The sequence below is a fragment of the Chiloscyllium punctatum genome, chromosome 22 (genome assembly GCF_047496795.1).
Source record: "Chiloscyllium punctatum isolate Juve2018m chromosome 22, sChiPun1.3, whole genome shotgun sequence".
Classification (NCBI taxonomy): domain Eukaryota; kingdom Metazoa; phylum Chordata; class Chondrichthyes; order Orectolobiformes; family Hemiscylliidae; genus Chiloscyllium; species Chiloscyllium punctatum.
Genome location: NC_092760.1, coordinates 53,929,678 through 54,153,803, shown reverse-complemented (window position 1 = coordinate 54,153,803; position 224,126 = coordinate 53,929,678). Strand labels below are relative to the sequence as shown.

The following is a 224,126-nucleotide window of genomic DNA, read 5'->3' as shown; positions in this document are numbered from 1 at the left end:
AAGATAAAGAACTGTATTTTTCACCTAAAATACAGTTTCAGGGTATAAATCTGATTTGGTTTAAAAGCCAGGGAAAGTGATGACCTACCACTAGACTATTAACCTAGAGACTCAAGTAATGTTCTGGAACCCAGCTTTGAATCCCACTATGGCAGACTGTAGAATTTTGAAGTCAATCAAGATCTGGAATTGAGGGTTGAATAATGACCATTGAAAGTTTTTTAAAAAGTAACTTAATACAACAACTTGTAGAATAAACATTTATGAACATTTAGCTGCAAATAACTCTCTAGGACACAAATGGGACTATTTGTTCTAGAAACTAACTCTTCTGAAGATAGCAAAGGAATAATAATGCCCACAGTCAGTTTTTTTTATTGAAACTCTTAGCCTTGAAAGAAGCCGATGAAACACTAGATATGAAGGAGCATGATTGAAATACACAAGTCAGACATGACACATATGTAAGACAAATAGTAGCTTATAATACAATCAGACCTGATAATATGTACATGCCTTATTATTAACTGTACTTTACAATTAGATATGCGTACCTATGTAGTGGTGGGTTAATTGTATTCCAATGCAAGATGCAAACCAAATCAGCAGTAATGATTTAATTTAGATAACAGCTGTACATCATTTAATTGGTATATGTTAATTTCTTGTGACCGAATCCAAGCGCAAAACAGCCTCTTTAAGCCTTTGCTCTGGATCTCCAGCATATCATTTCTAAATTCACTGGAGTCCATAGATATAGCTAAGTAATAAAGACCAGTTTAACACTCTACAGATTTTAGTCTGGTCACTTCCTGACCAAAGAATCAGAGGAGAATGGAGCTAGTTCCAGGAAATTCCCACAACAACCATGAAACCACTGTTGACTGTTGGGGGAAAACCCATCTGATTCACAATGTCCTTCAGAGAAGGAAACGGCCATGCTCACCTGATTTGGCCAACATGGACTTCAGATCCACAGAAATGTGATTGACAGTTAACTATCCTCTAGGCCATTCGAGATGGGCTGTAAGCACTGGCCTAGCCAGTGACATCATATTACAGTGAAATCAAATAGCTTTATGGTCACTATCACTGATACCAATTTTTATTTTCAGATGTTCAAATACCTGACTTTAAATTATCGAACGACCATAATAGATTTAACACTAGTTACTCCCACAGTCCAAAGATGTGCGGGTTAGGTGAATTGGCCATGCTAAATTGCCCATAGAGTTAGGTAAAGGGGTAAATGTAGGGGAGGGTTGCGCTTCGGCGGGTCGGTGTGGACTTGTTGGGCCAAAGGGCCTGTTTCCACACTGTAAGTAATCCAATCTAATCTAATCTTGATTATTTATTTATTTATTGTATCATTGGTCCATTCCTCTGGATTACTCGGCCAGCAAAATAAATATTTTATCGGCACTACCTGGCCAGCAAATTATGGACAATCATAGTTTAGATCAATGTGCCAGTCATTTTCTGATAAATATTTTGAGGTCCAATGCATTCTGTGATTTTTATTATTGCTTTGGGATTAAATTCTATGATATTCCTATTCTGTAACAACCAGAGTATTCTGGTGTTCTTTACTTTCCATCATCAAGGAAAGCAGCAATTGGTGTGTTAAATCAACAACAACTTACACTTGTGTAGTACCATTAATGGAGAAAAACATTCCAGCAAAGGCGAATGGGGTAGTAAGCTCTTCCACCTACACCCTTGCAGTCTACACTAGCACCAATGCCCAGGTGATATATTGACCTGCCGCTGCCTTACCTCACTCTCAGACTCTGTTTCTTTCTTTGTACCATGGTCTCCTGCCTGTGACCAATCCACTTGCCACCAGGTAACATATGGCAGTGAATCAAATACTAAATAAAAACTGAAAGAACTGTGGATGCTGAAGATAAGTAACTACTAATTGTTGCAAACAAAAGCAGAAATTGCTGGAAAAGCTCAGCAAAGTCTGGCAGCATCTGTGGAGAAAATCAAAGTTAATGTTTTGATCCAGAGCTTCCAGTTACCTGCCACTTCAAACACACCACCTTGTTCCCTGGCCAACATCTCGGTCTCAGGTTTGCTGCAGTGCTCCAGTGAAGTTCAGTGCGAGTTTGAAGAACAACACCTCATTTTCTACTTGGGAATTCTACAGCCTTCTGAACTCCATATTGAGTTCAACAACTTTAGGGCTTGAGTCACCTTCTCCTATGTCCTTACCCCATACATCAGGCCCTGTTATCACCTGGTCTGCCATTACACACAACCCTTTGTTAGCCACTAATAGTTCCCATTAGCAGCTATTCATTCCCCTGGGCTAATTGTTATCCACTTCTTTGCCTGTCCAACCATTCTTCTCTCTATTTGGGCTCAATCTCCACTTATCAATTTACTCCTTAAACCCCTTGCCCCCCCCCAACCGCTGCACAAAAAGCAACTTTTCCCTCGCTGCCATCAGTTCTGAAGAAGGGTCACCAGACCCGAAATGTATAACTCTGATTTCCTCCATACCTGCTGCCAGACATGCTGAGCTTCTGCAGCACCCGCAGCTCTTTCAGATTTATTTAGTAATTGTTGTTTGTTGCATCCTATCCTTGTTAAAGAGTTTTCTAATTTCTACAGAGTCTGGTCCTGTTCCAATCAGGAATTTAATAGAAATACTGAACTGCTGCCTGTCTAAACCCAATTTTGTTACCTGCCATTATGGAACGCCGCAGCCCCAACATCAGCCACCTCCTGACCCTCAAGCTGCATCTCTGCTCTCTCTCCTTGAGTCTATGGCCTGTCGTAGCTCAAATGAAACAGTGAACTGGTAAATCATAAGTAATGTTTTTACAACATGCTTTAGCAACAGATTTTCATATTTATATGTTGTATATTAAATGCTTATCTATAATACTGGATTAGTGGTGCTGGAAGAGCACAGCAGTTCAGGCAGCATCCAACGCGCAGCGAAATCGATGTTTCGGGCAAAAGCCCCTGGGGCTTTTGCCCGAAACGTCGATTTCGCTGCGCGTTGGATGCTGCCTGAACTGCTGTGCTCTTCCAGCACCACTAATCCAGTATTTGGTTTTCAGCATCTGCAGTCATTGTTTTTACCTTATCTATAATATGCAAACTCTAATATACAAAATGTTACTGTCCAGCTTTATTGCCATCTTTGTTTTGGTTGATGTCTGAGATTTGCAGTAATTTTGAAATGTTAAAATGGGATCATACTGGAAGTAGTTTGAGATTCGTTAATTTAGAGCAAAGGGCCTCAGAGGCTAAAGCCATGATGGCAATGGTGAAATGCTTAAAGTCAAAGATACACACGAGACCAGAGTTAGAGGCCCACTGAAATCTCAAGGAGTTGTATAGCTGGAGATATACAAGGACAAATCTATGGAGAAATATGTAATGTAGAATGAGAAATTTTAATGTGTTGCTGTATTATGAACCATTGAATACAGTGGGTGGCAGGTGAATAAACTTGTTGCAAATTAGAGTATGGACATAGAGCTTTGCGTGAATTCAAATTGATATAATGTGGAAAATGAAAGATGGGCCAGGTGAGCACTGGAATAGTCAAGCATCACTGGTTCATAATTCCTGAAGAAGGGCTTATGCCCGAAACGTCAATTCTCCTGCTCCTTGGATGCTGCCTGACCTGCTGCGCTTTTCAAGTAACACATTTTTCAGCACTGGAATAGTCAAGCATCAAAGTAACAAAGACATGAACAAAGAGTCTGTACAGGAGACTATTCTTTACTGTCAAAGAAAAATTGCATTACAGAGGTGAAAGAAATCATTCTTAAGTGATGGATCATACCTATGGTTGGCAACTCATCTCAGAGTTAAAAAGGTTCAAACAATCTGGTTCAACCTCCAGAGTGGTAGTATTTAAATGCAAACTAATAAGGCTTTCATATATTTCTGCCTCAGCACATACATGTCTCCTCAAAAAAATTGGAATTAATGTCACAGCTGTACACAAAACTATCAAAACCAAATTCACGTTTTTGGAAAAATTGAGGCCTTCAAGTAAAACATTAACATAGGTATTGATTAATCAATCAAGCTAGCATTACTTAATAGGTGATTAATTTAAATTAAAATTTCACCAGAAAACTCAGACCTCATAATATTTAGTCCTGTAATGTCATTGCACTTTTGGGCAGCTGCAACCCATTCCATTCTAACTCTCTGCTTATATTTTTGTTAAATCTCCACTCTTGCTTTTAGTTTGCACTTTTTAGGCATTTCCAATCTGACTCTCAGCTTCTGCTCTTTCCTTTTTTTCATTCAAAATGTATGACCTCACATTTATCTGTAAAGAAATCTAATTGCTATAGTTTTGTCTGCTCACTTCCTCCATCAACTCTTGGTAGTTTTACAGAGCTATCTACTTACTTATGATGTCATTATAATTGTGCCTTCAGCAAACTTGGACTTACAGCTATCTGTTATGTTATCTAATATCACCATTTGTCACTTTTTTCCATTTCAGATATATACTGTTAATCCTATCTTTTAATACCTGACTAACTTTTACTACCTAAGTAAACAGGATAATACTTTGCCTTCAATTCCACAAGATTTGATTTTTAGCTAATATTCTCATACATGGAAGTTTTGAGTGCCTTCTGAAAATTCATATAAACTCCTTTTTTGTCAAAGCCTTGCACTCATCAGGACAGTCCACATCTGCAAAGAAGATTCAATTAAAAGCTTTGACAAAATGTGTCTGTTTTTCAGTAATATTACTTTATCCACTTCAATAGTATGAGCTGTATGGGTCATGCTATCAGTTTTGCATAAGCTGTTGCACTCATCTTCATGAGCAGAACTTGTAAAGCACCTCCTCTACATGTTCTTTCAAAAAATTGTTTGAGTTCTATAACACCATTCTGATTTCATAGATCGGGAACAACGAATTCTGTTGTCTTTCTATAGATCCTCAATCATTATAAGGGAGAAGCTGAACAACATGAGTCTATTCCTGGATTATTGAGTGGATGCAAACATGCTGGCTTTATGAACTTCTGTTAAGTTGTTTGAAATTGTTGCTTAACTTTTTTGTCTTCAGCTTTTTAATAGTCTCCTATATATCTTTCCACAGAATCATACATGAATTGGAATTTAGTGTCCGAACTATGACTAATATTAATATGTGTTTTGTGTTTTTGCTGGTGTGACCCTTTACTGCTTTGGATATCAATATATAAAGGAAACCAAATTAGTCAGTCTTGTTACAAAAGGCCATGAAATAACCTTTCTCATTAAGTTAGAGATGTCAAATCTTCTAATGTGTCCAATTTCACTCAAAGAAGCTGATCTACAGCCTTCTGGTAATCTTGTTTGGTGATTTATTTACCTTGCTTCATTCAAGGTCCAAATATACACATGAGAATAAGAGTGTAGCAATGGTTTTATTATCTTCAACCCCACAGATCAAATTTACATCCTAAAGGGAACCCGGTTTGGTTCCTCCTGGAAAATAGATGGTGTACGATTTGTTTTCCAATGTTGAAAGCATGGATCTAGACTGTGCTGTTCTAATTGTGTGGCTCGCTATTGGTCTGGTGCATTGCTGAACTATGACTGACAGAATAAGCCAAAATGCTGCAGAAACCATATAACATAAGTCATTTGCAGAGTGTGAGCTGTTGTATTCTGGGACAATAGTATTGATGGTCTGATTTTATTTTAAAATAAGAAGACCCTGAATGATAAAGAAATTTTAGAAGAGTCCCTGAATGAAGAACTCCATAATTTTTCTAAATGTCATTTCTTTTCATTAATTTCTACGAAGTCTAGTTGTGAAACAAAGAACAAGGGAAGTTGGAATTTACTTGGAGTGAATGTCTTGCTAAGACATTTTAGGAAATCCTAAGGGCTTTAAATAGTTAAGAGTTCTGAAGTTTACAGGGGGCATATTTTGGTTCCTCAAAGTCTATCCAGCTTCATAAGGCTCAAGCCAGGGGTGTGGTAGGACAATTAGCTTTCTACACTGATCAAATTGTACATTCAGCCTCTGCCCCTTTATCGCAGACTGATCCTCAACAGTTAACATTATTCTTTGTGTTATAAATCACTGTACATTTTCCTTTCATCAACAATTAAGAATTATTGTCACAAAGGAAAGAAAAATAGTACATAGAGAAAAGTAGGAGAGTTTAACACTGATGGCAGCACTCCTAAGTAAAGGGATTATAACTAGACCAGTACCTAAATAGTAAAACAGATTTCTCTGACAAGAATGGAATGCACTAGGGAAGTGCAGTGTCTATATTAAAAAATACCTATGTGCTATATAATTCAATTCTCACTGGAAGACCTGATATAGCCTGGTTACATCTACCAAAGGGATACTATCGTAATGATTATGGTTTTTCCCAGTTATTTTATCACCACCATGCTGCGTTTTCGGAGTTTGCTTTTACCTTTGCATTTGATTATTTGCTGCTGTTCACCAATCGAAATGTCCTTAATAGATTCATCTCTGATTTGATCATCAACAGCACTGACTTCATCAACCTCAGAGCTGACAAGAAAATTCTCTGCTATAATAGCTAGGTCATCACTTTCTTGGTTAAAATACTCGCAGCCTTCACACTGGACTTCTTCCACTTCAACACCATCATTCTGGCTACCCATGCCAACCTGTGTGCTTGGCTGATGGTCCAGTGTTTGATATATTTTGCTTTGCCTCATTTGATCTTCCATTGTTTCACTTGAGGAACAATCATCTTCTCTTGTGCCAAATCCTTCTGCTAATTCCTCTGCAGAAAGCTCATTCGACTCAGGAATGTTGGGGTTGGTGTCATGTGGGAAATTATATTCAGGTCCACTGCAATTCTGACATGTTTCCTCAGGACCACCTTTGTAAACAAAAGTTATTGTTACTGGCATCAAAATTGTATCAAAGTCAAATTTTACTTCTGTTAACTAAAAAAAGCAGTTAAACTGCAAGCTGTTTTCTTTAAATTCTTGTCTGAAATAGAAGTTAATAACGTTAGTAAAATTCAGTAAAGTTTAAACTGAAGTCGTTCATTAAAATAAATTCTGACTCTATGGAATTTAAATGGGGCTTTGTAGTTCTGGTGCTACATTGCTAACTAAAGCCTCAAATATTATGTAAGGAAAAAAGATGTCTTTACCCCTGTCTGAAGTAGACATTAGAAAGTTGTATTTGCATATGGACCTGCTACTGGCCAATGTTTCAATGTTGATTTGTCAACTCCAAGCATTGTATGAAGAATAAATGCAAGTCCTCGTCACAATTGCTGCTGTTTGCAATCCCCATATCCATAATCCAAACTACATCCTTGTCCCTGATCACAATTAAATATTTACACCACATTTTAATTGTCGTAGGTGGCTCTTTGAGGGACATCAATGTGCATTATATGGCATTCTCACTTAAAATAATGTAGAATCCGCAACGTTGTTTCATACAAAATAAAACATTGGTTTCTAATGAAGTACATCTTCTACTAGACTGCTTCTGTTAACTCTCTGAATTAGTTATTGAACATGCACTATTTGCTGTACCTACTGTAAGTGTAAAATGATTTTTCTCCACCTTCCCAGTGTTCCATGTATGGAGATTCCTCTGCTTCTTTCTCAGGGCTGATGCCTTCAAAGAGTTGCCCTTTCTTAATGACTCGGGTGATTTCCTCCAGGTGTCTCAGTAACTTCTCTTCCTGTTCAGTAGTAACAGTGGTAATCCTTCACATAAAAAGATGGCATTCTGTCAAACACTGACTGTAGATATGACTCAGTAATATAGAGGTAGAATATGTTATTTCACCAACCATAAATATTTTTATTCTGTCAGTGTTACAACATTGAAGGAAAACTACAAAGTTGGAGAGATCATGTGATTAGAGATGAAAGGAAAATGGCAAAATGGTGATAACTCTCAATTTGAATGAGAGTGAGCTGAGAGATGGTTGCAGCAGGAAGGAAAAGAGATGACAGCTGCTTGGATAATCTCAGTCTTTGGAACCCATGGACTCCTTGAGATTGGAGATTAAAGTATGGATTGAAGGGACAAGGGAACACTGTTGATGATTTTCTTTTAATCACTAAGGAGTTATAGATTGTTGTTGCCCTTTAAGATAAACCTGGAGCCAAAGAAGGTTTGACTGTGAGGAACAAAACTCGATAACCTCTGATGTCCAATCACACTGAATCATAGACCTGTAGGACGTTATAACACAGAAGCAATTCATTCAGCCAGTAAGCTTGCCTTAGATTCCAAAATGGTGTTACAAATAATCCCATGGCTTGGAACCTTTCTAATATTTTAAAATATCATTTTCTACTCTTTGTTAATATTACATTTCAAAGCCATACAATTACTTTCATTGTTGCCTCTGATAGGGAAGTTGAAGTTCTAACAAGGAAGAGAAAAAATTTGCATTTATAAAGTGCCTTTCATGAATAGAGCACAAGATCCTATGGAGCCAGTGAAATAGTTCCTAAGTACAGTGACTTTATTATGATGGAAACAAGCTTAAAAATGTGTTGCTGGAAAAGCGCAGCAGGTCAGGCAGCATCAAAGGAACAGGAGAATCGACGTTTCGGACATAAGCCCTTCTTCAGGAATGGAAACAAGCCAAGCAATTTGCATATCAACCTTTCATAAGCAGTAATAATATAATGAGTAGTCAATCTGTTTTTGTGTTGTTGTGGAAAAAACTGCTTGCATTTGGTATTCAGTTTAAATTTATATCTTCAGATTACTAACTCATTGATCAGTTGTAATGACCTTCTCTTCTTCATTTGATTAAAACTCTTCACAGCTTTGTATTACTATTTCTTATGTATTAAATCTGCTCTTAACTTTCTCGTGTCAAATGAAATGGATCAATGGAATAGATTTTCAACTTTATTACCTAGACACCCAGCATCACCTGGGCGAAGTGCAAAGGAAAAAATCCAAAAAGGAGGGTTGCAGGTTAGTTACAAAACCCAGCTGTCTTTTTTATTAATTTCCACTAATTTTGGATAGATTGTGTCACTGGTATGTGGTCACCTTCACCAGACTTTCCTGTCTGCCCTCCAGCTGGGTAATGTATAAACCCAAAAAGTAAACCAGAGAATCCGCCATGGTACTTCATTAATATTTCCTCACAACTGAAGCTTCCCAATACCTTTAAAAGGGAAGTGCTTCTTTAAGAGAAATCTCTTTCATGCTCAAAAAATGTATCTCCACCGCCACCGCCCCCACCCCCAACCCCATTATTTAAAACATCTCTTCACTGTACCGTGAATGCCTTGGGCTGTTTGTGGGATCAGTGCTCTATTTGTTAAATCAGCTTATAGCTTTGCTGAATGCAGCCTAAGACAAGCATGAGGACTGAAAAAATATGTGAAGCCATTCATGCATGTCTTAAGGTTCTGAGGATAAAGCTCTGATGACTGTGTTTATTATATTGAAGTAATTGAAGAACTTAAGTGGACCATGTAACTAGAATGTCAAAATTTGCATGAGGAAATCTTAAAACAAAGTAATCAAGATTCATTGAATGTCCCACAGTTGAAGAATTTACCAACATTTCCACTTATTCTAAGTTTTACTTTAACACAAATCAGAACCAACACATGAATTAACAGGCAAATGATACTTCAGATAAGAAGTATACATATTACTTAATTAGTTGATTCAACAAAAGATATGTCCATCCTAACAACAAACATTTGAATCACTCTCTTCTTAAATATGGAAATGCAGAGTCACAGGGTTCTACATTCTACATTCTTTTCTCCTGTAGGTTTGATGGGTCTACATACAGCACATGGACTGCAGCAATTCACTACTGCTTGCAATTAAGGATGGGCATTAAACGCTGGCCCAGCCAAATATGCCCATGCCCCAGAGTGAATAAAAGGTCTGAGTGCTGACCTAACAACGGCTTTTCACCTTCTAGTTTCAAGGATATGACATGCATCAGCAAGGTACACTGCTGTGAACCCTCTGTCCCTTGGCCCAGGGTCGTTTTGATAGTGTAGCTTTCCAAAGTTCATTTTCAAACAATCTATCAATGTGCCAGACCACAACTTTGCCACTTCTGAGTAAAAAGGAACTTTTTACAATACTGAGCCATTCACAGCTTTACAGACATTGGCTTGTGTTTAGCCAGTTTGCATATTTCCTTCAAGACTTCTTGTCTTTTTTTTGCCAGACAGAAAAACCTGAGCTTGACCTGAGAATGATTTGCTGCTTCTCTTCACAAGAATTGTGTTCTTCATTTTGTCTTTATGTTTACATCTGAGTACTTAGTATTTTCACTTTCCAATTCCTCTATTTGTATATCTCCTTTATATCTGACCCTTCCTTTGTGTTTCAACCAATGACCCAGTTCCTTTCTTAACTCCCTCCTTTGGTCCCACTTCAAGGACAGGCCACCAGGTCACATAAAGCAATATTATTTATTATTCAAGAAAATTACAATTGATCCCTTGACAATTGATGAAAGTTCTTGAAAGTGTTCTTTTAAAATTATATATTCCATCAACTTCATAAAGAAATTGCATTTTTTTTCTTACTGTACTATTTCCAATCACAATGCTTAGATTTTGAGATGGGCTAGGTTTATACTCCTGGCTTCATGAAAATCTATCTGATGCTGCATTTTGTGTCTTATACAGTCATTGGGTTTGTTTCCATGCTATATGACTCTTCAGGCTAAACAATCCACGCTAACCATGTTCTAAACTAAACCAGTCCCTACTGCCTGCACTTGGCCCATATCTCTCCAAGGAGAAAGTGAGGACTGCAGATGCTGGAGATCAGTGTTGAGTGTTGTGCTGGAAAAGCACAGCAGGTCAGGCAGCATCCGAGGAGCAGGAGAGTCGATGTTTCGGCAAGAGCCCTTCATCAGGAAACTTGAAGATGCAGCTTCCTGATGAAGGGCTCTTGCCTGAAACGTCAATTCTCCTGCTTCTCAGATGCAGCCTGACATGCTGTGCTTTTCCTGCACCACAATCTCAACCCATATCCCTCCAAACCACTCCTATTCATGTCTTATTCAAGACTTATTCAAATGTCTTTTTAATGTTGTAGCTGTACCTGCACACACCACTTTCTCTGGCAGTTCATTCCACCGATGAACACTGTCTGTGTAAAAACAAAGTTGCCCTTTATGTCATTCTAAATCTTTCTCCTCACCTTAAAGATATGTCCCCTAATTTTGAACTCCCCCACCTTAGGAAAAAGGCTCTTGTCATTCATCTTATCCATTCCCCTCATGACTTTGTAAACTTTTTTAACGTCAGCACAGTGTCTCAGTGGTTAGCACTGCTACCTCACAGCACCAGGGTCCCAGGTTCGATTCCAGCCTCAGGTGACTGTCTGTGTGGAGTTTGCACATTCTCCTCGTGTCTGTGTGGGCTTCCTCTGGGTGCTCTGGTTTCCTCCCACAATCCAAAGATGTGCAGGACAGGTGAATTGGCCATGCTAAATTGCCCATAGTGCTAGGTGCATTAGTCAGAGGGAAATGGGTCTAGGTGGGTTACTCTTTGGAGGGTCGGTGTGGACTGGTTGGGCCGAAGGGCCTGTTTCCATACTGTAGGAAATCTAATTTAATCTAGTCACCCCTCAACTTCCCATTGTGCCACTAGTTTAGTAATCCAGAAGTTCTGACTCAGGATGACCAGTTCAAAACCCATGATGGATTATAAAGGTAGTCTCAGTTATGGTGACCATGTAAAAAATCATTGACTGCTGCTTTTAAAATAAAACTGGCTCACTATCAGCACCTACCTGATTAGATTACTTACAGTGTGGAAAACAGGCCCTTCTGCCCAACAAGTCCACACCGACACGCAACCCAAAGAGAGCATTCCGCTACATTTACTCCTTCACCTAACACTACAGGCAATTTCCCATGGCCAATTCACCTAACCTGCACATCTTTGGACTGTGGGAGGAAACCCGCACAAACACAGGGAGAATGTGCAGACTCCACACAGTCAGTTGCCTGAGACGGGAATTGAACCCAGGTCTCTGGCGCTGTGAAGCAGCAGTGCTAACCACTGTCAGAACCACTGTTAGATCAGAATCAATACTTGAGGCTGCATGTAGTGGGAACAGAATTGAGTTGTCAGAAGGAGCAGAACAGGAAAAGATCAGCAGAGGATTTCTATGCATGACTAGCTTTCCACTTTCTACTTCTATCAAACCTATCAAGGAATAAAGTTAAAAAACACACAACACCAGGTTATAGTCTAACAGGTTTAATTGGAAGCACTAGCTTTTGGAGTGCTGCTCCTTCATCAGGTGGTTGTGGAGTACACAATTGTACTCCAAATGTGTCTAATAATTGTGTACTTCACAACCACCTGATGAAGGAGCAGCACTCCAAAAGATAGTGCTTCCAATTAAACCTGTTGGACTATAACCTGGTGTTGTGTGATTTTTAACTTTGTACACCCCAGTCCAACACTGGCATCTCCAAATCATCAAGGAATAACTTTTTATACCATTGCATACCACTAGAGGACATTATCTACAACATTTGATCATGCAAATAATTTGCAAACTACAGTATATGGGTCCATCAGCAGAGGGCACTCCGAATAAAACCATTTATCTGTTTGTTTTTCTGCATCTTCCAGCATTCTGCCATTAAAATACATGGATTATTTAAGTTTTTTTTCTGCATACATGTCTTCAAACTTTTACTTCATTAAAGGTACTATTTAAATATACATAGTCATTGTTTTGAACATCTTCTTACTAATTGCTTTTGCTTCTCATTCTCAAAATTTCTAATGAGTAAGTTTTATTTTCAGCTGCCATTTTAATGGGGGCTTAACAGGAGGAGGCTTTCCTTTTGCTGCCTCCATTTCAGGACCATGGAAAGATTAAAATATCAATTGTCAATGTTCTCAGTTATTGATGTGTAGATCTATCAGCAACTTTTATTGAATAGTTAAGTGCATGATTCAGGAAGTTACTATCTTAGATTGCCTCCTCTTTTCAAAAGCTGGGCGGTATGTGTCTCAATATTAATGGAGACTTACTATTGAAATATATGGTAGATTGAGTTGCTCTGTGGCATGGATTGTAAACACTAAGCCCACCATGAAAATGTTCCTTCTTGTGAAAGGATAGAGACTGAGAGGGCACTGAATTAATTGACCTGGTAAAAGAAGCATAAAAGTGATATGAGGTAAACATTTTCATACACAAAGTGGTTAGAGTTGAAAGCACCACATGAGAGCAGCTTCAAGGAACGTTCAGTTGAAGCATTCAGAGACGAATTAGATGGTTATTTGAAAAGGAACAATGTGCCGAGTTATGGGCAGAAAGCAGGAGAATGTTAGAAGATAAGATGCTCATTTGGAAAGCCAGCACAGAAACAATGGGTCCAATGGCATCTGTCCAAACTGTAACAGTCTGAAATGTCACTGTCCAGTCCAGTGTAAATAATTACTAATGGCACCATAAGTCTTTATTACTGACAAATTACTCTCTGGAATGTATAGTAACTTTAACCGGTTTGAAATGTTATTTCTTTTAGATATTGTTAGAGATTTCAATTATTGGCTGAGAATTAAAAAGCAAATTACTTTTTTATCCAATCTCTACTAATGCAATCTTTAATTTACTTTCAGTACCTGATTTGACATTGAGTTGTTACTGCAGTTGACATTTTATGTTTCAGATTCCATGCTGCTCATTAATGATTCTTCAATCTGACTGATTAATACAAAGTCTAATTGCTTGTCCCATTCTAGTTAGTCTGTAGAAGATGCTATGCTTTGACAGATGACTGCTCAGAACTTCCAGAAAAAGCCTATAATAATTGATGAGAAAATGCGAGTGGAACTGATTACAACACAAACCCATTGTGTTAGGTTGAACCAGACTGTCCCATAACTGTGTCCTATTGGTCTCTAACCTAATGTTCCGATTTCATGTTCATGACTTGCATGAGTGGTTAGGATCTGGAATGTACTGCATTATTGTATGGTGGAGTCAGATTCAAATATAGCTTTCAGAAAAGATTTGAATAAATATGTGAATAGAAGAAATTTGCAGGGCAAATAGGGGAGAAGTTGTTCTAGCTGATAGGCCCAAGTTGTAATCATTTCATGATTCTATAACTCATTCCATTGATCTTGAAATCCAGAACCAGAATCCTGGTCCAATTTTTTCCTTGCCAGTATCCAAAACTGGCACAAAACATGTCCAAAGCTCCTTTGCTGATATCTCATTCTGCATCAAGACCTATTTACTGCCGCTGTTCTTACTGATCTAAAATAGAAGTTCTCATGCATGTGAGTTAATGTTGTTATCCTTCCTTGATATCCGTCTTCATCACAATCTACGCAGGTTCTCCAAGGCCCGCTCATCCTGAAAATCCTTAGTACTTCGAACTCTGGAATATTATTCATACACGTATTCTTGTCAGCTATTCCTGCTGCAACTTGGGTTGGCATGGTGGCTCAAAGGTGGCACGATGGCTCAGTGGTTAGCACTGCTGCTTCACAGCGCCAGAGACCCGGGTTAGATTCCAGCCTCTGTCAACTGTCTGTGTGGAGTTTGCACCTTCTCCCAGTGTCTGTGTGGTTTCCTCCGGGTGCTCCAGTTTCCTCCCACAATCCAAAGATGTACAGGTTAGGTGAATTGGCTGTGCTAAATTACACAAAGTGTTCAGGGATGTGTAGGGTAGGTGTATTAGTTGGGGTAAATATAGGTTGGGGGGGGCAATGGGTCTGGGTGGTATTCTCTTTGGAGGGTCAGTGTGGACTTGTTGGGCCAAAGGGTCTGCTTCCACAATGTAGGATTCTATGAACTATAGAGGTAAAAACAATGACTGCAGATGTTGGAAACCAGATTCTGGATTAGTGGTGCTGGAAGAGCACAGCAGTTCAGGCAGCATCCAAGTAGCTATATCCCATGTTCTGAAATGTTCTTCATAAACTTCTCTCCCTTCAATCATTTACTCTCCTCCCTTGTGATTGGTATTTGTTTACAAATTTCTTCTTCACCTCAGTGTGTATTTTCATTATACTTTTTTTGAAATACTTTGTGATGTTACACTTTTAAAAGTGTTGTAAGATAGTGTACACATTCTTCACTATTAACTAAAGTGCATCAAAAATTAAAAGGAAACATTAATGTAAAGTCTGTGCAGTAGATTTATCTTGATCACAGACTTTATTTTTTGCCTAAGGAAACAATTCAAAAAGTCACAATGTTTTATTATGTTGCAATCAACATATGTTTGTATTATTTCATTGGCTGTTACCAATACTAAACATGGACAAATGTCTATAATGAAAAGATTACGTGGTGTAATTAAAGGAGATGAGTTCACAGAGAAAAGAAATTCCTCTGTGAAACTGAGGAGCATCGTTCACATTTAAGAGCTGCAGCCATGACCAGATGAACATAGAACATAGAACAATACGGCGCAGTACAGGCCCTTTGGCCCTCGATGTTGCGCCAATCCAAGCCCACCTAACCTACAGTAGCCCACTATCCTCCATATGCCTATCCAATGCCCGTTTAAATGCCCATAAAGAGGGAGAGTCCACCACTGCTACTGGCAGGGCATTCCATGAACTCACGACTCACTGAGTAAAGAATCTGCCCCTAACATCTGTCCTATACCTACCACTCCTTAATTTAAAGCTATGCACCCTCGTAATAGCTAACTCCAAACGTGGAAAAAGGTTCTCATGGTCAACCCTATCTAAACCCCTAATCATCTTGTACACCTCTATCAAGTCACCCCTAAACCTTCTTTTCTCCAATGAAAACAACCCCAAGTGCCTCAGCCTTTCCTCATACGATCTTCCTACCATACCAGGCAACATCCTGGTAAACCTCCTCTGCATCCGTGCCTCCACATCGGCGACCAAAACTGCACACAATACTCCAGATGCGGCCACACCCGAGTCTTATACAACTGCAAGATGACCTCAGGACTCCGGAACTCAGTTCCTCTACCAATAAAAGCCAGTACGCCATATGCCTTCTTCACCGCTCTATTTACCTGGGTGGCAACTTTCAGAGATCTGTGTACATGGACACCAAGATCCCTCTGCTCATCCACACTACCAAGTATCCGACCATTAGCCCAGTACCCCATCTTTTTGTTACTCATACCAAAGTGAATCACCTCACACTTACCCACATTGAACTCCATTTGCCACCTTTCAGCCCAGCTCTGCAGCTTATCTATATCCCGCTTAACCTGACACATCCTTCCTCACTGTCAACAACTCCACCGACTTTCGTATCATCCGCAAACTTGCTCACCCAACCTTCTAGCCCCTCCTCCAGGTCATTTAATAAAATGACAAACAGCAATGGTCCCAAAACAGATCCTTGCGGAACACCGCTAGTAACTGCACTCCAAGATGAACCTTTACCATCAACTACTACCCTCTGTCTTCTTCCAGCCAGCCAATTCCGAATCCAAACCTCCAAGTCACCCTCAATGCCATACCTCCGTATTTTTTGCAGTAGCTTACCATCGGGAACCTTATCAAACGCTTTACTAAAATCCATTTACACCACATCTACCGCTTTACCCTCGTCCACCTCCTTAGTCACCTTCTCAACGAATTCAATAAGGTTTGTGAGCCACAACCTGCCCTTCACAAAACCATGCTGACTATCCTTGATCACATTATTCCAATCCAGATGTTCATAAATCTTATTCCTTACAATTGTCCAAAGCACTCCTTCTGTCAAAGGGTGCTATCACTGCTTGACAAGTGGCTGCCATGTGTTGAAAGGGCCAGATTTAGCTGTTCTTCTATGCCGCCATCTTTTAGAGTGGCACAGATGCATCTTCTGCAACTCATCCTGTCCACTCTGCTTAGGGCAAGGGGCCACTACCAACTGACTAACTTGCATCAGGAACAACACCAGCTCAGCAGTAACAAGTACCTCCACAAGGAAAAGGCAACTAACATTCAGCAGGAAGGTGGAAAGATCCTAAAAACAGAGCCAACAAGCTGAGTATCAACCTGTGACTTGCCCAAGCATCAGCGTCCCAGGAGCCTCAGGCTCGCACAGCAGCTCATTGATTTCTATCCGCATCTCCGTGTCAGATGAGCTCCCACTGGACAAGATGAGCAAAAGATGCCAATGGCTGATAAGATGTCTATCTCAGGAGTTTAGAAGAATGAGAGAACACATTACTGAACATTCAAGACCCTTAGGAGCCTTGACAGACTAGATACGGAAAGATTGTTTCTCCTAAGGGGAGATTCTAGGATCAGTGGGCATCATCTCAGAAGAAGGGGGAGTAGTGAAACTGTGGAGTTCTTTACTGCAGAGGGCCTTTAAGCCTGGATCATTTAGAATATTCAAGGTTGATATACACAGATTTTCAATCAGCAAGAGAATCAAACATTCTGGGGAAAAGACAGGAAAGTGGAGTTGAGGATGATCAAATCAGCATGATCTCATGGAATGGTAGAGCAGACTCAGTGAGCCGAATGGCCTGTTTCTGGTGCTCTGTCTGATAGTCTTATTTCAGGTATCCATTGATTTAAGAATTAATTTATCGGAGATTCGCATTAGCAACTACTGAATTCGAGAAAGTAAACTTCACTACTTTAAAATGACTAAGTAATTCTGCTATTGAAATGTTATGAAAGCACTACTTTAAAGATATTAATGGGTTATTTCTTACTTGTCTGATGCAGTTCCCATTTTCAAAACTAATTTCTCCATGGCCACTTCAGTCTCTTTCAGTTTTTCTTGAAGCTGAGCCAGCTCGTAATCAGCTGCAAAACATTTTATGAGAGTATGTCATTTCTAGCAGCCCTGGCTAAACCACATACTTTCAATTTTGCCACCAGCTGTTTAAAAGACTCAGCTCCTAAATAAATCTTGTGCACAAAGGTATTGGCTATAGCCCACATCAGATTACATTAGGCATCCTTATTTTTGCTACTCGACAAATCCAAGTCTAAAGTTAAAATTAATGAATACAGTAAGACAGCTTACAGCACCTCTGCTTCTGGTGATCTAATGATGGCTGGTAACACTGAATTTATAGATGAACTTGAAATAAAGATGTATCTTAATGTACATTACAAATCAAACAGAAAATGTGATCAGTAATTGGTTCTGTCCAGTTCCTGGTAGAGAACTGTGCCTCAATTTGATTGATGCTGAGAATGTTAAGCAATATATACATACTAATTTTCCGCTTCACGTTCCCGGTTTTGGTGCTTCTACATCTCTTCCTTCCTTTAGGACTAGAGGTGCTACTTTTGGATGAGATCTGAAAGACACAAGTATATAAACATTAGATCATGGAAATGAGAAACTTTGCAACATGACAACATTTATATCAACAAGAATGCAGACATCTGTAGCCATGCAAATTCAGAATTATCTGACATTTTGCTTATTAACAATTAGCTATATCACACTGTCAGTAACACTATGGGACTCTCTCAAAATGTGCAGTCTGGAAAGGGCATCTTATTTAGTTTCTGCCTATTGGATACGATTAGGCTCCCTACAGTATGGAGACAGGCCCTTCGGCCCAACAAATCTATACCGACCCTTCGAAAAGTAACCCACCCATACCCATTGCCCTACCCTATGTTTATCCCTGACTAATGCACCTAACACTATGGGCAATTTAGCATGGCCAATTCACCTGACCTGTACATCCTTGGATTGTGGGAGGAAACCGAAGCACCTGGAGGAAACCTACGCAGACACGGGGAGAATTGCAAACTCCACACAGACAATCATCTGAGACACAAATAAAACCTGGGTCCCTGGTACTGTGGGGCAGCAGTGCTAACCACTGAGCGACTGTGCCGCCCTAAATCATCATCAAGCGATGGTAGACAAATATACTTGGAAAAGTGCTTTAAGTGATTTGATTAATTTTCTTGACCAAAAGTTTTCAACAAATTAGTGAATGATTAATTAATTTGCACATTAGATTGCAAATGATGATTATAATTATTTAAGTGAGTTCATTTTATTTCTTCCACCCAGATAGATATTACAGTCACCCTCCCCACACACACACACCCCACACCCCCATCATTTGTTTCTTAAATGATTCCAAGGTTATTTTGCATTTCAGAATGTAGTTATTAAGAGAAAAAGAATCTCTTGAATTTTTAAAACTTTTTTTTGCATTTTATTTGTATTTTTAAATACTGTTTAAACTTGAGTTTCCTGATCCTACTTTCACACGTTAGCTTATTTTGATTTACTTTCCCATATTTTTAATGCATTGCATACCTTTCAGGACAAGATAAGACATTAAACAGAAGCCCTCTCGGATCAATATAGAAGTTTTGATTAATTTATGTTGATAAGAAGCAGTGCCTGATCAGGATGTATCCCTCAAATAATACTACTAAAACTGGTTATTTTAATTTCAGGTTTTTCAGATCTTTGTGAAAGTTAAGTGCCATATTTACCTACACTACAATGATGAATACACTTCAAAACCCCTGCATTGGCCATAGACTTAACTGTGGTTGAGAGTCAGGTTATATAAATGCAAGTCCTTCTTTATTTTCTTTGGAGAATCACCTTCTTAAAGCTGAAAAGTCCAAAAAATGCAGTCTTTATTCATTTCTGAGACAATGAAGATCAGTTCTGTGGCCCTGCCATAAAGAGTCTTCAGCTTTTATTTTAATGCCTTGAATGTCACTGAACATAAGAACATGAGAAATTGAAGAAGCAGTAGGCCATTTGGCCATTCAAGCCTGCCCCACCTAATCTGCCTCAGGTCTCAACTCCTCTTTTATGTTAGCTCCTCATAGTCCCAAACTCTATAATATTTCAAAAATGTACTTCCCTCCACTTTCAATACTTCTAGTGATAGAGCCTCCATTACTCTTTGGGATAGAGAATTCCAGACAGTCACTGCATTTTGGAAGATGAAATTCTTTCATGTCTCAATTTTAAATGAGAGCCTCCCTATTTTGTATTGGAAAATGGATACAATATTGAGGTGTGGTCTGAGCCTTCAGTGCTTGTTGTTATAACCCTCCTTGTACGTGTTCCACAGGGGGCATAATACTCAAGATGTGAGCTGAGTTGGATACTATGCAACTTGACATGAATTCCACACATGTAAGCTACTACTTTGGTTAGATAGTTCAAAATTCAATTTGCTTTACTGATTGATTTTCTGCAGCGACTGGACATAGTGCCACTTGAGTCCGTATTGTTATCATCTAATATGGTCTGAAGGAATGCCTGAGACTTAATAGAATGAGAGAACAAGTGATGGATAGATTAATTAACAGTTAATTGAGTTTGAATTGGTTGTATAAATAGGGGGAGTTAGTAATCAGTGGGGTGTGAGTTTTATGGAGCGTAGCTAACTGAAATAAAGCTCTCATACAAAAGTGTAGAATTAAATTCTATTTAAATACTGTTATCTTTTGCAGTACAATAGGTATATCTCCTAGGTCTGACTCAACTTCACCTTCAGTTATTACAGCACTATACATGGAGTGTTTGCCTTGTTCATTTTGTTTCCTTCGTGTTTCACTTCCATCTGCTAGGATTCTGTCCAATTGCTTATTGGTTAGGGTCGTCTGTTTTAATATTCATCAACCTGTTATTTGCTGTGAATTCTATGCAATCAGCAGAAAAATTTAAGCTGGTGAATGCAGAGGTGAAATTTCCATCTATTTTGTTCAATTAATGTTGCTTTGCCTGAGCTGCGGTCTCAAAATCAACAGCCATGCAAGTGTGCAATCATCCCTTCCTGGAGACAAGAAAGTAACAGAATTAGATGGGATAGTGCCCCAAAACTCAAGCTCCCTCCTGCCTCTACAGGTTTAATTTCTGGGTGGGAAGGCCCAAGTTCCACCATCTTGACCTACTGCTTATTGAGGCAACTAAAGGGTCAATTCCTGCTTGGGCTACCATTATCTCAATTCCATATAGAATAAAGAAACAGTAGGACCACATGACTGGTAAATCCATCTGGCCAGCCTGTCATTTGGGAGACTGGCGCTTTTCTTGATCTGTACTAATTTGTCCACCATCGATGTATTGGATGTGCAGCAGATAGGTGGTCAATGAAAGCCACCCCTCTGCTCATGTTTTCAAATTCTAGGGTCCTCCAGAGTGCCTGGTCAGAAAAGATATGGTTAGCTCTGCTTTGAATAGTCAGATCTTATGATTTATCAGAGTTCAGTGTCTAATTTATAATAACCGCCAACACATCTCAAATAAGAGCAAAATACTGTGGGTGCTGCCAATGTGAAGCAAACACAGAAAATGTTGAAGAAACTCAGCAGGTCTGGCAGCATCAGTGCAATGAGCAATAGACTTAACATTTCAAGTCCGGTATGACATGTCTTCAGCACATTTCAAACCTTATTTCATTGTATACTGGTAGAAGTTATTTTCTATTCCTAGTTACGAGAATGCTGAATTTTACAAGATGGCTATATTTGGAAATGTACCTTTTCTCAGCTCTGAGACATGCCCATGTGATCTAGTTGTAAATTTGAACAGAAAGTCATTGATGTTGGCTGGCAATTTTAATAGTGTTTCACAGTATTGCACAGAAAAAAAATAGCTGTTTGAGATGCAGAATGAAAGATTAACAAAAGAAGAACACAGAAGAAATTGTTTTTGAGAATTTAGTCTCCATTCAAGATAAAAGAACTGAACAGAGAGAACTCTTGAAGGGTTAAGGAATGGGGAGTCACTGGGGAGTGGCTTATTGGGAAAACTCAGACTAAGTGGCACAATTGTCAAAGAACATTATAAAGTTTTCACCAAGAATGATGGGTAGAAGTGAGAATCTGATGGATAGGCAGGAATGGGTATGGAACTATTCCTGTAATATGACATATTTGCCTGGTGTGACACACAGTGAAAGGATTTTGTAAGACATATTTCAGTTGCTTTAATGGTAAAATATTCTCTCTCCAGTTTGATGTATTAGTTGTCTGTGCTAATGCAAATTCACATTTGAGTAAAGTTAATTTCAATTTCATTTGTTGCAATAAAATTATAAAATCTTGACGTGTGATTCTTTCTGTTCATCATTTGGAAAATATTTCTCTTTTTTTAAGTTATTGGTATCTATAGGGCTTGAAACCCAAAGGGTCTATTTATTTTGAATTACTTATGCCAACTTATGACTTTTAATTTTTACATGTAATGGAGTTATCATTTCTCTTCGAATTATTACTACTTAGGAACAACAAGATGCTCATGTTTTCGCTTTTGACTCTGGATAATAGAATCTTTCAGAGCATTGATTATCTATGATTTCATGGTTATTCTCCAGATCAGCTATGTTCACATCATTTTTGTTTCTCACCTTTTCCCAGCCTGTCCTCTATCCTGCAAAAACCGAGAAAAGTCTTATTGTAACATTATTCATTTCCTACTATGAGTAGAATCTTATAATGGTCTGAACAATGTGGGCTATGGCACGATTTATGGTAAAATCGAATGAGACATCCATAGCGTCATAGAATCATACAGTTTGGAAACAGGCCCTTCAGTCCAACTAGTCCACACTGATCATGTTCCCAAACTAAACTGGTCCCACCTGCTGGCATTAGATCCATATCCCTCCAAACCTTTCCTATGCATATACTTATCCAAATGTCTTTTAAATATTATAACTGTACATACACCCACAAGATTGTCTGGCAGTTCATTCCACACAGAAACTATTGTGTGTATAAAAAAATTGTGCCTCATGTCCTGTTTAAAACTTTCTCCTCTCACCTTAAAAATATGCCCTCTAGTTTTGAACTCTGCTACCCTAGAGAAAAGGGCCTTGCTATTGACCTTATCTCTGTCCCTCATTTTCTAAACCTCTATGTGGTCACCCCTCAACTTCCTATGCTCCAGTGAAGAAAGGTCTCAGCCTATCCAGCCTATTTTTATAACTCAAACCCTCCATTCCCAGCAACACTCAGGTAAATTCTTTCTGGACTGTCTCCATTTTAATAATATCCTTTCTATAGCAGGCTACACGCTGTACTCCAGAAGAGGCCTCACCAATTTCCTGTACAAGCTCAACATGTCCCAACTCTTAAACTCAATGGTTTGAGCAATTAATGTAAGAGTGCTACACACCTTCTTAACCTGTGATGCAAATTTCAGAGAATTGTGTCCCTGAATTCCTAGGTCTCTCTGTTCGACAACACTACCCAGGACCCGACCATGAACTGTATAAGTCCTGTGTTACCAAAATGCAATATCTTGCATTTAACCAAATTAAACTTTGTTTGCCCCTCTTCAACCCATTGACCCAATTGATCAACATCTCTTTGTAATCTTAAAGAACCTTCTTCACTGTCGACTATACCACCATTTTTTTCTAGTAAGGCCTATCTCAATACTGAGAGCATCTCACTTCATCTTATATGCTTTTGCTGTGTGCTATGGTGAGTTTCTTGCCAGGCAATGGCAAGATGATAATTTGTGGAGACTATACCTTGTTGAGCACCTTGTTAAGATCTTTTTGCCAAAACTAGAGGGTATAGGTTTAAGGTAAGATGGGAAAGATTTGAAAAGGTGTTGAGGGACAACCTTTTCATGCAGAGGTGGAGGCTGATACAATTACAACATTTGAAAGGCATCTGCATGGGTATATGAATAGGAAGGGTTTAGAGAGATATGGGCCAAATGCTGGCAAATGGGGCTAGTTTAATTTAGGGTATCAGGTTGGTATGGACACATTGAACTGAAGAGTCTGTTTATGTGCTGAACAACTCAATGACTCTGTAATGTCACAACTCATTGATATCTAGTTTCCCATCTTGCCAAGTGCACCAAATAAGCTAGACATCAAGAATTCTTGACATGGAAGTCACAGCAAGTACCAGTGAACTTAAGCTTGCCACTTACTCTGAATAACCTCCATGCTGGATGTCAGGCACCAATATTCCATGTTACAGTCCATGGGCACTGGTTGCACACACCCCACATCATGGACATTGGCATCCAATATGCGCCAGCCTCTAAGAACACATATAGCACATCTCTAATCCACTTACAGGAGACTCCGCAGTTCAGTGCTGCACCTCGGGCTACACCAGCAACCATCACTGTAATGCAGCAATGACTGTGTGTACTCAGGGGCACACGTCCAGCCCATGGACTGGACCAGCCTGTATCTCTGGGCTTTTCACTCAGTCTCATTGCACTCACTCACTCTGAGCCTACCTGGATGCTCACAGCATCCTCACCTTGTTTTTCCGTGTCTTTGTGCTTTTTGCCTACTTAGCTAGAAATATGAGGGTCATATATTTCTGCCTTGTCTTGGTATTGAGCACAGATACAAAAGCATGGTTGGCAGAAGACCTCAGCCAAGTCAAGGGAGATCATTTTCGCTCAGGAAGCCCTGGCAGAATAAGTCAACAGTAGAATCTGATGCCAATCCAGGGGTTTTAATACAGTCAGGCAGTACTTGGAGCGGTAAGAGTCAGGAGTCTCTCATTAGCCTTCTTCCTACAGAGCAGTGCATTCTTCCTGTTGGCTGAGACCGCTCTAATTTGGGTGGCAACTTTAGACCAGAGTGGCATTGTCTGGTGTCTTGGCATCCACTGCTGGGGCTGGGGAAAATGAGGTGCACCATCCTATCCAGAAGGACGCAAGTCACTGCCTGAAACGTGAAGTACCAAGCTTCCCCCTATCTACCATGTCCTTGGCAAATATCAGGAACTGTGCAGGGTAGCTCCAGACTGACAATGCTTGTCCAGTTGCACAACCTGTTTTTCAAAAATAGTATGGGGGTGCTAGTGTGTTTGTTTGTGTGTGTGTGTGTGTGTGTGTGTGTGTGTCGGGGGGGGGTGGTGTGTGTGTGTGCGTGTGTGGGGGGGTGGGTGTTGGGGGGGGGGGGGGGTGGTGGTGATGTACCAGTTTTGCAGCAGATACCTGGTGAATGGTAAATTGTTCCACAATTGGCATGTGGTAAGATGGAGATAGAATCGGATGTAAAGGATGACATAGAGGTGGTCAGATAGTTAAGGAGGTGCAGTTGGTAAGAAACAACAAGAAATCTTGCTGGCATTTGCAGCAAAAATCCCTTTAAAATCTCAACCCAACTCACACAAAGGCAAAATAAGATTTAGCCCTATGTTTTATCTGACTCTTCCTTTCTTTCTTGCTTAACCGCCCTCATGATATTTTCCATATACTCCTGCATAAAGATAAGATGATGGCATAATGGTAATGTGACCTGACTAGTAATCCAAAGCCTTCTCTAATGCTCTGGCAATGTGGTTTACACCATGATCATAATTGAATTAAAACTAGGCTTGACCATGAAACTATCATTGACTGATTTGTCTCAAAGCCCATCTGGTTTACTAATGTCCTTTAAGAAAGAAAATATGCTATCCTCACCACATCTGGCCTACAGTAATGTGATTTGTTTTGAAATGATATAATAAGTCTCTCAGTCCAAGGGAAGTTGGAGATGGACCACAGTGCTGGCCTTAACAGTGACACCCTAATCCTATGAAGAAGTTATAATAATCCCCTTCATCTCTCCAGACTTCAGAAGTTGAATTTCCTTTTCATTTCAAATCCATTGAAGTTCATACTATGTTAGTCCACCCTTTGTATTCACCCTGCACACTGTGCATTATTACTTTAGAATTTTTAAAATTATCTTCTGGTGAAGTATTCTTGAACACCTCTCTCCAGTTAATTTGCTTAAGCAGATCTCTCATTTTATTGATGTTAGTTCTTTCAAAATTATACAAATGACTCCCAGTCCTCTGTAAATGTAATCTTATTAAACTGAAGCATTCTGCCACTGTTATTAGCAAAGATATGCTATGACTTCCCTTCCCTGTATGTGCTGCTGACCACCTATTAAGATGTGCACTACCTCTTGTGACTCTGAAGCAATAATGAATTACATTTACCAATCATTCCATACTGCCTTGTAATTCTAATTAATATTTGGCTTATTGAAGTCATTTATTATTACAGATCCTTACTTCATAAGCACCTCTTATCTCTTCATACAGAAAACCGCTGTGCTTTTTATGCTAACCTAGCAATTTGTATTATACAATCTATGTTAATGTTGTCATTCCCATATTAAAGATATCTAACTAAAAACCTATTATTTCACATTTCACAGGACCACATTCTATAGCGTGATGGACAAAATTTTGTTTTGGTCCAATTTTACGGTTTTTTAATCATCTTAAAGTGCTAGACATTTACATGTTAATCCTTCAAATTTGATTTTAGAAGATACTACAAACAGATGAAGGTTGCCATTGGCGCAAAAAACTGTGGAAAACCAACTGTTATGACTGCATTTTCTTAACAAAATAAATTGAGAAACAGGTTCTTTTTTCAATATTGTGAATTCCTATAGACTTCTAAAACCCTAGAAGAACCAATAGATGGTTATAAAACTGCACCAAGAATTTGAACAGATTGGTCACAATATTATAGTCTGTCAAAAGAAAATTGATTGACAGGAACAGAAAATGCTGATCACAATATTATAATCTGTCCATGGAAATTACAAGTGAAATTTATTGACCAATTAGAAAGCTGGTATAAACAAAATGAAAAAAAACAAAAAAAACTGTGGATGCTGGAAGTCAGAAACAAAAACAGAAATTGCCAGGAAAACTCAGTGGGTATAGTAGCATCTGTTCAGTTTTGAAGGAGGGTCCGAAATGTTAACTCTGCTTTCTTTCCACAGATGCTGCCAGACCTAAGTTTTCTCAGCAATTTCCATTTCTGTCAACCAAATTGAGCTGTAATTGTAGACCTTAACTATCTACAAATAAACTGGGATTTAAAAAAAATTCAACTTGCAGATGAACCAAGTACAGTACTTGAATATTATCACATGACTAGAAGTCTAGTTTTGCATTCAGACAGGAGAGTTTTTGTTGTGTGTGTTCATGTGGCTTTTCGCAGCCAATGTATTAGTATTACAGTAAGAAATGAAATACTATTTCACCTAGTTTACTTTATTTTTAGTCAACCTTTTTAGCTGTGTTAAGGCACATGTCCATAGCAAGGTTGGCTTTAAATTTCAACTTTCTGGGCAAGAGGTGAAGGTAATACAGTGAAGCAATAGGAGACCTAACAAGGAATGATTTGATGTAATAATCACAGTATAATCAGGTAATTAGATGGAATTAAAGGGATTATGGGCACATGGAGAGAGAGAGATGTTGTTGGACAAAAAGCAAATATTGTCATAGAGTCATAGTACTAATAGCATGGAAAAAGGCCCGTCGGCCCATTATGTTAAAGCCAGTCATCAAACATTTACCTACAGGACTCCATTTTTAAGCACTTGGCTCACAGCCTTATATACTGTAGTATTTCAAATGTTCATTTAAATACCAGTATACTTTAGATTCTTTATCTGGCTAATGTGTGGTTCAGAATTACATTAATGACAATTCCCATCCCAGCTGATAGTAGTCAAGATTCAGAGATGCCGGTGTTGGACTGGGGTGTACAAAGTTAAAAATCACACAACACCAGGTTATAGTCCAACAGGTTTAATTGGAAGCACACTAGCTTTTGGAGCGCCGTTCCTTCAGCCACAACCACCTGATGAAGGAGTGTCGCTCCGAAAGCTATTATACTTCCAATTAAACCTGTTGGACTATAACCTGGTGTTGTGTGATTTTTAACTTTGTACACCCCAGCTGAGGTAGACTTGAGACTTTAGAGTAGAGGGGAATGACAATTCACCGATGACAAAAAATGCCATGGAAATAGCTTAGGTGTAATATAGCAGACAATGAGCCAAGGACCTCATCAATGTATGAAGCAATTATTGATGTTAATAGATTCTTTCAATGGAATTTAAAACTTTGTCTATGCATGAAGGAATACTAAAGAGTATGGAGCCATGTATAAAAGAAAAACACTGGTGTAGATTTGTTCAACAGAAGGCTAGTTTCTGTGCTGCATTGTTCTCTAATTCAATCAGCAGGCTTTCTTCAATGCTAATATAGAAACTGAAATCTGATTGACAGATAGACAGAAGTAGAACTATTCAGACTCTGGAATAGAAAGCTATACACCAAAATTGTGTTATTTCATTAATGTTGCATAATCTCCTTAAGCTGCAGTAGATAACAGCCACAAAGCAAGACTGAAATAAATGAGTGTCATCCTGTTCACTTGCCGAAGTATTAAATCAAAGGATCATCACATAGATTGGATGTGTTATTACACCTAACGTACTTCATTTGCACCAATCATATTTGCTGGTCTCAGCTCTATCTTATTTCTACTCTTACACAAAATGGAGCATCTCCGAGGTACTAAATTCAATCAGTGACATTATTTCTTCCAGACACAATGCACACTGCTGAAGTTGTAGCTTGAGTTTGCTTGTTTTTTTTGGAGAAACACAAATATACAGTATCAGTCTGTGGCAATGGTCCTACTGTATTTAATCACAATTCACCTTCCCCATTCATTTATATTTTTTTCAATTGAAGACTTCTGACTTCTTCCTGCACACAATTTATACACTTTGATTTAATTAATTTATAACTAGAGTTAAGTTTTAACTCAAGGCGGTGATTGAGGAGTGTGAAGGCTACTGCAGGTACTGAAGAGTACCTCAACTATGCGTAAAGGCCAGAAGATATTAACCCTGAGGTCTCATTAATACACTTCAGTTCTGAATCTGGTGGGATCCCATCTCTCCTGAAGACGGGTTGGAGCCAAAACTGCAATGAGTTAGACTCCTACCAGGACCTCTGGAACCTGGCTCAGGAAGTTAAGTATGGGTTGACAGACGGTCACCAAGGCAACAATTCCTAGGGCTTGGGGAGCTCCGTAATCCTTTCCAGGCCTGAACAACTCCTCCCTTCCTCCCAACTGACAAGAGATCCTAAAAAAAATTGATTTTAAGATCAGCTAGGCCTTGAACTTTATTGCCACCAATTTTTGCTTCTGGTTAAATTGGCAATTGCATCCAGTAACATTAAGGATGAAAGTGAAGACTGCAGATGCTGGAGATTAGAGTCAAGATTAGGGTGGTGCTGGAAAAGCACAGCAGCTCAGGCAGCATTCGAGGAGCAGGAAAATCGACTGGGCTCCTGCCTGAAACGTCAATTTTCCTACTCCTTGGATGCTACCTGACCTGCTGTGCTTTTCCAGCACCACTCTAATCTTGTTCTCACATTAAGGCTATTAATCCTTTGAGAAACTCAACATGTAGATAAGTCAGTCACATTGATATCACCACATGACCAGAAGCCACATTCATTCTGCATTGCAGGTGTCTAAGGCGAAGGATGGGTCAAGAAATTATTCTGCATAGTTTTACCAGTTAAGCTGTATATAATCCCACCAGAACCATCTGACATCTTCATCACACTGTCCTGAATCAAATGGTCTCAGTGAGTGACTGCTTCACACTGTTAAATCACTGATCCTGAAGTGTTGGAAAACTAAAGATAATTTTCATGTCATCATGTTACATTTAGTGCTACATCTCTGGATTTAGTGTTGCCATCAGCAGTTGCGATTGTGGTCACTTACCTGCAACTAGAGAGAGATTTAGCTGCAGTCAGGGAAAGCAAAAGCTGAACAGAATCAGACCTCGGGGTGACCTGACAAGAGTGGGTCTTTAGATTGACAGGACCAGGCTGCCTCCTCTATCTCTGCTCCTGTACCTGCTACCCACCAAAGCTCATTGTTATGAAGTTGAAGGCATGTACTGTACCTTTAAGAGAGTGAAAGCAGTTTTACACTGAAAGCTTGTAGATACCTGTCATGTGACTGACTAGTATTCTCAGTGTACTGGAAAATTGAAAATTTGTAATAATTGGCTGAGTACCTGAGTTTTGGTTGCTATGTTTTTACAAGAGTTCAAATTTATCCAATCAGTTTAAATTATGCCCCAAGATACTAAAATCCAATCGCATTTGAATTTTACTGTTTTGCCAACATTGAACCAATGAGACAATCTGATGTTTGGGTATAAAGAAGCAGACATTTTGAGCATTAGCCAGAGAGAGTGTGACCAACTGCCATCGCCAGGGTAACTGTGAGCAAAACACTCTCTGTCCAAGATATCTCTTTCATGTGAAACATCTTTGCAGCAAAAGACCAAAGGTGACCCAGGGAGATCAACAGCCAGAGGAATGAGGACACAGGAGATGACAGCTGCCGTCTGGTTTTGAAAATTAAGTTGATGTAATGGTTTTTGGAACAGTGGATTGTTATCAAGTTGGAGGCAGATAACAAGCAGTCAGGAGAAAGGAGGCTTAGAGTTGTAAATAGATGCTGTTTAATGTTCACTTTTAGAGTTAGTGAATTAATTGATATACTTTCTTTAAATAGTAGAATTTGGGAGTTCTCTGTCATTCACACTTTAACAGATTATGAAACAAGGTAAGCTTTTCTGAGTGCTTGGTTTAATTAGCAGAGGGGTTCACTATTGTGTCATAACATCATACACTATTGCACTCTGTTACCTGTAAAATCTTTCCTCACTCGAACTGACCCTCCTCAACCCCTGATATCACTCGTACTGGATGGCCTCTGCACTGCCTAATCACTCGCTCTTGACACCTCCCTACCTGCAGCAAAAGTAATAAGCTATAGCACCCACTTTCTTCTCCAGTAATACCTGCCTGCCTCTCATTCTAGACGGAAAACCGTTCCAAAAAGCCATAAAGAGTCAACACAGGTGGTGAGCCCCACAACATTCAGCTCTTCATTCCTTAAGTGGAGATAAGAATCCTGAGTCTGACCACCCAGAGTGGCTGGCTGACTACATCCAAGCCCTGGACCTGGATCAGAGACTGCCCTTGACTTACTGTCAGGGCCCCATGAACAACAATTATCCCCCTTGATTTGACCAAGGGCCGCTGACAACCATGACAAGCTTCCTTTCTTTGTCTCTGTAAATGTTAAAACAAGGCGAATGTAATATAAGCTTCAAATCTTCTTGCCAATGGGGCAATGTGCTCAAAGGTAAGGCAAAGCCATGTGAGATGGGGCTGCTACGAGCTTCCAGATTGACTGAGAAATATGAGCTCTGAAACAATAAGTTACAGCCTGGCCCAGTCCATGAGCTGGTTACAAAGTTTCCTTGCTGCAGCATTACATTGAGGGTTGCTGATGTAGTCCGAGGTGTAACACTGAACCAGTTAACAATCATATGGTGATGAAATAATGCTTGGTGTTTGAATAATATGGGTTTTTAAACCAGTGCATTGCAGAGCCAACTAGAGAACAAGCTATCGTGGATTTAGTATTGTGAAGTGAGTTTGTGAATTAGTTAATAATCTTGTTATGTGGGGTCCTTTTATGGAAGAGCATTCTTCCATAGATTAGAAAATGAAGTAGTCCAAACCAAGAGTACGGTCCCAAATCTAAACAGAGGAATCTGTGGAGGAACGAGGGATGAGTTGGCAAGACACGTCGGATAATTTCATTAAAAGGCATAAGAGTCGATAGACAATGGCTAACATGCAACAGAAAAGAGAGAAAATGGGGAATCAGAGACCAGGGGGCATAACATCAGTAATAGGGAAGTTATCACTCTATTTCAAATGTTGTGATAACAGGGCATTTCAAAAACATCATTGGGATTTGACAAAGTCAACATGGCTTTATGACAGGCCATCTGTTTGACAAACCTTCTGGTGTTTTCTTTAGAGTTCAAATAATAAAGGTAAGGGATGGCAAGTGGATATTTGGTGCATTTGTGTTTTCAGAAAGCTTTTGATGAAGTCCTATGTAGGAGTTAGTGTACAAAATTAAAACGCTTGAGATCGGGCTATTTGAACAATCAGTTATCCAAACAAAATACTCCCCACCCATCTCATTCAGATAATCGAGGTTGTTCTGTATATATATTTATGAACTGATGAGGGAATCAGATTTAATATTTCCAAGTTTCCTGATAGCACAAAACTAGGTGGAATTTAAATGGTAAGAAGAAATAAAGAAGTGTCAAGGTACTGAAGGGGTGGCATAGTGGTAATGTCACTGGACTAGTAATCCAGACCCCAGTGCAAACCAGGGTAAAGATCTGGGGAAATGAGTTTGAATCCCACTAATGACAACTTGTAAAATTTGAATTCAATAAAAAAAATCTGGAATGAGAAGCTTCCCCAATGGCAATCCTGTAACTATTGTCATAAAAACCTATCTGGCTCACTATTATCCCTTAGAAAAGGAAATCTTTCATCCTTGCTTGGTCTAGCCTACATGTGACTCCAGACACACATTAATATGGTTTCCTCTGAAATGTCCTCTGAAATGGCTGAGCAAGCCAATCAGTTTAAAGGTAACTAATGTTGATTTTCCCAACAATACCCATATCCCATTACAAAAAGATTACCGTACATGCTCAAGTAATAGTCAAGTTTTTTGACTACTTTTTAAAGTTAAATTTATGCAGTCAAGTATTACATGGATACTACTTTTGAGGGGCTGAAATTCATGACTGTCAAAATTCATACTGTATCATTAGCTGAAGCCCAAATGGTCTCTAAATGAATAAAGAAAAAGGAACAAATGATGGTTATTCTGAAAACCTGTTCCACCTCCCTCTCACCACGTTGGAACAGAATTCAACAGCCAGCAGACTGAAAGACCGGGAGCGAAGCAGGACAACTGACAGACTGGAAAGCTGGACCAGGAAGTGACGGCCTGCACACTGACTCATAAACATTGATCTGTTATCTGTGAAGAAGTAGTGACAACTTTTACGCAAGATAAACAGAAAATTCCAGGTTAGTTGGCCAAACATAGGGGACTTTTACATGAGATCGACTATTATTCGAGTGTGTATATGGTAGTTAAGTGAATGGGCAAATATATAACAGATGCAGTTTAGTGATTTTAACAAGGTCAGCCAGGTGGATCTCGTAGAATATGAGTTCCCTGATTTGGGAATCTGGTCCAGTCAGGGAACCCTGAAAAAGAGGTTTGTCAGACTTTTTTCAAAAATTCATTCATAGGATCAGTGTGTCACTGGCTGGACTAGTATTTATTGCTCATCTCTAATTGCCCAGGGGACAGTTATGAGTCAACCACATTGTTGTCCATCTGAAGTCCATCGTAGGCCAGACTAGGTAAGGGTGGCAATTTTCTTCCCTAAAGGCCATAGTAAACCAGATGGGCTTTTCGTGACAATGGTATCATGGTCATCATTAGACCCTTAATTTTTTTTAATTGAATTCAAGTTGAACAGTGATACTTAAACACAGGTCTCCAGAGCATTAGCTGAGTTTTATTAGTCCAATAAATACTTCTAAGCATTCTGATATTCTGACAGCTGGCTCTGAGCAAACTGGACCAGTGTCAAGGACATTCAAGGGCATATATAAGGAGTGACCTGGTGACAGGATACTGGCCTCTGTGGGGTTATTTCATGCAGTATAATGTGAATAAACATGAAGCTATCCACTTCAATTGGAAAAACAGAATGGCAGAGTATTATTTAACTAGCAATAGATTTGGGAAATGTTGACGTCTGAAGGAACCTAGATGTCCTTGTACTTCAGTCATTGAAAGCAAGCAATTAGGAAGACAAATGACCTTTACTGCAAAAGAATGTGTCATGACAGTTGTATAGAATCTTAGTGAAGAAGTGAGGACAGTAGATGCTGGAGATCAGAGTCGAGAGTGTGGTACTGGAAAAGCACAGCAGGTCAGGCAGCCTCTGAGGAGCAGAAGAATCGACGTTTCGGGCATAAGCTGAATTCCAGATGAAGCCTCAAAACATCGAGTCTCCTGCCCCTCAGATGCTGCCTGACCTGCTCTGCTTTTCCAGCACCACGCTCTTGACTAGAATCTTGGTGAGTGTATACTGGAGTATTGTGTGCAGCTTTTATCCCTTTACTTAAGGAAGGACCGTCCTGTTATTGACAGAGTGCAGTCAACACTCACCTGATTGATTTCTAGAATGGGAAAGTAAAGTTGCCATAGTCCTACCAGACCACAGGGTTGCTCTCTCAATAGCAGGAGAGATGGTAGTAGTAGTTTAACCTGAGAGTCCCCCCATCTTGGATGAGGGGAGAGGTTGAGAAGGAAAATCGTTATGGTATTTTCAGCCAGTACAGTGGCATAACTCTGCATCATAAATCAGTGATCCAGTCAACTGAGCTAATGGACTGCCACATTTCATGAATATTCTATGACGAATGATTGAGTCAACTAAGTCGATATTAATTTGAGTTTAGAAGAATGAGAAGAGATCTCATTTAAATAACCAAAATTAAGACAGGACTGGAGAGACTGGATGTTGGAATAATAATATTTCCCAAGTCTAGGATTCTAGATCAAGGGGGCACAGTCTCAGGATGACATTGTAGGCCATTTAGGTAGAGATAAGGAGAAATTTCTTCACCCAGAATGTGATGAACCTACGAATTCTCTACCAAATTAAGCTGTGGAGGCCAAGTCACTGAGTAAATTGCAGAAAATAATAGGTAGATTTCTAGAATATTAAAAATATCAAAAATGCGAGGCATCGCATTTTGGTAAAACGAACAAGTGCAGGACTTATACAATTAATGGTAAGGCCCTGGTTGTGTAGTTGAACTGCGAGACCTAAAGGTTCAGATACATAATTCTGTGAAATTTGCATCATATGTATTCAGGGTGACTATGAAGGTGATTAGCATGTTTGCCTTCATTGCTCAGGTGTTTAAGTACAGGAGTTGGGATGTCATGTAAGGTAGTACAGAATGTTGGTGAGGCCTCTTCTGGAGTACTGTGTACAGTTCTGGTCACCCTGCTTGGAGAGGGTTAGAAAATATTTACCAAGATGTTGCCAGGAATGGAAAATTTGGGTTACAAAGATAGGCTGGGACTTTTTTTCACTGAAGCGTAGGAGATTGAGGGTTGATATTATAGAGGTTTATAAAATGATGAAGGGTATAGATCAGGTGAATAGGAGGGGTCTTTTCCTAAGGATGAGGGAGTTCAAAACTGGGGGGCATATTTTTAATGTGAGAGGAGAAAGATTTAAAAAGGACACGAGGGTTAACTTTTTTTTACACAGCATGGAACGAAATGCCAGAGGAAGTGGTGGATGCAGGTACTGTTATAATATTTAAAAGACATTGGATAAGGACATGAATAAGAAATGTTTGGAAGGATATGGACGAAATGCAGGCAGGTGGGACTAGATTGGGAACATGGTCTATGTGGCCTGCAAGAGCCAAAAGGTCTGTTTCCATGATGTACACCTCCATGATCCTTTGAGTATAGTGAGAAAGCAGGAGATTGGCATTGAGAGAGGATCAATCATGATCATATTGAATGGTAAAGCAGACACTTTGGGCCAAGTGGCCTATTCTTTCTGCTTTACTCTTTGTGTCATGTATCTAAAGTGAGAGCAATCTTGCCAAGGTACCACCTACCCAAATTCCCCAAGCTCCAAGACTTATATCTCAACAAGCAAGAGGGGATGAAGCTATTGCATAACTAGCATAAAGGTGTAGCACAACCTCAGTAAAGAGATCAGTTACACATCACACAATGGGAACATTGTTACACACACTGGTATTCAAAGTCTCATTTTGTCCAGGTCTTACAGTTTTAGAACATCCAATGGAACAACGTTGAGGAAGAGCATGAAAGAAAACAATCAGACAATGACTGGGTGGTGATACACAGGACATCTATCAACATATTAACAATAAACAGCCAAAGAAAAACTCTGCATCTCTAGAAGGTTGCACCAGAATAAGGTCTGGAAAAGTTGCTGAAGTGATATATAGACTCTTACACTTCTCTGTGCTTGTAAACTTTATAGTCCCACTCTCTGGATAAAAGTAAAATTAGTTATACAATGTTTGTGTTTTCACTGTAGCATTCAAGAGCTATTTTTATCAACTCAAAAGGATTTTTAGTTATTGCTTGATAACGATGAGCCAAATACCTGGATGTCATCATATGTCCAGGAACCCCATTCAGTCTGCTTCACAGCACCTGGCAAAGGATGTTTCTAGAAATTACCCATTGGTGTCAACACTAGCTTTGGTTTAAATTGACCCACCAGAGATCTTCAAATAAATAGAATACACATTTCTCATTTGTGTTACATGTGGTAGCACAAGCAATTACTACAATATGAGATATAGCTCTGCTATTTAAATTAGGCCATGGCTCACCTGGGTAGAAACACTTTCTGTGTCTGAATTCAGGCCAGTAAAGATGATGTAGGGCCAGAACCTATTGGGATGGCCATCAAACTGCTCCCAACAATGCATTTTCACTGCAGGAGACGGCATGGCGAGGTTAACATGAGTTCTTGTGATGTAGTATTTACAAAAGTTTCATTTTTTTTCTCACATGACTCTAAATTGTCTGCACTAAGACACCATTTCCTCATGTTGCTAAACATATCTTTCTTATTGGAGGGAATATCCAATCTTTTGCAGCTGGAGGTCAGATACCGATGACAAACGCCACGAATAAGATTACACAATAATGAAGCCCAGACAAACCCCGTCCACACCAAATAGGAAACTGTAACAGTTAACCCACCTCTCACCATTTTCCTTCAATCATGTTGCATCTCCTTTTTTTAAACCTTGTCCCATTGTATCCTATTTTAAACACTTGATTTTGGTACTAATTTTACAGAGGACTAGTGCAATGTAACAAAAAAGAACAAATGGAAGCCTAAAGCATTTTTCAGTTTAAGATCAGCTTGCATCATAAGGCCATCTAGTATTAATGCCCACGGTACCTTGAAGAGGATGTATAGAACATACATGAACAATCCAAATCCATACACAGGTATGATCTGGGCCATGAAGCTTTTGTTGCCACCTCCACTGTTGCCTCCTTTTGCCTTGATTGCTGTTTCTGCCTGCTGGGACCCAGGAAAATGAGGATGCACTGACCATTGTTGCTTCTGTTGTGAGACCTTTGGGCGTTGCATCATGGGAGAAAATCGATTAAGGTTTGCTGCGAAATAAAACCAAAAACAGTTAATGTGACATTTCTATTGTCAATTAGCAATGGTGCATTTCATTTTGTTCAAAGAATGGATTCCAATGTTTGCAAACTTGTTATAAGAATACCCAATCCTCAAAACTGTTTTTACTGGTTCAATCTCTGATTGTTATTAGTCTCATTTGATAATGAATACATGATGTTACATCTAGTCATGTTGGGATCTGAATCTAGGTTGGTGTGGATAGAGTTAGAAATTAGTTGCAAGAGTAAGTGATTCACTAGCAATGTGTAGCATTATTAGAGAGGTGAGAGGGTATTCCTTTGAAAGGATATATTGGTCTTGGTCTTGGAGGGAGTGCAGCATAGGTTTATCAGAATGATACCTGGTCTAGGTAAATTAGGAGTGTACTCTTTGGCACTTAGAATGTTAAAAGATGATTGTCTTTTCAAAATATTAAGGGGATCAGATACAACAGATCGAGAGAAATTTTGAAGTTGGAGAGCCAAAGACTGGGTGGCATAGACTTTTCCAGTATGAAATTAGGAAACACTTCTATAATCAAAGGACAGGATCTTACTTCCAGGACTATTGATGTCAGATCAATGGTTAATTTTAAATCTGAGATCAAGAAAGTTTTGTTAGCTAAAAGTTTGGGTTCGATTCCCTACAGTATAGAAACAGGCCATTTGGCTCAACAGGTCCATACTGACCCTCCAAAGACTAACCCACCCAGACCCATTCCCCTACCCTATTATTTACTCCTGACTAATGCAGCTAACACTATGGGCAATTTAGCATGGCCACTTCACCTAACCTACACACATTTGGACTGTGGGAGGAAACCAGAGCTAACCCACACAGACACAGGGAAAATGTGCAAACTCCACACAGTCGCCTGAGATGGGAATCGAACGCAGGTCCCTGGTACTGTGAGGCAGCATTGTTAAACCACAGAGCCACCATGCCATGAATGGATATGTGGTAATGGTGAGTATGTGGAGTTAGATTGTAGATCATCTGTGGTTTTGTGCTCCACAGAACAGGCTCAATGAGCGAACTGGCCTACCTTTGTCCCGATATTCTAATGTGATGTCTTCAACTTCTTGAAGATAAAACCAAATATGTGATCTAATTAGCTTGCTATAATTACGCAAAAATTATTTGAAATTTTGCTGTCTTTTAGTGAAAATAATTGCCTTAAATAATGTTTCTACAACACTAAACAGAAAATAAAAGTGTTTTATTATTTGACGTAAATAGACTGCACTTGGTTTCAGTCAAGGTATGTTTTCCTGGAGGGGAAAAGCAGGCTAACCAAAGCTGGAGCCACCTGAATAATAAAAACAATAATGAGTAAGGTGAAACAGAAAAAGGGTGTCCGTGACTGATACCAGGTCGATAACACACATTAGAACCAGGTTAAATGTGTGGAAGATCAGAATGAAATCATAAGAGTGCATAGGTAGTGCATGAGAAGACACTACCAGCTAACATAAAATGGAATCCTAGGTTTTCTATAGATATTTAAGTGGCACCGTCTATGTGTAGAAAGGGGGCGGGTTATGGAGCTAAAGAGACAAAAGGGAAATAAAGTATGGATGCAGACATACCAAGGAAGAAAATTCTGCCAAGTTATAGTGAATAATGAGATAGTTGAAATACTGGTTGGATGAGATATTAGTAAAAGAGAAATTATTTTTTTAAAACTGCAAATAAAGTTGATAAACTACCAGGACTAGATGTGATCTGTCTTAGCTGGTTGAGATACACAAAGGTGAAAATAGTGGGGGGACCTGTCATAATCTTCCAATCCTCATTTGGTACAAAAGTAGTACCTGATGATCAGTGGAAATATTACAATCTTGTTTAAAAATGTGTAATGATTAAAATAAAACACGAGTGTCAGTTTTATCGTGAGATTACAAAGGGTTGGTGGGAATTTTTTTTTTAAATCATTCATTCATTCATGGGATGTGGGCATTGTTGCCTGGGCTAGACTTTATTGCCCAACACTAGTTGGCCCTGAGAAGGTTTTGGTGAGTTGCCTTCTTGAACTGCTGCAGTCCATTTGCTACAGGTACATCCACGATGTCTTTAGGGAGAGAGTTCCAGGAATTTAACCCAACAACAATCCTGTGGCTCTTTGCTGCCACACTTGATCAAATGCAGCTTTGTGGTCCTACATCAACACTGGAATTCAGCTCCATTGCCAACTAAAGACTGTAGTGAGACCAGGAGTTGAGGGATAGTTTGAACACAAACTGAACCAATATGCAGGTTATAGTGAAAAACATGCTGCTTAATAGTACTATTGTTGAAGAGAGTGGATGTTGTGCTAATCAAGCAGACTGTTTTGACTTGGTGTCAAACCTCTTGACTGTTGTTGGAGCTGCATTCATCCAAGCAAGTGGGAATGATCCCATCTCTTTATTGATGATCTAGAGGGATCTAGTTAGATTTCACTGGGTTAGTATCTAGTACTTGTAACCATTTCTTTTTATCACAAAAGGAATTAAATTGGCTAAAGACTGGCATCTGTGTTGCTTCAGCCATTTGAAAGAGGCCGCATGGATCATCTACTCAGCATTTCTGGCTGACATTATTGCAAATGCTTCAGACTTCTCATTTGATGTGTTGGGCTGCCCCATAAATGAGTATGGGGATGTTTGTGGAGGCTCCTCCTCCAGTGAGTTAATTGTCCACCTCTGTTCACCAATCTCAATGCAAATACAACCAGCTGTCCTTGCAGAATAATAGTTGCTCCAAGTCCTGTCTTTTTGGCATTACATTGGAAGGTGACATTTTCATTTACATTGCTTGGCTTCAGAAGAAGGTATCTCTTGATATGAAATAACTTTTGTTGCAAACATGTTGGAAAAAAAAGAAGTCATTTGAGGAAGATGCTTTGAAGTGACTTTATGATCAGACTCCACTGTCACTTTGTCTCTGCCAAACAGGTATTGGTTAAAATGCTCAAACACAAAGCAAGATCCAAGCATTCTTTCAATTCGTGTTAACAAGCTGGCTATAAAGACAACTGGCTATCCTCACTGTGTAATAGTAGATCCCAACTCCTGTTTCAATGGCTTTACACTACAAGGTGACATCATCATTGATATTGTACCTCAGTATGGCATTGTCTTCACTAGTTGTTTGATTCTAGCAACACATCCTTATTTTTCTCTGCCCAGTGCCACTACACATCCTTAGCAGTGACCTTGCCCAGAGGTCGCACTTTCATGACAAATTACTAATAACGTTGCTAAATAACTCACAAATCCAACAAGTTGTTGTCCTACTTTCAGATCTATTGGTTGTTGCACCATGGCTACAGCGTTCATCTCACTGGGATCCAGATAAAGTTATTTTGCTGTCAGCTTCTGACTGTTGTATTTGTCTTTGGGAATCTTTAAACTTTTTCTCATTCAGCTTCAGGTTCATCTGAAGAGCTCTCCATAAGCAGTCACTCTGGTTTCTGATTGTGGTCTCTGATGCCTTCTTCCATCTTGTTTCATACCTTCATAGACTCGCAGGTCATCCTCAATGTCTTTCATTTTTGACAGATGCTATCCATCTCATGCTGTTTGTATGGATACTTTTCTAGGACAGTGGAAATACCAAATGATATATGCAACCCTCTGTACCTCCCAAATGATGCCCAGAATGTAGTTAGAAAACTGGAACAAAAATAGAAATTGCTGGAAATGCTCAGCAGGTCTGGCAGCATCTGTGGAGAGAGTTAATGTTTTGGGTCCAGTGATCCTTCCTCAGTTCTGTCACTTGATGCCCTCCTTCTACAATCATCACTACAACAGTCACAAGATATTTATTATCTTTGAACTAAAGATGCCAACTTATCATGTGTAAACTAATTCATTGTAATCATTGGAGAATATCTTTAGTCATCTTTACAGGCTTGCTCAAGATAAAACTACATGCAAGATGATGATTGACAACCTGAAAGCTTCTGCACATGTCAATACATTTCTTGAAAGTAAGTTCCTCCTCTCTCAGCAGATGCGTTCTCATGACAGGATCATTTATATCTAAAACAATCCTATCTCTGATGAGATCACCTTTTAGTTGTCCAAAGTAACAGGATTCACCTCGATGGCTCAGTGCAGCCACCTACTGGTCAATAATCTCTCTCTTCCCTGGAGCTCTGACATTGAACAAATACTAATCATAAGTAACAGTAAATGAGCTGCAATGTGTGCCTTCAAAGTCTGCAAAATCTCTTCTGTCTGACTTTACTGTTTGTAGCTGAGTTTTGTCATGTGACAAACTACCACAATTTAATCCTTTGTTGTGCTTGTCCCTGATAAAACAATTGCAGGTTGAAAACAAGCCTATATAGAAACTACCAATAAACAAATGGCATCTCAAAAAAGATAGATTGAAAAAGAACAAAACAATTAGTTAGAATTCACAGTGTGCTTATTACAACAATTAGACTATATTTGTCTTAAAGCCTCAGGGTAGGTTAACATAGATCCTTCTTAGCAACTGAATAATTCATTATGCTTTATACAATAAATCATTCTTGTCCTTTATAAAACATTGACGCTCTAAGTTATTGTGAGCAATGACTACGGTGAATTATTAACAGTGATCCTTTCCTAGAATTATTTTGCCAATCACTTTTCATAATTTTCCAGACTTCAACTGGGTTTTGTCATGGAACCATGTCATCAAAGTATCCTCATTCCCATTCCATTGTACTCATTTAACAGCTGAGAAAGATTCATGCAATCTGCTTCTTATCTCAGAGATAATTAAGCAACTCTGGTATTGATGACATGTCGAGATCACAGATCTTGACATTTGCTTAAAGCGCAAGTCATTTGTTCTCTTGTATGAACCTTTGACAAAACAATTTATGGCAATTGTGGAAGCTTTTAAAATAAAATTTAAGTTTTACTTAAAAAAGAAAAATTGAGGAGTTCAGTTTTTTCAGCCAGAACTCCTTAAAGAACTCAATAGTGGTGCTATGACAAAACTGTCACTTTATCAAATCAATAACAACAGATGCAAAAAGACAATCAAATAATCATGGATTTAGCACTGCTGAAACTGCAATATTAATTGCAATGATTAGCAATTGACCCATGTTTGTTTTATAGCTATACACTATAGTATTTAACACAGCCCTAAACAAGCAGGCATTGTGAGACTCTCCAGTACAATTAGGTATAGGCAATAAAATGCTCTCTTTACCAGTGAAACCCACATCTCATGAATGAATAAAAAATGCTTATTATCCAATCCCATCTCTTAAATAATTAAATGACAATATTCTCTAAGTCTATTTATTGCATTTAATTTATGTTTTATATTATAATTAATATCAATGAGGTTGGCATAGATAAATGTTGCCATACCTAACCAATGTAAATGCCTATAATTCCATGAATAGATGAGTATTTTACAGGTAACATCATTACTCCTAGTTCCATTGTAACAACTCTGAAATCTTTCCTTGACCTTTCACTTCCCACTTTATTTCACCCCTTTTGCAGTTCTTAATTTGATATCTTTCTAAAAAGAATTGCTCTAAATTTATTTCAAATGACTTACCTTGCTTGTTGACATAATATGGTCAGCAAATAACATAATAAGCAGCTTCTGCAGCCTTTTTCAAATGATAGAAAGGGTTTTGGCTTTTAATTAAGAATTGGCACAAAAGAAAAGCAATCTTAAAATAATCAGGTGCAGGAGAAACAGAATAAGGAAGTCAAAAGTCCTGGAATTTATAGGGTTGTTTTACAGTCAACTTCCAAAATTCTGTCACTAACAATAACATACTATCTGGTTACTATATCTTCTCAGAGGAATCATTATTCAATTCACTTTCATATGGATGCATACACATACAAGTTACTAGTGGAAATATGTGCATTGTGCTAATGCACTCAACTTATTTGTCGTATTTATTTTCTGTAGCTTCACAGCTTCTTCGTAATAGACAATAGACAATAGACAATAGATGCAGGAGTAGGCCATTCAGCCCTTCGAGCCTGCACCGCCATTCAATATGATCATGGCTGATCATTCCCAATCAGTATCCTGTTCCAGCCTTATCTCCATAACCCTTGACTCTACTATCTTTAAGAGCTCTATCCAATTCTTTCTTAAATGAATCCAGAGGCTGGGCCTCCACTGCCCTCTGGGGCAGAGCATTCCACACAGCCACCACTCTCTGGGTGAAGTAGTTTCTCCTCATCTCTGTACTAAATGGTCTACCCCGTATTTTTAAGTTGTGTCCTCTGGTTCGGCACTCCCCCATCAGCGGAAATATGTTTCCTCCTGCCAGAGTGTCCAATCCTTTCATAATCCTATACGTTTCAATCAGATCCCCTCTCAGTCTTCTAAACTCAAGGGTATACAAGCCCAGTCGCTTCAGTCTTTCCGTGTAAGGCAATCCTGCCATTCCAGGAATTGACCTCGTGAACCTACGCTGCACTCCCTCAATAGCCAGAATGTCTTTCCTCAAATTTGGAGACCAGAACTGTACACAGTACTCCAGGTGTGGTCTCACCAGGGCCCTGTACAGCTGCAGAAGCACCTCTTTGCTTCTATACTCAATTCCTCTTGTTATGAAGGCCAGCATGCTATTAGCCTTCTTCATGACCTGCTGTACCTGCATGCTTGCCTTCATTGACTGGTGGACAAGAACACCCAGATCTCTCTGAACAGCCCCTTTACCTAATTTGATACCATTGAGGTAGTAATCTGCCTTCCTGTTCTTGCCACCAAAGTGGATAACCAGACATTTATCCACATTAAACTGCATCTGCCATGCATCTGCCCACTCACCTAACTTGTCCAGGTCACCCTGTAATCTCCTAACATCCTCATCACATTTCACCCTACCACCCAGCTTTGTATCATCAGCAAATTTGCTAATGTTATTGCTGATACCATCTTCTATATCATTTACATATATTGTAAAAAGCTGCGGTCCCAGCACGGATCCCTGCGGTACCCCACTGGTCACTGCCTGCCATTCCGAAAAGGAGCCGTTAATCACTACCCTTTGTTTCCTATTAGCCAACCAATTCTCTATCCAATCTAGTACTTTGCCCCCAAGACCGTGCACCCTAATTTTACTCACTAACCTCTTGTGTGGGACTTTATCAAAAGCTTTCTGAAAGTCCAGGTACACTACATCCACTGGATCTCTCTCGTCCATCTTCCGAGTTACATCCTCAAAAAATTCAAGAAGATTAGTCAAGCATGATTTCCCCTTCATAAATCCATGCTGACTCTGTCCTATCCTGTTACTATTATCCAGATGTGCCGTAATTTCATGCTTTATAATAGACTCCAGCATCTTTCCCACCACTGAGGTCAGACTAACTGGTCTATAATTTCCTGCTTTCTCCCGCCCACCCTTCTTAAAAAGTGGCACAACATTAGCCGCCCTCCAATCCTCAGGAACCGGCCCCGATTCTATTGAACTCTGGAAAATAATCACCAGCGCATCCACGATTTCCCGAGCCACCTCCTTCAGTACCCTGGGATGCAGGCCATCAGGTCCCGGAGACTTATCAACCTTCAGACCTAACAGTCTCTCCAACACCAAATCCTGGCAAATATAAATTCCCTTAAGTTCAGGTCCTTCATCCACTGTTACCTCAGGGAGATTGCTTGTGTCTTCCCCAGTGAACACAGATCTGAAGTACCCATTTAATTCCTCTGCCATTTCTTTGTTCCCAGTAATATATTCCCCTGTTTCTGTCTTCAAGGGCCCAATTTTTGTCCTAACCATTTTTTTGCCTTGGACATACCTAAAAAAGCTTTTACTATCCTCCTTTATATTCTTGGCCAGTTTACCTTCATACCTCATTTTTTCTCTGCGTATTTCCTTCTTACTAATCCTCTGTTGTTCTTTAAAAGCTTCCCAGTCCTCAGTTTTCCCACTTATCTTCGCTAAGTTATACTTTTTCTCTTTTAACTTTATATGTTTCTTTACTTCCCTCGTGAGCCATGGCCGCCCATGTCTCCTCCTGGGATCTTTCTTCCTTTTAGGAATGAACTGATCCTGCAACTTCTGCATTATACACAGAAATATCCGCCATTGTTCCTCCACGGTCTTCCCTGTTAAGGTATTGCACCATTGAACTTTGGCCAGTTGCTCCCTCATAGCTCCATATTTCCCTTTATTCAACTGAAATATTGTCACTTCTGATTGTACCCACTCCCTCTCAAATTGCAGATTGAAGCTTATTGTATTATGGTCACTACTTCCCAATGGCTCCTTCACTTCGAGGTCACTGACCAATTCTGGTTCGTTACACAATACCAGATCCAGAGTCGCCTTATCCCTGGTCGGCTCCAGCACCAGCTGCTCTAAAAATCCATCTCTGAGGCACTCCACAAAGTCTCTTTCTTGAGGCCCGATACCATCCTGATTCTCCCAGTCTACCTGCATGTTAAAATCCCCCATAACAACTGTAGTAACATCTTTGCAACAAGCCAATTTCAGCTCCTGATTCAACTTACATCCGACATCCAGACTACTGTTTGGGGGCCTGTAGATGACTCCCATGAGGGTCTTTTTACCCTTAGTGTTTCGAAGCTCTATCCACACTGACTCTACATCCCCTGACTCTAGGTCCCCCCGCGCAAGGGACTGAATATCCTCCCTTACCAACAAGGCCACCCCACCCCCTCTGCCCGTCAATCTGTCCTTACGATAGCACGTGTAGCCTTGAATATTCATTTCCCAGGCCCTGTCCCCATGAAGCCACGTCTCAGTTATCCCCACAATATCGTATCTGCCAATTTCCAAAAGAGCCTCAAGCTCATCTACCTTGTGTCTAATGCTTCGTGCATTCATATATAGAATTTTTAATTTGTTACTGCTCTCACCCTTCCCCTCAACCATTATTTCACTCAACTTTACAGCATGATTTCTTTTCCAGTTTTCTGCCTCCTTGATACAGTTGTCTTTCTTGACTTCTCTTGTTCTAACTACCCCTTCAATTTCCTTTTTAAACATCCAGCTTGTCCCCTCCCCCCCGCTACTTAGTTTAAATGTAGCGGTGTTGCAGCAGAAAACCTGCCTGCCAGAATGCTGATCCCTGATCTATTAAGGTGCAAGCCGTCTCTCTTGTAGAATTTATGGTTACCATAAAATATACCCCAGTGATCCAAGAACTTGAAACCTTGCTTCCTGCACCAGTTCCCCAACCACACGTTCAAGTCCATTATCTCCCGGTTTCTGGCCACACTAGCCCGAGGAACTGGAAGCAAACTGGAGATAACCACCTTGGACGTCCTGCTTTTTAGCCTTCTTCCTAGTTCTCTGAAGTCTCGCTGTAGTATGTTCCTCCTCTTCTTCCCGACATCATTTGTGCCGACGTGTATCACCACCTCGGGCTCTTCACCCTCGTCCTTGAGGATGTCCTGCACTCTGTCCGCGATGTCTTTCACTCTAGCACCAGGAAGGCAACACACCATCCTTAAATCCCGTCTGCTGCCACAAAAACCCCGGTCAGTTCCTCTCACGATGGAGTGCCCTATTACCACGGCTCTGTGCGATGTCCGACTCTTCCGCTCTGCTTCTGCGGCAACTTTTGATTGACAAACATGGCCACCTTGCGAACTGGTAGTGTCATCAGACTCTACTGTTTCCAAAAGCTTCAACTTGTTCCTGATAGGTACTTCTCCCGGCGTCTCTTGCACCTGTCTCCTCTCTGCCTTCCTCATCGTCTGCATTCTTCTGCTCTCTTCTGGCATGATTGGTGTAATAACATCACTGAAGGTCTTGTCCAGAAAGATCTCGTTCTCTCGGATGAGCCTAAGGTCTTCGAGTTCTTTCGTCAGTGCTGCAATATGCTCGGTCAATTGCTGAATGTGCGCACACTTTCCACACATATACGAGCCAGACACACCAGAGTCGTTGACCTGCCACATCAAACACGTAGCGCACTGAACCAGCTGAGCAGTCATGTCTTCACCCTCTTCAACTGTGGCGTAATCTCTTTACTCAACCTCCTTATCAAGATTCCTGAGCTGAAGCCTCACTCTTCAATCTAAACTTCCTTAGACCCTCTTCCTATGGCAAGTCTGTGGACTCTTAATTAAGGTTAGAGGAGGAGGGAGGGAGGGAGACCCTACTTTGTAGGACCTGGGGTTTAGAACACACCCACTGTAATAACAATCACTTACCTTCCCGACCGGCTTTGCGCTCCGTCTGAACTTCCGCCCAGCTCCCGCCGCTCTCTGCTGCGATTTTGAACATTTTGTTCATTGTTCTAAGTAAAACAGGTACAAATCAAAACTAAAAATGCGATGACAACAGCAAAGAAAATGGTTAGGGGTGGTCTTTGCTTATTTCCTACCTTGTTCCCTGAAGATTGAACTTATGACATTGTACCAATACTTATGTAGAAAGAGGGATAATGTGGGCCACAATCCTTGGCTGTTCACCTTTCTGCCTCAGGGCACTTTGCAAATGTCAGTGATATCCTTGATCCTAGCTCCCTATTACTGTTACTCTTCCAATCTTCACATGCCTCATCTGTCCAACTGAGCCAGCTGTGGTGCCATGGCCTGGCTCTGGCTGCACCCCCTCAGATGAACCATTACTTCAATTAGTATTAAGAATGTGCTTAGTGTAATAGAATGATTAAATCATTCAGCAAAGAAGAGGGCCTTTCAGAATGTTGTGTTCTTGTCAGCTGACTGCAAGAGCAACTCAGCTAGTCTTACTCCCTTGCCTTTTCCCTGTAGCCCTATAAATTCTCCCTCTTCATGTGCATTCCCAATTTCCTTTTGAAAATCAGCATTGAACCTGCCTCTATCACACTCTTATGCAGTATGTTCCAGGTCCAAATCATTCACTGCATTTAAAAAAAAGTTGTATCTCACGTCATTGATTCTCATGACTCTTCATGACCTTGAACAGTTTTATCAATCTTCTCTCAGCCTTCCAAGGTCAACATCCCTAACTTCTCCAATCTCTCCTCATAACTGGAGTTCTTCATCACTGAAATCATTCACATACTTTTGGTTTTCTGTTCTCTCTCTAAACCCTTAACGTTCATCCTAAAGTGTGATGCTGAGAATTGGGCACAATTATGTCTTTGAGGTCAACCCAGTGTTGCTTCATAACTTCTTTTGTTTTGCATATTTATAAAGTCATATAAACCGTTTGCATTTTTAACATTTTGAGTCTGCCCTGTCACCATTCAATAACTTGTTCACATTTACTCCAGGTCTCTGTTGTTTTTTTTAATGTATCCTGAAGGCCCAAGTCAGGAATGTGATGGAATACTCACCACTTGCCTGGATGAATGTAGTACAAACACACTCACTAACCTTGACATCATCCAGCAAAAGCCTGTTTGTTTGGCAACATATCCACAAACATTCACTCCCTCTACCACTGATGCTCAGTAGCAGCTTGAGTAGCATCTGCAAGATAAATTGCAGAGATTCACCAAGTTTCCTTAGACAAGACCTTCTGAACCAATGACCACTACCTACAAGGGCAGGAGATAAATGTGAACACCACCTCCTGCAAGTTCCCCTTCAAGCTACTCATGATTCTGACCTGGAAATATATCAGTGTTTCTTTAGAAGGAATTAGGGTGCTCTATGCTATTTGTAGCCTAGCAAAGTCTTTTGGGTTGATATGATTGGGAGCCTGATAAATTTTCCCCATTTTAGTATTTGATTATCTTGTAAACACTAAAAAGCTAAACTATGATCATTTTCCAAAGACTTTGAAGCAGCCAGATTTCTATCTAAATTAAATTTTGTTTGGAAGAACTTACATTGCTCTGTAACTATTATCAATTCAATTTCATCAATAAGAAATGAAGTGCACTATGAGAATTCATCAAATACTAGGTTCTTTTTTTGGAAGATTTCCCAACAAGGAAGATTTTCTTTTCTCCGCTCAAAAATATCATCTCTATATGGTTATTGTATGTGGTGTTGTGTGAATCTGTTTGTGTTGGTTTAAAATCGCATATATTTCTAATTCCACATTATAGCTTGGATTTGAATTAGTTCCGTCACTTGTTTTAAAATTGAGTTTTATTGTATTTTAAAATGGAACAATTTTTGACTTCATCAAAGAAACCTGGTAAAAGTCTCTTTTATTTTGGATAGCATTACAAAAGCGAAACAATTGGCCATTTTGGAGATTGGATCAAAACATTTATTCTAAAAGCAAATACTGTGAATATTTGAAATCTGAAACATTTATTCTATTGTTGTTCTATTGTTTGTGCAACATGTGGTGTAGAGGGTCTTAATTCCCAGCGCATTTGTTCTATCACACTTGGAACAACACTGATTCTACACTCATTACACTACACTATGCCGATCTACACTCTCACATTTACTACTGTCTTTGTGTATTCAAACTGTAGGTTTAACACTACAATTAGGCATTTAAAAGAATAAAACCATGATCTCTGGCACAGCCTTTAGACCTTTTCCATTGATGCCTTGCCTCATTGCAACAGCATAACATTTGACTCAACATAACCAAGACCACAATGAATTTGCTAATAATATTATAAAGCTTGTATGACAACTTGCATGCATTTGCTGCCTATCTTAGTACTGTTCTTGCATCACATTTTTGTTATCATATTGTTGAAAGATGTTAGAGCACCTATCTCTTTGACTTATTTGTACTTTGACTTTGATTTCATTCCATTTGGCTTGGAAGTTTAATTATAACATATCCAAAAGTTATAGTTCTTTTGTAGATTGTCCCAGTTCAGTGTGATTGGGGAAGGCATAAAATACCCCAAAAGAGATTTCCATGCCGATTCTCCTCCCTTCTAGAACATAGAACATAGAACATAGAAAATACAGTGCAGTACAGGCCCTTTGGCCCTCGATGTTGTGTCGATCCAAGCCCACCTAACCTACACTAGCCCACTATCCTCCATATGCCTATCCAATGCCCGTTTAAATGCCCATAAAGAGGGAGAGTCCATCACTGCTACTGGCAGGGCATTCCATGAACTCACGACTCGCTGAGTAAAGAATCTATCCCTAACATCTGTCCTATACCTACCACCCCTTAACTTAAAACTATGCCCCCTCGTAATAGCTGACTCCAAACGTGGAAAAAGTTTCTCATGGTCAACCCTATCTAAACCCCTAATCATCTTGTACACCTCTATCAAGTCACCCCTAAACCTTCTTTTCTCCAATGAAAACAGCCCCAAGTGCCTCAGCCTTTCCTCATACGATCTTCCTACCATACCAGGCAACATCCTGGTAAACCTTCTCTGCACCCGTTCCAGTGCCTCCACATCCTTCCTATAGTATGGCGACCAAAACTGCACACAATACTCCAGATGCGGCCGCACCAGAGTCTTATACAACTGCAACATGACCTCAGGACTCCGGAACACAATTCCTCTACCAATAAAAGCCAGTACGCCATATGCCTTCTTCACCGCACTATTTACCTGGGTGGCAACTTTCAGAGATCTGTGTACATGGACACCAAGATCCCTCTGCTCATCCACACTACCACGTATCCGACCATTAGCCCAGTACCCCATCTTTTTGTTACTCATACCAAAGTGAATCACCTCACACTTACCCACATTGAACTCCATTTGCCACCTTTCAACCCAGCTCTGCAGCTTATCTATTTACCGCTGTAACCTGACACATCCTTCCTCACTGTCAACAACTCCACCTACTTTTGTATCATCCGCAAACTTGCTCACCCAACCTTCTAGCCCCTCCTCCAGGTCATTTATAAAAATGACAAACAGCAATGGTCCCAAAACAGATCCTTGCGGAACACCGCTAGTGACGGCACTCCAAGATGAACCTTTGCCATCAAGTACTACCCTCTGTCGTCTTCCAGCCAGCCAATCCCTAATCCAAACCTCCAACTCACCCTCAATGCCATACCTCTGTATTTTTTGCAGTAGCCTACCATGGGGAACCTTATCAAACGCCTTACTAAAATCCATATACACCACATCTACCGCTTTACCCTCGTCCACCTCCTTAGTCACCTTCTCAACGAATTCAATAAGGTTTGTGAGGCACGACCTGCCCTTCACAAAACCATGCTGACTATCCTTGATCACATTATTCCTATCCAGATGTTCATAAATCCTATCCCTTACATTGGCTTTATGCTAAAATACTTTCACATGCATTGGTTTCTTTCATCCTAATACCCATTTTTCAGCTCTAGTTTACTGTCAATGGACTATTTGGCCCTGGAAGACAACACGACTAATCCTTCCCATCCTGAATTAATGAATTACTGAATATCCAGTTAATCCAGGTAATTCAGCATGGAGAAGGTCATCGAAATTAGACTTCCCTGGCTCAGCAACTCATTCATTCATCCCAGTCAGCAATTGTGATATTAATAAAGAATCATAAATAGAAATAAGACCAACCACTAAAGACTACATAGTTGCTTGGATGATTAAAAATTTGCTCTGGTGTTGCAGACTGACGTGTACTCGCACATCCACGAAAACATTGAAGTATTCAACAATATGAATAAGAGAGAAACATCAAAGGGGTGGCACAGAAGACAAGTACATAGAACGTATATAATATAGCTTCAAGTGAGAGATAGTGAAAAAGAAATCCCAAGTGGGTACTCCAGTTTTGGTTTGTTATCTATGGTATAACAATAAGAAATAATGAAGATAAACAGAAACCCATTTAGCCACCTGTTAATTCACCTCATAGTGATGCTGATGGTGGCCATATAGGGATCACTGACAGACTGTCACTGTTTTCTTACACTATAGCGAGTAATGAGTGCTGAAAATCAACCTATCAATAAACCCCTTAAACACAGTCCCTCAAATTACATTTTGATATTGGGCAGCTTTGAAAGAAAGCTCTTTTCCCTTATTTTGTGTGCTACATAGAAATATTTAAACAAATTATGTCAAAAATTAAAACTTCTTAACTTAACTTTTATTTCCTAATTTCTGGTCCTTAGGGGGAGATGAGAAGTACTTATCTCAACCCCTGCTATTCTGTGTTTGGTTGCTGGGTTACCATTTGTATAAATAACTATTGCAAATGTTAATCTACTGTGTCTACACTTTTATTGCCAGATGTGAAGGTATTATCAAATGTCACTCAGTATTCATGGTATTAATCTGCATAAGCACCCTGGAGAGTGGAATTTTAAATAACATAAATTGTATCTGATAAGTTTTCTGCCTTTTTGCTCATCAGTTGTGAATAGGTTAATCAATCTGTACAATTGACTACATGGCTGCCAACTCTTCCCATCACTGGGGTATTACCCCTCTTATGGCTGTTAAAATAGGCAATAATTCCACAATTAAATTTATTCCATTATGAGTAAACACGTAATTGGAAATTATTGGTTAGCTGTAAATCGAGTGAGGACTTGACAGTGTTTTTAAAATTGAAAGTCAACAGAAATAATAATTATTTTAAAAAAGCTAATGCATTCTAAAAGGCAACATTCCAGTTAGACTGATTCCATTTACAATTTGCAGTCAATTGCATAAATTTAAACTGAACCAGAGACCTCTCGCACTTGGGTTAATTGTTTCAATAGACTTTTCTAAGCAAATTATCTCAGCTTGAAACTTACTTCACCCTTTGAGGCTTATAATACTAACATTTCTGCTAACATTATTTTTTATTTGGGTCTCTGTACAATATCCATTCTCTTATAACTTTACCCTCATTGTGTTCTGTAAGACTACATTTTGTAGAACTGTTATAGAAGAGAATATATTCTTCAAACTGACATGAAGAGTTTTTAAAAATCTGACATGAAATTGAAGGAGTCACATGTTTGTGTTATTAATCCACAGCACTATTAATCCATGTTTTCTCTAATAAGACATTTTAGTTCAATGTGTCTTTTTTGAAAGATATTTTGATGAATATGAAAGTCAGCCTCTGGACTGCTTGGTTCAGTGTTCTGAAACAAGATTTCCAGCTCAATTTCCATTTGATAGAAATACTTCTACAGCACAGAGGAGGTCCACTGTATCTGCACTGGGGCTTCGTGCTTCATATCCATAGTTTGTAAGTTACTTTCCTGCAGTTTTATGATTAAGTCTTCCCTCCAAAAATTCAGTACCATGTGCCTCATGTATTCACTATAGCAAAACATATTTTTTTCCGCAACAACTCTGTTTGAAGAGATTTCTTTTAACCTTTCTCGCTTTCTCTTACTGACAATTTTAATGGTTGACAAGTCACTAACTCAATAGCAGAAAGTAGTTTTCCTTATTGTTGGGAAAGTGTCCTGTAAATTTCCTAACCTGCTCTCAAAATGGAGTTTCAGATTGAAGTAGTCCAACAAATTGAAGCCAGTAGTTATGCTAAATCTAAGATTTGAAACCAGAACTCTAACTGGAACAAAGCATTCCCATATAAACACAATACTAACAAATAGTCTATCAGGTTGACACTATTATGTTGTGTTTTATCTGGTCCTATACAGGAACATTTGTTAAAGAGTCAAGAGAAAACAAATTGTTGTCCCATCAATGTATCCATGCCTTATCAACTTGTACTATTCGAAGATATGTATGTGACTATTAGAAGCACCAAACTGTTAATCTTTCTTGCCTGTGTTATCCAGATTGGACCAGGATCAATATAACAGGGTGATCAGAACTGTACACAATACTCCAAAAGTGGTCTCACCAATGCACTGTACAACTTCAACATGATGTCTCAAATCCTAAACTCAATGGTCTGAGCAATGAAAGCAAATGTACTAAACGCCTTCTTAATCACCCTGTCTACCTGTAATGCAACTTTCAAAGAACTATGTACCTGATTCTTTGGATCTCTCTGTTTGACAAATCTACCTAAGGCTCTATCATTAACTGTATACCTCGCATTTAGCCAAATTAAATTCAATCCGCCACTTCTCAGAACATTGGCCGAATTGATCAAGATGCCTTTATAATCTTAGATAACCTTCTTCACTGACCACTACACCACCAATTTTGCTGTCATCCACAAAACTTACTAACCCTGCCTCCTAAAAATTATCATCCAAATCATTTATGTAAATGACAAACAGAAGTGGACTTAGTAGTGATCCCTGCGGAACACCGCTGGTCACTGTCCTCCAGTCTGAAAAACAACCCTGCACCACTACCCTCTGTCTCCTACTGCAAAGCCAATTTTGTATCCAATTAGCAGGCTCTCCCTGAATCGCATGTGAACAAACTTTACTGATTAGTCTACCATGTGAAACCTTGTCAAAAGTTTTACTAAAGCCCACACAGACAATGTCTACCACACTGCCCTCTTCTATCTTTTTGGTTGCATCCTCAAAAAAACTTGGTCAAGTTTGTGAGACATGATTTCTCACGTACAAAGCCATGCTGACTATCCCTAATCAGTTCTTGCCTCTCCAAAAGCATGTAAATCCTATCTCTCAGAATCCCCTCCAACAACTCACCCACTACTGATGTCAGACTTGCAGGTCTATATTTCCCAGGCTTCTCCTTCCAGTCTTTCTTCAGTAAAGACACAAATTTTGGGATGCTCCAGTTCTCTGCTATCTCACCCATGACTGTATGTTACACAAATATCTCTACCGGGCCCTGTAATTTCTTCCCTTACTTCCCACAATGTCCTGTGATACACTTGATCAGATCTTGGAGATTTATCAACCTTCGTGTTTTTGAAGACCTCGCCAACGCTACCTCTTCTGTAATGTGGACTGTTTTCAAGACATCAATAATTATTACCCTGAGTTCCCTAGCCTCCATTTTTTTTTGCCACAGTCAAAACTGACACAAAATATTTGTTTAGGATCTCTCCCATCTCCTGTGGCTCCACACATAGATGGCCTTGCTGATTTTTAAGGGGCCCTATTCTCTCCCTAGTTGCTCTTTTGCTCTTAATGTACTTGTAGAATCTCTCTGGATTATCCTTAATCTTATCTGCCATGATTATCTCATATCCCCTTTTTGCCTTTCTGATTTCTCTCTTAAGAGTGCCCCTACACCCCTTATACTCTTTCAGAGTTTCACTTGATCCCAGTTGTCTATACCTAATATATGACTCCTTCTTATTCTTGACCAGAGCCTCAAAATGTTTATTTATCGATTGTTCCCTACTCTTACCAGACTTACTCTTCACTCTAACAGGAACAAAATGCCTCTGAACTTTTGTTATATCACTTTTGAAGGCCTCCCGCTTGCCAATCATCCCTTTACCTATGAATAGTCCACTCCAATCAACTCTTGTAAGTTACTGCCTCATACGAGCAAAATTTGCCTTACTCCAATAAGAATTAAACTTTTATACAAGGCCTATCCTTTCCATCACTATTATAAAACTAATAGAATTATGATCACTAGTCTCAAAGCGTTCCCCCATTGATACCTCAGCCACTTACCCTGCCTTATTTCCCAAGATAAGTTCACATTTCATTCCTTCTCTAGTACGTACATCTATATACTGACAAAAAGTTTTCTTGAACACATTTAACAAATTTCTCACCATCCAAGCCCTTAACACTATGGCAGTCCCTGTCTATCCCTGGAGAGGTAAAATCCCCTACTACTACAACCTTATTATTCTTACATATATCTGAGATCATTCTGCATATTTGCTCCTCAATTTCCGTCTGACCATTGGGGTGCTTATGCTACAATCCCATCAAGGTAATCTGAGTTCTATCCATATAGCTTCACTGGTCAATCCCACAGAAGTATCCTTTCTAAGTATAGCAGTAATGTTTTTCTTCATCAAAAACACAACTCCATCTCCACTCTTTCCTTCTTTCCTATCATTCCTATAGCATCTAAATTCTGGTATATTGAGCTGCCAGTCCTGTCCTGTCCTTCCCTTAGTCACATTTCTGTAACCTCTATGATGTCCTAGTCCCATGTTCCCATACATGCCCTGAATGCATCTGCTTTACTTGTAAGACTCTTGCATTAAAATAAATGCAGTTTAATTCTTCAGTTACATTTTTCTTTGACTTGCTCTTGCCTGCCTTTTCTAATTGACTTGCTCTTTATTAATTCAGAACTATCCCGATCTGTCTTTTATTCCCACTACTACTTAGAATCCTTACTTTTGTTAATGAGTAACTTCGCAAGCTACAACACTTCCGTACCTAATAACAATGAGAAGTCTCACTGTAGGTACTTTAGGTCAATGGCTGACCTGAAAATACCTCCAAGAGACAATAATTCTCTGTTTAAAAATCATACAACACCAGGTTATAGTCCAACAGGTTTATTTGGAAGCACTAGCTTTCGGAGCGCTGCATCTTTATCAGATGGTTTTGGAGTATAAGATCATAAGACACAGAATTTATAGCAAAAGTTTACAGTGTGGTCTATAACTTGTTGTTGTGTGATTTTTTACTTTGTACACCCCAGTCCAACACCAGCATCTCCAAATCAATCATTCTCTGTTTTGGCACGTTTCTTTGTTTAAGAGTATAACACCATAACAATTAGGAATTATGGCCCCTTAAGCCTGTTCTACCAAATACACATCAACGCTCTCATAAGAAATTTTAGTGAATCATTTGCCTTCCTAATTATTCTTTGGTGTTAACTAACTGTGATTCAGGAAAGAATTCCAAAATCCCTTTGAATACCAGAATTGTATAATCCTTCACCATTTATAAGACAACTTATTTCTCCATTCATTATATCGCGTGGGAGTAATGTCACTGGACTAACAATCCAGATCTCCAAGCTAGTGTTCTAGGTTCAAATCCCATCAAGACAGATGGTGAAATTTGAGTTTAATAGAAATTAATCCATTTGGTTCATGTAAAATCCTTTAGTGAAAGAAATCTGCCATCCTCACCTGATCTGACTGACCGGTGAATCCAGACCAAGAGCAATGCTCAGCCTAGCAAGCCAGGCAGTCCGAGGAAAATTAGAGATGGGGAATAATTGCTGGTGTTGCTAATGTTACGCCTAGATCTAACCAAGGTTCCCCCACTTGTTCTGGTTCTAGATGGGTGCCCAAAATGATTGAGTATTCGAGTGAGGAGAGAAACATTAGTTCCCCTTCTTTATTTGCCCACCCCTTCAGTTGATTGTAACATTAAATCCCTTCCCTTGAGGATACTTTTCATCCAGATTCATGTAAATCTACGTTTTAAAGGAGCCAATTTAACTTTCCTTGAGTTAACAAACAGCGTGTTTATTAATTACTAAGTGTCAAATGAATTAGTAATTCAGCACACATAAACAGAGATTGGAAATTAAAGGCGAGTCCAGAGTGATAAAAGTTATAAAAAACGAATACGGATCAGCCTCTGAATTGTTTTTGAAGAGCAGGGAGTTAGTCATTTCGGCTATTGCAATGGAGGTTAGTGGTTGCATGTTGTTGCTTGTTGAACTGTCAATTTCAAGATTCTTAGTCTTGCAGGTTGGTTAAGATTCTGTTATTCTGATTCCTATCAATGCAGATGATTTCCAGCATTGAAAGTATTTATTGTTGTCTAGCTTGCGAACGAGATGAGTGCTTTACCTGCACCACAGGGGTAACTACAAAACAGTAATTCAACTGTGACTTTCATAGCACATTAATGCCTGAATTCAGGCTAATACACATAAGAACATTTGGTCCCTTCAGTCCCACTAGCACACTCCAGTAGAGTTGAACTGTTTGTAAACAGCTGTCCTTCTGTATTTGAATATTCTTCAAAGGGAAAAAAGTCAAGATGTGTCTGTAGTTTAGGGCATAACCTAAAGTGAGAAGCCTGATATTGAACAGGGAATCAATCAACTCCTTGTTATTTTTCTAGTCATATGTTATGACCAGACTCCAGGAGAGGTTTCCAGATTTGTTATGGTTCCAGATTGGATACCCCAAATCATTAAGCTCTAGGTGAGAAGGGGTGAACTTGCTCTCCTTCTTTATTCATCCATCTGCTCAGTTTGTTACAATAAGGTTATTTTAGAAAAAATTCCTTCGCTTTTGGATATCTTTTCTGAGATGCCAATGGACTTGTGCTTTAGAAAAGCTTTTTTAAATGATAAAATGTGGGAATTTATTAATTACTATGTGTAAGTGCAAATACTAGACAAGATGTACATGTATTTGGAAAGGCAAGGACTAATTATGGATAGTCAACATGGTTTTGTGCACAGGAAATCATGTCTCACAAACTTGATTGAGATTTTGAAAAAGTAAAAAAGAGGATTGATGAGGGCAGAGCGGTAGATATGATATATATGGACTTCAGTAAGGCGTTCGACAAGGTTCCCCATGGGAGACTGGTTAGCCAGGTTAGCTCTCACGGAATACAGGGAGAACTGGCCACTTAGATACAGAACTGGCTCAAAGGTAGAAGACATAAGTTGGTGGTGGAGGGTTGTTTTTCAGACTGGAGGCCTGTGACCTGTGGAGTACCACAAGGATCGGTGCTGGGTCCTCTACTTTTCATCATTTACTTAAATGATTTGGATGTGAGCATAAGAGGTACAGTTAGTAAGTTTGCAGATGACACCAAAATTGGTGGTGTAGTGGACAGAGAAGAAGGTTACCTCAGATTACAACAGGATCTTGATCAGATGGGCCAATGGGCTGAGAAGTGGCAGATGGAGTTTAATTCAGATAAATGTGAGGTGCTGCATTTTGGGAAAGCAAATCTTAGCAGGACTTATACACTTAATGGTAAGGTCCTAGGGAGGTTGATGAACAAAGAAACCTTGGAGTGCAGGTTCATAGCTCCTTGAAAGTGGAGTCGCAGGTAGATAGGATAGTGACGAAGACATTTGGTATGCTTTCTTTTATTGGTCAAAGTACTGAGTACAGGAGTTGGGAGGTCATGTTGCGGCTGTACAAGACATTGGTTAGGCCACTGTTGGAATATTGCGTGCAATTCTGGTCTCCTTCCTATCGGAAAGATGGATAGACCAGTGAGCCTGACGTCAGTGGTGGGCAAATTGTTGGAGGGAATCCTGAGGGACAGGATGTACATGTATTTGGAAAGGCAAAGAATGATTAGGAATAGTCAACATGGCTTTGTGCGCGGGAAATCATGTCTCACAAGCTTGACTGAGTCTTTTGAAGAGGTAACAAAGAGAACTGATGAGGGCAGAGTGGTAGTTGTGATCTATATGGACTTCAGTAAGGCATTCGACAAGGTTCCCCATGGGAGACTGGTTAGCAAGGTTAGATCTCATGGAATACAGGGAGAACTAGCCATTTGGATACAGAACTGGCTCAAAGGTAGAAGACAGAGGGTGGTGGTGGAGGGTTGTTTTTCAGACTTGAGGCCTGTGACCTGTGGAGTGCCACAAGGATCGGTGCTGGGTCCTCTACTCTTTGTCATTTACATAAGCGATTTGGATGTGAGTATAAGAGGTACAGTTGGTAAGTTTGCAGATGACACCAAAATTGGAGATGTAGTGGACAGTGAAGAAGGTTACCTCAGATTACAACAGGATCTTGATCAGATGGGCCAATGAGCCGAGATGGAGTTTAATTCAGATAAATGAGAGATGCTGCATTTTGGCAAAGCAAATCTTAGCAGGACTTATACACTTAATGGTAAGGTCCTAGGGAGTGTTGCTGAACAAAGAGACCTTGGAGTGCAGGTTCATAGTTCCTTGAAAGTGGAGTCACAGGTAGATAGAATAGTGAAGGTGGTGTTTGGTATGCTTTCCTTTATTGGTCAGAGTATTGAGTACAGGGGTTGGGAGGTCATGTTGCGGCTGTACAGGACATTGGTTAGGCCACTGTTGGAATATTGCATGATTTTCTAGTCTCGTTTCTATCAAAAAGATGTTGTGAAACTTGAAAGGGTTCAGAAAAGATTGACAAGGATGTTGCCAGGGTTGGAGGATTTGAGCTATAGGGAGAGGCTGAACAGGCTGGGGCTGTTTTCCCTGGACTGTCGGAGGCTGAGTGATGACCTCATAGAGGTTTGCAAAATCATGAGGGGCATGGATAGGATAAATAGACAAAGTCTTTTCTCTGGGGTCAGGGAATCTAAAACTTGAGGGCATAGGTTTAGGGTGAGAGGGGAAAGATATAAAGAGGGTGGTACATGTATGGAATGAACTGCCAGAAGAAGTAGTGGAGGCTGATAAAATTGCAACATTTAAAAGGCATTTGGATGGGTATATGAATAGTAAGGGTTTGGAAGGATATGGGCTGGTTGCTGGCAGATGAGTCTAGGTTGGGTTGGGATATCTGCTCGGCATGGACGGGTTGGACTGAAGGATCTGTTTCCACGCTGTACATCTCTGTGACTGTGACTTACACAACAAATATACACACAGATTAGTAATAAGTGGGAGTCCAAAAAATTAAAGTAAGAAAAAAACCTTGTGTTGCATCAATAACATTGATGTTGACAGTTGTTTTTTGAGGTTCCATGCACCCAGTCTAGTACTGATAGTCTGGTACTGATACCCTTCACGACGTACATAGTGAGAGAGCAACCACAAAACAATGCTTCTCAGGACACTTAGGTTACACAGTTAACACTCCATTCCACAAACTGTGCACAGCCTCACATCTATCAGTGTCTCAGATACAAACCACATAGCTTATCCATCCTTAGCCATATACCATCTTCTAATCCAAAGTCAGTGTTCCTCTTTTCCCAAAACCTAGTGTAGTACAACATCTTATTATTGTTCAAATTGGGATAATCACATACAAGGAAGCCTTTAAACAGTTGAGAATCAATCACTTCTATTCAGCAGCAGAAGCAAACAATTGACAAATGGAAGCTGCATTTGCCTTTCAAAACAGAATCAGACTCCTTGCCTTTCGAGCAACAACAACATTTCAGTCAAATGTACCCAACTTCTACCCTGGAATCGGATGTCAATTAAATCTGGTTTGTTGTTCCTAATCCTGCAGCATTCTGTTATGTTGAAGGTGATGTTCTTCCTGTTCTAACATTCTAAAATATGGTCCCAATGATCACAGATCATTTAAATATCGATGGAATGGAGTCATTTTTTTAATCAATAAACTTAGCTATGTTTGATATGGTGCTCCCATGCAACATGCGTACAGTCTATCACCGATTGTAATCTTCAAGAATTTTTAGATTTTGGAGAAATCCTGGATGATTGAAAATCTGTTAATGTTATACCCTTATTCAAAATGGGAAAGAGACAAAAACAGGTAAATATATGCCAGTTAACTTCTGTAATTGGGAGTATGTTTGTCTATTATAAAGGATGTTATAGCAAAGAATTTAGAAATACATAACATAATCAGAGCCAGCATGAATTCATGGAGGCCAAATCATGCCTGACAAAATTTATTAGCATACAATGAGGAGGTAAAAAGATATATGGATAAGGGGGAACTAATAGATGTAATATATTTAGATTTCCAAAAAGTAATACACAGAAAGCTACTGACTAAGATAAGATCCCATGGTATTGGATATAGTGATTATAGCAAAGACAACCAGGAGTATCACATAGAATATGACTTCCCTGATTGGGGCTGTTAATCTAGTCCAATCAGACAGCCTTGGCTAACAAATATAAATATCAGAGGTGTAGGGGAAAAAAATAAGCACTACCGCAGTTAGGCGGTAGTGTGGGGGTAAAAAAAAATGAACAGGAGTTTTTTCACCGTTTTGATCACACAGCATTGCCCTTTGATAAGCAGGGCAGTGCTTGTCACTGGCCACTTGGGTGTTTAAAAAAAAAGAAGAAAAAAGGAAAAAAAAATATCAGAGGTGTAGGGGAAAAAAATAAGCACTACCGCAGTTAGGTGGTAGTGTGGGGGTTAAAAAGGGGAAAAAAAAGAAAAAAGGAAAGAAGGAAAAAAATTAACCAAAAAAGAAGTGTAAAAAAGGAAAAGAAAAAAAAGAGATAAATATCAGAGGCTCTGTTCACTCTGAGAGCTGGCTCTGAGGAAGCTGGGTCAGTGTCAAGGACTCTTCATGTGTAAATAAACGGTGACCTGGTGACAGACTACCGACCTCTGTGGAGTTATTTCATTGGGGATAGTATATTGGCATGAGTAAAGGATTGACTCAACATTTGAAGACAGAATTGGGATAAGGGAGGCATTTTCTGAATGTCAGCTTGAAATAAGTAGAGTGTTATACGGATCAATGCTGAGGTCACAATTATTCACAATATATATAAGCAACTTGGATGAGGGAAGTGAACTCATTGTCACTATGATTGTGGAGGACACAAAAATAGGTGGGAAGAGAAATGATGAGGATGACACAAAAGGGATATATTCCCATAGACGGATATAAACAGGCTAGGTGAGTGGTCAAAGACTTGACATATAGAATCGAATGCGGGGAAACCTTGGATTAAGCACTTTAGCAGGGTAAGAAAAACTGAATATTACTTAAATGGAGAAAGACTGCAGAAAGCTGCAGCACAAAGGGATTTAGGGATCCTAAATGTCAAAAGCTAACATGCAAGTTCAACAGGTAATAAATACAGTAAATGGACTCGGCCTTTATTTCAAAGGGAATGGAGTATAAAAATAGGAAGATCTTGCTAAAATTATATAAGTAGTTAATCAGACTGAGAATATTGTGCAAAGTTTGGTCCCCTTATCTCAGGCAAGTTATATTGGCATTGGAGATGGTTTACTAAGTTGATCCAAGTATAGAGGGATTTTTCTCTGACAAGAGTTTAGGTAGGTTGGGCCTGTACTCATTGGAGCTTAGAAGAATGAAGTGACCTTATAAGAATGAGGTTCTTAGGGGAACTGACAGGCTGGATGCTGAAAGATTATTTGTCCATGTAGGAGAATCTAGAAACAGAGGTGACCCACTTAATGCATAGATGAGGAGGATTTTTGTTCTCTCAGATGTAGTGAATCTGTAGAATTTGTTACCACAGTGGGCTGTAGCGCTTGGGTTGTTAAGTATATTCAAAGTTGAGAACAGAATGTTAATCAGTAAGAGAATCAAAGGTTATGTGGATAAGGCAGGAAAGTAGAACTGAGAAATATCAGGGCGGCCACGATCTAACTGAATGGCAGAGCAGACTCATTGGGGTGAATCATCTACCTCTGCTCCTACATTTTACAGTCTTACAGGGAAGCCAGCTATGCTGGAAAAGCTTACTCTCTGGATTGCAGCACTGACTTCATCATGGGGACCAGATGAAGCAGTATGTTATATTGCAAACTGCGTTAGTAGCAGATTTAATATATTTGTGGGTTGAGAATTTAAAACTCTTACATATGTCCCTAGTTGCTTCCAGGAAAGAGCCAGTTGCTTAAAGTTTAGTACAGCTGTCACCTTGACAGCCACCAGGAAAGAAAGGCCACCTACTCTTTCAGTTGCATCCTTTGACATAAGGCCTGATTCTGATGAATGCGTCAGTAGTCATGCTGCAAAAACACAGTAGGAAATTAAGTGCTGTCCATATCCTCCCAACCCCACATCATCCATACAACACGTCATTGTCTTTAAGAGTATGTTGGTGAATACTTCCAGTTCAAGATGAGAGGGGAACAGTTGTCTGCCCCAATTTTGGATCGCCTTTGTAAATTGTGGCCTGTAGGAGCTATTTTAAAGGTCAGCAGGGATTATTTCTACTTGACAGAGAACTTGTAGTGTGATTGTGCTTTATGGTCCTCAGGTGCCACCTTTGAAGGTCACCTGGGATTAGTTCAGCTTCACAGAGATGACTATCTTCGATCTGCAATAACCAATGACATGGTCAAGATTGCTTGTGACCAGCATCTGCACACTACACGTTTCACAGACATGTTGCTATGATAACAAATAACTTCATCTAGTACAGTGAAAGCACTTGATTTATGCGGTTGTCCCTGGAAGAGTCTCATAACACTCACAGGTAGAGCTAGAAAAATGTACCTATGCTGCTCACTCTGCTCACTCCAGCCACTGCCTCAAAAGGAAAATGCCGCTATCCAAAGACCTGGACTGAGAACCAGCAATGCCCCTACCTATAGATTTGATAAGGGAATAAAGGATTAAGGAGAAGGTAGGAAAGTAGAGATGACAATGATCAGATCAGCCATGATCTCATTGAACAGTGGGGAAGATTTGCTGGGCTAAATGGCCTATTGCTGCTCTGACTCTTTTGGTCTTAGGGACTGATGGCACCCCCTTGAAATGGCCGAGGAGAACTCCCTTTCAATTTTGAAAGAGGGCCACTTGGTTGAAGCCCAAGCAGTCAGTTTGCCACGTATGCTGCTGGCACATGTCATAGGTGTGAGCCTGACAGTGGAGCAATATGCAAAGCCCCTTTGACTGATCACTGCTGACAGCCATGAAAACCTCCTGGCTTTAAGTCTGCACTCAAGAGCAAGGTGGATGGCAAGCACTGGAGGCTCTGGCTGAGGCAGCACAATGCAAACAAACAAGGCAATACAGATTGCCGAAATAGGCACAATGTAAGAGAGCACTAAGAGACCAAGAGACCAACCTCAAAAACATGCATACTCGCTTCCAATGTTCAGTGTTCTGTCCCTGTGTACAAAGTGCCATGCAGCAGCGGTGAAAGGTAATGATGCAGGGTAGAAAATAGCAAAGGGGAAGTAGTCTACGAGCCCCCAATTGTAGCTATATAGTAGGACAATGAATAAATCCAGAGATAATGTGGGCATGTAAAAAAGACAGTACATTAATTATGGGTCACTTTAATCTTTATGTAGATTGAGGTAGTCATGAGGAATAATTCATAGAGTATATTTGGAACAGTCTCTGAGAATGATATGATTGATTCGACCAGGTATCAGGTTATTTTGGATCTGGTAATGTGTAATTGTAAGATTAATAAATTATCTGAGAGTAATATGTCCATGAGAAAACAGTAATCATAACATGATAATATAAAGATTTTTTTTATGTTTCTGCATTTGTGGTTGTTGGACTGAAATAGGAAAAGACCCACTTTAATACCAAAGATTGTTGAAGCATTGCTATATTTCTTTAAAAGCAAGTTACCTGACACTCATTGTAAGTGTTGTTTACACAGCCACTTTTTCAAGTAATAATAGAAGTCTGGTTATAGGGTGGCTGGAAGCTGTGTACAAATGGAACTTTAGTCGGCAACAAGTGGCTGATTGAGTGGACTGATGACCATTTGTCTATAGCGAAGTTGCCTGAATAGCTTGGGAGTGTGAACATTGAAGTAAAACCAATTGGACCTCCAGAAGGAGCTGTGTTTCTGCTCTGCAGTAAAAATTGATTTAATCCTGAAGAAAGCCAGTGTAATTTTTCCCTCAGCAGTTGATGTAAACTGTGGCTCTTAAGCAGTAAGCTGGGAACTTTCTAAGTGTAATCCAGAGTGGCATGGTGGCTTAATGGTTGTCTTGTCCACCAGTCAATGAAGGCAAGCATGCAGGTACAGCAGGTCGTGAAGAAGGCTAATAGCATGCTGGCCTTCATAACAAGAGGGATTGAGTATAGAAGCAAAGAGGTGCTTCTGCAGCTGTACAGGGCCCTGGTGAGACCACACCTGGAGTACTGTGTACAGTTCTGGTCTCCAAATTTGAGGAAAGACATTCTGGCTATTGAGGGAGTGCAGCATAGGTTCACGAGGTCAATTCCTGGAATGGCAGGATTGCCTTACACGGAAAGACTGAAGCGACTGGGCTTGTATACCCTTGAGTTTAGAAGACTGAGAGGGGATCTGATTGAAACGTATAGGATTATGAAAGGACTGGACACTCTGGCAGGAGGGAACATATTTCCGTTGATGGGGGAGTGCCGAACCAGAGGACACAACTTAAAAATACAGGGTAGACCATTTAGGACAGAAATGAGGAGAAACTACTTCACCCAGAGAGTGGTGGCTGTGTGGAATGCTCTGCCCCAGAGGGCAGTGGAGGCCCAGTCTCTGGATTCATTTAAGAAAGAATTGGATAGAGCTCTTAAAGATAGTGGAGTCAAGGGGTATGGAGATAAGGCTGGAACAGGATACTGATTAGGAATGATCAGCCATGATCATATTGAATGGCAGTGCAGGCTCGAAGGGCAGAATGGCCTACTCCTGCATCTATTGTCTATTGTCTATTAATGGTTAGAATTACTAACTCACAGCGCCAGGGACCTGGGTTCAACTCCACCCTGAGGTGACTGTGTAGTGTTTTCATGTTCTCCCCTTATCTGTGTGGGCTTCCTCCCAGAGATGTGCAGGTGGATTGGCCATGGGAAGCGCAAGGTGATAGGCTAGGGTGTGCTGCTCTACCAAGGGTAGGTGTGGACTTGATGGACCAAATGGTGTGCTCCCACACTGTAGGGATTCTATGATTTAGTGAACCTATACCTCCTATAAGGGAAGGACAGTTGAGGAGCAACAATATCCTGACAAGCCGGAAGGACTACATCAGTGAAATTTGTGAACAGGAAAATGAATTGTTTCATAAAGCTTTTTTATTTTTAGTGCCTGTACCCCTTGGTTTAAAGCAAGCTGCTTAAGTCTTTCAAATTCCAAGTACATCTAGTCAGGTAATTTCCTGAGAACATGGAATTTTTGACAATATGTCTCTGGCACTAATGGGTATATACTTTTTACAGTGCCATGTAATTAGTCACACTTTTTTCAGGCGAAAGGGAGTAAAATAAAAGCTTATCCTGCAGTAATAAGGATCTGTGTGGGACTAGACATTTTAACTTCTGGACCACACGAGGGAAAGGGCTAAAGAAAGCTTCTACCTGTGCCTCCTCAAACTTTGGATGAAATGAGCAAGCTAAGTGGTCTCTACACTCAGGTCTGAGCCAGTAGTTTCTTCATGGGACATAGTGAAGTTCTTTATCCTGCAATTTTTTCTGAAATTCTTTTTTTTTCTCTCTCTCTCTCGTTCCTTCTTCTTCACTTGATAATTTCTGCGGCTCGAATTCTAATCTATCACTACTCTATCTGTCTCTTCATCCTCAGTTTTCACCAGGGAACTGTTAACCAATTCTTTTAAAATTTAGAGTTTTCTATCTTTCGGGTGAAACTTGCTAAATTATTTAATTTTTTAAGAGACACACTTTTTCAAAAACAACTTTCCTAATTCGGCTTGGAATGTTCAGGCATTGAATGCAGACATTTCTGTAATATAAAAGTGTAATCTCAAGAAAACCTTTTGCAGCTTTTTTCCTTTAAAATTAGTTACAAAGTGATGATCAACCCACTGTAATATTTTCAAACCGCAGTCAAAACCTCCAATTCATTGTGCTGAGCTCTGAGTGCAGTTCTAGATGGGATGCCTCAAAATGATAAGCTTTTGGGTGAGGACAGACAAATTGGCTCCCTTTTTATAATTACTCACCCCTCAGTTGATTGCCACAGACCAAGTGAATTTATGTTTTAAAAGATCCTAATGTAACACGCTTTTCTGAACTAACAAAAAGCGGGAGTTTATTAAGTAGTATACGTGAGAAGAAATATTAACATGACACATACATAGAGATTAGAAATGTGTCCATAAACTTAAAAGTAAAATGAAAGCATTTATGGGTCACTCTTTGAATTGTTCATGAAAAGCAGATGAAATAATACTTATGGCTCTTATCGATTACACCAATTGCATAACATTCGCAGCAGAACAGAAAATTTTAAATTCTTGGTTTTGTGGGTTGATGGAAGTTCCTTTATCCTTAACGAGTTTCTAGCACTTGGAATGAGGGAGGGTCACTACCTTTAACACAGCTGTCTTATCTAGGGAGTAGTTCTTTGAATGTGACCATCACAGCAAACTAACGCTTTAAACCCAGGCTGTTACACATTACAGCATTCAGATCAACAAGTCCACTGCAGTAGAGTTGAAACTAGCTTTTTGACCACTATCTGTGTATGTTCTTCAAAGGGAAGAACACAATATGTGCCTGACGTTTGTTACGTAACTCATGGGGCACGGCTTTACTGTTGAGCAGGGAGTCTGTCAGTCCCTTGTCATTCTTGTTGTCACAAGAGATTACAGTCCAGTTTGTTTGAAGTTTCTTTGACATCATTGGGCATTACGTCCCACCCATCCCATACAGAGTTTTTGCCAGCTAACTTCTGAGTTTACATTTTTTTTAATTTTGCCTCTATAGCAGTCCTATTTAAAAAAATATACATTTTGGAATTATGGGCTAAACCTTCCTCAATACTTTGGGGTTCTGACCTTTGATCACAAGATCACAGTCCATCTTTTTTGATTTGCCTCTTCCTACTTTTGATGGATTTTTTCCTTGAACTGCCCTTCACAAATATGACATTCCATAGGTCTCTCCTTCTCTGCAGACAGTTCCTTAATTTATATCTGCAGCTAGCTTTGACTGTATTAGCCCTCAGGGTTGAAACACTCGCAATGTCCAAATCGCATGAATAATTTAGAAAAACCTTATGCTTCTTGAATAATTTCACACTTCCCCATATTAAACTCCATCTGCCATATTTTTGCCCACTTACTTACACCAGTCATAGAGTTATAGACCTGTACAGCACAGAAACAAACCTTTCAGTCCACCTCATCCATGCCGACCAGATATCCTAACCAAAACTACTCCCATTTGCCAGCACATGACCCATATCCCTCTAAAACCTTTCTATTCATATACCCATCCAGATGCATTTTAAATGTTGTAATTGTACCAGTCTCCACCACTTTGTCTGGCAGCTCACTCCATACATGCACGATGCTCTGCCTGAAAACGATGCCCCTTCGGTCCTTTTTATATCGTTGTCCTCTCACCCTAAACCTACGCCCTCTAGCTCTGGACTCCCTGACCCCAGGGAAAAGACTTTGTCTATTTATCCTATCCATGCCCCTCATGATTTTATCAACCTCTGTAAGGTCATCTCTCAATCTCTGACACTCTAGGAAAAACAGCCTCAGCCTATTCAGCCTCTCCCTCTAGCTCAAATCCTCCAATTCAGGCAGTATCCTTGTAAATCGTTTCTGAACACTTTCATGTTTCACAACATCCTTCCGATAGGAAGGAGACCAGAATTGCATGCAATTTTCCAAAAATGGCTTACCAAACATCCTGTACGGTCGCAACATGACCTCCCAACTCCTGTACTCAATGATCTAACCAATAAAGGAAGCATACCAAACACCACCTTCACTATCCTATCTACCTGCGACTCTACTTTCATGGAACTATGAACCTTGACTCCAAGATCTCATTGTTCAGCAACACTCCCTAAGACCTTACCATAAAGTGTATAAGTCCTGCTCTGATTTGCTTTTCCAAAATGCAGCACCTCACATTTATCTAAATTAAACTTCATCTGCCACTCCTCAGTCCATTGGCCCATCTGATCAAGATCCCATTGTATTCTAAGGTAACGTTATTTCCTGTCCACTGCACCTCCAATTTTAGTGTCATCTGCAAACTGACTAACTATACTTCCTATATTCACATCCAAATGATTTATATAAATGACAAAAATGTCCCTTTGTGGCCTTTTTACATCCTCCCCCAGCTTCCTCTTCTAATGGCCTTTGTATTGTCAGCAAGCATTGATGAGGGACTGAGTGTAATTTTTTGGTCACAGATATAGGTTGTAAATAGCTATCACTATTGCTTACATTATTTCACTAATAACAGCCTGTCATCTGGAAAATTAAGATTTTTTTTCCTCCATTGTATCTTTTTGTATCTTTTAATCAGTGTTCAATTGATAATAGTGTGTTAACCTGTTGGAGAAAAGTTAACATTATTTGCCTTAAAGCCATTTTCCTAATCCGGCTTAGAAACCGTTTTGTGTCCCCAGCCAGAACTTTGCTGGCTGTGCATTCCTCACTAATGTAAAAGGTAGGCCTTATCTTCCTAAGGTGTCAAGATAGTGTTTCCTCCCTTTGCTGGACGATCAGCGCAGGCGCAGGCTGTAGCAAGCTGACATAGACTTGCCAATTAGTCCCACTTCCTTCACGAGTTATTGCCACTTCACGATCATTCAGCTAATTAGGGATATCTCTGCTTAGTGTGAGCAATCTGTGTAACTAGATCAGATGGTGTTACCATTTGTTCTGTCCACTTGTGGAATGCATAATAGTGCTTTAGTTTGAACTTAATGACTAACCTCTAATTTACTACCAACTTGTAAGCATGCCAAACTGTGTAATTAACGATCAGCTCCTATCTATTTTCTCTATATAATCCTGTAGTATCCTGATGTACTTCAGAATAACACCGAGCCACAGTTAGGACGGTGAATTCCCCATGATATATCGTGTATTAAACAGTTCACAAGGTCCGAGTCTCGAGAGTTTTCTTCAACATAACCTAATCCAATCAACTCCCCCCACCCCCTTGTTAATAATGTTTTGTGGGACACCTTTTCAATTCCCTTCTAGACTCCAATCATAGATGGTGTGAATATCTGATTCCATAACCGGTATGTTTTTGGATCATTTTAAGTGTTAAGGTGTTTAACGTAGATAAGCAGAAACACGGTTGGGGAACTGGTAAACAAACCCGATTTCAAAAGGTACTGCATGTTTTTCGTAGGCTGACAGGAGGTCCACAGTTGTCAATAAGAGATACAGGTATAGAATCCCTACAGTGTGGAAACAGGCCCTTCAGCCCAGCAAGTCCACACCAACCCTCAAAAGAGGATCCCACCCAGAGCCATTCCCCTGTCCTACTACACTACATTTACTGCTTACTAATGCACAGACCCCTGAACACTATGGGCAATTTAGCATGGCCAATTCACCTAACCTGCACATCTTTGCATTGTGGGAAGAAACCAGAGCACCTTGAGGAAACCCATGCTGACACAGGGAGAATGCACAAGCTCCACACAGACAGTTGCCTGAGGCTGGAATCGAATCCGGGACCCTGGCACTGTGAGGCAGCTGCTGGATTTGATCATTCATACAGTTCTGAGATCAAAGAAGCCCAACGTACTTTGTAAACGGGTGGAAACTAATAGAACCAGCAAGTCTGAAAGAGCAAGTCATTAACTGCATTAAAGATAAGAAAACATTCATGTGGGGCCCAGAATCAAAATGTTTAGTCTTGAAAGTAAAAAAAATTAAGGTATATTTCCATTTCCCAATTCCTCTCTCAGATGAGCTTGTGCACTATGAGGAAACACTGTCATACAATTCCTATAGAACCCCTGCCAGCTCTCACTCTCTCATACACACACACACACACGTATATATTCCCTGGCTGGGAACTATGTTGGGAAGTCATACATCACAAGTAAATCAGGCAGAAGTATAGAGTGCTTGTGAGAAGGCGCAACTTAATTGGTGCTCGGATTAACGCTCAAAATGTTCAGGAGTCATGAATGAACTCACTCCACCTCTCCAAAAGGCCTTGGAAAATCCACTTATGGGAATGTACAGAGAAAAGTAGCTACTGTAAGTAGAATTGAGAGGATAGGTGAGCAGCGGCTCCCTCAGGCTGTTTCTCTCACATTTGCTGCTGAATCAAGTCGTGTCAACGTGGTCTTGTTAAAGGAAAGCAATGTTTAACAAACTTATTTAAGTTCTTTGAGGAAGTAATATGTACTGTGGATCAAAGGGTACTGGCTGATATACTGCACTTAGATTTCTAGTGGGTATTTGACAGTGAAACATCAAATTGTGGAAAATCTCATAGTGTAGGGTGTATCATATTCACATGGATGGGAGATTGGCTAGATGACTGGAACCAGAGAATAGCCACAAGTTAGCAAGATGAAATGATTTATGTTGTGATTATGCCATTACTTTAAAAAGATTGTTTTGTCCTGTATTTTTTTTTGAAGAGAGGTTGTAAAGGCAGAGGTGCCAAAATGGCTGCTGGAGACGGCCTAAGTCAACAATGTAGGACTCCTTCAGGTTTTTTTTAGAACCGTGTAACAAAGGAAGGAGGGTAGCCAATTCCCACAGAGCAGGCTTTTTGCTTTTTTTCAGCTGAGGCAGTCAGAAGCTGTTTGGGTCCCAAAAGAGTTGGGAGCTTCAGTAAAAAACTCCTAGCTGCTACTTTCTCTGACATCTCTCCTGATGTTATTTCCTCCTGGATTGGAGAACTGCCTGTAAGAATCTGAGTATGAATTTACCTTTTTGTCAAGAAATGTGTTTATGGGATGTTACTATATTGGAAAAGTTATTTAGTAATAGGTTTAATAGGTAATAATATCTATTATTCGGTGAAATTTTCCAATGGTTAAGTTATTCTAAATTCTTCTTTCTTTTGTTTGTATTTTAACGATAGTGTTTAAATAAATTGTGTTTTGCTTAACTTTGAGTAGTTTGACCAATCACATCCCATCTGGAACATGCACTTGACACCTACCTTTAAAATAAGAGAAAGTTAGGGTCTAGGCTATCTTAATAAGATATTTTGAGGGGAGTATGACCTGGTCCATAGCAATGTAAAGGACTTGGATGAAGGGATCAAAGGCATGGTTGCTATATTTGCAGATGATATAGCGTTGGGTAAAGTAAGTTGTGAGGAGGACATAAGGAGGCTACAAAGAAACGTAGTTAGGTTACATAAGTGAGCAACGATCAAGCAAATATGCTGTAATGTGGGAAAATGTGAAATTGTCCACATCCGGCATAAAGAATAAAAAAGTCTAATATTTAAATGCTGAGAGATTACAGAACTCTGAGATACAGCAGGATCTGGGTGTCCTAGTGTATGATTCATAGCAGGTTAGTATGCAGGTACTGCAAGTAATTAGGAAAGCTAATAGAATATTTTTTATTACAAGAGAAATCAAATACAAACATATGGCAATTATGCTTCAATTATGCAGGGCAATGGTGAGACCACAACTAAAGTACTGTGTATAGTACTGGTCTCCTTATTTAAGAAAGGATATAATTGCATTGGAAGCAGTTCAGAGAAAGTTTACAAGATTAATACCTCAAATAGGGTGGGCTGGCTGTGAGGAAAGGTTATTCGACAAGGCTTAGAAGGTTAGCTGGCAACCTCATTGAAACATTTAAGTTCCAGAGGAGTCCTGGTAAGGTGCATGTGAAAAAGATGTTTCCTCTTGTGGGATAATTGAGAACTAGCAGTCATTGTTTAAAAATAAGGGGTTGCCCATTAAGATTGAGATGAAAAAATTAATTTTCTCAGAGAGGGTGGTGAGCCTTTGCAACTCTCCTCTTTAAGAAGTGATGGAAGCAGTGGCTTTGAATATGTTTAAGACAGAAGGAACAGGTGCTTGATTTTTGAGGGGTGAAAGGTTATCAGTGTAGGCAGGAATATGGAGTAACCAAATTGCAATATTATTTATTATTGTTCTATTACACGGTAACTCGAGAGTTTTGCACTTCTTATGCACTTTATGCTGTGTACGATTGCGTAGTTTGTACTGTCCATTTAGCACCCTCAGTCCTGAAAGAACGTTGTCGCATTTTTACTGTATCAGTTTATATGGTAGAAATGACAAATAAAGAGCTACTTTATTCTACTCTGTAGAAATAGTAGAGCTGGCTTAACGGACTGAACGACTTACTTCTCATCCTAATTTATCGTCCATACGTTTATTTGTATAATATTGTACCATTTTGTGGGGGACAAATCCTTCTTCAACATGTACAGAGATACAAAAATGAGATTTTAGTGAGTGTTTTTTGTAAAACATTATCAGATGTGGTAATGTGATTTTTGTAAAGAACTCTGAACTGCTAGAAATTAAATAACTCAGAAGGTTTATAAACTAACTGTAAATCTGAACTGAATCATGTTTGAGAATGATAGCGATTCAGAAATCAAAGGTTTGGTATAAAAATTGTATTTTTATTTGGCTTGCTGTCTCTACAAATGGAATTGTGAAAGAGAAGTGGGCTACCTTGAAAACAAAACATTCACTGGCAGCTTTTACAATTATCAAAATGAGGTACCAATTCAAGTGAGACTTCAGTTTCCCCATTCAGGACTTGTTATTTATTTGCAATTGGTCACAATGAGTCACAAACCAAATTTACCATTAGTTCATCCAATTATTAGGTATACCACAACACTTTGTCGGTCTTAAAATTTCCAGTTCACGGTCAGCAGTTGCCTCTTCACCATGGACATGCAATCCCTTTACACATCCATTCCCCCATCAGGATGGTCTCAGTCCTCCCTGCTTCTTCCTGGAAAGAAAGCCTGAACTAACCCCACCCACCACCACCCTCCTCTGCCTTGCTGAGCTCATTCCCAATTTCTCCTTTAACTCTCCTTATTTCCTTCAGGTCAAAGGGGTGGCCTGGGTACCACCTGCCTGTGCCCCAGTTGTGCTTGTCTCTCTGTGGGTATGTAGAACATTCCTTCTTCAAAACCTACTCAGGTTCCTCCCCACAACTCTTTCAATGATACATTGATGACATCATCGGTGCTGATGTAAAAACAATTACTGCAGATGCTGGAAACCAGATTCTGGATTAGTGGTGGTGGAAACGCACAGCAGTTCAGGCAGCATCCGAGGAGCAGTATATTATACAAAAGCCTGATGAAGGGCTTTTGCCCGAAATGTCGATTTTACTGCTCCTCGGATGCTGCCTGAACTGCTGTGCTTTTCCAGCACCACTAATCCAGAATCATTGGTGCTGAGTCTCTCCCTTGTTCAGAATTGGAAAAAATGTATTAATTTCACTTCTACGTCCAACCCATCCTCATCTTCATCTAGTCCATCTCCGAGTCTTTCCTTTCCTCCCTCACATCTCTCTTTCCATTTCTGCGGATAGACTGGCCACTGTTATACACCACAAACCCACTGCCTCCCACAGTAACCCAGACTATACACTCTCACACCCTGCTTCCTGTAAGGACTTCATCTCATTCTGCCAGTTTCTCCATCTCTGTCACATCTGTTCTGACAAAGCCACCTTTCACAGAGGGCCTCAGAAATGCCTATCTTTTTCCTTAACTGAGGATTTGCCACTACTGTGGCTGACTGGACCCTTAGCTGTGCCTAGCCCAGCTCTTGAATTTCTGCCCTCTCATCTTCTCATCCTGCACACAACAAAGATAGAATGCCTCTAGTCTTCACTTACCGCCCTACCAGCCTCCACATCCAAAGGATTGCCAGCACCATTTCCATCACATCCAAAGGGATGGCACAACACATTCTCCTTTCTTCCCTTGTCAGCTTTCCACGGGGACTATTTCCTCTTGGACGCTCAGGTCCACTCCTCCTCCATTTCCAACAATCCCCGCCCCCCACCCCCCCGGCACCCTCTCTTACAATCATGTAAGGTGTAACACCTCTCTGTTTACTTTCCCCCTTGTCACCATCCAAGGGCCCAGACATATCTTCCAGATGAAATTGTGATTCATCTATACTTCACTCAATCTAGTCTATTGAATTCACTGTTCATAATGTGGTCTCCTCTACATTGGGGAGACAAAACACAAACTGGGTGGCTGCTTTGCAAAACACCAAGCTCTATCTCCAGAAATGTCCCTGAGCTTCCAGTTGCCTGCCCCTTCAACACACCATCACATTCCCACACCAACATTTCCATTGCATGCCTGCTACAGTGTTCTCGCAAGCTCGCATAAGCTCGAAGAACATTTCATTTTCCACTTGAGGACCATGTTGTCTTCAGGATTCAAAACGACTTCAATGACCTTAGGGCCTGATTCCATCCTTCCATTTTTTTTAAATCCACCTCACACTGAACTTGTTATAACATGAGTTGCTTTTAGCAGAGTCACCTATTCCCACATACTCCTAGGCACATTACCACATTGCATACAGCATATCTTATGTCTTATTAGCTCTTACTCAGCTTTGTTTCTGTCCTGGATTAATGGTGCTGGAAGAGAACAGCAGTTCAGGCAGCATCCAATGAGTTATCTCTTGACCTTCCCATTTCATCTCTCTCTTTCTGGGGTCTGTCTCCACCTATCTGTTCACCTCTCAATGACCCTCGCTACTAACAGTTCTAATGAAGAGTCACCAGAGTCGAAAAGTTAACTCTGCTTTCTTCCCACAGACACTGCCAAACCTGTTAAGTTTCTCCAGCAATTTCTGTTTTTGTGACCATAGCAGTTCTGCTAGTTGTACCTGAAATACTTTCAGAGGGCTCTTGTTGTGCAGTGGTCCCTAGCTCTGAGCCAGAAGATCTCAGTTCAAATCCCACTAGCTCCAAGGGTTTGTAATAACATCTGTGAACAAATTGATTAGAAAATATCTACCTGAAATGCTTTGTGTTCTATGTCCCTGATAAGGATTGCACTAGCTAGCTACCATTATTCAAGAAGTAATTACATTATAAAGTATATTTCCATTTGGTAAAATGTACTTTCACAGCACTGCTGTTGTATGTAAATGGACTGAGCTACAAACTTCAAATATTAATCTTTTCTGACTGAATAATTATGCAGCCAGTAATAAAATAACAGCTGAATTTTTTAATATAAATTCTGTTTATAATCTGAATTGGAAAATCATTTCCTCATATTAGTTGATAGAAAATGTATACAGATTTGTTTAAAGCTTTGACCCCCAATATGTAAAAGTGTTCAGTCATGTAATTATAACAATTCACCAATGAGATAATGCATCTCAGATGTTCCAACTTTCATTCCAGATTTATATAAAAGCCCACAAAAGGGACATAAAATAATTTTGGTACTCTTTAGAGTTGAGTGGTATGCAACTCCCTCGACAGCACAATTTTATAAGAACAGTATATTGTGCATTTTTATTATTTGCTGTTCACGGTATTGTATCCAATCATTTTAAGCTGAAATATGGACAAAAGAATGAGACAGTATGGTAAACAATGTTAAGTACACTGCCCTTCAATACTTGAAAGCCTTAGTTAAAAATCACACAACACCAGGTTATAATCCAACAGATTTAATTGGAAGCACACTAGCTTTCGGAGCTACCACCTGATGAAGGAGCAACGCTCCGAAAGCTAGTGTGCTTCCAATTAAACCTGTTGGATTATAACCTGGTGTTGTGTGATTTTTAATTTTGTACACCCCAGTCTAACACCGGCATCTCCAAATCATGAAAGCCTTAGGAAATTCTAGGCACAGGTCTATACTCTTACAGACATTGGAAAGGATGTGGCCTGCAGCTATACTCCACTGTCAACTTTACTGCTTTTGGAAACATTCCAGGCTTCACTATAATCATTCAAGGGATGAGTGTTTTTTTAAAAAACCCTATTTACCTGCAATGTTTTCAAGTACAAGCTTGGCACCCTGGCAGACACTGGGTAGGAGTCCACTATTTTCTGTCAACTCTTTATCTGTGCAATGCTTTCATGGTTGAAACTGTAACTAGGTTTCATGCATATATCACAAGGTTTATAATAATATGCTGAAAAGAAATATGGCACCAAATAAAATGAAACTAAGAAGTGGAAGTGAATTTTCTGGCTCAGAATTCTGTCAAATCTGAGCATAAGGTGAGTCTACTTTCAGAGTGTGGTCTAGCTGCAGTGACCAATGTTATGTTATTTTGACATAAGTTCTTCGAGGATCTACAACATGAATGTGTCAGACTTTTCAGTCGAGGTATTTGGGGAGTTAAGTGCTCGAAGTTCTTTAAATGTGCTCTTTAACCAATTGAATGTTTTTCCTTAAAATGACTGCAGTTAGGATTCTTAAATGTATCAATAGATCAAAGTGATTTTTCCACTTTTGATTTGATTTTTACCAAAATCCCAATGAAGAGACAATTTCCCTTGTTTTCTTATTTTAGGGCTTGTTCGTAGGATGGAATCCATCACTAATTGAAAAGATGACAATGAGGCATGCTCTCGAACTGCTGCAGTCTGTGTGCTGTAGATTTATCCACAGCAGTGCTAGGGAGGGAGTTCCAGGTTTTGATGTAGCAAACTTGGCCTTTGATCCTAGGCCACTATGCGACAACCTAGCGGTATTATGGCTGGACCGTTAATCCAGAGACCCAGGTAGTGTTTAGGGGAGCCAGGTTTGAATCCCACCATGGCAGATGGTGAAATCTGAATTCAATAAAAATCTGGAATTTAAAGTATTATGATGAATCCATTATCAATTGTTGGGAACAAAAAACCATCTGGTTCACTCCGTCCTTTAGGGAAGGAAACTACCATCCTTACCTGGTCTGTCCTACATGCGACATCAGATGACAGCAATGTGATTGACTCTTAACTATCTTCTGGGCAATTAGGGATGAGCAATATATGCTGGCCTCGTACTTATCATATCTAAAATAAATGTTTTTTATTCACAGTATAAAACCAATTGGCATTAACCGCTCTGTAAAAGTAGTGCAGACAGAAGAACACACTACATGCTAATACTCAAGCTGCATTGATTAGATGTCCTGTTTTCAGATTCGAATTCGTGGACAGTCAATGGTTGGTGCACATATCTGCGACTGAATGTGTCTATGTTCCTGCTTCAATCTTGCCGGTTTCCATGAGTTACTCAAAACTTTAATCTGACCAAGCCCCTCATTCTAATGAACTATTTGCAGTAGGAAAACATATTTTCTATACTTGCAGCACAGTGGACAATTATTTTTGTAGATTTAAATCAGATCAACCAATATTTTATGGTATAAATATCTTGTGATCTTACGTTTTACTCCCATCTTTTGAGAAATGGGTCCAAAAGCTTTATCTAGCAATGACTAAAGGAGTAATTATCCATTTTCATATTAGAATGTGGGAGAATGGAACTTTGTTACTTTGCTTACATTTAGTGCTTTGAGTAGTCCTACTCCTTATGCCAACGAAGATTCCATATCATTCAACATAGTCATAAAAATGAGTGGAACCAGTACAAAGTTGTACTAAACTGTAATGGCATGCATTTTTTGTTATTGCTGCAGAGCTACTACTTCAGATCGCAAAGGTTAAAGGAAGAGTAAGTTGCAGTCTGAAGTCGTCGGACACTTTTGATGGTTTTTAAATTACTCTGTTCAGGGTAACAAATGAAATACTCCATTGGCGATATTACCCATTTATCAAAACCATGCTGGAAGATTATCCTATATGATTTAATTTAGATACGTAGTGATTTAACCAGACTAAGGTCACACTATGCAACATTTTAGGAAATCAAATTTGTAACTCATTGTTAAAATCAGTATTTTTAAAATTGATATGGGATATCTTATCACTTATGGTTCTTAATCCTTCACAATACTAATCAGTATATTAAACTGGATAGACCTTGAATTACTTACAGCACCCATTTTTCCTAGTAAATGTGAATTCCCATGGACAAGTATTGTTTTCTGAGGGTGATTTTTTCCTCCTAGTACTAAGATGAGGAGAAATCATTTCACCAACAGAATGGTAAGCCTGTGAATTTTCTGCCACAGAAAGTAACTGAGGCCAAAGCATCAAATGTTTTTGAGGAGTTAGGTATAGTTCATAGAGTTGAAGGTACCAAAGAGTATGCAGAGAAAGTGGGAACAGGGTACTGATTTTGACAACTGGCCATGAATACATGGAATTGTGGACCAGCTCAAAAGGGCCTATTCTTGCTCTTATGTTCTCGTTTCTAAGATCATGAACTAAGCTCCATTCATCATCCTGTCCCCTCAATGCCTAGCTCAGCACTTTGCTTTTAAGTTTGGCCGACCCCTACTCCCTTTCAACATTAGTTTCCTTGGGAATCCTGGCTGATGTTTTGCTCTACCATAAATATTGGTGCATGGTAATTATTCTGCATGTCTGCCATTTCTTGACTTTCACTCAATATCACTTCCAGTTTTCCAAGGTCTGACATTTAATTACAAGTTTCTTTTCTTATCCAATGTTAATCTTAATCTATTTTGTCATCCTACGTTGTTTTTCTTTCTCATATCCAAGATCTAGATTATTTTTTGCATTTTGCCATACTAGGTATTTTAATTCTCTGATGCCTCCCAGATCTTTAGTTATTTTTGGTAGAGTTCTGGCTATTTTGAAAATAGCCATGTATCTCATTGAATTTTTTTTTTCAACATTCCCTACTGATCTTCTGTTGACTTATCTTTTATACTTGCCCACAAGAATACAAAAGCCATCTTTTTCAGCTTCTGCCACAAATGTTCCACTTCTTCCAGATGATGGTCACACCAAAGCCTTTGTATGAGGATTTGATGGATTTTGTCTTCGAGCTCAGGCTAGCAAAAGTGCAAGAGATTCCTGTTGGCTCTAGTATGAAAGTAGACAGTCTCAGCAGGTGCCTTGTAGGCAGAGAACCACATGCCAAAGATTGTTAGTGTCAGAAAACAACCTGGTTGACCCCACTGAATATATCAAAGGATTCTGATGTTGCCCCATCAAGACCTGACCATTACATTATGTTGTAATGGAAGGAAGTGGTCACAACGAGCAGCTATGACAGGCAGTTAGATTTCCCCAGTGGGTTAAAACCAGCCACCCCTGCTCATGTACTTGTACGCCTTGGAGAGATTGAAGAAGGCAATGTGCAGTGGTCTCCTTGTTCAAAACATTTCTCTTGCAGCTGCTGGGCTGAAATTTTCACGTCGCAAATCTTCCAGTTCTGGGAAGCTACACTGAGATGTGGAATAGATGTATTTGCAGTTTGATAGCAGGATTTGCAGTGTGGTAGTGAGAATTGAGGAAAATAGTTCTCCTATGATGCTCAGCAGCAAATGTCTCAACAGTTACTGGAATTGCTGCTGTTGCTCTGGTTCTTGTACAGGGTCACAATCTTTGCATCTTGCAAGTCCCGGGGCACTGACACCTCCCTTTACCATAAGACTGAAGTTCACGGAAATGCTACAGGAAGGTCTATTTCATTTGCTTGATGAGTTCAGGCAATATTGGATTATCACTTTGCCAACAGCAAACGAGTCTACAGCTTTGTCAAGTTCCTTCATGTTGGGTTAAACACCCAGCTTTACAATGACAGACAGGCTTTCTATGGTGTTGATTGCTGTCACTGAAGAAGCATTCTCCCAAAAGACTTGGGAGCTGACTCCCACTTGTCTCATCAAATGTTCACTGCAGACAGCAATGGCCTCTTTTGTTTTTTTTTCCTTATGGATATGTTGCCTTTTAGATCCCATCTTGTACACCCATGGCATTACTTACAATGGATATCTATTTATTCTGGCAGATGTGTAACTAGTAATTATTGGTGCATCTAGCACAAACTATAGCTCATTCAAAACAACCAGCTCTATACTGTCCTCCAACCCACTCTTCTCAACACTGACAATATGATTATCATTTTTCAGATTTCAGGATTTAAACTACCATACCCAAAGTCTTCCATAGCTTCACCCTGTTCTAATTCTGCAACCTCTTCAAGCATGATATCTCTCTTCAGCTTCAGCCTTTGAAAAACACTCCCTAAACTTTTCATAATTTTGTTCTGTCTCGAACTCATTCATTTCTAACTCTTCCCTCTAAATTACTTCAGAATGTACTTTTACTCTAAAAATCACCATTTGAACATAGAACAATACAGCACAGTACAGGCCCTTCAGCCCTCAATGTTGTAACAACCTTTTATCCAACTCTAAGATCAAACTAACTGACATACCCTTCATTTTACTATCATCCATGCGCCTGTCCAAGAATTTCTTAAAATGTCCCTTATGTATCTGACTCTACTACCACTGCTGGCAGTGTTTTCCACACACCCACCACTGTCAAAAACCTAATTCTGACATTGCCTCTAAACCTTCCTCCAATCACGTTAAAATTATGCCCCCTTATGATAGCCAGTTTCACTCTGGGAAAAAGACTCTATCTCAGCCTGTCATTATCTTGTACACCTCTATCAAGTCACCTCTCATCCTTCTTCAATCCAATGAGAAAAGCCCTAGCTTCCTCAAGCTTTCTTCATAGGACATGCCCTCCACTCTAGACAGCATCCTGGTAAATCTTCTCTGCACCCTCTCTGAAACTTCCACATCCTTCTGAAAATGAGGTGACCAGAACTGAACACACTATCCTAAGCATGGTCTAACCAGGACTTTATAGAACATAGAACATAGAACATAGAATACAGCGCAGTACAGGCCCTTCGGCCCTCGATGTTGCGCCGATCAAAGCCCACCTAACCTACACTAACCCACTATCCTCCATATACCTATCCAATGCCCGCTTAAATACCCATAAAGAGGGAGAGTCCACCACTGCTACTGGCAGGGCATTCCATGAACTTACGACTCGCTGAGTGAAGAACCTACCCCTAACATCAGTCCTATATCTACCCCCCCTTAATTTAAAGCTATGCCCCCTTGTAATAGCTGACTCCATACGTGGAAAAAGGTTCTCACTGTCAACCCTATCTAACCCCCTAATCATCTTGTACACCTCTATCAAGTCACCCCTAAACCTTCTTTTCTCCAATGAAGACAACCCCAAGTGCCTCAGCCTTTCCTCATAGGATCTTCCTACCATACCAGGCAACATCCTGGTAAATTTCCTCTGCACCCGTTCCAGTGCCTCCACATCCTTCCTATAGTATGGCGACCAAAACTGCACACAATATTCCAGATGCGGCCGCACCAGAGTCTTATACAACTGCAGCATGACCTCAGGACTCCGGAACTCAATTCCTCTACCAATAAAAGCCAGTACACCATATGCCTTCTTCACTGCACTATTTACCTGGGTGGCAACTTTCAGAGATCTGTGTACATGGACACCAAGATCCCTCTGCTCTTCCACACTACCAAGTATCCGACCATTAGCCCAGTACCCCACCTTTTTGTTACTCTTACCAAAGTGAATCACCTCACACTTAGCTACATTGAACTCCATTTGCCACCTTTCTGCCCAGCTCTGCAGCTTCTCTATATCCCGCTGTAACCTGCCACATCCTTCCTCACTGTCTACAACTCCTCCAACTTTCGTATCATCCGCAAACTTGCTCACCCAACCTTCTAACCCTTCCTCCAGGTCATTTATAAAAATGACAAACAGCAATGGTCCCAAAACAGATCCTTGCGGAACACCGCTAGTGACGGCACTCCAAGATGAACCTTTGCCATCAAGTACTACCCTCTGTCTTCTTCCAGCCAGCCAATTCCTAATCCAAACCTCCAACTCACCCTCAATGCCATATCTCTGTATTTTCTGCAGTAGCCTACCATGGGGGACCTTATCAAACGCCTTACTAAAATCCATATATACCACATCTACCGCTTTCCCCTCATCTACCTCCTCAGTCACCTTCTCAAAGAATTCAATAAGGTTTGTGAGGCACGACCTGCCCTTCACAAAACCATGCTGACTATCCTTGATCACATTATTCTTATCCAGATGTGCATAAATCCTATCCCTTACAATTCTCTCTAAGACTTTGCCCACAACAGAAGTGAGACTCACTGGCCTATAGTTACTAGGATTATCCCTACTCCCCTTCTTGAACAAGGGAACCACGTTTGCTAGCCTCCAGTCCTCTGGCACTACTCCTGTAGACAAAGAGGACACAAAAATCAAGGCCAATGGCTCTGCAATCTCCTCCCTTGCTTCCCAGAGAATCCTAGGATAAATGCCATCAGGCCCAGGGGACTTATCTATTTTCACCCTTGCCAGAATTTCCAACACCTCTTCTCTACATATCTCAAAGCCATCCATTCTACTTATTCGTGCCTCAGTATTCATATCGACAACAATGTCCTGTTCCTGAGTGAATACTGACGAAAAGTATTCATTCAGTGCCTCCCCAATCTCTTCAGCCTCCACACGCAACTTCCCATTACTATCCTTGATTGGACCTATTCCTACCCTAGTCATTCTTTTATTCCTAACATACCTATAGAAAGCCTTAGGGTTTTGCCTAATCCTACCAACTAAGGACCTTTCATGTCCCCTCCTTGCTGCTCCTAGCTCTCTCTTCAGGTCCTTCCGGGCTACCTTATAACTCTCAATCGCCCCTATTGAACCTTCACGCCTCATCTTTACAAAGGCCGCCCTCTTCCATTTAACAAGGGATTCCAATTCCTTATTAAACCACGGCTCCCTCACACGACCCTTTCCTCCCTGCCTGATAGGTACGTACTTATCAAGGACACTCAATAGTTGCTCCTTGAACAAGTTCCACATATCAATTACGCTCTTGCCTTGGAATCTACTTTTCCAATCCACACATCCTAAGTCATGCCTCACCGCATCATAATTTCCCTGCCCCCAGCTATAACTCTTGCCCTGTAGTACACACTTATCCCTCTCCATCACTAGAGTAAAAATCACCGAATTGTGGTCACTGTCCCCAAAGTGCTCACCTACCTCTAGTTCTAATACCTGGCCTGGTTCGTTACCCAGAACCAAATCCAGTATGGCCTCACCTCTTGTTGGCTTATCTACATATTGTGTCAGGAAACTCTCCTGCACACATTGGACAAACACTGACCCATCTAACAAACTTGAGCTATAGCTTTCCCAGTCAATATCAAGAAAGTTAAAGTCCCCCATAACAACCACCCTATTACTGTCACTCTTCTCCTGAATCATCTTCGCAATCCTTTCTTCAACGATTCTAAGACTATTAGGAGGCCTGTAAAAGACTCCTAACAGGGTGACCTCACCTCTCCTATTCCTAACCTCAACCCAAACTACCTCAGATGGCAAATCTTCGTCCATCTTCCTTTCCACCGCTGTAATACTATCTTTGACAAGCAAAGCCACACCCCCCCCCTCTTTTACCGCCACCTCTGACCCTACTAAAACATTTAAACCCTGGAACCTGCAACAGCCAATCCTGTCCCTGATCTAGCCATGTCTCCGTAATAGCCACAACATCGAAGTCCCAGGTACCAACCCACGCTGCAAGTTCACCTATCTTATTTCGTATACTTCTGGCATTAAAGTATAAACACTTCAAGCCACTCTTCTGTTTACAGGCACCCTCCTTTAAGATTGATGCCATATTCCTATAGAGCTGCAGCATAACCTTATAGTTCTTAAACTCAATGCCCCACTAATGAAAGCCAACACACCATACACATTCTTAACAACTCTCTCAACTTGGGTGGCAACTGGATGTAGGTTTGCTCGCTGAGCTGGAAGGTTCAATTTCAGATGTTTTGTCACCATACTAGGTAACACTTTCAGTGAGCCCCCGGACAAAGCACTGCTGATGTTTCCTGCTTTCTATTTATATGTTTGGGTTTCTTAGGGTTGGTGATGTCATGTCATTTCCTGTTCTTTTTCTCAGGGGTTGGTAAATGGGGTCCAAGTCAATGTGTTTTTTGATAGAGTTCCAGTTGGAATGCTATGCTTCTTGTATATCTCTGTTTGGTTTGTCCTAGAATGGATGTGTTGTCCCAGTCAAAGTGGTGTCCTTCCTTAACTGTATGTAAGGATACTAGTGAGAGAGGATCATGTCATTTGCAGCTAGTTGATGTTCACGTACCCTGGTGGCTATTATTTGCCTGTTTGTCAGATGTAGTGTTTGTTACAATTCTTGCACAATATTTTGTAAATGACATTAGTTTTGCTTGTTGTCTGTATAGGGTCTTTCAAGTTCATTAGCTGCTGTTTTAGTGTGTTGATTTATGGGCTACCATGATGCTAAGGGGTCCGAGTAGTCTGGCAGTCATTTCCGAGATGTTTTTGATGTAGGGGAGAGTGGCTAAGAAATGCTCTCCCACCTGATCTGGTTTGTCACCAAACGCCAAATCCAGTATGGCTTCCCCTCCAGTCAGCCTATCTATATATTGAGTCAGGAATCCTTCCTGGACACACCTGAGAAAATCTGTTTCATCCAAACTATTTGCACTAAGGAGTTTCCAATTAATATTAGGAAAGTTAAAGTCACCCATGACAACAACCCTGTTACGTCTGCACCTTTCCAAAATCTGCCTCTCCATCTGCTCTCAAACATGTTATGGTTAGAGTGTCACCAGTAGATGACAATGAAAAAGCACCAAGGATGAGTTTTGCATGATAGAATTAGGGACGATATTCATCTAGAGCCTGAGCTGCTTTCTGTCAAAATACTGAAAAACTGATACTTAGGATGGAAATATACCTTTTGCTCCCCATAACATACCTAGTGCAAACTGAGCTATAGTTGATCAAAATACAACACCATATGCTGGATTACATAAACAACCCATTGGAACATCACTTCGAAAACCAATTTCACTGATAAAGTTTTCAACTTAACATCTAAACACGTGATCAAGTTACATTTTGATCCAGCAATGCAAGCTTCAATGGATGAGAAAACAACTTGCCAAACCATAGACATTGGGCAGAAGCATGTATAAACTTGGATGAAATCACAAACGAAACATGGAAGTTGCAAAAAAAATTTTTATTGAACACAAGCATAACATCGATGACGATGATAATAAATGGATGAATTGCATGACCAGGCTGGAATGAACAGGAGATGTGGAGGGAGTAGTGAACGGCAGGATGAGTATTGAAGGAGTGTTTGTGACCAGTGGACGGAGGGGAATTATCATGCAGAGAGCGAGCGAGGAGTTAGTGAACAAGGTGACTGTGTGTTCGTGGGGGAAAGGAGGGAGGGGAGAAAGAGAAGGGAAGGGAGTGGGGGGGAGAGAAGGGAAGGGAGTGGGGGGGGGGAGAAGGGAAGAGAATGGGGGGGGGGAAGAGAAGGGAAGAGAGTGGGGGAGGGGGAAGGTAAGTGTCGGAGGGCCAGGAGTCGGGGGGAGGGGGGGGGGAAGAGTGGGGGTGAGAGAAAGATTGGGCGGTGAGCGAGTTGGGGGTGTGAGGATGGCGGGAGATGAGCAAGTGCGGAGTGGTCAGTGAGTGAGGGGGAAGGCGGGAGAAGAGGGAGAGGGGTGGGCTGTGGGAAGGGGTGAGCGGGGGGAGGTGGGGGGAAACCGGCCAGTGAGTGGGTGGGGTGGGGGTGAATCAGACAATCTTGGGGTGAGGAGAGGCGGTATGAGCAGAAGCCGGGCTCGGTCATTATCCCCATTCCCCATTCCCCAGCCTTACCCTCCGGTGGTGGGGCCTTGTCTCTGGTTCCTCGGGGAATGAAGAGTTTGGAGAAGATCACTGAGGAGCAGAGCACGACACAGGAAACCAAAGCCACTTTGTGTCCGGTCGAGGCCATGGCACCGACACCGGGGGAAGGGGCGGGGCGGAGGGGGTCACGTGCCCGCGATTTCCGGTCGCCCCGGCAATAAATAGTGCTCCGGAAGTAGCTGTCGGTCTCTATCCTTCTCTGGGGAAGGTTCTGGAAGGAGCTGCTGGGGGAAGTGGCGGCGAGTCAGCTCCTGTATCCGCCCCACATGGTCCGGATGGCGGTGATCTCCCGGGAAAGGCCCGGCCCGGCTCGGCTCAATCCCCCTCCTTACTCCCCGGGCCCAGAGGGCTCCCTCCCGGATCTCGGTCGCACCGTTTAAACTTTTCTCTCTTTGAAATCCCGTTTTCAGATCCCGGGTGGAAATGTGGAGCTGGCGGTGCCGGGCCTCCGGCTGAAGGATGACCCGAGTCTGGAGCGAGTGGGCGGTAAGTCTCTGAGACAACCCGCTGGAGCTTCACGATGGTTTACTCTTTAACTTCCCGCTTTAATATATTGATAATTCTCTGTAATCTCCTGCTTTACTCGACACTAACAGCCACGTGCACTCGCTTTATAAAACCAGAAAGATCTGAGATTAATCATTTACTGAGCAGAAAATGATGTTTAACTCACGATGGTCTTCATAACCTTCTGTGATGAGACTGCCTTAAGGCATTGCTGATTACTGCTCAGGGTTTATCAAATTTAACTTGTAAAATCGACTTTGGAAAAGTATTGAAACTATTTCAGCAAATACAAAAAAAAGTATCATTGCCATTTTGAGTCGTGCTATTGTCTTAAGTTTGTCGGTTTTGGTAATGAACAATCTTAATGCTGTTGTAATGGAAATGTTTTTTAAAATAATAGAACAAATATTTTTATATTTGATTTGTATACGGAGTACTGTATTTGCTCACCCAGTTGCAACTTTTGTTTCCATTTGATCCTCTGTATTGGGTAAATCCTGCCAATCAGCCAGGAAATTTTAGAAAAGTCTTGTGAAAACCAAGTGTTCAGTATTTCCATGCTTGAGTTTTGAGTCAGGTATGCAAAAGGTATGGTGAAAAATCAAAGAACCCCAGGTTATGGTCCAGCAGGTTTATTTGGAAGCACTAGCTTTGGAGTGCTGCTCCTTCATGTGGTTGTGGAGAATAAAATCATAAAACACTAATCTATTGCAAAAGCTTAGTGTGATGTAACTGAAATTTTTATTGGAAAAAGATCTGAATTGTTTAAATCTCAGCTTTTAGAATAAGAATGTTGGGTTTTTTTCATATGGAATGGCAGTTGAGTACTAAAATGAAGGCCTATGATGAACAGTGGTGTTTCTAAAAAGCTTCATGAGATCAATATAGTCATAGAAATGTGTAGCATGGAAACAGATCCTTGACTCAACCTCTTCCTTGCCAGCCAGATATCCCAACCCAATCTGGTCCCACCTACCAGCACCCAAACCATATCCCTCCAAACCCTTCCCATTCATATACCCATCCAGATGTCTTTTAAATGTTGCTATTGTACTCTCTCTGGCAGTCCATTCCACACATGCATCACCTTCTGTGTGAAAAGGTTGCCTCTTAGGTCTCTTTTTATATCATTTCCCCTCTCACCCTAAACTATGCCCTCTAGTCCTGGATTCCCCTGCCCCGGGGGGAAGGAGAGGAGGAGGAGGAGTCACCCCAAGTGCCTCAGCCTTTCATCATACGATCTTCCTACCATACCAGGCAACATCCTGGTAAACCTCTTCTGCACCCGTTCCAGTGCCTCCACATCCTTCCTATAGTATGGACCAAAACTGCACACAATACTTCAGATGCGGCCGCATCAGAGTCTTATACAACTGCAACGTGACCTCAGGACTCCGGAACTCAATTCCTCTACCAATAAAAGCCAGTACACCATATGCTGCCTTCACCGCACTATTTACCTGGGTGGCAACTTTCAGAGATCTGTGTACATGGACACCAAGATCCCTCTGCTCATCCACGCTACCAAGTATCTGACCATTAGCCCAGTACCCCATCTTTTTGTTACTCATACCAAAGTGAATCACCTCACACTTACCCACATTGAACTCCATTTGCCACCTTTCTGCCCACTCTGCAGCTTTTCTATATCCTGCTGTAACCTGACACATCCTTCCTCACTGTCAACAACTCCACCGACTTTTGTATCATCCGCAAACCTTCTAGCCCCTCCTCCAGGTCACTTATAAAAATGACAAACAGCAATGGTCCAAAAACAATCCTTGCGGAACACCGCTAGTAACTACACTCCAAGATGAACCTTTACCATCAACTACTACCCTCTGTCTTCTTCCAGCCAGCCAATTCCTAATCCAAACCTCCAACTCACCCTCAATGCCATACCTCCGTACTTTTTTGCAGTAGCCTACCATGGGGAACCTTATCAAACACCTTACTAAAATCCATATACACCACATCTACCGTTTTACCCTTGTCCACCTCCTTAGTCACCTCTCTAAGAATTCAATAAGGTTTGTGAGGCACGATCTGCCCTTCAAAAAACCATGCTGACTATCCTTGATCACGTTATTCCTATCCAGATGTTCATAAATCCTATCCCTTACAATTCTCTCAGACTTTGCCCACAACAGAAGTGAGGCTCACCGGCCTATAGTTACTAGGGTTATCCCTACTCCCCTTCTTGAAGAAGGGAACCACATTTGCTATCCTCCAGTCTTCTGGCACTATTCCTGTAGACAATGAGGACATAAAAATCAAGGCCAATGGCTCTGCAATCTCCTCCCTTGCTTCCCAGAGAATCCTAGGATAAATGCCATCAGGCCCAGGGGACTTATCTATTTTCACCCTTTCCAGAATTTCCAACACCTCTTCCCTACATACCTCAGCCTCCATGCTCCAGGGAAAACAGCCCCAGTCTATTCAACCTCTCCCTGTAGCTCAAATCCTCTAACCCTGGCAACATCCTTGTAAATCTTTTCTGTCTTTTCTGTCCCCTTTCAAGTTTCACAATATCCTCCTGATGGGGGAGATCAGAATTGCACACAATATTCCAAAAGTAGCCTAACCAATGTCTTGTACAGCTGCAACACGCACTCCCAACTCCTGTACTCTATACTCTGACCAATAAAGAAAAGCATACCAAACACTGCCTTTGCTATCCTATCCACCTGTGACACAGCTATGAACCTGCACTCCAAGGTCTTTGCTCAGCAATGCCATGAGGGCCTTACCATTAAGTGTATTAAGTCCTGCTAGGATTTGCTTTTCTAAAATGCAGCACCTCCCATTTATCTAAATTAAAATCCATCTGCCACTTCTCAGCCCATTGGCCCATCTGATCAAGATCCTGTTGTAATCTGAGGTAACTTTCTTTGCTGTCACCTACACTGCCAATTTTTGGCATCATCTGCAAACTTACTAAACCTACTACTTGTGCTTATATCCAAATCATCTATTTAAAATGATGAAAAGTAGTGAACCCAGCACCAATCCTTGTGGCACACCATTGACCGCAGGCCTCCAGTCTGAAAAACAACCCTCCACCACTGTCTTCTAGCTTTGAGCCAGTTCTGTATCCAAATGGCTGGTTCCCCTGTGCTCCATAAGATCTAACCTTGCTAACCAGCCTGCCAGATGATTTAAAGAATTAGTGACTGGTAACCATGGGTGTTTTTAGGTGGACTGCAACTAGGTATTGTACAAAGTGGTGACCTAACTTCACTTTTCCTCCCTCCAATTTTCGGAGGGATACAATGTTGAGTAACATAGGATATCAGGTAGTCACATAGCATGGAAACAGGCCCTTCGGCCCAACAAGTCCACACCGACCCTCCAAAAGAGTATCCCACCCAAACCCTATTTCTCTACCCTGTGACTCTACAGTTACCCTTGACTAATGCACCTAACCATCCATGAACACTGGGCAATTTAGAATGCCAGTTCACCTAACCACATCTATGGATTGTGGGAGGAAACTAGAGCACTCTGAGGAAACCCAGACAGACACCGGGAGAATGCAAACTCGACAGTCTCCTGAGGCTGAAATCGAACACAGATCCCTGGTGCTGTGAGGCAGCAGTGTTAACTGCTGAGCCACAGCTGCTCACCCATCTGCCTGCTTTTGGCTTGTAATCCTATTTGTGTACTTATCCCAATGTCTTTTACACGTAACTGTACCTTGTGTGGTTCATTCTGCACAGTAACCCAATGTATTTTTTTTATGAAAAGGTTGTCCCTCATGTACTCTTATTTTAAGGGTGAGAGCAGAAAAATTATGCCCCTAGTTTTAACTCTCCCTGGTTTTAAATTTCCCCCACCTTGGAGAAAATACCTCTGGTGTTCACCTTTATCTGTGCACCTCAGACCTTTTATTGTAAATGTCAAGTCACCCATCAACCTCATTTTCCAGTTGGAAAAGCAGTCCTGGCCTATCCTTGTAATTCAAGCTCTCCATTCCTGGCAAACATGTTAGTAAATCTTTTCTGAACCCTATCCAATTCAGTAATATTCTTCCTCCAGCAGGGTGACCAGGTTTGGACACAGTATTTCAGAAAAGGCCTTGTCAAAGTCTGGTATAACCTCAATATGACATCCCAATGCATTTTCAAATGTTTGAGCAATGAAGATAAGCATGTGAAACACTGCCGGTCTACCTGTGATCCACATGTTGAAGCATTAAGCACCCAAATCCTTGGTATCTCTTCTACAACACTCCCATGGACCTACAATTCAATTGTGTTTGTCTTGCCAAAATGCAATGCTTCACATTTATCTAAATTAAACTCAATCTGCCCCTCAGCCCACTGATCCATCGATCAAATATCCTTTTTGTTAATCTTAACATCGATTTTTGTGTCATCAAGAAACTTATAACAAGGTCTCCTTTTATTCTCACACAAATCATTTTGTATAAATGACAGATAAAACTAGACCCACTACTGATCCCAGTTAGTCACAGGCCTCCAGTCCAAAAAAAACAACCCTTCACCACCTCCTCCTACTGTACAGCCAATTTTGTATCCATCTACTGTGAAAGGTATTTCTGAATACTGAGGGAACAGCAATTCTGACTACAGCATCGGTCTTTTTCACGTCCCTGATTTATACTTTTTGGTTGAATAAGGTTGATGTAGATCTCTGAAAGTACTTGTCATGATGGACTGCAGTAAGCCACTTATTCTTTGCAGCATTCAATTTATCATGAGTTAAATTATGTAATAACATCTGAATTGTTTCTGCAGACTGATATCTATTCAAATGTAGTTCTAATCATTGATAGGCACTTACTTTTTAACCTGTTTATTTCTAGATAAGACTAGATCCTGTGAGAAGCTCACCATGAATCACTGCACCTGGTGTGCTCAACTGAATTATGAAAATGCAAGAAATACAAGCCAGCAATGTGCAGACCAGTTTTGTACACTACCTTGTTATGGATCGCATGTGAACCCATGAAACCATATCAAGTGCTGCAGGTGGTGAACATATTAACTTTGCTTTCAAGACCAAGTTTGACATTTTCAATAGTGTGCTTCCTTTTCTCCTGGCAAGTCGTTTTTTTTAAAAAAAAGCAAGAGCAGGCTTCAATGTATTTTCATCAGGTAGGCACAATTCAGTGTGTCAGCTTTCATTCTATAGTTATTTCATGGCATGATGACTTAGCTCTGCCTAAATGTTGGTGGTTATTTAGGGTTTTGTGCTGTTGTAGAGTTAGTTTGCCTCTGATTTCTGCAGAGACTTCAATCCTGATTTTTTTTTAATAAATTATTCTGAAGTCTCCAAAGGGTGCCTAATCTACTTAGGTGCTTATCTAGAAGTGTACATTACATAGTCTAGCATTCTCAGCACTGACCTTGTCTGGTTCAGGGTTAAAATGATGTTTATACTCGTGATGGTCTTAATAACTTTGAGATTGCTTTATAGCAATGACTGATTACCCTGGGGTAGGGATGAAGCACGTAATTGCAGTCACTGCATATCATGCATTGCATGAATGTCTGTCACAGATGCAAATTCATACAGCAAGATAATTAGCCCTCAAACACCACTAGTCAGTAAGTGCATGGCTCCTCTAATTCATTTTCCCACTTAATGATAAATTCGCTTAATCTGTCTTTTTGTGAAAAGAAAAATGATCCTGCGCTCCCACGGATTTGAGTTCCAAAGTTGAAGAACAAGGTTTTTTTAAAATCTCTCTCATCTCCTTCCTGAATTCAAGAATGCGTTCTCGTTCTCAGTCAGGCATCCATTTCAAGTTCACCTTGAAATCTGGGTAGACATGACTTCAATCGGGGTACCCCTCATTCTAACTCCAGTAGAAACATGTCCAGCCTATCTTGCCTAGCCTCCTAACTTCAATTCCTCCTTTTAAGAAAGGATACTATTGTTAACCCTATGTGCTTGCTGTACCTGCCCATAACTTTGACATAAGCCAGAACACTCGATCTCTGCATCTGAATTCTGGGTCACTTTCTACTCCGTAATATTTTTTATTCTCCGTGCCAAAGTGAATAGCTTTACACTTGGCAAGATTTTTGCCCATTAATTCAACTCTGCACTTGTGTACTCTTTATGGTATTAATTTTCCTTGCTAACTTTGTCTTCTGAAAATTTAAAATGCTGTCTTTATTGATCATTTTAATCCTTGTATTAAGATTATGGTATATGTGATGAAATACCTTTTTAACAGCAAAAATTGCTGCCAGTTCAAGTTGCTGAAGTTGATATTAAATATGTAGATTTTTCAAACTTGTAATGTTATCTTGAGGTTATGTAGATATTTTGCATAAACATGCCTGATATTGTCTGTTAATGCTGATCCAACAATGTGTCTGTTTGGTTTTGCTTATGTTTAATGCTATCTAAATTAATGCCCTGATTAACATTATATTCCAGAGACCACTCTATTGGACATGAGTGAATTGGGCTGTCGAGTTTTTGAGAACACCTCCATGGAAAGGCCTGGAATGAATTGCAACATATTTCAAATCTGACCTGGTTCCCCAGCAGAATATTTGAAAAAATATGAAGTGCCTCTTAAGACTTGTAAATTTCCAATAATCACTTGGAGGTTATGTAGAATATATTCAAATAAAGATATTTATTCAAATTATCCATGCTTTAAGTTATTCATAGTATTAGTTTTTTTTATTCCACTAAATGCTTGACTTAAATGCATCTAGTAAGTATGTCAGTTGGAACACTGATTGGAATGGACTGAGCCTGTTGTGCTACTCAGTGAGATCATGATAGAACTGTGATTTATTGCCAAAATGTGTTCCTTGCACTGTTCTAGGTTCAGTGATTTACTTTTAATGACATTTCTTCAAGATCTGATGTAGGGGTTTTATTAATGATGAGAATCAGGGGAGGGAGAAAGAGAGAGAAGGGTTTTAAACTAGAAGAGCTACTTCTGCAGAAATTAGGATGTTTCCAGATAAGGTATTCAGGAGTGCAAACTCATGTGATTTGGTCCACCTCCATTAGAAGGAGCAGTGAGCATTTTGGGAATAAAGGCTATCTGCAGCATAGACTTAGTCATATTTTCCTGCACAGAGGAGGGAGTCAAAAGACCAAACAATGGTCAGCTATGATAAATATCAGTTTAGCCATTGTGATGTTACATGATTACTTTGAGTAGTCACAAGATAACTAATTCCAACAGACATCACAACAAGGGTGTATGTCAGTGTTGTATGTTGAAAGGAAATGATTATTGTTGGTGTATTTGAGCCCAGAGTTTATTAGATTGTGATTGTGTATAAAAATATTTTTGTGGGACTGTCATTGTCTTGGACTTCTCCACTCCAGAGATTTCTTCCACGCTGCACTGGTAAGGAGCTCAAAGATCAATTTGTGCTACTGAACACAGGATTCAAGACTGGAGATTTTGCTCCTGCAGTTGGCAGGATTCCACACCTGTTCACAACCAACTGTGGGTCATTGGTTGCATTTTCATTTGTCAGACAAAGACTAATGAGGCATAGGCAGCATTATCAGATTCTCAGCTGATGGTATTTAATAGTCCAAATGCCAGATAATGTATGTTGTTCAGTCCAGCTACCTTCACTCACCTTTTAAAAGGATTGAAATCTTGTGCATTTTCTCCCCCTCCTTTCTTCCATACCAGTCTCATCACTGCATTCTGAAGCAAGAATGGCCTGAAATGACAACCAATCGTGTGAATTTTTTTGAACAGAATTGCGTTAGACAGTGACTCAGAATTAGCCTGACATAGCCATGGTACTTTACAAGGAGTGAGGGAGTTTTGGATGAGAGCCACATCAACAATGCTAACCACCAATGAGAAAGTAGCCTGTCTGACAGGATCCCATTCCACTGAGCACTTAATCCATTTTGTCAACAGCAGCTTGGATGCATTGACAAGGTGCACTGCAGCAACTTGACGACAACAACAACTCTTTGATCTGTTAGTGGGCATACTGGTGAGATGGTGTAGCCTGATAATATTGACTGTTATAGGGATTACAGCTTTTACTTCAGACTTTCAGATGTAAAGGCCAGTCTTATACTTTTTGATTCAAATAATGCAGTTTGTATGATCTACAGATCTAGTACTGAGACACTTCAAACACCCATTCCCTGTTTTTAATTTTATCACCATTTAAAAATATCCTGACCTTGTCTAATGTGGGTGATTGTACACTTTTATGTACACTATAGTCTGCTTCTAACAACCTAGGTTTTTGGTGGCAAGGTTTATGGCATTCTATGCTATGTTTGCAATGCATTGAACAGTCAAATGATGCCAATTAATGCTTGCCCATTGTTCCTCTTCCTACCATACTAGTCAATGGTTCTCCCAATGCAGAGCGTTTGCTCAGTTTATGATAAACTTCATTTGAGATTCACATTACACCTTGTGGAAATTATTCTGTAAAGTTCCCTCATATAATGGGGCTTGTCCACAGAACTGTAGTGCATTGCATAGTTAGGATAATTGCTTATCCACTATTGAACAAAGTAACAATTGTCTAAATGGTGCCTTGTCAAGTTGTGTACTTAGTAACCTGTGAATAGAACATTCCAATAAATAATCCATTTGTACATGATTTTAGCTCTTTATAGCCAGCTGGTCACTTATCTACAATTTTTCTTGAGAAATATATGGTAGGTAGAATCACGTGACTGAGGGATCTATAATCAGGGCAGTGGTTTTGAGTAGCATTTCTTGTTGAGGAAAAACACCCAAAAGGCAGTGAGTATATGGTAGAGGTAGGAGCCACCACCATTTGTATCGGATGAACACTTGGGCCTATAACAGCATGCAAGGCTTTTTCAAGGTGGGAAATGGAATTAGGGCTGGTGTGTCCACCATGGTCATCAACATCTCAGGAGCTTGAAGTCTGCGCTGTGAGCAATAGGAAGCTAAACTACTGCTCAGGTTGAAGTTGGAGCTTTAATGTGCTAATAGTTTAGCTGCCAGTGTACATATAATCCTATTCATTGAGACTAATCTAACTGTGAAGTTTGTTCTTGATTTGTTGGAGTGGACAACGTCTGGCAATATAAGCTTGCTTTCTAATGAAGGGCTCTTGCCCAAAATGTCAATTCTCCTGCTCCTCTGATGCTGCCTGGCCTGCTATGCATTCTCAGCACCCCACTCTTGACCCTGATCTCCAGCATCTGCAGTCCTCACTTTCATATCAAAGCTTGCTACCCAGCAAGTATATAGGTAAACATCACAACCTCTGCTGAAAAATTGTATGGTTGATGAAAGCTGAGCTTCTGAGTTGCAGCCACCTTTGGCTAGTTACAACTCTGGAGAATCTAACCAGGTCTTTTTGCTGCCATATGATCTTTCCATTCCTGCAACTCAAGCTCAGAATTGTCAAGGTGGGCATGATTTAGTTTTGAAGCTAAGGACCTCCTTTTTCCTCGGATAGCATTTTACTAGCAGCTTGGAAGTGTTGAATAAAAGCAAATTACTGCAGATGCTGGAATCTGAAATCAAAAGAGAAAATGCTGAAAAGTCTCAGCAGGTCTGGCAGCATCTGTAAAGGAGAGAAAAGCTGCTTTGATAAAGGGTCAGGTAGACTCAACATCAGCGCTTCTTTACAGATGCTGCCAGACCTGCTGAGATTTTCCAGCATTCTCTTTTGGAAGTGTTGAATCTTGACTAAAGTTGGTTCTGCTGTAATGTGTGTTTCTTAAATGCAATTGAAGTTAGATTGTTATTTGTACCTGAAACTTCCTTGGCTGCATTGGCTATAATGTGATTCTGGGTGAAGTGTGGCGCTGGAAGAACACAGTAAGTCAGGCAGGATCTGAGGTGCAGAGAACTGACTTTTCAGGCAAGAGCCCCTCAGCAGGAATGAGGCTTGTGAGCCAAGGGGATGGTGAGATAAATGGGAGGGGGGCTGGGCAGAGTAGCTCAGAGTGCGATCGTTAGATGAAGACTGGGTTAATGGTGATAGGTTGGAGAGGAGGTGGAGAAGATAGGTGGGAAGGAAGATGGACAGATCATGGAGTGGTGCTGAGTTTGAAAGTTGGAGCTGGGATAAGGTGGGGGGGGGGAGGGGAAATGAAACTGGTGAAATCCCCATTGATGTCATGTGGTAGGAGGGTCCCAAGCCGCAAGATGTGTTCTTCCTCCAAGCATTGGGGGTTAAGGTGTGGTGATGGAGGAGCCCAGGACCTGCATGTCTTTGGCGGAGTGGGATGGGGAGTTGGAGTGTTCGGCCATGGGGCGGTGAGGTTGGTTGGTGTGGGTGTCCTAGAGATGTTCTCTGAAGCGTTCTGCAAGTAGATGTCCTGCCTCCCCAATGTAGTTGAGACTGCATCGAGAGCAACAGATGCAGTAAATGATGTGTGGAAGTGCAGGTAAAACTCTGGATGTGAAGGGTTCCTTTTGGGGCCTTGGATGGAGGTGAGAGGGGAGTTGTGGGTGTAGGTTTTGCACTTCCTGTGTGGCAGGGAAGGTGCCAGGAGTGGGGTTAGGGCTGGTGGGGTGAATGGACCTGACAAAGTTATGGAGGGAATTGTTTTTGCAGATCGGGTGGAGAGGGAAATTATATCTCTGGGCAGGTCTGTTTGTTGGTGGCAGAAATGGCAGAGGATGATGCGATGTATATGGAGGTGGTGGGGTGGAAGGTGAGGACCGGGGGCTTCTGTCCTTGTTGCAGTTGGAGGGGTGGGGTTTGAGGGTGGAGGTGTGGGAAGTGGATGGGATGTGCTGGAGGACATCATTGACTGTGGGAGGGAAAATTGTGGTCTTTGAAGGAGGCGGCCATCTGGTGTGTTCTATGGTGGAACTGATTCTCCTGCGGGTGGAGGGATTGGGAATAAGGGATAGTTGTTTTTTAGGAGGGAAGGTGGGAGGTGGTGTAGTCCAGGTAGCTGTGGGAGTTGGTAGGTTTGTAGAAGGTGTCCATGTTGAGTCGGTCACTGGTTGATGGAGATGGAGGTACCCAGGAAGGAGAGGACCTGTCTGAGATGGTCCAGGTGAGCTTGAGGTTGGGGTGAAATGTGTTGAAGTTGACCTTTACTCATTCCCTGTGTCTTCCCACCTCCGCCCCCCCCCCCCCGCCCACCTTATCCCAGATCCAACCTTCCAACTCAGCACTGCCCTCATGACCTGTCCATCTTCCTTCCCACCTATCCGCTCCACTTCCTCTCTGACTTATCACCATTACCCCCACCTTCATCTACCTACTGCACTCTTACCCCCCCATGCATCTCCCCCCCCTCCCCCCCCAAGCCCCACCCTCTTGGCTCAGAAGCCTTTATTCTTGATGAAGGGCTTTTCCCGCCTCAGGCGACTGACTGTGTGGAGTTTGCACATTCTCCCCGTGTCTGCGTGGGCTTCCTCCCACAGTCCAAAGATGTGCAGGGCAGGTGAATTGGCCATGCTAAATTGTCCGTAGTGTTAGGTAAGGGGTAGATGTAGGGGTATGGGTGGGTTGCACTTCGGCGGGGCGGTGTGGACTTGTTGGGCCGAAGGGCCTGTTTCCACACTGTAAGTAATCTAATCTAATCTAATTTTGTCTGAAACTTGAATTCTCCTGCTCCTCGGATACTGCCTGACTTGCTGTGCTTTTCCAGCACCACACTCTCAACTCTGATCTCCAGTAGCTGCAGTCCTCACTTTCTCTTATAATATGATTCTGGGCCTATCAGCTTCAATGGTGTGACTGTTGTACATATCTTCTTAACATGATTGCGCAAGAATTAAACTTTAATTATATCCGAACCACTGTACTGAAAAAATAAAGCAAGGTCGTGAATCCACTCTAGTGGGTGGTTGGTACCATCTGCATCCTTTCCATTTGAGGAAGGATTGGACTCCCATTTTTGCAGTTCTGGAGCTAGTATGTCCTCTGTAAAGAGACTCCTGGTGCTTTTGAGTTGGTTTCAGCTCTGCTGGTATCTTAAAAAACATTATATTCTCTATTAATAAATAAACATAATTAGGAATAACACTATGGTGAGGTGTGGCATATACATGTCCTTTTAACTAAAACTTTAGTATTGCTGGTGCCACAAAGTTGAATATAGGATGTTGTCAAACTTCTTTGATTTCCAGTTCTTTCTTGAAAAAAAACAAAAACAAAATGCTGGAAAAACTCAGCCAGTGTAGCAGCAGTGGATGGAGAAAAATCAGTTAACATTTCTGGTCTAGTGACCCTTCAGAACTTTAGGTTCAAAGTTTTAGTTGTAACCATGGCGTAACCTATAAAAGAATTAGTCATCGAGTTGCACAACATTGAAACAGATCCTTTGGTCAAATTTGTCCATGCTGACCAGATATCCGAAATAAATCTAGTCCCATATGGCCCATTATCACTCTTAAACCCTTCCTAATCATATAACCATCTAGACATGTTTTAAATATAATTGTATCAGCCTCTTCCACTTCTCTGGTACCTCATTTTATATGTGCACTATCCTCTGGAAAATGTTGCACCTTCGATCTCTTTATGACATCACTGTTTAAAAAGGAGGTAGACGAAAGATAGGCAATTATACACCTGTTAGCGTAACCTCTGTAGTGGGGAAAATGCTTGAGTCTATCATCAAGGAAGAAGTAACACGGCATCTAATAGAAATTGTCCCATTTGGCAGACATAGCATTGGTTCATGAAAGGCAGATAATGCTTAACTACAGGAGACCCAGTAGATGTGTATCTAGATTTCCAAAAGGCATTCGACAAGGTGTCGTAGAAAAGGCTGCTTTATAAGATAAAGATGCAAGACCTTACAGGCAATGTATTTACATGGAGAGAGGACTGGTTAAATAATATGAAGCAAAGACTGGATGGATGAATGAATTCTTTTCTGGTTGGCAGTCTGACTCGTGGTGTGCCTCAGGGATCAGTGTTGGGAATGTAATTATTCACAATTTACATGGATGATTTGGAGTTGGGGACCACCTATTGTGTCAAAGTTTGCAGATGACACTAAGATGAGTCGTAGAGCAAACTGTGCAGAGGAGTGAAACTTTGCAAAGAGACATGGTTGAAGTGAGTAGGCAAAGTTTTGACAGATGGAGTATAATGTTAATAAATGTGAAGTCATTCATTTTGGTAGGAATAACATTAAAAAGGGCTATTACTTGAATGGTAAAAAAAATTGCAGCATGCTACTATGCAGAAGGACCTGGGTGTCCTTGTGCATGAATCACAGAAGGTTGGTCTGCAGGTGCAAAAGGTAATTCAGGCTGCAAATGAAATTTTGACTTTCATTGCTAAAGGCTTTGAGTTTAAAAGCAGGGAGGTTATGTTGCAGCTGTACAGGATGCTGGTGAGGTCACACCTGGAGTACTGTGTGCCGTTTTGGTCTCCTTACTTGAGAAAGAATGTACTGGCACTAAAGGAATTGCAGAGGCGGTTCACTTGGTTGATTCTGGAGTTGAGAGGGTGGGAGTTGGTTATGAGGAGAGACTGAATAGACTGCAATTATATTCTTTGAAATTTGGAAGAATGAAAGGGGATCTTATAGAAACATATAAAATTATGTAAAAGATAGATAAACTAGCAGTAGTGTGGATGTTTACACTGGCAGGTGAAACTAGGACAAGAGTGCACAGCCTCAAAACTGGGGGGAGCAGATTTAGGACTGAATTGAGAATGAACTTCTTCACCCATAGGGTTGTGAATCTGTGGAATTCCTGTCGAGTGAAGTAGTTGAGGCCTCCTCAGTAAATGCTTTTAAAGCTAAGATGGATAATCCCCAGAGAAAAGATCTTGTCTATTTACTCTATCCACGCTCCTCATAATCTTTTAAACTTCTCAGGTCACCCCTCAGCCTCTGCACTCCAGGGGAAATAGCCCCAGCCTATTCAGCCTCTTCCGCTAGCTCAAACCCTCCAACCCTGGCAATATCCTTGTAAATCCTTTCTGAACCCTTTCACGTTTCACAACCTCCTTCCTTTGGAAGGGAGACCAGAATTGCACACAGTACAGAGGAACCTCAATTATCCGAAGGCTACGGGTGTGGAGTATTTCATTCAGTTAATCAAATGCCAGATAACATAGTTTAGCCACGCATCGGGACCTTGTGATCTTGTTCAGATCACCCGCTTCGGCGGGTCGGTGTGGACTTGTTGGGCCAAAGGGCCTGTTTCCACACTGTAATCTAATCTAATCCAAAATTTGAATAATTAAATGTCGAATAATCAAGGTTCCTCTGTATTCCAATAATGGCCTAACCAATGTCCTGTCCAGCCACAACATAACCTCCCTACTCCTACACTCCACGCACTGACCAATAAAGGCAAACATACCAAATGCCTTCTTTGCCACCCTGTCTACCTGCAACTCCACTTCCAAGGAACTATGAACCTGCACTCCAAGGTCTCTTTGTTCAGCAACACTCTCCAGGACCTTACCATTAAGTTTATATGTCCTGCCCTGATTTGCCTTTGCAAAATGCAGCACCTCACATTTATCTAAATTAAACTCCATCTACCACTCCTCAGTCCATTGGCCCATCTGATCAAGATCCCATTGTACTCTGAGGTAACCTTCTTCACTGTCCACTACAATTTGGTAGTTTCTGTAAACTTACTAACCTTCATGCATCTACTTCTGTATCTAATTTAAATTTAGTTCACCTAGCATTTACCATAGTGTCTGGGTACCTGAATTCATCCTGCATGTCTGTCACCAAGGGAGTCAATCTCCCAGAGGGCCTGCCTTCCCACCAGGAAGAGTTCATTTTGCCCTCTCTGTCTATCACTGTAAGGTCAGGTGCAAACTGTTGTGGTCTGTTTAATTCTTTGTGTTGATGCTGCAGCTGTAACCCTCTCTTATTAAACTGGCTGGTGGCATTTCATGGCGTAGACTACACCGTTTTGTTTCCTTGTTGCCTATTGTTACTTCCCCAGTTTCATTCTCTCAGGTTCTGAAGGAGGGTCCCTGGATGTGAACAATAACTCTTTTCTCTCCAGTGATGCTGATAAACCTGCAAAGTTCCTCAAATTTGTTTTTGTTTGTTTCAGCTCTGGCAGACACCTGCAGTTCTTTGTTTTATTTTATTCTCCAAGCTTGGTTTTCGCTTTGGCCTTTCTTTTCCTATTTAAAAGAAAGGCTCTAGTTGCCCATCTTGATATTTTTTGGCTGTCTTTTGTTGGCTTTTAATGATTTCCTAATCCTGTGCCTTACCACTGATCTTTACCATGTCTATGTTTACATTTTAAATTTTATACAATTCTTAACATCCTTGATGAACCATGTTGGTTTATCCCCTTCCTAGAATCCTCCTTCCAGGCTTATCTTTTTAAAGTGATGAGCTATTACATTTCTGCATTGTTCATAAACTCTTTTCTGGTAAACTCCTTTTCCAGCTCACTCCAGCCAACTCTAATTTCATTCCTTTGTAATTACTCTTATTTAAGTTTAGAACAGTTGTTTCTCCATCTCAAACTGAAAGCTAAATTCTGCCGTGCTATGGTCTTGTTTTCTAGGTGATTGTTTTTGGCGTCATTTATTAAATCTGCCTTAGTGCATATCACTCACTAGACCCAAAATAGCCTGACCCCTGTTTGGATCCACGACACATTGTTCCAGAAAACTAGCCTGAATGCACTCTGAATTCTTCCTCATGGCTACCCCTGCCAATCTGACTTTCCCAATGTACTTGAAGATTTTTACATGCCCACATCTCCTGACTTATTCTATTGTCCTATACTGTAGCCAGTGCTAGATTGTCTACAGACTGCTCCCACCTCTGTCCCCTTCTTTTGTTATTTCTTACCTTCATCCATATAAGTTCTATATCTTCTGATCGTAGGTCTCTTGTGGTACCTCTGAGCTAGAAGACCGAGGTTCAAGTCCCACCTGTTCCAGAGGTTTGTAGTAACGTCTCTGAACAAACTGATTCGAAAATATCAGTCACATAATTATAACAATTCACAGATGAGATAATGCATTTCGATTGTTCCAATTTTTATTTCAGATTTATATAAAAGATCCAGAAAAGAGAGACAGAATAATTTTGATAGAATTTATAGCTAAGTGATAGGCAACTCCCTAAGCATAGTTTTCAATGTAATAAGAACAGTATGTTGTGCATTTTTATAATTTGCTATTCACAGTATTGTATCCAATGATTTTAAGCTGAAATATGGACAAGAGGAATGAGATAGTATGGTAAACAATGTTAAGTGCACTGTCCTTCAATACTTGAAAGCCTAATGAAATTCTAGGCACAGGCCTATACTCTTAAAGATGCTGGAAGAGATGTGGCCTGTAACTATACTCTGCACTGTCAACTTTACTGCTTGTCGAAACATTCTAAGCTTCACTATAATCATTCAAGGGATGAATGTTAAAAAGGAAAACCTATTTACCTGCAAAGTTTCCAAGTACAAGCTTAGGACCCTGGCAGACACTGGGTTGGAGTTCACTATTTTCTGTCAGCTCTTTATCTGTGCAATGCTTTCATGGTTGAAGTTGTAACCAGGTTTCTGAATACTTCATGCATATATCACAAGGTTTTATGATAATGTACTCAAAACAAATAAGGCAACAAATAAAATGAAGCCAGAAAGTGGAAGTGAATTTTCTGGCTCAGAATTATGTCAAATCTTCAAGCATAAGGTGAGTCTACTTTTCGAGTGGGATCTAGCTGCAATGACCAATATTATGTTATTTTGACATAACTTATTCACGGATCTACAAAATGAACGTAGAGTCTGGGTATTTAGAGAGTTAAGTGCTAGAAGTTCTTTAAATGTGCTCTTTAACCAATTAAATATTTTTTCTTAAAAGGACTGCAGTTAGAATTCTGAAATGTAGCAATAGTTCAAAGTGATTTTTCCGCTTTTGATTTTTACCAAAATCCTAATGAAGAGACAATCTCCATTGTTTTCTTTTAGGGTTTGAGAAGATAACAATGAGGCATGCTCTTGAACTGTTGTAGTCTGTGTGCTATAGATATATCCACAGCCGTGTTAGGGAGGGAGTTCCAGGTTTTTGATATAGCACAAACTTGGCCTTTGATCTGAGACCACTATGCAATAACCTAGTGGTATTGTGGCTGGACTGTTAATCCAGAGACCCAGGTAGTGTTCTGGGGACTGTTTGTGGAGAAAATATAGAGAATCACCAGGAGACACAGAGAGTTCTTCAAGAAGTAGGTCTTTTATTTGCAAACAAAAAACCGTGACACTTAGAAAGCAGATTGTCGATTGCCTACGAACCTCAGGGTCCATGGATTTTTATATTTTTTTTATCATGTTTCTGTTAGCTTATCAGCATGTCCAACTATATTAATCAAAGTACCTCACTCTAGCTACACAATAAACCAGTGATGTTAGTTTCCATTATCTCTTTAGTTGTACATTCTACTTAATGTTATTCTAATGTCACGGTTAGATATTTATTGCTAACTCTGCTACAGTGATCTTCCATTGCAGACTAACCTGTCATGATAGATATTTAGCTATTCCATCTGTTACAACAGTCTCCTGTCTCAAGCTGACTCTACTAACTATTAATTAGATATTTTAATGTCATGTCCCAAATATTTATGGTCCCAATCCTGTCAGAATAACACTTAACAGAGAAACTTGCTTTATTACTTGTGTTATCTCATCACGCCACAGTGAACTTTCAGCCTTAACCTTACTCTGCTAATTGGTGTAAGAGCATTCCACAATTCTTATCCCATCCTACCTTCCACAGACCACAGATTGCCAGTGGTCTTCATGCTTTAACCCTTCCCATGCTTTCATGTTCTTTATTTTCCATAGGACCCAGCCAGATGCCAACACCAAGTGCATCCCAAAACAAGTATTCAAGCAGAAACAAGTGCTTCAGCAATCATAAAACCCAAGTTAGTGAACCTCAGCAAACAAGTCCAGTATTTAGCATGAGATGATGCTGCTCCTTTAACAAGGTTATGTTTTCCTTGATTTTTCTTTCAGAGCGGTCATAAAGTACATATTCCGGGTTTTCTAGGTTTGAAAGGTTTTAGGGCCAACTGATTATAGCTAACAGATACTGCCACAGACAAAAGGCTTTCAAATAAAAAAAAAAGACTTCTGCAATGAAAGGGAAGTGGCCAGTTCGCCCAGCTCAGCTTTTCTATGGTTTGGTTTGGTTTTGACGAGCAGTCGGGTTTGATGCTGCTGGTCCAAGAAACAGCTATGTGAAAGAAGGTGTTCCATGCTGAATCTCTCTGCCATCTCTCTCACTCTCCTATTACACTGTATTTGATTTTACCTTTTTTTGCCAAGGGGTGTTTATGGGGATTGTTGCAGGAATTTGGAGTAGCATCATTAAGTTGAGATAATCTGTTGGGTTTTTGGCTAGGTTAAGTTATTCTAATCTTGCAAGTCAACTCTGTTTTCTTTAAGACTAAGCAGTTGGGCCAGCTACATCACTCCTGAATATCCACTTACCCCTGCTTCAAACAACTAGCAAGTTAGGGTCTGGGCTACTTTTTTGAAATGTTTTGAGGGGGTCTGACCTGGTCCATAACACACTGGGGGCTCTTCTGGGATTTGTTCTATTGTTCCAAATTGGGATTAGGGTTGTTGGACTCAAGGGCTACGAGTGGCAGTTGTTAATGTCTTTTGTTCTGGGTGTTGATTTTGGCTGGTTTAAACAGTACTTGGGATAGCAGTGGTTCTTTCAGTTTTCTGGTGGTGGAAGAAGTGACTTTGGCGGTTTTACAAAAGGTGAATAAGGTGGAATGAGCAAACAAACTGGAGTTGTTGCTGCCTCCTTCTGTAGGGAAAGGAGAGATAATTACAGCAATAGCTCAGCATTTAAATTTGCTGGAAACACCATCAGAATCTTTAGAGATAATTGAAGTTCAATTGAAAATGTAGCACCTTGAATTAGAGGCAAAAGAGAAGGAAAGGGCAAATGAAATGAAACTTTGAATTACGTGAAAAGCAGAGAAAGAAGAAAAAGAACAAATTGCTTTACCACAAGAAAAAGAGAGAGAGAAAAGGAGAGAGAGGAAAGGAAGAAAGAGAGGGAGTTTGAACTTCAGAAATTGGCACTTAGACAGGAAAGTCAGCTTAAAAGGATGGAGATGAATGTTGGAGGTAAGCTTAGTGAGGAAGAGAGTGAGGGTGAGAAAACTCATCATAGCCAAAGGCCTGGTAAGAAACTGTTTAAATACATTCACGCATTGCCTAAATTGATAAGATGGATGTGGAAGCCTTTTTCGTCTATTTGAAAAAGGCAGCTGAACAAATGCAATGGCCAATGACCATGTGGGTTTTGTTGTAGACTTGTAGATAGAGCTAATGAGGTGTTTGTTTCACTATTAAAGGAGATAGCTGGGAAGTACGATGAGGTGAAGAAAGCCATCTTAAGTGCATATGAGTTTGTGCCAGAAGCCTACAGACCGTGTTTCAAGAATCTAAGGAGGGACCCTGGTCAAACCTACACTGAGTTTGAAAGGATCAAACAAAGTAATTTTGATAAGAGCATTAAAAATAGAGCAAACCTGTAATGGTCTTAGATAGATGAATATTTTGGAGGAGTTCAAAAGTTCACTTCCTGAAGTAAAGAGAAATCATGTGGACGAGCAGAGAGTTAAAATGGCAAAATTAGCAGCTGAAATGGCTGATGATTATGAGTTGGTCCATAAATCAAAGTTTTGGCTTCCACAATCAATTTCAATCCATGAGGGATAGAAATTGGGGAAAAGAGAAATCCTCGCATGGAAAGGGAAAGGTAGATCTTGGTAAAGATCATAACAATAACTTACCACAGGGCAAAAAGGAAATCTTGAAGGGAAAGAGAGGTTAAAAAGCTCCAGTGTTTTCACTGCAATAAAGTTGGCCACATGAAATCAGTGTTGGTGGGTTTGGAAAAGCACGGGGAAGCCAGATGTAGGAAAACAGGAAAAGCCAACGAATTTTGTTGGAGTGGTAATAGAAAGCACAGTGGAGGCTAGAAAGCTGCACCAGAATGTACAAGCTGGTTGAAGGTTGGTTAACGAGGAAGAGTCAGATCTTCTTAAACCATATACCCGAGAATGTAAAGTTTACTTGCACAAGCCAGGAGCAGCAGGTAAAGAGGTTACAATATTTAGAGATACTGGATCCTCTCGATTTTTGATATTGAAAGATGAGGAGATACATACCTCTGAAGGACTATTGCCAGAAAAGGTGCTAGTAGTGAAGAAGTTATGGTAGGAGTACTGGACCAACTCTCATCTCCAGGAATACAATTTGTCCTTGCTCATGATATAGCTGGTTCACAGGTCGGCATGCTGCCTACTTGGTTGAAAAGCCAGTGGAAACTCGGGCAACTGAACTATTGCAGGTCACATATCCTGGGACTTTTCCTGACTGTGTGTTAATGAGGTCACAAAGTCACCAGTCAAAACAGGAGAGATCAAAGAATATAGATAAGAAAGGTGAAGTGGAATTAGATTAGATTCGATTCCCTACTGTGTGGAAACAGGCCCTTCGGCCCAACCATTCCACACCGACCCTCCAAAGAGTAACCCACCCAGATCCATTTCCCTCTGACTAATGCACCTAACACTACGGGCAATTTAGCATGGCCGATTCACCTGGCCTGCACATCTTTGGACTGTGGGAGGAAACCAGAGCATCTGGAGGAAACACACGCAGACACGGGAAAAACGTGCAAACTCCACACAGACAGTCGCCTGAGGCTAGAATTGAACCTGGGACCCTGGTGCTGTGAGGCAGCAGTGCTAGCCACTGCGCCACCCCCAGAGACTCTGTTCAATCGGATGGTAGGCACAAACCAGGAGCAGATAGATAACAGTGCAGACATCTTTAACTCAGATAAATTAACTGAGTTACAGCAGAAAGATGAAAATTTAAAGCAATTATATCAAAAGGCACACATGGAACAAGAATCCTAATATATTCCTGAATGCTACTATCTTAAAAATTATGTCTGAATGAGGAAATGGAGATCACCACATATTCAAGCAGATAAGAAATGGGCAGAAGTTCATCATATTCCTGATGAAGGGCTTTTGCCCGAAACATCGATTTTGCTGCTCCTCGGATGCTGCCTGAACTGCTGTGCTTTTCCAGCACCACTCTAATCTAGAAGTTCATCAAGTCGGATTGCCAGTGGGTTATAGAACAGAGATGTTGCAAGTGTTGTATGAACTATCAGTAGGGGGTCATTTAGGGATAAGAAAAATACAAACTAAAATACAAAAACATTTTAACTGGCCTAGACTGCACAAGGATGTAGTTAAATTTTGTCAGACAAGAAAACCAGGGGCAGTAATAAAATTTAATACCTAATCTTGCATTTGAGGAAACTTTATAAGAGTCTTACATTATCACATAGGACCCCTACCTAAAACAAAAAGTGGCAAGCAGTATTTGTAAACAATAATGGATGGTCCACTAGATTTCCAGAGGCCATTTCAATTACACAATAGGACAGCTAAAAGGATTGTAGAGGAGTTACTCAAACCTTTCATGAGATACGGACTTTCCACAAAGATACAATCAGATCAGGGGTCAAACGTCACACTGAAATTATTCAAGGAAGTCGTGGACAGCTTAAAAATAAAACAATTCAAATCTAGTGCATACTATCCAGAGTTGCAGGGAGCTCAGAAAGGTGGCATCAGACATTAAAGACCACGTTGAGGGCTTTTAGTCAAGACTATCCACATGATTGGAATAAGAGGAACTCCGCTTGCACCAAATTAATCAACCAAATTGACTCCTTTTGAATTAATGTTTGAGCATGAAGTGAGAGGACTGCTGAAATTGATTAAGGAGAAATTGGTAAGTCATAATTCAGAGACCACTCATTGGACTATGTTTCAAATTTTAGGGAGCGATTAAATAGAGTGGGGGAGTTGGTTAGACAGCATTTAAAAGTATCACTTGGTTAGAGACAAATAAAACTGTCGATGCTGGAATCCAAAGTGGATATACAGGAGGCTGGAAGAACACAGCAAGCCAGGCAGCATAAGAGGTAGAGAAGTCAACTTTAAGGTATAATCCTTCTTCAGGACCCTAAAACAGGAAGCAGACACGAAATCAAAAACCCGCAATTTTGCTATCGGAGATAGCAGTGATAGGTGAACCTTTAAAAGCAAGATTTAGTGGACCTTACTAAGTCAAAAAGAAATTGAATGAGGTGAACTACTTGATAAGGATTTCAGACAGAAAGAAATCTCACAGAGTGTGTTATGTGAGTATGCTCAAAAGGCATTTTGACAGGGAAGGAAAGCCAAAGGATACTGCGTTATTGGTTACAACACAGAGTTCAGAGGATTCTGAATTGGACATTCCTCAAATAAAATTGGACAATGAGGACGTTGTCAAATGTTGGGGTAAATTATTGAATTACCTTCCAGAGGAAAATCAAAATGTCTTGAAAGAGTTATTACTATCACATGGGGAGACCTGTGAAACTAAGCATTATGCATGGTGTAGATATAGGAGATGCTGTTTCGATTAAGCAACATTGTTATAGGCATAACTCTCTAAAGTTGGCACAGGTTCAAAAGGACATTGAACGCACGCTCCAAGACAACATAATCGAACTGAGTTACAATGACTGGCACTCACTCATATTAACCCAATGGTTATGTGTGGACGACCGCAAAGTCAATGCCGTTAAAGAGACTGATGCATATGCAATTCCATGTTTGGAAGACTGTTGAAAAGATGCGACAGGCAACTTATATTTCTAAGTAGGACTTGCTCAGAGGATACTCGCAGGTGCCTTTGTCTGAAAGAGCGAAGACAATTTTGACTTTTGTAACACCGAACGGACAGTATCAGTTTAAAGTCATGCCTTTAAGTAGGAAAAATGTGCGAGCCACATTTCAGAGACTAACCGATAAGGTCATTTCCAGATTACCCAATTGTGTAGTTTGTATTGATGACCTGGTGATTTTTAGTCACACATGGAAAGAACATTTGCAACATTTATCAGAATTGTTCAATTGACTTTGGAAGGCAAGCTTGGTGAAAAACCTAGCTAAAAGTGAATTTGCCAAAGCCCAAGTCACCTTCCTGGGCCATGTTATTGGACATGGACAAATGGCCCCACGGAATGCAAAAACAAAGATAATTGGGGAATTTCCCATACCATCGATAAAAAGAGCAGTCCTGAGTTTGAGTGGATTTTATTGAAAATTCGTACTGGAATTTAGCAGTTTGGCTGCTCCACTCACTGAATTGCCAAAGAAAGGCAAGAAGTTTCAGTGGACAGTGGACTGTCAGAATGCATTTGACAGCCTGAAAGCTGTGTTAACCATTCCCCCAGTGTTAGCCACATCTAATTACGCAAAGCCATTTGGGGTGGCTCTCGATGCAAGTGATGTGGGTGTTGGTGCTGTGCTCTTACAGGAAGACAACATGAAGACAGAAAGACCAGGAAATTGAACGTTAATCAGTAGAAATATTTGACAGTTGAGAAGGAGACTTTGAGCTTGGTGTTGGCGTTATAACACTTCCATGTTTGTTACCAGTAATGTATCTGAGACTATCATATACTCTGATCACAACCCTTTGAAAGTTGTGGAGAAATCCTTTCTTAAAATTGTTCCTGGGTCCTAAAAGACCGTCAATGACCCTTTAAAACAGAAACAAACAAGGTGTCCACAGATTTTCAAATTAATTCATTACTTCCTCAATTCTCAAAAATAGACGCTTTTGTAACATTACCTCATGAAACGTCCGAGCCCAAGATCTGCAGGTCAAGAATCGATCTGCCCAGTCACACGAAAACACATGGCAGAAACTAGGGACCCCATGTAGATATCAGGCTTGAATCAGGAGACAGCGGACAAGGACATGGAGTAATTTCCCAATAACAGATGTTAAGCTAAGGTATCTTGGTTTCTCTTCCTCCCTATTCTTAAATAGTGAGATGGATGCACAATTTTTCAATCTGTAGGATTCATTTTAATTTAAGAGAACTTTGGAGGATTAAAGGACATGTTAAAATGCTTTCATTTACTTCCTCTTAAACCCTGAAATAGATCTGGGGAATTTGTCAGTATTTAGGAGAGTTATGTTCTTCGTTACTGTTATAAGGATTCTTGAAATAGAAGAAGGCCACTTAAGACCTCATGTCCACTCTACCATTCAATAAGATTCCAAAATACTGGGGAACACACAGTCTACTGAGAAGGAGCAACTGAACGAAATCAGTATTGGTCAGGCAGTCGTGTTGGAGAAATCGATGGGATTAAAGGCCAATATATCCACATGGTCTAACAATCTACATCCCAGAGTATATAAGGAAGTGTTCCTACAAATAGTGGATGCATTGGTGGTCATGTTTCAAGATTCTATGGAGTCAGGGACAGTTCTTATGGATTCTTATGGTTGTTAACATAACCCCACTATTTAAAAAAGGAGAGAAAACAGGGAAATCTAGACTGGTTTGCCTGACATTGGTAGTGGGGAAAATACTAGACATCATAAAAGATCGATTATCACAGCACTTGGAAAACAATGACAGGATTAAAGTCATTATGGATTTTTGAAAGGGAATATCTATTGGAACATTTTGAGGCTGTAACTCGTAGAATTGATAAGAGAAAGCCAGTGGAATTTGTTTACTTGGACTTTCACAAGGCTTCACATAAGACAATTTGCAAAATTAAAGTGCATGGGATTGAAGTAGTGTACTATCATGGTTACAGTACTGGTTTGGCACACAGGAAACAAAAAATAGGAATTAATGGGCCTCTTTCTGAACGTGGGTACGATCAGTATTTTACCGCAGGGATGAGTGCTTGGACCCCAACTTTCATACTATATATTGACTTCGATGAGGAACCTAAATATAATGCCTCCAAGTTAGCAGACACATAAGGCTGGGTGGGAGGATGAGTAATATGGAGGATACAGAAATGCTTCAGCATGATTTGGACAAATCAAGCAGCCAGATGGATTCTAATGTGTATTAATGTGAGATTATCTAAATTGGTAGCAAAAACAGAAGATAAATTATCTGAATGGAAATAGGGGAGATCCAATGAGACCTGAGTGGTGTCATACACCAGTCCCTGAAAGTAAACATGCCGGTGCAGCAGGTGGTGGAGAAGACAAAATAAATTGGCCTTATGAGTGGGAGGATTAGAGGACAGCAGCAGGGATTTTTATTGCAATTGTACAGGGTCTTGGTAAGACAATACCTGCATTGTTGAGAGCAGTGTCAGTCTCCTTATCCGAGGATATGTACTGTGGCTTTGGAGGGAATGTAACAAGATTTACCAGCCAGACTCCTATGACACAGGATTGGTGTATGAAGAGACCAGGTTAGGACTATGTTGACTGAACCTTAGAAGAATGAATTATCTCACAAAAACCTATGACATTCTACCAGGACTGGACAGGGTAAATGCTGGAAGGATGCTCTCAATGGCCATCGAGTCCAGGATGTGGAGGTGCCAGTGTTGGACTGTTGTGGACAAGGTCAAACATCATATGACTCCAGGTTCATAATCCAATGGGTTTATTAAGAAACACAAGCTTTTGGAATGCTGCCCTTTCGTCAGGTGAACTTCTGAGGATATGATGTAGGCCATTTCAGAACAAGATGAGGAGAAATCTTTTCACCTAAAGAATGGCATGCCTGTGAATTCTCTGCTACAGAAAGCTACTGAGGCCAAAGCATCAAATGTTTTTAAGGAGGAGTTACATGTAGTTCTTAGAGCTGAAGGTATCGAAGTGAATGCATAGAAAGCAGGAACAGGGTACTGATTTCGACAATCAGCCATGGAATTGTGGACCAGCTCAAAAGGGCCTATTCTTGCTCTTATGTTCTAGTTTCTAAGATCATGGACTAAGCTCCATTCATCAGCCTGTCCCCTCAATCAATGACCTAGCTCAGCACTTTGCTTCTCCATTTGGCAGATTCCTAATCCCCTCTCAACATTAGTTTCCTTGGGAATTTGGACTGATGGTTTGCTCTATCATAAATGCTGGTGCATAGTAATTATTCTACGCATCTGCCATTTCTTGACTTTCACTCACATTATCACTGCCAGTTTTCAAGGGGCTTATATTATTCCTGACTGCACTTTATGCTAATACAATTGTAAAAAATGTTGACTTTGTTACACCTTTTTTCCAGTCAAATTGGTTTTGTCAACCTGCGCTGTTTTTCTTTCTCATTATCCAGGATTCAGGTTATTTTTTACATTTTGCCATACGAAGTATTTTAATTTTCTGATGCCTCCCAGGTCTTCAGTTATTTTTCATAAGTAGAGTTCTGGCCTCTTTGGAATTATAAATTGGTCATGTATCACATTAAGTCTTTTTTTTAAACATTCCCTACTGATCATCTGTTGACTTATCTTTTAAACTTGCCTACAGGAATACAAAAGCCATCTTTTTCAGCTTCTGCCACAAAAGTTCCACTTCTTCCAGATGATGGTCACACCAAAGCCTTTGCAGGCACAAGAGAATCTGTTTGTCACTGCACGTGTTCCTCAGTATGGAATGTTTGTGCAGCATCATCAACATACAGCAATTCTCTGAATGAGGGTTTGGTGGATTTTGTCTTCGAGCTCAGGATAGCAAAGGCTCTAGTATGAAAGTAGATAGCTTTTATTCCTGATGAAGGGCTTTTGCCCGAAACGTCGATTTCGAAGCTACTTGGATGCTGCCTGAACTGCTGTGCTCTTCCAGCACCTCTAATCCAGTCTCAGCAAATGTCTTGTAGGCAGAGAACCACATTGTTAGTGCCAGAAACAACCTGGTTAACCCTGCTGAAGATATCAAAGGATTCTGATGTTGCCCCATCAGACCTGACATTACATTCTGTTGTAATGGAAGGAGGTGGTCACGCCAAGCAACTATGACAGGCAATTAGGTTTCCCCAGGGGGTTAAAATTAGCTGCCCTGCTCACATGCCTGTATGCCTTGGAGAGATCAAAGAAGGCAAAGTGCAGTGGTCTCCTTGTTCATTTCTCTTGCACTGCTGGGCTGAAATGTTCACGACATGAATCTCCCTGTTCTGGGAAACCACACTGGGATTTGGAATAGATGCATCTGACCAGAATTTACAGTATGATAGCAAGAATGGAGGAAAATAGTTCTCATGATGCTCAGCACTGAAATGCCTCAACAGTCACTGTAACTGCTGCTCTTACTCTTGTTCAGGGTCACAATCTTTGCATCTTTCAAGTCCTGAGGTGCTGATACCTCCCTTTAACAAGAGATTAAAGTTCATGGATATGTACAGGAATATCTATTTCATTTGCTTGATGAGTTCAGGCAATATTGGATTATCACTTTACCCACAGCTTTGACAAGTCCCTTTGTTCTGGGTTAGACATCTAGCTTTACGATGACAGAACAGCTTTCTACGGTGTCGATTACTGTCACTGAAAAGGCATTCTCCCAAAAAACTTGGGAGCTGACTCTCACTTATCTCATCAAAAGTTCACTGTAGACAGCAATGGCCTCTTGTTTTCTTATTGATGGATATGTTGCCTTTTAGATCCCATCATGCACACCCATGGCCTTACTTATGATGGATATCTAATTATTCTGGCAGACGTGTAACCAGTAATAATTGGTGCACCTAGCACAAACTATAGTTTATTCAAAACAACCAGCTTTATACCGTCCTCCACCCCACTCTTCTCAACATTGACAATATGACTATCATTTTTCAAGGAGCCCACATTGCTCTTATTTATTTTCTCAAGGGCAATTAATATTACCCTAACCAGTGACACCCGTGTCCCATGAATGTATTTTGTAAAATTCCTTTGTTCAGCATGAGATTCCAGGATTTAAACTATCATCTCCTAGGTTTTTCATAGCATTACCCTATTCTAATTCTAAAACCTCTTTAGGCACTATATTTCTCTTCGCCTTCAGCCTCAGTAAAACACTCCCTAAATTCCTCCTCATTATTTTGCCCTGTCTCTAACTCATTCATTTCTAACTCTTCCCTCTAAATTACATCAGGGTGTACTTTTACTCTCAAAATCACTACTTAAACATGCTTTGGTTCTGGTGAAAACAACCCATATGCTGCTATCACCAGTGGATGGCAACGGAAAATAGTGCCAAGGATCGGTTTTGCATGACTAGAATTAGAGATAACATTCATTTAGAGCTTGAGCTGTTTTGTGTCAAAATACTGAAAAACTGACAACATATAGGATGGAAATAAGCCTTTTGCTCCCCATAAGTTACCCAGCTCAAACTGAGCTATAGTTGATCAAAACCCAACATCATTTGCTGGATTATATAAACAACCCAAGGAACACCAATTACAGAACCAATTTCACTGAAAACATTTCCAACTAAACTAACTGAACAAGTGGCATTTCCGCCACCTCCAAAAAGACCCCACCACCAGGGATATATTTCCCTCCCCACCCCTTTCCGCCTTCCGCAAAGACCGTTCCCTCCGTGACTACCTGGTCAGGTCCACAACCCACTACGACCCACCCTCCCATCCTGGCACTTTCCCCTGCCACCGCAGGAACTGTAAAACCTGTGCCCAAACCTCCTCCCTCACCTCTATCCAAGGCCCTAAAGGAGCCTTCCACATCCATCAAAGTTTTACCTGCACATCCACTAATATCATTTATTGTATCCGTTGCTCCCGATGTGGTCTCCTCTATATTGGGGAGACTGGGCGCCTCCTAGCAGAGCGCTTTAGGGAACATCTCCTAGACACCCGCACCAATCAACCAAACCGCCCCGTGGCCCAACATTTCAACTCCCCCTCCCACTCTGCCGAGGTCATGGAGGTCCTGGGCCTCCTTCACCGCCGCTCCCTCACCACCAGACGCCTGGAGAAAGAACGCCTCATCTTCCGCCTCGGAACACTTCAACCCCAGGGCATCAATGTGGGCTTCAACAGCTTCCTCATTTCCCCTTCCCCCACCTCATCCTAGTTTCAAACTTCCAGCTCAGCACTGTCTCCTTGACTTGTCTGGACTTGTCCGACCTGCCTATCTCCTTTTCCACCTATCCACTCCACCCTCTCCTCCTTGACCTATCACCTTCATCTCCTTCCCCACTCACCCATTGTACTCTATGCTACTCTCTCCCCACCCCCACCCTCCTCTAGCTTATCTCTCCATGCTTCAGGCTCACTGCCTTTATTCCTGATGAAGGGCTTTTGCCCGAAACGTCGATTTCACTGCTCGTTGGATGCTACCTGAACTGCTGTGCTCTTCCAGCACCACTAATCCAGTATTTGGTTTTCAGCATCTGCAGTCATTGTTTTTACCTAACTGAACAAGTGGTCAAGTTATTTTTCGACCCAGCAATGCATGCTTCAGAGGAGGGGAAAAACAAATTGTCGAACCACAGGCATGGGGCAGAAACATGTAAAAACTTGGATGAAATCACAAATGATACATGAAGGTTGCAAAAATAAATTTTATTGAACAGAAGCATAACAATGAAAATAATGATGATAACAAATGGATGGTGTTGTGAAGAATACATGGCCGGGCTGGAATGAACAGTAGCAGGAATGGGGAAGGGAGTAGAGAAAGGCGGTATGAGTATTGAGAGGGTATTTGCGACCAGCAGACGAGGGATGGTAACTAAGTGGGGGGGAGGGGGGGTGTCAGTAGGGAGAGTAGAGTGGGGTGGAGATGAGAGGGGGTCAGTGAGCAAGTGATCAAATGGTGGGGGAGGAGGTGAGTGAGTGAGTGGGAAGGAGGGGGATGAGTGACCGAGTGGGCGGGTGAGTGTGGGGGGGCAGGAGCATGAGTGGCTGAGGGGATGAGTGAGTTGGGAGGGGGGGTGAGGGGAAGTGAGTGAGGGGTTGGAGGGGGGAAGAGGGGTGAGAGGGGGGAAGCAGAAGCCGGGCTCGGTCATTATCCCCATTCCCCATTCCCCATTCCCCAGCCTTACCCTCCGGTGGTGGGGCCTTGTCTCTGGTTCCTCGGGGAATGAAGAGTTTGGAGAAGATCACTGAGGAGCAGAGCACGACACAGGAAACCAAAGCCACTTTGTGTCCGGTCGAGGCCATGGCACCGACACCGGGGGAAGGGGCGGGGCGGAGGGGGTCACGTGCCCGCGATTTCCGGTCGCCCCGGCAATAAATAGTGCTCCGGAAGTTGTTATCGGTCTCTATCCTTCTCTGGGGAAGGTTCTGGAAGGAGCTGCTGGGGGAAGTGGCGGCGAGTCAGCTCCTGTATCCGCCCCACATGGTCCGGATGGCGGTGATCTCCCGGGAAAGGCCCGGCCCGGCTCGGCTCAATCCCCCTCCTTACTCCCCGGGCCCAGAGGGCTCCCTCCCGGATCCCGGTCGCACCGTTTAAACTTTTCTCTCTTTGAAATCCCGTTTTCAGATCCCGGGTGGAAATGTGGAGCTGGCGGTGCCGGGCCTCCGGCTGAAGGATGACCCGAGTCTGGAGCGAGTGGGCGGTAAGTCTCTGAGACAACCCGCTGGAGCTTCACGATGGTTTACTCTTTAACTTCCCGCTTTAATATATTGATAATTCTCTGTAATCTCCTGCTTTACTCGACACTAACAGCCACGTGCACTCGCTTTATAAAACCAGAAAGATCTGAGATTAATCATTTACTGAGCAGAAAATGATGTTTAACTCACGATGGTCTTCATAACCTTCTGTGATGAGACTGCCTTAAGGCATTGCTGATTACTGCTCAGGGTTTAATCAAATGTGGCCAGTGGAGTGCCACAAGGATCGGTGCTGGGTCCTCTACTTTTTGTCATTTACATAAATGATTTGGATGCGAGCATAAGAGGTACGGAGCATAAGAGGTACGGTTCATAAGTTTGCAGATGACACCAAAATTGGAGGTGTAGTGGACAGCGAAGAGGGTGACCTCAGATTATAACAGGATTTGGACCAGATGGGCCAATGGGCTGAGAAGTGGCAGGTGGAGTTTAGTTCAGATAAATGTGAGGTGCTGCATTTTGGGAAAACAAATCTTAGCAGGACTTATACACTTAATGGTAAGGTCCTAGGGAGTGTTGCTGAACAAAGAGACCTTGGAGTGCAGGTTCATAACTCCTTGAAAGTGGAGTTGCAGGTAGATAAGATAGTGAAGATGGCGTTTGGTATGCTTTCCTTTATTGGTCAGAGTATTGAGTACAGGAGTTGGGAAGTCATGTTGTGGCTGTACAGGACATTGGTTAGGCCACTGTTGGAATAGGTTTCAGAAAAAATTTACAAGGATGTTGCCAGGGTTGGAGGATCTGAGCTATAGGCTGAACAGACTGGGGCTGTTTTCCCTGGAGCGTCGTAGGCTGAGGGGTGACCTTTATAGAGGTTTATGAAATTGAGGGGCATGCATAGGATAAATAGTCTTTTCCCTGGGGTCGGGAGTCCAGAACTAGAGAGCATAGGTTTAGGGTAAGAGGGGAAAGATGAGACCTATGAGGCAACATTTTCATGCCGAGGGTGGTATGTGTATGGGATGAGCTGCCAGAGGAAGTGGTGGAGGCTGGTACAATTGCAACATTTGAGGCATTTGGATGGGTATATGAATAAAGGTTTGGAGGGATATGGGCTGGATGTTGGTAGGTGGGACTAGCTTGGGTTGGGATATCTGGTCGGCATGGATGGGTTGGACCGAAGGGTCTATTTCCATGCTGTACATCTGACTCTAAATTTGCAAAATTGATGTTGGAAAAGTATTGAGTAATAGGTTCCTTAAATGGGAAAAGTAACAAATGCCACTTTGAATCTTGCTGTTGTCTGTCTCTTTGTAGCTTTTGATAATCTCCTGTCCTAATGCTGTTTCAACTGAAAAGTTTAAGGCTTTATAATAAAACAAATCCATGTGCTGAATATTGTATTGCTCACCCAGTTGCAACTTTGTTTCCATCTGGTCTTCTGTATTGGGAGGATCCTGGCAATTAGATTGGAAGTTTAGATATATTATGCAAACCAAGTGTGCAATAATCCATGCTTGAGAGTAACCGCTTGAATGAAGTAGGCAAAGAAATGGTAGTTGAGTACTAAAGTGAACGGTGGCGTTCCTTGTGATAGCTTATTGAACTTCATTAGAACACAGAATTAGTGACTAGTAATGTTTCTTGGACTGAAATGAGGTTGTCCAGCATGGTGACCTAATTTGGCTTCCCCAGTGTGGTGGGATGCCAAGTTGAGTAACAAATATAGGATACTAAATCATACAGCATGACAACAGACCCTTCAGTCCAACTAGTCTGTGCTGACCACTTTCCCAAACTAAACTTGTCCCATCTGTCCACGTTTTTGGCCTGTACCTGCATTGACTGCTTCCTCTGGCAGTTCATTCTGCACACTAACCACACTTTTTTTTTAAAAGTTGCCCCTCTGTCCACATTAAATCTTTTTGTTCTCCCTTTAAAAATATGCTCCCTAGTTTTTAACTTTCCCACCCTATGGAAAAGACGTTTTGCTGTTCAACTTATTAGTACCTCCTCAGACCTTTTCTATAACAATCTCACCTCAACCTCCTATGCTCCAGGTTGGGGGTGGGGTGAGGAGGAAGTCCTGGCCTATCCTTGTCACTCAGGCTCTCTATTCCTGGCAAACATCCTTAAATCTTTCCTGAACCACCTCCAATTTAATAATAACCCTCCTATAGCGGGGCAACCAGATCTGGACACAGTACTCCAGAAAAGGCTTTTCAAAATCTTGTACCTCAACATGATATCCCAACTCCTCTGAAATGTTTGAGCAATCAAGAGTGTTATAAACACTGCCGTAACTTGCACTGTCGACCTGTGACCCACATTTTGAGGCATTAAGCACCCAAACTCCTAGTATCTGTTCTAAACCCTACTCTGGGACCTAACATTTAATTGTTTGCGTCCTGTCCTTGTTTGTTTTACCAAAAATGCAAACCTACCACTTATTCAAATTAAATTCCATCTGCCCCTCAGCCCACTGATCCTTTGACGATCTCTTGTAATCTTAACACCAATTTTTGGTGTCATCAACACACTTACTAACCATGCCTCCTATATTCTCTAAATTCCTAATATAAATTACATGCAAGTGGACATAGTACCTGTGGAACACTGCTTTTCACAGGCCTCCAGTTTGAAAAATAATGCTCCACCACACCCCTACTGTAAAGCCAACTTTGTATCCATCTATTATGAAAAGTTTGAATACTGAGGGAGCAGCAATTCTGACTCCAGCCCTGGTCTTTCACATCCCTGATTTTTACTTTTGGCTGTACAAGGCTGATACATGATCTCTGAAAATACTTATGGGCTACAGTAAGCCATCTTATTCTTTGCAGCATTCAATTTATCATGAATTAATTGTATATAATGGCCTCTGAATTGTTTCTGCAGAATATGACTTTAATTCAAAAGTAGTTATAATCATTAATAATTGTGACCTGCCTATTTGTAGATATTACTGGGTTCTGGGAGAAACTCACCTGGTGCACCCAACTGAAACATGAAAATGCAAGAAGAAATCCCAAGCCAGCAATGTGCACAAAACTCTTGTCCGCACTAACCTGTTCTGGGTTCACAAGTGATCCATGAAACCATATCAACCACTGCAGTTGGTGAACATTGTTAACTTTGCTTTCAAGGCTAAGTTTGACACTTTCTGGAGTGTACCTGTGCTTCCTTCCCTCCTGGCAAATCTTTTAAAGAGCAGGCTCTGCTGTATTTTCACCAGGTAAGCACAATTCAAGGTGTCAGTTTTCATTTTATAGTTATTTCATGGCATGATGGCTTTGCATTGCTTACATGTTAGTTATTTGGGATCTGCTCGTGGTGTTGCAGATTATGGTTTACCTCTGATTTCTGCAGGGACTGCTGTACTGATTTTTATTTCTAAGCCTCTGAAGTCTAATCTACTTAAGTGCTTATCCAGAAATGTACATTACATTCTCGATACTGACCTTATCTGGTCCAGGGTTAAAATGTTTATACTCATGATGGTCATCTTAATGACTGAGATTGCTTTTAAGTGACTGATTACCCTGGGATGAGGATGAAGCAAATAATTAGTGTATGCATTGCATGAATGTCTGTCACTTATACAAATTCATAGGGCAAGATAATTACTCCTCCAACATTACTCCAATTTCCCACTTAACAACAATAACCTCAATTTCCTCTTTTAAGATAGATAAGATTCATAATAGGTGACCCTGCTTCCTGATCGACACCAGAGTGAGTTGAGCAATGTAGCTTTTTAAAGTCTCCATCTCCTTCCTGAACTCAAGAATGAACTGTCTCTGACTCCATGGAGGCACCCATTCCAAGTTCACCTGGACAGACTTGACTTCAGTCAGGATACCTCTAATTACTAAGTTAGTAGCAATAAGTTCAGCCTGCCTAACCTAGCCTCCTAGGGTAGGCTGCTAAGTATCTATTTTAGTCAATCATGAATTGATGTGTATATATCCTTCACTGTGGTCTTGTGCCAGCTTTCTTAATAAAGGATAGTATTGTTAACCTTGTGCTTGCTATATGTGCCCATGTCATTGTCATGGGCTAGAACACTCAAATGTCAGCACCTGAGTTCTGCAGTCATTTTCCACTTAATTTGGCAGGGAGAATAAAAATTAATAGCTTTACACTTTCCCACATTATACTACTTTGTCACTTATTTTCCAATTCAGTGAACTCTGCACTTCTATTAGATTAGATTCCCCACCATGTGGAAACAGGCCTTTCAAGTCCTCAGACACTCCAAAGAGCAACCCATCAAGACCCATTTCCCTCTAATGCACATAACACTATGGGCAATTTAGCATGGCCAATCCACCTGACTTGCACATCTTTGGACTGTGGGAGGAAACCAGAGCACCTGGAGAAAATGCAGACATGGGGGGGGGGGGGGGGGGGGATGTGCAAACTCCACACAGATTGTCACCCAAGGCTAAAATCTAACCTGGGTCCCTGGTGCTGTGAGGCTGCAGTTTTAACCACTGCCACCCAAATTCTCTATTTCCTTTAATTTTTATTCTTAATATTCTTTAATAACTTTCTTCACTAATTGTCATCTGAATTTAATATGCTGCCTTTATTGATTACTGTAATCCTTGCATTCAGATTATGCAATTTATGAAATACCTTAACAGCAATAATAACTGTCATTTCAACTTGCTGAAGAAGTTGAGATATTGAATAAGTAGATTTTTCAAACTTGTAATGCTATCTGGTTATGTAGACATTTTGCAGAAACATTCCTGATAACTGTCTCTGTAGGATCAGCATTAACAATGAATGTTTAGTTTTGCTTATGTTTAATGGTATCTAAATTAACACCCAGATTAACATTATGTTCCAGATGCCACTATATTGGACATGAGTGAATCAGGCTGAGATTTTCTGAACACTTCCATGGAAAAGCTGGGATGAATTTCAACATCTTTCAAATCTGACCTGGTTCCCCAGCAGAATATTACACACTTAAGTGCCACTTAAGGCTTGTAAATGTGCAATAATCACTTTTAGGTTGTATAGAATATAATCAAATAAAGATCCTTATTCAAATTATCAATGCTTTTAAGTTGTCCATTGTAGTATTTTTGATTTCTGGTGACTAGGTGCATCTAGTAAGTGGTCAATTGGAAGCTTGTGCAGTTGGAACACTGTTTAGAATGGATTGTTGAACCTGCCATGTTGGTCAATGAGATCATGCCTGAACTGTGATCTAACACCAAAATATTTATTCCTTTAGTGTTCTATGCTCAGTGACTTGCTTCTAATGACTTCAAGATCAGATGTAGGACTTTTTATTAAGGAAGATGAGAATCCTGGGGCTGGGGTGGAAGAAAAGGATTATTTCTTAGTAAGGCAGTGAAATAAACACTTTTAGTTTTTAAAAAAAAAACTAGGAGAACTACTTATACAGAAATTAGCATGTTTCCAGATAATGTATTCAATAGTGCAAACTCATGTGTTTTGGCCCAACTCCCATTCTTGGAACGGTCAGCACTTGGGAATAAAGGTTATCTGCAGCATAAGATTTTGTTCCTTCCTGTGTAGGAAAATGTGACTTAGTCCAAAGACCAAACAACAGTCAGCCATAATGCACATTGTGTTGCATTGTTACATGATTACTTTGAGTAGTCACGAGGAGAATTCTAACAGACATCACAGCAAGGGCATAGGTCAATGCTCGTTGAAGGGAAATTTTTATTCTTGTCTTTGATCTAGATTAATGTGGCTATTGTGAGTGTATAAATATATTTGGAACTGTCATTGGACTTCTCCAGAGATTTCTTCCACACTGCATTGCTCAGGAGCTCTAAAGATCTATTTGTGCTACTGAACACTGGATTCAAGACAAAGATCTCTCCAATTGGTGCAGTTGGCAGATGCTACACCTGTCCTCAGCCAGCTGTGGGTCATTTGTCTTCAGTTGCATTTTAGACTGGTGTTTAATAGCCCAAATGTCAGCTAAATATCTTATTCAGTCCAGCTACTTCACTTTTGCATTTTAAAGGGATTGAAATCTTGTTTTCTTTCCCTCCTCTCCTCTCCCAGTCCCATCACAGCATTCAGAAGGGTGAATGGCATGAAATGACTACCAGTCACATGAATTCTTTTGTGGACAGAATCTGGTTAGGCACTGACTCAGAACCATGGCATAAGTGTGGAGAATTTTGGTTGAGAGCCACATTGACAATCCAGGATGCAATCTCCTGATGAAGGAGCAGCACTCTGAAAGTTAGTGCTTTCAAATAAGCCTGTTGAACTGTAACCTGGTGTTATGATATTTAACTTTTGACTTTCAGGAGAAAGTAGCCAGCCAAACTGGAAACCCATCCCACTGAGTATTTAATCCATTTATCAAACACCTGCTTGTGTGCACTGACCAGGTGTACTGCAGCAACTTGCCAACAGCAACTCTTTTGATTTTAGTGGGCATACTGGTGAGGTGGTGTAACCTGATAACATTTGCTGTTCATAGGGATTAGAGTTATTACTTTAGACTTCCAGATGTAAAGACCAGTCTTTCATTAGCCTAACGCATGGAGAAACGTTGAATACTCAGTTCCCTGTTTCCCACTTAATTTTAAATGTTAGTATCCTGATCTTGTGTCTAATGTAGGTGACTTCACATTTGTGTACATTGTTTTGGAAGCAGACTGCAATATTAATGTGTTTGGCAAGGTTTATGGCATTTTATGCTATGATCACAATGCTTTTTTAATTGTCAAATGATGCCAATTAATGCTTGCCCATTGTTCCTCTTGACGACTCCTGCCGTACTAGTCAATGGTTTGTCTCTGCATATGTCAGCTCAGTTCATGATAAACTGAATTTGAGGTTCACATTGTCTTGTCCTTGTGGAAATTATTCTGTAAAAGTTCCCTTATACAATGGATCTTGTCCATAGAATTGTGGTGCACTGTATAGTTAGAACAATTGCTTATTGTTGCTTTTGTTCAATAGTAGACAATGGTCTAACTTATTGGGGCCTTGGCAAGTTTGTGTAGTTAGTAACCTTTACATAGTGCATTCCAGCAAATAATCCATTTGTACATGAATTTAGGTCTTTATAGTCAGCTGGTCCTCATTCTCAATTTTTCTAAAATGAGACAGTGTAGAGACAATCGCCTGACCAGCGATCAATAACCAGGGGTGTACTTTAAGGGGCAATGATTTGAGACCATTTCTTGAAGGAAAAACATCCAAAAGAGTGGATATATGGTAGAAGTAGGAACCACCACAACATTTACCACTGGATGAACACCTGGACCCCTAACAGCATGGAAGGCTGTTTTCAAGGTGAGAAATGGGATTAGAGCTAATGTGTCCACAATGGTCGTCATGCACCTGAGAACCATTTTTTCAGTGTTGAGTAATATGAAGCTAAACTGCTGCATAGAGTAGTACAAGTGCCTAAAGATGAAGTTGGAGTTTTACTGTGCAAATAGTTTGGTAGCTGCCTTTGTTCATATGTTCAACGTCAGGGCTTCTTAACTATCGATTAAAGAACTAATGTCAATGTCAGGCAGCATACCCAGTAAATATACAAGTAAGCATCGCAACCTCGTAAGGACCAATTGCTGAAAGCTGAGCTGTGTTGCAGCTGCCTCCAGCTAGTTAGACTTTTACAGCTGTGGACCAATTAACCAGGTCTTGCTGCCCTATGATCTGTTCAATGACTGCAGCTTTTGAGCTCAGAATTGTCAAGGTGGGCATGATTTAGTTTGAAGCTAAGCATTTTTTTTTCTTGAGATTGCATTTTACTAGCGGCTTGGAAGTGTTGAACCTTGACCATAAATTCAGTTCTGCTTTAATATGCATTTCTTCAGTGTGCTTTGGCTTTAACACGAATGAAGAATTTCAACCATTATTTGTAGAACACCAACTTTCCTTACCTGTTTTGGCTATAATGTGGTTCTGGTCCCATTGGTTTGAATGGCATAACTTGTGCAATTTTAACACTCATAAGAATGTAGCTATCACATTATACCAGAACTAACTACTGAGAATGAAGTGCATTCCTGAATGCCCTCTGGTGGCTCGTTGGTACCATCTGCATCCTTTCCATTTGAGGAAAAATGGACTGAACTCCCATTTTTGCAATTCTGGAGCTAGTATGTCCTCTATAAAGAGATTCCTGGTGCTTTTTGAGTTGGATTTGGCTCCTGTTAAAAACATTAATGTTAGCTTATTAACTAGAGCATGTAATTAGGAATAATTATCTCTGAACTGAGGTATAGCATGCACATGTTCTTTTCCCTAAACTTTTAGTATTGCCAGTGCCACAAGGTTGAAAGGATGTTAAACTTTTCTTTTTTTAAAAAAAAAACTGCAGATGCTGGAAAAACTCAGGTCTACCACCATTGGATAAAGAGAAATGGGTGTTTCTGGTCTAGTGACCCTTCAGAATTTAAGGTTTTTTCTGTTGTAACCATGGCTTAACCTATAAAAGAATCAGTTGTAGAGTTGCACAACATGGAAAAGTACCCTTCGATCTAACTCGTCCATGCTGTCCAGATATCCTAAATAAATTTAGTCCAATTTGCCAGCATTTGGCCTATATTCCTCTAAACCCTTCATATATCCATCCAGATGTGTTAAAATGTAATTGTACTAGCCTCCATCACTTTCTCTGGTAGCTCACTTCATTTATGCACCACCCTCTGGAAAACATGACACCTTTTAGATCCCTTTGTGATGCTACTGTTTAAAATGGAGGTAGACGAAAGAAGGGGAATTATAGACTGATTAGCTTAACCTCTGCCCTGGGGAAAATGTTGGAGTCTATTACTGAGGAAGAAATAGCAAGGAATCTAGATAGAAATTGCCCTGTTTGACAGAAGCAGCATGGGTTCATGAAGGGTAGGTAATGCTTAACTCATCTACTGGAATTCTATAAAGATTATAAGCATAATGGACAACGTATACCCAGTAGATATGATGGATCTAGATTTCCAAAAAGCTTACAATGCGGTGCTGCAAAAAAAAGCTGATGCATAAGATACCGATACAAGGTATTACAGGCAATGCGTTAGCATGGATAGAGAATTGGTTAACCAACAGGAAGCAAAGAGTGGGGTTAAATGTGCCCTTTTCTGGTTGGCAGTGACTAGTGGTTTTGTGTTAAACTGATCCTTTCTTAAGGTGACTGTGCCCTTGATTTTATTTTTCCAGAGGTGGGGTGGGGGCAATAACTGGCCATGCTCCAACTAGACTGGGTTTGAATGGTTTAATGAGGCCAATTTTGCTTACACCTACCAGATATTGTCTCCAACAGTAGGTGTTAAAGACTTTAAAAATAAGATATAATCAAAAGGGATTGGCCAGCTAGCTGTGTAGCTAGTCTTCATTTAGATTAGTCAGTTGAGTTCAGCTGGCATCTGTGTGAGGAGCTGACACTCCGCTTCTGTCTTCAAAGCCTGTAAGACGTTGTTTCATTTTTTTTTCCTTTTTGTGCTAAGGGATATTGGGATTGTTGCAAGTAGTTTGGCACAGCATCATTAAGTTGGGATAGCCTGTCCTGTTCAGATAGGATAAGCTATTTCGCGTTCTATTTTTCTGTTCTGTGTTTCATTCATTGTAAATTCTATTTTTGTTTGTCTGACCAGCTTATTCTCTCCTGGAATATCCACTGTACACTTAAATCAAATAGCAAAGTTAGGGTCTGGGCTACTTTTTTGAAATGTTTTGAAGTGCTCTGGCTGGTCCAGTATACCTCTGGAATCAGTGTTGACACTGCACTTATTCACAACTTACATAGACTATTTAGAGTTGTGGACCACGTGTAGTGTGTCAAAGTTTGTGAATCACACGAAGATCAAGCAAAGTGTGCAGAGGACTGTGAAACTTTGAAAAGGGACAATTTCAGAGTTGGTAGAGGTCTGACAAAAGGAGTACAATATAATGTGACATCAATTTGGTAGGAATAACAGTAAAAAGGGCTATTACTTGAATTGTAAAAAAAAATGTAGCATGCTGCTATGTGGAGGAACCTGGTTATCCTTATTCATGAATCACAGTAGGTTGGTTTGAAGGTGCAATGAATAATTAAGAAGGCAAATGCAGTTTTATCCTTCATTGCTAAAGGAATTGAGTTTAAAAGCAGGGAAGTTATGTTGCCGCTGCACAGGATGCTGTTGAGGTTACACCTGGAGTACTGTGTGCAGTTTTGGTCTCTACTTGAGAAAGGATGTACTGGCACTGGAGGGAGTGTAGAGGAGGTTCACTAGGTTGATTCTGGAGTTGAGGGGTTTAACTTATGAGGAGAGACTGAGTAGACTGGGATTATAGTCATTGGAATTTAGAAGAATGAGGGGGGAATCTTTATAGAAACATATAAAATTACGAGAATAGATACTCTTTAAGTAGAGAGGATGTTTCCACTGATGGGTGAAACTAGGACAAGAAGGCATAACCTCAAAATTAGAGGGACCAGATTTAGGACTGAATTGAGAAGGAAATTGTTCACCCAGAGCATTGTGAACCCATGGAATTGTCTGCCCAGTGAAGTAGTTGAGGCCTTCTCAGTAAATGCTTTTAAAGCTAAGAGAATTTTTTGAACAGTAAAGGAATTCAGGGTTAGAGTGAGGATGTGGGAAGGCGGAGCTGAGGCCACAAAAAGATCAGCTGCTATCTTAGTGAATAAGGGGAGCAGACTCAAAGGGCCAGTTTGTAAGATTAGATTAGATTACTTAGTGTGGAAACAGGCCCTTCGGCCCAACAAGTCCACACCGCCCCGTCCATCCCTCCCCCTGGTTCTTACGTTCTTTTAAACCTATGTCCTCTAGTTTTGAACTCCCCCCATCTGGGGAAAAGACCGTCTATTTACCCTATCCATGTCTGTAGTAATACTTTAAATCTATATAAAGTCACCCCTCAATCCCTACGCTCCAGGGAAAATAGCCCCTGTCTATTCAGCCTCTTCCTATAGCTCAAAGCATCCAATCCTACATCCTTGAAAGTCCTTTCTGAACCCTTTCAAGTTTCACAACAGCCTTCCTATAGCAGGGAGACCAGAATTGCATACAGTATTTCAAAATAACCTAACCAATGTCCGGTATAGCCACAACATGACCTCCGAATTCCTATACTCAATGCACTGACCAATAAAGGCAAATATACCAAACGCCTTCTTTGCCCTGTCTACCTGCAACTTCACTTTCAAGGAACTATGAACTATACTCCAAGGTCTCTTTATTCAGCAATAGTTCCCCAGGACCTTACCATTAAGTATATAAGTCCTGCCCTGATTTGCCGTTTCAAAATGCACCACCTCACATTTATATAAATTAAACTCCATCTGCCACACCTCGGCCCATTGGCCCATCTGATCAAGATCCCATTGTACCCAAAGGGCACCTTTTTCACTGTCTGCTACATGTCCGATTTGGTATTTTTTTGCAAACTTACTAACCTTGATGTATCTACTTCTGTATCCAATTTGAATTTAGTTCGCCTATCATTTACCATAGTGTCTGGGTACTTGAATTCATCCTGCATGTCTGTCACCAAGGGAGTTAATCTCCCAGTAGGTCTGCCTTACCCCCAGGAAGAGTTCATTTTGCCCCCTCTGTCCATCACTGTAGAACCGGGTGCTGACTGCCATGGTCTATTAATTCTTTGCATTGGTGCTGCAGCTGTAACCCTCTCTATAAAACTGGCTGGTGGCATTCCATGGCATTGACTACACCCTATTTCTTTGCAAACTTACCATTGGTGGATCTTTGCATAAATGCTTTTCTCCTATGATTGTAAGAAGCGTTGGTTCTCTGTAAAGCTTTACCTATTGTGGTCAATTTAATGTTTTGTTTCCTTGTTCCCTGTTGTTACTTCCCCAGTTTCATTCTCTTAGGTTCTGAAGGAGGGTCCCTGGATGTGACATAATAACTCTTTTCTCTCTAGTGATGCTGACAAACCTGCAAAGTTCCTCAAATTTGTTTTTGTTTGTTTCAACTCTGGCACCTGCAGTTCTTTGTTTTATCTCATTCTCCAAGGTTGGTTTTCCCTTTTGGCCTCTTTTCCTATTTAAATAAAAACTGTTGTTGCCCATCTTGAGTTAATTGCAAGTTTACCTGAAGTTTATTTTCCCCCTGTTTATTTTTTGGCTTTTGATGATTTCCTAATCTTGTGCCTTACCACTGATCTTTACCATGTCTATGTTTACTTTTTAAACTTTATCCAATTCTTAACATCCTTGATGAACCATGTTGGTTTATTCCCTTCCTAGAATCCTCCTTCCAAGCTTATTTTTTTAAAGTGATGAACTATTTTCTTAAATTTCTTCATTGTTTGGAACTTTTTTTCTGCTAAACTCCTTTTCCAGCCCAGTCTAGCCAACTCTAATTTCATTCCTTTGTAATTACTCTTATTTAAGTTTAGTACAGTTGTTTCTCCATCTCAAACTAAAAGCTAAATTCTGCCATGCTATGGTCCCTGTTTTCTCTGGGATCTTTTTTCTGGCATCATTTATTAAATCTGCCTTGTATATCATTCACTAGATCCAAAATAGCCTGATCTATGTTTGGATCCACTACACATTGTTCCAGGAAACTGTTCTGACTGCACTCTGAATTCTTCCTCATGGCTACCCCTGCCAATCTGACTTTCCCAATGTACTTGAAGATTTTTACATGCCCTCATCTCCTAATTTATTCTCTGTCCTATACTATAGCCAGTGCTAGGTTGTCTACAGACTACTCACACTTCTGTCCCCTTCTTTTGATATTATACTCGTGATAAAACTACAAATGTATTGAAGAGTTAACAGCACAACCCCTGTTGCAAATCCCAGAAAGACATTTTGAACAGAAGGTCATGTTGAATGTTTGGACAATTTGAAATCCTTTTGTGAGAACATTGACTAAGGCTGCGCTAATGCATTGTGCATGGGATGGAGTTTCATGGGCAAGTAACAAGCAGTTAGTCACTATCCAGAGCTTGATTTGAATTTTTATTTATGATCTCAATTGCCAGGAACATAAAAGAACTATCAAAGTGAAATTTGATGAGGCAATATGTGTTGCCTTAACTTACAAATCTCTTTTGTCAGTAAAGCTGTGTGAAAGCAAAATCACAATTCTGGAAAACAGAAGATTTCAAAGTACTTTTTAATAAAATGAGAATTTACCCTTGAAGAGGATAAATGTTTCATTTTGCATGACACTAACCTGAATAGTTTAAATTTTAAAAAGGACATTGCCTACCAAGAGGGCAGTGCTGCTTTCTGGGTTATTTCCCTATGTAATAATGGCAGCATTGTGACACTTCAAAAATTACCTTTTTGGTTTAAGATGTGTACGTCCCTGTGGATAAACAGTGATGTTTCTTTTTTCTGACACATTGTCTGAAATGAAGTGAAGGCATCTCTAAATCCCATGCACAGTTTCCAGTTCTCCAGTCTTTTCGTTTTGTTATGCATCACCAGAATTTAATGAGAAGACTGAAGAATCCGATCGCTGCATGTTTGTGATAAGCTCTAAATACAGCTCTCTCATTGATTGCTGGAATGAAGCATTTTGTATGCAAATGAAGTATGGATTGGCAGAGCTAATGCTGCCAGAATGGAAAATAACAAACATTTAGTCCCTTGAATACACTGTTTGCATAAGCTTTAAGTAACTTTGAACAGGAAAGTGTTTTGCCTAATTATAATACACAATGCAACTTAGACCCCTTGTTGTATTTTGTAATTCTAATCATTGGGAGAAATATGAAATACAGTCCATTGTAATTATACAAAGTTATACTTTTCCAAACAAAGTAACCATAGAACTGACCCTCTGAATAACTGTTATGGTGAAAATGCACTGCATTGGGAAATGCTCATTCTTTGACACTTGTGTTAGGTATTTGTGTGTTTTAAGATTTTATTCTTAATCCTTCATCTTTTCGTTCTCCTATCCTAATAGAACTGACCACTTTTTAGTTTAGTTTACTGTGATCACAGACGACTCTGCATCTGAGTTAAGGAGTTTTGGGTGTTCTCACTCCAGAAAATTGACATATACTTTAGGCTAACAACTCAGTGCAGAATAGGCGAGTGAAGTAAGTGCATTATCTGATATAATCCCTTTGAGATGAAATCAAAAATTCCAGCTACATATTTGGATGATACTATTCAAATTCTGCGGTGTGCTGGCCAATATTTAATCCTTGACCAACAACATAAAACCCAATTAAGCAGTCGTTCACTTCATTATTATTTGTAGATACTGCTGTAAAGTCAAGGCTATTTTCCTATATAACATTAGCTGTTCTTCAAAATAATATTCATTGTCTTTACAATGAAGCAAGAATGCGAAAAGAACAGTGCAAATTATAGCCACTGGTATGTTTTGACAGTAAATGCTGGCAGACAATTGGACGGTGCTAATGTCCATGCTTGCTCCTAATTAATATATTTTCTGCTAGATTTCACTTAATGTTGGTCAGAACTGGACCAACATTTTACCTAGCTCTTGCCTGGAATGCTGGTGCTGCTATCTTTGCCCATATTCAGATTATCAACATTAATGTTGATTATACAGTATTTACGATAAAGATGTGGTTTATGATGTTACAACAAATTTACATTGTTTAACTTAGAGAAATGGCATTTCTACTGACATGTATTTTTTTTCAAATTTTAAGTGCATAAGCAGAGTATAATGTACTTTATTTGTCTGGGTTCGTTGTATTCAGTAATGCGTTGATTGGTTAAACTAATGGTTAATGTTGTTTTTAACAAATGTGGGAAAACAAGGGAGGGAACTAAAGCAGAATAATGGTGCAGGGGGAGACGTGGTGTCCATCTGTGTTTAAAAGCTTCTAGATGCCAGCATGTGTCCTCTCTACGGACACCAGGGCACAAATGTAGCTATGGAAGAGGCAGTTTGTCAAGAATTACAAGCCTCCACCATGACTTGCTGCCTGGACCTGTTGATGATTGATTACTTTTTAAAAAAAATTATTCTTCTATTGGAAAAATAGATTTTTTAATATTACAACAAATGCAAAACAATAGAATTCAAAACAGTATAATAAAACCCTAACCGACCCTCATGTACAAATGTTTAAAGATATATAGGAAAGTATAGAATAAAAAAAACCCAAACTAGCTATTTAACTTAATTTTAAAAATTTAAGAAAACCAACAACAAACTAATAAATAGTAATAACTTAGCCCAGCCAAACAAAACGCCCATATGTTCACAGTTCCTCCTCCCTGGATATTGATCTCATAAAACCCAATTGTTAGTGTGTCAGATAAATCTGTGTCCAGGTATTCCAAAAAAGGGCAGCCATGTCTTATAAAAATTCTCAGTTTTGTGGTGTACCATATTTGTGAGAAAATCCAGGGGAATATGCTCCTTAACAATCTTCCGCCAACACGACAGGCCCGGGGGGTTTTCAGATATCCAACTTAGCAAGATATTCTTTCTTGCACAGAATGTGAGAATATTGAAAAGCATTTTCTTATGCAAGTCTGCAGGAAATACAGAGGGCAGGCCCAAAAGGAGAGAGATAGGGTCCTTCTCCACCCTTACACCCAAAATCCTCTCCATTGTGCCCGCCACAGCACTCCAATATGTTTGACTCTAGTCTTGCGATAGGCTTCAATGGGTAAGAGTGCCCGTGTAGACCTTGCACTTGGGACATGTTGAAGATACCCCTGGTTTAAATTTTGACAAACGGTTCAGAGCCAAGTGGACCCTGTGGAGAATCTTCATCTGTAAAGCATGGGTCCTATTGCAAATTGATATCTTCCTTGCATTCTCCCAAATATCCTCTCATGCCTCTAAAGAGACTTCAACACCCAGCTCTCTCTCTCCCACATCCTGCAAAGTCGATCAAACTCATCTGAAGTGGCACCCCCCAGTTGTTGATATAAAGTACTGACAGAAAGTGTACTCTTAGGACTTAGCACAACTTCTCTCTCTGTCGGATTTGTAGGGATCAGTCAAAAGTGTGGTAGTTTTTGAATAAAATCCCTAACTTGAAAAAAAAAGAAAGAGGTCTCTATTAGATAACTCGTACTTCTGTACTAACTGATTGAAGGACATCATTACGTCTCCCTCAAATAAATTGCCCATGCAAGACACACCCCTAGCTGCCCAAAGTTTAAATCCTGAATCTATCATACCCAGTTGAAAATCCAGCATACCCACTAAAGGTGTAAACAAAGATATTTTGCCATATTGCTTTCACTCTGCTGAATTGCTCTCCATGCTTTAACAGTATTGAATACTATTGGGTTATGGCAATATTCCCTAACTGTCCTTATTTTGTCCAAAAACAGCAAACTGGTGAGGGGGTACCTTGCCCGGGAGGCTTCAATATCTAGCCATATGGAAAGAGGATCTCCACAAACCCAATCACTCACGTAGGTCAAAAGCTTAATTGGTAATTTTTAATGTCTGGAAGGTCCACTTCCCCTTCTCCCCCCCCCCCCCCCGATCTGTGAGGTAGTTGCAGTTTAGCGAATTTAATGAGGGGCCGCTTACGATGCCAAATAAAGGAGCTAAACCAACAATTCAGTCTCCTGAATGTTTTCTTATTGAAAATCACGGGGAGCATCTGTATCGGGTATAGCAAATGGGGGAGAATATTCATCTTAGTAAGCGCTATCCGAACCAACCACAAGACTGGAAGTGTCTCCCATCTTTGAAGGTCTTGTTTAAGGGTTTAGATGGAGAGGAATTTGTTAAGTATGTACAAGAAAGTTTTCTGATTCAGTATATGTATGTACCTACTAGAGAAGGTGCAAAATGTGACCTACTCTTGGGAAATAAGGCAGGGCAGGTGACTGAGATGTCAGTGGAGGAGCACTTTGGGGCCAGCGACCATAATATAAAATAGTGATGGAAAAGGATAGACCAGATCTAAAAGTTGAAGTTCTAAATTGGAGTAAGGCCAATTTTGATGGTATTAGGTAAGAACTTTCAAAAGCTGATTGGGGGCAGATGTTCGCAAGTAAAGGGACGGCTGGAAAATGGGAAACTTCAGAAATGAGATAACGAGAATCCAGAGAAACTATATTCCTGTTAGAGTGAAAGGAAAGGCTGGTAGGTATAGGGAATGCTGGATGACTAAAGAAATTGAGGGTTTGGTTAAAATAAAAGGAAGCATATATAAGGTATAGACAGAATAGATTGAGTGAATCCTTAGAGTATAAAGGCAGTGGGAGTATACTTAAGAGGGAATCAGGAGGGAAAAAAGGGGGCATGAAATAGCTTTGGCAAATAGAGTTAAGGAGAAATACATTAAGGACAAAAGGGTAACTAGGGAGACAATAGGGCCCCTCAAAGTTCAGCAAGGCAGCCTTTGTGTAGAATCGCAGAAAATGGGAGAGATACTAAACGAATATTTTGCATCAGTATTTACTATGGAAAAGGATGTGGAAGATATAGAAAGTAGCGAAATAGATGGTGACACCCTGCAAAACGTCCATATTACAGAGGAGGAAGAGCTGGAAGTTTTGAAACACATAAAGGTGGATAAATACCCAGGACCTGATCAGGTGTACCCTAGAACTCTGTGGGAAGTTAGAGATGTGATTGCTGGGCCTCTTGCTGAGATATTTGTATCATCGATAGTCACAGATGAGGCGCCAGAAGACTGGAGGTTGGCTAATGTGATGCCACTGTTTAAGAAGGTGGTAAGGACAAGCCAGGAAACTATAAACCAGTGGGCCTGACGTCTGTGGTGGGCAAGATGCTGCATTTTGGCAAAGCAAATCTTAGCAGGACTTATACACTTAATGGTAAGGTCCTAGGGAGTGTTGCTGAACAAAGAGACCTTGGAGTGCAGGTCCATAGTTCCTTGAAAGTGGAGTTGCAGGTAGTTAGGATAGTGAAGAAGGTGTTTGGTATGCTTTCTTTTATTGGTCAGTGTATTGAGTACAGGGGTTGGGAGGTGATGTTGCAGCTGTACAGGACATTGGTTAGGCCACTGTTGGAATATTGCATGCAATTCTGGTCTCCTTCCTATGGGAAAGATGTTGTGAAACTTGAAAGGGTTCAGAAAAGATTTACAAGGATGTGCCAGGGTCGGAGGATTTGAGCTATCAGGAGAGGCTGAACAGGCTGGGGCTGTTTTCTCTGGTCTGTCGGAGGCTGAGGGATGACCTCATAGAGGTTTACAAAATTAAGAGGGGCATGGATAGGATAAATAGACAAAGTCTTTTCCCTGGGGTGGGGGAGTCAAGAACTAGAGGGCATAGGTTTAGGGTGAGAGGGGAAAGATATAAAAGGGACCTAAGGGGCAACTTTTTCACGCAGAGGGTGGTATGTGTATGGAATGAGCTGCCAGAGGAAGTGGTGGCGGCTGGTACAATTGCAGCATTTAAAAGGCATTTGGATGGGCACATGAATAGGAAACATTTGGAGGGATATGGGCCAGGTGCTGGCAGATGGAACTAGATTTGTTTGGGATATCTGGTCAGCATGGACGGGTTGGACTGAAGACTGTTTCCATGCTGTACATCTGTATGACTCTATTATTGGATAAAATTGACTTTGAACAGCCGAGCCAAAACTGGAGTAATGAATATGCCCAAATACACAAAACTCAGTTGTGACCACCTAAATGGGAACCTATAGTCACCCTCAAGACCTAGCTCCTTCATAAGACCACCCATAGGCATAGCCTCTGATTTCACAAAATTAATCTTGTATCCTGAAAAATCACCAAACGCGCAAATGTGTTGTATCAGGTAAGACACTGAAACTGCTGGGTTTGTCAAAAAAGTTAGGACATCGTCTGCATACAACAAAATCTTATGTAATTTTGACCCCACTTCTGGAGCTGATATATTGGGATCCCCACAGATGGCCTCCACCCATTGGTTCAATCACCAATGTAAAAAGCAATGATGAAAGGCTGCCGGCTGCCCCTAAAAATATTTAAATTGCTTGATCGTACCCCATTGGTGATGACCACCGCGAGAGGGTCACCGTCGAGAACCTTTACCCATCTTATAAAGACTTCGCCCAAACCAAACCGCTCCAAAGTATAGAAAAGGTATGGCCACTCAACTTGGTCAAATGCCCTGTCTGCATCTAGAGAAATCACCAATTCCTGTATTGACTGTTGGCATGCCTGAATTACATTAAGCAGCCTCCTAACATTATTGGAGTATCTGTGACCCTTTATGAAACCCGTCTGATCCTTTTTAATAATAGAAGGTAACACAGTCTCCAGCCTTAATGCGAGAGTCATAGAAAGGATTTTAAAGTCTACATTTAAGAGTGAGATGGGCCAGTACGAAGCACAGTATTCCAGGTGTTTCCTGTTTTTAAGGATAAGTGAAATATTAGCCTCTCTTACAGATGATGGGAGACAACCATGACTGTATGAATCATTAAACATATTCAGCATCGGGCCTGACAGTATACTTACAAATTCCTTATAGAACTTACTGGGAAGTCTGTCAGGACCGGGCGCCTCTCCACTCCGAAGCTGCTTCACAGCTTCCTGCACGTTTTGCTTTGATAACGGGGCATTGAGAAAGGACTCTTGTTCGGGAGTCACACCCGGGAGCTTCAGATCCCTAAAAAAAAATTCCATTTTGGCCTGCCCCTCTTTACAATCCTCGGATTGGTATAACTTAGAGTAGCATCTCTGGAACGCCACCTTAATCTTTATAGAATCACATGTTAGGTTCCCAGACCCTTCCCTAATCGCCATAATGGCTTGTGGGCACTCCTTTTTCTGGCAAGATACGCTAAGTATTTGCCTGGCTTGTCACCATGCTCATATAACTTTGCTTTGCAAAAACCAGCTCCTTCTTTGCCGTCTGCGTGAGCAGTGAATTGAATGCAGACCACAGCGCCGTAATCCTCTGTGACCAACGAGGGTCTGTCAAAGTAGGCCTTCTTGGCTTCCTTCAACTGTGCTTCATGGAGATGTTGCTGCTCACCCTTCTGCTGCTTCCTACTGGCGGAATATGAAATAACTAATCCCCTAGCATAGGCTTTGGCAGGTTTCCAGAGGACGGATGAGCTACCAACTGAGCCTAAGTTAATGTCTAGGAACACCCAAAATTCCCGAGAGAAATGCTCCACAAACTTGTTATCCTTGAGGATAAATGGATCCATTTGCCAGTACCTCAAACCCACTGTAACATCCTTAATCTTAACCATAAGGTAAACTGGAGCACGATCAGAGATGGTAATATTACCAATTGTACAAGATGCCACTAAATCCAGGGTTACTGCAGGGGTCAGAAAAAAATCAATCCTAGTGTGACATCTGTGCAGATTGGAAAAAATGTAAACGTATTGCGGAGGTGCCTCCAGACGTCCATCAACCCTAACTCCTGACACAGACCCACTAACTATTTAGTTTGTACAGAGGGTATCAAGGGATCTTTGGACAACCTGTCTACTATGGGCTCCATGAGACAGTTAAACTTTCTCCCTATTACTCCCAGGACTCGAGACTTATCAGTTTACTGACTTTTCATCAGTATTCACTCAGGAACAGGACATTGTTGCCGATGTGAATACTGAGTCACAATTAATTAGAATGGACGGCTTTGAGGTATGTAGGGAAGAGGTGTTGGAAATTCTGGAAAGGATGAAAATAGATAAGTCCCCAGGGCCTGATGACATTTATCCTAGGATCCTCTGGGAAGCTAGGGAGGAGATAGCGGAGCCATTGGCCTTGATTTTTATGTCGTCGTTGTCTACGGGAATAGTGCCAGAAGACTGGAGGATAGCGAATGTGGTCCCCTTGTTCAAGAAGGGGAGCACGGATAGTCCGAGTAACTATAGGCCAGTGAGTCTCACTTCTATTGTGGGCAAAGTCTTAGAGAGAATTGTAAGGGATAGGATTTATGAACATCTGGATAGGAATAATGTGATCAAGGATAGCCAGCATGGTTTTGTGAAGGGCAGGTCGTGCCTCACAAACCTTATTGAATTCTTTGAGAAGGTGACCAAGGAAGTGGACGAGGGTAAAGCAGTAGATGTGGTTAATATGGATTTTAGCAAGGCGTTCGATAGGGTACCCCATGGCAGGCTAATGCAAAAACTATGGAGGTATGGCATTGAGGGTGCATTAGAGGTTTGGATTAGGAATTGGCTGGCTGGAAGGAGACAGAGGGTAGTAGTTGATGGTATAGGTTCATCTTGGAGCGCAGTTACTAGCGGTGTTCCACAAGGATCTGTTTTGGGACCATTGCTGTTTGTCATTTTTATAAATGACCTGGAGGAGGGGCTTGAAGGCTGGGTGAGCAAGTTTGTGGATGACACGAAAGTCGGTGGAGTTGTGGACAGCGAAGAAGGATGTGGCAGGTTACAGCGGGATATAGATAAGTTGCAGAGCTGGGCAGTAAGGTGGCAAATGGAATTCAATGTAGCTAGGTGTGAAGTCATTCACTTTGGTAGGAGTAACAAGAAGATGGATTACTGGGCTAATGGTAGACTACTTGGTAGTGTGGATGAGCAGAGGGATCTTGGTGTCCATGTACACAGATCTTTGAAATTTGCCACCCAGGTAAATAGTGCAGTGAAGAAGGCATATGGCGTACTGGGCTTTATTGGTAGAGGAATTGAGTTCCGGAGTCCTGAAGTCATGTTGCAGTTGTATAAGACTCTGGTGCGGCCTCATCTGGAGTATTGTGTGCAGTTTTGGTCGCCATATTATAGGAAGGATGTGGAGGCATTGGAACGAGTGCAGAGGAGGTTTACCAGGATGTTGCCTGGCATTGTAGGAAGATCGTATGAGGAAAGGCTGAGGCACTTGGGGCTTTTCTCATTGGAGAAAAGAAGGTTTAGGGGAGATTTGATAGAGGTGTACAAGATGATTAGGGGGTTTAGATAGGGTTGACAGTGAGAACCTTTTTCCGCTAATGAAGTCAGCTGTTACTAGGGGACACAGCTTTAAATTAAGGGGTGGTAGGTATAGGACAGATGTTAGGGGTAGATTTTTTACTCAGCGGGTTGTGAGTTCATCGAATGCCCTGCCAGTAGCGGTGGTGGACTCTCCCTCTTTATGGTCATTTAAGCGGGCATTGGACCAGCATATGGAGGTTATTGGGCTAGTGTAGGTTAGGTAGGCTTCGGTTAGCGCAACATCGAGGGCCGAAGGGCCTGTACTGCGCTGTATTTTTCTATGTTCAATGTTCTATGTTCTAGGAAAAACATCTACCAAAAATTTAAGAGGCTGAGCTAGAGGACAATAAGCATTTAAAACACTACATTCTTCCCATTTATCAAGGCTTGAAGAATTACAAACCTCCCGTGTGTGTCTTTAACATACCCTAACAGTTTAAATGGGAGTTTCTTCCTAACCAATATAGCTACTCCCCTACGTCTGGTATTAAATGATGGTCAAAGCCATTCTGCTGTAATTTCAGATGTTCTTTATCATCTTGCGTGTGTCTCCTGTCACAAAGCAATAGCCACTTTCTCCTTTCTAAGACTCAAGAGTACCTTCTTCCTCTTAATTGGTGAAAAACTTCCCTTGATTTTCCAGGTACACCATTTAATCAAGCCATTAGCCATAACCATTTGCAATAACATTGAAATTCCAGAAAGGAGGAACCCGAACCACAAACTGCTGAGCCTTAATGTTACATGACCCATCCAATACAAAAATTACAGAAACTAAAACCACTGAATTTAACAAAGCTAAAAAGCGATTAAAAATTAATAACAACAAAAACCAAAAAAAAACTAACATATAAAGCGGCAACAGTGCTGAATAGGGGAACTCACCCCCTACTTAGAGCAGGCAACTATCCATCCCAAACTGCCCATAAGTAGGCATCTAATCATCCCAAGCACCTTCACTTCTCCCAGCTAGAGCTGCACTGCAGACACAAAGAAAGAGTAAACACCCATCGAATACCAATATGAATAAAAAAACACTTTTTTTGTTAAAAAGGGGAAATAAATACCCCAACCACCCTTTAGTGTATTCTAATTTAGAAATTGAACATGTACATCTCAACCGCCACCAAACATAGTTTAAAACCAATTATTATCAATAGAGGGAAAAAAAAAGCTCTAAGTGGACATCCTCTGTTTCTTTTACAAAATGATAAAGACATACCCAAACAACACTATTTATATATACTAAAATTGTTCAAATTAGGTTAATTTGTCCACAAAGTCTCTTGCCTTCTCTGATATGTCAAAGAGATGTATGGATCCATCTAAGGTGATCCGAAGCATCGCCAGATACCTCAGGGAATACTGAATCCCAATCTCCCTCAGTCTTCTCTTGACACTGTTGTAAGACTTTCGTTTCTGGATCACCGCTGCTGAAAAGTCCTGAAATAACATGATCTTAGAACCCTTGTAAATTAGGGCCTTTGGATTCTGCCCCTGGATTCTGGAAGTGTCCATGACTCTCTCCTTATCCCGGTAATGATGGAACCTCACCAGAAGAGGATGAGGACATTGACCCAGATCCAATCTCCGCGCTGCGACCCTCTCTATCTTCAATCATCTCATGTCGGCCTCCATGTTAAGGAATTTTGGCAGCCAATCCTCAACAAATTCTGCAGGCCACTCACCTTCCTTACCTTCAGGCAGACCGATGATCCAAATGTTTTGTCTCCTGCCGCTGTTCTCAAGATCATCCACTTGGGTGCACAAATTACAGACCTACATCTCCAGGGCTTGGATCCTATCCCTGGATGAACGTCCACCACTGTGACCCTGTGCTCCACTTCAGCTGTCCTCTTCTCCATGTCTCCCAGCTGCTGCTCATGCTTCTTCAGCATGGGAGAGTTTGGAGCCAGCTTCTCTTCAATCTGTTGCCCCAGCATCTCATGAGATTTCGTGAGCTTGTTCACCAGGCCCTGGAAAGTAATCAACTACGAGGATCCTGCAGGCTGAACTGCAGACCTGGCCTCGGATGCTCCTCCTCCATTTTACGGCAGCTCTGAATGCCTGGAATCAGAGGTAAGTTAATTTTTGAAGTTTTGAAGTTTTTGGGACTCACGATCTTCCCAGAGTCCCAAGATGTCACAATGATCTGGGTTGGGCGGGTTAAAGGTTCATCCCATTTGTGCTGTGATACGGAGCTCTGTAGTGCGATCTTCTCAGATCGCCGCCATCTTGGATCCCCCTGATGACTAATTTAATGGGACCCAGGAGCAGGCCCACAAAGAAATCTTGTGACTTGCCCACCCCAAAGATCAAGAGCATGGGCCTGAAGTACCACCAAAAAAAGCAACAAATACTTCAAATAATTACAAAAAATGTATGCAATCTCCATCAGCCAATGCATATGTAATCCTTGGGCTCCATAGCACTGTAGAACAAACAGTTGGAAGGTTTGTGTGAATCACAAGTACTACCCACCTGGGGAACCACAACAACAAAAGAGAACGCTAGGAAAACAAGCAGCAGCTTCAAAAAATGGAATTTAAGGGGATAGCATTTTTATTGTTTACTTTTCTTTTTTATCTAAAGAATTTTTTTTTTCTGTTTGATTGCCACAAGGTCACCCATATTTCAAATTAATGAGAAATTTTGTGCAAAGCCTGTCAGGGGTGGTGCAATGACAACATAAATGAGAGAAAGATAGTGAGGGGCCAAATTAAAATGGAGGTGGAGGAGAAAATGCTGCATTGCACCCTCTGCTGTACCCAGGTCTCTGTAAAGGCATAGAGAGTGTTGGTGGACACTACGGGCTCCATTTCCAAAGACACTCGGGCACGAATGTAGCCCTGGGAGAGGGCAAGGCCCAGTCAGGAATGATAATGCCTCCACTACCCGGACCTGTTGATGGCCGTTTTGATGGGACACATGTGGAGGTTCTTTAATATTCCTGCATCTTCCACACCAGATACCCAAAGGTAAGGGTGTGGGACTGAAGTGTCATCAAAGGAAGAGAAAAAGATTTTTTAAAGTATTTAAATAGTGGATTCAAATGCCCAAAACCAACATATGTGTAATCTATAGACTATGCAACACCAGAGAATAAATGGTTGTGTTGGGAGATTTGTATTTATTTTTTCAAAACCAGTAAGAAAAGAGGAAGGGGCTAAATCAAAACAGAATTGGAAGGTGATCGCAAATTTTTGTGCTAATTATTTTTGTAGCGTTACTTTTCCTTTTTCTTTTTATATCCAGGAGTGCTTTTAGCCACTATTATTTTTGATCCACCACCAAGTCCCCCTTGTTACTTTTCTCCTTTATTCTTCACCTCAAAATTGCCTATCATTCTAATTTGCGACCAATTTGCATTCAAAGATGTTGGCAGCAAAAGGGAAGGGTAGGGAGACAGGAAGAGGGCAGAATCATAATAGAATTGGAGGGAGAAATAAGAAATGTCACCTTCTGCGGTGCCCACCTCTCTCAAAATACGTCAAAAATAGCAGTGGACATGGCATGCTCCCTCTCTAAGGATACCCGGGCCGGAATGTAACCGGAAGAGATGACAATCAGGTTGTGTGTTGTTATCATAACTGTTATTTTTGAGATAAATCTTTCATCTCAATTCAAAATTGTAGTGGGAAGCAGGTTTGACACTTCAGATACTCAGGTTGCCCTCTTCCCTAGGCACTCATGCTGCTGTTTAACTCCATTGTTACAAGGTGCCTTACAGCCCCTACCTCAAAAGCATTTAGTTATTACTTCAAATAAAAAAATAATTTGAACTCTTTTATCTGTGTACATATTCAATTTCCCATGGTCCTTCACCACACTTTGGAAGTCCCCCAAGCAGCCTGCATTCTGATGTGACTGCACCCCTTTGTTTGTGTGGGTTGCAATTGCCATGATGTCAAGGTTCATTTGCAGCTGGTTCATAGACTAGTTTAGAGTTGTTGGATGTTTGTGCTTAAATTGATTATTAACCCCTAATTTGTACTACCTCATGATAAGTTGTACTCAGCCTCATATTTTGAAAATTCAAAAATGTGGAAGGATTACCATATTGATCAAATACTCCAACAGACATTAAATATTAGAACTAAAACTGGATATTAAAACTTGCAGGTTAATGGGGGTAAAGCATTGGAGTAAAGCTCAAGGGAGCTCAGGGCTAAATGCGGCCTAAAGAACTAACAATATAATATCCTTTTCACATTAATCTCATCATGTGCATATGTTGGTTTAGCAGTTGAGAGAAGTTTGACAGTGGTGGGTGGCTGGTTAAGCAACATGTTTAGTATCTTGCTGCGGACCTGAAAGGTCTGGTCACTCAGAACTATTACGCTTCATTGTGAAGAACTTGGAGCAGTGAGATTTGAGCTAGTTTTGTATTCCGAATTTAGATCAGACTGCTCACCCTGAATTGAAATGGGACCAGAAAAAATACAATGTTAATCTATTCCTTGTAGTCTAAACACAACTGCCAATTCATCGAGGTTCATAGTGCATAAAGTGCACGATTGAGAGCGCATTGAACATAAGAACACTATCAAAGGACAACACAAGGAATAAAATGCCAAAGGAATACAAGCCATGTGTGAAGATTAGTAACTATTACAGCAAAGTCATAGTGACAAGTGTGGAGCTAAGTGAACAGCAAAAGTGGGTATTATTAATTTGCACATGAATATTTTTGGGTAGATGTATTCCATTGGTGAGGAATTCTTGCCATATCTTGTAGACTGTAATTACGTTTGTTTGTCACTTTGGGCCAGGCTTACAGGAAAACCCTTAGCTTTAAAATGGTCCAGCTTGCAGATCTAATATTAGGCGATCTCTGTCAGGCCTAACTGTTACCTCTGTGTTGTAGCCTCAACTTCCACCTGGAATCCATGGATCAAGTGGACAACTGTAGTCTCTACTTTGCAGCTGTTATTTGTCAACTCCTAATTCTGCCATTCTAAGTAGCAAAAACAAAACCCTGGGATTAAGCATATGCTAATACAGATGCAAGTGAGAGATGAGGTTGCCAAAGGACAGATTGTCATGGAGAGTAGTGGACATAAAAGTATAGATAGAAACAGTACGGTTGCCAGCTGGCGGTACAGTGCCTCAGTGGTTAGCAGTGCTGCCTCATAGTGCCAGGGACCCAGGTTCAATTTCAGCCTCAGTGACTGTCTGTGTGGAATTTGCACCCTGTCTCTGTATGGGTTTTCTCCCACAATCCAAAGATGTGTATGTTAGGTGAATTGGCCATGCTAAATTGCCCATAGTTTTCAGGGATGTGCAGGTTAGATACATTAGTCAGGGGCCATGTAGAGTAATAGGGGAGTGGGTCTGGATGGGATACTCTTCGGAGGGTTGGTGTGGACTTGCTGGGCCAAATGGCCTGTTTCCACATTGTAGGGATTCTATAATAAAAGCTTCCACATGAGCCAGAAAGAAAAATTTAGAAAAGAAGTGAATATCATTATACAGCACAACTGGAAATTTGAAAAAAAAGCACAATTATCAGACTTAGCAGACTTAATGTTTAAGAAAAGAGTGAAGTCACAGACATGATGCTTACAAGCGAACTGACAGATACAAACTGAGACTTGATGAGTTACCATCATTTGATTAGCTGAACATTAAGTTTACTCTACAGATTTGATATCAATGCACCTCTACTCAAATAAGAACTAGTGCATGTATGTCTAATAACCAGCAACCTGACGAAAAGAGCCAAACTTCCAGAATATAAACCAATATTAGGCCCAATGACAGTCTTCCCTATACTTAATAAAATTGACAAAGGAGCATGGTAAAATTATGTTTGAATTACACCTTTGTTTTTTTTTTCTTTTGGAGCTGATTTAATACCTCCTTGCAATGACCACATCGCAGGTTTTGTTGGCAAAACTTTCTCCTGTGCTTCATGCTCAGTCACATGTGGATTGAATTTCATATGAAGGAATGGAAGAGTTGATGGATACAAAGAAAAGTAGGACCAAGGATAGAAACTGGAGTACAAAAGGAGATGCATTTATAAAAATGGAACAGAAGGAGAAAGAATACATAGAATCAATTGAGAGTTGCAGGGAAAATAACATGGACACCCATCTATGATAACATTGCTATTAATGGAATGGGTTGCAGATAACAACTCTAAGGTGACAAGATGATCTGTTTTTTTGACTTACACAAGACACAGATGGAGGTAGATTGTGAACATACTGCACTTTTATATTCACACACACTTTTAGGACTTAAAACAGCTTCCAACATTTTTTTTTAATTTTTCTGATGTGGCTGTCACTGTAATGGCCAGCATTTAATACTCTCACTGCCCTTGAACTGAATGGTTTGCCAGGTCATTTCAGGTTGCAAAAATCAACCACATTATTGTGGGTCTGGAATCCAGAGTTACATGTAGGCCAGACCAGGTAAGGATGACAATTTCCTTTCCTAAAAGAATTTAGTGAACTGGATGGGTATTTATAACAATCAACAGTGATTACATTGTCAGCATTAAAACAGCTTTTAGTTCCAGATTTTTATTGAATTCAAATTCCACCATCTGTTTTTGTGAGATTTTAAACCCATGTCCCCCGAAAATTAGATTACTAATCTAGTGACATTACCACTATGTCACAGCCAGTCCTTAGTGAGTGTGGAACTAAGTCCTCTGAACATCAATGAGGCTGTCTGCCCGATATTTTACATAGTTTTTGAAAGAAGAATGACTAGTGAACCACGGGAGAAGGACCATTGACAAAATCAATCACCAGCCCATTCTGCCATCTTAAATATTATGGCAGCAAGAAGAGGAATTTAAAAAAACCTTGGTTTTAAAAATTGTACATAAGCCACATATCAGTGGCACTAAATGTCCTGATATCTTCTCTGTGCACTCACAGAAAACCACAGCTTGGAGATGCAGACGGTGCCAGGATGATAATCGGGGAGCATTGTTCTCCGACATCTGGCTAGCAGATAAGGAACGTCTGCATACAGATGATAATGAAAGTAGGCATCTGTGGTACTGTGTCTTCGAAATTTTCCCTTAGTTTCTGAAAAGGTTTTATTTAGCCCACTGACCTTAATTGAATATTAATTAACTAATTACAGAAATATTGTTCTTCACAAATCCTGAATAGGTGACTTTTAAAAAAAAAGCCATATTTTTATTAATGTTTGCATAGCGTATAATTGAATCTTTGTGGCTGCCAGCAGCTGTCAGATACACCTCTCAGCTTCTGTAATAAGCCAAATTAAAAAAAGTGCTGGGAGTATGATTTATATCACTATAGCAAGCTGGTTGTGAGGTTTGTATTGAATATATTTGGACAAAAACAATTTCTTCGCTGGTTCCCAAATATCAACAAAATTGTCTTTTACTTTCTTCCACAGTATCTCAATGTGTTGAGTTCAATATAACTTGAATTAAATGTGGTCAGACCAGGTTAGTTTACCACATAATGACTATACTGTCTGTGGGCTGTGATTGGTGGTATTGCAGGAAATAATGTTGTGATCACTTGCCCAGTGAAAATAGAATATAAAATTTATATTTAAGTTTAATATTTATCTAAGAAATAAAAATATAAAGTGGTCAATAAAGAAATAAGACAAAACAGATTATTAAAAAGAAGAATGGTGCCCCATCTACTTTCTGTGACCCGTAGGACAGACAGCATACCCTTCAGCCATGTTTATGGTGTGAATGGACAATTCAGGTATGTGACTTCAGAATTTGTTAACATTGAAAGCTCTGGATAATGGATAGTTGAACCAAAGTCACTGAGGAAGTGATGAATATTTTTTATTGAATTGAACAAATCCAGTAGCAAAAGTAAATATCATAAAAGCTTGGAAGAAGGAAGGTTAAATAGTTGGGATTTAGCCTCTCTTGATTAAATTATTACCTTAATTCCACTAAAGTGACTATTATTGTTCCTAACCATCACAATTTGAAGCAAAATTATAATTATTTTACAATAAAATATTACAATTTCACTGCAGCTAGAACAAAGCACTGTATTAGTACTATAATTCTATTGCTGTTGCTATCACATGTGGGTACTCTATTCCAACGTAAGAATGGAATTAATAGCTTCATCATACTCTACAGCCTGAAGGAATAGCTCTATTATTAGTGGATCTTAAAGTATAGCTTAGCTACAGTGGAGTGTGTGAGAAAAAGTTGTGTTATTGTTCAAGTTCTGGAGTGCTAGCCTGCTTGAAGTTGCAGCATATTGTGAGAATCACAAACTTGGTGGCTTCAGCATACTTTGGACTTTGATCACTTTTATTTATTTATAATCATTGCTGGCAAGACCATTTATGCTGTTTTTATAATTGCACTTGACATGTTGGTGGTGAACTATCTTCTTGAACTGCCGCAATCTGTGTGTTGTAGGCACGCCCTCAGTGTATTTAGGGAGGGAGGTCCAGGATTTGACACAGTGTTAATGAAGAAATTGTGTTTCTAGTAAGGATGTTTTGTAGCTTGAGGGTGAACGTGTAGGTAATGCTGTTTGCATGTTCTATCTGTCCTTGTCCTTCTAGTTGGTACTGGTTGCAAATTTGGGAGGTGCTGTTGAAAAGGCCTTGGTGAGTCATTGCAGAGCAACCTGTAGATGGTACACATTGCAGCCATGATGCACCAGGAGTGAAGGGAGTAAATGTTTAAGGTAGTGGATGCTGTGCCAACAAAGCAGGCAATTTATTTCAATAAGATCAAGTTCCTTGGCCATGATTGGATCAGCATTACTCCATGAAAATGGAGAATATTTCAGCACACACTTGACATTTGACTTGTAGATGGTGGAAAAGGCTATAGGAACAAAGGAGGTGAAACATTCATTACAAAACTCCCAACCTTTGATGTGCTCTTATGGCCAATGTATTTACATCCACTTAAGGCTTTGGTCAATGATGACTCCTGGCTGGGAAATTCAGTGTTGCCATGCTGTTGAATATCAAATGAGAAGTGGTTTGAATCTCCCTTGATGAAGATGAGTATTGCAAACTATCACCTCAGTGCAGTAGTGAGGGAGTGCTGTATTGTTAGAGATTTTTTTCATTTAGATGATGTGTTACATGGTGCCTCTGAATACCATTTCAGGTGTATGGGCAAGCCTCTTTAGCATTAATTGACAAAGACTAAAGGAGCTCCTCCATTGTCCTAATTAGCATTGTTCCTTCAACTAACACCATCATACATAAAATCTCAGTTACCTTAGTGTTGTTTATAAGAAATACTTTTGTAATATTTCTGAGTAGTGATAATTACTATATAAGTGCAAGTTTTTTTCTGAAGATAATAACTCCTTTACAATATGAAAGGAACACAAGTGAATGTCTGATACAGAGTCCTGCTTTTTATTGCCCTTTTGATCTTTGCCTCTTTCTAGACTGAAGAGGTGATCTGGCTGCCGAGCACTTGTTAATGTTATTCCATATAAAGTCACTGGGGTGCCTGTAAAATTGACCTGGAGTTCAAACCCTCTTTCCTTCTGATTTCCACTTGCATCCCATAGGAAAATATTGTGCTTCATTTATCTTACTGATAAGTTTACTATTTTGTAAGATATCCCAGTGTATTTTGTGCACATTTTCTGCAATTTCTCAGCCAGAATGACAATTGGCTGGAATTCTCCTAGGATAGAAAGGAGAAATCATCCAGAGATACTCGACCAGATGTATGAAACCTCATGCAAAGTGCTTTGGGATGTTGTTTAGTCAAGAAAGTGCAATGTAACTGGAAGATTTTCATGGAATCACAGCTATACTATGGGGGTGGGGGGGTGGGTTTGCTCCACCAAGTGCATGTAAATTCTCTGGATTCAGTTCTGCTCAGTTCAGTTCTGCTTTTCTCACTGTTAAGTACAGATAGTCTATTGGTAGTCGTTGTTAAGGATCACACGTGGAAATGGCCATATGGATGAGATAGTGTTTTTAAAATTCATCGAATCATACTTTAGAAAGAAACAGCAGCTTTCAGAAGCGATAGGTAGAATAATTAGCCTAAACAAATATTCTAGCACATATTTGTGTGTTTAGTCAGGTCAGGCAAAGTGTTCAGTGATTTGGAGTTGTAAGAAAAATGTCATGTGACATCTGTTCTGGAGTAATCCCGTAGGAGTTAAGGAGGATTAGAGAGCTTTTTATGCCAATTTATTTGAATGAAAGGATACTGCTCTTTGGAATAGTTTAATATTATTTCAGAGAATAGAATTTATAAACAGTGGCTGTATTGAAAAGGCAGCCAGGGCATGGGGAATGGACTGGATTTAAGGGTTATCTTGGACAGATTTGGATAAGCTCACTTTGTACTTCTACATTGTTCCAAGAGTGTGAATGATAATTTCACTGCCCAGTGATGTGATCATCTGTGGCAGTAAATTATAAGTTAATAGTCAAATTCCAGAATGCGTTAGAATGAAACCATGAATCACCTTGAGAACAGATAGATGCAGCAATGTTAATGGTGCATTACTGACATTCTTTCAGTCATGCCAGAGAGTATTGGAATTCATTTGCACCTGTGACTGATGAATTATCGGCTGTTCTCATTTCTGAGAATTTCACCATTAAAATGTCTTCCATTCATTGTGAGTACTCTCTGGCCTCCATTGAAAGTATAATTGCCTTCTTATAATAATTTACAATTTTTTTTGTATTCTTCCTTTCTTTGAGTCAAACAAAATTTCCTTTCCAAAGCAGCAAATTTTCTATCTGCCCCCAAGCTTTTGAAAATGCTGCTCTTGATTCAGAAGTAATTAACCACTCAAGTAGTCTGGAATAAACAGTCCAAGGAACATCTGCTCATTTCAGCTTATATTTCCATCTTTCTGCTCTCTAAACAGCACAATCAGTCATTTTTTAAAGGTACTTTTAGACCTTTATATCACAATTCATTGGAGATAGACTACTTGCCTATTACATTATTATGCCCTATTAAAATATTCAACCCAGACAAATGCAAATAGCCTAAATTTATATGAAGTGAACATGAATGTTACTAGACAATTAAATGGCTTCGGAGTAGTTAAAACTCTTTTTCTATTTTACCACTTGCCTATGTAGTCATTCGTATGGTTTAAGGTTCCTCATCACAATACACAGTTATGGATGGGTACATCAATTGCAATTATAAAATTGATTTTCTCACACTTTGGACAACAAAATCACCAGAGGCACAAATATCTCCAAAGTTAACATCTGTTATCCAATTAAACAAATAGTCATAGCAAAGGCAGATTAAATTTTGCACCTCATGAAAAACTGAACTAAGGACAAAGAATATGGAACAAAGGCTGTGGAATGAAATTGAAATACAGATTATAATGATTGGATAGTATAGTGCAACAATCTTGAGGAGCTCCATGAGTGGAATCACAATGGCATATCGAGAAGACTGAGATAGCATATTCAGAGAGATGGTCTCACCACAGCTTAAAAGCCTGTAGGCAGAAAGGGAATGAGTGACTACCAGGCAGTTCAAGAGAAAGAGACAGGTAGTGCGCAAGTCCACTAAGATCCCATTTTCAAATCGGTTTTCTTGTTTTGGAAACTGCTGAGTACATTAGTTTCACAGGGTGTTGCAGTCAGAGCCAAGTTTATGGCACCACAGGAATAAGAACAAAGGAACATAATAGTGATAGAGATTTATTAGTTAGAGGAACAGACAAGCGTTTCTGCAGCTGTGTCTTCAGGATGGGATGTTGTTTCCCTGGTGCCAGGGATAAGGATGTCATAGAGCAGCTGCAGGATATAGTTCTAGATTGATTCATAAGAAACTATGATCAGATTGGTACTAATCATTTAAGTAGGAAGAGATAGGTCCTAAAATCAGAACCTAGGGAGCGGGTAGAAAATGGGTAAGCAGGATCTCAAACATAGCCAACTCCAGATTAATCCCAGTACCCCGTGCAAGTGAAATATAAAGATAAGGCAGGTGAGTGCATTAGTGGAAAGATGGTCCAGGAGGGAAGACTTTGGATTTCAAGAGCACTGCCATCGGCTCTGGGGAGGGTAGCACCAGTACAAGCCAACTGCTTGCACTTGAACAGAGATGGGACTGAGTTCCTTGTGGATGTTTTTGTGGTGCTGTTCAAGGAATTTAACTCACTAAGGCTGTGGAAACAAGAGAGAATATTAGAGAGGGATACTAGAACAAACAGTTTACTTGGAGAGATGAATAACAATGGTATAGAGAACAGAAAGTCATTCATGAGATCTAAGTAAGGGAGAAAATAATGATGTTTAATTGAGGTTGCTATGTATGTATGTATATATGTGAATGCACAGAGTATAGTAAATAAGATTGAGGAATTACAGCTTGCCATATGGAATTATGATGTGATTATAACAGAGACCTGGATCAAGGAAAGGCAGGATTGGATATGAAATTTTACTGAGTGCAAAGTGTTCAGAAAGATAGGGAAGGGAGGAGAACTGGTGGTGGCGTTGGTTAAAGAGGGCGGGTGGAAGAGAATGACCTAGAAGGCTAAAGACCAGAATCAATTTGGCAACAGCTAATGAACAAAAGAAAGCATCTACGTTGCTCAGTGTAGTGTAAGGACCAGCAACTAATTGGAAGGATATAGAGGAACAAACTAGAAAAATAACAAGAGAGTGCCAACATTATGTAACTGGGAGCTTTAACTACCTGAATGTAGACTAGGTCAATGGTAACATTAAGCATGGAAAGAGATCAATATTCTGCGATTGTGTTCATAAAAGTTTGCAACAACAGTTTGTGGCCAGATCGAGAAAGGATACACTGCTGGAAATGAAGTGTCAGGTAGATCAAGTGTCAGTGGTGGAACATTTAGGAGGCTGTGATCATTACACTCTAAGGTTTAATGTCCTAATAGAAAAGGACAATTGGCAATCAAGACTAAGAGTAATTAACTGCTGTAGAGCCAATTTCAATGGAGCAAACACAGAGCTGGCAAGGATTGACTGGAACTGTAATATCGACAGGAAAATCTGTAGCTCAGCAATGGGTCACTTTCAAAAATGAAATGGTTTGCGTCAGCATATATTCTGTTACAAGGACAAGGGAGGTCATTCAAATCCAGGGTTCCATGGGTATAAAAAGGGATGGAAATTAACATAAAAATGTAACAATTTGTCAATGACAGGTGTCAGGCAGAAAATACAATTGAGAATCAAGAGGAATAGACAAGGTTTAGAAAAGAGGTGAAAATGCATGAAAAGCGAAGATGGATTATAAGGAAAGACTGGCAGCCGATACAAAGTGTTCTGAAAGCACAACATAGTAAAAGTGTGGTAAGAGGAGTTGGGCCAATTATTTAACAAAAAGGGGATTTACACATGGCAGCAAAAGACATGGCTATGATGTCAATATAGTACTTTGCATCTGTCCTTACCAAGAATGTATGTGATATCCTGGCCATGGTATAGAAGAAGAAGCTCTGTCACCAGAAGGATTCAAAATTAATCAAGAGGAAATGTTGGATAGGCTATCGATTATTAAAGTTGACAGCCAAATGAGAAGCATCTAAGGATATTGAAGGAAGTGAAAGTGAGTGTTGCAGGGTACTGGCTATAATGTTTCAGTCTTCCCTAGATTCAGGGGAGGTGCCAAAGGATTGGAGAATTGGAAATGTCACTTCCTTGTTCAAAATAGGTTGTAAAGATAAGCCAAGCAACTACAGACCAGTCAGTTTAACTCCAGTGGTGGGGAAGCTTCTAGAGAGAATTATTCAGCATATAATTCATAGACACACAGAGTCATAGAGATGTAAAAGCATGGAAACAGACCTTTTGTCTAACTTGTCCATGCTGACCAGATAACCTAAATTAATCTAGTCCCATTTGTCAGCATATAGCTCATAAACCACTAAACCCCTCCTATTCATATATCCATCCAGATGCCTTTGAAATTTCGTAACTGTACCAATCTCCACGACTTCCTCTGGCAGCTAATTCCATACATGCACCACCATCTGCGTGAAAAAGTTGCCCCTTAGGTCCGATTTAAATCTTTCCCCTCTCACCTTAAACCTATGCCCTCTAGTTCTGTACACCCCCACCCTAGGGAAAAGACCTTGCCTATTTACGCTATCCATGCTCCTCATAATTTTTATAACCCTCTATAAGGTCACCCCTCAGCCTCTGACTCTCCAACCTCTTCTGGCACAATGGTAGAGTCACTATCTCTAGGCTAGGGGCCCTGTGTTCAAGAACCACTTGCTCTGGACCTGTGTTTAATGTGTTGAAACACGTTGACTGAAACAAATATAAATCAATAAATCTAGGGTGTAATCTTTGAGGGAGGGTGTCTTGTGGCTCACTGGTAGTGTCCCTACCTCTAAGCCAGAACACCTGGGTTCAAATGACACCTGCCTTTGAGGGTGTGTCATTACATCCCTGGGCAGGTTGATTAAGAGCATTGAAAATACTGGCCCACAGTTAGCCCAAGGCTTGGTAGTCCTTTAGCTATAAAAACATTAATTTACAGACATTACATAACCATTCACATGGGCATATCATACATTTAACCAGAAAGATTTTCAGCACAGGAGGAGGATAACATTCAACTCATTATGCCATGCTAGCTCTTTGTTCAAGCAATGCAAAATTAATCTCACGGTATGGCATTTTCCCCACAGCCTTGCATTTTACCCCGTTTCAAACATTTAGCTTGTTTTCCATTGAAAGACTAGTCTCCCTCTGGGGGCAAAAAGAATCCATGCTCCAAACAGTTTGCAAACCAAGGCATTTTCCAAAATCTCCAAAGTGAATTGGATAGTCTACTAAAGAAAAAGCATGGCAAACATCTACAAGTGTTTGGGGTGGTGGGGTGGGGATACGAGCTGAGCTGTTCGAAACAAGCAGCTCAGATGAACATAATTATCTTTCTGTCCTGCATGGTCCTCACTCTCTCTTAAAATTTTCTGATCTTTACCACAAAATGTTTGTATTCCTGCTCAAGGATATTACTTCCCTAGTCACTAACAGCAGTTAAGTTTACACAATGAGTGAGTCGCTTTTGGAACTGGCCATAATTGCTGATCCCCAGCAGGTTATAACTTCCAGGGTTTAACTGACACATTGTATATATAGTCCAAGTTGGAAATGAAAATGCTCACTGATGATCAGCATGCATGTGGGAAACAAAGATGGCTGACAAGTTACAGAGGATTACATCCACGTCATTGCCACATCAATGACAACAGAGCTGTCAAAATGTACCTTCACCACAATCAAATAATATAGAGCATGTAGCATTAATGTTTAGAATGTGAAGAAAGGTATTTCTTCAGTAAGAGCCATATGGATTTCCAAAGGGAAACTCATGTTGGACTAACTTGCTGGAGATTTTTGGAGAGGAAACAGAAAGGGTTGATGAGGATAATACTGTTGAGGATTTTCAATAAGATTCAGTACATTGATGCACAATTAACCTGTGAGAAAAGTTATAGCTCATGGAATATATGGCGCAGTAGCAACATGGATACAAAATTGGCTGAGTCATGGGAAACTGTAATGGTCAATGGATATATTTTTGGGATTGAGGAAGGTTTGTCAAACAATTCCCCAGGGATCAGTATTGGGATATTTGATTTTCCTAATATATGTTGACGATTTACATCTTGATGTCCAGGAGACAATTTCAAATGTTATGAATTGTACGAAACTTGGAAACTTTATAAACTATGAGGAGGACAGTGCAGATGTCCAAAAGGGCATAGACAGATTGGTGGAGTGGGCAGGTGAAGTTCAATGAGAAGAAATATGAGATGATGCATTTTGTTAGGATGAACATGGACAGGTAATATAACAGGAGAAAGTGAGGACTGCAGATGCTGGAGGTAATATAATATACAGGGTTCAATACTTGAGGGAATGCAGGTGTGTATATGTACACAGATCACTGTGGGTGGAAGGACAGTGGCAAGAACTGAATTTAGTATTCTAGGCTTGAGTAATAGGGTTATTGAGCACAAAATAGGGAGGTTATGCTGAATGTATACAGGACACCTGTTGAACCTCAGCTGGAATATTAGTTTAGTTCTGAGTGCCATATTTTAGGACAGATGTGAATGCATTGGAGAGTGTGCAGAAGCGATTTACAAAAATTATTCCACGGTTGAGAAATGTCAGTTATCAGGATAGATTTAAGAAGTTGGGATTGTTCTCCTCAGAGAAAAGAAGGCCAAGAGAAGATCTGACAAAAATGTTCAGAACCATGAGAGGTTATATGTTAGATATGGGTATATCAGGGGAAACTGTTACTACTCATAAAATGATTGAAAACAAGAGGGCACATATTTTAAGTGATTCACAAACTTAATAAATATTATGTGGATAAAAACATTTTCACTTAACAAGTGGTTCGGTCTTGGAATGCACTGCCTGGGAGTATGATGGAGGCAAAGTTAATTGAAGCATTCATAAGGGTATTGGATGATTATTTAAATAGAACGCTGTGCAAGGGTTTGGGGAAAAGGTATGTGAATGGCAGTAGGTCATAATGCTCATTGGAGAGCTGGTGAAAACACAATGAGCTGAACTGCCTCCCTCCACTCCAGAACCATTTTTTCATTCCTGTTTATGTGAAAATTGGAACACTGTCCAGTCAACTTTGAGAGACAATGAGAATGTTGTTGACTCTTGGGGGGGAAAGAGTTTTTTATTCACTATGGGATGTGACCAGCATTTATTGCCAGTCCCTAGCTACCCTTGAGAAGCTGGTGGTAAGCTGCCTTCTTGAACTGCTGTAATTCATGTGCTATAGGTTGACCCACAATGCCCTTATTGAGGGATTTCCAAGAATTTGACCCAATGACAGTGAAGGAACAGTGATATATTTTCAAGTCAACATGGCAAGTGACTTGGAGGGGAACTTGCATGTGGTGGTGTTCCTATATATCTGTTGTCCTTGTGCTTCTAGATGGAATTGGTCATGGGTTTAGAGGGAGCTGTTGAAGGATCTTTGGTGAATTTCTGCAGTGCATCTTGAAGATAGTACATACTGCTGCTGCTAAGAGTCAGTGGTGGAGGGTATTTATATTTCTGGATGTAGCGCCAGTAAATTTGACTTTTTTTCTGGATGGTGTCAAGCTTTTTGCATGTTGTTGGAGCTGCACTCATCCAAGCAAGTGGGAGGTATTCCATCACTCTCATGACTTTATCCTTGTAGATGGTGGACTGGCTTTAGGGAGTCAGGAGGTGCGTTACTCCGCGCAGTATTCCTAGCTTCCTAGCTGTTGTAACTATTGTGTTTATATGGTAAGTCCAGTGCATTTCTGGTCGATGGCAACCCCAAGGATATTAATAGTGGGGGAATTCAGTGATGAAAATACCATTGAATGTCAAGGGGCAGTTGTTAGATTGTTTCTTATTGGAGATGGTCATTGCCTGGCATTTGTGTAGCATGAATGTTACTTGGCACTTGTCAGCCCAAACCTGGATACTGTCCAGATCTTGGTACATTTGAACATGGGCTGTCACGAATGGTGCTGACCATTGTGTAATCATTGGCAAATAGTCCCTTTTCTGACATTATGATGGAATGTAACTGAAGATGATTAGGCCTAGGACACTACCCTGAGGAACTCGTGCAGAGTTGTCCTGGAACTGATATGACTGACTTCCAACAATCATAACCATTTTCCTATGTGCCAGGTCTAGAACATAGAACATAGAACATAGAAAAATACAGCGCAGTACAGGACCTTCGGCCCTCGATGTTGCACCGACCGAAGCCTACCTAACCTACACTAGCCCAATAACCTCCATATGCTTATCCAATGCCCACTTGAATGATCATAAAGAGGGAGAGTCCACCACCGCTACTGGCAGGGCATTCCATGAACTCACAACCCGCTGAGTAAAGAATCTACCCCTAACATCTGTCCTATACCAACCTCCCCTTAATTTAAAGCTGTGTCCCCTAGTAACAGCTGACTCCATACACGGAAAAAGGTTCTCACTGTCAACCCTATCTAAACCCCCAATCATCTTGTACACCTCTATCAAATCTCCCCTAAACCTTCTTTTCTCCAATGAGAACAGCCCCAAGCGCCTCAGCCTTTCCTCATACGATCTTCCGACCATGCCAGGCAACATCCTGGTAAACCTCCTCTGCACCCGTTCCAGTGCCTCCACATCCTTCCTATAGTATGGCGACCAAAACTGCACACAATACTCCAGATAAGGTCGTGCCAGAGTCTTATACAACTGCAACATGACCTCAGGATTCCGGAACTCAATTCCTCTACCAATAAAACCCAGTACGCCATATGCCTTCTTCACTGCACTATTTACCTGGGTGGCAATTTTCAGAGATCTGTGTACATGGACACCAAGATCCCTCTGCTCATCCACACTACCAAGTAGCCTACCATTAGCCCAGTAATCCATCTTCTTGTTACTCCTACCAAAGTGAATGACTTCACACTTAGCTACATTGAACTCCATTTGCCACCTTTCTGCCCAGCTCTACAACTTATCTATATCCCGCTGTAACCTGCCACATCCTTCTTCGCTGTCCACCACTCCACCGACTTTCGTATCATCCGCAAACTTGGTCACCCAGCCTTCTAGCCCCTCCTCCAGGTCATTTATAAAAATGACAAACAGAAATGGTCCCAAAACAGATCCTTGTGGAACACCATGAGTAACTGCACTCCAAGATGAACCTTTACCATCAACTACTACCCTCTGTCTCCTTCCAGCCAGCCAATTCCTAATCCAAACCTCTAATGCACCCTCAATGCCATACCTCTGTAATTTTTGCAGTAGCCTACCATGGGGTACCTTATCGAACGCCTTGCTAAAATCCATACACACCACATCTACTGCTTTACCCTCGTTCACTTCCTTGGTCGCCTTCTCAAAGAACTCAATAAGGTTTGTGAGGCACGATCTGCCCTTCACAAAACCATGCTGACTATCCTTGATCGCATTATTCCTATCCAGATGTTCATAAATCCTATCCCTTACAATTCTCTCTTAGACTTTGCCCACAACAGAAGTGAGACTCACTGGCCTATAGTTACTAGGGCTGTCCCTACTCCCCTTCTTGAACAAGGGGACCACATTCGCTATCCTCCAGTCTTCTGGCACTATTCCCGTAGACAACGACGACATAAAAATCAAGGCCAATGGCTCCGCTATCTCCTCCCTAGCTTCCCAGAGGATCCTATGATAAATGCCATCAGGCCCAGGGGACTTATCTATTTTCACCCTTTCCAGTATTCCCCGGACATATTCCCTACATACCTCAAAGCCATCCATTCTAATCACTTGTGACTCAATATTCACATCAGCAACAACGTCCTGTTCCTGAGTGAATACTGATGAAAAGTATTGATTTAGTGTCTCTCCAATCTCCTCTGCCTCCATGCACAACTTCCCACTACTATCCTTGACTTGACCGATACCTACCCTAGTCATCCTTTTATTCCTGACATACCTATAGAAAGCCTTAGGGTTTTCCCTAATCTTACAAACCAAGGACTTTTCATGTCCCCTTCTTGCTGCTCTTAGCTCTCTTTTTAGATCCTTCCTGGCTACCTTATAACTCTCAATCGCCCCAACTGAACCTTCACGCCTCATCTTTACATAGGCCGCCCTCTTCCCTTTTACAAGGGATTCCAATTCCTTATTAAACCACGGCTCCCTCACAAGACCCTTTCCTCCCTGCCTGACTGGTACATACTTATCAAGGACACCCAATAGCTGCTCCTTGAACAAGCTCCACATATCATTTGTGTCCTTTCCTTGAAGCCTATTTTTCCAATCCACACATCCTAAGTCAAGCCTCACCGCATCATAATTTCCCTGTCCCCAGCTATAACTCCTGCCCTGCAGTGCACACTTATCCCTCTCCATCACTAGAGTAAAAGTCACCGAGTTGTGGTCACTGTCCCCGAAGTGCTCACCTACCTCCAAGTCTAACACCTGGCCTGGTTCATTACCTAGAACCAAATCCAGTATGGCCTCACCTCTTGTTGGCCTGTCTACATATTGTGTCAGGAAACCCTCCTGCACACATTGGACAAACACGGACCCATCTAACAAACTCGAACTATAGCTTTCCCAGTCAATATCTGGGAAGTTAAAGTCCCCCATAACAACCACCCTACTACTTTCACTCCTCTCCTGAATCATCCTTGCAATACTTTCCTCTATGTCTCTCGGACTATTAGGAGGCCTGTAGAAAACTCCGAACAGGGTGACCTCACCTTTCCTATTTCTAACCTCAGCCCAAACTACCTCAGATGGCAAGTCTTCCTCCATCGTCCTTTCCACCGCTGTAATACTGTCCTTGACAAGCAATGCCACACCTCCCCCTCTTTTACCCCCACCTCTGACCCTACTAAAACATTTAAACCCTGGAACCTGCAACAGCCATTCCTGTCCCTGTTCTACCCACATCTCTGTAATGGCCACAACATCGAAGTCCCAGGTACCAACCCACGCTGCAAGTTCACCTACCTTATTTCTTATACTTCTGGCATTGAAGTATACACACTTCAAGCCACCATCCTGTTTACCGGCACCCTCTTTCGAGATCGATGCCTTGTTCCTAACCTCCCTACACTCAAGGTCCTGTATCCTAAAGCTACAGTCCAGGTTCCCATGCCCCTGCAGAGTTAGTTTAAACCCTCCCAAAGAGCACTAGCAAACCTCCCCACAAGGATGCTGGTGCCCCTCAGGTTCAGGTGGAGACCATCCTGTTTATAGAGCTCCCACCTTCCCCAGAAAGAACCCCAGTTGTCCAGAAACCAGAATCCCTCCCTCCTGCACCATCCCTTTAGCCACGCATTTAAATGTTCTCTCTCCCTATTCCTCGACTCTATCACGTGGCACGGGTAACAAACCAGAGACAACAACTCTGTTCATTCTAGCTCTGAGCTTCCAACCTAGCTCCCTGAAAGCCTGCCTAACATCCTCATCCCTCTTCCTACCTACGTCATTGGTGCCAATGTGGACCACGACCTGGAGCTGCTCCCCCTCCCCCTTAAGGACCCGGAAAACATGATCAGAGACATCACGTACCCTTGCACCTGGGAGGCAACATACCAAACGTGAGTCTCTGTCGCCCCCGCAAAACCGCCTATCTGTGCCCCGAACTATTGAGTCCCCAATAACTATCGCTCTACCTTTCTCCACCCTTCCCTTCTGAGCAACGGGGACAGGCTCCGTGCCAGAGGCCTGAACCTCGTTGCTTACCCCTGGTAAGTCGTTCCCCCCCACAAGTATCCAAAACGATATACTTGTTATTGAGGGGAACGACCGCAGGGGGTCCCTGCACTGGCTGCTTCCTCCCAGTCCCCCTCACTGTCACCCATCTGTCTATAACTTTCGGAGTAACTACTTCCCTAAAGCTCTGATCTATGACCACCTCTGCCTCCCGAATGATCCTAAGTTCATCCAACTCCAGCTCCAGTTCCCTAACACGGTCTTGGAGGAGCTGGAGATGGGTGCACTTCCCGCAAATGTAATCAGCAGGGACGCTAATGGCTTCCCTCACCTCAAACATCTTGCAAGAGGAACATTGCACTGCCTTCACTGCCATCCCTCTAAAAGAGAAACTTTAAAAAGGAAACTGGATCTAAAGAAACAAACAAGCAAAATGCAGCACTTACCTGCTTACCACAACAGGTCTTATTATTAGGTTAGAGGAGGAGGGCGGGTGGGAGGCTCTACCCCTGTAGTGCCTTGGGTTCCTCGCCTGCGCGCTTTTATAGAGAAAAAAAAACCTTCCCAGGTAAGCTAGCGCGACACCAGCTTCTGGGTCCGCTAGGCGCTTAAAAAAAACTTTAAATTTTAACCTTTAAAAAAAACAATAACTGGACTATACTGCGACTTAAAATAAACACCATCAGACAGCCGTTACCTGCTCCGCCGAGAGAGTGAGTCTGAGTCCAAATAGCGGGGTATGTGCCTCTCAATCCATTGATTCATGTTTTGCTAGGGCTCCTTGATGATACTTGGTCAAATATAGCCTTGATGTCGAGGGCTGTCACTCTCAACTCTACTCTGGAATTCAGCTCTTTTGTCCTGTTTGAACCAAGGCTGTAATGAGGGCAGAAGCTAAGTGGCCCTGACGGAACCCAAACTGGACGCCACTGAGCAGGTGCTGCTTGATGACACTGTTGATAAAGTGTTCCATCACTTTACTGATGGACGAGATAATTCCTGATGAAGGGCTTATGTCTGAAACATCAACTTTCCTACTCCTTGGATGGTGCCTGACCTGCTGTGCTTTTCCAGTGCCATACTTTTCAACAGATGGCAGTAATTGGCTGGCTTGGATTTGTCCTGCTTTTTGTGGACAGGACATATGTGGGAAATATTTCACATTGACAGGTATATGCCAGGAGTCTGCAGGACTGTAGAACTTAGATCTGATCCATTGGTTGTGGGATCGCTTAGCTCTGTCTATCATTTTCTGCTTATCCTTTTGGATGAAAGTAGTCCTGTTCAGTAGCTTCACCAGGTTGACACCTCAATTTTAGGCATGTTCCTAGCTTATCGTCCTGTGCCCTCCATTGTACCAGGGTTGATCCCTTTGCTTGATGCTAATGGTTGACTGGGGAATATGCCAGGTCATGAAGTTACAAATTGTGCTGGAGTACAATTCTACTGCTGTTGATGGCCCACAGCGCCTCATGGATGCACAGTCTTCAGTTGCTAAATCTGTTCAAAGTCTGTCCCTTGAGTATGGCGACAGTGCCACACAATATGATGGTGGGTATTCTCGACATGAAGGCAGGACTTTATCTCCACAAGAACTATGCGTTGGTCACTCTTACCGATACTGCCATGGACAGATGCATCTGTGGCCGGCAGATTGGCAAGTATGAGATAAAGTATGTTTTTCACTCACCCCCTGCCAGTCTAGCATCTGTGTCCTTTAGGACGCAACCAGCTTGATCAGTAGTGCTGCTGCCCAGAAACTCTTGGTGGTGGACATTGAAATCCCCCAGCGTTACAACCCTCAGTGCTTCCTCCAAGAATGGTTCAACATGGAGCATGGAGAAGTGCCACTTCATTAGCTGAGAGAGGATGGTAAGTGATAACCAGCAGAGCTTTCCTTGCCCATGTTTATCCTGAAGCTATGAGATTTCATGTGGTCTGGGGTCAATGTTGAGAATTCCTAGGGCAACTGCCTCCTGACTGTATGCTATTGTGTTGCCGCCTCTGCTGGGTCTGTCCAGCTGGTGGAACAGGACATATCCAGGGATGGTGATGGTAGTGTCTGTCAGTTATGATTATGTGAGTATGATTATGTCACACTGTTGCTTTACTAGTCTGTGAGACAGCTCCCCCAATTTTGGCACTGGTTTCCAGATGTTAATAAGGAAGGCTTTACAGGATCTACAGAACTGTTTCTGTCCTTGTCTTTTCTGGCATCTCAGTCGATGGCAGATGGTCCATCCAGTTTAACTTTCTTGTCGAGACTTCATAGCGATTGGTATAATTGAGTGGCTTGGTCAGATGCCAGTTCAGAGTCAGCCATGTTGCCGTGGGTCTGGAATCACATGTAGGCCGAAGCAGGTGAGGATGGCAGATTTCCTTCCCTGAAGAACATCAGTGAACCTGTGACATGCTGTGAATATGTCATTTTCTTTAGTTTAGGCATTTGTTAATAGATAGAATTGCAAAAGATGCATATGAACAGGTCATTCAATCCAACTGGTTTATGCTGTTGTTTATGCTGCACATAAGCTTCCTCCTTCCCAGTTTCATTTAATTCTATTTGCATCATGTCATTTCCTTTCTTCCTCTTCCTTAGAAATCTAGCTTTCCCTTAAATATATCAATGCTCTGCATTGCAATTTACCATGTGGTTGAGAGTTTTACATTGTAACCACTCATTGAATAATGAGGCATCTGAATTCCCAATTGACTTATTAATGTGTATTTATACTTTTGAGCCCCAGTTTTGTTTGAACCACAAGTTGAAACATCTTCTCTATATCAATCCTATACTGTATCTAAATTCTTTCATTATCTTAAAGACATTTCCGTGATCACCTCTATTTCTTCTCTTCCGATTAGAAACACCAAAGCCTGCTGAATCTTTGTTAATAGACATAACTTTTAAGTTCTAGTATGATCAATGTGAATAATACAGTCAGCTACAGTCAGTTATGTGTGTAACAAACAGAGGAGACTATTTCTGACCCAGATCAGACAAAGGAGTATCTTTTTATCTTTGCACATTTTTTTAGAACCAGCAGAATCCAGTGCACAGATGCAGTGTGTAACCCATTCAGGCAGCATCAGAGTGAATGGTTGTAGAAGCCATGCACCCTTCTTATGTATTCTAGCAAGTAAAGTGTACAATAATCCTTAGAACACTTCGGCAGCTTTTGAGAAAAAGTAGGTGAGTGAGGGTCTACATAGTGTTATGTTAATGTATTAATGATAAAGATCTAATTATCAATTTCTTATCAGGAATTACTTATCTACATTGATTGCTTATTTAAAACAATAAAACATATTATACGTTATGAAGCAGACATCACTACAAACTAACAAATTTCTGTGTATTCTGCTTGCATATCCACAGCAGAAAAACTGCCAGTCAAAACATTGCATATACAGACTACATGGAGTCCTTAAATGTGAATTCTCTTAAAGACAAGAGATAACAGGTGGAAAAAAGGCGTGGAGTGCCATGTGGTGAGAAAGTAGGATGACATGGGTGTGATTGAGTAGGGTGTTGGTGCGTGAGAGGTGAGCATCTGCAGACAGTTGAGAAGGCATAGGTAGGTGGGTAATCGGATGAGGTGCAAGTCAGGTCAAGGGTCAGATGAGGTTTCTATCAGGGGATGAGTGTATCGGTGTTTCTTGGGGCTTGGGTGTCTATGTAGGTGGATCATGTGTCAGGGTGAGGGGTCAGTTATCACAGGCTCAGGTGTTACAAGGGATCAGGTGTCAGATGAGGGTCGAATGGTGGAAGCAGCTGGGGAATGGTTGAGTTCAAAGTTGGGTGTCGGGTTGAGTCAGGGTCTTCTGAGAATCTTGTCTAATCCGTGTGAGCAATTGAGTCATTGTAGGGGGACGGTGTCAGGAAGATGGCCCAGGATGTATTGTCAGTATTATAGATGGTCAGGTGTTAGAGCAGCTTTTAATTGCTCTTCATTTTCCCGGGTTCCTGTGAGGGTAATTGAGCCTGTATTGTCTGAAGTATCTGACTCCAGCCCTTTTCAGAGGGTTCCAATGCTGGATGATTCCCCATTTTAGGTTTAAATCTCCCATGCAATTACCACAAAATCAATACTTCAGGACCTTGAGGGGGTCCCAGCACACATCTTCACCGGATGTGACTGGTCTCTCACTATACAGACGCTAGAAGATATTGGCCAATGATCTCCTTTTCTCTAATCATACTTACATATGTAGAACTGAGTTCTATTATATGTACAAAATAACAGTTAAGGCCTCTAGAATGATGTTTCTTTCATGACATCCTTGAAACAGACACAAAGACTACGGATTCTGCCAAGAAGAATTTGGTATGTGTGAGCTACCCTCGTAATTTCTGGGAGCTTGAAAGCTACTGTGGATTCATTCCTGTAAACTGAAATGATAGTGATTGCAACACAATCACTGATGTTTCAGTCAGGACATCATCATCATTAACTGCACTAAATGCCAGTCATTGCAAAGACAAGCAAAATGAATGCAATGTGACAATCTGTGCCTGATTGCAAATAATATAAGAAAATAATTAGCTCCATAGTGTTTCTTAAGCTGACATTTGGAGGAGACTGTGTTTCTGGTTTCCATACTCTCTTATGTTCTGTTGTTTAATACATAACTTTTACAAATTGAAACATTTTCAAACAGAGTTAAAGTTCCAGTAAAATAACTATTTCATCATTGCAAAACCTGCGGGGTTGAACGGGCTACAGAGAAGAGTCTCACTTGCCGAACTGTAGTATAAACTTGCTTCTTGATTCTTTCCCCAGCTACAGACGCCAGTTGTAGGTTATATGATTAGGAGAAAGCCAGGACCAGGGACTTAATGGTGAACCTCAGTAACTACCATGGGTGTACTAGTTCTAATCCTTTCTCATTACTTCTCAACATTATACCCTTATTTTTCAACTATCTTATCCAACCTAATTTTAGATGTTGGCATACTTTACAGTTCAATCACTATCACTGTTTCAAATAATGTTTTGTAATTTTTTTAAAAATCAAATTATCACTTCTGTGAAACCAGACCCAGACTAACAAGTGACGCTTTGTATTTGTAAAATACTGCCAGAGGAAGTGGTGGAGGCTGGTACAATTGCAACATTTAAGAGGCATTTGGATGTGTATATGATTAGATTAGATTCCCTACAGTGTGGAAACAGACCCTTCGGCCCAACCAGTCCACACCAACCTTCCAAAGAGTAACCCACTCAGACCCATTTACCTTTGACTAATGCACCTAACACTATAGGCAATTTAGCATGGCCAATTCACCTGAACTGCACATCTTTGGACTGTGGGAGGAAACCCACGCAGACATAGGGAGAATGTGCAAACTCCACACAGACAGTCACCCGAGGCTGGAATTGAACATGGGACTCTGGTGCTGTGAGGCAGCAGTGCTAACCACTGAGCCAAAGTGCCACCCTAATGAATAGGAAGGGTTTGGAGGGATATGGGCCGGGTGCTGGCGGGTGGGACTAGATTGGATTGGGATATCTGGTTGGCATGGACAGGTTAGACCAAAGGGTCTGTTTCCATGCTGTACATCTCTATGACTCTATGACTCATAATGGGTGACATCTTAGTGAATCTATAATGCACCCTATTATTTCAGAACTGTAGATTATATGCCAAGATGGGGTCTTAATCAAGATTATCTCAATTGACCAACACATCTAAGTGTTCTTCTCTATATTTCTTATTCTAATACCCAGTATTCAATTCACTTTTCTAATGGCTGTGTGCACTTATACCGCTGCTTTTAATGCCTTATGAATCTGAACCTCCTAATTCCTTTGCTTCCTTGTATCATTTGGTTTGCCTCTATTCAAAGAATAGTACTTTGAGAATTTCTAAATGGCTCATTTTCATTTAGGGTAGCAGTGACTGAGCTTAGGGGCAAGCATTTTAGCAACCTGGCTTTGTGTAGATACTGACATTTCATGGCAATTGGAACTATGCTATTGTGTGTGTATTGCTTGCTAAATATCCTTGGTATTGTAAAACAGAGTACTTGTTTCCTGAAAAAAAAAGGTTGCTGGGATATCAGTTAATTAATATGAGAGAGTTTAACTGGTTCTTCACTTTCCTGGCCACTTCCTGAAGGCACTGGATCAGTTTAGTAGAGCCATCAGCCTCCCTCCAGTATACCAGCCAAATATCTATTCTTGCTAGAGCAGCTTGAGCAACTCTCTGGGATGTGTCAGCTGCATCAATCCTATCATTAGCCAGTATCGGCTGTCACCACTGATTAAAAACAGGAATCTTGGCTTACCTATTGGTGCTGAGGGCAACTGTATCTGCCATGCTGTTACCTATACTGCCATCTTAGCAATCACCAGCCAATTCAGCGCTAATTAAGGAAGGCAGTGATGTAGTGTTAATGTCACTGGCGATAGTAAAACAGAGCCCCATGCTAATATTCTGGGGACAAGTGTTGAAACCCCATCTTGACAGATGGTGAAATTTGAACTGAATAAAATCTGGAATGGAAAGCTGGCTAAACAGCAACCATGTAAACATTGCCAGTTGTCATAAAACCCCTCCGGTTCACTTTAGGGTCAGGAATCTGCCATTTTTATCTTGTCTGGGTTACATGTGACTCCAGACCCATTGCATTGTGCTTGGACTTTCTACTATTCTCTGAAATGACTTAGCAAATAATTCAGTTGTATCGAGTAGCTACAGAATGAAATCAAAAATGAAATTCGATGGATAGCCATGCACCAGAAATAACAACAGCAGACACAGCCTGTCAACCCTGTAGAATCCACCTTACCGACATCTGGGAGCTTGTACCAAAATTGTGAGCGCTGTCCCTCAGCCTGACATGGTCATGTTCATAGTAGCAATGCCCCTGACACCAGAACCATCTATCCTATATAACCATCCTTCCTATATAACCATCTTTCCTATATAACCATCCTTCCTATATAACCATCCCTCCTATATAACCATCTTTCCACCGGGCGGTGGGGATCCCAGTGGAGGGCTCTCTATGTGGGAGTCCTCCCTCTTTCTCTCGGGGATCTGGGGTGGAGGGTGCTGCACGCAGCGGTCCCCTGCAACCGCAGATTGCGGTGGTTCACGGACTCCCAGCCCAACTGCCTGTTCTGTGGCGCTGTGGAGTCCGTGGACCATGTATATATTGGGTGTGGGTGTTTGCACTCCCTTTTTGATTTTCTTAAAAACCTCCTCCTCTGCTTTTGGTTGCATTTCAGCCCCACACTTCTGATCTTCGGGCACCCAGTACAGAGGAGCGAGGGCAGGTCTGAAGACCTCCTCGTGGGTCTGCTCCTGGGCCTGGCCAAACTGGCCATAAACAGGGCCAGGCAGCGGGCCGTGGAGGGGGTCGTTAGGGCCGACTGCCTGCCCCTCTTCTGCGGTTACGTTAGGGCCCGGGTGTCCTTGGAGAAGGAGCACGCGGTGTCCACCAACACCCTGGAGTTGTTCAGGGAGAGGTGGGCGCCGCAGGGAGTGGAGTGCATTATTTCCCCCTCCAAGTCTATTTTGATTTAGTCCCTACCCTCCCCTTCACTGTTTGATCACTCAGCATTGCTTTTTGATGTGAAGGGCACTGGCTGTCACTGGCCATTAGGGTGTTTTCCTATCTTCCTGGTGGTGGAAATTGAATAAAGATTCATGCACTTTGTGTCTCTCACTGTGTCTGACACCTGCACACACACACCATGGGTGCTGGGGGGATAAAATAAGCACTACCGCAGTTAGGCGATAGTGTGGGGGTTAAAAAAAAAGAAAACAAATAACTATTCTTCCTATATATGTCCTGTCCCAGCAGCAGGTCAAACCCATCAAAGTGGCAGCATAGTGATATACAATTAGCAAGGAGTTGTTCAGGATATCGTCAGCATGATCGAGGAAACCACGTTATAATTCTCACCTACTGCTACCCCCCATCCTCGCCCAGCTGATGAATGAGTCCTTCTCTATGTTGAGGGTGGCAAAGATGTACTCTGAGTAGGGGATTTCAGTGTGCCTCATCGAGGGTGGCTTGGTTGTATTCACTGACCAAGATAGCTAGGTCCTAATTCGTTGTTGGACTAGGTCAATGGCAAATGGTGAGTGAACCAACAAGAGTGAAAAATTGACTTGGTATCATCCTTACCTACAATACATCATTAGGAGTGACCAGTACACAGTTCTTGAGGAGATGAAGTCTTGTCTTCATAGTAACGGTGCCCTCCATTATATTATGCAGCCCTACCACCATGCCAAATGGAATAGATTTTGAATCAATCTAGCAACTCAAAACTGGGCATCCATGTGGATCACTAGCAGCAGAGACTTGTATTTAACCACAATCTGGAACTTGATGGCTTAGCATATCCCTGTAGTATTCGGTTTAAAAAAATCTCCAAACCAGATCATTCAGGGTGAAGTGGACATGACAATGCGTAACTGAAGAAAGTGGGAAATTCCATGGAGAGCTTTGGCTGGAGGATCACTGTGGTAATCTCGGCTGCGGGAGGGAAACAGACTATTGTGCATTTAACACAGAGACACCTGGAATTGTTTTTGCGCAATGGAATGCCTGGAAAAGTATTGAAAGTACTAAGAAATAGTGATAGTGCGTATCATATTTGATTTAGAACAGTATTATATTGAGGACTGTGCACTAATTATTGGACTTTCGCCATCAGATTGGGTTTGCGAGACTGGAGACATGGACCTTCATCATCGGACTCGGGTTCATGAGACCAGAGAATCACAGAGTCATAGAGATGTACAGCACAGAAACAGACCCTTCAATCCAACTCGTCCATGCCGACCAGATATCCCAACCTAATCTATTCCCATTTTCCCAGCACTTGGCCCATATCCCTCTAAACCCTTCTTATTCATATACTCATCCAGATGCTTTTTAAATGTTGTAATTGTACTAACCTCCACCACTTCCTCTGGCAGCTCATTCCATACATGCACCACCCTCTGCGTGAAAACGTTGCCCCTTAGGTCCCTTTTAAATTTTTCCCCTCTCACCCTAAACCTGTGCCCTCTAGATCTGGACTCTCACAACCCAGGGAAAAGACCTTGTCTATTTATCCTATCTGTGCCTCTCATGATTTTATAAACCTCTATAAGGTCACCCCTCAAACCCCAACGCTCCAGTCTATTCAGCCTCTCCATGTAGCTCAAATCTTCCAACCCTGACAAAATCCTTAGAAATGTTTTATGAATCCTTTCAAGTTTCATAACATCCATCTGATAGAAGGGAGACCACAACTGCACACAATACTCCAAAAGTGCCAAGGAATTTGCAATAGAGCTTCAAGTGCCACTATTGCCAGTCCCTGACAAGCCGAAAGGTAGTGGTTGCAGATGTATAAAGTAGTTTAAACTAATAGGTTCACTCATTTGTTCATATATATGTTAGTTGGATTAAGCTAAGAATCTATTAGATACATTTGACCTAACAATACAATCCCCACTATTACCATCAAGCCAGGGGATCAACACTGGTTCAATGAAGTGTGTGGGAGGGCATTTCAGAAGCAGTAACAGGTATACTTAAAATAAGGTGACAAGCTGATTATTTTACAACACAGGACTGTTTGTATGCCAAACAGCAAAAGCAGCATGCTATAGAGAGCCCAGCAATCCCACAACCAAAGCATCAGCTCTAAGGTCTGCAGTCCTGCCATGACTAGACATGACTGATGGTTGACAATTAAACAACCAATATCGGGGAGCCTAGCTAACACAGTCATGCAAAAGATAAGGCTGAAGTACTGCAATAGATAATCCTTCTTGGCTCCTCCAAAGTCCACAGACTTCAACCATCTGGATTCACTCCTTTAGATATCAAAATATAGCTGAAGGTACTGGATACTGCAAAACCTATGGGTCTTGACAACATTCTGGAAATAGTAATGAAGACTTGAGCCCCAGAACTATTCATGCCCCTAGGCAAGCTGTCCCAATATATAAACAATGCTGGCAACTGTCCAACACTATGGACTTTTGCCCAGGTATGTCCCACACACAAACAACAGTACAAATCTAACCCAACCAATTACTGTCCTTTCAGTTCAATCTTGATCATCAGCAAAATGGGCTGAGGAGTGGCAGGTGATGTTTAATTTAGATAAATATGAGGTGCTGCATTTTGGAAAAGCAAATCTGTGCAGGATTTATACATTTAATGGTGAGGTCCTAGGGAGTGTCGCTGAACAAAGACCTCGGAGTGCAATTTCATCATTCCTTGAAAGTAGAGTCACAGATAGATAGGAGAGTGAAAAAGGCATTTGTTATGCTTTCCTTGATTGGTCAGACTATTGAGGATAGAGTATAGGAGTTGGGACATCATGTTGCAGCTCTACAGGATGTTGGAATATTGCGTGCAATTCTGGTCACCTTCTTATCAGAAGATGTTGTGAAACTTGAAAGGGTTCAGAAAAGTTTTCTAAGGACATTGATAGGGTTGGAGGATTTGAGCTAAAAGGAGAGGCTGAATAGGCTGGGGCTGTTTTTTCTGGAGCACTGGAAGCTGAGGGGTGACCTTATAGAGGTTGATATAATCACGAGGAGTATGGATAGGGTAAATAGACAAGGTCGTTTTCCTGGAATGGGGGAGTCCAGATCTAGAGGGCATAGTTTAGGGTAAGAGGGGAAAGATATAAAAGGAAACTAAGGGGCAACTTTTTCACACAGAGGGTGATGTGTGGCTGGAATGAGCTACCAGAGGAAGTAGTGGAGGATGTTACAATTACAGCATTTAGAGGGCATTTGGATGGGTATATGAATAGGAAGGGTTCAGAGGGATATGAGCTAAGTGCTGGGAAATGGGATTAGATTGGGTTAGGATATCTGGTTGGCATGGATGAGTTGGACCGAAGGGTCTGTTTCCATGCTGTAATCTCTATGATTCTATGACTAAAATGAATAGAAGGGGTTATAAAGAATGTTGGAGAAATTCAGTAGGTCTGGCACTATCCATAAGAGAGAAAAACAGAGTTAACCCTTTGAATCAGGTATGACACTTTTTTGAACCTCATAACCCCTTGATTAGCATTCTAACTTCAACCTTCAATATTCAGTCTCTTCACGAGTGAATAATTTGCAAAGGCTTCACCCATAGCATCTTCTTAGCCCATAGCCTCCATCATCCAGAAGGGTAAAGACAAAAGATGCCCCTGAAGACCACCAGATACAAGATCCCCCCAAGCCACACATCATCCTAACCTGAAAGTGTATCACCTTTACATGCTATTGGGTCAAAATCCTGGAACCTCCTTCCAAGCAGCACTGTGGCAGTATCTAGACCCAACATTCTGCAATGGTTCAAGAAGACAGCAGAATACTTTATCCAGGGCAATGAGAAATGGGTAATAAATATTGGATTAGTCAGTAATGACCACAATCCATGAACAAATAAGAAAAATACTGATGCAGTTCTGAGTGTTGGATATGGTTTACAGTATTACAATGATCCATTAATGCCATTTTTGAAATAATGAATTCACAATGTGTTCTCAACAAAATTACTCAGCCATTTTTTTCAATAAAAATAGCAATGTTTCACCGCACATAATGAGTGAGTGTGTTTACCACAGTTGCTGATATGGAAACTCTTTGCATTAATAATTAAAATGCTGAATAGTTACATCTAAACATTTTAATTAATCTATCATGTATAAATAATTAAAACATTGCACAGTTACACTCAGCATTCAAGCATTTTAATTTATGTGCCCTGCTATTATGGGAGTGACACCAAAGTGCGCAAATTGAGGCACAGTGCTGATCAATTGAGGTGTATGGTTTACATCCCTTGAGTGGCTAATGTGATGACTCACAGGGCAGCATGATTTTATTTTCCATCAGGCTGAGGTATTGGAGCAGTTAATAATAGCCTACTCTAAAACTTGTAAAATTCACATGTAACTGCTGAGAGTAACAGCAACTTTTGTTGAGACATCTAGGCCAGGATCCAGAGCAAGGGCACCATCAAAGACACATTGTCAAAATGAATAACTGGCCAACATATGACAGCACAGGAAAATGCAAGCTCCCATACATAACAGAACAAGTTCTGACGGACAGGCAACTTGTCCTACCATTGGCCACCCACCACATCCATCTTCATGGAATATTGCCTTTCACACCAATCAGAAAGTGGACAGCTACATCAGTTGGAATCTTCTGGGGATCTGAATGATGTGGGCTATGGTGAGATTTATGCCACAATCAAGCGAGGAATCCAGTGAGACCTATCTCAATATTGCAAGCAACGTGCGCACCTCTAATACATTTGTTGAGCTACAAAGTGAGTTTCTCACTGGATGGCAAGTTGTCAGATGAAAGTGAGGACTGCAGATGCTGCAGATTAGAGCCGAGAGTGTGGTGCTGGAAAAGCACAGCAGGTCTGTCAGCATCCAAGTTGCCTGTTAAGGGGGACTAGAGCTTTATTGCTATGACATGTCTCATTAGTATTCAGCTTCCTATCTTACAAAATGTGTTGAACAAGGTGGTCATCACATCTATTCAACCTGGATATCAGAGCAGGTAGCTCGCAATGTCACCTCCTAGCTGGCTGTTGCTCAGCACAAACAGCATCTCAGGGCATAATCTATGGGCACCAGTCACATGCACCTCTCATCAATGGGCATTGCCAAGTGACATCTTCACAACTATTATGGCACCTCTCTGATCCACTTGCAGGATGTATAGGAAGCACAGACATACATTGCAGAGCACGTAACAGCTAACATAAAAAAGGCTGCTGCAAGGACACTTTGTACCCAGCTCAAAAACTGGGCCAGGCTGCATCTCAGAGCTGTTTACTTGTGCTCTTAGTACTTGTCCACTTAGCACCTACTGGGATGCCGTCAGTGCCACTGTCTTGCCTTGCTGTGCCAATTACATATAACCAAGGCCCCTTGCCTTGCTGGTCAGTAGGACTCCAATACCTTGATGTGCATCACTGCACCATCAATTTCAAACCAGCATCATGTACTAACAGCTTATGCTGCAAACATCCTGCATCTGCAGTAAACAGGCAGCTATGTCTCAAAGCCTTAGGGGCATAGTCCCTATGAAATCCAGGAGGATACCCATCAGTCGAGGTGGAGGGGAGGGTTGTGGTGGTATTGGTGGTTAGGGCTATTACAGTCAGGGAGATATATACAGGCATCAGTCAGGAATCTGGGCACTTCTCGTTCAAGGCTGTCTGCTCAGGTTGCAAAAGGGGATGGACAATGGTCACTTTGTCTGGTCCGTCCAGAGAGCCTATGAGGAAAGGATGAGGGAGGACGAGAGTACAAGGGAGGGCTGCTGCCAGTTGAAGTAGACTCGGGCACCTATTGATCAGGATTGAGGGCTGCAAACCAGTGATAGAGGGAGCCACAACAATTTTTTTTATTATTTTTTCATTGGATATGGGCACCATTGGCTAGACCAGCATTTATTGCACATTCCTAATTACCCACAAGGCAGTTAGGAGTCAACCACATTTCTGTGGGTCTGAAGTCACATGTAGGTCAGACCTGGTAAGGATGACAGTTTCCCTTCCTAAAGGACAGGTCCAACTCATCCATATCGACCAGATATCCCAACCCAATCAGTCCCACCTGCCAGCACCCAGCCCATATCCCTCCAAACCCTTCCTATTCATATACCCATCCAGATGCCTTTTAAATGCTGTAATTGTACTGACCTCCACCACTTCCTGTGGCAGCTCATTCCATACACATACCACCCTCTGTGTGAAAAAGTTGCCCTTAGGTCCCTTTTATATCTTTCTCCTCTCACCCTAGACCTATGCCTTCTAGTTCTGAAGACCCCCACCGCAGGGAAAAGACCTCATCTATTTACCCTATCCATACTCCCCATGATGTTATAAACATCTATAAGGTCACCCCTCAGCCTCCAATGCTTCAAGGAAAACAGCCCTAGCCTATTCAATCTCTCCCTATAGCTCAAATCCTCCAACCCTTGTCTAAAGCGTTTGTTTCCATGCTGTACATCTCTATGACTCTATTAGCGAACCAGATGAGTTTTTCCAACAATCAGTAATGGTTCATGGTCATCATTAGAGTTTTAATTTCAATTTTTTAAAAATTAAATTCAAATTTCACTATTAGCCATGAGTCCCTATGAATATACCTGGGTCTCTGAATTAACAGTCCAATGATAATATTACTTGGCCATCACCTACTCATCAAGAAGGGGAAACTCTATTTGTACAGGGTACAAATGGTAAAGAATGATGGGAAGGGGAGTTTGCCCTCAATCAGGAGCCACCCTGACAACATCTTTGGGACACACACACTAAACAACCTCACCACCCTGTGGCCGAACACTTCAACTCTCTCTCCCACTCTGCAAAGGATATGGGCCTCCTCCACCACCAAATCCTAGCCACTCGACACCTTGAGGAGGAACACTTCATCTTCCGCCTTGGGACCCTCCAACCACATGGGATCAATGTCGATTTTACCAGTTTCCTCATCACCTGTCCCCACCTTATGCCAGATATAACCCTCCAACTCAGCACCCCCCTCTTGACCTGTCCTACCTGTCCATCTTCCTTCCCACCTATCCGCTCCACCCTCCTCTCCGACCTATCACCTTCACCCCCACCTTCACCTACCTATCGCATTCCCAGCTACCTTTCCCCCCCCAGCCCTACCCTGTTTGCATTTATCTCTCAGCCCCTTTGGGCACCCCACCCCACCCCATTCCTGATGAAGGGCTCATGCTCGAAACATCGATTCTTCTGCTCCTTGGATGTTGCCTTACCTGCTGTGACTTTCCAGCACCGTGATGGTTCGACTCTGATCTCCAGCATCTGCAGTCCTCGCTTTCTCCTAATGTGGGGGAACCTGTAAACTACACTGACATGGAGTCATCCCATTTGCCATGGGCTGAGGGGAACAATAGGCAGGTTCAGACTCATGTATATGGTTTGGTCAGGACTTGGGGACATGCAAAGCTTATGATGCCGACGGGGAAGGTATCAGGAAGGGTGTTCGGTACCTCACTGAACACACAGAGGTGGCAGCAAGAAACCAGTGGTCACAGAGTGCTTTACCAGTCACAGAGCTCTTGCTGTTGCCTTCCATTGTGCTGGTAAACAAAACTCCCATGGGGAAGAAAATGGCTTGGAACAAACTCAGAGTGGCAGGGTCAGTATCTCAACTTGTGATAGTGGGAGCTGTAAAGGGAAACAACATTACACACAGATACAGACCTACGGGCTCCCTAACGTATTGGCTAATGGTATGCTGTACACCTTCCTGCCCCAGACATCACACCAGCATATTTGGACACAGAGGTTAGGGACAGAATAGGGATGTTTTGGGACAAAGGGAATGGTGCCACATTGCTTATCTTGCTCCCACAGGCTGTAGTAGGTGCTCAACAGAGACATCACTCCATGGTACATTCTGTAGGGACATGGAGTTTGACATCATGCTGCTGCTGTTACATTCGGGTCTACACAGACACCCAGACAGATGTAGTGCAAATGTAATCAAATCAATACAAATGTGAGACTTCATGTACAATCCATCATCATCCATGTCACCAAGTGCCCTCAGTAGGTTTTCTTATTATAGAACATAGAACATTACAGCGCAGTACAGGCCCTTCAGCCCTCGATGTTGCACTGACCTGTCATACTAATCTGAAGCCCATCTAACCTACACTATTCCATGTACATCCATATGCTTGTCCAATGACGACTTAAGTGTACTTAAAGTTGGCGAATTTACTACCGTTGCAGGCAAAGCATTCCATACCCTTACTACTCTCTGAGTAAAGAAACTACCTCTGACATCTGTCCTATATCTATCACCCCTCAATTTAAAGCTATGCCCCTGCGTGCTCACCGTCACCATACTTGAAAAAAGGCTCTCCCTGTCCACCCTATCTAACCCTCTGATTATCTTATATGCCTCCATTAAGTCACCTCTCAACCTTCAACGAAAACAGCCTCAAGTCCCTCAGCCTTTCCTCGTAAGACCTTCCCTCCATACCAGGCAACATCCTAGTAAATCTCCTCTGCACCCTTTCCAAAGCTTCCATATCCTTCTTATAATGCGGTACACAATACTCCAAGTGTGGCCGCACCAGAGTTTTATACAGCTGTAGCATAACCTCGTGGTTCCAGAACTCAATCCCTCTATTAATAAAAGCTAAAACACTGTATGCCTTCTTAACAACCCTGTCAACCTGGGTGGCAACTTTCAAGGACATCGAGATATCTCTGCTCATCTATACTACCAAGAATCTTACCATTAGCCCAGTACTTTGCATTCCGGTTACTCCTACCAAAGTGAATCACCTCACGCTTGTCCGCATTAAACTCCATTTGCCACCTCTCAGCCCAGCTCTGCAGCTTATCTATGTCTCTCTGTAACCTACTACATCCTTCATCACTATCCACAACTCCACTGACCTTAGTGTCGTATGCAAATTTACTAACCCACCCTTCTGCGCCCTCATCCAGATCGTTTATAAAAATGACAAACAGCAGTGGACCCAACACCGACCCTTGCAGTACACCACTGGTAACTGGACTCCAGGATGAACATTTCCCATCAACCACCACCCTCTGTCTTCTTTCAGCAAGCCAATTACTGATCCAAACTGCTATATCTCCCACAATCCCATTCCTCTGCATTTTGTACAATAGCCTACTGTGGGGAACCTTAATGAACGCCTTGCTGAAATCCATATACACCACATCAACCAGTATACTCTCATCTACCTGTTTGGTCACCTTCTCAAAGAACTCAATAAGGTTTGTGATCTACCCTTCACAAAACCGTGCTGACTATCCCTAATTAAATTATTCTTTTCTAGATGATTATAGATCCTATCTCTCATAACCTTTTCCAACATTTATCGAACAACTGAAGTAAGGCTCACTGGTCTATAATTACCAGGGTTGTCTCTATTCCCCTTCTTGAACAGGGGAACCACGTTTGCTATCCTCCAGTCTTCTGGCACTATTCCTGTAGACAATGACGATTTAAAGATCAATGCCAAAGGCTCGGCAATCTCCTCCTTGGCTTCCCAGAGGATCCTAGGATCAGTCCCATCCGGCCCCAGGGGACGTATCTATTTTCACACTCTGCAGGATTTCTAATACGTCTTCCTTGTGAACCTCAATCCCACCTAGTCTAGTAGCCTGTATCTCAGTATTCTCCGCGACAACATTGTTGTTTTCTAGAGTGAATACTGTTGAAAAATATTCATTTAGTACTTCCCCTATCTCCTCTGACTCCACACACAACTTCCCACTACTATCCTTGATTGGCCCTAATCTTACTCTCGTCATTCTTTTATTCCTTAAATACCTATAGAAAGCCAACAACTTCTCATGTCTTCTCCTGGCTCTTCTGAGCTCTCTCTTTCGGTCTTTCCTGGCTACCTTGTTAGTCAAGCGCACTAACTGAGGCTTCACACCTCATCCTAACATAAGCCTTCTTCTTCCTCTTGACCAGAGATTCCACTTCCTTCGTAAACCACGGCTCCCGCGCTCTACAGCTTCCTCCCGGCCTGACAGGTACATACTTATCTAGGACACTCAGGAGCTTTTCCTTGAATAAGCTCCACATTTCTAATGTGCCCATCCCCTGCAGTTTCCTTCCCCATCTTATGCTTCCTAAATCTTGCCTAATCGCATCATAATTGCCTTTCCCCCAGCTGTAACTCTTGCCCAGTGATATACACCTATCTATCACTAAAGTAAACATAACAGAATTGTGATCGCTATCACCAAAGTGCTCACCTACTTCCAAGTCTAACACCTGGCCGGGCTCATTACCCAGTACCAAATCTAATGTGGCTTCGCCCCTTGTTGGCCTGTCTACATACTGTGTCAGGAAGCCCTCCTCCACACACTGGACAAAAACTGACCCATCTATAGTATTCGTACTATAGTGTTCCCAGTCAATATTTGGAAAGTTGAAGTCCCCCATGACAACTACCCTGTCTCTCTCACTCCTATCGAGAATCATCTTTGCTATCCTTTCCTATACAGCTCTGGAACTATTCGGAGGCCTATAGAAAATCCCAACAGGGTGACCTCTCATTTCCTGTTTCTAACCTCAGCCCATACTATCTCAGTTGACGAGTCCCCAAACATCCTTTCTGCAACTGTAATACTGTCCTTGACCAACAATGCCACACCTCTTCCTCTTTTACCATCTTCTCTGTTCTTACTGAAACATCTAAATCCTGGAACCTGCAACAACCATTCCTGTCCCTGATCTATCATTGTTTCCGAAATAGCCACAACATTGAAGTCCCAGGTACCAACCCATGTTGTAAGTTCACCCACCTTATTCCGGATGCTCCTGGCGTTGAAGTAGACACACTTCAAACCAACTTCTTGCTTGCTGGTGCCATCTTGCATCCCTGAAACTTGATTTCGGACCTCCCTACTTTCAACCTCTTCTTTCCTCGGACTATAATTTTCTTCTTTCTCTCCCTCCCATTCTATCTCAGTGTAGCTGCTGGATCTGTAGCTGGGGGGGTGGGTGATGGAGCCTGCTTGCCAGTGGAGCCTGTTGGCCCTGGAGGTCTGGTCAGATGTATCTGGAAAGTCCAGAGATACTGAGGGTCTTCTGGACCCCCCCATAGCATAAACTTCCAAGGATTAGAGGGTGGGAGCAGCAGGGTTGAAGCAGAGGGCACAGTCCCCCCTGGAGTGTCAGAGAGGAGAGCTCTGAGCAGTTTTGTGTGTGACTCTTCCTCTGGCTGGGTGTCTCCTGGTACCACCCATTCTTGTTGTGAAGAAGGGGTAGCTGGAGTGAGTGCACACAGGTTCCTCATCACCGTCCTGCCATATTTTGGGTCCTGATGGTTTGTGGGTGTGTATGCATCTCCAGCAGACCCTGAGGGTAATGCACCTGGCTCACCATGGCAGCTGCCAAACTGGCCAATGGAGGCAACTATCACAGGCAAAGCTGCACTCCTGCAGCCTCTGGGATCTGGCCCCATTGTGTCCCACATCCCTGTCTGCTGCTTCTGTTTCTCTCTGTGAATGTGCATGAAGTCTCTGACCTCGTTACGGAGGTTGAGCAGCTCCCTGGCTGTGCTCACCAGATTGTGCTGTCAAACTTCTAAAGCTAATGTTTCCACTGAAGCATCACTATCTGAGCTGGTTGAGAGGTGCAGGAGGTAGCTTTGGTGATGCTTCCTCTGAGATACTCGCATCCTCAAAGGCTGAGGAGGTGGCTTCTCATGAAGCAGGCCATGTCTTTACAGAAGGGGTACACATCCCCCTGGAACCTGCAAGTCAAAGGAGACAGAAGATGCCGCAACCAGTGGTGTGCAATGAATGACAATGACAGCGTGTTCAGTGTGAGGGTTGCTCGGTTGTTGAGACATCCCTGTTTCAGCTCCCTCCCACTCTGACAAGAATATGCATGTCCTGGGCTTCCTCAACCGCCAAATCCTAGCCACCTGAAGCCTGGAGGAAGAACACTTCATCTTGCGCCTTGGGACCCTCCAACCAAACGGAATCATGTCGATTTCACCAGTTTCCTCATCTCCCCTCCCCCCCCACCTTATACCAGATCCAAACCTCCAACTCGGCACTGCCCTCTTGAACTGTCCTACCTGTCCATCTCCCTTCCCATCTATCAGCTCCACCCTCCTCTCTGACCTATCAACATTGCCCGAAACGTCGATTTCGAAGCTACTTGGATGCTGCCTGAACTGCTGTACTCTTCCAGCACCACTAATCCAGAGCCCACTTTCATCTACCTATTGCCTTCCTAGCTGCCTTCTCCCCCTCCCCACCCCTCTCCCATTTATCTCTCAGCTCCCTTGGGGCCCCCCCACATTCCTGATAAAGGGTTTATGCCCGAAACATCAAGTCTCCTGCTCCTCAGATGCTGCATCGCCTTCAGTGCTTTTCCAGCGCCACACTTTTTGACACTAATAAGGAGACAGCTTTCCAGTGACCTGCTCCATTGACCTTATATTTATTTTTATTTGCTTGAATCTTTCTTGAAAATCTGATCAAATGTCATTATGTATACAAATGTATACCTGGCAGCAGGAATAACTGGGCTATGGAATGAAAAATCCTTCCCAATTGCTTCCTTAGTGAGCACTGAAATGTTAGGGGTAATTCCATCTCTTCGCCAAAGGTCAATTAATTTAGCACAGATCAGAAACTGAACTTGGGAAGTTCCTGCTCAGCAAATGCTCATTGTCCCAACTCGTAGTGAATTTATACCTCAAACATTTATTTTAAGAGCTGCTGGGTGAGTAAACTTTGTAGAAATAGAAATTAGTTAAAGATTTATTATACATGTTCTTTAAGATCTTCTAAACACTGTGGACCTATAGAACATCAGTCGACTGATCTTTCCTTTTACCTGCAGCTCTTACTCACTGTACCCTGAGACAAATCTTCCTTTTGTTTAATAAATGTGCGAAAACATGTTTCAGGAGACAACCTTCATTAATTCTGCTTATTCAGAACACTGTGTTGGTGCTTTGAGAATTTACCACAGTCAACTGCTGATATTGCAGACTCACAAAGGGGTGAAAGGTTGAACTGGTGCCTCTAATGTTTATATTTGACAACTCCGTGTGCTTTCTGGTCTTATCTCAATTAATGTTAAATCTCCCACTCTTTTTTCATTTTCCAGTCCTCCAGTTTTAAATGATTGAAAGGAACTTATCAATCCTTGTTTCATCTTGTTGCATTCCCAGACAAGGTTTCCCAAAATGAATAATATGCTTGATACTACAAAGGCAATTGTAAATTCCATGCTAAATTGTTCAATTGGACTGCCAGTTGCTCATAAGTGAATGGCAGTGAGAATCGGAGATGGTAAGTGTACTCTGATCTACCTGTTATTACCATGCTAGAGAAAATAAAATACTGTCTTCAGGGACTAAGATGTTGGATTGAGCAGTAAATAGGATAAATTCCTATGGCCTTGTTCAAAAATAATTTCACTTTTTCTCGCTTCCACCCCTGAGGTTTTCAAAAACACAACATAAATGCAAGTCTTCTATTTCTTTACAAAGCTGTTGACTGCATGCTGAGATACAGTTTCCTGGTTGTTCTCTTGTACCTCTGCAAAAGCCATTCTTCCTGGGTGAAGTTAATACTGGGAATCAGCAATCTCTTTGACAGATGGGCAGCATCTTAGCTAAGCCTGAACTTTCCTTCACCTAATACTTGTGCGTCGAACAAAGGTCACCATTTGGGAGTTAAAACATTCATAATTTATCCCTCACTGATCTAGGAATGCTGAAGCTGAAAGCCCAGGACCCTGGATCAGATCAGCAAATGCAGTACAGACTAGGGATTGAACCTGAATAGCTTCACTCACTAAATTCTGCAGAAAACTCATAACATAATCAAGGCGGCAGAAGAGAAAAAGCTTCTTTAATGAAGTAAAAACAGCCTCAGTACAGATAATTGTTGAATTCTTGTCAAAAGAAGAAACTCAGGGAAAAGATAACTCTGGAGCCATTACCATTACGTAACCTTTCAGACATTCTCAGCATTCTTTCAGCGAAGGTTACATGCATTCTTCCAAAAGATATTTTCCCATTATTAAAATTCCGTTAGAAAAACTGTTAGACTTGTTGCTTCTCACTTTGTTTTGATACATGACAACACAAATTATTTTGGAACACTCTCCACCACTTCCACATGTTATCACTGTGAACCATTTTTCTTCTTCCCTTCTCAAACATGGAACAGGTTTGCCTCAAATCGCCTGAAGACATTATCTGTTTAAAAGCCTGTCTCAAAGTTGCCATTCAAAAGCGTCCTGTGTATTTAATATAGTTGTACAAAATTCCTCCCCACTAGTTCATTCAAATTTTCTTTTATAGAAAGTAAGCAGAAATTGGATCACTACCAACACAGCAGCAAAATTTTCATCGCAGTTGCAAATTTTTAACATATTTATCTTAACTTACTTTGTCTATCATTTTACATTTATTAATACTTTTTAAAAATAGTGAAAGATAATTTATTTTGGCTGCCTTAAACATCAGTTAATATTGCATAAATCTCTTCTAATTTGGGATGTCTTCAAAATAGTTACCTGGTTTTGAAACTTTTATTTTTCATTTCCTAATTCTTCCAGGCATTGACCTGGTGGTTGAATCTGAATCAATTCCACTAAATTGTGATAAAACTTACAAAGTCCTTCTACAAAACACAAAATCTATTATTTTGCTGTCTCCTTTGGTTCGCTATGGAACAAGGAGGTGCATGGATGATTTAAAATAATTTTTTGCTTACTTAGAAACTTGTTAGATGAAGTGACACCATACACCAAGCCACCCACTCCAGATCTATTAATTCAGTATGCAATCTCAAAGCTTGTTTTTACATTTCAGTATCAAGTCAGTTATGTATTACACCCACATCATGTTTAAAAGCTGAATATTCTGAATTTATATCCTGAATTTTAATGTTTTCTCTGCCACCTCCTTACTTCAGTGAACATTTTTCCACCAGTTGGCTGCTGACAATAGATATTATCAACTGTTTACAGGGCCACAGTTGCAATTAATAGCAATAGGTGGAATGGGGGGAGGGCGAATTCAACACTAATGCCATTCCAATGGTAAGGTCCAGCAAGATCTTAGCCTGACCTACTTTGTTAACGTTAAAATATTGACTTTTGATGAACTTTGCCTATTATGGTGCTCTGATGTGAGGCATGAATCAGCAGCAATCATTGGGTATGCTCCTTGCTGTTATCCATTAGTTACTTACACTGCAGCTGAGGGTAAAGTGGGGGGAGGGGGGGGGAACATCAATTTGATGATTGACTTTTATAGTTTTAGTGCTGTCACTGTAGAGATTGAGAGCTCTGTCTTTAGATTAGTCAGTGTAAAAGCATTTTAGCCGGTAAGTGAGCACTTAGGGGATAGTGAATTAAAATGCTTGTTTCTGATTCCATATCTGTTAGCATGCTGTTCGAAATATATTAAGAGATTGAATAGTAACAGCAAATTGAGTATTTCCATATTCATCATTTTAACAATTAATCAACACTTATCATCAATTTTAACAAAAATCAGCATTTCTTAGAGAGCTCACAGATCATATTTCAATGATTAAATTGACATGCTTTAATCAAAACATAGTCAGAATGACAGTATTCATCTTCAGAATTCATTTGAAGGTGATTTAAAAAACTGATTGGCCAGCAATGTGTATCACAACCAACACTTTCAAAATGGGTTTTAGATACATTTTTAGATTGTGGCAGTAATCCAGTGGTGATTACATTCTGGTTAAGACTCTTTCAAGACTGGGTGTTGAACAAGCAATCAAATAGGATGGACCACATTGTGGAATGGGTAAGATGGTAAGATGGTTGAGAGAGAGCTAGGTATCTTTAACATTTCTGTGGAAGCTAACCCCATTCGTGTGGATGGTGACATCAAGGGTTTATCATGTATATAGAGCAGAGAGAGGATAAAATGTGGCTTCTTGGGGACTCTGGAGATGATGACATCATGGTCGAGGAGAAATGACTGTTGGGGATGCTCTGTTTTTCTTCACTGAATAGGAGAATGATTTGGGCAACAGGGAGTACTTGGAGGAACATACAGAAAGAATACATTGCCTCAATATTTCAGAGAATATGTATTGGAATGTGTATGATCTATCTTTCTGGCAGATGCGCAGCTAAATGAAGCAGTTTAGATGCATGAAATTGATGGTTATTTTCTTATTATGATGCCTTGAGAACAATTAGACTCTCTATCACAAAACTATAGCAGTTAAGAGAGTGAGTTCATCCAGTTGCTGCCAAATTATCCATGGTCTGCAGTAACTTAGCTATGATAGCTACAAAGGTACTGTGATTGGCTTAGGCACCCATGAGGGAATAGTTAGTCCCACATTCTATTCCTGGTTGCCATTCAGCAACTCAGGATAGTATTGTCTGTGATGTCCCTATGCACCAAACTCACTGATTTTCAGGGTAACCTAGTTGTTAATGAATTAGTGGTTAACTAATGAGATTGGGCCAACCGCTGGTACATTTCAACTGAACTTGAGTTCCGTTAGTTTTAATGCTGCCATCTCGAAGTTAATAAGATTTTTCTTATCAGTCAGCTGAGGTGGGGATCCAATTTGGCTCTAACCTTACAAGTATGTCAGGCCAAGATGGACATCAATAGGTCCAGGAAATGGACAGTAGAAGGGGAGAGGTCATAGTTTCCCAATGCCTGCTCCTCTTCCACAGCTACATTTAAGTCTGGGTGTCCTTAGAAAGGAAGCATGCAGTGTCTACCACCATCCTTGAAGCCTTTAGAGAGAGAGAGGTAGGCACCACAGGGGTTGGTGTGCATTATTACCCACTTCAAATTCCATTTTAGTTTAGTTATTCCCCTCTGTCTCTTCCAACATTCCCTTAGATTTATTGCCTTTGCACTGCCCCTGGTGGTAGGCTTTGATAATTGTAACAGCATCTCTGAACAAAATACAACCTGACAAGTGGAAGTGAATTTAGTCCAAAGTGCTTATTTTGGCTTTGCTAGTTTTTTTGTTTATTCTGGAGCTCTGGATTATGGGATGCGGGCTTCATTTTAACAATTAATCAACATTTATCACCAATTTTAACAAAAATTATCACTGCTTATGAAGTTCAGGAATCATGTTTCAATAACTCAATTGACATGCTTTAATCAAAATACATTTAAGATGTCTGTATTCAGCTATTGAATCTATTTGAAGGTGATTTACAAAGCTAAATTAACCAGCTGTGCCTCTCTTTGTTATGTATGATTTCAGCCAATGAAGAGTTTACCCTCACATTCCCACTGACTCTAGTTCTGCTAAAGCTTTGATGTCAAGGGCTCACTTTAATCTCAACTCTGGAATTCTGCTCTTTTGCCCAATTTTGAATCAAGGCTATAATGAAGTCAGGAGCTGAGTGGCCCTGGCAGAACCCAAAACTGGGCAAAACAGAACATATTGCTGCTACGCAAGAGCTGATTGATAGCAGTGAGGATGACCTCGTTCATTATTTTACAGAGTAAACTGATGGAGTGGTAACTGGCCATGTTAGATTTGTGGGCAAGACATAACTGGGCAATTTTTCACATTGTTGGGTAGGTGCCAGCCAACCCTAAGGGATCCCTCTACATTTGACAGATATTTACCTGTACCTCTACCAATGTCATCTAATGTATCTGTTTCACCCGATGTGGTCTCCTTTACATCAGGGAGACGTGATGCCTTCTTGCGGATCATTTCAGAGCACATCTCTGGGACACCCGCACCCACCAACCCCACCGGCCTGTGGCTGAACACTTCAAGTCCTCCTCCCACTCCATCAAGGATATGCAGATCTTGGGCTCCTCCACCACCAAACCGTTACCACCCGACACCTGGAGGAGGAATGCCTCATATTCCACCTTGGAATCCTGCAACCACACAGGATGAATGTGATTTTCAACACTTTCCTCATTTCCCCTCCCCCACATTATCCCAGTCCCAAGCCTCCAACTCAGCACTGCCCTCCTGACCTGTCCATCACCTTTTCCATCAATCCGCTCCACTTCCCCCTGACCTATCACCTTTGCCCTCACCTTCATCTACCTATCGCTTTCTCAGCTACCTTCCCCCCACCCCCACCCCCTCCCATTTATCTCTCAGCACCGGACCCACAAGCTTCATTCCTGATGAAGGGCTTACGTCTGAAATGTTGATTCTCCTGCTCCTTGGATGCAGCCTGACCTGCTGTGCTTTTCCAGCACCACACTCTTGACTCTGTTCTGCAGCATCTGTAGTCCTCAATTTCTCTAACATTTTCTCTAAGCTGTGCAGGTGTTCGATGGTCTGTGCACAGCAATTGGAATGCCAATGCTATTCTGATGCATTCACAAACCTTGGAGGCTGGAGAAATGAACAGGAACGTAAGTGCCAGCTTTAGAGCTCTAATGGAAGCCCTGAGTAAGGGTGTGGAAGCACAAATCTTCATTACTATTGTTGGGGTGTTGTCAGGGTCAGCCTTTGCAGTATCATTGATGGATATTAGCTGGCATTTGCGTGTAACTGATGGTTGTTTCTATTGTTGAAAATTACTAGTGGTCATTAGTGATTATTATGATTACAGGAAAAACGTCAGGGAATATCTATTGGAATAGTTGTTTCAGATCCATTGATTGATTGTGAAATTTAGTGGTTATTTGTTGGAAAGAGTTTGGTTTGATTGGAAGTTCTCAGTGTACTGTTTATTGAAAATAACAATATGATGGGAAGCTAGCGATCAGCATCTATTAAATGCTAATCAGGAAGAAGCTGAATATTTTTTGCTGTGGAAGATTTGTGGTTTATTTGGATGGAAAACCACATTGGTTTCAGAGGGATGGAGACTTTTGCAGGTGCAGTTTAATAGTATGGATTGGAAATCAAAAAAAGACCAGCTCCTATTGGGTTCATGTGGACGATGCATGAATGGACTGAGCTGCTCGAGGAAGTAGTGGAGGAGGACACAATTACAACATTTAAAAGGCATCTGGATGGGTCCACGAATAGGAAGGTTTAGAGGGATATCGGCCAAGTGTTGGCAAATGGGACCAGATTAATTTAGGATATCTGGCCTGTTTCCACACTGTACAACTCTATGATTCAATGACTCAACTTCTGAAATTTCCAATCTTGATGGCAGGAACTGAATTCTCTATCTGTCCTTTAACTAACATATATGAAAATGTCTTCAACATTCCTTCAATCTCCAGAGTTTACCATGAGCTTCCCTAAGGCAATACCAATGTTTGTGAATGAAAAGGAGAACAAGTAAGGCCAAGAAAGAGAGAGAGAGACACACACACACACACACACTATTAAAAGTATATACTGCTAATTTGCTATTATCTCTGAAATGAGTCTATAGTACCTGGTGGCCCAAGAAGGACCTTTGCCTTCATTGATTCTGGTTCACTGAGGATGTTATGGATGAAACATGTCATTTTCCATTCAATGATAGCAGCCTAGCTTCAATCAAGAAACCAAACAACTTTTGATAGTGACTGTCAAAGTCATCAGAACATAACATAAGAACTAGGAGCAGGAGTAGGCCGTCCAGCCCTTTGAGCCTGCTCCACTACTCAATAAGATTATGGCTGGTCTTTTCGTGGACTCAGAACCACTTACCCACATTCTCACCGTATTCCTTAATTCCTTTATTGTTCAAAAAAAATCTACCTTAGCTTTAAAAACTTTTACTGAACTAACGTCAACTACTTCCCTGGGCAAGGAATTCCATAGATTAACAACTCTCTGTGTAGAGAAGTTCCTTCTCAATTCAGTCTCCCTCTAATTTTGAGGCTTTGCCCCCTTCTCCTGGTTTCACCTACCAGTGGAAACATCCTGTCTATTTCTATTTTATCCATTCCCTTCATAATTTCATATCTTTCTATAAGATCTCCTCTCATTCTTCTGAGTTCCAATAAATATAATCCCAATCTACTCAGTCTCTCCTCATAAGCTAACCCCCTCAACTCTGGAATCAACCTAGTGAACCTCCTCTGCATCCCGCCAGTGCCAGTACATTCTTTCTCAAGGAAGGAGACCAAATGTGCACACAGTACTCCAGGTGTGGCCTCACCAGCACCTTGTACAGCTGTAACATAACCTCCCTGCTTTTAAACTCAATCCCTTTAGCAATGAAGGATAAAATTCCATTTGCCTTCCTAATTACCTGTTATACCTGCAGACCAGCCTTCTGTGGTTCATGCACCCAGGTTCCTCTGTGTAACGGCATGCTGCAACTTTTTGCCATTCAAGTAATAATCTTTTTTACTGTTACTCCTACCAAAATGTATGACTTCATATTTATTAAAATTGTATTCCATCTGCCAAACCTTTGCCCACTCATTCAATGCATCTGTGTTCCTCTGCAAAGTTTCCCAGTCCTCTGCACACTTTGCTCTGCCACTCATCTTAGTGTCATCTGCAAATTTTGCCATCCTACACGTGGTCCCCAACTCTAAATCACCCACGTAAATTGTGAATAATTGCAGTCCCAACACAGATCCCTGAGGCACACTACTAGTCACTGATTGCCAGCCAGAATAGCACTCATTTATCTCCATTGTTTGCTTTCTATTATTCAACCAAACCTCTACCCCTAATTCCATGCATCCTTATCTTATGCAGCAGCCTCTTGCGCGGCACCTTGTCAAATGCCTTCTGGAAACCTAGGTACACCACATCCAATGGGTCCCCATTGTCCACCTTGCTCAAAATGTCTTCATAGAATTCCAAAAGATTTGTCAAGCATAACCTGCCCTTCATGAACCTATGCTGCGTCTGTCCAATGGGACATTTCTATCAAGATGCCCTGCTATTTCTTCCTTGATAATAGATTCAAGCATCTTCCCCACTACAGAGGTTAAGCTAACTGGTCTATAATTCCCCATCTTTTGTCTACCACCATTTTTAAACAGTGATGTCACATGTGCTATTTTCCAATCTGCTGGGACTGCTCCAGAGTCCAGCAAATTTTGGAAAATTACTGTCAGTTCACCTGCTATTTCTCACACCATCTCTTACCCTGGGATGAATTCCATCAGGGTCAGTAGACTTATCTATCCCTAGCTCCATTGCCCAACACCACCTCTTCCATAATACTGATTGTTTCCAGGTCCTCACCTATCTTCGTCTCTTTGTCAATTACTGGCATGTTATTAGTGTCCTCCACCGTGAAGACCAATGCAAAATACTTGTTCAATGCCCCAGCTATTTCATCATATCCCATGACTAAATGCCCTTTCTCTTCCTCTAAAGGACCATCTTTTACTTTATTCACTCTTTTTTGTTTTACGTATTTGTAGAAACTTTTGCTATCTGTCTTTATATTCTGTGCTAGTTTTTTGTCATGTTTTAGCTTACTTTTCTTTATAGCTCTTTTTGTGGCTTTCTGTTGATCTTTAAAGTTTTCCCAATCTTCTAGTTTCATGTTGTTTTTGATCGCTTTCTGTTTCAATTTGATAGCTTCCCTTATTTCCTCAGACACCCATGGTAGATTACCCCTCTTCTTACAGTCCTTCCTTTTCACTGGAATATACTTTTGCTGAGCAATTTGAAAATTTGCTTTGGCAGTCCTCCATTGTTCATCCACTGACGCATCATAAGATCTTTGTTTCCAGTCTACTTTAGGCAGGTCCTCCCTCATTCTATTGTAGTCTCGCTTGTTCAAGCACAGGACCCTGGTATTGGATTCTATCTTCACAGTCTCCAGCTGTATTCTAAATTCAACCATACTGTGATCACTCCCTCCAAGATGATCCTTAACTATGAAATTATTAATTATTCCTGTCTCATTACACAGGACCAGATCTAGGATAGCTTGCTCCCTCATCGGTTCCATTATGTACCGTTTAAGAAAACTATCATGGATACACTCAACAAACCTCTCCTCAAGGCTACCCTGACCGAGCTGGTTCGACCAATCGACATGTAGATTAAAATCCCCATGATAATTGCTGTACCATTTTTAGAGGCATTAATTATTTCTTTGTTTGTTGCCCGCCCCGATGTGATGTTATTACACGTTTAACAAGCTATAGAGGCACTCTACAGCTTCTAATATAGATTTGTAAAGAAGAGCTCTGATGTTCAAATTCCTGTGATGCAACTATAACAAACCTTATAAGTCAATGCCAAGATCTCAGTCGGTTGTCACAATTTATTCAGTCTCTCAGTCCTATCCAGTAACAAAGTGTTAAGATTTCTTCTGGGAACCATGATGTGAAGGTGCTGGTGTTAGACTGGGGTGGAAAAGGGCAGAGGTCACATGACACCAGGTTACAGTCCAACAGGTTTATTTGAAATCACAAGCTTTCAGAGCACTGTTCCTTCGTCACTCCACCTGACGAAGGAGCAACTGTCCAAAAGCTTGTGATTTTGAATAAACCTGTTGGACTATAACCTGGTGTCAGGTGACTTCTGACCTCTGGGAATCATGGCACACTTCTTGCTTCCACGATTTGTGACCTCATTGCAATTATCAATTTACATGCAATGCCTCATTGCAATAACAGTTCTCAGCTGGAGTGGTCAATGGGAAGGCTTTCAAGTCTCTGAGGATTTGACCGGTCTGGAGTTGCATTACAGTGGTTTCAGTAAATATCTTAATATTGTGGTGGCCAGGTTGACATCGTTTGTTCGCCATTTTGCTGTTCCCAGGAGATATTGTGTGCAGATGAAGCAATGGATGAATCTGGAATTCAGTGACATGAGAATCAATACTCCAAGATTTCTTCCATGTGAGCCAACATGAAAATTCATAGGGAAACTGTTAATAATCTTTTCTCTTTGGATTGAAATGGCACCCTTAGAAAATGCCCATCATGAGAAACTTCTTAGCCTTTCTGCTAAACCTAATAATTGCAATCTTAAATCTTTGTTTTTCTGGTCTTCATAAACACTCAGGCCATGTCACCTAACCAGAATTCGCAATACATCATTTGACAACAGAGACAATTCAAAATGCAGTATCAGGTGTATTTTAAAATTACAGTTATCATCTCTACTTTTAATCAGAATGTTTCTCCTGGTTACCTAGTTGTACTTTTCTATGACCTATCTTTGTGCTCAATCTGGTGTTACTTGAGTTCCAGTCACATCTGACATTAATGGCTGGTGATTTTGTAAAAGCTGGTCTTGGGACTGAGATGTTGACCATCTCATGACAGAAACAAGGGGTTAAACTAGTCCAGTGCTTCACTTGTAGACCAGAAGTCATGAGTTTGAATCTGACCATGCTGAGTTGGGTTGATTTGAAGTCACAATTGTTTAATCAATGCCCTTCAGAAGTGGGGCCTGCTACCTGGTCTGCCTTGACAACTGGCTCTAGCCAATTTCAAGACAACTAGAGGATAATTGTACATTTTACACTATTTTGAGGCTTGGGTGCTTTGACACTGAGGGCCAAGATCCTAAAAATTGTCTAAGAGAATTTAAATATACTGTTACTAGATCAGAAATTAGAAAACCTCAGAGAGATGGCTGCGAGTTCACTCAAGGATATGGATAAATGGGTGGAAAGAAGGAATTCCCATCTCAGTTGACTGCCACCTACTGGACCAATATTGATGAACAATCACAACTTTCAAAATAAGTGGAGAAACAATATTATTAAAGGACATCCTCAAGATTTGGAGAGAGGCAAGTTTCCTTATTCTTGTTTGGAGTCCTGTGACCCTTCAGTTCCTTGTTTTATCTTATCCTTTATTCTTTTCCCTTGGGAATGTCCATTGAAAAGGTTAAGACATATTATGGCAAATCTTGCCCACCATCTCCAGCACTCAGAGATATAACAGGAGAGCCAACATTGGCATAGACAAGTTGAGGGCACTTCTATCCCCCTTTTATGAACTTCTGATGTCAAGTTTTAAAAATACCCATTTTTGATGGTGTCCTAACAATCCCTTTTCACCTCTTATCCCTCACCCAATCAAACTGAACAGTTTGAGGAGGACTGATGTGTATCGGATATTGTTTTATGTCAATAACTGCAGTGTAATACAAGTTAGCCAAATACTCTGCTCTGCTCTCATTTCTTATAATCTTACTTTAAGGATCATTGGCCCCATTGTAAATCAAAAATCAGTGTCATCCATCTTTGAATATATTCAATGATTCAGCCCCTACTGCTGTCTGTGGAAGAGAATTTCAGACTATCAACTTCTAAAAGAAGAAATTTCTTAATTCTGCTTTAACAGTGTGATCCCTAAATTTACACTGTCACACCGAGTTCGAGATTCTCCACTAAAGGATGTATCCTCTTAGCATCTACCTTGTGAAACTTCTTCAAAATCTTCTGTTTCCTTAGGTTACTCCTCATTCATCTAACCTCTAATGAGTATAGGTCCAACCTGCTCAACCTTTCCTCATTATACAATGTTTCCATTCCAGGAATTAACCTCCTGAACACACTCTGAGCTGCTTCCAATGCACACGGATTCCTCTTTAAATAAAGAGACAAAGACCCTTAGTGTTGTCCTTCCAATGACGTGAACTACTGTATAAAAACTTCCCATTATATATATATATATATATATATTCCATCCCCTATGCAAAAGAAGCTAATATTTCCCAAATATTTGTTGTGCCTTCAAGCTTGTTTTTTGGGTTTAATGTATAAGGATTTGTTAGCAAATGAATGGTGAGAATATTTGCCAAATCATAATAATCAGTCAAATACAAAACAAGAGGAGTGGGCTGTAGGTGAATGGAGAACTGAAACAGCAAAATATGCAACAACAACAAAGAAAGAAAAATAGATTTTGGTCATTACATTCAGACATACAAAATAAGGGTCTTGGGAAATGATCCAGGATTCCCAACAATGCTGTATACTTTTGGCTCACAAACTACAGGAAGGTCATTGTGGCTTTTGTGAAGCTGCACCATGGATTTAACACCTGAAGAGATTGTGTATATTTGTGAAGTGTACTTTTCAGTGGATTATTGATTACTTCAGTGTGATGGACACTTGTTAAATGACAATTGTCATATCATGATTAATACAAACTCTGTAAGACTATGAAAAGGGTGAAATAAAAACAGAAAATGATATAAATATTCAATGGATTTGACCACAACTATGGACAGTATTGTGGTTAATGATCATGTCAACAACCTTGACTGAACTGGTGAAAGGTCATTGTGGTTTTATGTCTCATGGTCAGTATGTCTGCAGGCATTTAAGAGAATGGCTTATACCATCACTAACATAGCAGCAGTCCTGTGGATATTGTAAAGAGTGCATCTTTTGATTTCCTTTTGAAGATGAATTACAAAACTAGAATAGCACAGCTATGCCAGCAAACACAAACATCTCTCTTTATGCTATGTATGACTCCAATGTGTGGAGAGTTTAACATCAAATTCCTATTGACTCTAGTTTTGCTAGGACTCCTTGATGCCACACTTTGTAAAGGTCCTTTGTCTTTTCTATTGGACACTTATACCATCTGCCTCTGTAAAAGTATTTAAAAAAACATTTTCCAGCATTTTTCAATTCTGAAGAAGAGTCATAATGGACTCGAAATGATAACTCTGTCTCTGTATTCACAAATGCCCCACTGAGTTTCTCCTGCACCCTCTGTGTTTGCAACATAATGTTAGGATTGCTTTTTGGAATTATGGCACTTGGAATTATGGCTTCTTGGAAATATTGCTTCTAATGGCTGGTGACCCAATTTCAATTCCTAAATTTACAAGCAATGCCTCATTGCAAGAACTTGTTCAACAACTGGAATGATCAATAGGAAAGCTTCAGAATGATCAGCTGGAATGATCAACAGGAAGGCTTCAGAGGCCGTAAGGATTTGATGCATCTAGAGAGGCATTACAGTATGGATCAAGTCAATATCTTACAGTAGTCGAGCTGATGTGTGACTGTCTTTTACCCTTACTGCTCTAGAACATTACCTCTAAGTAACATAGGGCCTCTGAGAGGCTATGTGATGACTGAATGGAGCAGATCTCAATGTTTGGCTGTGCACCAAGTGCTAATAATTGGCTGTGGTATTCTGCTATCATGTAATCTTCTGTCTTATTACACATATTGATCATTATTGAATCCATTGCAGTGATTGTCCTTGCTCTTCACATATCATGGCAAACAGAGTCTACATGCTGGACTGCTACCTTGCATACAATTCATCATTGCTAATCTTCATTAGGCCATTGACTGGCTTCCAGTACTTCACTCATGGTTCCACCATGGTCTATGGCTCTTAACCTCTTCAAACACTGCCATTCAAGCATTTGGGAGGTTGGCTGCTCTCCTCCATCTGCCTTCTGGGATTGATAATTGTCTCCTTTCCTGAATGAGCACCTCGATGGAGTGATGCTTGCTGTCACTCCTGTTATCCTTCCACACACTGTCTTCTGTTGCAGCCTTCTTCAGCATTCTCTGTCAGCAGTCAGTATGATGATTTCAGACCTGCCATAAAGATGGTGCCCTTGCACTTGCTGCCAGCACTAAACCAACAGTTGGCAGGAAGAGTTACCTCTGCCACAGGCCAAATATAAGTTGATTGCATTGGGCGATAGACCTAAACAATTCCCACCGTTCCTGTGCGATAATCTTGAAATGACCTTGATGTTAGACCTAGAGACAACAAGCAAATCTGTTTCTCGCTCCACAGATGCTACCAGACTTGTTAAGTATTGCAAGCATTTTCTGTTTGCATTTCAGATTTCCAGAATCGTCAGTAATTTTTTCACTGAGAAAAGATTTAATTTCTTGACATATGATGGTGAGTGAACTGTCTTTGAAAGCAGTGGAAAAGGGTTGTGTTCACACAACATTGATTCAACATTGATAATAGGTTAACATTTTGCATATTCTTTATTAATACTTGTTGGTCACCTTTTCTCTCATTTTCAATTTTTAATTTTCTATTCCTACTCATTTTTTTTTACCCTTTTCGAAAATAATTTCATTTATTTTTGGCTTCCCACTTCTGGCTCCCACCTGAGGGTGACAATTTTTTCAGGTAAGGTCAAGATTGTATCTTATTTGTCATTCGGTTTAGTCTCTGGCAGATAAAACAGTAAATAGAATAGGTTATTGTCAGTGTCAGAATTGAAACTAAATAAGTAAACTCAGTAAGGGTTAAAATTCTAAATTGTATTAGTTTTAATTGACTTTTGGATGGACAGTTTGACTTATTGTATTAGTTAAAAGTAACTTCTTTGATAACTGAAGCAAATGCCTTATTATCAATAGGACTGTACTTAACTCTTCAAATATCCAAGAATCAGGCATTAATGCAAGGTATTTCAACAATAGCATACAGATAATAATTGTGTGAATACAGCACTTTCACACTGATGGACTTTAGTTGAAAATAACGACTAGATGTAAAAAAAAGCTTTAAATACTTGTGATTCATTTTGCAAGGTAGCCAAAGTGTGAATATAACTTTAAGGATTCACTGTGAAACTCAGACATTTACCTGCATCTTATACATTATGGCAAGGCAATAAGAAGGGTTGGCTTTGATTATGAATTTAATCCATGTATTGCTGATGGCACATTAATCTGTTTGTATCCTGAGGAGGTTGGTGTTAATGCAATCTGAGCAATATATACAGAGCAGTGTTATTACCATAAATTGAGTTTTTATCATAATCTCAATATTATGGGGTTATTATATTAAGATACAATATTGAAGCAATAATGCACAAAAAAGTTTCAAACTTATTGCGTGTTTTAGTAGGCAGGAAAACTGGCAGATTTCATCTCCACAATTTCAATAAACTGAATTCTTTTCATAGCTTCCAGCATGTGAGCTTGTTTCATCACCTAATATTTTTAATAATGGTTTATAAAACCTAAGCACGGACTGTAATACAGAAGAATAGGATTAAAGGGGAAAAACAAATAAAATATTTCTTCATTTGAGTGTATGTAACATTTTTGGAAGGGAATTATAAAACGAAATTCCAAACTTTTTGATACTTGCTTTCAAGAACTTTGACCACACTTTTATTTGTACTTGGAACTCTTAAGTGAGATGAGAGACCAAGTAGTAAGATGCAAGGTTTGTTCACACTGTTCTCCAACTGCTGAATTCTTACAACATCAGGCACTTCTTCAAGATCATGGAGAAAAATATTTGAAGGTAATATCACCTCAGGACAATCTTGTGCTTTCCAGGTGAGCTGATCTATGGAGTAGTAGTGTGGAGTGACACAAAGGTAGTCATCCTTTCAAGGTACCTCACTTTCACTTCAGCTCTCAGGTACTGGTTGGTCCTCTGTTCTCTCACTTTCCATGGACCTTGATCTTCTAATCACTTCATATCTGACCAGTGGATTTGAGGTTGCAAACAGACTAACCATGGTCGGAATTAATGAGACAGTTGGCTCCAGGTGTTAAATGTCCTACTCCTGATCCATGTTCTTTTCTTGCAGTTTTAGATTAGATTACTTACAGTGTGGAAACAGGCCCTTCGGCCTAACAAGTCCACACCAACCCGCCGAAGCAAAACCCACCCATACCTCTATATTTACCCCTTACCTAACACTACGGGTAATTTAGCATGGCTAATTCACCTGACCTGCACATCTTTGGACTGTGGGAGGAAACCGGAGCACCCGGAGGAAACCCACGCAGACACGGGGAGAACGTGCAAACTCCACACAGTCAGTCGCCTGAGGTGGGAATTGAATCTGGGTCTCTGGTGCTGTGAGGCTAACCACTGTGCCACCGTGCCGCCCACTTTTGAATGGGCTGGATAGCTACTGAAACATGCTGCCCATGTGGTTTTGTAGTTGCAACCCCACCCACCTCCCCCGCCCCAGTGTGCTTCCCCCAATAGTACAAAGCTGGAACTGATACTATGTGAGTGAGCTAAATGTGGTGACTAGTACAAAAGGACATCTCTATTTGAGTTTGTCATAAACCTTAACCATTTGTACCTAATCTATATCATTCAAGGAAAACTTCTGACCATTGCCTGTGACAAGAGAGTACCAACAAATGAATGCAACAATCTCCATGCAGATTGTTTCTCTGTTTGAAATCATATAAGAATTTAGACCCTGGAACATTTTTTTCCTCACTGTAACTGTGAATGTAAGATTAACAGTATCACCTTCACACTAGCTTGACTGATTAACTTAGCACAAGCCAAGGTGAGAATTTGAAGATCTTCATAGTTCAGAACCACTGCACACAGGTAACAGTTGAGTGCTGTTAGCCACTCAACCTCTGGGGGAGCTTAAACATACATATTAATAATTCAGCCTGTATTTCTGTTAATGAGATATACTTGAAACTAAGTAGTATGACATTTAAAAGCAATCATGCAATTCTCTTCTTGATCCATTCAATGCAGAGATGCTAACATGCAAACACACAGCAGGAGATTAAATGTTGCTCCTGCAGTTAAATTTCCACTGTGTGATCCATATTACTAGATTCTTTTATTTATGAGATGACATTGTTTCAATTCCACATGCTCAGTCAAACTAGCATTTTTCCCACAACTACTGCTGCACATACATTTCGCTAGAGTATAAGCACAATTTTGGAAATTGGTCAAGCTTCTTTATTTTTAAGCCCTTACTGAGTTTGTATGATCACGAATTTCCCTGTTCAATGATTCCACAATTCAGCACTTTAGTAGATAGGTAACATTTAATTTGTGAAATATTAGTAATTCTGATAAAACTGGTCTTGAACATAATAATTAGCTAGACAAGAAGACTATTAAGCCCCTCAAGCCTGTTCTGATATTCAATAAAGTTCATGGTTGATCTATTTGTAAACTCAAAGCTATATTCCCACCAACTCCACTAATCTTTCAACCCCTTGCTTAACAAGAATCTATCTACCTCTGCATTAAAAATATTCAAGGACTCTACTTTTACCACCTTTTTGGGATAAAGTTCCAAAGGCTCATGACCATCAGGTGAAAAAATTCTAATTACTATTTTGAATGGGCAACCCCTAATTGTTAAACAGACCCCTAATTCTAGATTTTCTCGTAACAGGAAACACCCTCTCCTCATCTACTGGTCAAGGCCCTTCAGACTTTTATATATTTCAATCCAGTCATTTCTTAGTCTTCTAACTCCAGGGAATACCAATCTAACCTGTTCAACCTTTCCTTATAAGACAATCTGCTCATTCCAGGTTTTTGGCAAGTAAACCCCTGAACCAATGCCAGTGCTATATATCCTTCCTTAAATAAGGTGACCAACACTGTGCACAGCAGTGGACTTGCTTGTACTAAACACCAGTTTAAAAAAAAAGTTTCATGATATTTCTAATAACCTTATTTCTAGAGTTAGGCTAAATATGATCATCTTCATATTGTAAATTCTCCAGGTTGCTTGAAGACAAATAACAACCAATTGAAAATAGGGAGAAAAATTGCATTTACATTCCTTGCAGTGTATCATAAATTCACCCTGGCAAGATTGCAGTGACAGGTCAACACTGTGCTGAAGAGACTCTGCCAGTTCACAGGAAGGCTTGTTCCACTTAATTTCATGGGCAATTAGAGGTGGGCATTTAAAGGAGCCTTTATCAGTGATGCCCACATCCTGTGAATGAAAGAACAGAAAATTAGGCTTCTTACCTGTCATTGACCTGTACAATTTGTGAGTGCCTGTCTGGAAAATGTCCAAAGCTGAAACATTAGGGGGGCTAATAGTCCAAGTTTCTGCTGCAGGTGTCTGTTTCATCAGCCAGATATACATTATGCACTATTTACCACAGACAAGACTTCTAATAGTATAGCAAACTCAAACAATCAGCTCATAAAACACTACTTCTAATAACAAAGGAACATAATCTCTAATCATAAAACTAATTCATTTCATATTCTGTGATGTGAATTGAGACTCTAACAGGGCTGTAAACGATATTTTTTGTATTACAGTGAAAGCTATAAAATATGCTTGATTTCTCTAAATGTATTGTTCTTTGTCTTGGACATGTTGCAAAATAATCCAGTTTCCCTGGCTACAAATACTTTGTCCCAAGAACTGCATAAGGGGCTTATACAAGTTGTTATCCAGAATTAACAAGGGTCTCAGTATTATGTTCCTCAGGTCATATTATTTTAATGATTAATATCAGCGTGTAACGATGATCATAAGGGCTGAGGGCTGAAGGGCCTGTTCTGCGCTGTATTGTACTATAAGTGGGGTCAGTTTAAGTGAGTTTTGTGTTAACAATAGTGAGCTGATGAAAGTATATGCTGCCAATCAAAAATTTGGAACAGTTTATACTCTGTTGGGACAAGCAAAGTACTGGGTTATTAATGGGGACAAAACTACATATATGGTTTAAAATGCATAAGAAAAAATGATCCTTAAAGAAATAGAAATGCATTGTTGAGAAGAAGACCAGCATTGTTGCATCTGAGATGCTGACACTTAAATTCTTTCTATTATGTCATATTTAAATGATCATTTTCTGTTTACATTATATCTGTTCTTCGTTTTGATACCATTATTTAGCACACCATTGGAGCAGTAGAAAGAGGATGATTAAAGTATCTAAAGCCCAAATTAAGCAATATCTCTTTTCCATTACAGGTAGAATTGATAAAGCACGGCAGGTTAAGCAGTATCCAAGGAGCAAGAGTCGATGTTTCGGGTATAAGCCTTCTCTTCAGGACTGGGGAGGAGGAAGGCAGCTGAGAGACAAATGGGAGTGTGCAGGGCTAGGGGAAAGATAGGTGAGATGGCGAAATGTAGGCAAAGTTAAGAGGTGATGGTGGTTGGCCGGTGGGAAGGGTGGAGCAGACAGGTGGGAAGGAAGATGGACAGGTAGATCAGGTCAAGAAGGTAGATATGAGTTGGAGGGTGGGATCTTGGACGGGATGGGGGAGGGGAGATTTGAAGCTGGTTTCAAGTTAAAAATTGTAACATTGGCCAACTCATCAAAATAAATGTGCTGAGCTGATGGAATTCAGTATTGGTAAAAATCTGTTCGCAAATGGAAAAAGAAATTCACTCTGAAAATAATATCCAAGACCAAATACCATGAGAACAGGAATCAGCCACCGGCTAGATCTTGAAAAGCTTGTATCAGAATGGCACTTAAGTTGTCAGAATGATTACACCATCACCAGAAATCCAATGCAGATATATGTACTTGAATGGATCAAATCAAACCCTAAGTGTCTTCCCTGAGCAAAGATTTCTGAGCAAAACTAATTGGTGCAATTGCTTTATGGAATGAAAATGTCTGTAGCACTGTGGCAGAAGACTAAGATCGCTCAGAGATTACCAAATGCCCTTGACGGCCAAATTATAAATCTCCAGCAATTCATCATGAGACAGCAGCAAAAGCATATGTCCCCATTCTGCCACATTGGTCACATGGATGAAACACCCAGTAATGTCAATGTAACCCAACAACCAAATTATGGAATTAAAAAGGTTCAAAAATAAGTCTCGTGAAAATCATGGATATGAGGAGACATGATTCATATCGTATTAGCTTGCATTTTCAACAGGATGAAATTAAAGACTTTGGCAATTTTCAAATGTAAAACAATGTTAAAAATCAAGTTCCCTTTAAGAGATTTTGTGCATGTCCAACAGTTGGATGGATGAGGACAGAATAAGACTGTGGATTGATAACATGTGGCCTATGCAAAGAATGTAACTTTTGATAAAGTGGGATGTATTTAGATCATACGTAACCAATAAGATCAAAAGGTGCCTGAACAAAAAAAAACACCAAAAATTCCAGTTATAGCAAGGGTCTGACATCCATCATCAACCTTTGGATGCATGTCTTAACGAGTCATTCAATAATCACATTCACATCTAATGGACGACAGCGAAAAATCATTCACTGAGTTGAAATAAACCTGCTACCCTGCTTGATGTTTTTTATGAATTCATAATCTCGTGATGTCATGAGATCAGCCAACAAATGTGGAATATCTAGTTCAATGGATGGAAAAGAAGATGACTGAAACAAATACCAAAAACGCTGGAGAAAGTCAGCAGGCTGCCAGTACCTGTGGAGAGAGGGAAAGCTAAGGTTTCAAGTTCAGTATGACTCTTCTTCAGAACTGTTCAAAACTTGACATCTTAGATGCCTTTTAAGTGTTATTTTTCAAAATAAAAGGTATGTTCCAGAAAACTTTACTTGAATAAGGTCCAATTTAACAGGCTTTTTAAGGGAATGATGGCTCCATTTATGGAATAGTTAAAATACAAGTGTCCTATAACTACTGTAGGTTTACACAATACCATATTCATAATGTAGAAATTAAATTCCGTTTCACATTTTTCACCAGAACCTGAGCAAATATTACTTTCAAAGACGTGTGGGTTATATAATTGTAACATATGAGCTTTGCAAATCTGAGAGTTACCTGTGTTTTTTCCAAAATAAAGTGAGGTCTGCAGATGCTGAAGATCAGAGTCGAGAGTGTGTTGTTGCAAAAGCACAGCAGGTCAGTCAGTATCCGAGGAGCAGGAAAATCGACGTTTCAGGCTGAAGCCCTTCATCAGGAACGATGAGGGCTGATGAAGGGGTCCGGCCCAAAACATTGATTCTCCTGCTCCTCTGATGCTGGCTGACCTGCTTTGCTTTTCCAGCAACACATTCTCAACTGTGTTTTTATCCAGTCCAGGCTGATGGGATTAAAGTTTTCTCCCTTGCCTGCCTATAAGGGACTGAAATGTGACAAACAAAAACAGAAATGGCTAGAGAAACTCAACAGCTTTGGCAGTATCTGAGGAGAGAAAACAGACTTAATGTTCTGAGTCCAGTGACCTTCTTTTATTTTAGTGTTTTACTCACTGCCACATCTCTTCCAGATATGCCCACCTTGAAGAAGTTCTATTCCCCTCTCTGACAGAAGTTCTGAAAAAGGGTAATTTGACTCGAAACCTTAACTCTGCTTTCTCTCCACAGATGCTACCAGGTCTGCTGTGTTTCTCAAGCAATTTTTGTTTGTGATTTTCAGATCTCCAGCATCTGCAGTTCTCTGTTCTATTTCATGCACAGAAATAAAATGTCTTGGTACAACTTCATTCTTATTGCTCATAAATTAAAATTTATAGTCAAAACTCTCACTAATTCAGAACTAATTCATGAAAATGTTATATTGGTGCAGCAGATGGTGCTATTCTGAAGTTGAGATGATGTTGCAATGTTGCAACGAAATTGTGGGAATTCTTCATTTGTTCTACTCTACCCTGATGTGCATGATAATCACAAAGTGTGACGGTTCAATTTCTTGAGTTGCTGAAAACTTAATTCTCAATACAGTAGTAATGCAGCACCCAAAGTAAGAGAGAGTGAAGCAAAAGATGGTGGTAAATATTAGCACAATGCAGCACATTTTATTCTGTAATGTTATAATAACTAGAATCCTAAGTTCTTTGTGAACTTTTATTTGTATTATCTGAAAACAAATTCTCCTGCTCTCTTGCACTCAGTAAAGAACATTAATGCTTCCACTGCCACATGGACTTGATGTGGGCCTCTCTCAAAGTGGATTAAATCCCAGCAGATGTGTTTTTTTATTAAATCAACCTGCTCAGAAATGTTATGACACACCTTCAGAGTAGGTGGGATGTGAACTCAAACCTTCTGGCTCAAACATAGGAACATTACCACTGTGCCCAAGAGACCCCATAAGTAGGAGTTGATATAGCAAGTGGGTAATTTGGGTTAATTGATTAATTAATTGATGGGGCAGAGTTAAAGGGAGTACAGGTGACAGGTGATTTGGTGATGGGAAGAAAAATGTTCAGTTATGTGTAAGCACTTCTAGATTTAAAAATAAATAAAGGGAAACCAGGTTGGATTGGTGCATGGTAGAGTTATCAGAACTAGGAACAGGATTAGGCAATTCAGCCCCTCAGGTCTGCTCCACTATTCACTCTGATCTCATCTCAACCTCAACTCCATTTTCTTGCCCACTCCCCATAACCCTTCAACCCGTGACTAATTAAAAACCCAGCTTCTCCTTAAATTTACTCAATTGTTCCAGTATCCATCACATTCTGGGATAGAGAATCCCACAAATTGACAACTCTTTGAGTGAAGTATTTTTTCTCATGTCTGTTTTAGACCTGCTATCCTTTATCCGAAAACTATGGCTTCTCATTCTAGATTGCCTACAAGAAGAAACATCTTCCCAATGCAAACTTTGTCAATCCTCTTTAGCATCTTAGATACCTCAATTATATCTGCTCTCATTCTCCTAAATTCTGCTCAATTCATAAGACAAATGCTCATCGGTGGAATCAATCTAATGAACCTCCTCTGAACTGCCTCCAGTGCAACTACATCCCTCCTCAAGTAAGGGGACTAAGGCTGTACATAATTATTCAGGTGCAGTCTCATTACTGTTTTGTACATTTCCCTACTTTTATACTCTATTCCTTTAGCAATAAATGCCAATATTCCATTTGCCTTCCTTATTATCTGATGTGCCTGCATACGAGTATTCTGTGATGCATGCACAGGGGATCTCTGAAGTTTTTCTCTGTTGCAAAAATAATTTTCCTTTCTACTCCTCTGACCAAAATAGATAACTTCACTTATCTACATCAAACTCCATCTGCCAAATTTTGGTCCATTCATGTAGCCTATTGATATCATTTGTGAATTCCTTATTTCTTCATTGCAAATTACTTTTTGTGTCATCTGCAAACATGGCTACAGTATCTTCTATCTCTGTATCCAAGTAACTAATATAGTTTATGAACAGTTGGTACCCAAGGACAAAATGCTGTGGCAGCCCAGTACTTATATCTTCCCAATCAGAAAAAGATCCATTTATCTTGACTCTCTATTTTCTTGTGATGAGCCAATCCTCTATTCAAGCTAATGCATTACCAACCCCCCCCCCGCCCCCCCTCCCAACCCATGTGATCTTACCTTGTGTTTATTAACCTTTTTTGTGGCACCTTCTTATCAAATGCCTTGTGGAAGTCCAGATATAGTAATCTACAGAATGTCCATTGTCCAAGTTGATTATTACATCTTCAAAGAACTCTAGTAAATTAGTCGAGTATGATCTAACCTTCATAAAACTCTGTTGGATTGCATTTTGACTTTACTGTTATTATTTCCTTAATCATGGATTCTAATGATTTTCCAAACGTAGATGTTAAACAAACTGGTCTATAGGTTCTATTTTCTGCCTCTTTCCCTTTTTGAATAAAGGCATTGCAGAGGAACCTTGATTATCCAGCATTCGATTATCTAGCAAGATCGCAAAGTCCCGATCCTTGGCTAAACAATGTTATCCAGCATTCGATATCCAGAAATCGGTTAACCTGTGTCCTTCGGATAATTGAAGTTCCTCTGTATATTAGATATTTACAGTCCACAGGAATCTTTGCCTCATTCAGAGAATTTTGGAATATTATAACCACTATCTCTGTTGCCACTTCCTTTAAGACCCCAGGATGTAAGCCATCAGACCCTGTTGACCTGTATGCTTTCAATCCCAATAGTTTGTTCAGTGCTTTTTCCTTTGTGGTGATGATTGTTTTAAGTTCTCCCCTTTCTATAACCTCTGGATTACATGTTACTATTGGGATGGAACAAGAGTCCTTCACCATGAGAACTGAGGCAGTATACTGACTTAGTGTATTTGCCATTTTGGTTTTCCCCACTAGCAACTTCCCAGTTTAAATAGTTAATAAAATCAATCCAAAGGTATGTTGATTTCTGTTTTATAACCGGCTTGGATCCAAATTAACATCGACAGCAGATGACAGTTGCCTGAAAAGGTGAAGAACATAAATGAAGAATTGGTTTCAGGCAGAAGATCATAATTGGAGCTATTTTGGAGTAGAATGGCTGAAACCCAAGTACAAGGAGTTAGCATATGACTTCCTACCAATGTTTTGTGAAATTGAATCCATGATTAATTATGATTGATGAGAGAAATGAAGTGGATACATGGGCGTAAGTAACACATTTCCCAAGAGAAAAAAACCAAGCTATGGTCTTGGTGCTCTCACTTTCTACTAGAAAGATGATCAGGTAAAGAGTATTCTCAAAGTTAGAGGCTCAAGAATTGATCACTGGGGAAGGTTTGGAAAATCTATCGTAAAGATGAAACAAAAACAGAAATATCTGGCAAAACTGGGCAGGTCTGGCAGCATCTGTGGAGGGGAAGTGAAGGTAACGTTTTGAGTCCAGTGACCCTTCTTCAGAACCCTGTGTTCTTTAAATTATTGAATGATGCTAAGGTGTTGAACGTAGATGGATTCTTGACATGATGTGAATCATAGAATCCCTACAGTGTGGAAGCAAGCCAATTGGCTCATCAAGTCCTAACCGACCATTTGAAGAGCACTCCACCCGAACCCACACGCCCTACCCGATCTCTTAACCCAGCATTTCCTCTGGCTAATTCACCTAGTTTACGCATTCCTGGACACTATGGATAACTTAGCATGGTCAATTCACCTAACCTTTTCATCTTTGCACTGTGGGAGGAAACTGGAACACCCAGAGGAAACCCACGCATACATGGGGAGAATGTGCAAACTCCACACAGTCAGTTGCCCGAGCTTGGAATTGAACCTGGGCCCCTGGTACTGTGAGGCAAACGTACTAACCACTGCACCATCAGGGTGCCCCAGTAGGAGTTAGATTTTGAGAAATAAATGCAGTTTTGGAACAGATGTCAGAATTCTTAGAAGAAATCCTAGGAAAGAATTCATTCCCAGTGGCTTTCATGGCTCAAAAGGAACATTCAGTAGTTACACAAGAATTCAGCAGTAGTGGCAATGCAAGACCACCCAGATACAGATCAAAAGCATCAATCTGGAAGGAGAATAAGTACTTTAAGGAGTTAGGATAGCAATGACTCTGGCATTAATAAACAGCAAGAATTGGGGAACAATAAAAGACGTATGAACCCCAGGAATGCCTGGCGCATGGTCAGCAGGCATTTTAGATGGGGCTAGAAATGCCATTATGAAAAAAAGGCCTAAATGGAATAATAAGGCTTTTGAAATTATGCACAGCATGGAAAGCTTGGTACAAGAAGATGGTGATACTGATGAGGTGGAGAGAATTGTACCAGTTACAAGAAGCTTCAGCCCAGTAATAAATATCTTAGTTGTAGATTCATTCAGTTGGGCAATGGATGCATGTGCTCAATTTGAAGTGGATTGATTAAAATGTTGTGAAGATTATTTAAACAATAAAGATTGAAACGTGTTTAAGGAATTTGAAAGTTCTACCTCCTTCAGGTTTGTGGATGACAACAACCTGAAATCACTAAAATGAGTGGTGATTATCTGAGAAATAGCTGGGGTAAGCCATTTTATCAGCACAGATGTAGTGTCAAGTAAAATACCCTTACTAGGAACGGCTCAAAAAGGCTCAAATCTAATGGACATTTTCATTTTCATTTTCAGTGCAATTGTTTTTGGGAAGTCCGTGGATTTTCAGTTTATCCAGGCATTATTAAATTCCTTTAACAAGACCTAACTTTTCTAATCATAGTATTAAGCAGGTTTTATTGATATTAGGAGGTATGAATTTAAAGGCAAAAGGCTGATTACCTTACAAATACACCAGTGGTTTGCCCATCTATCAGGTTAAAAATCCTGCTGAAAGATGGGGTAGGGATAATGCATAAACTAAACTTATTGAAGAGATTAGCAATAAGATGTGAGATATACAAATAAAATATAGAAGGTCACCATCACAGCCATAATGAATCTCCTATTAGCAAATGACTTTTATAAAATTGTGCCAATAGAATTGAAGGGATGGAGTGAGGAAAATTATCATCTTGTATTTTATAGACATGACAACTCGATTTAGTTAGTCTACCACAACGTATAAGAAACAGAAAAGAGTAACAATGACGAGGTAATAGAGAACGAGAGTGGAGGCACTGGCTAAATTCCTAACTGACAATGTCAGTGATGTAATATTGTGGTAATGAATACAGCAACAAAAAGTTCTTTACGTAATGGTATGTGTGAAAGTAATACATGAAAAGCTTCATCCACCATTAGTAGGTCAGCCAAATTGTTAGTTGTCATCTGTCCTGACATGGAAAGTCCATGTGGTTGAGCCTACAGTCTATACTGGCACATGTTTGGGGAAATCCAGAAATTCCTTTGGTAATGAATGATCATCCCCTGACTTGGGATAGGACTACAATTCACTCCACTTTTTCTGGGTATATGAAACCTCTTCTTTAAGTTTCCTTTTGTAGGTGGTTTCAAAGATGCTTCACCCTACAAAAATGCACCTTCTATTTTGATTGACTTACAAAGAGCTATGAAAGTCTTCATGATTGCCACTTGCAGTAGGAAATATGCTGTAACATCTTGATCACAAACATTCTCTTTGAAACCCTAAACCTCTAGGTTGGTCTTAGCCTACTGTATCCCATCAGGGAGTACTTTTTTGCTGCATATTCATCTGACAAATAAGGCTGACTGAACCTTATTGTGTACCATGGTTTATAATCCAAGTTCTTTCCAGCTCTCTGACTCATTGCTTTTGGCATCCTTTACCAACTTCTTGGAGTCATTTGAGGCACTGAAGTTTCTTGTTCATATGGGCTTCTGTTTCTCATGCTATTCCCAGACTATTCCACAGCCCTTGTTTGCATCAAAGTTCAACCTCTACTCACCCGCGTATTGTATGTTCAAAATCCTTAATAGGACCATGTGTAAGACCATGTTCCAGGCCTACTTTCAGAACTTAACTGCAATATGTGGCGTTCCTCATCTTTACCTCATTTTCTCAATCCATGGATTCTATCCAGAATCTTGCCCATTTAGTCAATATTTGTATTTGCTGGTCACTTTTCCTCCTGTCCCTGTAATGGTGGCATCCCTCCATTCTTTGGCCCTTGGGTATTTTTGTTATTTTGATGCTGTTTGTTTGTTGTACTGTAGGGTAAATGGGCTTGTTGTGCATCTCAGTATTACTTTCCAGATTCAGTCAGTTTTTCACTTGCTGTAATTCCTCATAATTGTTTATATGAAGTATATGATTTCTTATCACTCTGTGACTTATTTAGATTTGGTAAGTATGCAATGAAATACTCTCCTGGTGTGCACCCTAACAGCTTGGTGGCTATGCTGCAAAATTACTGTTTTTCCAACACTACCAATAGCCTTATCTGGACCTTTCCATTCTTTCTGCCTTTCTCTTTTTTCTCGTACAATATATTCCCTGCAGTAAATGTATTTCTGATGGCCTGTAAGACTTGATAAATTTAGTCTGAAATCTCTGTCTTAATGAGTACTTTCTTGCCTGATCCTGGGAAAAAAAATTCAGACCATGAGCAGGGAACTTCATTAGAGAGTATACTAATCCAGAATGAGTTGGAGAGGAAGTCGAGACTGTACTTTGACACCAAAAAGGGGTACAGAGAGAATAGAAACATTAGCTTCTTGTCTCTTTTTAGCAATATTTGTGCTAACTTTCTTTTACCTTATTCAAAGCACCCTCCATCGGAGATGTATGCAACTCAGGTTGATTGGTCAGACTATTAGCAATGGTTCCAACTAATGCTAACTGGTTCCAGAGATGCTCATATTTATCTCAATGTAAATGCAGCTTGCGTGATGCTCTCATAGTCCAAGCAGCAATGAAATGAGACAAACTGAGGTGTAGTTCTTTTAGTTTAAAGCAGAGCTGTCTTTTTGTGTAACTATTTAAAACTGCTGTTGGGTCATAGGGATTGTTATATTTAAAACCTAGGAGTATCTGATTAGGAAAGCCTTTCACAACATTTACTGCAATATTGCTCCTTATTCTTATTTCATTGGGAAAAAATGTCAGAGTTTTGATGCAATAAAACTGTCAAGGCAATCCCCTTGAGCTTCTTTCTATTGCATGCACCCTCCAAGTCATCAGAAGACTTCAGCTTGCTTGACTCCATTTACTATTTAATTTACATAGGAAATTAATTTTTGTTTCCTGCGCTCTCTGGAATCTTTCCAAGGAGAAAAAAAAATTATTAATGAAAATTGCATTTTGCATTGTTCTGAAGTTGGATAGAGTAATTGTAGATTGGGAGACAGGAAGTTAGAAATTGATGTTTATAAAATTGTAAAGTTGTAAAATTATAAAATAATAAAATACTCAGGGGAAAAGCATTGTGTGATCCCTTTTTTTAAAAAAAGGTACTTATTCTGTGCTTGGAGATTTCAAATGTAAGTACTTAGAGAGCCCAAAGTGAAACATTTGTATTGAAAGGCCATACAGTTAGCAAGCCAAACAGTGGTTTTTACCAAGACAACACCTTTTTGAATGTAACCAATCAATTTGAACTAGGCACTTAGATATCAAAAACTTATTAAAGTTAAGTCTGATGATTTTGACCACGAGACCCATTCTATAGTAAGAAATATTGATATGTCATCAAGGGTATAAAGGAAAGAGGCAGTTGGACAAAGACCCCAGAATGAACTGCCATCCATTGGAGTTAACAGTCTTCAGCTCTCAAGAGAGAATCTTTGGCTCTCACAGTCACGTATGCATTAGAGAAAGCACCAACTAAAGAATAATGCTACCAATGATGGAGAAGGTGTTACTGATGGAAGAATTGACAGAGAAAGCACAGAACATTCTGGAAGACACATAACCGAACTGTAATTTCGAAAGATCTAATCCTGTTTTTGTTATAAGAGTTGGATTTGTATTTATTGGAACAGCACGCCATTGGAATCTTGTTTGATTTGGGAATAGTTAGTTAGAAGGTATTTATTTGGTTTATTACTAGTTTAGTTAATTTGGTCATTGTTAGAGTTTGATAAATAAATTGTTACTTGTTGATTTTGGATTGCAAGCCCACTATTCCAGAGCATATGAAAACAACCTTAATGTGGTGGCAGTACGAGGGGAAGGCAGTGTTGTTTCTTTATCCTTGACCTTGGACCTTTTAGTAAGCCTCAATTACTATTCTGTATTAAAATTCAGGGAATGTGTTATATAAGCAGCAAATTTGTATATTTATATTTCAGCCAACTGAAACCACTGTTTGAGGAGAATTTTTTAAAGAGAAATTTCACAAACATTAGGAACAAGAAGAACTGAGAGACCAATAAGTATTGGACTCCAGCACTAGCTCTTACTATTGGAAAGATGACTCTGGTTTGTAGGCAAACAGCAATTAAGTTCATTGAGTAGTTGAAAACTGCACCCTAACTACTGCCATAAACTTTACTCTGACCCTAATGTCACAGCAATGAAATGGAAGTAAACAATTTTAATTTGTTGCCTTGTCAATATGGCAGCCATTGAAGCACACAGAAGGCCAGTCCTGTCAATAATCATTGGCTCTTTAGTGTGACCTGAAAGAACTTGCTCTCTCAAAACCACTGTCCATTTGCCTGTGTGTATATGTGTAATTGAGACTGATAACAGCCAAAATAAATCTAACCTAAATGGATGATATTTAGTGAAGCACCAGATCAATAAAAACAGCCTCAAGTTCAAATTTCAACAATTTCTACCTATGCAACAGTCAGACAAAAATGTCAATAATGTGATATTATTATTGATTTGCACTATTTCCCTTCACCATTGGTATAACTAGCAAGAAAACGCATTTGTATGTGGAATATCAATAGTTTTGCAAGAAGATTGCTTGCTTTAACAGAAATATTTTAACAGATGTAACAAGAAATCAGTACTCAAAGATTAATCTCCACTTGTCAAGAGAAAGATTAGTTACTTAGACAGTAAAACAAATCAAAGGGACCCCCTCTCCTTTAAAATCTGCTCAATCAAAAAAATATCTTAATCTCAGGTTCTGTAAAGTGATCTGGGATTTTTTTCACTGGAGCACAGGAGGTTGAATCATGTCTTTATAGAGATTTATAAAAGCATGAGGTATATAGATAATATAATTTGTAGGTGCCGTTTCCTTAGGGTGGCGGATTTCAAGTCTAGGGGGCATATTTTTAAAGTGAGAGGAAAAAAAGATTTAAAATAGACAGAGGAGAATTTTATATTTTTACTCAGTGGTTTGTGTATGGAATGAACTTCCAAAGGAAGTGGTGCATGTGGGTACAGTTACAACATTTAAAAGACATTTGAATAAGTATATGAATAAGAAAATTTTGGAGAGATATGGGCCAAGCACAGGCAGGTGGGATTTATTTAATTTGGAATTATGTTCGGCACAGACTGGTTGGATTGAAGGGTCAGTTTCTGTGCTGCATGACTCTATAATAGGAGTGCTGTACTGAGTCTGAGTGTTGAGGCACAGTGCTGCTGGATACAAAACAGAAACTTGCTTACTCTACAGCTAATTATGTTTGTATATATAAATTAGCAAATGCTCAAATTTGCAGGTGTGTAGTCAAGGTGTGAATGACCTCTTATCCCAATGCTGCCAGCTTTTTACTGGCATGCCCACAGTATAAATCAGTGACATTCGTTACTTTCTACTTGAACAGTTTTCAGCTGTAGCCAACACTGCTCGCATGGCTTTTTAAAACCATAAAACAAATATCTAGAATGTTGGAAAGACTCAGTAAGTCTGGCCACATCGGGCCATAAAGAGAGAGATAGTTCACGTTTTGAACATTTTCAGGCAATACACAAGCACAGACCCATAGTGCAGACCATAGTGAAATAAGTCTGTATTTCATTCATGCAAACATTTTAGCTTGTTAGCGCTTGTGTGCTATGATATTAAGGACGGTTAATGTTCATGTAGATCAACCTGGAGCAAATATTCTAGCAAGCTCCATAAAAATACACTTTTTAAACATAGTAATTGAGCTCCTGTTGTTCAGAAAACACCTTTACTGTACATGATTATAGTTTACAGATAAAGCCCTTTTTTGTTAGGGAGTTGTGGGCCTGATGTGGTTACACGATCCAACTCCCTTCATTGTTCACTTTCTTAGTTATTGCAGATTTTTTTCCTGTGTTGAGAATACACCTGTTCTTGAGCATTGGATTGCAAACTTTACTCACCAATCACTCTTATTTTAATTACAAACTGGCCGGCTAGCAAAGACTTTGCTTCAGCTGATGAGAACATTCAGAAAATAGGCTCTTGCAATTAAATCATTACAATCATTTGTGGCAGTGTACAACCAGAAACTCAAACACATTCAAGGTGATGAGGTTTTTTTTGCAACTGTGGGTGATAGAACTTATATAAAAAAAATAGATATCACAAGTCTAATTGAATACCGTTCAGCTATAAATAAGTAGTAGGGCAGGGGTTCTCTGGATCCTCTATGGAGTTATCATTAAACCATTCCAGGTAGTTGAGTTAACCTATTCTTCACCTTTTTGCTATAATTTCAGAATTTTAAAAATGAAATCCTTATTTTAAAAATTTGAAGTGAGAATTGCAGAGCTGGTCAAACATTATGCCTCCCGATGCTGCTACCTTTTATCCTAACTAGTTGCTTGTTGAAAGTGTTATGTGCTATTGACGTAGGATGGCACATCAGAGTATCCTCATCTTTTATGAATAAGCCATTTTAGTGAATTCTGAGGCTTTTGTTATGTGACTATGAGTCATTAATGACTGATTAATGGGTAGACCACAGGACAAAAGAACCCAAGGTCACCTTAGATCACTAGGAGTGCACTGAATGCTTCCTCTTACAGGAGAAATGTAACAGCACACAAATGAATGGTAGAAAATCCATACAAGAATAAAACATGCTCTTTTAACATGATGACTATCTGCATAAGGGGATAATGTAGAGTGAAGGTGAAAGTTATGTAAGGATGTAACTTTCTATTGTAAATTTGACAAAAATAGAAACAAAATGGCAAACCAAATAGGATTTTTAAAGATGGAAGTATAGCTTATTATTGAGCAAAATGAAATATCAGCATTGAAAGAGGCATGTGAAATGTAAATCTACAATTTCTCTTTTCAGCTGATGGATCTATTTATTTCCAGCCATTTCTACAATTATATCTGTCCTTTAATTTTTCTCTTGACATCTTCCATATTTCTCAATCCTAGTGAAACCAGGGAAAACTGGAAACATTTCATTTCAGGCAGCAGCAGCAGGTGGGAGGAACCGGTTTCAAGCCAGTGCCCTTTTAGTAAAGCTAGAAAAAAAAGAGGATCCTACAGGTTTCAAACAAGATGATAGTTGGGGCAAAAGAATAAATTAGAAAACCTCTAAGATGAAGTTCAGCCTGATTAAATGACAAAAAGGATGATGCAAGACAAAAAAAAAAGAGAGGATAATGTTACAAATAGAAGAAACAAACAATGGGTCTGGAGGCATAAACAGGAATAGCAAAAACCATAGCAACAGCTGCTGTCAGAGGAAAAACAAATGGGAACATATAGTGGTTATCTGAAATTGTTGAACTCTACTGAAACTAAAGTGCACTTAAGACAGACTGTTGAAGTTTTATCTTTATTTTTCCACAATACGATAAAGGACTAAATGTTAATCTTGAACTTTTCTACTATACTAAGAATAACAGTATTGCTTTACTTCTAACTTAGTTGCTATATTACTACTCATACTTAAAACTTTGCACCTCTTTACCCAAGATGGTGCCCTGTGTGGTGACATTGTACACTTTTCACTGTACTCCTACCCAGGTGCACAAGACAAAGCTTAAATCATAAATCAAAAAACTAAAAAGCTTCAAGCTTAGAGATGTGGGTGTGTACAAGGTGAAGAATTAATGACATAAAAGTTCACACTTGTGGACTGCATGGAGGTATTTTGTACTAGTGCTCACTGATGTAGCTTTATTACTTTCTCAGTTGAAGAAACAAGACAAGGCACAAGGAAGCAGGGTTATTAGATCAGCTCCAATGGATCTGGGAGAAGGGAGTGGTGCTTTTTACAGGTTTTGGGATGAGATTCAAGGTAGTTATGGGGGTGAAGGTTGCATGGACTTATAATGGATATCGATCAATATATCTCTCCAGACATGGAGAGAAAGTCATTAAGGAAGGGAGAAGAGTCAGACATGTACTAAGTGAATGGAAGACAAGTGGAAATTGGTAATAAAATTGATTAAATCTTTCTATTCTTGGCCAGAATGAAAACAATCAATAGCGCCATCAATTTCCTAAGAGTAAAAGAGGTGAGGACGAGCTATTGAGTAGGACTGGAACAAGGAATGCGCCCCATTGCTCACAAATAGGCAAACTTGAATTAGGCCCTTCATGGCTTTCAATAGCAATACATTTTAACTTGGAGGATCCAAGTCAAAGGAGAAGTTGTTTAATGGGAGAATGGAGGATGTTGCAAGAGTAATTAGAGGGACTAGACAGTTGGATTAAAAAAGAGAGACCTGGCACAAATTCATTTTGTAGGGGCAAGCAGATTTAAAACTTGTCAGGTTTGTGAAGTTTGGGAGGGAGTTCAGACAGGCTGTATGGACATCAAAGGCTATGATTTTGAAGGTCTTTTTCCCCCTCTCCACAGGTGCTGTGTGCATGTTGAGTATTTCCAGCATCAGTATCCATAGTATTTTTTTTTGCTAAATCTGTTTTGTGATCATCAAGTTGAAGCGGAGTTCATTAGCTAAAATACTTGAGATATGAAATTGGGTACAATAGTATTGTATGATAGGAATATTACACTGAGGTAAACTAGGCACCTGTTGAAATGAGAGCTAGGTTGTTTATTGTTGAGCAGTACGGAGGCCTACTTTCACTTCAGATGTGCTTCTGCTTGACAATCTAAATTTGGGGCTTGGGTCAAATATGGGGAACGTGATGACTAGGCATGAAGACAATTGTAATTGGGGAAGGGAGGTGTGCAGAGGGAATAAGCAGAATGCCATTCTAAAATTCAATCATATGGTACACAAGTATGGTCTTGGTGTGTTACCAGATGGGAGACTCCTGCACTATTCAAGGAAAAGCAATTTGGAAAAAGGAGACATGAACAGTCCATTGGGCCTGTGCTTGTATATGAAAGGGAACATTTGCTTAAGATAAAATTCTTGGATGTGTCTCTTTATGCTGTTATCATTTCTGCATTGCAGCCATATTAATGTGTGCAACCTACCATTTTAGGCAACTGTAAAACACATGTAGCAGCATCAAATTTCTAGGCCTAATTTAATGTGGTGTTCAGAAAAGGGAATAAACTTAGCTTCAACTTGGCTATCACAAAACCAATTTAGCAAAAGAAACATTCTATGGATACTGATGCTGGAAATACTCAACATGCACACAGCACCTATGGAGGGCTGGGGGGGGGGGGGGGGGGGGGAGAGGAGAGAGAAAGAGAAAAGAGAGAAAGACCTCCAACATCATAGCCTTTGATGTCCATACAGCCTGCCCAAACTCCCTCCCGAGCTCCACAAACCTGACAGGCCAAGCTTTAGATCTACCTTCTCCTTCAAAATGAATTTGTGCCAGGTCTCTTTAATCCACAAATAGGTCAGCTCCGTTTTCTTCTTGCAGATGACTGCCTTGATTGGACTAAAAAAAAAATTTGGCTGCCATTCTGATTCAAACTGAGCTGCATGCCCCATCAGCTCTCTTCAAATGAGAACATTCACCAGCAGTACAGTCCAATAGATAACACATGTGCCTCTAGCTCTCCCATAGCAGCAACCACAGCGTCTTGCTTTTATATTGCACCAGTAACAGTAAGACACCCTGATGTGCTTCGTACAAGCTTAATCAGAATGACAACAATCGATAGTGCCAACTTCTTAAGAGTAAAAGAGGTGAGGACGAGCTATTGAGGAGGACTGGCACAAGGAATGCTCCCCATTGCTCACAAATAGGCAAACTTGAATCAGGCATTTCATGGCTTTCAATACCAATACATTTTAATTTGGAGGATCAAAGTCAAGTCAAAGGAGAAGTTGTTTAATGGGAGAATGGAGAATGTTGCAAGAGTAATTAGAGAGACTAGACAGTTGGATTAAAAAGAGACCTGGCACAAATTCATTTTTTAGGAGAAAGTAGATCTAAAGCTTGGGAGGGAGTTTGGGCAGGCTGTATGGACAGAGGCTATGATGTTGGGAGGTCTTTTCCTCCCTCTCCACAGATACTGGAAATAATCAACATGTACACAGCATCAGTATCCATAGTATTTTTCTTTTGCTAAATCTGTTTTGTGATAGCCAAGTTGAAGCGGAGTTCATTCGCTTTTCTGAACACCACATTAAATTCGGCCTAGAAATTTGACGTCTGTACTTGGTCTATCTCAATTAATCATAATAAGATGGCCAATAGCGGGGGAGAAAACAAAACCTCATCTCAATGCACTTGTACTTCACACTTTTTCCAATCTTACAAAAGATACTTTGGATAGCTTCAATTAAATCTAATATTTTGTCTAGGACAATTACAGCTTACTTTATTAAAAAAATTCTTTTATTTCATTACCTCAAGTAAAGATAAGAAATTATATGCTCAACACTACAGAGAAACAAACAGGCACAGAACATGTCCAGTGATTCTTGCTAAGTAGCATCTTGCTGTATTTTTGATTATAAATCAACAGACTAATCAGATTGACACATTAATAGCAGGATTCTATGAAGAGGATCAGTGAGACCAGAGAGAGCAAGATTCTTGAAAGTATCAGGACAAGTTGATTAGGTGGTTATGGTATACAACATACTTGCCTTTATCAGTTAAGGTATTGAACATAACAGCAAGCAGGTTATACTGAAGCTGTAAATAAATAATGTTAGACCATACAGAGCGGAATGGCAGTTTTGATCACCACATCCTATTTGAAGGATGCAATTGCACTACAGGGTGCAAAGTATGTTCACCAGGCTGTTGCACAGGCTGGAGTGATTCAGCTGAGGGGGACTATATAGGCTGGGCAGTTTTCTTTAGAGTAGAGAAGACTGAGGGGGTTCTGATTGAATGTACAAAGTTGAGGGGTAGTGATGGTTTCTTTATCTACCCTTCCTCCTCTTGAGAAGAGTCAATAACCAGGGGCAGCGTTTTGAGGGGTGGTCTAGAGTGGACTTGAGAAAAATTGTATTCACGCAGATGGTGGTGAGCACTGGAGCTCACTATCTGAAAGGATTAGGACAAGGATTTTTGAACTATTTAGATGAGCTCTCGAAACATAGCATTCAAAGCTATAGGCCAAGTGCTGAAAAGTGGGATTGGAATAGATACTTGATGTCTGCCATGGAAAACATTGCCAAAAAAGGACCTTTTTCCATGCTGGAAGAATATCCAACAACTTACCAGTTGCATGTGCATTGAGAGCACATTAAAAATCAGTAAGTGGCAAAACCTTATGGTAATTGACCACTTGACATTTTTAAAATATCTGGGAAAGTTAGGGCCATTGCATTCAGCAGAAAATGATTACTGAACATCATTTCCAGGTCAGTAAAACTAATTGAGTACAGAATATAATTCCCTAAAAAAGTGATGTTGGAGACTTAATGGTTATCTCTCACCTTTCTCCTTTCAGGTCTAGCTTTATCACCAAATCTAAAAATGATGATAAATATATTGTCAACTCTAGTAGTCTTTGGGAAGGCTGAGGGAAATGAACCTGACACTATCATATACTGGCACTTCACGAACTACAATGCTGTTTGGGAGTGAGGTCCAGGATTCAGACTCATCAAAAGATAACAGGTCATTACAGTGCACAGTCAAGGAGTTAACCACTTTGTGTCTAGAGTTACATCTAAGCTAGTACAGGAAAGGACAGTAGGTTTGCCCCAAAGGGAATCAGATGGGTTTGTGACAACCTGGTAAATTTCATGATTGCTCACAAGTTTAAATGCACAGAAATCCTTTTTAAAACTAGTCGTTTATAGCCAGTGCAAGTCAACTCTATTCAAACAAAGGTTAATATAAACCAAATTATTGAATAAATCCTTTGATGGACAACCGACAAAGTAGCAGTTTTACATACCAAGTATAGTGTCCTGAGATCACAGAGAATTAGGTTTAATGACTCAAAAGCAGCAGGAAAGATTAGTTTGAGAAGTAACATGACAATGACAGGCTTAGAAAAGGAATACTTGAGGAAAGGGATCTGTTTTCAACAACTAGCATAGAACCAAGGAGAGGAATTTGGTGGGAGTGAGATCAGAGTAGTAGCCGAACCTCTGATGAGATAGAGGTCAGAGACCACAATGGTGGCAGAAGAAAACGTGTTTGATTAACAATCAGGGGAAGCAGAGAGGAAGTTTTAATTTGATCTCCCACTGTGAAGGTGGGAGTAAGCCAGCACAGAACAGAGGTAGTATCATCAACTTCATCTATGAAGGCATGCTGCAGGATGGAATTTGGCTTCAATATCTTCAGTTCAATAGACTTGGAATTCCATTTACTATAGATTTTAAATTGATTCCAAATTCATGCTATACTAGGAGGAGGAAAGGGCAAAAGAAACAATCCAAGTTAGCAATTATGAAGGGAACTTTTCAAAAGCAGAAAAAACCAAAAAAGGTATTTTGCTCACATACATTTTTTCCATTATTCAAGTGTCATATTCACAGCTTTAATTTGACAGAAAATATTTGATCGGTCCGGCTGTTTAAAAAGTGCGTTTCAACATCGATGCAGAAAAGATGTATTTTCTGGCTGGACTGTGGGGTAGCAATGTCTAGGAATCGCACCAAAATTTGGGGAAGCTATTTAACATTGAGGAGTTTCTTCACTCAAGAGGGCAGTGACTGAAATTCTCTGCTCTGGAGAGCTGTCGAATCAGTCATTAAAATGTTAACACACAAATAGATGCCATTAGTAACTGAAATCTAAGTCTACAGCAGTGTGGAGAAAATGACACTGATGTAAAATGATCAATGATAGAGAATGGCATTGCAAGCTCATGGGGCTGAATAGCCTGTTCCTTGGTTAAGAGGAATTACCTGTAATGAGTCAGTGTAATTATACTGAAATTCCAATTTGTGAAAACCAGAAGCACATTTTTTTCACATCAGAATTAAATCCAAATGTCCTGTAGTACTAAACCAAGATTACAGGTAACCAAGTGCCATACGCCTGGAAGTTAAATATAAGGATCATGAATATCAACACTACTTTTAAACATTTTGCACTAAACATGTTTATAGAAATGTTTTCCCAATCCATGCAATTCAGAAATTGTAAAACACCACTTTATGTTGTGATAAAACAAACAGAGTGCCTTCATTGTTAAATTTAGCAAAAAATCTTCAGCAGCTCCAGGAGCACAAGGGACATCAAATTTGAAACAATTACACGATGGCCAGGGCACAAGGCAAACATGAACCTCAAGTCTTCCAAAAAGGAATTAGTTCAGTTGTCCTTGAAGGATGCTGGCTGTTAGCATAATTTCTATTAACTCCGCTTCCGAGGAAACTAAATTAGTAATTTCCTACAGTTTTGTCACGACATTTTACCCTTTGTCAGTGTGTCTCAGGTTAACTTCTATATAAAATTCATTTGGTTAGCATTATAGGATATGTTCAGGAACAAAAGGGAAGCTACTGTGAGTTCATTTCCAGCGGATGGTTTATCAAATTGAGTTCAATTGTTAATTGAAGAAAAGACTTTTATTCAACAAAAACTCCTTCTTGGGATGTCTAAGTAATCTTAGAAATACCTACCATAACTTCATGGTTTGTTTGTAAAAATGAGTAAGCATCAGTATTGGGTACACATGTAAAAATGGAATTCTTTTGTTAAAAAGAATTAATAGTAGCATGAATTTGGCATTAATTTAAAAATCTATGGTAAATGGAATTCAACTCTATTGGATTGAAGATATAGTAGAAGGCAAATTACTGTGTACAACACCATTGATTAACAGTCAGAACTGGCAATCTAACAGCACTTTCACACTACACAGTATGTAGTGTCAGCTTATCCCTAGTGCAAATGGATATTTCCAAGCCTAGCAGTGCTCATGTTTGTGTAAGTGTTCATAATTCAGACTATGCTGCTTTGGAACTTGCCAATCATTAAAACAATAGAGAAGTGCATGCACATGAAAACAGTTCATTTAGGTGATCAAAAGCAATTGCAATCACTTTTTACATAAAAACACCAGTCAATTGGTCTCAAATATTGCACATTTGAGAAGCAAAGCTTGATAAAAATGATAAGCATTTTTCTAACATTTTTCCCCATTTTGGAGTCAATTTTAAATACAGCACCAATGATTTAGAGAATTACTAGAGACCAATTGTAAGCTGGCCTGTTGTCAGATTAATTCTGATCAATTTTCTTTCTTCCCCTGCACCCCCCCCCTGCCTCCAAACAACCAAGTAGGGAATAGTATAAATTCAAGTTTCTACTTTGTCAGATAGTTTTCAATGATAAGTATTCTGATTCCAATGCAAACATGAAAAGGATTATATAGTGTAATTCAAACATTTACATATTAGCATATACATGGCTGGTTTATGCAACATAGCAATATTTGCAAATACCATTGTGCCATTAGAATCACACATTAGGAAAAATATCAATTCCTTAGACATGAACATATACAAAAGAAACAAAATTTAGATAAGTTCTGATTCATAAGGGGAAAAAAAAGGGTTTGTTTTGGTGGGGGCGGGGGGGGGGGGGGGGGGCAAAAAAAAGAGAAAAGACATCAAGTAGAAGGCAAAAGGGATTGAGAAGCATCAGCCATGATTGAATTGTGGACAGACTATAGACCAAAATGGCCTAATTCTTCTGTATTGTATGGTACGGTCTTAAATAATTGACAAGTGTAAGGAACAGATGGTAATTGCGGAACAGCACGTGGGGAAAACCTAACCATATTACTCTTCAGTGCCAAGTATTAAATAAGCATATAGGTTGGTGTTCATTGCACTATACTGATACTTGGCAAAGGTGATAGTTTCACCAGATTTCAGAGCTGATCCACATTTGCCAGCTGAACTGCTGTCTGAAGGAAAAGCAGCCCATTTGAAAGGGTATAGGATTCATTTTACAGCTAGATGAGCTATAGAAACCAGATCAGATGATTGTTCAGGTGGCAAGGTTTTTTAAAAAGTCTTTAGCTAATTTGAGCCTCTGAAGTCATAAGATGTGAATCACTGGCAAAACTATAGTTACCCATCCCTAATTGTCCTTGAGGTGGCGTGCAACTGTGATTTACCTTGAATCCCTTAAGATGTGCTGGAAATATTCACTGCTGCTTATTCCTTTGAGATATTTATCTAAAAATGTGTTCCAATGCAGGATAGCAGGGGAGGGTGGGGCTTGGAAACTGACTCGACCCAGTCCTGCTTTTGCTAGTCTCATTATGTTCAATTGATCATTTAACACATCCATTATATACAAGCAGTAATGTCTCTTTGGAGACAACTAGTTTGGTGAAGAGACCCAAATGCTCTAAGAGATTTAACAGAGCTGTTCAAATCTCTATTTCACCTACATGCCTTTATTTCTTAAAAACATAACCACAAAACTATTGCACTGTCCACTTCAGTGGCTTTACCTCAAAAATGGAAGATCAGATCAAGCTGCTTAGAGTTTTATCACAAGTCCACACTGAAGCACTCTCCCACCAGCCAAACATTTTACACTAATTTATATCCTAGTGTCGCCATAACAGAAATTAATGCTGCATTAGAAGTTAATCTGGAGTATTTGAAAAGAAGAAAAATGGCTAAGACTAAAACTGGGCCCTTGAAGTCAGGAACAGGAGAATTTATTACAGGGAACAAAGAAATGGCAGAAGAGTTGAATTGCTACTTTAGATCAGCCTTCACTGGAGAAGACACTAGCAATCTCCCAGATGTAATAGCGGCTGAAGGACCTGAACTAAAGGGAATTTATATTAAGCAGGAAACGGTGTTGGAGAGATGGTTAGGTCTGAAGGCTGATAAGTCCCCAGGGCCTGCATCCCAGGGTACTGAAGATGGCGGCTCTAGAAATAGTGGATGCATTGGTGATCATTTTCCAATGTTCTATAGATTCAGAATCAGTCCCTGTGGATTGGAGGGTGGCTAATGTTGTCCCACGTTTTTTAAAAAAAAAAGGAGGAAGAGAGAAAACAAAATTATAGACCAGTTAGTCAGACCTCAGGTGGTGGAAAAATGCTGGAGTCAATTATAACGGATGAAATTACGACACATCTCGATAGCAGTAACAGGATAGGTCAGAGTCAGCATGGATTTATATGAAGGGGAAGTAATGCTTGACTAATCTGGAATTTTTTGAGGATGTAACTATGAAGATGGACAAGGGAGATCCGGTGGATGTAGTATAGCTGGACTTTCAGAAAGCCTTTGATAAAGTCCCACATATTAGGGCAAATGGTATTAGGGGCAAAATACTAACATGGATTGAAAATTCGTTGGCTGATAGGAAACAAAATAGTGATAAACTGCTCCCCTTTGGAATGGCAGGCAGTGACCAGTGGTGTGCCACAGGGATAACTGCTGGGACTGCAGCTTTTTACAATGTACATTAATGATTAGATGAAGGTATTAAAAGCAATATTAGCAAATTTGCTGATGACAAAGCTGGGTTGCAGGGTGAAATGTGAGGAGGTTGTTACGAGAATACAGGGTGACCTGGACAGGCTAGGTGAGTGGACAGATGCATGGCAAATGCAGTTTAATGTGGATAAATGTATGGTTATCCACCTTGGTGGCAAGAATAGGGAGGCAGATTACTACCTAAATGGAGTCAAGCTAGGTAAAAGGGGCAGTACAACAAGATCTAGGTGTTCTTGTACACCAGTCAATGAAAGCAAGCATGCAGGTACAGCAGGCAGTGAAAAAAGCTAATAGCATGCTGGCCTTCATAAGAAGAGGAATTGAGTATGGAAGCAAAGAGGTTCTTCTGGAGCTGTACAGGTCCCTGGTGAGACTGCACCTGGAATATTAGGTGCAGTTTTGTTCTCCAAATTTGATACAAGACATTCTGGCTATTGAAGGAGTGCAGCGTAGGTTCACAAGGTAAAGTCCCGGAATGGTAGGACTATCTTACACTGAAAGATTGGAGCAACTGGGCTTGTATATGCTTGAGTTTAGAAGACTGAGAGGGGACCTGATTGAGATTATTAAAAGGATTGAACACACTGGAGGCAGGCAACAGATTTCCACTAATGGGCAAGTCCCGAACCAGAGGACACAGTTTAAAAATAAGGGGTAGGCCACTTAGAACAGAGTTGAGGAGAAACTTCAGAGTGGTGGGTGTATGGAATGCTGTAACCCAGAAGGCTGTGTAGGCCAAGTCTCTGGATACTTTCAAGAAAGAGTTGGATAGAGCTCTTGAGGATAGTGGAATCAAGGGTTATGGGGATAAGGCAGGAACAGGATACTGATTGCGGATGATCAGCCTTGATCATAATGAATGCTGGCACTGGCTCGAAGGGCAGAACGTCCTACTCCTGCACCATTGTCTATTACCACCGTCACTTTTGATTCCCCAATAGTGGAACATTAGTTTTTGTGCATCAGAGCTTAAAAATGTGTTGCTGGAAAAGTGCAGCAGGTCAGGCAGCAAAGGAGAAGGAGATTCGACGTTTTGGACATAAGGAATTCCTGAAGGGCTTATGCCCGAAACGTTGATTCTCCTTTGATGCTGCCTGACCTGCACTTTTCCAGCAACACATTTTTAAGCTCTGATCTCCAGCATCTGCAGTCCTCACTCTCTTCTTTTTGTTCATCAGGCAATAATTCCATCACTATAATCAGAATCTTTCACTAACACTTACAAAAAGATGCACTTTTAAGCTCAAAAAGTTAAACTTTCCAAGTACAAAGTTGCTTATTTCATCAAAATGTTGATAACCTTTAATATGTAGCCTCCCTTTGAGAAATTAGATTTGTGAAAAAGTGTGATTTCAAGTTCAAAATCTGCACAGGACTGCAAATATATTATACTAATCACAAACTCCTTACTGAGTCGATTGCAAACAGTTCAGGGCTCTCTGAAAATAAAAAACCATTGAAATTTTTGTTTCAGTCCCACTACAAGAGGTGAAAGTCAATGCTCCAGTTAGATTTCGGCTTTTCTTGCCATCACGTTTTTGAATCATCACCTTTTTAGCATTAAGGATGCAGGAAATGCATTCAGGCAAATCAGTATCTTTTCCTCAAGGTTAATGGGATTACATTCTTGATTCTCACCTATCATGCAAAGAAGTACAATTGAATGAGTACACAGGCTAGCAGAAAGGTTCTTAAACTGAAATACCTGTAGTCAAGTTTGTCCAGCAGAAAACTCAAGGCCATTTGCTGAGGGGCAGTGGCATATGTGTGGTGTCACACATTCTCGGAGTGCTGCACAGATTAAGTGGGACAATTATAAAA

At 40.6% G+C, this 224,126-nt stretch overlaps 1 protein-coding gene, 2 long non-coding RNA genes and 2 other non-coding genes across 5 annotated transcripts; 4 read left to right on the top strand and 1 right to left on the bottom strand.

Annotated features, from left to right (window-relative positions):
• Positions 1-364: 364 nt before the first annotated feature.
• On the bottom strand, positions 365-86,691 carry ric3a (RIC3 acetylcholine receptor chaperone a). The gene is made up of 7 exons (XM_072592341.1): positions 86,583-86,691; positions 47,058-47,143; positions 36,669-36,889; positions 18,164-18,248; positions 17,652-17,745; positions 7,538-7,710; positions 365-6,860 (listed from the first exon to the last, which is right to left on the bottom strand). The coding sequence occupies exons 2-7, from the start codon at positions 47,137-47,139 to the stop codon at positions 6,379-6,381; spliced, it is 1,137 nt and encodes a 378-aa protein (XP_072448442.1). The 5' UTR covers positions 47,140-47,143; positions 86,583-86,691; the 3' UTR covers positions 365-6,378.
• A 101-nt stretch (positions 86,692-86,792) lies between these two features.
• Positions 86,793-93,750, top strand: LOC140493652 (uncharacterized). The gene is made up of 3 exons (XR_011963729.1): positions 86,793-87,098; positions 91,948-92,239; positions 93,534-93,750. It is a non-coding gene; the product is annotated as an uncharacterized lncRNA (long non-coding RNA).
• On the top strand, positions 87,265-87,344 carry LOC140493905 (small nucleolar RNA SNORD35). The gene has a single exon (XR_011963789.1). It is a non-coding gene; the product is annotated as a small nucleolar RNA SNORD35 (small nucleolar RNA).
• A 23,388-nt stretch (positions 93,751-117,138) lies between the features above and the next one.
• On the top strand, positions 117,139-122,515 carry LOC140493653 (uncharacterized). Its single transcript, XR_011963730.1, has 3 exons — positions 117,139-117,450; positions 120,408-120,683; positions 122,307-122,515. It is a non-coding gene; the product is annotated as an uncharacterized lncRNA (long non-coding RNA).
• LOC140493904 (small nucleolar RNA SNORD35) lies at positions 117,617-117,696 on the top strand. Its single transcript, XR_011963788.1, has one exon. It is a non-coding gene; the product is annotated as a small nucleolar RNA SNORD35 (small nucleolar RNA).
• Positions 122,516-224,126: the final 101,611 nt, after the last annotated feature.

Coding starts and splice junctions, on each gene's coding strand:
- ric3a (XM_072592341.1), bottom strand. CDS start 47,139: ATGAACAAAATGTTCAAAATCGCAGCAGAGAGCGGCGGGAGCTGGGCG. Junction 18,249..36,668: donor TTCTATACATCCTCTTCAAG/GTACCGTGGGCA, acceptor TGTGTCTTTCAG/ATCTCATCCAAAAGTAGCAC. Junction 6,861..7,537: donor AAAATCATTTTACACTTACA/GTAGGTACAGCA, acceptor TTGTTTACAAAG/GTGGTCCTGAGGAAACATGT.